A 288358-nucleotide genomic window follows, 5' to 3' on the forward strand; every position below is an offset into this window, starting at 1 on the left:
TGCCCGAGGCCAGCCCTACCGAACTGGTTCTCGTGTCCATTGTCCCGATCATGATTAGGCGTCCGAAGCCGGTAGCCTTGCCCATTTACAACCCACAAACATCCCTTATCCCACTTTTCTATCTTCCACACCTGGCTCCGTTCCTTTCTTTCTGAATCTTTATTAGGGGGAGGTAACGAAATTTACGATGAGGCGGTCCGGCTCTTGAATGCAATATTGACAAGGGATTGTGATGAACTAGTGGGAACCCCTCTTCGTAATGTTTGGCCTCAGATATTATCGACGGTTCCTGTGTAACGCCAAATATTTATTGTTTTAGACACAAAGGTTTTGGGAATGTATTACATGTAAAGAATTTGCCCCCAGCTTAAAATTCAGTATATAAGGAGCAACCCTCTTTGTACAAATCGAACAGGCTCCTAGATTCTGCCCGTGTGTAGTATCTGTGACTTCTGTGTCCCTGCAGTAATAAACCTTTGGTCTTTGACGCCACCATCGAGAAGCCCGTGTTTCTGTTCATTTGTGCACCAAGGCAGGTGGAACTCCGGGGTCTTTGGGTGTTGTTCCCTGACACCTCTGGACGGAACCAAAAAGTCCAGAACTCCAATTGGCGCCCAACGTAGGGCGACGTCATTCGGTACCGGTCCAAAAGCCTGAAGAGTTCGAGAAGCTTCGTGTGAAGATTCCTGAGGGAGGCGCCCCACTTCATCGATCCCGGCATATCGCAAAAGTGGCCCGAAGTTCTCTTCCACGAGGGTTCCCGTTCAGGACGGCTGCAGTGGGCCGTTGCCTTGACCGTCGCCCTGTCTTGGACCCGAGGTGCAGTCCTTAGTACAGCGAAACATGACGGGTTTCTCCTTGGTGACGTCTTCAGTGCCTCAGTTAAGTATTTAGTGGTTGCTAGTTGGTTACTTCGTGAGGGTTGTTAAAATCCTTTTTGGTTCTTGGTTTGGTTTGGTTTCGTAAGATTATCACTGGTTGTTCTGGTTACGATAATCTATTTGGTTTAGTTTGGGTATCGATACATCAGTTCGTTTTTGGTAGGCCTAAGTTCTTGGTTCAGGTGCACATATCTGTTTCGTGTTTTGTTTGTTCTGTGTTCTGGATTGCAAAATGGTAAGTCGGAGAAATTGTATGTTGTCTTGTTTTGGTTGCAACAGTGATTCACGATTGGAGGACTCATGTCTGGTTCCTCCGATTGGGACTCCCCTATATGACTTGTACTGTAAACATGGTGTGGGTCCTATATCTTATAATGAGGTGTGGGTCCGATATACGAAAAAAGATGGTGTCCTTAGTTGGCCACTGCATGGTAGTTTTGAACCCGAAATTCTTGACAATTTAGAAGCGAAATTGTTTAGGAAGAAAGCCCGGCCGGCAATGTTTGATTCTTTCCGTTACTGGCGAAAAGAATCTAAACAGAGAGAAATGAAAAGATTAAAGAAGGAACAGAAAGAGCAAGAAGAATTGACTCTAGAACAAGCGGCTAAGCAGCTGCAAGTTAACGAGTCTGAGAAGGCCATAGAGGTGGCCATTAGAGAGCATAGTTTGGCGATCGACAAGTGCTATCTTGCCTTGCCATCGAAAACAGCTAAGATACTGGAGGACCCCGAAAACGATCCTCTGTTGTCTTATCTGTTACGGTCACCTCCACCGTATGCACAAGGTGCTACGGCTCCACTTGTACCGAATGTTCAATTGCCGGTTGCTGGACAACCTGGTATTCCTGCTCCTCAGAATCAAGCTCCTGTACCTCCTGTGGTCAATGTGAATGTCCCTACGGCTCCTCCTCCTCCTGGATTGCCGACTTCTATACCTGTATCTGTGTCGCTTACACCTACTGTTCCACAAACTATTTTCCTCGATACTCCTACTGTCCCGCTATCTGTTCCTACCTCTACTGTGTTCTCTGCGTCTGCTAGTGTGTTGACTCCACTTTCTGTTCGTCGAAGAATCACTGATTCTGTTTCTAGCATTCTGACTCCTTTCTATAAAACTTTAATCAAGACTCCTACTTCTGACTCTGTTCAAAGACGTAGTCAGCTTCCGAGTACTGAGGAACGGGGAATTTTAGATTCCACGGCTCTCAGATGGATTTCGAAAAGTAGGAGATATAGTACGAAAGATGTGCTAGATACATTTATGCAGTGGAATGAACCAACGCAACGGTATGTCTTTGATGAGATGTGCTCGCTGTTACGTGAGGAGATAGAAGAAGATGATGTTGAATCGAATTTAGAAGACTTAATTAAGGTTCAGAAAGAGTTTGCTGCAGGAATGATAGTAGGTCAAAATATAGAAGAAGCGATGGAACTGATTTTAAGTTATAGAAATGACCCATCACTTCGTTCACCAAGAGATTTAGAGAAAAGTAAGACGAAGCTAAGTCGCCAATATCCAATGAGGGAGGTTCCTCCAATTTGGCGCGATGCTGTGCAAGCTGATGCAGTCCGTGGTATTGCAGCCGCTCCGGCCCAATTCCAAAGAGTGTGGATACACATTCCATGGAAACGAGCTGAAGTGCTAGCAGTGAAGCAGGCCTTGCCAGACCCGCATAAGAATCCTGCTGGATACTATAAGGAATTAACACAGACAGTTGAGGCTTGTGTAATGAATCTGGCGGACATCGATATGTTATTTGGTAATGTAGTTCCGCAACCAATTTGGGCTAAAATTCGTAAAGAGAATCATCCAGTTGCCCTAGGTGGTGATTGGGCAGCTATCATTGCAGCGGATGGTCAGCAAGTAGGTGGTGCAAAACCCGAACCCCTAATTGCTAATCTTCCAGGTAGGATAATCGACTTAATGAAGACTCTGATGCCCGCATCGCGTGTTAATTGGGACAAGTTGTCCGCATGCAGGCAAAAGAAAGACGAAAGTGTCTCCGACTTTTTCACGAGGTTCGAAGAGACTTTCGTAGATCATAGTGGTCAGGATATGAGCACAGAAGGAGGACAGAGACTGTTTGTGGATAAGTTCGTGCATAATTTGTTACCTGAGTTATGCAATAAATTAAAGGATTCCGAGAGTGCGTGGGCTGTCTCTACAACTGCGCAAATACTTGCAACTGCACAGTATTATGAAAATAGGGATAAAGAGGAGAAAGAGAAATCAGATAAGAAAACGAAAGACTTAAAGACTAAAGTTCTCTTGCAACAGGCGTATCCGCCTCGCATGAATCAGACTAATACGCAACAGGGTTCGTATCAAAGAACAGACTATAGCTCACCTAGGCCTCAATATCAGTGGAATCAGTGTGCGTACTGTAAGAAAGAGGGTCACTACAAGAATGAATGTCCAGTTTTAGCGCAAAATAATGCAGCAGCAGCTCAGAGAGGTCGTGGTGGTTTTGTGCAAAATCCTAGAGGTCGAGGGCGAGGTGCTATGCCTCCACAGACGAATGATCGTCCTTCCAATCACTTTGATCAACGAAATGGACAGTCTGCTCAGCAAAATAGATCTCAACAGTATCTTGTTGAAGACTATTGTGAAGTGGATGAGGGATTTCAGCAAAATGGGTACTAGGACAGCCATGGACAGAGAGAGGGAGTAGTATCAGTTCCAGTGGATCAGAGTGGGCCTTATGTCGCAGTAGCAACATCAGGTGTAGTCGAACCGTTTCTGTTGGATACTGGTGCAGCAAAAAGTTCTATCATTCATGCGAAACTCCCTGGCGCACCTTTGTCCGGCTTAACAAATGTTTCTGTAGGTTTTTCAGGCGCCCCTGTTTACAACCCCATATCTGGTCCTTTGTCTATTTCTGTTGGACCGTGTCAATTGAAAGCACCTCTAATTTTGACGACAGGTTGTAATGAAAATCTGCTTGGTTTAGACTTGTTAAAACGACTATATGCGACATTGTACTGTTCTCCGGAAGGAGTACAGCTTACATTGGGTAAAATAATCACCTCTCCGATGTACTTGTCAATGGATGCACTCCCGCCAGAGCTGCGTTCACTCCCTGATTCTCTTTGGGCGACTGGTCCTAATGATGTAGGCCTTTTAGAAATACCACCATATGTAGTCACTTTGAAAGCGAATGTAAAATTTCCACGAATTCCTCAATATAAAATATCTAGTGAAGGTGAGCGTGCACTTTTATTGATTGTACAAGATTTGATTAAGAAAGGTGTGGTTGAAGAAACTAGAGGAAATGTTTGTAACAGCCCTGTATTACCGATCTTGAAACGAACTGATCCTACAAAGCCTCCAGTGTATAGGTTTGTCATCGACCTCAGAGAAGTTAATAAGATTGTGGTCCCGCAGTTTCCTGTAGTTCCAGACATTACTGCCTTGTTAACATTGATTCCTGCTACAGCTACTTGGTTTTCAGTCATCGACTTGAAGAATGCCTTTTTCAGCATTCCGATAGCCGAAGAAAGCAGAGATATTTTCGGCTTCTGTCTAGGAGGTCGAAGTTTCAGATTTAAACGCGCTCCACAAGGCTATTGTGAGAGCCCATCTATTTACAGTCAAGCATTAAAAAGTCAGTTAGATACCTTTGTCCTTCCTCCAGGTTCTGCTCTAGTACAGTATGTAGATGATCTTCTAGTGGCTGCCGATGACAAAGAAACTTGCAAAGCAGCTACAATTTCGTTATTGCATCATTTGTCTAATTTGAATCACAAGGTGTCACCTTCGAAAATGCAATACTGCTGCCAAGAAGTGACCTACCTAGGTCATCTCTTGTCAAAGGAGGGAAGGAAGTTGACCCCAGAGAGAATAAAAGCAATTACGCAGATGAGTGTTCCTCGCACGCAGAGAGAAGTGCGTGCCTTTCTAGGTATTACCTCTTACTGTAGGCAGTGGATCCCAAATTTTTCTCTTTTAGCAAAACCATTGGTAGCTTTGACTGGGAAAAATGTTCCGAGTCCGGTGCCATGGTCTGATGAATGTCAGGAGAGCTTTTCTGAGTTACGAAATGCACTGTGTTCAGCTCCTGTATTAGGTACACCTGATTACAGTAAGCCATTCACGCTCTATGTTCACGAGAGAGAAGGTTGCGCGTTGAGTGTTCTGACACAGACATTTGGTGATAAACAACGCCCTTGTGCGTATTTTTCATCAACATTAGATCCGGTAGCTAGAGCGTTACCTAGTTGTTTGAGAGCTACAGCGGCAGCTGCGGCTTCCATTCGGCAATCTGCTGGTTTGGTGATGAACAACATGCTAGTGGTCATGGTTCCTCATGCAGTGGACACACTCATGAATCGAACTAAGACACAACACCTTACCAGTGCGAGATTATCTGGTTATGAGCTGACATTATTAGCGAGTCATATACAGATCAAAAGATGTAATGTATTGAATCCAGCAACGTTGTTGCCGGCTAATCAAGAGTCGAGTGATTCCGAGCCCCATGATTGTTGTTTTAGAACGGAGGAAGAGACAAAAGGACGTATTGATTTAAAAGACACTCCATTATCAGATCCAGATGGCACGCTGTATGTGGATGGGTCATGTTTTAAATTGGAGAATGGTGATGTGACTGCTGCCTATGCGGTAACGACTCTAAGAACGATTGTGGAGACTGCAAGAGTGAGTCAGAATTCTGCCCAAGCTGCAGAATTAATAGCTCTAACAAGAGCGTGTGTTTTAGCTAAGGGAAAGAGAGTGAATGTGTTCACAGATAGTCAGTACGCGTTCGGCGTGGCCCATAGTTTTGGCCGTTTGTGGAAAGAAAGAGGTTTCATTACGTCCCATGGGACTAAGATTCAACATGGTCAGCTAGTTAACGACCTGTTGGAATCTCTAACCTTGCCGACTGAAGTTGCGATTGTAAAGTGCAGTGCTCATAAAGCAATCACGGATGATGTTGGTCGTGGGAATGCTTTTGCTGATGAAACTGCTAAAAAGACCGCTAGAGACATGATGAGCAGAATGTATGTTGCTACGTCTGCAAGATGGATTGCTGAGTCTGGAATGTGTGAGGATACAATGGAAAGTGTGAAAGAGATTCAGAAAGAGGCAACTGAGGAGGAAAAACGTGTATGGAGAGAAAGTACGGGCAAGTTGGATTCGAGTGGGTGTTGGATTGATTTGTCAGAACAACAGCGTTGGATGTTGCCTGATGCGTATGTGCTTGCAGTGGTGACAATGGCGCATGGAGTAGCGCATATAAGTTCTAAGGGAATCTGTAAGATGTTGGCTCCAGTCTGGAAGAATGATGGGATCAGTAAATGTGCAGAGAGAGTGGTGAAAAATTGTATGATATGCCTGATGCATAATCCTGGCAAGGGAACTCCAACTCCTGCTGGTCACTTCGCTCCTCCTTCCTGCCCCTTTGAAGTGATTCAGTTAGACTTCATTCACATGGATCGGTGTAATAATCTGAAATACGTCCTGGTGGTAGTCTGTGCTTTTTCCAGATGGATCGAAGCATATCCACTAAAGGACAATACTGCCCTATTAACTGCCAAAATTCTTCTCAAAGAATATTTCCCTAGATATGGTATGCCACGGATTGTATGGTCAGATAACGGAAGTGAGTTCATAGGGAAAGTTATGCAGAGTGTGTGTGCCGGTCTGAGCATTAAACAGAAGTTCCACAGTGCGAACCACCCCCAGTCTGCTGGTTTAGTTGAGGGTTACAATGGCACCCTCAAACTAAAACTAGCCAAAATTCAAGCATCCACGGGTTTGTCCTGGCCAGACGCACTTCCCTTGGCTTTGTTATCAACGAGAGCAACTGTACATTCTAGAGTAGGGCTTAGCCCCTATGAGATTGTCTTTGGCCGCCCGGCAAATGTATGGGGTGTGCCTAGGCCAAAGGAGTTTTGTTCTCTAGAATATCCTATGTTGATTGACTACCTTTACGACTTGACTGCTAAATTGAGTCTTATTCACCAACAGGTTTTCGATGCATTGCCAAAGCCTCCGGAGAGTCCAGGGCATCAGCTGAAACCCGGCGATCAAGTCGTGATCAGAAACTTCGCGAGGACGAAGAACCTTCAGCCCAGATACGTCGGCCCCTTCCAGGTCCTGCTTGCAACGAGAACAGCAGTTCGTGTAGCTGGTCGCAAGCACTGGGTGCACGCGTCTCATGTCAAACGTGTACCTTTGCCACTTCCTTACGACGACTGGGTGAAGAAGGGAATTGGTGCCTCCGAATTTGAAAAAACGCCAAAGTTCATACCTTTCAGCGATGCCGAATTGATTACCGACACTCCGAAATCTGACTCTCCTCCTGAAAAGACTCCTTTGAACTCCGAACATTTGTCCTCTGCATCAGAAAAAACTCTGTCATCTGCGAACTTGAACACTGCAACAACTACTAGTGATACGCTATTTGCCGATCAAACAGTACCTGCAAAGCAAAGATACAATTTACGACCTCGTAATATGGACAAATAAAGCAGGCAACTGCCCATTGTGATATTTTGAAATTTTGAACTTTTGCCTCCAGCCAGGAAGTTTGCTATTGTTTTATTGTTTTTAAAATTGCCTTGCCGTCTGGGTAGCCGTAGGGTCGTGGCTGTGTGCCTAGTTGAATCTGCGGGGGTCTGACACAAGGTCGATCTTTCTGTTGGTTCTGGGAACTCCCAGGGCTGATAGAGGCATTTTCATCTACGTACACATCATCAGTGGTCGCGAGCGGATTGTAGAAGATGGAGCTTCCTGCGCTGCAACGAGAAAATGTGATTTATGTTCGCAGAAACAGACTTTACAGAATTCTTCACAGCAAATGCTTTTTAATACAATGTGCCATTACATTTTTGATTGTTTTTATAACGTTGGTGGGTGGAATCGTCTTCGGTATGAGTTTGATTTTTGTGCCAGTAACCACAGTACCTCCCCTTGATCCTGCTACTTCTACTGTTTCTTCTATACACTCTTTTCACTCGTTTCCTGAACATGAGCAAGCTCGACGCTCAGAATTCATTAATAACACTTTTGTACAGCTCTTGCACCAACACCAACTGGTAGTTAACACTACAGACTGCTGGGTGTGTGGCTTGATACCCCACACTATGGATAAAGGTATTCCCTATCTGGTTTTGCCTTTCAGCTATAATGGATCATTTCAGGCCCTTCAAACCATCTTTGCTTATGCCCTTGAAACCTATCCTCCGCGTCCACCACGTTCCACTAAATATAACTCTGCCAACAAAGCTTTAGTCCAGGGAATTATTGACATGATCAAGGACGTCAATAATACTCCATCTTACCCTAGAGACGAATTGCGAGTATATTTAAGTTGGAATTCTTCAGAGTATCGCCTTAGTTTGGGAGAAAGCAAGCGTAAAAGCTCAACTCCAATCTGGGTCGTACCTCACCGAGGTCAAGTCTGTTTGCAAGGTAATGGGAGAAATCCGAGAGCTCAGCTAGGGAGGAGTGAGTGCGTAGAGACTTACGTATTTCCGTCTAACTCTTCCCCTGCCTTTCTTACTGCTAGGGGTACCTACTTCATCTGTCGAGACAGAGCTTATACATGGTTGCCTGCAGACTTTTCAGGATCATGCTATATTGCTCGATTGTTGCCTCCAACATACACTGCTTCATCTGACTACCACAGGACCAGAGTAGCGAGAGGTGTCTTCAGCAAGGAAGATACTGCTGGTCAGGAAGCTGGAGACTTCTTCAAAGGCTTCCTTCCGTTCTGGGGGCCTATGGCCAATAGTAGAAACATACGTCAGCTAACACGGGTAGTTGAATCTACTATTACCGAAACTGCTGGTGCCCTTAGCAATCTGACAGCTGAGCTTCAGGCGGATAGACTCATGACGTTGCAGAACCGTATGGTTCTAGACGTTATACTTGCAGATCGAGGTGGGGTATGCAGAATGATCCAATCGAGCTGCTGTGTCTTTATTCCTAATAATGCTCCAACAGTCTACGAGGCGATCTCGAAGCTACACAAGATTTCCGACTCTATTCATGTAGACAAGGGAAACTGGTCCTTCATGGAGTGGTTTTGGACTCTGATATCAGCGTGGGGATGGAAGGTTCTAATGGTCATTGGTGTCATCTTAGTATTCCTCTTCTCATGCTGCCTGATTATCCAGTGTGGTCCTGCTCTGTGTAGTCTTTGTGCTGCAACCTGTTTTAGGAAACCACCTGCGTTTGGAGAAAAGGCGCGAGAAAGGATGATGATACAACAGCATGTCACTGACCTGATGAGCATAGAATTAGACTCTGACATAGACTGAGTAATTGCCTATGTAAGGGCAAAAGGAGGGTCTGAGGTTCCGTGACGATTTGAACCCGTGTTTTCAATATTGTCGGAAATACATAATATTGGTATCAGCGAACCGCAAATGATCCATTTAGCATATCCTGGTGTTTTCGCTATGCTACGAGCAAGAGTACTCTTGTAACCAACACATTTGTGATCTACCCATGGCATCCATCTTAGATCATGGCGGCCATTTTGTGTTTCTTGCCCTCACATACGCAATAACCTTTGATCACTTCATTTCGATTAAGGACACGTAGCCTTAACCGGAGATTCACCTCTTCAAGTGACACGTGCACCTTGGAACAGAACACGCTGTAGCTGCATGACTCGACAAAGGCTGTCTCCTCTGCCCGAGGCCAGCCCTACCGAACTGGTTCTCGTGTCCATTGTCCCGATCATGATTAGGCGGCCGAAGCCGGTAGCCTTGCCCATTTACAACCCACAAACATCCCTTATCCCACTTTTCTATCTTCCACACCTGGCTCCGTTCCTTTCTTTCTGAATCTTTATTAGGGGGAGGTAACGAAATTTACGATGAGGCGGTCCGGCTCTTGAATGCAATATTGACAAGGGATTGTGATGAACTAGTGGGAACCCCTCTTCGTAATGTTTGGCCTCAGATATTATCGACGGTTCCTGTGTAACGCCAAATATTTATTGTTTTAGACACAAAGGTTTTGGGAATGTATTACATGTAAAGAATTTGCCCCCAGCTTAAAATTCAGTATATAAGGAGCAACCCTCTTTGTACAAATCGAACAGGCTCCTAGATTCTGCCCGTGTGTAGTATCTGTGACTTCTGTGTCCCTGCAGTAATAAACCTTTGGTCTTTGACGCCACCATCGAGAAGCCCGTGTTTCTGTTCATTTGTGCACCAAGGCAGGTGGAACTCCGGGGTCTTTGGGTGTTGTTCCCTGACACCTCTGGACGGAACCAAAAAGTCCAGAACTCCAGGTCTTTGTTTGGCTTCGCAATTAATGAGATGGTTGCGTCCAGCCAAGAAGATGGAATTTGCTGACCTTGGATGAAAATTTCATTGAAAAGTTTAAGCATTGGAACAATAAATTCATCCAAATTATCCTTATAGATTTCAGTTGGGAGCCCATCTGGACCCGCAGCTTTCTTTCTTGCCATTCTTTCGACTAAGAAGGCTACTTCTTCATTACTTAAACGAGTTAGATTCCTCAGAATGTCTAAATTATCTATTTCTTCCGATGAAGTATTCACTCTTTCACGATAAAGATCTTCATAGAAAGATCTGGCCTCCTCTTTAATGTCTTCATCCTCAGATAGAACTGCACCAGTTCCTCGTTGTATTAAAGTTTTAATGTTGTTTCTGGACCTGTCAGCTCTGGCTTTCCAGGCAAGTAATGATCCACATTTCTCCCCATATTCAAAATTACGCAACTTGCTTACCTCCCATTTATCTCTTAGTATCTTTTCAGAACATAGTCTGTGATTAGTTTGTAAGTCATTTAATTCTTTTTCCAGCCTCGATATTTCTGTTCGATCATTAGAGATAGCATGGAGAAGTTGCTGCTCTTTTATTTTAATTAGATTGAGATTGTTTACATCTTTTTCTTTAATTAGCTTTCTATTTAGGGCCATTTGGGAGCCATATATTCCTCTTAAGAAAGATTTAAGGGCGTCCCATATGGTTCGATTTGGGGCTGAATCGTTATTAAATAGGAAAAACTCTCTTATACTTTTCTTGGTGCTAGTATTGAAATCAGCTTTCAATAAAATAGTCCTATCCAGAGTCCACCTATACTCTAGTGGGTTCCTTTTTTGAATGCTAATGCACAACTTAACCACTTAGTGATCTGATAATCCATTCAGGATATATACAATAGAATGAATATTTGATAACATCGTTTGATCCAGCAGAAAATAATCTATCCTGGAGAACTGATGATTTTTTTTGCTGTAAAACGAATACTCTCTCTGGGAGCCATGTTTGACTCTCCAGGCATCGCACAATGCATACTCCTTAATAATATTTTGCAGCGTACAAATCGATTTTTTTGGGCAGTTGTATCTAGCCTTTGAAGTGTGGTCAAGTTCTACATCCAGTAGCAAGTTAAAGTCTCCCCCTAGCACTATAGGAATAGGAAATTGTAATAAATATCTTGCTAGTTTATGAAGGAAGCATGGATTATCCTCATTTGGGCCATAATAAACCCCACATAAGAGTTTGACAGGGCCCACTGATACCACTACCGCCAACCACCGCCCTGACTGATCTGTAGCCCAATCATGGACAACAATTCCTTTATTGGCACGAATAATAATTGCCACCCCCCTAGTGGTACCCGATTGTTTGGAACAAAAGATTTCCTGAACCCACTTAAGTTTTATAAAAACATCCCTGCATTTATTTGCTTCCAAATGAGTCTCCTGCTCCGGCATTTTCTAAGAAATGGGAAACATTAAATTGTTTCTTATAACTCCCTAATCCATTCACATTCCAGGAGAGGATTATTGTTTGGCTAGCTTGCATACTCTAGTTTTAAATTTTGAATGTGGCAGATAACATACCTTAATACCTTATAAGAATGATAAGTAATCAAAAGAAAAAACTTTTTTATGGTGTCTGAGGACATTTTTTGTTTTTTTTTTCCCCTTCCCCTGAAACACCCACCCACCCACCCTGCAGGGAACCCTTCCCTCCTAATTGGCGAAAACGCCCTAGGAGGCCCTGTTCCCTGATCCCTGATTGCCCCACTCTAAAGTAAAGAAAAACATATATATGGGTCTCATTCCCCTATCTTTACTGTTCATTTCATGCAAAACTCTCTAAAAGAATTTCTTAACTAAATATGTGTGATGAAAAAAAGTAAAAAGAAAAAGGTGCACATTTTTATTTATTTTTTTTATGTTCCCTTTTATTTATATATTTTTTTTATTATTTTGTTTTTTTTATATTTCTTCACCTTCCTCCTCTCTCTTTTTATTATTATTTTTTTTTCCCCCTTCCCTTCTTCCCTTCCCCCTTTTTTTTTTTTTTTCTCTTTTACCTTTTTCCCCGCCCTTCCCCCCGCACCCCGCTCACAAACTTACTCTTCCCTACACTAAATACAGAGGAAATAAATTCATCTAGCCACCTCTACCTATGCTATTCCTCCTGAGCCTCATTCTCCTGAGCCTTCATTCTATCGAGAACAGCATCTACTTCTTCTGGAAATTGGCACGTGTACATTTTATTGTTCCACATGATTTTAAGAAGTGCTGGAAATTTCATCTGTACATTTGCCCCCATTGAACGCAATTCTGGCATTCTAGACCCTAACTCCCACTGCCTTTTAGCAGTTTTACCACCTATATCAGATCTGATGTGATATGGATTAGCTCGAAAGTGTAAGGAAGTGCGTGATAAACATCTATTCAGGATCAGTTCTTTCACACTGTATGTTTGGAAGTACACCAAAATCTTCCTGGGGGCTTTCCTGTCCGGGTGCAGCCTATACGGGTCTCTATGTACCCTCTGAATTTCCGCTTCTAGGTCTATATCTGGGCGATCTTTAAGAATATCTTCACGCAATAATCGGCAGACAAAACCTTTTATGTCCTCCACCTCGGCCCCTTCCGGAATTTTCAAAATCCTCAGATTATTCCGGCGAGATTGGGTTTCCAGTCTCTCCAGATCCATAGCCAGAGATCGATTCTGGGCCTTCAGGGCTGTTATTTCTTTAGAAGTAGTGTTTGAGGTCTCTGAGAGTGTTGAAACCTTACCTTCCAGTGCACTAGTTCTAATATTGATACCATCAATTTTTGTCTCTAGTAGGTCAAATCTATCATGCAGACGCTGTTGGTTTTTTTCAGAAGTCTCAAATTTACTTAGTAGATCTCCTCTTAAGGACTGCAGTAGAGATCCAAGGCTTTTATCTGAAAAATCGCTACCTCCGCAAGCTCCTTCTTCCTCTGTGCGGAGAAGTTGGAGTTCAACATCCTGCGTAATGTTTTCTGACAACTCACTTCCATGACTTATTTCTTGATTAGTGGCCCTTGGAAGACTAACTGAAGATTGTGCAATTTCATCGATTACCTTGGTTGCGGAGACCACTTCAACCGTTATCACTGGAGTGTTAGCTGATTCCAAAGCCCCATATTTATTACTCAAGGGAAAGGAAGCTAAAAGCGGGGAAACTGTTACCTGAGTTGGATTATTTAAACTCGGTTCCCCTCCACCCCCTCCATCCATACCTGTGCTGTCCGCCTTAGAAGACAATGCATGCTCCATTATCTTAAAGTAGCTCTTAAGTGAGGGAGTACCTTTAAGCAGGTTAGATTTAGATTGCTTTGAGCTTTTAGCCTTACCCCTCTTCGCTCCCCCTTTTCTGCTCTGTTTGCCTGGTGAAATTGGCTCCGGACCCTTACTACCAGCTTCGGCCAAATCTGCAGTATTTAGGACCCCCTTTATCTTAAGTTCCTTTCGTGAGCGAAGTTGGTATCTATTTTTGATGGCGCTTTTCTGCTCGCCAATAGCTACTCCCACCTTGGAAGGTAGATCAGGTACCTTAGCTGAAAAGAGCCCTTTCGCTGTGTCTTCCTTCCTGGGGGGGCTTGTGTTTCCCAGGTTAAATTGCTGTATTACAGGAGTTCCCCTGTCTGCATCCATACAAACTGTAGAATCCCAACAAGATGCAAAGGCAGGGAAATGAGAGCGGTTTGTGACTCCTGTTAACCGATACCATAGGGCAGCTTTCACGCGAAGCCCGATGTTGTAGCCGCCTACCCAAGGTTTTACAAGGACTGCCTGGGGTCGTACATCACAACCGCAGCGCCCGTTCTCAAAACGCTGAAATCTCACACCAGATACTGACGGTAACACTTCACCTGAAACCCGATACAGCTGGCCGGTGGACGACTCCCTGGCGTACCGCCGTTCGTGAGTCCAGTCGTGTTGCTCTTTCATCCGGCCTGCCAAGTGGTCCGCGTAGGTCCTAGTGCCTTCTCCTTCCTTCCGTCTCCCTATTCGTGGTCTCGACGTCTGCCTCAGCTGTCACTCTCGGTCCGTGAGCGCGGGGAGAGCCCGGGAGAAAGGCGAGAGAGAGAACTGAGTTGCCGTGCATCCGAAAGGGAAAATAAAGTATGGCTTCTCACTCACCTATACAACCAGCATGGCCCGTTTTAATTTCCGCTTGCAAAGTAAAGGAGGAGACCCATATTGATTCGAACTAGGGCTTCAGGGTCGGAGCCTCGCAGCAGCCGCTAGCCTGCCGCCGCCATGTTCCCCCGGCCCCCGGGAATGTAGGTTATGCTAAGGTAAATATGAAATGAAGCAATCCAACCCCAACCATACATATATTCAATACATACATATAACCATACATATATAGAACACATACATATAACCATACATATATTCAATACATACTTATAACCATACATATATAGAACACATACATATATAGAACACATACATATATAGAACACATACATGTAACCATACATATATACAACACATACATATATACAACACATACATATAACCATACATATATTCAATACATACTTATAACCATACATATATAGAACACATACATATATAGAACACAAACATATATAGAACACATACATATATAGAACACATACATATAACCATACATGTATACAACACATACATATATACAACACACACATATAACCATACATATATTCAATACATACTTATAACCATACATATATAGAACACATACATATATAGAACACATACATATATAGAACACATACATATAACTATACATATATACAACACATACATATATACAACACATACATATAACCATACATATATTCAATACATACTTATAACCATACATATATACAACACATACATATATAGAACACATACATATAACCATACATATATACAACACATACATATAACCAAACATATATACAACACATACATATATACAACACATACATGCAATCACACGTATGACGCCGGTTACGACAAGAGGCGCACGAGAGATCCTGCCACTAACATTTAGCTTGAAGTGACATTTACTGAATATCTTGACAACAGGGAGAGCTACACAATGTCCTGGCGCCTGGAGCAGCTGCTGTGTGACCAGCTTACACAACAAAGGAGGGTCTGTTCCAAGGAGGCGCTGAGGTAGTAATCTCTCCTCCGGCCTAGGAAAGAATGAGCGCTGCCGCACTCAATGGACCTATTGTGAGCCACAAACTTACGTCATGGCATTGTGTCCATGTGACATTTGCGCACTCCGTACCACCATCACCCACAGCCTCCGCCAGCGCGTGTCGCAGCTTTCATGGCTGGTCACAGACTGGACCAGGCCCACCACCCACCAAAGAGTGGAGTGGGGTGATTTAGGGTCTTTGCGCTGGTGGATATATTTATTTTCAGATTTCACAGGTCCAAAAAACAAACGGAGTGAGTTTTGGTCATTTGTACTTTTCACCTCTGACTGAAATATTGTGCATTGCTTGTAGGTTGTTGTAGATCCTGATCCCCGTGAAGGTGTGAACTAACAGAGTGGTAGGATACTGATGAGAAGGTGCATGCCATTATGTGGTGACAAATATTCATGGAGGTGGCATCTGCTGCCCTAGGCTCAATGAAGCCCACAGCACCAGCTGTCCATGCCAAACACCACCCTATGGCACCTGGGGCAGGATTATACAGAGTGTCCCGGGGAGCAACGGCAATCTGCACCCCTTTTGGTGCCCCAGGCACTATGGTATCACACAAGGGGTCGGAGACGCTTGTGCGTCCCCTTCTATGATACCGATAGCGCTGGCGCGTATAAACTGCCCGTGCTACGCGGCAGAAGTGTCAATGCCGCAGAGTCCAACTATATGCGGCGGAAATGTGTATGATGCCGATGTGAGAAGTTGGCCTGATATATAGTGCTCACTATTCTAGTGATCACTGTGTATCATTCCAAACGACCCTTATTGATGATTGGTTGTACGTCAACCGTAGACCAGCTATCCTAGTAGCATGGACAAGAGCAGTCTTTAGGCTAAACTCTAGAGGGCGTGTTAAGCCAGCTGTTTTACCATCATATATACCCCTTGAACACCAAGTGAAAGGACACCACACAAGTTGTTATGAAAATAAAAGGATATTTATTTATAACAAGTCTACCCTGATCTCTTTATGAGTCAGGGAGCTAAGCACACAACAAAACTCTTAAGAAAATACTTTAAGTCGTACAATTTACACAAATGCCTGCGGGGCACGAAAAACCATATACTACAAAAGTGGAATGCAAAATACTAGCAGGAAAGTAACAAGATCCAGAGGCTTCAGGATCGCTAGGACTACACTACTGAACCCTGAGGTTAGGAGCAGGAGGCCTAGGGAGATCGGGTGCAGAGTGTGCACTCTCATGCGGGATGCGGGACAAAGTCTATGGATGCTAGATTTCGTAAAGTTAGTGTTATTGGACGAATCCGACTAGGTAGGCTGAAAACGAAAAAGGATCTGGACACTTGGATAGTGAACCTACATTGGAGCATCAAAATGCTCAAGTTACCTAGCCCAGGGGCTGCGGCTGCATAGGGTTTAAAAGACGTCGGGAATCCTCGTTGTAGTCTATGGAGCCTGAAAGAAGAAGTTGCTGGCAGGCGACCAGTGAAGAAGTTCGGTGTGATCCAAGCCTGGATCGGTGATGGAGACGACCTGAAAGCAGAGGGGACTCAATTCTTGATCACTAGCCAGTGATCAGATGGGCACCAGGATGGCACCGGATGAAGTCATCTCGACCAGGTGAGTGGGTGACGCTGGGCTCTGCAGTCTCTCGGACCAGAAGGCGTTGTCGGCGACCAGGATGGAGGTGCGAGCTGTCCCACGAAGGTGTCTGCTGTCGGCGATGCTGGACCCAGGATTGGAAACAAAACAGGTGCTGGACCGAATGTGGATCAATGTCACACATTCATCCCAGTCCAAAGATCTGGGCCCAAATCCATCGTTTTTTTGCACTCCACACCACCCTGGGTTAGACAATGGTGATATGCAAATCAGCTCTGACCCTGTGCCCCATGGGAACAGTCCAGTCCGAACTACAAAAGCCATGTCCTTCCCAGAACGGAATCAAGCATCCGAGGACCGGACCGGTTTCGAGGTAACACCTCTCATCAGCCCGGCTAGCTTGACTCCAGTGGTGTGGAGTGCCTGGGACCCACGTCTGAGCATCCCCAGCGCACTTATGGCGGTATTGCAAACAAAACAGGTGATGAACCGAATGTGGATCAATGTCACACATTCATCCCAGTCCAAAGATCTGGGCCCAAATCCATTGTTTTTTTGCACTCCACACCCCCCTGGGTTAGACAATGGCGGTATGCAAATCAGCTCTGACCCTGTGCCCCATGGGAACAGTCCAGTCCGAACTACAAAAGCTATGTCCTTCCCAGAACGGAATCAAGCATCCGAGGACCGGACCGGTTTCGAGGTAACACCTCTCATCAGCCCGGCTAGCTTGACTCCAGTGGTGTGGAGTGCCTGGGACCCACGTCTGAGCATCCCCAGCGCACTTATGGCGGTATTGCAAACAAAACAGGTGATGGACCGAATGTGGATCAATGTCACACATTCATCCCAGTCCAAAGATCTGGGCCCAAATCCATCGTTTTTTTGCACTCCACACCACCCTGGGTTAGACAATGTCGATAACCAAATCAGCTCTGACCCTGTGCCCCATGGGAACAGTCCTGTCCGAACTACAAAAGCCATGTCCTTCCCAGAACGGAATCAAACATCCGAGGACCGGACCGGTTTCGAGGTAACACCTCTCATCAGCCCGGCTAGCTTGACTCCAGTGGTGTGGAGTGCCTGGGACCCACGTCTGAGCATCCCCAGCGCACTTATGGCGGTATTGCAAGCAAAACAGGTGATGGACCGAATGTGGATCAATGTCACACATTCATCCCAGTCCAAAGATCTGGGCCCAAATCCATCGTTTTTTTGCACTCCAGACCACCCTGGGTTAGACAATGGCGATATGCAAATCAGCTCTGACCCTGTGCCCCATGGGAACAGTCCAGTCCGAACTACTTGATTGCTTGATGCTTGATTCCGTTCTGGGAAGGACATGGCTTTTGTAGTTCGGACTGGACTGTTCCCATGGGGCACAGGGTCAGAGCTGATTTGCATATCGCCATTGTCTAACCCAGGGTGGTGTGGAGTGCAAAATAACGATGGATTTGGGCCCAGATCTTTGGACTGGGTTGAGTGTGTGACATTGATCCACATTCGGTCCATCACCTGTTGTGTTTGCATATTGGACCCAGGATTGGGGCAAAAAAACCTTGGCAAAGGCAAACCCACGCGGTGGACTCAAAATGGCGTCTGGAGTGGACCAGGAGGGTCCGGGGTAATCCTCTGTTGGAGGGGAGCAAGGGCCAGTCTGGAGCAACCAGACCAGCGATGGAAGTGTCGTGGTTCGTCGTCAGGAGGGCTACAAGCCAGCAGGCAAGTGGCCGGACAACGCGGTGAGCAGCAAAGAGCAGAAGGGCCCCACGCAGATCTTGTGGATGCTGGGGGGCTGGACTTCGGTGCTGGAGCTGCTCAGGGTTAGGGCTTCTCAAACCCCAAAGCACTCACTCGAGGATCCCTCGGCGGTCGTGCTGGATAAGCGTCGTGCAGTTTTGAAGATGGCCGGTCCCTTCAGGTCTCGTCACACCCACGAATCTCAGCGTGGCTGATGATGCAGGTAGAGGTCAGAGGTGCCAGGGAATCCGGGTCTCGTCGAGCTGGGCAGTCTTGATCCGGAGGATGGACTTGCAGCAAACCGCATGCGCTTAGATGGTGCCCGCTGGTGCAGGGTGGCTACTCCTTAGCCACAAGGGAGAGTCTTCAGAAATGTTCAAGCGTTCTTTCGTGGAAAGTAGTCAAGATTCAGAATTATCTAATTTGGGAAGGGGGCCCGCTCCTACCTTTATACTAAAGAAAGGGGCTGGCACGCGACTAAGCCCTGGAACTGGTTCAAGCCGGCATATGCACAGTGAGCACCGGGGTGCCACTTGCAGTCACCTTCCTCTCAGCCCTGCCTACCTGGGATACACAAAACCCTGTCTGGGATGGTGCTAGCACCGCCCCTGACAGGAAACCCTTTGTCCAAGCTCTCCTCGCTGGAAGGACTCCCAGCAGCAGGAGGTCAGACTTGTGTCTGTGGTGGCAGCATCCATTTTGTGGAGCTGAGGCTGTGTTAAGCTTTAACCGGGGTTCACAGTTACATACATGTTGTGTCCCTCTAGAAGGGTGGAATGCTAACCCCGTCGCCAGAATTGGCGAGGTGTTAGTATTCCAATTCGTATGACACCTTACTCGACATGTTTTGATAAAGCGATACCAAAGTTGGCAAATAACCGCGAGGATTATAAGGCACTTAAGAGTATATGGTACGCGTTATCATGGAACAGCTATTAGGACTTGGTTCCGCAAGCTGCAGACGGGCTCAGCTCATGCCAGAGCACCATCTCACATAATTCCAAGCACTCTGCCTTCAGGATTGATAAGGCTTGCCATAGGAGTGACTGATAGAAATACATGTGTCCATTTTAGGGTTAGATATAGGTATACTATATCTAAAGCAAAGGGTGATTACACCTCCTTGCCCCAGCTGTCGTGCAGCCAGTTGTGCCAGATTTAGATGGCCAGCCAGGGGTGGCATAATACATGCTGCAGCCCCTGGTAGGCCCTGGGTACCTATGCCCTGGGTACCTAAGGTACACTGTACAGGGACTGATAAGGTGACTCAGTATCCAATTAGATATGCACCTAAGGTACATGGAATCCATTTTACAGAGAGAGCAGTAGGCCTGGGGCCCTGAATAGCAGGGTCCCAGGTCAACTAAGTCGGAAAACCAGCAAAACACCAGGCAAAAAGTTGGGGGCAACCATAGTCAGGTATCCACCTTCCTACATAACCTCCCCCCCAAACGAAAGGAGATAAGGCTATCCTTGACCAGGTACGCCTATATTGCCTGAGTGGCCATATGAGGTGGTATATGCACTGGCATGGTTACCCCCTATATCATGGTCCACTAAGCAATCCCTCACCCTAAGGGTATCTGAGGGTCTCCACCATAGGGAATCTCAACCTGTGGTGTGTTTTGGCAAAGTGAAAGGCTGGTGTGGGAATGGAGTACTGAAGTGAGGCTCCACTAATGTTGGGCTCAACTTCCTCCAATCACTATCCACCATATGTGCCTTTCTTCCCAGGACTGAGTTGCTGTGAGCTCTCAGGGTCAACCTCTGGCTACCTAAATCTGGAGGCTGAGTCCATCTGTTTGGCTTACTGGAGGGACAGGTCAGGTTTGGGGCCCTCGGGTCCCAGGTTTGGCTGTGCCCAACAGTGTCCATCTGTGGAAGGTCCCTAGCTAATTTTAAGGGGGATCCCTCAGAAGTTTGTTTTATTTTCACTTGGCTAGGACTACTAGCTTCAGTGCCCTTAATCTGCTGATTGGGGAGTTCTTTTGGACAGGGGGCCCTTTGGGGTCCACCACTGGCCTCCCTGACTTCTACAGCCCTGGGCTGACTGGGGCAGGGTAGAGAGGGGCAGGTTACCTGCTCCAGACTGGGTCCCACCTTGGAAGGGTCCACTGACATCAGGGGCTCTGCCAGGCTAGGCCTGACTACCTCTGGGGCAGTTCCTTCACAAGGGGTCAGATCAGTTCCCTGAGGAGGCTGATCCTTTCCTAAAGTCTGGTGGGAGGGAGATTTCTCTTCCTCCTCAATACTCTCTGTCTGAGTGGAGTGATCCATAGTTTCAGGTTTCACAACACTATTATCTGTCTGAGTTTGAGCTGTGGCCATCACAACTCCACCACCCTTTTCAGGAAGGGACTCAGTTTGGGTATGGGCTGTTACCATCACAGCCTTGCCAACATGTTCAGGGACGGAATCTGTCTGAGATTGGGCTGTGACTGGCACAGCCCTCCTGACCTGTTCAGGGAGGACATCTTGGACTGGGGCTGTGGCTATCACTGCCCCACTAACCTTACCAAGGAGGTTTACCATTTTAAAATGGGTTTCTTGCTCTACCTCAGCCCAGGCTGAGATCTCTAAATCATTCCCCAGTAGGCAATCTACAGGCAAGTTTGATGACACTGCCACTCTCTTGCGGCCAGTGACACCTCCCCAGCTGAGATTTACCACTGCCATGGGATGATCTTTCTGCACTCCATCAATGTTGGTCACCTGGTATGTGGCTCCAGGTAAACGTTGCCTTGAGGGGACTAGGCTCACAGTCACCATAGTGAGGCTAGTCCCTGTGTCTCTATAGGCCTCAACTTTTGACCCATTGATGAGGGGCTCCTGTCTGTACTTGTCCAAAGTGTTGGGACAATCAGTGAAGATGGCAAACCCCATGCCAGTCTCACAGACAAGAGTATCTAAGTGTGGGGACCTGGTTAGGCCAGAGTCCCCAGGAACTCCCAAAGTAAATGCACCCAGATTCTTGGGGGCACTCCCACCACCTGGGGGATTACTACTAGTAGTAACAGGAGGCTGGGAAGTTTTACTTGGGGGTATGTTCTCCTTATTGTCGTTGGCCCTTGGGCAACTGCTGTCAGTTTTGTAATGGCCTACCTGTTTGCAGGTATGACAATAAGGTTTCTTTTGGGTATTGGAAGGATTTTGGGACCCACCCTTTTCAGAGGATTTTTGGGGCCCTGGGGTTTGATCAGAGGATTTATTCCCACCCTTCTCTTGAGGCTTGGTTGATTCCTTCTTTTGGTCACCACCCTGGTTCTTAGGCCTAATCCTGGTTCTGACCCATTTGTCTGCCCTCTTACCCAATTCTTGTGGAGAGGTCAGATCAGAGTCTACCAGGTGCTGGTGTAATAACTGGTTCTGACAATTATTTAAGACTTGCTCTCTCATAATAATATTATACAATCCTGTGAAGTCAGTAACTTTACTACCCAATAGCCAGCCTTCTAGAGCCTTAGTGGCACAGTCAACAAAGTCAGTCCAATCCTGAGACTGAGTTTTCTGGGTGTCCCTGAACAGCAACCTGTACTGCTCAGTTGTTAAGCCAAACCCATCAACCAGTGTATTCTTCAGGACTTGGTAATTGTTAGCATCCTCAGCTCTAGTAGTGAGGAGCTTATCTCTACCTTTGCCTTCAAAGGAGAGCCACAAGATAGCTGCCCACTGACTCTGGGGGATGCACTGGACAGTGCAGGCCCTCTCCAAAGCAGTCATCCATTTGTGGATGTCATCCCCTTGTTTAAAGGGGGGCGCTATCTTACTCAGGTGTCTAGTGTCTAAACTCCTGTCTTTTTCTCTAGGTAAAATGCTGCCACCAGTGGGGTCTGCCCCACTCAATTTCTGCTCTTTAGGAAAGGCAAGTCTATCTTTGGCCAGGGCAAGTTCTTCCCTTTCAATCTTCAGATTGACTTCCCTCATCTTTGCCTCATGCTCTCTCCTCTGAGGGGATCTCATCCCTCTGTGAGAAGAGGTCTGAGAGCCATTGGTTCGAATGGATCTCGTCCACTCCCAATGTTAAGCCTGCCTGAGAGTGGGCCTGGGGGTCCCCCAAGTCCATGTTCATGCCTGTTTAAGTTGGTCCTGGTGAGTCTACTGACTTCTACCTGACCCTTGTCTGCCTCATCCCCTGACAACTCCTGATCCTCTTCCTCTCCTTCACTCACTGTTCCATTGAGGTTGAGGTCAGGGTCCCCAAGGGTTCCCTCTAAGGGGGGCATGCTCCCATCTGGATTAGAAGGGGCTGGGTTAGAAGCCCTCCTCGCATCATAAGTCTCTAAGAGACCAATCAGGAATTGGATGGTAGGGTTAGAACCCTGTTTTAGCTTCCTGGAGGTAAACACTTGTCTCATCTCCTGGAAGCTAAGAGCTGCATATCTTGATATGACCTGTGGAGGGTCAACTGACACAAGGGGGGCCTCTGAGTTCCCTCCTTTGTCTGACATGCTTTTCTAGTGAGGTGTAAGTGGTGCACTTACCTACACTATTTGTTTGCCTACTGATCCCTTGCTAAGAGTTGTAGTCAGGGTGTGCTAAGCCCTGTTGAACTACAACAGCTGGTTCAGTAGAACTCAGAGTATTCTAAGCTAAGTTATATGTACCTTGGTACTTATGTGATCTTTCAAATGATATTCTTAGGATACGTGTGGTAAAACAACAGCAAGCTCAAATCCCAACCACTGCTCACCAATGTGAGAAGTTGGCCTGATATGTAGTGCTCACTATTCTAGTGATCACTGTATATCATTCCAAACGACCCTTATTGATGATTGGTTGTAAGTCAACCTTATAGACCAGCTATCCTAGTAGCATGGACAAGAGCAGTCTTTAGGCTAAACTCTAGAGGGCGTGTAAGCCAGCTGTTATACCATCACATATACCCCTTGAACACCAAGTGAAAGGACACCACACAAGTTGTTATGAAAATAAAAGGATATTTATTTATAACAAGTCTACCCTGAACTCTTTATGAGTCAGGGAGCTAAGCACACAACAAAACTCTTAAGAAAATACTTTAAGTCGCACAATTTACACAAATGCCCGAGGGGCACGAAAAGCCATATACTACAAAAGTGGAATGCGAAATACTAGCAGGTAAGTAACAAGATCCAGAGGCTTTAGGATCGCTGGGACTACACTACAGAACCTTCAGTTTAGGAGCAGGAGGCCTAGGGAGATCGGGTGCAGAGTGTGCACTCTCACGCGGGATGCGGGACAAAGTCTCTGGATGCTAGATTTCGTAAAGTTAGTGTTATCGGACGAATCTAACTAGGTAGGCTGAAAACGAAAAAGGATCTGGACACTTGGATAGTGAACCTATGTTGGAGCACCGAAATGCTCAAGTTACCTAGCCCAGGGGCTGCGGCTGCATAGGGTTCAAAAGACGTCGGGAATCCTCGTTACAGTCTATGGAGCCTGAAAGAAGAAGTTGCTGGCAGGCGACCAGTGATGATGTTCGATGTGATCCAAGCCTGGATCGGTGATGGAGACGACCTGAAAGCAGAGGGGACTCAGTTCTTAATCACTAGCCAGTGATTAGGTGGGCACCAGGATGGCACCGGATGAAGTCACCTCGACCAGGTGAGTGGGCGACGCTGGGCTCTGCAGTCTCTTAGACCTGGAGGCGTTGTCGGCGATCAGGATGGAGGTGCGAGCTGTCCCACGAAGGTGTCTGCTGTCGGCAATGCTGGACCCAGGATTGGGGCAACAAACCTTGGCAAAGGGAAGCCCACGCGGTGGACTCAAAATGGCGTCTGGAGTGGACCAGGAGGGTCCGGGGTGCTCCTCTGTTGGAGGGGAGCAAGGGCCAGTCTGGAGCAACCAGACCAGCGATGGAAGTGTTGTGGTTCGTCGTCAGGAGGGCCACAAGCCAGCAGGCAAGTGGCCGGACAATGCGGTGAGCAGAAAAGAGCAGAAGGGCCCCACGCAGATCTCGTGGATGCTGGGGGGCTGGACTTCGGTGCTGGAGCTGCTCAGGGTTAGGGCTTCTCAAACCCCAAAGCACTCACTCGAGGATCCCTCGGCGGTCGTGCTGGATAAGCGTTGTGCAGTTTTGAAGATGGCCGGTCCCTTCAGGTCTCGTCACACCCACGAATCTCAGCGTGGCTGATGATGCAGGTATAGGTCAGAGGTGCCAGGGAATCCGGGTCTCGTCGAGCTGGGCAGTCTTGATCCGGAGGATGGACTTGCAGCAAACCGCATGCGCTTAGATGGTGCCCGCTGGTGCAGGGTGGCTACTCCTTAGCCACAAGGGAGAGTCTTCAGAAATGTTCAAGCGTTCTTTCGTGGAAAGTAGTCAAGATTCAGAATTATCTAATTTGGGAAGGGGGCCCGCTCCTACCTTTATACTAAAGAAAGGGTCTGGTACGCGACTAGGTCCTGGCCATGGGTGGGAGCAGGAAGGGGGGTGGTTACACCCCTCTCCCCTGTCCGGACTTTCCCCAGCTCAGGGGCTGGTGTGCCCCTGGGACTGGTTCAAGCCGGCATATGCACAGCGAGCACCGGGGTGCCACTTGCAGTCACCTTCCTCTCAGCCCTGCCTACCTGGGATACACAAAACCCTGTCTGGGATTGTGCTAGCACCGCTCCTGACAGGAAACCCTTTGTCCAAGCTCTCCTTCCTGGAAGGACTCCCAGCAGCAGGAGGTCAGACTTGTGTCTGTGGTGGCAGCATCCATTTTGTGGAGCTGAGGCTGTGTGGGTCTCAAGGCGCTAAGGGCGGGGGGACGAGGACAGCAGATACTGGTCGAACAGCCATGTCTTGAGGCGTCTTCTGAAGGTCAGCAGGTCCTGGGTGTTGAGTAGGTGGGCGGGGAGGGTAATCCATGTCTATGCGGCGAGGTAGGAGAAGGATCTGCCACCGGTGGTCGTTCGACGGATTCATGGGCCGGTGGCAAGGGCGAGGTCGGCGGAGCGCAGTTGGTGGTTCTGGGTGTAGAATGACAGGCTTTCGTTTAGGTATGCTGGTCCGGCATTGTGGAGTGCTTTGTGCGCATGGGTGAGGAGCCAGAAGGTGATCCTCTCGTTGACCAGGAGCCAATGCAGGTCTCATAGGTGGGTGGTAATGTGGCTGTGGGTGGAGAGTCTGAGGACGAGGCGAGTGGAGGCATTTTGTATGCATTGGAGTCTCTTCTGGAGTGTAGCTATGGTTCCTGCTTAGAGTGCGTTTCTATAGTCCAGCCTACTGCTGACAAGCGCCTGGGTGACCGTTCTGGTTTCAGTGGGGATCCATCTGTAGATTTTCCAGAGCATTCAGAGGGTGTTGAAGCAGGATAAGGAGACGGCGTTAACTTGCTGGTCATGGTGAGCGTTAAGTCCAGGATGAAACACAGATTACGTGCGTGGTTTGTAGGTTTCAGGGGAGCTCCCAGCCCGGTAGGCCACAAGGAGTCATCCCATGCAGTAGGGGTGGATCCGAAAATGAGGACCTCCGTCTTACTCAAGTTCAGTTTCAGGCGGCTAGTCTTCATCCATTCTGCGACAGCCTTCATTCCCACTTGGAGGATGGATTTGGCGATGGCCGGGTCTTTGATGAGGGAGAGGATCAGCTGTGTGTCGTCGTCGTACGAGACGATGTTGAGGTGGTGTTGTCTGACAATGTTGGTGAGCGGAACTATGTGGATGTTAAAGAGGGTTGGGCTGAGGGATGATCCTTGGGGTATGCCGCAGGTGATCGTGGTGGCTTTGGAATGGTATGGGGGAGGCGGACTCTCTGGGTTCTGCCCGTGAGGATGGAGGTGATCCAGTCCAGGATTTTGCTCCGGATCCCTGTGCCATGGAGGCGTGTGCAAAGGGTGTGGTGGGATATGGTGTCGAAGGCGGCCAAGGGGTCCAGGAGGATGAGGGCCACGGTCTCGCCCTTGTCAGCTATGGTCATGATGTCATCATTGGCGGCGATGAGGGCGGTCTCGGTGATGTGGTCGCTGTGGAAGCCGGATTGGGATGAATCCAGTATTTTGTTCTTCTCCAGGAAGAGGGTCAGTTGTCTGTTAGCGGTCTTTTCAATGACTTTAGCCAGAAACGGGAGCAGGGAGATGGGTCGGAAGTTCTTGAGGTCCTTAGGGTCCCCCTTGGGTTTCTTGAGGAGGGCGTTGATTTTGGCGTGCTTCAGCTCTCTGGAAAGGTGGAGGTCTCAAAGGAGTTGTTGATGATCTTTCAAAGTTGGGTTGCGATTGTGGTGCTTGCCTTGTTGAAGATGTGGTGGGGGCAGAGGTCGAAAGGTGAGCCGGAGTGGATGGTGGTCATGATTTTGGTGGTTTCTTCTTCGTTGACGTTGTTCCAGGAGAGTATAAGGTTGGTGCATTCGGTGGGTGTTGATTCTGGGGTGTCAGTGTTTGCTGTTTGCGTCTGGGTGTCGAAGCTGTAGATGTCTGTGATCTTGTGGTGGAAGAAGGTAGCCAGGGAGTCCCAGAGTTCTGGTGATGGTGGAATGTTGTTGGAGCTGGAGCTGGGGGTGGCGAGTTCTTTCAGGATTTTGAAGAGCTCTTTACTGTTGTGTGCATTGTTGTCTATGCGTTCCTTGAAGGAAGATTTTTGGGAGGATCTGATGAGCTGGTGGTGTCTGCGTCTGGCGTTCATGAGGGCTGCATGGTTGTCAGGTGTCTGGTTCTTGTGCCATTGCTTCTCGAGTTTTCTGCAGGTATGTTTGGAGTTCTGGAGGTCGTTGTTGAAACAGATTGCTCTGGTGTTGGTGTGTCTGTTGGAGGGTTTCCTGGTGGGGGCGAGGGTGTTGACGCAGGCGTCTATCCATGTTCTGAAGTTGTTAGCTGCTGCGTTGGTATCAGAGGACTCGGGGGGAGGGTCTCGGGCGAGAGCAGTGGTGAGCTGGTCTTCGGTGACTTTTTTCCAGCTGCGGTGTGGAATGCGTTGCGGTTTGTTGTGTGCGGTGTGTTTCTCGAAGGAAAAGTGGACGCAGTGGTGGTCGATCCAGTTGAGTTCGGTGGAATGGCTGAAGGTGACATGGTCCCTGGTGGAGAAGATGGGGTCGAGCGTGTGTCCAGCGGAGTGGGTGGGAGTCGTGACGAGTTGTTTGAGTCTAAGGTTGGCAAGATTGTCGATCAGTGTTGTGGAGTTGTTGTCGTTGGTGTTCTCAAGATGGAAGTTCAGGTCTATGAGGAGGATGTAGTCTGTGGAGACGAGGGCGTGCATGCTTATGAGGTCGGCGAATGATTCGCTGAACTGTGTTTGGGGACCCAGGGGTCCGTAGACTAGGGTTCCTCTGAGGGTGGTGTTGTTGTTGACGTGGATCTGGAAGTGTAGGTGTCCGGCTATGTTGAGGGCGTCTTTGGTGCTGGTTGAGACTCTGATGTTGTCCTTGTGGATGATGGTGATTCCTCCTCCAGGTTTGTTGTTGTTCAGGTCTCTGCACGCGATCTTGTAGCTGTCGGGTATGGCTATGGCTATGTCTGGTGCCGAGGAGGTGTTTATCCAGGTTTCTGTCAGGAAGGCGATGTCCTGGGTGGAGGAGTCGAGCAGGTCCCAGAGTCTGACAGCATGCTTGTTGACTGAGCGGGTGTTGAGCAGTATGCAGCTGCAGTATTGGGATGGGCAGTGCATGCTGGTGTGCGCTGGGGAAGCTGCAGCAACGGCAGGTGAAGGGTCCGTGGGTGCTGTTCGGGGAGGCCTGGAAGCGGGTGGATTTTTACCTTCGTTGAGTGCATGGAGGGTTATTGCGTCGTAGTGGCGACGGGTCCTGTGGAGCTCCCGGGGGCCAGGTGGTCTGGCGCTGGGTGCGGTCCAGGCGCAGACGGGTTTGCCTTAGGTGTGCCTTCGGCCTGCCAGCTGCCCGACTGCGCAGAGGTCTGCATGTGTGGGGGAGGGGGAGGGAGGAGCAGCTGGGAAGCGGGAGCAGGGGGGAGGGGGAGGGTTAACGTTGGGTAACAATGGTGGGAAAAATACTGTGGTACAGCGGAGCAGGAGTGGGGGCAAGAGCGGGTAAAAAAACAGCAGTAAAAGAAGCACAGTGGTCAAGCGATAAGGAGAAAAATCAGGGCAGAGAAAGCAGGAAAGGCAACAAAAACACAACTTGGGCAGCCTCGAACCCTGCATGGCGGTGCTGGCTGGCTTCCAAGCGAAGCTGAGCACCACGGAGCTGCCGGGGAGAGGGATGTTCTGGGACCGAGGTCTTGTGACATCATTTTGCTTTTTATAGAATTGAAATGCGGCACACGGTGAACCAGATGCAAGCATGTCTGTCCTTACTTGTTTATCTGACAGGAGTTACCCTCTGAAAGTTTAACTATTGCTCTGAGCAGGCTGGGAAAGGTAGGGACTGCTTCTTGTAAATAATGCTGATCCCAGGATATGAATCATAAAAACATGTCAAGCAAAGCACCCAGCCCTGTTTGTGCAATACTCTGTGTCTTCTGTTTAATCGAAATGGACATTTTGGGCGCATAGCCGGTGTTACGACTTTTGCTTCATATCGTGATATCTTGTACAGGCCGGATGCGAGTTAGGACTCTGCGAGCAATGAAGTGCAGAAGTTTCGTCTCCCGCTCCCATCTTTGCACCCTGAATGGCTGCCAAAGGTGTGCACAAGGGTGCGAACGAAGGCGAGACCACACAGGAGGGAGACCACAGCTCGTGACCTGTGCCCTGGCCAGCCTTGAGTCTCATCTGTCTGGACTCTGAGGCCAAGCCTTGCTGTCACATTGTGTGCAGTGGCGGCCCCCACATACAAGAAGAGGTGGGGTGAGGGAGCACAGGAGGGGGCGCGCAGGAGGGGAGGGCAACTTATCTGCTGCTGGCCGCCTCCCGCGTCGCGCCACGGTCCTGGGACTTTCTTGTCCCGCAGACACTGGGACTACGTCTCAGACTCCCTGTCCCGTGCTGCAGAGCGGCGCCTGGACTGGCCTGAGAGTGCTGAAAAGACATAGTGCAAATATCGGCCCACTCACCAGCCAGCGCACAGTAACATGCATGTCGCAGAAATAAGCAAACAAGACAACTTTTTTGTTGGAGAAAAGTAGCTGCAGGTTTATTAGCATATACACGTGCCAACAAGGTGGGTTATCTTACAGGCGATCCAAAGGCAAGCCGCCCCTCGCGACCTACCACCTGATGGGCCAATTTGCAATGTGGCCTTAGCCAATCGTTGCTTAGCGGTTGTGGTGAGGTGATAGCCCCTCCCAATTCCGGTGAACCATTGGTCCACCCTCTTGCTCACGCCCTCCCCCTACGAGGGGCGGAGCGTTCAAGCGACCCCCGGTTGTACAGGTTTCCAACCGCCCGTAGGATAGCGGGGCGCCGTCGCACCCCCAGCGTCCACCGCACAGACTTCCTGGGGATATTAGGCCTCAGCATCCTTTGTGCTCCTGAAGAGGGTACTCCCGGGTACCTTTCCGCCTCTGGATCGCCCTGTAACTCCTCCTGCAACACAAAAGAGAAGATTAGAAGACATTTCCCCCCCACCCTGAGAGCGCTGGGTATGCGGTAGGGAGGGAAACGGCGTCAGGGTGAGGGGACAGTGGACAAAAGGGTGCTCGGTGGGCGGGGGAGGAAATATATACTCTCCCACGCCAGACCGGAAGTGACGCGCGGTACCCACTTGGATCTCGTAGCGCTGGGCTGCCCCGTGTGCCATCTTGTGGCACGAAGGGGGCGGCCCTCTTATTAGTGTCCCCTGCTGGGACGTGTCGGTCGACCGCATAGTGCCAATATCGGCCCACTCACCAGCCCGCGCACAGTAACATGCATGTCGCAGAAATAAGCAGACAAGACAACTTTTTTTGTTGGAGAAAAGTAGCTGCAGGTTTATTAGCATACATATGCCAACAAGGTGGGTTATCTTACAGGCGATCCAAAAGCAAGCCGCCCCTCGCGACCTACCACCTGATGGGCCAATTTGCAACGTGGCCTTAGCCAATTGTTGCTTAGCGGTTGTGGTGAGGAGATAGCCCCTCCCAATTCCGGTGAACCATTGGTCCACCCTCTTGCTCACGCCCCCCCCCCCCCTATGAGGGGCAGAGCGTTCAAGTGACCCCCGGTTGTACAGGTTTCCAACCGCCCGTAGGATAGCGGGGTGCAGTCGCACCCCCAGGGTCCACCGCACAGACATCCTGGGGATATAAGGCCTCAGCATCCTTTGTGCTCTTGAAGAGGGTACTCCCGGGTACCTTTCCGCCTCTGGATCGCCCTGTAACTCCTCCACAGCCCTGGGTGTGGCGACCGTCGCAGCCAGGGCCCCCCACCAAGGCTGGCATTCCTCCTACTATTTCTAGCTCGTTCTCTCTCGGGCCTCTTCCCCTAACCAGCCTGAACCAGTCAACGTTAAATAGGGCAGGAGGGCCAAGAAATCCTCCCAAAGCCCCTTGCGCTAGGCATACGGTCTCCCAGGTCTAATGACATCCTGTCTCCACTGTCCTTTGAATATACGCAGCGCAGGACTTCCTGCGCATTGGCTCCAGCGCCTCCCTGGCGAGCGCCTTGCCTACAGAGATAGTGACAAGGAAGACCACTGAAATTACCTTACCCCCACTGGTGGCAGGAACCCCGCCGTGAGTAAAAAGTGGTCATTCTCTCCGGTGCATAGCATGCCGAGATGGCCAGCGCAAAATTCGTAAAAAGTGTCAACCTACACTGCTTGCTGACCAGGGACTGGTCACATATGCCAGGACCCTGTTAACCGCTAAAGACCCTGATGTACACAACAAGAAGGTGTAGCCTAGAAAGCTAGTGAGTCGACAAGGTTCCCAATCTGGTGGACAAGGAGCGTCCCCTGGAACCCGTCTGAACGTGAAATACAGTGACACGCACATCAGTCCATAAAACCCATGCCTGATCCACAAAGGCACCTATCGCCCGCTGCCCCCCGCAGCGCATGGCGAGGGAAAAGTGGCCCAGAACCCCAAGACTGAGTGTCGCACACTATCACCCTCACAGGATCTAGCTGCAGATGCGCTACCCCTGAACTGGCAAGGCCTGGCGGAGGCCAGCCCCTCGCCCCTAGTTGACTACCTACCCCGGGGAAAGAAACTTGCAGGAAACCCGCAGGGGGGTCAATGACCGAAAGCATGCCAGAAAAGAGAGCAGAGAGGCGCCCCTCCAGCCTACTTCCAGCAAAGTGTGCCAAACAAAGTTCTCCCCCATTGTTCCCCTCAACATAATGCAACCCAAGCAAGCAAGACAGTAGGTCCCGTTAGCCAAAAACTGTCAAAAGGGGAGGACATTTGGACTGTCTAGGCTGATCTAGTTGAACCCTCTCGTGGAGAATGCCTGTTCCTCCATCAGCCCATATGAGACATATATAATGCGGCTTAGTTGCACAAAATACAGAAGCCACACTTAAAGCTTTCATGCCTAGCCGACCACGAGCTGGCCACCCTTTGACGAGGCTCACAGGTTCAATTGCTATGTGTGACATTTTCATTAGATCAGTGCACAAAGGGGGGGCCTTGGATGTGTCAGCCGCAAGGTTACCTAAGCCCTTGAGGGAATCACCTACCCGACCAGGCTGCCTCCCTTGTGATCCCGTCCCTACACCACCAGGCTTACCTCCTAGGCATGTCACTAATTGTCTCTAACATGCGTATAGGGCTAGTTGGGACCTACATATGCAATCTTCCTTCTAGACACCGTGCAGAGAAACAATTAATGACTGTCTCTCGACCAGTCACCCCGATAGGGCACTCGTTGGACCCAAAGCGGCTATTAACCAATGTAAATATCAAGTTGGGCAACTGGGGACACTATTACCTTCTCACTGTGTACTCCCCGCGTGGGGATCGTACCTACGATCTCCCTTCTTGGGGTCCTGCATAAAGACCAAATAAATCTGACTCATGCCGAACGAATACTAGTGCACCTAGCCAAAGGCCCTACACTGCGTGAGAACCCCTGCAGTATCTTTTAAGACTGTTGTTAATACCTGCCCACATCTGGACCCTACAAGCAAAAACCTAGCCAAATCGATTGCAGGCCCTCCTGCTGAGACGCAACCCTATCTGGGTGTAAACGTGCCAATAGTGGTGTTAAAGGTTACCCGATTGACAAGTGTGTACCCCTGCAACTAACTAAGCGGGGAAAATTGTGAGGGCCCCTCCCCCTTGTGCGACAATTAAAGGAGTTTCACAATAGCAGATTAGAAGATGTCCAATAGCTTATTGACACAATTCTACTTGCTGCGTATATAACGTAATACACTCCTACTAGCCCTGTCAGGTGGATGTATAAGCGTCGCCTGTTAGTAACATGTGCTTGAGATAATTTGCCACTTGTAAACATTTAATTACCCTTAGTACATATAAAAGGAGCCAGCCCCATAATACTTTCATGCGATCAGCTTGACTCCCGCCATCGCTGTGAGGCTTCCTGGTACATCCGGGTCAAAGCAATGAAATATTTTGCTATCCAGGAGGCTGAAATTGACATGCATGTTTCAAGGCCCAAAGTGTGGATTGCTGGGTCTTACTAAGGCCGCGGTAAAGTATGATTGGGTCTCTCTCCTGCCCCATTCAAGTGGCAAGCAAGGTCCAAAGGGTGTTACCTGAATAAAATCCTTGTCCTGTATACACAATGTACCAAAGTCGATATGGTCAGAGGAAGTCACTGCATCCCCTGTGGGGTGACCCATAAAAATCCCCTCAAGCTTAAATACTAAAGTCCTATCCCAGGAAACCCTACCTGTTACCCAAAAGTGACCCTTGGTGTCGAACCGTCCATGCCCTTGTTCGCTTGGTAGCCCCCGGAATTGCTAGCCCTCCACCGGAGAGTGTGAAATGGCCATGCCTGTATCTAGTAGGTACAGGTGGATGAATGTAATATGCAGTTCATGTGATATACCATGCCCTAACTACACATGCATGAAATTTGCGCGCTGACTACAGCCCCTTACTTGCGCACCAGTTGCTGTGCAAAAGAACATGTTCCCTTATTGCGCATGTGCTGAAAGATATGCCCAGACACATCACATGAGTAAAAGAAAACGCGCGTCAAATAGTCACAGGGCATGCATGATTTCCCCCACAGTCTCCCACTGTTTCGACAGAAAATCGCCAATTATTGTCCAGTAAATCAACCAATTGCCCATGTTCATCCGATTTTTCACAAGAGAATCATCCAATTATTGTACAGGAGCTCAGATTCCCCAGTTGGCTATGAATGTCATACTTCCCTGGGGTGTAACCTGTGTGCCCCACAACAGGGAGACTCCTGACACCTGGCGAGGACCTGGGGGTCCCAGACCCTAGCACACTGCCCCCAGTTTATACCTGTTATATAGTTCAGGTGGACCCCCTATTGCGGAGGGCTGTTCTCCAGCGCGGTTCCTGCATTTGAGACATAAAACATCCATTAGAACCCTGCCCCCCTCAGTATAACAATACGAATGTTTGCAATAAGACGGGCCCTCAATGTCCCCCCCCATGCCCTTGCGGCTAAGCTAGTTTGTCGGTTTATCTTCCCCGGCCATCAAAACTGACCTCCAAGCTTTCCTCCTGCAGAGATACCTCCCAATTTAATTCATGACCTCTATTATCTGGCGGAAGACCTTTTAAATATAACATTCTATTCTCCTACACTATGGAAGTGCCTCCCGGAGTGTTCTTGTGGCTAAGAGTCTGCCATTTATGAAGTAATGTCCTTCTCCCTGAGATTGGTACTCAATGGTAACAAGCACATGCCACTTTTCACTTGTAACAGACTTAATGCTACCTCTTACATTGTGCTTGGTTCTGGTACATGCTCAAGTTCCACCATGGCCTGTGTTTGTGCCCCCCATTTATTGCAGTATTATACCTCTACTTATACTTACCTGCAGGGCTGTAAGCGCGCCTCCTGTGCACCAAGGACATAATCAAATGATGCCATCTGCGCAAGCGCAACCTTGCAATCTCCATGAGAGCTGCTCCCCATAGAGACACCCAAGAACTGTCCTCCCCGGCACGCACACCGGACGGTAATGGTGCGCTGGCGTTCCCCTTCTCCTTCCCCTTAAAGACCAGGAAAAAGTCCGGGAGATGAGGACACGTCCCGAGACTGCGGGACTGCAGTTGCCTAGCGCGTACTCGGCCCGCTGGGCTTGGGCGAAAGAGAAGCTCGAAGGATGCATACATACTAGTGTGGCAGGCGCCACAAAAGGCTGCTGCCTTACGAAGGGCCAGAGCGGTAAAACTGGCCAGTACGGGGAACAAACACGCGATCTAGGCGTTGCTAGCGCCACATTCAATACAAGTGAACTAACCGGCCGGCACATGCACCCTCCGAGCTATCCTTGCCGACAAGAAGCACCTACAACCCTACCATTATCCGACCCGGATCTAATAGGAGAAGGTAACGAAAAGGAAAAAGCAATAAGAGGCTCAGAATAACATATCACAACAAGCTAAAAGATGAGGCCAGAACAATCTCGACCTAACACCTTACTGCCACAGCGCGCTAAAGCCAGACCAAAATTACAATTGTCGCGTTGCTCGGCCAAACAAGTGGACGCTTATATTGGAGCACTTTAGCATGGGGACTGATGGTGAGGGGACAGTGGACAAAGAGGCCGCTCGGTGGGCGGGGGAGGAAATATATACTCTCCCCCGCCCACCCCAGACCGGAAGTGACGCGCGGGACCCACTTGGATCTCGTAGCGCTGGGCTGCCCCGTGTGCCATCTTGTGGCACTAAGGGGGCCGCCCTCTTACTAGTGTCCCCTGCGGGGAGGTGTCGGTCGGCCGCACTCCATTCAGGTCAGGGAGTCTGTGGGGTTTCTCCGACCCAGATGTTTAACACAGCTGGGTTAGAGAAACCCAAAGTGCGCATGTGTGTTGGGCTGGCCTGGGATGGCCGGCCAAACACACACCCGCACTCTGGGGCAGATCTACAAGCCCCTTGCGTCACTTTTACTCTGCTGGTGCGTCACTTTTGTGACGCAGCTGCTTCGTAAAGAATGTGCCACTGTGCTACATATTTACAACGTGACACATCTAGTGAGATGTGTCACGTTGTAAAGCCCTGTGCTACAATATACCTGCGTCAGGTGTAATGTATGCAGGGTGGGTGTTCCATCGCAAGGAAGCCCCATAAAAGTGACGCAGTGAAACCTACAAGATTTCACGGAGTCACTTTTACATTTCTACTGCGTCAAATCCTTACGCCTGCTTGTAGCAGACGTAAGGCATGACGCAGCATGGTAGGTATGGGCAGCCCCTGAGCATTTCTGGAGTTGCGTCGCACTTGAGAGACGACTCCAGCAATGCACTGCTCTTACGCCAACAGATGCGTCACGCATCTGTCTATCCCTGCGCCACGGTGCGCCGCATTGTAAATGAGGCGCATCCATGGTGGCGCAAGGTTTTTTTTGAGTCACACACAATAACTGCTGCATCCCTACTGATATGCAGGTATGCGCCAGTTATTGTAAATGTGCCCCTTAGAGCGTGCACATAGGACCCCCCTCCCATGCCCCGGCACGCCCCTCCCTGCAGAAACTGGCTCAGCCACTTTCTGAAAACGATAATGAAATATTATTTTATTTTCTGCTGGCTCCGAGCCAGTGGGACGGCGCCCCTCCGCCATTGCAGACGAGCCGCCCCTGGCTGTGTGATCCCCGGGACAAATGGGGCGGCTCTGACGGGCACGACATGAAAAGACAACCGTCCCGACAGGAGAAATGCTTCAGCCGAAGTGTAAGGCAGGAGTCTCCTGTGCTGTGAATCCGAGGGAGGGGCAGACAGCTAAACAAGCCTTCCTGCCAGGGTGCTGCTTCCCAGAAAGAAATGTAAATCTGCGCACCTGGTCAGTCTGCGAATGCAAAGGGTTTTTGAAGCCGGTATTGGCTTTAATTGATGGAATCATTTGAAGCTTCCTAAAGTCTCTTTATTGATGTCATAACTACATTTTCACAAGGGCTTTATTAACCTTGCTTTCTTAAATATGCCTGAAAATGCATCATTTGCCCCCCCACACCTGCCCGGAGCCTCCTTATGACAGTAGGGTTTGCCCAGCTCACTGTGTTCGCTCGCCACAGGGCACTCATTGCAAACCTTTATGCCCTACCCCTTTAAAATGTCAGCAGCCGCCACTGGCACCTTTCTGCACAAAAACAATCCATAGAGGTGTTGATCTCTTTCTATGTGTCCTACAGAAGGCATGGCACTTAGGAAGAGGGAAAGGGGGGGAAATAAAGACCTTTCTCCTGGTTACGCCTGACCGTGAGAGGCGCAGCAGCCGCCCATTCCACCTTCCCTCTCCGTGCCCTCACGTCTCATGCCAGGAAGCCTCCTGGCACCCCGTGCCCATGCTGCCTCCAGCTGCCACCAGCGGGTGCCACTGCCCTTGTGCTGCCACAAGCGGGTGCCACTGCCTGCGTGGTGCCACCAGCGGGAGCCACTGCCCTCCTGCTGACACCAGCAGGTGCCAATGCCCGCGTGCTGCCATCAGCGGCTGCCACTGTCCTCCTGCTGACACCAGCGGGTGCCACTGCCCTCCTGCTGACACCAGCAGGTGCCACTTCCCTCCTGCTGACACCAGCGGGTGCCACTGCCCTCCTGCTGCCACCAGCAGGTGCCAATGCCCGCGTGCTGCAACCAGTGGCTGCCACTGTCCGCGTGCTGACACCAGCGGGTGTCACTGCCCTCCTGCTGCCACCAGCAGGAGCCAATGTCCGCGTGCTGCAACCAGTGGCTGCCACTGTCCACGTGCTGACACCAGCGGGTGTCACTGCCCTCCTGCTCACACCAGCGGGTGCCACTGCCCACGTGCTGACACCAGCGGGTGCCACTGCCTGCGTGCTGACACCAGCGGGTGCCACTGCCTGCGTGCTGCCACCAGCGCCTGCCACTGCCCTCCTGCTGCCACCAGCGGGTGCCAGTGCCCTTCTGCTGACACCAGCGGGTGCCACTGTCCGCGTGCTGACACCAGCGGGTGCCACTGCCCTCCTGCTGACAACAGCGCATGCCACTGCCCTCCTGCTGCCACCAGCGCCTGCCACTGCCCTCCTGCTGCCACCAGCGGGTGCCAGTGCCCTTCTGCTGACACCAGCGGGTGCCACTGCCTGCGTGCTGACACCAGCGGGTGTCACTGCCCTCCTGCTGACACCAGCGGGTGCCACTGCCCACGTACTGACACCAGCGGGTGCCACTGCCTGCGTGCTGCCACCAGCACCTGCCACTGCCCTCCTGCTGCCACCAGCGGGTGTCACTGCCCTCCTGCTGACACCAGCGGGTGCCACTGCCCACGTGCTGACACCAGCGGGTGCCACTGCCTGCGTGCTGCCACCAGCGCCTGCCACTGCCCTCCTGCTGACACCAGCGGGTGCCACTGCCTGCGTGCTGCCACCAGCGCATGCCACTGCCCTCCTGCTGCCACCAGCGGGGGCCAGTGCCCTCCTGCTGACACCAGCGGGTGCCACTGTCCGCGTGCTGACACCAGCGGGTGCCACTGCCCACGTGCTGACACCAGCGGGTGCCACTGCCTGCGTGCTGCCACCAGTTGGTGATGGTCGTCTTTGGTAGGACAGTGAGCGCGTGGCAACCTCTGACCTTCTCACTGGTGGAACTGGTCCAGGACACCCCCAGGGTGGAGTGATGGCGCCTGCAGGCTGCAGACATCACCCACACTCCAGGAATGCCTCTGCCACCCTGCCATGGGCAGAGCCTGCTTTCTTCTCCAGAAAGGTGACCAGAATAACTTTCCTCAACCACAGACACAAACAAGATGTCCGTCCAGACCCGCAGGCAGAAGTGCCAGTGTGTGTGCCAGTGTGAGGTACCCGGGGCACGGCCATTGCCAAAGCGAAACCACATGCCACCGGCATGCAATGCCAGTCCGCTCAGATCGCCTTCCAGTCTCTTCTGGGGAAGGGTGTGTGCCCAGGGCTCGCCTTCACGCGCACGGTCTGTGCAGGGGGGTCGAAAGAGGACGAAAACAAACCCCCTTTGTCTGGACCGAAGCCAGAGTCAGCATCGAACCCAGGCGCAGGGTGGGTAAAGGTGGCAACCAGCATGGGGGAGGGAGGTGAGCCCGGGGAAAAGGGCACCCGGGAGCTGGCAACCATGTGCCAATGGCGGAAGGCAGCTGACAGTGACCCTGAGGGTTGGGGGTACTTGGGAGCTGAGGGCAGCTGGCAGTGTCCCTGAGGGTGGAGGGCACCTGGGGGCTAGCAGCCATGTGCCAAGGGTGGAGGGCAGCTGGCAGCCATGTGCCAGGGACGGAGGGCAGCTTGCAGCCATGTGCCAGGGACGGAGGGCAGCTGGCAGCCATGTGCCACGGGCGGAGGGCAGCTGGCAGTGACCCTGAGGGTGGAGGGCACCTGGGAAAGGGCAGACATGTGCCACGGGCGGAGGGCAGCTGGCAGTGGCCCTGAGGGTGGAGGGCACCTGGGGTCTAGCAGCCATGTGCCAGGGACGGAGGGCAGCTGACAGCCAGTGCCCCTAGGAAGGGGGGCCCCAGAGCTCACAGTCGGAGGGCGCCTTTGGACTGGGGTCTTCGGAGCAGAGTCAAGTTCCTGCGACAGGGAATCCATCGAAGGACCCGGCAGAGCTGACAAAGTATGCCAAAGAACAACCTCAGGACTGGCAGCAGAGTGCCCCTGGGATCCTCAGGGCTGACAGTAGAGTGCCCGTGGGACCCTCAGTGCTGGCAGCAGAGTGCCCGTGGGACCCTCACGGCCGGCAGCAGAGTGCCCGTGGGACCCTCAGGGCTGGCAGCAGAGTGCCCGTGGGACCCTCAGGGCTGGCAGTAGAGTGCCCGTGGGACCTTCAGGGCTGGCAGCAGAGTGCCCATGGGACACCCAGGGCTGACAGTAGAGTGCCCGTGGGACCCTCAGGGCTGGCAGCAGAGTGCCCGTGGGACCCTCAGGGCTGGCAGCAGAGTGCCCGTGGGACCCTCAGGGCTGGCAGCAGAGTGCCCTTAGACCCCCAGGGCTGGCAGTAGAGTGCTCATGGGACCCTCAGGGCTGGCAGCAGCGTGCCCATGGGACCCTCAGGGCTGGCAGCAGAGTGCCCTTGGGACCCTCAGGGCTGGCAGCAGAGTGCCCGTGGGACCCTCAGGGCTGGCAGCAGAGTGCCCGTGGGACCCTCAGGGCTGGCAGCAGAGTGCCCTTAGACCCCCAGGGCTGGCAGTAGAGTGCTCATGGGACCCTCAGGGCTGGCAGCAGAGTGCCCGTGGGACCCTCAGGACTGGCAGCAGAGTGCCCTTGGGACCCTCAGGTCTAGCAGCAGAGTGCCCGTAGGACCCTCAGGGCTGGCAGCAGAGTGCCCGTGGGACCCTCAGGGCTGGCAGCAGAGTGCCCATGGGTCCCTCAGGGCTGGCAGCAGAGTGCCCGCACTAGTCACTACTTTGCGGATCTTGTTATCAGCTGCGGGTGCGGCGGGGTGGCCGCCTTTAAGCCCCGTCCCAGGGTTCTCGTGAATGCACGCCTCGGACCGCTACAGCTGGGAGCTGTGGCCGCTGCGAGTCCGTCTGTCATCACTGTGGCTTCCTTGTGAGGCTGTGTGCCGGGCCCCTTTAAATCTCAGGTACATTGTGCATCACCGGGTCGCGTGGACCCCGGTCTCGAACTAAGTTCGTTCCACGCGCTTTTTGAGGGCTTTTATTGCTCTTGAAGTGGCACCTTGAGCGCTTTTAAGTCTTGTGTTCAGTCTATATAAAGATAACTATTTTCTATAACTACTTGTGTGGTGTCCGTTTGTAGCGTCTTCCCTGCGTTGTTGTGTGTGGTCATAAATGCTTCACACTCTGCCTCTGAGATAGGTCTGTCTGCTCGTGCTACGTTACCACGGGGTTGAGCAGGGGTTATCACAGGGAGTAGCCCCCGTACTCTGACTTAAGAAGAAGGATCCCTATTTGGACCTCAGTGCCAGCCGCTGCCAACTAGAGATCCCCATTTCTAACATGGGTACCCACCATAAGGGCATAGATGGGTACACACTGGTATGAGCATAGATGGGCACATATCGTATGGGCATAGATGGGCACACACCACAATCCGGCCTACAACACGACACCCTTGGATCCTGGTGCAGCGATACCGGCATTGGCGCCAGGCACCGTATTGTATGCCGGCACCGGCTATAAGGACGGGAAGGCACGGTATCTCGTAAATATGGTACATTCCTGCCCTTTCCCATTGTTGTAGGGAAGCCATGGCTATATCCTGCTGAGGTCACTGCCCCCCTCCCCCGAGCACACTCTGCCCTGCTCTGCACTCAGTGGCGGCTGCTGGAGAGATGAGTCCAGCTGCCCCAGACCCTTACTCCTGCAGACAAACACCTACTCCCTCTGGTCTGCCAGAAACGAGAGCACATTCCGTTGAGGTTTGTTTATCTGCGAGTCTGGGCATTTGTGCATGGCCCTGGCTATATTGACTTTGAAAGAGTCCACCGCCTCTTGTGGGCTGAGATGAATGAATTGCCAGGGCTCCCAGAAGTGATGTCCTAATGCCAGGAGCATGAAAGGATTGCTGTTTGGTCTGTGGTCTAGTGTTCCTCATCGCAGACGGTCTTCAGCAGTGGCTTCGATAGTTTTAACACCCTCTTCTTCAGAGGGTCATATTCCATGAAGCCAGGACGTTCTGATGAGATCCGATGTCACCACAGCTTCGCCTGTCCAGTTCCGGTACCAGGAAGGCGCACATTGCATCTCATCACAGACAAAGCATTTCTCGCAGAAATTTATAGCGTCAACCTGCTTACTGTTACTGGATGACTTCCTCAGGAGATACCGGCCAGTGGCACATGTGTGCCCATCTATGCGCTTTCTGGTGTGTGCCCAACTATGCCCAAACAGTGTGTGCCCACCTAAGCCCATACCAGTGTTGCCCATCTATGCCTGTATGATGTGTGCCCATTCATGCTTGTATCAGTGTGTGCCCATCTAAGGCTGTTTCAGTGTGTGCCCATCTATGCCCATACCAGTGTGTGCCCATCTATGCCCATACGGTGTGTGCCCATCTATGCCCATACCAGTGTGTGCCCTCTATGCCCATACCGGTGTGTGCCCATCCATGCCCATATGGTGTGTGTCCATCTATGCTCATACCAGTGTGTGCCCATCTATGCCCATACCAGTGTGTGCCCTCTATGCCCATACCGGTGTGTGCCCATCCATGCCCATATGGTGTGTGTCCATCTATGCTCATACCAGTGTGTGCCCATCAATGCTCAAATGGTGTGTGTCCATCTATGCTCATACCGGTGTGTGCCCATCCATGCCCATATGGTGTGTGTCCATCTATGCTCATACCAGTGTGTGCCCATCAATGCTCAAATGGTGTGTGCCATCTATGCCAATACCGTTGTTGCTCATCTATGCTTATACCAGTGTGTGACTGTGAATCCAACATGGGTAATCGAAGAACTAGTGTACATAACACATTGACACATGCCTCTACTAAGCAACCACCATTGTTTATCACAAGACAGCAGACCAGTGCTACCTCTACCCTCGTCTCTTTTTTCACGACAGGATCCCCCCATACCCGATGATCCAGACTGGGCAAGCAAAGAAACAGAAACACCACTGATTCGACGACCTTAAAAAGATAAACCAAAACCACTAAAGTTAATGCAAGTAGAGCTTGTGATTAACATCTCCTCTCACCCATGGAGGCCTCTGGAATCAATACCCTCCAAAAGGGCCCATCATGTGCCCTGACTTATCATTCCAATCCGCCTGAACTGGAAGAGAGTTCCTTTAAATTCATGCCCACTCTTCACCTCAAACATAATGGACAATCAACCTCACCAGGAAGAAGGCGCATTAGGGGATTGAACCCCAATAGTACTCACATGCCTCCAGTTAGTTATAAAATATTGGACTCTTTTGAAATTCTCATCAAAGAAGATGTGCAAAAACTGTTTAAATGTAGGAGGTCTCAACAGTCAAACCTTACTGTTAAGGAACGTGGAATTTTGGTAAAGATTGGCAACAATCCAGAAATAACCCGCAGCAAAGCCGACAAAGGAGGAGCATTAGCGATCATGGATTCATCACTTTATCCACAAAATGTTCAAAAACTCATTTATGACCCTCTAACATACAAGAGCCCGGATAAAGATCAAAACAGTGAATTTAGTAAAATCTATGCCTGGGAGGTGACCTCCGTTCTGTTTGCGGAATTTGGGAGTTTTCTGCACTCCGTGGAGTTCACGTAGTGCAGAAAACTCTTTTCTGGCCCTAGCCATTTAGTGCCTGCAGCCTGTCTCTGGGTCACATGACTGGGTGTAGCTGACAGTTGGGATTTGTGTATTTCTCCTAGGCAGTCACAAACAATAGACCTTAGGTGTGCCTGGATGGGCCAGCCCTGGAAGGATGGGGGGGGGGGGGGCGGAGCTGGGCACAGCCTCACTTACATTTGAAGAAACTGTGTCCTGACTCCACACAAAGGGTGGTGTACCCGCTGAAGTTAGTCTGGAGTCAGGGCAGGGGAGGCAGGAGGCTTGGGGACTTCAAGGGGAAACCTCTAGAAGCTTCTCCCCTCTTCAAAGGAAGGCCAAGGTATAAATACTGGACCCCAGACATGAACTCATCGGTACACTTCTAGACCTGTGGATACTCTGCCAGGAAGAAGGACTGATGGGCTGCTGAAAGCTCTGCTGCTCTGAAGGACGGCTGCTTTGCTGAACCGCTGCTTGTTGCCCTCCTTTCAGAGTGAGGAGTGCTGGACCTGCATCTGTTGAACCTAGGACCTCATCGTGACTCCAGTGGCTAGTTGGCTAGCCTCCTGATTAGAGGCTGAGGGACAGAAAGCTCACACAACCTTGACCCAGCACCAGGACTCTGCAATCTGTGAGCCTTCCCTGCCAAGTTGTGACACCCCTGTCCTGGACCCTTGGAGGTGAACTCTGCCAGGGGATCTGTAGACCCAGCACAACTGACGCCATCCCTCTGCTGCACGGCGCAGTCCTGAGCAGAACCGATGCACTGCCTCTACTGTGAAGATTTTCTCAGGGCAAGGACTCCAGATTGACCTCCCAGCCCGCATCCAAATCGCCGCAGTGCATAGCTTCGTTGATGACAGCCTCAACGGTGATGCAAGTTCATGGATCGTAGCCTCGCAGCTCTTCAGAACCGTCACATTGCCTCGACTGTGCGCCACATCCTCGATGCCAGGCTTTGCATTGCAATCCCTCATCAAGGAGATACTCAACAGCAAGGTAGGACCTCGCAGTGCAGCTTTGCAACTCCTCAGAACCAGTGGCGTAGCAAGCAGGGTGCGGGGGTGCGGAACACATCGGGCAGTATGATTTTTGGGGGTAGCAGCCTTCCCCAGCTGTCACCTGCTGTCTTGGGGCAGTATTTTCCAGCATCCCCTAGCCCTTCCTCTTCAGTGTGGTGCCGTCGCAGGGTGGCAATCTATGGATTTGCCGCCACACCCTGCTCTTCAATGAGTCCTGTCATGGAGCGGCAAACGAGGGCTCCGCCCGGGCAGACTCAGGTCTAGCTACGCCACTGCTCAGAACTGATTCATCGCCTTAGCTGTGCGACGCGTCCTTGACGTGGGACTTTGCAATGCTCCACTACCAGGATTGAACATACTCTTGTCCAGCAGGCCTCACTGGGTCTCTGTAGCATTCCATCACCGTCGGCCGGATCTTGTGGCTTTGTGCCGGATATCCACAGTTGGGGCTTTGTGCTTCCTAGTGCTATATTCACGGAAATCTTTAAAAATGTCTATCTCTGGTACTGCTGATTGGAATTTATCATTTTGATCTTGTTTTATTTATAAAAGAGTAATCTATTATTCTTAATCTGGTGTGGGGTCCGTTTGTGGTGTGTGTTCACTGTGTTACTGTTTGAAGTGTTGCACAAATACTTTACATGTTGCCTCTAAGTTACACCTGCCTGATCTGTGCCGCGCTACCAGAGGGGTGAGCACAGATTAATTTAGGGTGTTTTTGTGACAAGGATTGGGGTTCCTGCTTGAGTAGGGGTTTTCACTCTCAACCAAAAACTCCCATTTCAACAGGGTTGTTTGGTAGTACCAAGGGTTCCAGGAGGGGGTTGTTAACTGGTAGGGGGGTTCAGGTGTGGTTGTCCAGTGGCCCTGGGATGGCTCTCATGAGGCCACTTCCATTCACCAATATCTTGGCTGGTTCCGCACCAAAGGCGTTAAATGTGGAGACATTTGTGCCAAGGCTGTAAATGGGCACACATCACCTCATTCCTGGAGCACAAGCCCCTCTTTGGGTGTCAATCCAAGAGTGAATTCAACCCCAGACTCGCAGCTGGTTTAGGACTTTGTGGGCCCAGGATGGTGTCCTGTCTGCTCCATGTATCCGGCCGCTGGCCCCAACACCCGGCTCGTAATGGAGAGGAGGCGGCCAGCTTTGGCAGCGGTCACTGAGCCCTGAGTAATGTCTTTTTCATCATCTTCGATTAGATTCCACAGGGTTAAGTCATGATCTGGAGGAGAAAGGACCAGCCTGGGCCAAAGTCAATGTTTTCCTGTCGGGGATCAGAAGTGAGCGTTCAGTAGCGCTGGGCTTGGCTGAGATACACTGAGTACAAGATGAGGCTACACTCTGCGGAGAAAGACATCAAGAGCTGAGAGCCACCAGGCATGTGGGGAGGCAGGCGGGGATTATCAGATCCACCCGGCATGTGGGGAGGAAGGGGGGCTTATCAGATCCACCCGGCATGTGGGGAGGAAGGGGGGGCTTATCACATCCACCTGGCATGTAGGGAGGAAGGGGGGCTTACCACATCCACCCGGCATGTGGAGAGGAAGGGGGGATTATCAGATCCACCCGACATGTGGGGAGGCAGGCGGGGCTTACCACATCCACCCAGCATGTGGAGAGGAAGGGGGGCTTATCAGATCCACCCGGCATGTGGGGAGGAAGGGGGGTATTATCAGATCCACCCGGCATGTGGGGAGGAAGGGGGGCTTATCAGATCCACCCGGCATGTGGAAGGAAGGCGGGCTTATCAGACCCACCCGGCATGTGGAAGGAAGGCGGGCTTATCAGACCCACCCGGCATGTGGAAGGAAGGCGGGCTTATCAGACCCACCCGGCATGTGGAAGGAAGGCGGGCTTATCAGACCCACCCGGCATGAGGGGAGGAAGGGGGGCTTATCAGACCCACCGCGCATATGGGGAGGAAGGTACTTATCAGACCCACCCAACATGTAGGAGGAAGGGGGGCTTATCAGACCCACCCAGCATGTGGGAAGGGAGGTAGGGCTTATGATATCCAAGGGGAGGGAGGGGGGCTTATCAGATCCACCCCGCATGTGGGGAGGAAGGGGGGCTTATCACATCCACCCGGCATGTGGGGAGGAAGGGGGGCTTACCACATCCACCCGGCATGTGGGGAGGAAGGGGGGCTTACCACATCCACCCGGCATGTGGGGAGGAAGGGGGGCTTACCACATCCACCCGGCATGTGGGGAGGAAGGGGGGCTTATCACATCCACCCGGCATGTGGGGAGGCAGGCAGGACTTACCAGATCCGTGGGGAGTAATGTGGGGCTTATCAGATCCAGTAAAGACGAAACTGAGGTGCACTCACTAGTATTGCCCAGTGTAATCTATGAATCAACCTGATAGTCTTAAGGGTGCTGCACTACTGTATTGTACTGGCTAATCAATAAGAAAACAAGAGAAAGATGCAGATGGCAATCTGCATGAGTGCGCACTGTTCCAATGGAAACTGATTTCCAATATATCAACAATATAAATCACACAACACAACTTTAACTTAAATGCAATTAGCCAATTTTTAGTGGCAAATTTTCTTCAATGATCATAAAAAATTCCATCATTGTTTACAGTTACATCCTGTTTACATGTATGGTACACAAAATGCAAATGTGTCATTCTCTTTTTCAGGGAAAGGCATATGTAACATCAAATATAACAAAAAAATGTCAATGATATTTCACAATTTTCATGTCATTGGAACATTAATACATTATCTCAACATTTCCAGAGCCCAATGCATTTCTGGAAATATTCTTCTCTTCATCAGGGGCAGTATCCTGTATTCTGGCTTTAGGGAATATTAAAAAAACTTAGTAAAAATGCCACGTGTCATGAACGTATACTGCAGTGATGGAATGAAGAAAGTGTTTAGCTTCAAGCAGCTGTCCTTCACCCAGGCTGCCACTTTCTGCATTCCTTCCTGGAAACAGAGTGTGGTATCTTTGGGATTATTTGTGAGTGAGAGGATGAGGTGGCTGTCATTGGCGTAGGAGACGATGCTGAGCCCATGCTGTCTGACGATGGCATTGAGGGGGGCCATGTAGATGTTGAAGAGCGTGGGGTTGAGTGAGGATCCCTGGGGTACTCCGCAGTTGATTTCCGTGGGTTGGGAGAGGAAGGGAGGGAATCGAATCCTCTGGGTTCTGCTGCAGAGGAAAGATTGGATCCAGTCGAGGGTATCCTCTCTGTCAGAAAATATAGGGTGTCCTGCTCTATCAGGTCTAAGAACCTGTTCTACAGTGGAAGTACACTATGTACTTCTGTGTATAGTAGGATCTCAAAGGACCCGGGATCAATCTATATTTTGGGGTTTGCGACAGAAGGCAGAAGACAACAGATATGTAACCAATGCACAAACCATGAATATGTGTGGCAGGAATGTTCGTAATAACAAAAAATGTCTATTATAAACAAAGAATGACAGTAATATAAACTAATACAAATAAGTTTTGATAAAAAAGTATACAAATTAATTGTTATTCCATACAGTCTGAATCATTTGATGATATTAAAAACAACGATAAAAAGCAAACATAGAGGTAATCATTCAACATAATTTTGTACAATTCATCTTAGTTAAAACAAAATACATTAAAACAAGAATCACAGGTTTAGTGACTGAACCTGTGATTCTTGTTTTAATCAAATGATTCAGACTGTATGGAATACTGTATGGAATAACAATACATTTGTATACTTTTTTATCAAAACTTATTTGTATTAGTTTATATTACCGTCATTCTTTGTTTATAATAGACATTTTTTGTAATTACGAACATTCCTGCCACACATATTCATGGTTTGTGCATTGGTTACATATCTGTTGTCTTCTGCCTTCTGTCACAAACCCCAAAATATAGATTGATCCCGGGTCCTCTGAGATCCTACTACACACAGAAGTACATAGTGTACTTCCACTGTAGAACAGGTTCTTAGACCTGATTAAGCATGGGCGAATTTTGCGAATCTCGCGTTCGCGAATTTTGCGGATTTGCGAACTTGCAATCTGCAAAATCCGCGAATTCTCGCGAATTTGCGGATTTTTTTTTTGTGTTCGCACGGGTTTCTGCCAGTTCGCGAGGGTTTTGTACAATTTCGCAAACGCGAACTTACCTGTCGGGTCGCAAGTTTTGCGAACTTGTTGTTTCTACGTGTCCAGCCTGTTTGGGACACTCTTCTTCATCACTGCCACCCTCTGTCACCACTGCCACTCTCTGACTACTCATGCCACCCTCTGGCCCACCCATGCCACCCTCTGTTTCATCACAGCACCCTCTGGTTGTCCAGTGTACATTATTGTGGCAAAGCAAAGCACACCTTCCCTGCCTCAAGTGACCTGAATTAATTTGGGGCTGATTAATGTGTCACAGAATATTTTTTTAGCTGGCACCTGCTTCCTTAGTGCTTCCTGATTAGTGATCTTTTGCATTGCTAAGTGCTTTCATTGTTGCAAAATTAGTTACAACACCTGCCCTGCCCCAACTGACAATAATGAATTAGGGGCTGATTAATGGATTTGAACTTCCAGCCTGGCTCCTGCTTGTCTCCCTTAGCTGTAATTCAGGACCTTTGTGACATATGTGTAACTATTCTGAGGGTCAGAGCAGGGTCACATAATAGTTGCAACTGGCAACTGAACTCTGGAGGGGCCCCTCAGGAAGCACTACAGGAAATGGCTACTAATGATGAGCTTGAACTTTTGAACCTGGTAAGTAGTTTCAGTTTTGCTAAGATTGTATTTCTGCAATTTAGCGCTTATTCGCGGGGCGCGAAGTTGAACTGGGCATCCGCGAACTCACGCGAACAGTGCGAGCAAGCCATAAAATCCGCTGCTCGCTGATTTGCGGATTTTGCTGGAAATTCGCGAATCTCGCGGATTGCGAATTTACCGAAAATCCGCAAAATCCGCGAGCGGAACGGATTTTCCGCCCATACTTAGACCTGATAGAGCAGGACACCCTGTATTTTCTTACTAAATTTCCCCCCGGTCCCATATAACTACCAAGAGGGGTCCTCCTTATACAATTATCCTCTCTGTCAGTCATCCTCTGGCTAAGGCGGGCCGGGCCAAAGTCAATGTTTTCACATCTTCCTGGAGGGACGTGAGGGGGCTGCTGGTGCGGAGCGCAGGGCTCACCTGTGGCTTGCGAAACCCTGGTCCACAAGAGCCTTATGCAAGACTTGGTGCTGTAGGGTTCAAGCAGGGCACAAGTCCTTTAAAAAGAAGTTGGGGGACTGACTAACTTAGGCAGTATGTAGTGAAAGTGCGTCCAGGACTCACCCATGCTCAAGAGAGGGACTTGCTGTCCCAGGAATCAAGGCAGCAGCAGGAGGAGAGGAGGCAGAGCCTCCCCCTCTGTGCTCAGGTGACCGCCAGGGGCGGGCCCGTCCATGCTCTTCAGAGCCCGGAGGAGGCTGGTTCAAGGGCGGGCCCATCTGCGCCTTTCAGAGCCCAGGGGAGGCTGGTCCAGTGGCAGGCCCGTCCACGCCCTTCAGAGACCGGAGGAGGCTGGTCCAAGGGTGGGCCCGTCTGTGCCTCTCAGAGCCCGGAGGAGGCTGGTCCAAGGGCGGGCCTGTCCGCACCCTTCAGAGCCTCAGAGCCTGGAGGAGGCTATTCCAAGGGCGGGCCCATCCGCGCCATTCAGAGCCCAGAGGAGGCTAGTTCAAGAGCAGGCCCATCCACGCCCTTCAGAGTCCGGAGTAGGCTGGTCTAAGGGCGGACCCGTCCACGCCCTTCCGAGTCCAGAGGAGGTTGGGCCAAGGGTGGACCCATCCGCAGCCCTTCAGAGCTTGGAGGAGGCTGGTCCAAGGGCGGGCCCTTTGGCACCCTTCAGAGCCCAGAGGATGCTGGTCCAAGGGCGGGCCCATCCTCGTCCTTCAGAGCCAGGAGGAGGCTGGTCCAAGGGCGGGCCCGTCCACACTCTCAGAGCCAGGAGGATGCTGGGCCAAAGGCGAGCCCGTCCGTGCCCATCAAAGCCCGGAGGAGGCTGGTCTAAGGTCAGGCCTGTCTGCGTCCTTCAGAGCCCGGAGGAGGCTGGTCCAAGGGCGGGCCTGTCCGCGCCCTTCAGAGCCCAGAGGAGGCTGGTCCAGGGGCGGGCCCTTCGGCACCCTTCAGAGGTGGAGGAGGCTGGGCCAAGGGCGGGCCTGTCCGCGCCCTTCAGAGCCCGGAGGAGGCTGGTCCAAGGGCGGGTCCCTCCGTGCCCTTCAGATCCCGGAGGAGGCTGGTCCAGGGGCGGGCCCTTCCGCGCCCCTCAGAGCCGGAGGAGGCTAGTCCAAGGGGGCCCATCTGCGCCCTTCTGAGTCCAGAGGAGGCTAGTCCAAGGGCAGGCCCATCAACGCCCCTCAGAGCCCGGAGGAGGCTGGTCCAAGGGCGATTCCATCCTCGCCCTTCAGAGCCCGGAGGAGGCTGGTCCAAGGGGTATGCAACATTTATAACGCAAGCGTTACAACGCCATACCTTTACAACGCGGTCGTAACAACGAAAGTTGTTACCACGCATTGCGCTGGGGGGCGCTCAAGGATAGTAAATGATTTAATTTACTATCCCAACACCTTCCCTACTATCCACGGGGACTGGTGTTGGAATAGTAAATTAAATTATTTAATTTTGCGCCCCCCCAGCGCAATGCGTGGTAACAACTTTCGTTGTTACGACCGCGTTGTAATGGAACGCGTGGTAAACGTATGCGTTCTAACGTCATACATCCAGTCCAAGGTAATTAGATAATTACCCACTTACCCGGAGGCATCTCGGCGCTTGTACGAATACCGTTGAGGAACCCTTCCTGGCCTTTCCCTGTGAGGAGCACACTCCTGGGCACCCCCAAGGTGAAGTCAGGCATCCTCAGCGTTGTTGGGGCCGTTGTAGAGATTGAGCAAGCTATTGCCCAGACGTGCAGAGTGGGGATCATGATCAGAATAGGCACCGAGGCGAGAATTATCAGGTCCGAGGAAATTGAGCCCTAGATCCGCCGAGGCAGGAATTGAACCCTGGTCCCAGCCAGACTACTGCATCAGGGTCTGCCGCTCTAACCATTGAGCCCATCCTCGCCCTTCAGAGCCTGGAGGAGGCTGGTCCAAGGGCGAGCCCCTCCGCGCCTTTCAGAGCCCAGAGGAGGCTGGTCCCAGGGTGGGCCCCTCAGCGCCCTTCAGAGCCCAGAGGAGGCTGGTCCAAGGGCGGGCCTGTCCGCACCCTTCAGAGCCTCAGAGCCTGGAGGAGGCTGGTCCAAGGGCAGGCCCGTCTGCGCTCTTCAGGTCCCGGAGGAGCCAGGTCCAAGAGCAGGCCTGTCTGTGCCCTTCAGAGCCCAGAAACGGCTGGTTCAAGGGCAGGCCCAACGCACCCTTCAGAGCCCGGAGGAGGCTGGTCCAAGGGTGGGTCCTTCTGCGCCATTCAGAGCCCGGATGAGGCTGGTCCAAGGGTGGGCCCGTCCGCGCCCCTCAGAGCCCGGAGGAGGCCGGTCCAAGGGGGTGCCCTTCCTCGCCCTTCAGTGCATGGAGGAGGCTGGTCCAGGGGCGGGCCCGTCCACGTCCTTCAGATCCCCTGAGGAGGCTGGTCCAAGGGCGGGCCCGTCCACACCCCTCAGAGCCAGGAGGATGCTGGGCCAAAGGCGAGCCCGTCTGTGCCCATCAAAGCCCGGAGGAGGCTGGTCCAAGGGCGGGCCCGTCCCCGCCCTTCAGAGCCCAGAGGAGGCTGGTCCAAGGTCGGGCCTGTCTGTGCCCTTCAGAACCTGCAGGTGGCTGGGCCAGGGGGTGGGGGGGGGGCAGTCCGTGCTCTTCAGAGCCTGGAGGAGGCTGGTCCAAGGGTAAGCCCATCCGCGCCTTTCAGAGCCCAGAGGAGGCTGGTCCAAGGGCGGGCCCGACCGCGCCCCTCCGAGCCGGAGGAGGTTGGTCCAATGGAGGGCCCGTCTGCGCCCTTCAGAGCCCGGAGGAGGCTGGTCCAAGGGCGGGCCTGTATGCGCCCTCCAGAGCCCGGAGGAGGCTGGTCCAAGGGTGGGCCCGACTGCGCACCTCAGAGCCCGGAGGAGGCTGGTCCAAGGGCGGGCTCCTCGGCGCGCTTCAGAGCCCAGAGGAGGCTGGTCCAAGGGCGGGCCTGTCCGCGTCCTTCAGAGCCCAGAGGAGGCTGGTCCAAGGGCAGGCCCGTCCACGCCCTTCAGAGCCTGGAGGAGGCTGGTCCAAGGGTGGGCCTGTATGCGCCCTCCAGAGCCCAGAGGAGGCTGGTCCAAGGGTGGCCCAGACTGCGCACCTCAGAGCCCGGAGGTGGCTGGTCCAAGGGCGGGCTCCTCGGCGCCCTTCAGAACCCAGAGGAGGCTGGTCCAAGGGCAGGCCCGTCCACGCCCTTCAGAGCCCGGAGGAGGCTGGTCCAAGAGCGGGACTGTATGCGCACTCCAGAGCCGAGAGGAGGCTGGTCCAAGCGGGGCCCGACTGCGCAACTCAGAGCCCGGAGGAGGCTGGTCCAAGGGCGGGCTCCTTGGCGCTCTTCAGAGCTCGGAGGAGGCTGGTCTAAGGGCGGGCCCGTCCACGCCCTTCAGAGCCTGGAGGAGGCTGGTCCAGGGGCAGGCCCGTCCACGCCCTTCAGAGCCCGGAGGAGGCTGGTCCAAGGGCGGGCCTGTCCGTGCCCTTCAGAGCCCAGAGGAGGCTGGGCCACCCCTCCTGGACACTCAATTGCATGTATTTACCTAATCGATTGGCTTGCCTGGGTTGCTGGAAACCGACTGCATCACTCAAGTATTACCGCGTAGTGAGGTTAAAGACAGTGGGGGCCTTGTGTCCAGCTAAGCGCGACAACTTGGGTGAAGGTAGAGATGACGGTGCGTGTTACATCCTGTTACCAAGTATCATTCCTGGTTTTGCCCCGTGATCAGATGTTTTGACCCCAATCAAATTCAGTGGTTATATTGGACATGTTAAAACATTTCTACGTCCCCCTCAACGTTCTGCATCAGTAGTAGTGGTTTCTGCCACTGCCTTAGTAGGCACAGTAGGAGAATGCAGAGCGGACAGTGCTCCCCTTTCGACCATCAGGGGGAAACGAAGGGCGGCGCAGTTACCTGGGAAGGCCACAACGAACACCGTAATTACCATGGAGTCCTTGACAAGGAGATGGAGATGGAGATGGAGATGGAGAAGGAGATGGAGATGGAGACGGAGACGGAGATGGAGAAGGAGATGGAGATAGACATGGAGAAGGAGATGGAGATGGAGGTGGAGATGGAGATGGAGATGGAGATGGAGATGGAGATGGAGATGGAGATGGAGATGGAGATGGAGATGGAGAAGGAGATGGAGATGGAGAAGGAGATGGAGATGGAGGTGGAGATGGAGGTGGAGATGGAGAAGGAGATGGAGATGGAGATGGAGATGGAGATGGAGATGGAGAAGGAGAAGGAGATGGAGATGGAGATAGAGATGATTATTATTGGGTTTTGTAAAGCGCGTAGTCACCCGTAAGTATTCCAGCGCTCAGATCCGATCAGTCCAGAGGGGAGCTAAGGGGGGGGGGGGGGGGGAGGGGAGGGAGGGTGAAGGACTGGGTTCTTTAAGACCCAGCGGTGCCAGGGCACAACACCTGAAACCTTCGTGGGTAACCTGCTCCGGCGTACGAATGACAGAGACACGGGACACTTCCTTCGGCGTCAAAGATTCAAGGTTTATTTACTGCAGGGAACACAGAAGTCACGACAAGTACAACACGTGCAACTTGGGGAGACTGCTTCAAATTGGTTCTGTGGATCGCTCCTTTTATACAAATTTTACCCATAGGACAACATGGTACACAAAGGTTTACAACCCGGTTCCCACAATTATCCCCCAGAGGGGTCGCTTTGGTCACTTTGATACACATAAGGTCCGGAACATAAGTGCGGAAACATTTGGCGGTTCCCAACTGTAAAAACCCATCTTCCCAACATTAGCGCATTCCAATCGGCAGTAAAACAGATCGAAATAGGAACAAAGACAGGTGCAGAGGAAGACGGAGACAGTGGGGAGATCGAAAAGAGTGTAAAAGGGGAGGTATCGGGAAACACGAGATACAGGCATCAAAGGGACGTGCCTAATGAGATGCACGGCTGAGACAATAAACCGGCACGGCAAGATGAGCCTCGAGCGGGGCCATCTGCCTTACAGTATCATCCCCCTCGTCATAAAGACACTTACAAAGAACATGTGTCTTCCGCAAATATCTTGGGAGTCCCAGGGTCGCGAAGCGGACAGCGTCCGTTCGCTGGCTACTTGAGGGCAAGAGACAAAATGGATGCCGTATCTAAGATGGAACCCGTGGGTACAGATATAAAACCCACATAACAAACGAACGGTTTAAGTTAGCACAGCGAAACTGCGCACACTCACTAAACTCGTCATTTGCGGTTCATAGATACCAGACTCGACCATATTCGTGCGAGTCGAAAACACCACTTACAATTGTCACGGAACCTCAGACGCTCCTTTTGCCCTCATGTAGGCAAGCACTAGTCGGAATCATATTCGATATTCATCAGACCATCGAGATGTTGCTGTAGCATAGCTCTGTCCAACCGAGTCCCCTTGGTAACAGGTGGCTGTCTCATACACGTTGTAGCACAAAGGCCACATAAGGCAGGACCGCACTGCACACAAAAGCAACACGTGAACAGGAACGCCACAACGACTCCGATGATCATCAGAATCTTCCAACCCCAAGTCGACATCAGGCCCCAAAACCACCCAAGTAGCGTCCAATCCCCTACATCCACGTGTATGGATTCGGAGATCTTATGCAACTTCGAGATGGCTTGATAGACAGTCGGAGCGTTATCAGGAATGAAAATACAGCAGCTCGAATGGATCACCTTACATACCCCACCTCGATCTGCTAAGATCACGTCTAAAACCATACGGTTTTGTAACGTCATAAGTCTATCCGCCTGAAGTTCAGTGGTGATATTACCAAGGGCACTGGCAGTAATATTAGCTGTCGATTCTACCACTCGAGTCAACTGTCTCAGGTTCCTACTGTTAACCATAGGTCCCCAAAACGGGAGGAAACCCTTGAAAAAGTCTCCTGCCTCTTGACCGGCAGTATCCTCTTCGCTAATTACGCCTCTCACAACTCTAGTCTTGTGATAATCTGCATCTACAGTGAACGTCGGAGGCAACAAGTTTGCGATGAAGCATGAGCCCATGAAGTCAGAGGGCAACCATGCATATGCACGATCATGACAGATAAAGTATGTACCCTTGGCGGCCAGGAACACAGGGGACGAGACCATCGGCAGAATGTAATTTTCAGTGCAAGCACTCTCTCCAAGTCGGGCTTTCGATCTTCGGCCGCGACCTATGAGACAAAAATTACCAATATGGGGTACGACCCATATCGGGGGCGAGCTTTTAAGCTGCTTTTCACTGGTGAACACACTATATTCGCCTCTACTTAGGACCCTATAGGCTTGTACCTCTTCTTCGGGAATAAGCGAAGGATCATAGATATCGCTATCTAAATCCTCTATTGCTATAGACAAAGGTTTTTGATACGAGGTAGGACCAGAGTAGGGGGAACGTGGTTCTCGAATGGGGTGGAAACCCAGTGCGCTTCGAAACATCGTCTGGAATGCTCGAGCAGACCCTTGGGAACTATACGGTAACACCAGATATGGAATTCCCTTATCCGTAGTATGTGGCATCAACCCACACACCCAACAATTAGTAGTGTTAACCACTAACTGATGCTGATGGAGGAGCTGAATAAAGGAATTATTGCGGAATTCTGCACGTCTAGCCTGCTCGTGTTCAGGTAAGATATGGAAAGAATGAGGAGAAGCAGTAGAGGTAAGTTTAGGGTCAGGGGTAGGAGTAGGTGTAGCAGTAGGTAAGAAGTAAAACATCGTGTAATACACCCCACCCGCCAATAGTGCAGAAACAGCCAAAAACAATACGAATATTTGGAATATAAAACATTTGGTACGACTGAGTTGCTGCAGCTTGAATCTATGAGCCTGAGCTCCTTCCAAATCCGTCAGCTTCGAAAATGCCATTCCCTATGACCGTCCGCAACGTTTCTTGACGCACTTCGTTCTGTGTAGCAATAGTCAATCCCTAGGAGTTCCCAGGAACCGACGGTCTTTAACCTAGCGTCAAGACCTACTAACCAGAAGGAAGTACGCGCGCGGCCCTACGGCCTTTATTTCACAAGTGTATATGCAAAAACAATGTCTCTCAGCTGTGGAAGCAAAAAGTGTAAGGAACGAAGCTCAATGAATATGTACAAAATAATTACAATGATACGAATGTTCAAACTGATCGTGGAAAACGGGATAATGCAATTTTCAAGGGACAGAACAGGATCTTTTATTAGTCTTTAGTGCTGGATCGCAAAAAGTATCGGGTTTTCCCAGGACGTGTCTGTTCGTCAAACAAAGGATCCGTTGAAGGGACAACGTCCTGTTGATCAGCTGAATGTTTTAGTCTTGAGTCTTTTGCTGACAAATGTTCAACAATGTCTTTCTTCTGCGCTGAGGATTCTCCGACAGGTTGTGCGTCGCTGAAAGGTACAAACGCCGGCAATCCTTCGGTTTCAGTTGATGCAATGCCTCTCCTCACCCACGAGTCTGCTGGCAACGGAATAGGGACTTTTTTCGTATGGGTGGCATGCACCCAATTCTTCCGCCCCTCAAGACGAACTGCAGTTCTCGTGGCAAGGAGGACCTGGTAGGGTCCAGTGAACCTGGGATCCAAGTTATTCTTGCGCGAGGAGTTGCGCGTCACCACCCAATCTCCGGGCTGGAGCTGGTGGCCTGGACCCTCCGTCTGCGTCGGCAATGCTTCGTGAACCTGTTGGTGAATTAACCTCAGTTTAGCAGTCAAGTCATGAAGATAATCGATCAACATTGGATATTCAAGATCACAGAAAATACCTGGCCTAGGAACCCCCCAAACATTCGCAGGACGACCGAACACTATTTCGTAGGGGCTAAGCCCTACTCGGGAGTGTACAGTCGCCCTAGTTGACAGTAATGCTAAGGGTAAAGCGTCAGGCCACGAAAGACCAGTCGTAGCCTGAATCTTCGCTAGCTTTAGTTTAAGGGTGCCGTTATACCCTTCAACCAAACCAGCTGACTGGGGATGGTTGGCGCTATGGAATTTCTGATTAATTCCAAGGCCCTTGCATACACTCTTCATCACACTCCCCACGAACTCACTTCCGTTATCTGACCACACGATTCTAGGCATTCCATACCGAGGAAAGTATTCCTTCAGTAGGATTTTCGCAGTAGACAAAGCAGTATTGTCTTTGAGAGGATAGGCCTCGATCCATCGGGAGAATGTGCAAACCACAACTAAAACGTATTTCAGGTTATTGCATCGCTCCATATGGATGAAGTCCAATTGAATCACCTCAAAGGGACATGAAGGGGGAGCAAAACTGCCAGGAGGAGTTGGGGTTCCCTTGCCAGGATTGTACATCATACACACCATACAGTTCTTAACCAAGCGTTCAGCACATTTCGTAATACCATCATTCTTCCACACAGGGGACAGCAATTTGCAAATACCTTTCGCGCTAATATGTGCTAACCCATGCGCCATTGTCACAACGGCCAGCACATACGCATCCGGTAACATCCATCTTTTCTGTTCCGACAAATCAATCCAACAACCATTCGCATCTAACTTTCCCGTACTCTCTTTCCACTTCGTCTTTTCAGTCTCGGTGGCCTCATTCTGAATTACCTTTACACTTTCGATAGTGTCCTCACACATACTCGATTCTGTAGGCCACCTAACCGAACTCGTCACATACATTCGAGTGCTAAGGTTCCGGGCAGTCTCCTTAGCAGTCTCATCCGCAAACGCATTACCACGACCCACATCATCCGTCACCTTACGATGCGCACTACATTTAACAATCGCTACTTGCTTAGGCAACGTAAGTGCATCCAAAAGATCATTCACAAGCTGGCCATGCTGAATCTTCGTACCATGCGATGTTAGAAAGCCTCTCTCTCTCCACAACCGTCCAAAACTATGGGCGACGCCAAATGCATATTGGCTGTCGGTAAACACATTCACACGTTTCCCTTTCGCTAACACACACGCTCTAGTAAGAGCGATCAGCTCTGCAGCTTGGGCAGAATTCTGATTTAATCTTGCAGTCTCAACAACAGTATTCAATGTTACAACAGCATAAGCAGTAGTCACATCGCCATTCGGCAACTTGAAACATGAACCATCCACATACAATGTACCATCTGGGTCTTCCAATGGGGTGTTTTTAAGGTCCACTCGACCTTTCGTTTCCTCCTCTGTCCTCAAATAACAGTCGTGTTCTGTTATTTCATCTGACTCTGAGCTAATTGGTAACAAAGTTGCCGGGTTCAGGACATTACAACGTTTTATTTGAATGTGGCTTGCCAACAGCGTCAACTCGTACCCAGACAACCTCGCACTCGTCAAGTGCTGAGTTTTCGTACGATTCAAAAGAGTATCGACTGCATGCGGAACCATCACCGTAAGCATATTATCCATGACCAATCCTGCTGATTGTCGGATAGAGACCGCGGCTGCCGCCGTTGCTCTCAAACAACTCGGCAATGCTCTAGCTACCGGGTCCAAGGTCGAGGAAAAGTATGCACATGGACGTTGCTTACCACCAAAAGGTTGCGTTAAGACGCTCAAAGCACAACCTTCTCTCTCGTGAACATATAATGTAAACGGCTTGCTGTAGTCAGGAGTACCTAACACAGGAGCCGAACACAATGAATCACGTAATTCAGAAAAACTTTTCTGACATTCTTCCGTCCATGGTAAAGGAGTTGAAACATCCTTGCACGTAAGAGCCACTAATGGTTTCGCTAGCAATGAAAAATTTGGAATCCATTGCCTGCAGTACGACGTGATACCTAAAAAGGCACGCACATCTCTTTGGGTTGTTGGCACAGCCATTCGCGCAATTGCTGCAATTCTCTCTGGGGTCAACCGCTTTCCCTCCTTTGACAATAAGTGACCTAGATAGGTTACTTCTTGACAACAATATTGGAGTTTAGAAGGTGACACCTTGTGATTTAACTCGCAGAGATGTTGCAGCAGCGATACCGTAGCAATTTTGCAAATGTCCTGAGTATCTGCAGCTACCAATAGGTCATCAACGTATTGGATTAAGGCCGCACCAGCCGGCAACCTAAACGCATCCAGTTGACCCTTCAAGGCTTGACTGTAAATCGATGGACTTTCACAGTAGCCCTGAGGAGCGCGTTTAAACCGGAAGCTGCGTCCACCAAGAGAGAAACCGAAAAGGTCTCTGCTCTCTTCTGCAATAGGGATGCTGAAGAACGCATTCTTCAAATCAATCACCGAAAACCACGATGCAGAAGCTGGAATCAGAGTCAGTAGCGCCGTGATGTCAGGCACAATGGGGAACTGAGGAATCACAATTTTATTCACCTCCCGTAAATCGATAACAAAACGATAAACAGGTGGTTTCGAAGGATCAGTACGTTTTAGAATGGGCAGTACAGGGCTGTTGCACACGTTTCCCCGTGTTTCCTCAATAACGTCTTTCTCGATCAAATCATAGATGATCGCTAACAATGCTCGTTCACCATCAAGGGAGATACGATATTGGGGAATACGTGGCAATCGCACATTGGATTTCAACTGAACAACATAAGGTGAGATATCAAGTAGGCCTACATCGTTGGGACCTGTTGCCCACAAAGACGCAGGAAGGGAACTCAATTCCGGTGGAAGCTTATCGAGAGACAAGTACATGGGAGAGACAACCCTCTCTCCCAACGTAAGCTTTACACCCGCAGGAGAACAATACAAAGTTGCATACAAACGTTTAAGCAAATCCAGGCCCAAAAGATTTTCACCACAACCCGTGGTCAAAATCAACGGAGCTTCTAGCTCACGAGGCCCAATTGTAAGGGGCAAAGGGCGCAAAACTGGATTGCTAACGGGGGCGCCAGAGAATCCAACGGAATCATTTGTTAAGCCAGACAAAGGTGCGCCAGGGAGTTTCGAATGCTTAATGGAACTTTTCGCTGCACCATTGTCCAACAGAAAAGGCTCAACGACGCCCGATGTAGCAACTGCGACGTAAGGCCCTCTCTGATCAACCGGAACTGATACCACTCCCTCTCCTTGTCTATGGCTGTCCTAGTAATTACTGTCGTCAGTTCCCTGATCGACGTAATAATCGTCTACATTGTACTGCGCAGATCGTCCTTGCGACGATCCACGTTGATCAAAACAATTATCGGAATTTGATGAGTTATCTGAGCGATCGTTCTGGGCACCACGACCTCTACCACGTGGTGCCTGCTGCGAACCACCACGACCTCCTCTAGATGAGTTACCACTATTACGTTCATTTAAAACAGGACAATTGAATTTGATATGACCCTCCTGTCTACAATAGGCACATTGATTGTACCCTAACGATGATCTTTGGGAAGAGGAGTCATTACGAGATTGTGATCTATTCGATTGCGGCTGTGATCTATTTTGTTGCGAATTATTCTGATTCGAACGTGGAGGATACGCTTGCTGAAGCAGCACTTTAGTTTTAAGCTCTTTCGTCTTTTTATCGGCACGGTCGTTCTCTTCTTTCTCTCTATTCTCATAATATTGTGCCGTAGCCAATATCTGAGCTGAAGTAGAAACGGCCCATGCACTTTCTGAATTCTTTAATTTATTGCTCAAATCGGGCAATAAGTTCGAAACAAATTTATCCACGAACAACCTTTGACCACCCTCAGTGCTCATATCCTGACCACTATGATCGATGAATGCCTCCTCAAACCTCGTAAAGAAGTCGGAGACACTCTCGTCCTTTTTCTGCTTACAAGCTGACAATTTGTCCCAATTTACCCTCATAGCTGGCATAAGAGTTTTCATTAACGTGATTATCCTTTGAGGAAGATCAACAATCAGCTGGTCGGGTTTAGCACCACCAGTTTGTCCGGCATCTGCCGCTACAATGGCAGCCCAAGCACCACCTAATTCATTCGGATGATTTTCCTGACGAATCTTAGCCCATACCGGTTGCGGTACGACATTACCGAACAACATATCAATATCGGCAAGATTCATTATCGTAGCGTCTACGAGCTGCGATAATTCTTTGTAATACCCTGCAGGATTTTTGCGAGGGTCAGGCAAAGATTGCTTTACCTGTAACACTTCCGAGCGTTTCCATGGGAGATGTATCCATACTCTCTGGAAATGCCCCAGTGTCGGAGGAGCAGCATTAGGATTAGGTGGCATCCAAACCGGAGGAACTTCGCGCATAGGAAATTGACCAGACTCATCTGGCTGTCTTTCGACGTCCTCAACAAACAAGGCTTGAGGTATAGGAGTGGGACGAAAAGATAGCAACCGTTCAACAGCACGTCGAACATTGGTATCCACTATCAGTCCAGCCGAGAACTGAAGCTGTAGATCAGACAAAGCGGTCAGCACCTCGTCAGGCGCGTCGGCCGATATCTGATCGCGAAGGACCGTACACATTTCCTCGAACACAAATCTTTGGGTTGGTATATTGAATTGACAAAACGTGTCGAGTACAACACGTGGTGGATTTCTAAGGGGGTGCGTCATCCAACCCATCGCCATATTATATAGCGAAGCATGTTCCCTGTTACCAGGAAGCTGACTACGTCTCTGATGACCATCGGAACCAGCGGACCCAAGAACAGGTCCGAGCGAATGAAAGAAACTAGCTGCAAGAGGAGAATTACGACTACGAGTAGAGGGAGAAGTATAGGACACAGGACTAACAAGTGAAGGGGTAGAGACAGAAACAACAGCAGGAGTTAACAAAGCAGGAGCAGTAGCGTGAGCAGGAGTATGTGGAAGCGGAGGAGCAGTAGGAATAGCAACAGACGAAGGAGCAGGAACAGTCGGAAGAACGGGTACAGGTTGAGGAACAGGCAAAGGAAGAATAGGTTCAGGAACAGGTACAGGGGGAATCACAGGAGCTGTGGTACCCTGTACGTACGGAGGTGGCGATTTCATAAGATAGGACATTAAAGGATCCTCAACTGACTCATCCTTCTTTTCCGACTCCGTAGGCAAAGCAGGATAGCATTTATCTATAGTCATACGCTGTAATCTATCAAACATTTCCTTTTCCTTAACCTCCTTATCATGCTGAAACTGCTCTGCTTTCTTTACAATGGTAGCGACATTATCTCTCTGATTTCGTTTAGTCTGTCTGATTTCTTTCTGTCGGGCTTCCTTACGCCACAACCGAAAGGCATCAAACATGGCCGGCCTTGACTTTCTTTCGAACAACTTAACCTCTAGATTATCTAAGATCGGGGCCTCGAAGCTACCATGTGGTGGCCAGCGAAGGTCACCGTCCTTCTTCGTGTATTTGATCCAGTACTCATTAAAAGTAATCGGGCCTAGCCCATGTTTACTGTACAGTTCATAAGTCGGAGTTCCAACCGGAGGTATCGGACACGAGTCCTCCAGTCGGGAATCCACACCACAAGGTCTGAAACAACTGAACAAAGTACTGCGACCAGGCATCTCGCACACTAGCCGAGTTTCACAAACTTCAAGGGTTACGGGATTTACCAAGTCCCAGCAAAGAACAAAAACCCTCGGTTTTTGGCGGCTGCAGTCGTCAAATAACACAACAAAGTACGCTAGCAAAGTGTCACCGACAAAAACACTCACACAGCGTCAACAACAAAAACACTCGCTAAAGTGTCAACAACCAAGAACTCTGGGAGCGACCCACAAATACTTAACTCAAAGATCGATGGCGTCTCCAGGAAGGCCCGTCAATCGTCTCGCTATACCAAGGTCTACGCCAGGCGTCAAAACAGGTCTACAGTCAGGGCAGCAGTCCGTCGCAGCCGTCAGGAGGCGGGAATCTTCGCGGGAAAAGTCTTCGGGCCACTTATTTCGACAACAGGATCGATGAAGCGGAGTGCACCTTCCCTCGGAGATTTCACACGAAGTTCCTCACGATCGTCGGGCTTGGACCGGTACCACTGATGCAGCCCCACCTGGGGGGCCAACTGAAGGACTGGGTTCTTTAAGACCCAGCGGTGCCAGGGCACAACACCTGAAACCTTCATGGGTAACCTGCTCCGGCGTACGAATGACAGAGACACGGGACACTTCCTTCGGCGTCAAAGATTCAAGGTTTATTTACTGCAGGGAACACAGAAGTCACGACAAGTACAACACGTGCAACTTGGGGAGACTGCTTCAAATTGGTTCTGTGGATCGCTCCTTTTATACAAATTTTACCCATAGGACAACATGGTACACAAAGGTTTACAACCCGGTTCCCACAATTATCCCCCAGAGGGGTCGCTTTGGTCACTTTGATACACATAAGGTCCGGAACATAAGTGCGGAAACATTTGGCGGTTCCCAACTGTAAAAACCCATCTTCCCAACATTAGCGCATTCCAATCGGCAGTAAAACAGATCGAAATAGGAACAAAGACAGGTGCAGAGGAAGACGGAGACAGTGGGGAGATCGAAAAGGGTGTAAAAGGGGAGGTATCGGGAAACACGAGATACAGGCATCAAAGGGACGTGCCTAATGAGATGCACGGCTGAGACAATAAACCGGCATGGCAAGATGAGCCTCGAGCGGGGCCATCTGCCTTACAGTATCATCCCCCTCGTCATAAAGACACTTACAAAGAACATGTGTCTTCCGCAAATATCTTGGGAGTCCCAGGGTCGCGAAGCGGACAGCGTCCGTTCGCTGGCTACTTGAGGGCAAGAGGCAAAATGGATGCCGTATCTAAGATGGAACCCGTGGGTACAGATGAAAAACCCACATAACAAACGAACGGTTTAAGTTAGCACAGCGAAACTGCGCACACTCACTAAACTCGTCATTTGCGGTTCATAGATACCAGACTCGACCATATTCGTGCGAGTCGAAAACACCACTTACAATTGTCACGGAACCTCAAGGGGGGGGAGAAATCAGGGGAACAGGTGTGTCTTCAGCCGTTTCCTAAAACGGAGATAATCTGGTTCCATCCTGAGGTCCCGGGGGAGGGAGTTCCAAAGACGGGCCGTATTGACGGAGAAACGTCGTCCACCCGTGCGCACCTTCTTCACTCTGGGGATAGTGACCAGATTTTCATGGTCCGAACGGAGGGCTCTCAAGGCTTTGTAGGGCCTGATGAATTTTTTTCGAATAGGGGGTCCTTTGTCCTGTAAAAGTTTGTGTGACAGGCAAAGAGCTTTGAATGCCACTCTCTCTCTCACTGGGAGCCAGTGGAGCTGTCTCAGGGCTGGTTTAGCGGAGGATCTGGCCGGGGTGTTAGTGAGAATCCTTGCTGCAGCGTTCTGGATTCTCTGCAGTTTATTTAAAGTTGCCTCGGGAGCTCCAAGGTATATGGCGTTACTAAATCCAGCCTTGATATAATAAGGCCCTGGATTAGTAATTTCTGGGAAATAAAAGGGAGCAAGGGCAGAATCTTCCTGATAGCTTTAAGGAGCCCAAAACAGGTCCCAGCGATCTTTATGGCTTGTGTCCTGAAGGTCAGGTCTTTTTCAATCCATATTCCCAAGCTTTTAATCTCAGACTTGGGGGTAGGGGGTTCACCCAAACTGGGGGGCCAGATGTTCTGGGGGAGAGAGAGCCCTTTCTGGCCAAGGAGGAGAATGTCCGTCTTTGAACCGTTAAGTTTCAAAGATGACCTATTCATCCATCCTTGAATTTCTACCAGACAGTTGTACAAGTCTGATGGTTCCTGGTTAGGGTGAGATAGAGACACCAATAATTGTGTATCATTGGCATAGCTGATGATTCTCACTCCGAACGGGGTGACAACCTCCTCCAAAGGGGACATGTAGATATTAAACAATGTCGGGCTTAATTATGAACCCTGGGGTACACCACATTGGAGGAGAGTTTCGGGGGAGCGGGCGTCATTCTCCCAGACCTGAAAGGAGCGGTGGTCGAGAAATGATTTGAACCAGTTCAGAGCCGTGCCCTTAACACCATTGTTCTTAAGTCGCTCGATCAACACCCGATGGTTGACAGTATCAAAGGCCGCACTGAGGTCCAGGAGGATCACTGCCACTGATCCTCCTGCATCTAACAGGGCTCTGGCCTCCTCCACTGCTGCGAGCAGGGTGATGTCGGTGCCCTGCCCTGGGCGTAATCCAGTTTGTGAACATCTGAGCAAGTTGTTGGTTTCCCGGTATTGCGATAGTTTTTTGTTTACTAGTTTTTCCGCGATTTTGCTGGTGCCGGGGAGAAGAGAAATTGGCCTATAATTGGTAAGCTCTGAAGGGTCCAGAGAAGGTTTTTTCAGTAACGCCTTCATGACCGCTGCCTTCCAGCCTGTAGGGACTTTACCCTGAAGCAGTGAGGCGTTGATGAGGTGCGTGAGAGGAGGGGCGATGGTGAGGGCCACTTTTTTCAAAATGCGTAGAGGGACAGGGTCCTTAGGAGAACCGCTTTTGATATAATCTAAAGTGGCTAAAACCTCTTCAATGGTTACTGGACCAAGAGAGCTTAAATGGGGAGTGGTGTAGTTTAAGTTTGTGCCGATATCCTCTGCAGTGCTAAAGTCAACGGCCGGGAGGGAAGCGAGGATATTCTGAATCTTCTCCTCGAAAAATTTGGCCAGTTTGGTACATTTCTCTTCGTCTGCCTTGGGATCAGGCAGTTGTTTTGGAGCCAAGTCTGGGACCTTCGACAGTTATTTTAGAATGGTGAAGGTTTCTTTAGCGGAACAGGAAGAATTAGCTATTCTTTCCTGAAAGAAAGTACTCTTGGTGTTGCGCAGAGCGATTTTATAGTTTTTTAGGCAGGTGCGGAGTGCGGCTTTTTTAACAGTTGCTTTATCTTTTCTCCAGGATCGTTCTGCTCTTTTGCACTCCTTCCGGAGGAGATTAAGCTCGGGAGTGTACCAGGGAGCCGGGGTCACTCTTTTAATTCGCTTAAGGGTGGTGGTTTTGGGAAGGAGTTCGTCCAGTGACGAGGTGAGCCAAGAGTTGAACTGATTGTCTGCAGTGGCTGGGTCGGAGGTTTGGGTAGGGGAGGACGCCAAAAGAGTAGATGCCCATGCATCAGGTAAGAGTTTATTCCATCGTCTGTCTGTGATCTGAGTTATGATTTGTTGGGTGGGTGGGGTAGACAGGTGCCAAAAGATGGGTACTAGGAAGTGATCAGTCCAGGGAAGGGGTAGAGGAGGGCCAGAGGTGAGGGTTGCTATGGTAGTGAATACGGGGTCCAGGAGGTGTCCTTTGTCATGAGTGGGTTCAGAATTAACTAATCGTATCTCAAATGACGTGAGATCAGCCAAAGGTTCGGATACAATCGAGTCACTGGGGTCTAAAAAATGAAGGTTGAGGTCTCCCACAATGAGAAAATTGGGAGCGATAGTTGCTGTTTGGGTAATAGTGTCCACAAAGGCACTGGGGAATTTTCCTGGGGTTCCCGGCGGACGATAAATCAGCAACCCCGATAAGGAGTGCAGGGGGGATGTTTGCAACGTGAAGTGGCAGCTTTCTCAGTCGGTGATGTTAGCATCAGTTGTTCTGCATGAAAACCGTTCTCTATAAATTATGGCCAGACCACCTCCTCTGCCGAGGGGTCTATTTTGATATTGAATTTGGTACCCTGGAGGTAGGGCGTCGATGATGTCAGACTCAGACCAAGAGGTAAGCCACGTTTCCGTGAGGAACAAAACGTCGAACTCATGGTCACTGATCAGAAAATTGATTTCATGGGAGTGTTTGGGAAGGGACCGGCAGTTGAGAAGGCCAAGCTGTGTGCTGTTCTCGCCTGAAATGATGGTGGGGGCAGGATAACACATATCACACTTGGTGAAGGGTATTCCCCCCGGATGGAGGTAGTCGCACGCAGGGTTTTTGGAGGTGTTGAGTGCAAGGAGACTGTCTCTAGTGTAGATTAATCGGCCATCAGGGGATTTGGGCAGAGTGGCTAGGCCTGGGTCCGGTCGGGCCCGGACGGGCCCAGACGGGCTAGCCTTAGGCGCGCCTTCGGCGAGCAAACTGCGCGCCCGCTGCGCCCGTCCGCTGCGCGTACGTGTGATGCACATGTTTTATAGGCGGAATAGGGGGGCGTGGCCTCGTCGGAGGTGGGCGTGTCAGCAAGACAGGCTCTCTCGCTAATGGCGGCAAAGAGCAACAAAATACAAACCCGGCGCAGCGTTAAGATCGGCTGCGCGGGTGTCCCTGGATGCAGTAAGCTGTCCCACCAGAGTGTGAGCGAGTGAAGACAGGTAGGGGTTAAAATAGCACCAAAATACGTTTTTTTAAAAAATACAATTTACACACAGAGCTCCCGGCTGCGCCTCAGGAGTAGAAGGATCTGCACTGAGCTAGTGATCAGCTCGATTATGTAGAATGGGGGGCGTGGCCTCGTCGGAGGTGGGCGTGTCAGCAAGACAGGCTCTCTCGCTAATGGCGGCAAAGAGCAACAAAATACAAACCCGCTGCAGCGTTAAGATCGGCTGCGCGGGTGTCCCTGGATGCAGTAAGCTGTCCCACCAGAGTGTGAGCGAGTGAAGACAGGTAGGGTTTAAAATAGCACCAAAATACGTTTAAAAAAAAAAATACAATTTACACACAGAGCTCCCGGCTGCGCCTCAGGAGTAAAAGGATCTGCACTGAGCTAGTGATCAGCTCGATTATGTAGAATGGGGGGCGTGGCCTCGTCGGAGGTGGGCGTGTCAGCAAGACAGGCTCTCTCTCTAATGGCGGCAAAGAGCAACAAAATACAAACCCGCCGCAGCGTTAAGATCGGCTGCGCGGGTGTCCCTGGATGCAGTAAGCTGTCCCACCAGAGTGTGAGCGAGTGAAGACAGGTAGGGTTTAAAATAGCACCAAAATACATTTTTTTAAAAAAATACAATTTACACACAGAGCTCCCGGCTGCGCCTCAGGAGTAGAAGGATCTGCACTGAGCTAGTGATCAGCTCGATTATGTAGGAGATGGAGATGGAGAAGGAGATGGAGAAGGAGATGGAGGTGGAGATGGAGAAGGAGGTGGAGATGGAGATGGAGAAGGAAGTGGAGATGGAGAAGGAGATGGAGAAGGAGGTGGAGGTGGAGATGGAGATGGAGATGGAGATGGAGATGGAGGTGGAGATGGAGATGGAGATGGAGATGGAGATGGAGATGGAGAAGGAGATGGAGATGGAGATGGAGGTGGAGATGGAGATGGAGATGGAGATGGAGATGAAGAAGGAGATGGAGAAGGAGGTGGAGGTGGAGATGGAGATGGAGATGGAGATGGAGATGGAGATGGAGATGGAGATGGAGATGGAGAAGGAGATGGAGATGGAGATGGAGATGGAGATGGAGATGGAAAAGGAGATGGAGATGGAGATGGAGAAGAAGATGGAGATGGAGATGGAGATGGAGATGGAGAAGGAGATGGAGAAGGAGATGGAGATGGAGATGGAGAAGGAGATGGAGATGGAGATGGAGATGGAGATTGAGATGGAGATGGAGATGGGCTCAAGGCGTCTTTCCTGCTCCTCTATTAGCCGCCTCCTTATCAATCCGCCTACGGAGCAGGTGACTCCTGAACCCACGTTAGTATTACCTAATGTATCTCCTACGCTGGAATCTGAGGGCATTGGTAGCCAGGGAGTCATTCAATCTATACCCCTCTCTCCCACTACATTGGTCTCTAACATAAGGGGGGCAACTTACCCCTACCCAGGAGGCAGCTAATCGCCGCCCAGATAAGAAGTTAGCGATGATGGATGCTCTGGGGCTATCACAGGGACCAGTGAGGGCTACTCTGGACACAACATTTGACCCTTTTACTCTCTGAACTTAAACAACGTGCTTTATCGAGGGGGGAGGTACTCGAAACGGGACCAGGGTCATCGATGGGCCACATTGCAAAAGAGGGGTCCACTCTAGTGGACCCACAAATAGACCACAGGGAGCAGCAATTGTTACCCCCAAGGGTTGCAACTGGGGCAAATAGTCCCTGCCCTCTGAATCCCCAGTAATTGTCGTTGCCCCTGCACAAATCCAGATGGGTCCCTGAACAGAGTCTGCGTGCAGGGCTCCCACCCAGGATCAGTTGCACCCCAGGCATTCGAATAAGGGTGCAACCTCAAATGAAGGAGCGAGGAGCCCCATCCAGACTTTAGTTAACTTTCATCTCCCGCCAGAATCAACGCCATATGTTGTGGTTTTGGGGAATGTGCCAACCCTTTCACCAGGTGTCAAGGAAGATTTTTTCCAAATGAAGCACAATGTCATGCACTGGCGGTCCCAAAATTCCACCTTGGGTTGAAGGGAGGGAAAATATATAAAGATGGTGCGTAGGGTGAACTGGGTAGGGGAGTCTATGAAGTCCTATATCGGTGTCTGTGTTGTCATTAACTTTAATACACTGCATGTTGCAGAAAGGATTCTGGCCCCGTTCTTTTCTCACATGGATATTCCTTTGGCCCGCGGTCATCTATCAAGGCCCCCCTTGGCTTATTTATAAACCTGAACCCCCGGACTGGATCACCACACTTCCTAACAGAGAGGTCCTACCTGGAAGACAGATGCAGATCCCCACTCCATAAAGGCATTTTAACATCACAGGGCTCCGAAATAACTCGCCTCCACTTCATCAGGACTTATAAGGAGGGCGGAGGATCGCCCATCCCCCTGGTTTTATCGAACAGTTCTGCACCTTTGGGCGCCTGTGATTGACTGAGTGAGGCAGTTCTTCAGGAACCGAGGATACCTACCTGCAAACAGGACATTTCCTTGCCAGACTGTAGTAAAAAAGGTGTAAAGGGCTGTAATCTTATCTCATGGAATATCGCAGGATTGGCCAATAAGTTTTGTGATACTTCATGGCTTCTTTTTATACAAAAGTTCAATATTATCTGCTTACAGGATAATGGGGGAACTACAAATGGTTTCCATTTGGACAGTTACAAGTCCTTCTTTGGCCCGGCTGTCCCCTCGGGGTTCAGGCAGATCCACGGGTGGCCTCTTAACTTATGTTTCTATAGCATTAGATTGCGCTGCATCAGCGTTGCCTATAGATAATCCCTGCTTACAATCAGTGATATTTCGCACAGGGTCTACAAATTGGGACTTGTGAATTTTTATAACTCAATTTTATGTCTCTCAGAAGTTTGTTATATATCTTTTTGGGCTCCTTTTTAGGAGATAAACTTAAAGCATTATCATAGCTGGGGATTTTAATATTCACCCATGTGGGGAACCAAGGAAAACGAATCTCACTGATGTCGGTGGTTTACGAGTGAAGGATATTAATTTTGAGCACAAGGCACAAAGAGCCAGATGTAGGTATCCAAATTAAGCATGGGCGTAAAATCCATTTTGCGGGCGAATTTGCGGATTTTCGGCAATTTCGCGATCCGCGAATCGCGCGAATTTGCCCAAAAATCCGCAAATTCGCAAGCTGCGAATTATTTTGCTTGGTCGCGCTTGAAAAATACAATATTGCGCCTGCGGCGTTGACTTACCATGATTCTGAGTCCGCCGAGTTGTTTTTCTCCCGGTTTGCGTGTGCTGCGAAATTTTCGATCTTGCTGCGTGATAGCGCGAGAGTTTGTCGAACGCAATTACGTTATCGCGGCTTGCCATCTTGCTCAGCGAGAGTTTGACAACGCGAGTACATCATAAAGGCCTGCGATCACACATTGCGGGAGTAAACAACGCCGAACAGGTAGATGCGGCGTGCAGCTGAATTCCGGCGGTAGATTTGAATGGCTCGCGTTCCCGAAATTGCAAAAATTGCAATTCTGCACAAGAAATCCACCGCAGGAAGCATAAACTTTGTGAAAATGATGATTTTGATCAGAATAACTCCTCAGATTGACAGTGCTTTTTCCATGTCCTGGTCACTTTTCATTTGGATCTGGAGCTGGAGGGATTACTTTTTGTGGCTGCTGCTGGATATTTGTATTTGTTTGAGGACTTTTTGGACTTTGGAGTTTGGATCACTTTTGGACTTGAGATTTTACAAGTAAGTTGGTGTAGTTTGGGGCATTGCAGTTGAGGCAACTACAGTTCTAAAACTGTTTTCACAACTTTAACAAAATATATATTGTGGGTAGCCAGTGCCACAGTATCCAGTAGGCCCAGGGTTAGTCATGGGTGCATGACACAACTGTTTCTGTCATTTTCTTTAAACTTAATTCTCATTTATGTCATGGAATTTTAGCTCACTGTTATATGTTGATTTTTTAAAAATTTTGGGGTGCCTGATAAAGCTTCACTAGCCAGTAGGCCTAGGTGTAGTGAGTGGTGCATTCCCATTGACCTAGTCTTTCTGTGGGGTGTCTTGAATTTAAACATCATTGAGGGCATGGATGGCATTGGATTGTGGTGATTTTTGTGTGTTTTTCGACTTTTTGGGGTGGTGTTGGGGCCTGGCCATGTGGGTGGGGGCCATTTTGAGGCCTTGTACAGGCATGGTCTGGCCATGTGGTGGGGGTCAAGGGGCCATTTTGAAGGCAGGCAGTGTGCTCCGGCCTGCACCAATTTTGCCTTGTTTTCAACCATTATGCCCAGGGGTACTCAGTGGTGCATGGACCTAGTCTTTCTGTGGGTTGTCTTGAATGTAAACATCATTGAGGGCATGGATGGCATTGGATTGTGGTGCTTTTTGTGTGTTTTCGACTTTTTGGGGTGGTGTTGGGGCCTGACAATGTGGGTGGGGGCCATTTTGAGGCCTGGGACAGGCAGGGCCTGGCCATGTGGTGGGGGTCAAGGGGACATTTTGAAGCCAGGCCGTGTGCTCAGGCCTGCACACAGTTTGCCTTGCTTTCAACCATTATGCCCAGGGGTACTCAGTGGTGCATGGGCCTAGTCTTTCTGTGGGGTGTCTTGAATTTAAACATCATTAAGGGCATGTATGGCATTGGATTGTGGTGTTTTTGTGTGTTTTTCAAATTTTTGGGGTGTTGTTGGGGCCTGGTCATGTGGGTGGTGGCCATTTTGAGGCCTTGGACAGGCAGGGCCTGGCCATGTGGTGGGGGTCAAGGGGCCATTTTGAAGCAAGGCAGTGTGCTCAGGCCTGCACCCTGTATGCCTAGCTTTCAACCATTATGCCCAGGGGTACTCAGTGGTGCATGGGCCTAGTCTTTTTGTGGGGTGTCTTGAATTTAAACATCATTGAGGGCATGGATGGCATTGGATTGTGGTGATTTTTGTGTGTTTTCGACTTTTTGGGGTGGTGTTGGGTCATGGCCATGTGGGTGGGGGCCATTTTGAGGCCTGATTCAGGCAGGGCCTGGCAATGTGGTGGGGATCAAGTGGCCATTTTGAAGCCAGGCAGTGTGCTCAGGCCTGCACCCAGTTTGCCTTGCTTTTAACCATTATGCCCAGGGGTACTCAGTGGTGCATGGGCCTAGTCTTTCTGTGGGGTGTCTTGAATTTAAACATCATTGAGGGCATGGATGGAATTGGATTGTGGTGATTTTTGTTCCTTTTTCGACTTTTTGGGATGGTGTTGGGGCCTGCCATGTGGGTGGGGGCCATTTTGTGGCCTGGTACAGGCAGGGCCTGGCCAGGCCTGCACCCAGTTTGCCTTGCTTTCAACCATTATGCCCTGGGGTACTCAGTGGTGCATGGGTCTAGTCTTTCTGTGGAGTGTCTTGAATTTAAACATCATTGAGGGCATAGATGGCATTGGATTGTGGTGTTTTTGAGTGTTTTTCGATTTTTTGGGGTGTTGTTGGGGCCTGGTCATGTGGGTGGTGGCCATTTTGAGGCCAGGGACAGGCAGGGCCTGGCCATGTGGTGGGGGTCAAGGGGCAATTTTGAAGCAAGGCAGTGTGGTCAGGCCTGCACCCAGTATGCCTAGCTTTCAACCATTATGCCCAGGGGTACTCAGTGGTGCATGGGCCTAGTCTTTTTGTGGGGTGTCTTGAATTTAAACATCATTGAGGGCATGGATGGCATTGGATTGTGGTGATTTTGTGTGTTTTTGACTTTTTGGGGTGGTGTTGGGGCCTGGCCATGTGGGTGGGGGCCATTTTGAGGCCTGATTCAGGCAGGGCCTGGCCATGTGGTGTGGGTCAAGGGGCCATTTTGAAGCCAGGCAGTGTGCTCAGGGCTGCACGCAGGTTGCCTTGCTTTCATCCATTAGGGCCAGTGGTAGTGATTGGTGCATGGGCCAAGTCTGTCTGTGGGATGTCTTGAATTTAAACATCATTGAGGGCATGGACAGCATTGGATTGTGGTGAAATTTGTGTGTTTTTCGACTTTTTGGGGTGTTGTTCGGGCCTGGCCATGTGGGTGGGGGCCATTTTGAGGCCTGGTACAGGCAGGGCCTCGCCATGTGGTGGGGGTCAAGGGGCCATTTTGAATCCAGGCAGTGTGCTCAGGCCTGCACCCAGTTTGCCTTGCTTTCAACCATTATGCCCAGGGGTACTCAGTGGTGCATGGACCTAGTCTTTCTGTGAGGTGTCTTGAATTTAAACATCCTTGAGGGCATGGATGGCATTGGATTGTGGTGTTTTTGTGTGCTTTTTGACTTTTTGGGGTGTTGTTGGGGCCTGGCCATGTGGGTAGGGGCCATTTTGAGGCCTGGGACAGGCAGGGCCTGGCCATGTGGTGGGGGTCAAGGGGCCATTTTGAAGCCAGGCAGTGTGCTCAGGCCTGCACCCAGTTTGCCTTGCTTTCAACCATTATGCCCTGGGGTACTCAGTGGTGCATGGGTCTAGTCTTTCTGTGGAGTGTTTTGAATTTAAACATCATTGAGGGCATAGATGGCATTGGATTGTGGTGTTTTTGTGTGTTTTTCGACTTTTTGGGGTGTTGTTGGGGCCTGGTCATGTGGGTGGTGGCCATTTTGAGGCCAGGGACAGGCAGGGCCTGGCCATGTGGTGGGGGTCAAGGGGCAATTTTGAAGCAAGGCAGTGTGCTCAGGCCTGCACCCAGTATGCCTAGCTTTCAACCATTATGCCCAGGGGTACTCAGTGGTGCATGGGCCTAGTCTTTTTGTGGGGTGTCTTGAATTTAAACATCATTGAGGGCATGGATGGCATTGGATTGTGGTGATTTTTGTGTGTTTTTGACTTTTTGGGGTGGTGTTGGGGCCTGGCCATGTGGGTGGGGGCCATTTTGAGGCCTGATTCAGGCAGGGCCTGGCCATGTGGTGGGGGTCAAGGGGCCATTTTGAAGCCAGGCAGTGTGCTCAGGGCTGCACGCAGGTTGCCTTGCTTTCATCCATTAGGGCCAGTGGTAGTGATTGGTGCATGGGCCAAGTCTGTCTGTGTGGTGTCTTGAATTTAAACATCATTGAGGGCATGGACAGCATTGGATTGTGGTGAAATTGGGGCCTGGCCATGTGGGTGGGGGCCATTTTGAGGCCTGGGACAGGCAGGGCCTGGCCATGTGGTGGGGGTCAAGGGGCCATTTTGAAGCCAGGCAGTGTGCTCAGGCCTGCACCCAGTTTGCCTTGCTTTCAACCATTATGCCCAGGGACACTCAGTGGTGCATGGACCTAGTCTTTCTGTGAGGTGTCTTGAATTTAAACATCCTTGAGGGCATGGATGGCATTGGATAGTGGTGATTTTGTGTGTGTTTTTCGACTTTTTGGGGTGTATAACAGATGTTCCTCTGGCTTCCATTGCTTTTAGGTGCACAAGAGAACCACCAGTGCCAGGAAGAAGTCCTGCAGCGGTGTGTGCAGCACAACGTCACGTTACATCACGTGTGGCCACAGACAAGACAACTCTGCAACTCGTGCAACTGTGGCCTGCTGTTCTGACATCTGAAGAAGGTGGCCCCAAAGAAAGGTGGCTGTAGCGCCTCAGCGAAATTTGCCAGTGCCACTGCCAGTAAGAAGGAGCAGAAGAAGCAAGTGGCACCACCTATCAAGGAGACTGGTGTGCCCACCGACACCTTTTTTGGGGAAAAAGACTATGCCTGCAGCAGCAGCGGTATCCGCCGGGGGGCCAAGCTGGAAGCAGCACCTCCGCTTCATTGGGCTCAGTGCCACCACGCCAAGTTAGGTCCAAGACCAAGAGTGCTGCTGCGGCAGCCACTTTGGTTGTTCAATCACCATCGACCAGTGATCTTGGCTCATCACAAGAAAGTACCATCCAATCAACGCCGGGTGTAATTCAGCTGATGAGTGTTCAACAACCACAGCCGCAACGACAACCACAGGTGCAACTAGTACAAGCGCAAGTACATGGGCAAGGAGAGGCACAATTAGAGCCGCTAGGAGAGGCGCAAGTAGAGGCGCAAGGAGAGGCACATGGACAGGTGCAGGGAGAGGTTCAACTAGAGGTTCATGGAGTGGCACAACTGCCTACAGTGCTTGTTCCTCTAGAAGTAGGGGCACATAAGGAAATTGATATTCAAGAGGAGGTGTCATCCGAGGAAGCCACTCCTTCAGATGATGATCCATTGTCTTCCAGATCCCGAGCAAGAAAAAGGTCAAGGAGGACTACTACTACTAGTACAAGTTCTTCTTCAAGCCCCCTTCATTCTGATGACCTTGATCGTGATTGGAACCCAGCAATGCAGTCTGAGAGTGAGTCACGCCATGAGCAGACAAAAGTACCTTAGCCTAAAAAAAAGGCTCCCGCAAGGCTTCGACTTATGGGTGATGATGACAAACAAGAAGTGGTGTCTTCTGCTGCTGATGAACAGTCTGAGGATGACCCAGTCATCACAGTCGTCACTCCAGCCCCAGCGGGCATGCAGCATACAGACATTTTGACCCTATCCCGAATGGCTGCTGAGAGGGATATGGACGGCGTGGCACTGGTACCACTACAACACCAACACAACCTACAGCTTCCATACTTCCATATTTTTTTGTCAGAAGGGCCGGCAGGGACCTCCATCCAGCTCGACCTCAAGTAGTGGTGCTGTAAGTGAACAACAGAAACAAATTCAGCCACGCCCATCCTCCACATCATCCAGCATTGAAAGTCAAAGTAGCACCTCCACCACCAGCAGACATTTCCATTCCCCAGTTTGGGACTGCTTTACTGTTAGCCAAAGTGCGGAAAACATGGTCGTTTGTTTGATTTGTAAAACATCAGTTAGTCTGGGTAAGCTTGGTACCAACTATGGTACCGAAGGCCAGAGAGGTCATCTCAAGAAACACCACACTATTATTTGGGAAGCACACAAAAGGAAGATCGAGGAAGGCAAAAGAAAAATAAATCCAAATGTATCCCTTGATATTGCATCTGATGATGACGAGAGGCTGATCGTGCAGGGGGGAAGTGAAGAAGCAACAGACATTTTTTCTGGTACACCCAGTACCGCTGGCAGCAGCACTGCAGTGGTATCGCCCACACCCTCTACCCCTGAAACATCTATGAGGCACACAAAGAGTCTGGGAGAGACACCAATGCGAAAAACTACATCACTGGGCCTAACTGGTTTGAAGACGTCATCATCATCATCACATAAAATGATCCAGCCCACCATTCGCGGAATGTTGTGGTCGGAGGCGCCATTTGAACGCAACCACCCAACGGTACGTCTGTATAACGCAAAGCTGGCTAAATTGCTAGCGCTGGACCTTCCCCCTTTTCCTTTCATGGAAGGGGTGGGGTTTCTATAATTAGAGGCAACAGTCTGCCCTAAATGGAAGGTTCCTAGTCGGTCCTATTTTACCAGAGTTGCGGTTCCAGCACTACATCAAGATGTGCTGGAGGTGATTGGGGCAGCTTTGCAGAAGAGTGCTGTTCACACTATCCACTTGACAACAGACATGTGGACCAGTTGCCAAGCCCTTGATTACATGTGCATCACTGCACACTGGGTCTCTTTTGGAGGGGTTAGAGACAAGTCAAGTGCAGGTGTTGACCCGGACACACCTTTTCAAGCTACTCGGAAACATGCAACATTAGCCATGTTTGCCATGGAGAAATCTCATACTGCAAAAAACATTTTGGAGGAGTTTAACAGTAAGGTCTCTGAATGGCTGCATCCAAAAAATTGCATAGTTGGTTATGTTTCCATGGATAATGGCAGTAATATAGTTAAGGCCATGCAGCAAGGTGACTATTTCAGAGTGCCGTGTTTGACGCACAGTATTAACATTGTGGTGCAAAATTTCCTGAAAAATGAAAACACAGTCAGGAAGTTACTGACCACCTGCCGAAGAATCAGCACACATTTCTTCCATTCTTTTAAGGCCCGGAAGCAGCTGAGGGACATTCAACATGAACGTAAAGGGCCAGTCGAAGGACTCATCCAGGAGGTGGCAGCACGTTGGAACTCAACCTTTTACATGCTTGAGCGTCTCTCTGAGCAGTGCATGGTATGTCTTTCGACTGGGTTCTACTATGAAAGACATGAGGCTAGAGTTGGAGGAATGGAAGCTAGTTAAAAGCCTGACAGACATGCTTCGTCCTTTTGAGGTCTTCACGCATGAAGTCAGCAGAGAGGACTGTTCTTTGGGCAAAGTTATCCCATTGTTGGTCATGCTAGAGCACCAACTGAAGGCGGTGTCTTCAACGTTCAGAGATGATGGTGAAAAGCAAGACGCATATCAGTTGGCGGAGAGTTTATTAAGCCGCCTAGTTGACAATGAAAGGCTTAAAAACATACATACAGATCAACATTACATTTGTGCCACTATTCTGGATCCACGGTACAAAAAGGCATTGGCCAGCAAAGCATTCATTTCTTTTGATGAAGCAGATGTTTCAAAGTACAAACATTGGCTAGCTGTGTCAGCCTCTCGGTTCGAAAAAGATCGGCTGAAAATTCAAGGAGCCGGCAGAAGTCCAACTGTATAAGCAGGCCATCCGGCGTCAAGTTCCACTTCTGAATCTGTGGGCGAAGAGAGTCACTTTCCTTCACAGCCGTTAACGACACCAGCAGCAACCGTATCATCATCCTCACCTGCACCAGGCCCAGCCATAATATTGTCGGAAGCGGATTGGCTAACTCATCAAGGGTTTGCTAGTTCAGTGATGCAAAGGCCACAGATGGTACGTAAAGTGGAGCAACCCTGGAGAACCTTGAGTCGAGGGTGCAGGCCTATCTGGATGACCCAACAGAGGTTTTTGTTAATCAGAACCCATTGCTGTATTGGTACAGGAAAATGCCTCTATGGCCCCTGATCACCAACCTGGCTCTAAATTATTTGTCTTGCCCACTCGCAAGCATGTCTTCTGAACGTGTTTTCAGTGCTGCTGATGCCATTGTAACTTCAAAAAGGACCCGCCGCTCGGCCAAAAATGTGGAGAGGTTAACACTGATCAAGATGAATCAGCACTTCATACCACCAGATTACAAAGTACCTGAATGCACGCAGGAAGAAGAGGATACCGACTCAGGTGACGGAAGTTCTTCTCTGTTACCTGACCTACTCCCGTTTTAATTCATGGAGTTTGAGGACGAGCTCTACTTCCCTGACACCGAGGCCTGAAAATGACTTCCTTTTTTTCATCCTTATTCGCTTTTATACCTGTGTGTCTTTCTTTGTTTTGTAACTTTTACCACAACAAAACTCTAATCACCTAATCCCAACAAGTCCATCAGCAGCACTGTCTTCATCTTATATTCCTTATTGATTTAAAGGTGTCGCAGTCTGCATTCCTGAGGTTCACAAGTTCACAACTCAATCATGCACCTCTATCCTCCTCCTCCAGACTCTCCCTATCCATTTCCCTCAAGGCAGATGGCTGGATTACGCAGAATCAAGAAACTTTGTCTTCGTAGACGAGTCCCCTCAAGTGGTCTGGAATTACTGACTACATGCTGATTGCTGACAGTTACTTCTGAAATTAACAGGAGAGGCTGCCCTGTGGGCTTTTACTTTCAGAAGAAGATGCAGACAAAAAGTGGAACAGGTTATGAATAATGAGAAGATGGCATGCAGTGGGCACCAATGGCTGTCTGGCTCTGATTAGACCAATTGCTATTTGTTTTTTGTGCATGAAATGATGAATCATATGTCTTGTTTTAGTTATTATTTGATCTTTTACACAGTAATTGTAACTCATGTCAACAACTCTGTTTTTTTTTACCTTGTTTAATTGAAATTGTACTTCAAATTCAGGGGCCACTATGTTGCATTTCACAATATGCAAAATGTCCTTGGAGCGGACTCACTTTCCAATATACCATGATGATTGATTAAATAATATATCTTTTTTCTTTACAGTCACTCACTGGGATGGATGGATCATCAGCGTCCATTTACGGAACAACTATGGCCAATTTGTGAGTTACAAACAGGTAAACCAGTCTACAACAAATACTACAGCAGGACTACATGTCTGTCTATTCGTGGTATGTAGTGGTCGAGGGCGAGGCAGTGCACTGTTGTTGTTATGCCAGGCAGAGTCCACTCCAGACAGCATTTCATGCAAAATTGGGGCTATGTGGCTTGCTGCATACAATTAGATATGCTGTGTCTGTCTGACAAAGAACCTAGGTATGCTACATCAGGTTGCTTCACTCAGTGGTGCCAGCCTTGACCGTCTGCATGGCACTGCCTCAAGCTTGGGCCAAACATTCGTTATGTTTGGAAAATTTGCCGTTTTTCGGTATTTCGCAAATCTCCCGAAATTACCGAAAAATCGCAAATTCTTGAGCAGAACATATTTTTGGCCCATGCTTGTGGCAGGGCCATGCAGACAGTCAAGGCAGGCACCACTGAGTGAAGCATCCTCCTGATGTAGCATACCTAGGCTCTTTGACACAGACAGACAAAGCATATCTAGGGTTTAGGGTTCAGTGCGATTTACTAGGGTTTTTGGGTTTAAGTTGGTATGGTTCACGCTGAGTCAAGGGCTCGGGCCCGATGCAGGCTCATTCATAATGATGTTGGCAAGGTTTTAGGGGGGTTTGGTGTTCTTTGGTCCAGAATTGGCAGAATTTTGGCCTTTTTGGGTGTTTTGCGGGCGCGTGTGTTTGGGTGAAAACTAGTCATAGACCTTCTTCTTCTTCTTCTTCTTCTTCTTCTTCTTCAAAGAGCGCAGTGGTTCGATTTTGTTCTGCCTTGCTGAGATTCTTGGGAATCGCTGGAACAAGTGACTATCCAGGTAAGTTTCAAGAGGATCGAAGTAGTGGAAGAGCTGAAAACAGCAATGTTTTGTGAACAGCGCAATTTGCCATGTTTTGAATATATCAGAATTGCATGTTTTTGAGGGGCTGTTTGGGGGTGTTTTAGATTTGTGGGGGTGGGTTGGGGGGGCTGGAAGCACTGCTGGGATAGTCTAATTTTGATTGCGAGTGGTTTGAAGAAAATCCATGGTGGAAAAGGGGGATTTGGGCCTAGTTGCAGACAGCGTTTTGGCACAATTTAAACTGAGGCCTAGTAGTATTGCATGTATTTGGGGGGCTGTTTGGGGTGTTCTAGATTTGTGTGGGAGGGTCTGGGGGTCTGGGAGTGCTGCTGGGATAGCATTATTTTGATTGCATTTGTTTTTTAGAAAATCCATGGTGGAAAAGGGGAGTTAGGGCCTAGCTGCAGAGCGCATTTGAACTGAATTGAAGGTAGGCCCATTTTGGCTTTTTGCCTGTTTGGGGGTGTTGTGCTATTTTGCGGGTGGCTGCAGGGTCTGGGGGCATAGCTGTGAAGGTCTAATATCGGAATCAAGTGTTTTGGACAAAATCCATGGTGAAAAAGTTTTTCAGTTTTCAGACTTTTCGCTCATTTTGGTGTTTTCGGGGTGCTGTTTGGGGGGGTTCCTGGTGTTTGGGGGGTTGGGGGGTCTTGGAGCAATGCTGGGCATGCCTCATTTTGGTTGCAAGTGGTTTAGAGAAAATCCATGGTGGAAAAGGGGAGTTAGGGCCTAGCTGCGGATCGCGCACGTGAAGGACTGGGTTCTTTTGGACCCAGCGGTGCCAGGGCACAACACCTGAAACCTTCGTGGGTAACCTGCTCCGGCGTACAAGTCACAGAGACACGGGACACTTCCTTCGGCGTCAAAGATTCAAGGTTTATTTGCTGCAGGGAACACAGAAGTCACAGGAAGTACATCGAGTGTAGTTCGGGGAGACTGCTTCAAATTGGTTCTGTGGATCGCTCCTTTTATACAGTTTTTACCCATAGAGTTACATTGAACACAAAAGTTTACAACCCGGTTCCCACATTTAGCTCCCAGAGGGGTCGCTTTGGCCACTTTGAAACTCACAAGGTCCGGAACATAAGTGCGGAAACATTTGGCGGTTCCCAACTGTAAAAACCCATCTTCCCACCATTAACGAATTCCAATCAACAGTAAAGTAGATCGAAATAGGAACAAAGACAGGTGCAGAGGAAGACGGAGACAGTGGGGAGATCGGAAAGGGTGTAAAAGGGGAGGTATCGGGAAACACGAGATACAGGCATCAAAGGGACGTGCCTAATGAGATGCACGGCTGAGACAATAAGTCCGTGCGGCAAGATGAGCCTCGAGCGGCGCCATCTGCCTTACAGCAGCAACCCCCTCGTCATAAAGACACTTTCAAAGAACATGTGTCTTCCGCAAATATCTTGGGAGTCCCAGGGTCGCGAAGCGGACAGCGTCCGTTCGCTGGCTACTTGAGGGCAAGAGACAAAATGGATGCCGTATCTAAGATGGAACCCGTGGGTACAGACGAAAAACCCACGTAACAAACGAACGGTTTAAGTTAGCACAGCGAAACTGCGCACACTTACTAAACTCGTCATTTGCGGTTCATAGATACCAGACTCGACCATATTCGTGCGAGTCGAAAACACCACTTACAATTGTCACGGAACCTCAGACGCTCCTTTTGCCCTCATGTAGGCAAGCACTAGTCGGAATCATAATCGATATTCATCAGACCATCAAGATGTCGTTGTAGCATAGCTCTGTCCAACCGAGTCCCCTTGGTAACAGATGGTTGTCTCATACACGTTGTAGCACAGAGGCCACATAAGGCAGGACCACACTGCACGCAAAGGCAACACGTGAACAGGAACACTACCACAACTCCGATGATCATCAGAATCTTCCAACCCCAAGTCGACATCAGGCCCCAAAACCATCCAAGTAGCGTCCAATCCCCTACATCCACGTGTATGGATTCGGAGATCTTATGCAACTTCGAGATGGCTTGATAGACGGTAGGAGCATTATCTGGAATGAAAATGCAGCAGCTCGAATGGATCACCTTACATACCCCACCGCGATCTGCTAAGACGACATCTAAAACCATACGGTTTTGTAACGTCATAAGTCTCTCCGCCTGCAGTTCTGTGGTGATATTACCAAGGGCACTGGCAGTAATATTAGCTGTCGATTCTACCACTCGAGTCAAATGTCTCAGGTTCCTACTATTAACCATAGGTCCCCAAAACGGGAGGAAACCCTTGAAAAAGTCTCCTGCCTCTTGACCGGCAGTATCCTCTTCGCTAATTACGCCTCGTACAACTCTAGTCTTATGATAATCGGCATCTACAGTGAACGTCGGAGGCAACAGATTTGCAATGAAACATGAGCCCATGAAGTCTGCGGGCAACCATGTGTATGCACGATCATAACAGATAAAGTAGGTACCCTTGGCAGCCAGAAACACAGGGGACGGAGACATTGGCACAATGTAGGTTTCAGCGCAAGCACTTTCTCCAAGTCGGGCTTGCGGACTTCGACCACGACCCATAAGACACAAATTACCAGTGTGGGGTACGACCCATATTGGAGGCGAGCTTTTAAGCTGCTTTTCACTAGTGAACATACTGTATTCCCCTCTACTCAGGACCCTATAAGCTTGTACCTCTTCTTCAGGGATAAGAAAAGGATCATGGATCTCATCTTCCATATCCTCTTTTGCCATTGATAGCAGCTTCTGATACGAGGTAGGACCAGAGTTGGGGGAACGTGGTTCTCGAATGGGGTGGAAACCCAGTGCGCTTCGAAACATTGTTTGGAATGCTCGAGCTGACCCTTGGGAACTATACGGTAACACCAGATATGGAATTCCCTTACCCGCAGTATGTGGCATCAACCCACACACCCAACAATTAGTAGTGTTAACCACTAACTGATGCTGATGGAGGAGCTGAATAAAGGAATTGTTGCGGAATTCTACACGTCTAGCCTGCTCGTGTTCCGGTAAAATATGAAAGGAATGAGGAGAAGCAGTCGAAGTAAGGTTAGGGTAAGGAGTAGGAGTAGGGGTAGCAGGTAAGAAGTAAGACATAGTGTAATACACCCCACCCGCCAAAAATGCAGAAGCAGTCAGAAACAACACAAACAATTGAAATATGAAACATTTGGTACGACTGAGTTGCTGCAGCTTGAATCTGTATGCCTGAGCTCCTTCCAACTCATTCAGCTTCGAAAATGCCATTCCCTACGACCGTCCGCAACGTTTCTTGACGCACTTCGTTCTGTGCAGCAATAGTCAATCCCCAGGAGTTCCTAGGAACCGACGGCCTTTAACCTAGCGTCAAGACCTACTGTCCAGAAGGAAGTACGCGCGCGGCCCTACGGCCTTCAATACACAATATGTATATATATTAGCACAGTGTTTCTCAGCTGAGGAAGGAAAAAGATACAAGAAAGAAGCTCGGTATATGTACAAAAAATTTTCAATGATACGAGTGTTCAAAGTAGATCATGGGAAACGAGGATATTGCAGTTGTCAATTTCAGCAAAGCAAGAAAATTTTATTTGTCCTTAGTGTGAGATCGCAAAGAATATCGATGTTTCCCGGGACGTGTCTGCTCGTCGAACAAAGGATTCGTTGAAGAGACAGCGTCCTGCTGATCAGTTGATTGCTTTGGTCTTGAGTCTTTTGCTGACAATGTTCCAACAGTGGCTTTCTGCTGCGCTGAGGGTTCCCCAACAAGCTGTGCGTCGCTAAAAGGTACAAACGCCGGCAATGTTTCTGTTTCTGTTGACGCAATGCCTTTCCTTACCCACGGGTCTGCCGGCAGAGGAATAGGGACTCGCTTACAATGGGTAACATGTACCCAATTTTTCCGCCCCTCAAGACGAACGGCAGTCCTCGTGGCCAGGAGTACCTGGTAAGGTCCGGTGAATCGGGGGTCCAGATTGTTCTTGCGTGAGAAGTTACGAGTAACCACCCAGTCCCCGGGCTGGAGCTGGTGGCCTGGACCCTCCGTCTGCGTCGGCAAGGCGTCGTAAACCTGTTGATGAATTAACCTCAGTTTAGCAGTCAAGTCATGTAAGTAGTCAACCAACATCGGATACTCAAGATCAGAGAATATTCCTGGCCTAGGAACCCCCCACACATTCGCAGGACGGCCGAACACTATCTCATAGGGACTAAGCCCTATTCGGGAGTGTACAGTCGCCCTAGTTGACAGTAATGCTAGAGGCAAAGCATCAGTCCACGAAAGTCCAGTCGTAGCCTGAATCTTCGCTAGCTTTAGTTTAAGGGTGCCATTGTACCCCTCAACCAATCCAGCTGACTGGGGATGATTGGCGCTATGGAATTTTTGATCAATTCCAAGGCCCTTACACACACTCTTCATCACACTTCCAACAAACTCACTTCCGTTGTCTGACCACACGACTCTAGGCATTCCATACCGAGGAAAGTATTCCTTCAGTAGGATTTTCGCAGTAGACAAAGCAGTATTGTCTTTGAGGGGATAGGCCTCGATCCATCGGGAGAATGCGCAAACCACAACCAAAACGTACTTTAGGTTATTGCATCGCTCCATATGGATGAAGTCCAATTGAATCACCTCAAAGGGATACAAAGGAGGAGCAAAACTGCCAGGGGGAGTTGGGGTTCCCTTGCCAGGATTGTACATTATACACACCATACAATTCTTCACCAGACGTTCAGCACACCTTGTAATGCCATCATTCTTCCATACATCAGCCAGCAACTTACAAATGCCTTTCGCGCTAATATGTGCTAACCCATGTGCCATTGTCACAACGGCCAGCACATACGCATCAGGCAACATCCATCTTTTCTGATCCGACAAATCAATCCAACAGCCATTCGCATCCAACTTTCCCGTACTCTCTTTCCACTTCGTCTTTTCAGTCTCAGTGGCCTCATCCTGAATTGCTTTCACGCTCTCAACAGTATCTACACACATATTTGATTCTGCAGGCCACCTAACCGAACTCGTCACATACATTCGAGTGCTAAGGTTCCGGGCAGTCTCCTTAGCAATCTCATCTGCAAACGCATTACCACGACCAACATCATCCGTTACTTTACGATGCGCACTACACTTAACAATTGCAACTTGTTCAGGCAAAGTCAATGCATCCAAAAGATCGTTCACAAGTTGGCCATGCTGTATTTTCGTGCCATGTGACGTCAAGAAACCACGCTCTCGCCACAATCGGCCAAAACTATGCGCTACACCGAAAGCGTACTGGCTATCGGTGTACACATTCACACGTTTCCCTTTTGCTAACACGCATGCTCTAGTAAGAGCAATCAGCTCTGCAGCTTGGGCAGAATTCTGATTCAATCTTGCAGTCTCAACAACAGTATTCAATGTTACAACAGCATAAGCAGTAGTCACATCACCATTCGGCAACTTAAAACATGACCCATCCACATACAGGATGCCATCCGGGTCTTCCAATGGGGTGTTTTTGAGGTCCACACGACCTTTTGTTTCCTCTTCTGTCCGCAAGTAACAGTCATGTTCTGTTACTTCATCTGACTCTGTACTAATTGGTAACAAAGTTGCCGGATTTAGGACATTACAACGTTTTATCTGAATATGGCTTGCCAAGAGCGTCAATTCGTACCCAGACAACCTTGCACTCGTCAAATGCTGAGTTTTCGTTCGATTCAAAAGAGTATCGACTGCATGCGGAACCATCACCGTAAGCATATTATCCATGACCAATCCTGCTGATTGTCGGATGGAGACCGCAGCTGCCGCAGTTGCTCTCAAACAACTCGGCAATGCTCTAGCTACCGGGTCTAAGGTCGAGGAAAAATATGCACATGGACGTTGCTTACCACCAAAAGGTTGCGTTAGAACACTCAAAGCACAACCTTCCCTCTCGTGAACATATAACGTGAACGGTTTGCTGTAATCAGGGGTACCTAACACAGGAGCCGAACACAATGAATCACGTAATTCAGAAAAACTTTTCTGACATTCCTCCGTCCATGGTAAAGGAGTTGAAACATCCTTGCACGTAAGAGCCACCAATGGTTTCGCTAGCAATGAAAAATTTGGAATCCACTGCCTGCAGTACGACGTGATACCTAGAAAGGCACGCACATCTCTTTGGGTTTGTGGCACAGCCATTCGCGCAATCGCTGCAATTCTCTCTGGGGTCAATCTCCTTCCCTCCTTTGACAATAAGTGACCTAGATAGGTTACTTCTTGACAACAATATTGGAGTTTAGAAGGTGACACCTTGTGATTTAACTCACAGAGATGTTGCAGCAACGACACTGTAGCAATTTTGCAAATGTCCAGAGTATCGGCAGCCACCAATAGGTCGTCGACGTATTGGATTAAAGCCGCACCAACCGGCAACCTAAACGCATCCAGTTGACCCTTCAAGGCTTGACTGTAAATCGATGGACTTTCACAGTAGCCCTGAGGAGCGCGTTTGAACCGGAAACTACGTCCACCGAGAGAGAAACCGAAAAGGTCCCTGCTCTCTTCGGCAATCGGGATGCTGAAAAACGCATTTTTCAAATCAATCACCGAAAACCATGAAGCAGTAGCTGGAATCAGAGTCAGTAGCGCCGTGATGTCAGGCACAACAGGAAATTGAGGAACCACAATTTTATTAACCTCCCGTAAATCGATAACAAAACGATAAACAGGCGGTTTAGTAGGATCAGTACGTTTAAGAATGGGCAGTACAGGGCTGTTGCACACGTTTCCCCGAGTCTCCTCAATAACATCTTTCTCGATCAAATCATAGATGATCGCTAACAAAGCTCGTTCACCATCAAGGGAGATACGGTATTGGGGAATACGTGGCAACCGCACATTAGATTTCAACTGAACAACATAAGGGGAGATATCAAGTAGGCCCACATCATTTGGACCCGTCGCCCACAAAGACGCAGGAAGAGAACTCAATTCCGGTGGAAGCTTATCAATGGACAAATACATGGGAGAGACTACCCTCTCTCCTAACGTAAGCTTTACACCCGCAGGAGAACAATACAAAGTTGCATACAAACGTTTAAGCAAATCCAGACCCAAAAGGTTTTCGCCACAACCAGTGGTCAAAATCAACGGAGCTTCGAGCTCACGAGGCCCAATTTGAAGGGGCAAAGGGCGCGAAACTGGATTGCTAACGGGGGCGCCAGAGAATCCAACGGATACATTTGTTAAGCCAGACAAAGGTGCGCCAGGGAGTTTCGAATGCATGATAGAACTTTTCGCTGCACCAGTGTCCAACAGAAAAGGCTCAACGACGCCCGATGTAGCAACTGCGACGTAAGGCCCTCTCTGATCAACCGGAACTGATACCACTCCCTCTCCTTGTCTTTGGCTGTCCTAGTAATTACTATCGTCAGTTCCCTGATCGACGTAATAATCGTCTACATTGTACTGCGCAGATCGTCCTTGCGATGATCCACGTTGATCGAAACAGTTATTAGAATTTGATGAATTGTCAGAACGATCATTCTGAGCACCACGACCTCTACCACGTGATGCGTGCTGTGAACCACCACGACCTCCTTTGGATGAATTACCACTATTACGTTCATTTAAAGCAGGGCAATTGAATTTAATGTGTCCTTCCTGTCTACAATAAGCACATTGATTGTACCCTAACGAAGATCTTTGAAAAGAGGAATCATTACGCGGCTGCGATCGATTCGATTGCGACTGTGATCTATTCTGCTGAGACACATTCTGATTAGAACGTGGCGGATACGCTTGTTGTAACAGCACTTTAGTTTTTAGTTCTTTCGTCTTTTTATCAACACGGTCATTTTCTTCTTTCTCTCTATTTTCGTAATATTGTGCCGTAGCCAATATCTGAGCTGAGGTAGAAACGGCCCATGCACTTTCCGAATTCTTTAATTTATTGCTCAAATCGGGCAACAAGTTCGACACGAATTTATCCACAAACAACCTCTGTCCACCCTCAGTACTCATATCCTGTCCACTATGGTCAATGAATGCTTCTTCAAACCTCGTAAAGAAGTCTGATACACTCTCATCTTTCTTCTGCTTACAGGCTGACAACTTGTCCCAATTGACTCTCATGGCTGGCATAAGCGTTTTCATTAACGTTATGATTCGTTGAGGAAGAGCAGTAATCAGCTGCTCAGGTTTACCGCCACCAGCTTGCAACCCATCTGCCGCTACAATGGCCGCCCAATCACCACCTAGTTCGTTTGTGTGATTTTCCTGACGAATCTTAGCCCATACCGGTTGCGGTACGACGTTGCCAAACAACATGTCGATATCGGCTAGATTCATTACCGTAGCATCTACGAGCTGCGATAATTCTTTGTAATACCCTGCAGGATTTTTGCGAGGGTCAGGCAAAGATTGCTTCACCTGTAATACTTCTGATCTTTTCCATGGGAGGTGTATCCATACTCTCTGGAAAAATGGCGGAACCGGGGGGTTTGCCCCAGGATTACCTGGCATCCAGACTGGCGGAACTTCACGCATAGGGTATTGGCCAGATTCGTCCTGTTTTTCGATGTCCTCAACGAACAATGCATGAGGAATAGGAGCGGGACGAAGAGATAGCAACCGCTCAATAGCACGTCGGACATTAGTATCGACTATCAGCCCATTTGCGAACTGAAGCCGAAGCTCAGACAGGGCAGTCAGCACCTCGTCAGGCGCATCGGCCATTATCTGTTCATATAGGAACTTGCACATTTCGTCAAACACATATCTCTGAGTTGGTATGTTGAATTGATTAAACGTTTCGAGGACAACACGGGGTGGATTTCTCTGAGGATTTACCATCCAACCCATTGCCATATTATATAGCGCAACACGTTCTCTGTTTCCAGGAAGCTGACTACGTCTCTGAGGACCATCAGATCCAGCAGACCCAAAAACAGGTCCGAGCGACTGAAAGAAATTTGTCGCAAGGGGAGAATTACGATTACGAGTGGAGGGAGAAGAGTAAGACACAGGACTAACAAGAGAAGGAGTAGAGACAGTAGCAACAACAGGGGTTAACAATACAGGAGCAGCAGCGGGAGGAGGAGTATGTGGAAGCGGAGGAGCAGTAGGAATAGAAACAGACAAAGGAGCAGGAATAGTCGGAAGAACGGGTGCAGGTTGAGGAACAGGCGGAGGAACAATAGGTGGAAGAACAGGTACGGCAGGGACCACAGGAGCTGCGGTACCCTGTACGTACGGAGGTGGCGACTTCATAAGATAGGACATTAAAGGATCCTCAACTGCCTCTTCCTTCTTATCCGACTCCGTAGGCAAAGCGGGATAGCATTTATCTATGGTCATACGCTGTAGCCTCTCAAACACTTCCTTATCCTTATCCTCCTTATCACGCTGAAACTGCTCAGCTTTCTTCACTATGGTAGCAACATTATCTCGCTGACTACGTTTATTCTGTCTGATTTCTTTCTGTCGGGCTTCTTTGCGCCACAACCGAAAGGCATCAAACATGGCCGGCCTTGATTTACGTTCGAACAATTTTATTTCCAAGTTATCTAAGATCGACGCCTCGAAGCTACCGTGAGGTGGCCAACGAAGGTCGCCATCTTTCTTTGTATATTTAATCCAATAATCGTTAAAAGCAATCGGGCCTAGCCCATGTTTGCTATATAAGTCATAAGTAGGAGTTCCAACCGGAGGTATCGGACATGAGTCCTCCAGCAGGGAATCCACACCACAAGGTCTAAAACAACTGAACAAAGTACTACGACCAGGCATCTTGCACACTAGCCGAGTTTCACAAACTTCAAGGGTTACGGGATTTACCAAGTCCCAGCAAAGAACAAAACCCTCGGTTTTTGGCGGCTGCAGTCGTCAAACAATACAACAACAAAGTACGCTTAGCAAAGTGTCACCGACAAAAACACTCACACAGCGTTTACAACAAAAGACACTCGCTAAAGTGTCAACAACCAAGAACTCTGGGAGCGACCCACAAATACTTAACTCAAAGATCGATGGCGTCCTCAGGAAGGCCCGTCAATCGTCTCGCTATACCAAGGTCTACGCCAGGCGCCAAAACAGGTCTACAGTCAGGGCAGCAGTCCGTCGCAGCCGTCAGGAGGCGGGAATCTTCGCGGGAAAAGTCTTCGGGCCACTTATTTCGACAACAGGATCGATGAAGCGGGGTGCACCTTCCCTCGGAGATTTCACACGAAGTTCCTCACGATCGTCGGGCTTGGACCGGTACCACTGATGCAGCCCCACGTTGGGCGCCAACTGAAGGACTGGGTTCTTTTGGACCCAGCGGTGCCAGGGCACAACACCTGAAACCTTCGTGGGTAACCTGCTCCGGCGTACAAGTCACAGAGACACGGGACACTTCCTTCGGCGTCAAAGATTCAAGGTTTATTTGCTGCAGGGAACACAGAAGTCACAGGAAGTACATCGAGTGTAGTTCGGGGAGACTGCTTCAAATTGGTTCTGTGGATCGCTCCTTTTATACAGTTTTTACCCATAGAGTTACATTGAACACAAAAGTTTACAACCCGGTTCCCACATTTAGCTCCCAGAGGGGTCGCTTTGGCCACTTTGAAACTCACAAGGTCCGGAACATAAGTGCGGAAACATTTGGCGGTTCCCAACTGTAAAAACCCATCTTCCCACCATTAACGAATTCCAATCAACAGTAAAGTAGATCGAAATAGGAACAAAGACAGGTGCAGAGGAAGACGGAGACAGTGGGGAGATCGGAAAGGGTGTAAAAGGGGAGGTATCGGGAAACACGAGATACAGGCATCAAAGGGACGTGCCTAATGAGATGCACGGCTGAGACAATAAGTCCGTGCGGCAAGATGAGCCTCGAGCGGCGCCATCTGCCTTACAGCAGCAACCCCCTCGTCATAAAGACACTTTCAAAGAACATGTGTCTTCCGCAAATATCTTGGGAGTCCCAGGGTCGCGAAGCGGACAGCGTCCGTTCGCTGGCTACTTGAGGGCAAGAGACAAAATGGATGCCGTATCTAAGATGGAACCCGTGGGTACAGACGAAAAACCCACGTAACAAACGAACGGTTTAAGTTAGCACAGCGAAACTGCGCACACTTACTAAACTCGTCATTTGCGGTTCATAGATACCAGACTCGACCATATTCGTGCGAGTCGAAAACACCACTTACAATTGTCACGGAACCTCACACGGAGTGATCTGGGAAGTAGGCCAACATTTGTCTAAGTCCCCGTTTTTGCATTTTTGCTTTTTGCCTGTATGGGGGTGTTCTGCTTTTTTACCGCTGGCTGCAGGGATCTGGGGGCGTAGCTGGGAAGGTCTAATATCGGAATCAAGTGTCTTGGACAAAATCCATGGTGAAAAAGTTTTTCCGTTTTCAGACTTTTCGCTCACTTTTGTGTTTTTGGGGGGCTGTTTGGGGGGTTCCTAATGTTTGGAGGGGGTTGGGGGGTCTTGAAGCAATGCTGGGCATGCCTAATTTTGGTTGCAAGTGGTTTGGAGAAAATCCATGGTGGAAAAGGGGAGTTAGGACCTAGTGCAGAGCGCGCACGGAGTGATCTGGGAACTAGGCCTAAATTTGTCTAAGTCCACGTTTTTGAATTTTTGCTTTTTACCTGTTTGGAGATGTTCTGCTTTTTTGCCGGTGGCTGCAGGGGTCTGGGGGCATAGCTGGGAAGGTCTAATATCGGAATCAAGTGGTTTGGACAAAATCCATGGTGAAAAAGTTTTTCAGTTTTTGCTCACTTCCTTGTTTTCGGGGGGCTGTTTGGGGGGGTTCCTGGTGTTTGGGGGGTTTGGGGGGTCTTGGAGCAATGCTGGGCATGCCTAACTTTGGTTGCAAGTGGTTTGGAGAAAATCCATGGTGAGAAAGGGGAGTTAGGGCCTGGCTGCAGAGCGCGCTTGGAGTGATTTGGGAATGAGGCCTACATTTTTCTGTCACTTTTTCCGGTTTTGCTTTTTGGCTGTTTGGGGGTGTTAAACTTGTTTTCGCCTGGGTTGACGGGTCTGGGGGCATTGCTGGGAAGGTCTAATACCGGATAAAAGTGTTTTGGAGAAAATCCATGGTGAAAACGTTTTTCACTTTTGAGAGTTTTTGCTCACTTTTGTGTTTTCGGGGGCCTGCTTGGGGGGGGGTTCCTGGTGTTTGGGGGGGGGGGGGTTGGGGGGTCTTGGAGCAACGCTGGGTATGGATAGTTTTGCTTGCAAGTGGTTTGAAGAAAATCCATGGTGGCAAAGGGGAGTTAGGGCCTAGCTGCAGAGCGCGCATGGAGTGATTTTGGAATGAGGCTTTTTGAGAAAATCCATGGCGAAATTTTTTTCCACTTTTCAGCGATTTTGCTCACTTTCGTGTTTTCGGGGGGCTGCTTGGGGGGGTCCTGGTGTTTGGGGGGTCTTGGAGCAATGCAGGGCATGCCTAGTTTTGGCTGCATGTGGTTTGAAGAAAATCCATGGTGGAAAAGGGGCATTTGGGCCTACGTTTCTTGCAAAGTATGTTTTGTCACCATTTTCCACTAGGCCTCAGACAGGTAGCAGTATCGCACGTTTTTGGGGGTCTGATTGGGGGTCTTCTACATTTTTGCGACTGGGTTTAAAGGTCTAGGAGCACTGCTGGGAAGGTCTAATTTTGTTCTAAAATCGCAGTTTACAGTACACCTAGCTTGAGGGGAAAGATCCGCAAAATTCACCCATACTTATTTATCCTTCAAAAGGAGACTCAGAGTACGCCCTTTCGAAACTATTGTACTGTTGATTCTGAAACTGAAAGTGTGACTTTTTGCACTACACAGCGTACGTACCTTATATTTTTTTCTTATTGGTGTTTTAATATTACTTCCTGTGTTTCCATCAACATTTACAGGGCGGCTTTCACCCTGTGCAATGGGAAAAAGGATGAAGTCAGGCTTCACATTAGCGAGCCGCAATTCAGCATCCGCCAGACAGGAAGTGGACAGGGTGTCTTCTGGTCACCAACATTGATTGACAGAGCGTCAGATGGAATGGAGGAGTACCACAAATAAGAGGAATGGCTGGATGCATGCAACTTCCCAAATTCAACAGGACAACTACAACAACATACAGTAACAGTATCCATTCATTTCTACTTATCTTTTAAGTAATGTTATTGCTGTGAACTTCTATGAGTGTGACTCTGCATTTCTTTGCTCTCTGCTTCTAAATTCATCCCTCCAGCCATTGTATAGGTTTTACTTTGCTATTTTTGCAAACTAATTTAATGTACGAATTGTGTCTATGAGTGCAGAGATAGGCAAGTGAAAACGCATAATTACTGCAGCCCTGTACTGTCGCATTCTTTCATTCATAGTTAGTACGTTGTAGAAAGTACTACTTACTTCACAGTAACCTATCCATTTAGCAAACAACTTGATGCATGCAGTAGTGCATGCACTTCCTTTATATCACTTAAAAGATTTATGGATAGCTTCTTATCCAAAGATTTGTTTATCTTCATTTGTTGTTTGTCCATGCTGTGCTTTTTTTTCATTCTCTCAACAAAACTTTCCCAAAAAACCCCATTCCTATCCAATTTCCAAACCCTAACCCTCTTCCCCCGGGCTGTGTGGTTTTCATTGATGTGTGAGTTAATGACAGCAATAATTCCACACACTTGCTGGGGAGGATAAGGTCATAGCAACAGAAAATGAATTACATTTCAAGGCTGGTGAAGGAATCTGAGGAAATATTCTTACTCAGCTTGACAGAGACCCATGACTATTGGCAAATCAAAGCAGATTTTCATGGGCGCCATCAACTGGATTGATCATCAAGAACATCCTCCACCTACACGTGGCAAATGATTACGATGCTGTGTCCTTCACCTTCAGTACTATTTCTTGTAGTAGTAGCCAATGTCAAATTCCACGCAAGTAGTCGTTATGCTTTCACTACTTTAGCATTTGTAAGGCTACATTATGGCACTGTTCTAGTGTACTGTCACGTGCTATAGTATCTATCGTACCGTTCTAATGCTCCGCTCAGGCCAATCAAGGTTTCATTTTCTTTTTTTTCATATGCTGCAACTGCCACTGTGTACCACCACTAGTACCACCGCAATGATGCCATTTCATCCGCCCAGGATTGCCAACCTTAATCGCCATTTGCCATGCAGCCAGCCCTGTGCCTAGCCCTATTTTCAAATACGAATTACAGGTAAGATAAGCCTTTGGGGGGAGGAAGAATAATGGAGTAGTAGGAGAGACAAGAGACTGACGGTAGTACTAGTAAAGTCCTAGGACAATTGAATTCACTAACTCTGTAAGAGGCACTTAGTTTTGTAAACATTTGGGCAATTACTTCCACAATTTGAATCAAGAAGCCACTTAAGTTTCAGGAAAACAAACTTACAGTTAAACACCCCCCCCCCAGCCTCAACTGCAGTAAAAACACGTATGCTATGTATAAGTTGAAAGTAATAATTATTTATATCCCTAACAAAAATAAAATATCCTGCAAGATCCAGAAACCCCCCCCTCCCTAACCCCAAAGAATGTCCCAAAAGTCCAATAAACCCAACTCCCAATTCCCACCCAACAAAAGTCTTTAAAAAAGGGGCAAGGGACAGTCTCTCCTCCTCTAATGCCGCCGGCGGTGTACTTTTTTGGCCAGGTGGTCATGCTCCTTGCGGAGGTTCTTGAGCAGGAGTTTCATTTTCTTCTGCTCCTGCTCAAGGTAGGACACCCTGAGGGTTAGGTGGTGCATGCATGCCTTTGAAGTGCTGTGGGGGGGGGGGGGCAGCTGATTTTTTGGCTGCTTGGTTGGCGGTGGCGGGTGGCTGCGGTACCACAGCTCCGTACCGCTGGAGGCTTGCACTGACTGGCTGACCCAGGGAGCCCGGAGAAGGATGCAGCTGTCGCTGTGGATGTTGTAGAGGTCGACTGTATGTCCTCCTGGGCCACCAGCCACCGATATTTGGCGACAGTCGCCTCCAGCTTCCGTTGCCGGCCCGTCTAGCCAGCTCCTTCCATGACAGTTTTGAAGGAGCATCTATATGAAAAAAGAAAGACATAGTCTGTAACCAATGCTCTTTAAGATTAACACAAAATAATTCAGCAGAAAGTTGTGTCACAGTAGAACTACCAACTTGCAAGCACAGTACATAACATTTGTGGCCTGTATCTATCTAACCTCCCACTTCCTCAGCCTTGCTCTAACATTAGTGAGAGTTTCAGGAATCAATTCTACGAGCACTATGGACTTACTACATTAGAGTCGACTATAACAGTACACCAGTCTTATTCTTCTTCTTCTTTCTTGTTTAGCGAAATTTGTACGTAAACTTCTAGAAGCCGGCATAATGCCAGCGCAGTCAACTTGCACCCGAGAAAAACAGACGCACGCCATGATGACACAGGCTTGCGTTACTGTACCAGTCCAGTACAAGCAGGTGGTGAAGCTCTTACTTTTCTATTATGGGTGGCACTGAGAATACTCTGTTACAAGGGCTACTGCTTAATTAATTTAACTTTCACCCTACAGTGCCAATGACTACTAGAAAAGGAAAATGACGAAGATAAGTAATATGATTATCTATCCCTTCACAGGATATGTATTTGCTTGCATATGGGATGACTTTAGGTGCTTTGTTTTTTTTGAGTGAACACTGATAGGCCACACATGAATGACAGAGTTGTACTAAAATTATTAACAGAGGTAGTGAGTGGCCCCCGTAATCGCCGGATATATGCTGTGCTTGCAATACAAACTACTGCTACCATTCATGGTAGTATTCGGAAAAATTACAACTTCTTTTCCTTGCCTTTCCTACACTGGAACGGACGTCCGGGTGCGGTGTTACATGCTCTTCAAAGTAACACTTAGATCATCCGGTGACCGTCTACTCTCTCTACATACACATATGCTATCTATGAGTCAAATAGTACCATGATCCAGGCATCCATCCATTCAAAGTAAACTCTTCTTAATGTCTCAACTGGAAAAACCTTACTTTTTCCCACGGGAAAACAACATTTTCATTTTATTTTGGAAACCGCAAGCCATGCATCCGTGCTTGACTTGCATTTGAATTTCAACCAAATGATGTATTGCGCACACATACAGTTTCTGTTTCACCCACCCAGGCAGTCCCCTTCCCTTTCTCCTTCCACCCATTCTTGCTTCATACTTCAACTGGCCATGCATCATATTCCCAGCCACCTCGGGCAGCAATCAAACATGTATCATTCTTTGCCAGTCATCCTTACTTTTAACTTGCTCGTCCTACCACACTTACTTACACCCTTCCTTCCCTTTTCGTTCATCCCATCCATCAAGTTCATCTCTGATCTGACTTGGATTCTCGAAAAAACTTTCACAGCTGAGTTGCATCAATTTAGAGGAGGCTACTACCTGGTTGATAAAAACTTAGGGGCATATTACCGAGGTGTGCGTTGCAAAACGCACAACGCACATCTCCGTGTCGCCGGCTATCGCTGGATTTCATTGCCTAATTAGCACGCAATTATCAATGCGCATCAGGCAGGCGATTAGCAATCCGGCAATAGTCGGCGATATGGCACATTAGCGCATGAAAACAAACGTTGTTTTCATGCGCTAATGTGGGTCTTGATAATATGGGGGGGTGGATTCAGCTTTATGATCCACACCCCCATGTTAACAATGCATAACTCCTGGTCGGAGCAGGATTTGGGAGACCTGCGATAAATAAATTTATTGCAGGTTTTTGTCTCCCAACGCCTGCCTTGGTAATAGGGTGTTCCCACCTCCAACTACATTTTACATGTGGTTGGACAGGGGAACGCCCACTTCGCATGTCTTTAGCGATGTTTATTGCCGACATGCAAAGTGGGCTTGGCCCAGGCTTTAAAGTGCCCTTGGTAATAGGGCTCGAGCTGTATCGCCGCTTTCTCGGCACAATTCTCTGAGAAAGCGGCGATACTAGCCCTTGGTAATATGCCCCCAGGTTCTAAATTTGTAAGTCTTCTTAACAGTATAGTATACTTGTACTGTACAACATATACACCCGTGCAGAGAGCACACTCTGCAGTCTGCAATCTCAATAAGTAAGGAATATAATAGCTTACCACTGTCCGCCACTACCGTGGCATCCCCCACAGCAGTTTCCTCTGGCTGTTGCACCGCCTCCGCCCCAGGAGTGCCCACCTCCGTGCTGGCCCCGGCACCGGTGGATGGTTGTGCCGATGTTCCGCCTAGAAAATACATTTCAGATTCTTAGATGCCATATACACCACTCCCTAGTATTTTGTCTAGGAATGAAAAAATGTCACTACGACTACAAAAACAAATTTAATAATTTGTGACTGTCTAGTCAAAACTAAAAATTGCCCTTTTTTCAGGGAAGGGTGTTGTCTTTCTACACTTTTTGGCACAACTGATGAATGCTTGCTTTTTAACACGCACCATTTTTCTCATAACAGATAGAAGCTTCCCTTCTAAGAACAAGAGCAAGATCAGATCATCATCACTCGGACGGAGTCAGCAATGATTCAGCACCACAAAGAGGATTTGAAGTTCCAACCAGGTGAGGGCTCGCCCACAATTAATGTGTGAAATCACTAACCAATTTTCCATTTTCAATCCACTGTTTATGTTGTATTATGAACTTGATTTTAATAAATGTTTTTACTTTTAATAAAGCTTTAAAACTTACATAGACTCTATGGTTTTTGGTCATGAGTGAGTGAGAAAAAGGGTTTGCAATTTGCAAGCATGAGTCCGTGGGAGTGAGTGTTTATTTTGGTCCTGTATTATTCTTTTTCCACAGACCCCTGATGAAGGGTCCTTGCTATAGACCCGAAATGCATTGGGTATTTGAAAACTACGTTAATTGATCAAGTCATTAATTGATCTCAAGGCAATGTGAATGAAAACATTGAAATAAATTTCATAAGAACTTCTGGATTATGATTTGATTACTTCACATGAACTTGGTGTTGAAATGTTAAGAAATTTGCAAGCTCAGTAAAACAGTGGATTGGAAGAATCTCAACAATTGTTCATCTTGGAACTGATGCAATTTACGTTATATCATAGCTACTTCGAATGGCAAAATACATTTTTCAACCAATGCAATGGTACTTCGATGGGCTTTGGGGGGGCTTCCTCATATGCCAACATTTTCATGCATAAATTCGAGTCAGACCATATTTTGAACAATCCTGCCTGGATCACCAATCTTATGATGTTTAAACGTTACATCGACAACATCTTTTTAATCTGGAACAGAGAAAAAAACATTCTAGAAGAGAACTTCGTTTCATTGAATTCACAGAATGATCGGATAAAATTCACTTATACCATAGAGAAATCCACTATTGCATTTCTAGATGTTCAAGTGTTGCTTGAAAACAATGTGCTGACTACTACTGTGCATATCAAAAAGACTGACAGAAACTCAAGTCTCTTGTTCCACAGTTTTCATCCAGAAACTTTAAAAAAACATTTGCCAACATCACAATATACCAGACTGAAAAGGATTATTACTCATGATGCCGATCTGCATGAAGCATGGGAAACACTCACCAATAAATATCGTTTAAGAGGTTACCCAGAAGAAATGTTGAAAGTTGCCTTTGATAAAGTTGAAGCCAAACCAAGAGAGATGTTACTGAACGAAAAGCCACCTCTTAAATCCAAACAAACTGTTTGTGTGTTGAAATATTCCACAGAAGCGTTAAGAATCAAAAACATCATTAAAAAACACTGGAACTTAATACAAATGGAACCTGATCTCAAAGATCTTTATAATGAAAAGATCACTTTTGCATTCCAAAGACCTAGGAATTTAAAAGAAATATTAAACACACCTAAAAACGATAAACGCAATTTCAAGGGTATGTCCAGATGTCAAAACTGTGTACATTGCAGCAACGTCATTGTTGGGAATAGTTTTGCTCACCCTACAAAAGGGTATCCAATTCAACTACACCACTCTAGTACATGTGACACTAAAAACATTGTTTATGCCATTAAATGCCCGTGTGTCAAAGTGTATGTTGGGCAATCTGAGCGAAAACTGAAAGTGCGCATTACTGAACATAAAAGTAATATTAGACTCTTCAACACTAAATCTACGGTGGCCAACCACTTGAAAGAAGCAGGTCATCAAATTTCACAATTGCGTTGTACGATCCTGGAGGCTATTCCACAACGCAAAGACATGGATCCTGTTAAACAGAGACTACAAGCAGAGTATTTTTGGATTAACAAACGTAACTCTCTCCAACCAATGGGGATGAATGATAGGATTGAATATGCTTGTTTTCTCTAATCTGCATTGGTGATTCGAACTGTTCTGAGTCCAATCAATTTGATCTAGCTGTCGATTTAATGTATTAGTGTATTTCAGACATGTTAGTTGTTATTCTAATGCTCTATAATTGTTTTATCAACATTTAGTATGCTCGTCGTGATTAGCTTTCTCTTTATACCTCTGTTTATCTAGTTTACTCTTTTTCACACAATGTCATCCTTATCACTTCGCCCTTTTCTGTCTCTTCTTTCCTGTATTGCTTTTGTTTACTTTTGTGTCCGTTTTTAGTTTCCGCTATTTTTCACTTTCCCGATCACGTGACTTACGTTGCACGTCACACGCTAGACCCGCGGTCCCATTTTATTTTATTTCACCAAACGTCCCCGATGATTGTTACACGCTGACACTGAGACGATTCGCGTCCAGCTCCAATGTAAGTTTCCCGGTTTGTTTTTGAACGTGTTACACCTTGGTGGTGGGTCTATTTCCGTGGTTTCAGACACGTAACAAATTGGTTTCCTTGTGAAGGACTTTCGTATATATGTCTCCTTTGTTTGATTTTTTAGCTTGTTTTTCCGTTTTTGCACATTTTCAGGTTTAGGGCATGAGCCAGTTCACTTCCCAACCTGGCACTTTTCCTGTTTCAATTCCAGCACGCTTCTGTTTTTAGCACTAATTTGCCTTCAGGTTTGCTGCACATATTCGTTGTTGTTTCATGCTAGTCACAAGCTGATTCTACTGTTGAACAGACTTTATTGGGAGTGAGTATTTATTTTGGTCCTGTATTATTCTTTTTCCGCAGACCCCTGATGAAGGGTCCTTGCTATAGACCCGAAATGCATTGGGTATTTGAAAACTACGTTAATTGATCAAGTCATTAATTGATCTCAAGGCAATGTGAATGAAAACATTGAAATACATTTCATGAGAACTTCTGGATTATGATTTGATTACTTCACATGAACTTGGTGTTGAAATGTTAAGAAACCACATGGTTTCCAGTATACCTGAGCGCACACCCTTGTGAGAAGTTCCCCTTCACACTCCACGTTGACCTGATAAGGAGAAGAAGGCATTATTCAGAGCTTGTGCTACCTGTTCAATGAAGAAGCTATGCATTGAGGACAAGCATAAAGACTGTATATACTGCTCTTACCCAGATCACAAGGCCACAGATTGTAAGTTCTGCAGAACTTTCTCTACGAAGACCTTGAGAGACAGGGAAGGCCGCTTGTTAATCTGGTTGCAGAAAATGAAGTCTCGTAAGGAGGTTCTATCATCCGACATTGACGATTCTTCCATAGCTGCGTCCTCCAGAAGTTCCAAGAAAAGGGGTCCCGTCGACGTTCCCGACGACGACGGAGTCGTCGACGTTTCCGTCGACGACGAGCTCGTCGACGACGTCATCGACGATTCAAAGGGTCCACATTTCTATAAAGAGACAGCAGATTACTCCAGAGATGACATCTCCTCGCAGAGCAACACCCTTGCCTCGAACTTTGCTTTTGGAGGAGGAATCAGATGATGAGGATGACCCTTATGATGATGCTTACAGCCCATCCCAACTTTAAGCGAAATACCAAGATTCAGACTCTGACGACTACTATACAGAGGAACGCCATTTTATTCAGCAAGAGAGGCCTCAACAACAAAAAGACATGGTGGCAATGCCTTCCTCTCTCATAACGGCCTTGCAGATGATGCTACAGGACTACAAGAGAAGGTTTCCGTCTCAAGCTTCGGACCAGCAAGTGCAGCCTCCTCCTCCATCAATTCCTCCTACTCCTCCAGTTACAGTGGCACCAAATGTTTCTCGAGCTACGGAGCCAGAACCAAGAGAAAGCCATCGGGAAGTTATTGCTATTCAGGATGATGATGACTCAACTGATGAAGATTATCAGGTAGATCAAACCCCAGACCCGGATAGAGATTGGGACGAGTATGTTATTCAAGATACAGCCTCACCATTGCCGGATCCTGCTACCTCTCCTCCAGCAGACATTGGAGGTTTCCATAACCTTATGGAGAGGGCGTCCAAGAGGTTTGGTCTTCCTATTACTACAGTACAGTCAGACTGTTTCCTTTACCATTTTAAGGAGCCTTACAGAAAATCCATCCGTTCAATACCGATAGTTGAACATGTGTGGTCGGAAGGTACTAAGGTGATGCAGAATCCTGCTACAGTCATTCCTGTTCTTCCCCTGCTGGAGAAAATATATAAAGCTCCAGAAAACAGTCCCGCTTGCCTGACTGGTCAACCGAAGCCGGACTCAGTTATTTCCCAGGCAGCGCAAAGAAAGTCCAAAAATCCATCAGCGCCCCTTACGACACCGTCAGACAAAGAAGGGAGACGCCTGGACAATGTGAGAAAAAGGTTCTCCTCAATGTCTAGCCTTCTAGTTCTAGCTGCTAATGCTCTTGCAATCCTGGGTAGATATGATCGCCAAATGTGGTGCGATTTATCGGCGTTTGTTGACCAACTTCCGGATGGTGCAAAGGAAGAGGCCAGGAAGATACTGGAGGAAGGAGAACGTTCATCTTCGGAAGTGATAGATTGTGATACGGACATAGCAACCGCCGCTTTCCAAGCTCTAGCGGGATCAGCAGTTTTAAGGCGTCAGGGCTGGCTTCGGGCAACCTGGTTTCGCCAGGAAGTTCAAAATAAGATCTTAGACTTATCTTATGATGGAGAAATGCTTTTTGGAAAGCATATAGATGATGCCCTTCAAGACATCAAGAAGGACACGGACACGGCAATGTACTTGGGGACATTGCATTACCGCAAGGTTCCTTTCAGGGGTGCGAAAGGGAGAGGTTTTTCATCGTACAGAGGTGGCAACCAACAACGTTACTCTTCTTACTCACAGTCCTCTCAGTCACACAAGCCCCAATACTCACAGTGCCAAGGTCAATTGACGTCTTTCTCTCGCCAACCATCAAGTGGACGACAGGGACGTCAGGGGAGAGATACTTCTAAACCAAAATAGCGGCTTCATGGCTCTGTCTACTGTTCATCCCCCTCTAGTAACATCAGTGGGGGGCAGGATATCAGAATACCTCCACAACTGGAAAATTATTATATCGGATCGGTGGGTCCTCAACATCATACAATTCGGCCACACACTGGAGTTTCTTGTATTTCCACCATCCAGAGCTCCTCGCGCCACGGAATCGAAACATCTAAATCTTCTGCGTCTCAAAGTTCAACAGCTGCTCATCAAAGCAGCGATACAATCAGTTCCTCAGACCCAACAAGGGAAAGGATTCTATTCCAGGTGTTTCCTGGTTCGCAAGACAGAAGAAAAGTGGTGCCCAATTCTAGACCTGAGAGCTTAACACCTATCTCATAAAACTGTCTTTTCGGATGGTTTCTCTCCAGGATATATTGTGTCTCCTAAATCCTAGCGATTATATGGCAACTCTAGATCTAGAGGACGCATATTTTCATGTTCCCATTCATCCGGCCCACAGGAGGGATCTTCGCTTCACAGTAGCCAAGAGCCACTTTCAGTTCAAAGTCCTACCTTTCGGACTAAGATCTGCACCGCGGATATTTACAAAGGTATTGGCACCAGTGGCAGCTTTTCTCAGAAGGCAGTCTCTGCAGGTGTTTCCCTACTTGGACGACTGGCTGATAAAAGCTCCATCCTCTCAAGCAGCCTCAAAAGCAGTTGAGGATTGTATTCAACGTTTCAGTCATCTGTGTCTAGGTCTAAACAGAAGCAAGTCTGTCCTTCTTCCGTCCAGGTCGGCAAGATTTCTGGGTACCTTTCTGGATACAACTATTTGCAAAGCTTTCCCTGCAGAGGAGCGACAGAACAGACTGATTCTTTCTGCCAACCGATTTCCAAGGAAACGAACTCTTTCAGTCCATCAGTACAAATCCCTTCTAGGATCGATGTCATCTTGCATTGCGTTGATTCCGCACTGCAGGCTTCACATGCGTCCCCTAAAGGAACAACTAGACTTGCAATGGCGTCAAGCAGAGGGGACTTTCGAGGACAGGAGAAAGATTACTCCTGTCATGAAGAAGGCAATCAGGTGATGGACTTTAACAAGCAATATCGAGGAAGGTCTCTCCTTCACGGTTCCTCCCTCTCCGTTAGTCCTGACCACAGACGCTTCTTTAGAAGGCTGGGGAGCTGCATTACAGGATCTTCAAGTGAGCGATCACTGGTCTCCAGAGCTTCGCACCTCTCACATCAACCTACTAGAACTGAGAGCAATTTGTTTAGCTCTACAAGCTTTCCTTCCAAAAATTCGAAATTCTACAGTCCTGGTGCGTACAGACAACACAACGGCCATGCATTATGTGAACAAGCAGGGCGGATCAAAATCCAAACTTCTTTCAAAAGAAGCACAGGAGATCTGGGAATGGGTTATTCATCACCAGATATCTCTCTCAGCAGGTTCCCTCAATGTGGAGGCGGATTCATTGAGCCACCTAAGGTCAGTCTCCCACGAATGGGAATTGGATCAGAGAACTCTCGACAGAATATTCTCTCGGTGGGGCACTCCTCTTATAGAGCTGTTTGCGACTCCACAGAACAAGAAATGCCAATTCAACTCAAGCAGGTATCACCATCGAGGGCCATTGGGGAATGCCCTTTCGATAGCCTGGTCAGGCGCATTTCTTTACGCCTTTCCACCGATTCCTTTGATACCAAGGATACGCAACCATGCACCATGATTTTAATAGCCCCAGCTTGGCCCCGCCAATTTTGGTTCACAGAGCTCCTCCTTCTATCTCAGGATCAACAAATTCTCCTGTGTCCCATTCCTACCCTGCTGACGATGTCCCAGGGCCAAGTAATGCACCCGGACCCGAGCTCTCTGCATTTGACAGCTTGGCTCCGGAGCACCGGGAGTTCAATACTTTAGATATCCCTCAAGATTGCAAGGACATTTTAGCTCAAGCTCGGGCTCCTAGTACAAACAGGACCTATTGTGCAAAATGGAAGCGTTTTTGTGCATGGTGCCAAAAGGAAAATATTCATCCTTTTACTTTGGCTTATCTTATCTTATCTTATGCTGTATTTATAAAGCGCGCTGACACCAGAGGTTTCCTGGCGCTGGCTCCTCATAAAATCTTACCGTGCATATTGTCTTTGGCCAAATCTGGTCTTCAACACTCTTCCATTAAGGTGCATCTGGAAGCGATCTCTAGGTTCAGACGAACAACCTCTGGCCCTTCTCTTTAGTCCACGAGGGTGATCAAGCAAATCCTGAAGGGTCTACTCAGGGCTTTCCCTCCGGTGAGCCCACCTCCTCCAATTTGGCAACTCAACCTGGTCCTTGCCTATCTCATGAGGGCTCCTTTTGAACCAATACATAAAGCTGACATGTGTCCTGGAAGATTGCTTTTCTTCTGGCGATAACGTCAGCAAGGAGGGTTGGAGAACTTCAAGCTCTCACAATTGTTGAGCCTTTCTTACAGTTCAAAAAGGAATCTTTGATCTTATGGACAAATGCAAAATTTATCCCAAAAGTCCCTTTGGATTTTCACCTAAATGAGCCTATAGTGCTAAAGTCTTTCTTTCCTCGACTTTCATCTCTGGCGGAGAGATCTCTCCACACTTTGGATGCCCAAAGATGCCTGAAGTTCAATCTTCTATGAACAAAAGAATTCAGGAAGACTTTGCAACTATTTGTCGCTTTTAGCGCTCCATGGAAAGGTTTGCCCCTGTCAAAGCAGGGGATGTCACGTTGGATTGCCAGCACAATTTATTTCTGTCATCAAGCGGCAGGGAAGCCACTGAAGGGACGGATCAAAGCTCATTCTACGAGATCAGTGTCATCATCTATGGCTCTGTTCTCTGGTGTCCCTATCAAGGACATTTGTAGGGCAGCTACATGGAGCAGTGCCCATTCATTCACAAAACACTACTGTTAGGATTCTTCCACAAGGAGTGATACAGTAGTCGGACAAGCAGTCCTGAGGAATTTATTCCAGTGAGCGGTGAGCTTTCCCTTCTATCCCTCCTTCCTTTATTGCACATTTTGTATTTGATAATATTGCCTATCTATTGTTACAAAGTTTATTGACTAATTATGATAATACTTATACTGTGTTACGCTGATATGTATGTAACAAAATGTGCATTTGTGGCTTACTGTTAGCTACTCTGATACAAAGCATGGGAATCTATGAAAGTCCAATACTGGGGCAAGAAAACAAGTTACTTACCTGTAACTTTGGTTCCCCACTATTGGTACTTTCATAGATTCCCATGCGCCAACCCGCCTCCCCTGGGAAAGCTCAGCCTTCAGCAAATGTAATTACTTTTACACAACGGCTACGAAAATCTGAGGCTCTGAGGCTCTCTCAGGAGGGTTCAATGGGGTGAGGCTACTCTGATTGGTTGTTGCAATTTTTTGGTCTCTTTTACAAAAAGAGGTGGATAGGCTACAAAATGAGATGAGGCCTAGGCCTGTCTTTCACTTTTGTACCTACTGCTATGGTATTTCTTTCTATTACCGAGGCTCCCATTCCGACGACGGGGGAATGATACAAAGCATGGGAATCTATGAAAGTACCAATACTGGGGAACCAAAGTTACAGGTAAGTAACTTATTTTCTTCCAGCGGCGACACCCTCCTTCAGAGTGGCGACGGCAGGCAGAGCGACGGCGACGCGCTCAGACCTCGTTGCGAGATTCTTATCCTGATGCAATACAGTGCAGCAACTACAGCGGCAACACCCTCCTTCGGAGTTGCGATGGCAGCAGCAGCGACGGCGACACACTTCCTCTTCGTTGCGGCACGCTTCTCTCTGATGTGGTGCAGGTTGACAGTTCCAGCTGTGACACCCTCCTTTGGAGTTGCGACGGCAGGTCCAGCAACGGCGACACGCTTCTTCGTGTTGAGCCACACTTCCAGCTCCTTGGGACACGCAGTTCCTCAGAAGGCCCAAAACAGCAGCAGGCAATTCCACAAGAATTCTGGAGAGCTGGATGGGTGAAGTCTGTTGTCCCTGAGACTTCAGCAGGAGGCATGCTCTTTTCCAAGCTCTTGGAGAACCTTCACAAGTTGAAAGCAAAGTACACAAAGTTTCTTTCTCCTTCCTTTGGCAGTAAGGCAACCACTGCAGGCCAATACCCCAAGCAGCACTGCAGCTTGGGTATAGTCTCTCCTCAGTTTCTTCAGGTTCCTCTCCTCAGTAAAGGTTTCTTCTAGTAGTCCAAAAGTGATCTAATTTCATGGGCTCACGGCCCCAATATTTATAGAGAAAAACCAAAGGGGGTGATAGACGGAGCTTTGACAATACAAACACTCACCCCCAGTCAACTGATCTGGGTTTAATCCATCACCGTTCTTTAGCTCACTCCGCCACCCCAGTTCAGACATGGCCATATGCAAATCAGTCTGACCCTGTGCCTCATGGGAACAGTCCAGCCCGAACTGCCATGCCAGGTCCTCGGTAGCTTGTTTCCGGTCCAGGAAAGGCACGGCTTGGTTGTTCGGGCTGGACTGCTCCCATGAGGCACAGGGTCAGACTGATTTGCATATGGCCATGTCTGAACTGGGGTGGCAGAGTGGGCTAAAGAAAGGTGATGGATTAAACCCAGATCAGTCGACTGGGGGTGAGTGCTTGTATTGTCAACGCTCCGTCCATCATTTCCTTTGGTTTTTCTCTGGGGTTTCCCAATATTTATACCCCAAAATACTTTGTTCTCTGAGGGGAGAGGGGCCTTTGCCCAGTCCAAACCAGTTCTCAAGCACTCTGTTTACCATACTTCTCCTTTCCTTTCACAGTGCAGGGCATGCACATCAGACGCCCCACAGGAGGTGTAGCCAGCATTGTGGAGGGCAAGTACAGTCCTGGAGCACTTTGTTTACAGGACTCCTTCTCTTCTTTCAGTGTGCAGGGCAGAGACATCAGCCGCTCCCCAGGAGGTGGAACCAGTATTGTGGAAGGCAGGCACAGCCCTATTCAAGGTTCAGGTGCAACTCCTCCCTCCCATCAAGACGCTGATCTCTCTATTCTCCACCGGGTGACTCAGCCTGTCGCTTGGAATCCCCCAGCCCTGTCACTCACAAAACCATGCAAAGGAATACACAACCTAGCAGAGGCAGGTTTGAATGGTTAGACAAGCAAATTCCTACTTTCTAAAAGTGGTATTTGCAAACACAGAATATTAAAATAAACTTTACTAAAAGATGTATTTTATCATTCTAAGTTCAGGCATACTAAACTTGAGTTTCTACCATGCTCTCTGAGACAGTTAGGATTATAAAATGTAATAACTCTACAGCCCATTCTGGCCTATGGAGAACAGGTAGCCTTGCAATAGTGAAAAACGGAAATGGCTGTAATTCACTATTAGGACATGCCACACACACCAGGGCTTGCCCTACCTTATACTTACAATGCACCTTGCCCTTGGGCCTACCATAGGGGTGACTGATATGAAGAAAGGGGAAGGTTTAGGGACTGGCAAGTGGGTGCACTTGCCCAGTCAGCATGACAGGACCAGACTGCACGTAGGCTCTGTAATGGCAAGCTTTAAACATATTTTATAAGGCTGCTTCTGTGGGTGGCACAACCAGTGCTGCAGGCCCACCAGCAGCATTTGGATTTACACACCCTGGGCACACTCAGTGCACTAAACTAGGGTCTGACAAGTAAATCAAATAGCCAAACATGGAACCACTGATTAATACATCAATTTACCAAAGGGAGCACTTGCACTGTGGAACTGGATAGCAGTGGCACAGTGCACAAAGCATCTAACACCAGCAAAAACACATGAGGCAACAGCAAAAATGGAAGGGAGACCCACGCAAATGGTGTCAGGTCTAACAGGCGATTTTTAAGAAATATTTGTAAGTTTCAAAAATCGACACTTAGAAACTTTTCTGGTGAAAACCAGACAATGGATTCCTAAGGAGGAAAACTGAGTTACCAGAAAATCACGGTAATAGTTACTTTTCAGGTTCAGTGCTGGGATGAAAGGTACAGCACTGGGGTCTCTCCTGATAACAGGTGAGTAAATCGGAATTTGTTGTTCTGCTGATTTTAGAGGAATATTTTAAAGTTTCAAAACTCCAGACTTAGAAGAATTTCCAAGTGAAATGTATTTATTTATAAGATTTCTATAGCACACAAATACCTTCCGGTGTCTCGGCGCTGGAGTTTACAGATTGCAAGGGGTTCCTATTGAAAGTTTACTGATTAAAAAGCCAGGTTTTAAGATGCCTTCGGAATGTTAGCAGTGATGGGCTAAGTTTGATATAGGGAGGGAGCAGGTTCCACAGTTTAGAAGCAGCAACCACAAAGCGTTTGTCTCCCCATGTCGCTTTTTTTGTGCGTGGGATTTGGAGCTGTTTGGCTGAAGATGAGCGTAACGTTCGACTAGGTGTGTAAACACTAATGGCCTTTTTAAAGAATTCTAGTCCAATGTTGTTCAATGCCTTATATGTGATACACAAGGCCTTAAACTTTGTGCGGCTTCTAACCGCCAACCAATGTAGTTGACGAATGATCGGAGAAATAGATGAATATTTAGGTATGCCGGTTAGAATCCTTGCGGCAGCATTTTGAACAAGCTGTAATTTGTTCAAAACTTGCTCTTGCGCGTTCAACAGTAGGCCATTGCAGTAGTCAACCTTAGACAATACCAAGGTGGACATTAGGGTCTTGCCTGCATTTGGGGGAAGAAAAGGAAGCAATTTCTTTACCATTCTTAGGGTAAAAAAAGGAGGCTGAGACCACTGCATTGGCATGGCTGACAAAAGCTAGTTTGTTGTTGAATAGAACTCCTAGATTTGTAACTTTGTACACTGGTGATGGGTGAAACCAGTCAATGTTACCCTATAGAGGAAAAGTGAGTTATCGGCTTTTAGGTAAGTACTCGACTGGCAGAGTTAAGGTTCTAGGCATAGACTCAAGGGTATCCCAGGGTTAGGTAGGAACAGTTGTTACACCCTCAGTGGCACAGGGGCAGCCGGGTGCAGAGGAAGTTAGGTCCGATGTTATCCCATGGAGGCAGGGGGCCTTTGGTTGGTGGCTGCTGGCAAGCAGGCCACACGGCTGTGGGAGCTGGGCTCCTGGTCACTTGCGCAGGGCAAATGAGGAAGTAGATTAGGACCAAGGTTGCACTGCCAGGGGCACTCGGGCGGCTGGGTGCAGGGTGTTTTTGAGCCGTCGGGCGCTCAATGTTATTCAATGGAAAACTTGGAAGATGAACAAAGGCTGCAGGCTCGGGACGGACATTCTGCAGGAGAGAACAAAACTTCGAAGGAAAATTTGGGATCTTGGAGGATAGGTAGGCACCCAGGAGTTGAGCACAGGGGGCAGTCGGGCACCGGGTGCAGGGGTGTCTTTTGAAGTCGGGAAATCGTACCCCCTGCTGGTCGTGGTTGGAGGGGTCTCTTGTTGTGAAGCTGCAGGCGCCATCTGGGTCGTCGTGGAGGGTCCGTGGGCACTGGATTTCAGGTCACAATTGCCGGGGGGACGTCCTCAGGGTATTTTTCCACTCAGGCACCCGGCGGGCTCGGCGGGTGAAGGGTGTGCTGGATTCACGGTTCCTGGCTGGCACCAGAGGTGTTGCTTTTTGAGCAGAACCACTGCTCATGGGAGTCCAAGTCTTGGTAGAGTTTCAAGGAAGTCTTTGATTTTTGAGGTTGCTGACCACTGAAGGTGCCAGAGTTTCACAGGAGCAGGTTCAAGGATCAACAGGCCAGTAGGGCTGGGGCCAAGTCAGTTGGTGTTGTCCTCTTGTTAGCAGCTGCACAGCAGGTCTTCTGGTTTCTTGCTCTTCCTGCTTGTTTCAAATTGGGATCTGAGGAAGGAAGGTTCAGGGTGCCCCTAAATACTACATTTAGGGGAGTTACAGGTAGGGCAAGGGCAGGGACCATGGGCCCCTGTCCTGGGGTGAGTACACCGCCTAGCCTGTTCCTCTCCTGTGGGAGGGGGAGCAGGAGCCTATCTCTGATTGTGCATTGCTTCCCATCCTCAAGATGGCGAGAGCCCAGAGTTGCGCTTTACCTCGCCTCCCCCACTTGAGGGGTGGTGTTGGCACAGGCTGGCACTCCCCCTTCCCTTCCTTTGTTTTTCTTGCCTGTCTTCCTGCCAGAGTGGGCGTCAGAAGCGGTGGGGACCAGTTGCTGAGTACAGCAAGAGGCCTGAGGAAGCTCACAAAGGCGGCATGCCTTTGAAGCTCCCCCTGCCCATCCTGGGGGAGGAGGCTTGGCACCTCATCCCAGGATGTGCATTGTTGCAGGTCCAGGAGAGCAGATGGCTCTCTACCCAAGGGTCCAGCAACATGTCGCTGTGTGGCAGCCTAGGCAGCCTCTCAGTCAGGGCAGTTGGTTAGATTTCAGGGGGCATCTCAAAGATGCCCTCTGTGGTGCATCTTACATTAAATCTCACACTGGCATCAGTGTGGGTTTAATGTGCTGAGAAGTTTGACACCAAACTTCTCAGCTTTTAGTGTAGCCATTATTGTGCTGTGGGGTTCGTAATGACAACCTCCCAGCACCATATACTCTTTAATGGCCTCACTGCAGTTACAGTGCCCAGGAATGGCCCTGGGTACTGTAGGGGCACAGGGCTCATGCACCTGTGCCCACACCACTAGCATAGTGCACCCAGCTAGAGCGGTGACTGATGTATGCTATGGCAGTGTGTTTATCGGCATGGCACACAGGGGTGTGTGCCAGGTAGACTCTCTCTTTAGTTCTGTACCAAGACATTCAGCCTGCAAAGGCAGTATATGTGTGTCAGGGTAGAGGACCCCTAAGGGTGGCACAATAAGTTCTGCAGCCCTTAGGGGTCTTCTCTGGTCACAGTGCCCTGGGTACCTAGGGTACCATTTATCAGGGGCATACCTGTGGCCAGAGATGCCAATTGGGTTCAGGCTTTAGTACAGTTTTTAGGTAAGGAACACAGGCCCTGGGTACCTGATTGGCAGGGACCCAGGCACACCAAGGACAAGTGTATCAGTTATCAGGCAAAAAGTGGGGGGTTACTACAACAGAAACCCACTTCCCTACAGCACTACAAAAGGACACCACACCAGTTTAGATAAATATCCAATTTTTTTTATATATTCAAGACAAGACCAAAAACGATAACAATCCACAATTCAGTACTAAAAAATCTTCAATTATCAAAATATGCTTGAAAAATAGTTCCTTGATGTCGATAGCTCCGTCCGGGGCTATCACTGTGTATTAAACATACAAATCTAAACAGTTCTGGCTGACCGCGGTGTCGCAGGCCAGCTACGGTGTCGGGGAGACCCACAAACAGTACCTTATAGAAATGCGGGGCGTTGGGGACCTCTTGTTGAGCTTCCGAAAGCACAGTGTCCCCAGGCATCAGTTCCAGGGATCAGTGCAGGAGTCGTCAGGGCCCTTGAAGTCACACTTGTTGCAGGTCGCACTCCCCTCTGTTGAAGTCAGGAGCTCTGGCGTTGGAAGGCGTCGGGTGTTGCTGTGTGAAGTGCAGGGGTGTGGGTTGCAGTGCCCTCAGGTCGCGGTGCGAGCTGTAGCTTGGTGGCGGAGTAAGACGCATTATTATGAGATCAGGGTTGCGGTGCAAGGTGAAGGTGGTGCTTGTCGCGGTACTCGCAGGTCAGGGTACAAGCAGCGTCGTGATCATGGCTGAAGCACTGTTGTCGGCTGATGAACTGGAGTCAATGGTGCCGGCGTCAGTAGTCCGAGGCTTCGGTGCGGGATGAGGGTGGTACGTTGTGTAACTTTATGAGCGGTGCCCTCGAACCACAGTGCAAGCAGAGGCGTAAATTTCATTGTGGACCGTCGTCGTCGGGGATACCAAGGTATCGCCGTGAAGCAAGGAAGTGCGGATTGCGGCGCTCACAGGTCACTGTGCGAGCAGCGGCTCTGTAGCAGAGTCAGCAGGCGATGTCGGTGCGACCAGGGTCATGGTGTGGCGTTGCGGTGGTGCCCTCTGCGGTGCCATCCGGACACAGAGTCAGAAGCGATGTCGTAGACAGCAACAGGTTGCTTTCTCCTCTGTTGCAGCACTAAACACACAGTCCCCAGTGCTGAGGGCAGAAGAGCTTGATATCTTTGCTGTTCCTGAGACTTCTTGAACAGGGGGCATGCTCTACCTCAAGCCCTTGGAGAAACGCACAAATGTAGATTGCAGAAAGTTCTGTCCAGTCCTTTCACTGCACAAGACAGAAGCAGCCACTGCAGGCCAACACATTAAAGCACACAGCAAAGTGGCAGGTCCCCCTCACAGCTTTTCCAGCTGTTCTTCTTGGCAGTCTTCTTGATCCAAAAGAGTTTTAAAGTTCAGGGGTCTGGGTCCCAATATTTATATCCCAAAATCCTTTGATTGCTTAGTCAGTGGGTGTCTGTGCCCAGCCAGAATCAGTTCTGCCTTCTCTGTTGTGACTTTCTGGCAGGAGGTGGAGGCGGGATTGTCAGAGGCAGACCAGGCCCTTTGAGGTGCAAGGAAATCTCCTCCCCCTTACCCAATTGCAGCCCAGGTCTATTCAGCCCATTCCTGACCTTACCTAGACTATCTGGAGCCCCTCCTGCTCCCCAGCCTTCTGTTATGCAAAACCCATCCAGGCAATCCACATTCCAGCAGAGGCACAAGGGATGACGGAGCAAGAAAATACCTACTTTCTAAAAGTGGTATTTTCATTTTTCAAACACATAATGTAAAAATCACCTTCACTAAAAGATACATCTTTAGATACCGAGTTCAGGCATACTAAACTTTACTTTCCTACCTATTTCCCTGGGCCAGTTCAGTTTATAAGCTGTTATAATCAGACTCCCCATTCTGTCATATGAGGAACAGGTAGCCTTGCAATGGCGAAAAACGAAATTGGCCGTAGTTCATTATCAGGACATGCCACACATACACACCACGGCATGCCCTACCTTTCACATACACTGCACCCAGCCCACATGGGTACCTTGGGCCTACCTTAGGGGTGGTTGACATGTAAGAAAAGAGAAGGTGAGGGACCGGCAAGTGTGTGCACTGGCCACGGTGACATGGCAGTTACAAACTGCACGCAGACTCCGCAATGGTGGGTATGAGTTACCTTTTACGGGCTGTTCGTGTGGATGGCACAATCCTGTGCTGCAGCCCACCAACAGCATTCGATTCACAGGCCCTGACTCACGCAGTGCACTTTACTAGGTACTGACACATACATCAAACAGGCCAATCATGGAAACACCAATCCATAATACCATTTACCACAGGAGCACTTGCACTTTACCTCTGATCAGCAGTGAGAAAAGTGTGCAGAAACACTACGCCAGCAAAAACAGAGTCAAAACCGGGAGGTCAGAAAGCAAAAACTCAGGGGAAACACGCCAAAAGATGCCAAGTCTAACAGTTGTGCAGAGAGGCATTTGTGTTGTTGCCTGCTAATGGCTTCTAGGCTCTTGGCTACCAGAGCTGTTTGCTGTTTTGTGTCCTTTGTTGAAGCTGCTTCTTCAAAGAGCTGACACTGTTGTTCTTGACTCCTTCCTTCTTTCATCTCAGCATGTTTTAGTTTGTTTCCCTGTAGTCTTTGGTGCTTCCAGTGTTGCCCCATAGCGCTGCATGCTGCCTCTCTCTGCACCTCTCGCATTCCTCTGCACTCTTTGTGGTGAGGTGACACGTTTCTCTTTGTGTATTTAGCTGCTCTGCATCTGGTTTCTGCTCTCAGGGCTCCATGTTGTGCAGGACACCGGTCTGTGCCCTGGAGCTCAGCGGGATCTGCGACAAGCGTTTGAAGCACGGAATGTGGCAGCTTCTTTCCAAGGAGGTCTGGGGTTGCTTGAGGTCCATTCTTGGGGGTCGTTCTGGACAGAGTGTTCCCACGAGGAGCAGGGTCAAAGCTGATTTGCATAAGGCGGGCCTTGTCTAGAGTGGCATAGTGGGTGGGGTCAAGCGCTCTTCCCATCACATCATTTCAAAGGCATGTACACAGGGCCGCTTCAGGGCGCTGTGACCGGTGCCTCTGGCAGGGCGCTGACCGCCATGGGCGCGGAGTGTTTATATCTGTAATGTGTATTTAACACCATCAGTGCTGGAGCAATTCCCCCTCTGTGCTGACTCTCATTTACTCCCATTGTTCATGACGAGCTCAGCTCGTCATGAGCACACGAGCAGTGTACTGCATAACGAGCTGAGCTCGTCATGAGCATCGAAGGGGTTCAAAGCTCTGCTGCACAGCCCCATGGCTTCAAGAAAGTTTAGGATAACCGGGGATCAATGTTCCTTCTGGAGAGGGATAGGAGTCCTGTCTAGCGGACGTTTTACCTCATCTAAGGTAGCGCAGATGGTTAATACGCCTGCTGCAAAGAAATGTCTCACACAGATCGCAAAAGAACGTGCAATGTAGATAGCTCAGTGGGTAATGCTTTTGTCAGAGAGATGCGTTTCTTACTTACAGTTTATAAATTACAAACTGCACAATGTAGATTACAAGTTGTTTTTTAAAAAGTCTTTCATTATCCTAACGTTGCGAAAAAAGTGTTTGTTTGGGTAGAAATACATTCTTATTAGTAAAGCCATCCCCAACCTCTGCGCTTTTTGTCAATCCTGAGTTTGTGCTTCCCCAGACCAACTACTCTTAAAATATACTGCCTACTAGTAGTGATGACGTGTGTCTGATTCCTTCACCTTGTAACCCTCACTGTCTTATGTAACATTTCCTATGGACTGATTTACACACGCCTGATTCACTGCCTCTGTGTAATGTGTGTGTGATGTAGAATGAATACCCTGACACCCTACACTGGTAGGAGCAGCGCTGGAAACAAATGGAATACATGTGAGGGGGCTGTGGAAAGATGAGGGGCACTGATGGGGGCGGGAGTGAGGGAATCAGTAGAGAAGGAGGTCATTGGGTGCAGGGCCTAAAAGATTGTTGCACCGGGTACCGCCAGTGCTAAAGCTGGACCTGGGCACAGATACTGCGCAGGAGCGTAACTAAGAACCCCGCAGCGCGGAGGGGGGCCCACACCTTCCACCTCAAAGGAGGCCCCTTGACACTCAGAAGAAGCAAGGCAGGTAGGAAATGGGTAATGCCACTCCCCCACCACAAAGGTTTTGTGATACCACTGATTCTGCCATGCGCCCCATGTGTTCACACACCCTGACCATGTGGGGTAAGACTGCACAATATGTATCACACAAGAAGCACATTGTGAGAAAGTGCCCTATTTATGCATGGTTGTCCCTATTTTTGCTGAATTGCGGATGTGCTTTGACTGAGTGTGCACTGGGCTCCTGCTATTCAGGTACCCAGGGTCTGTGTTCTGTCCCTAAAACTGCATTGAAGCCTAAACCCATCTGGCATCTCTGGCCCCAGGTCAGTCCCTGGTAAATGGTACCACAGGTACCCATGGCACTGTGACCAGGGAGTCCTCAAAGGGCTGCAGCACTTATTGTGCCATCTTTAGAGGTCCTGTACCAGTACACTCACCTTTGCAGGCTGTGTGTTTTGGTGCAAAACAAAGTGAAGAGTCGACATGGATCACATCCCTGTGTGCCATCCCAACAACCCACTGCCCTGGTATAGATCAGTCACCCCTCCAACTGGGTGCACTATACCAGTGGTGAGGGTACAGGTGCATGAGCCCTGTACCCCTACAGTGCCCAAGTCAATTCTTAGACATTGTAAGTGCAGTGATGCCACTAAGAGTATATGGTGCTGGGAGTTTGTCATTACAATAGCCACAGTTCCATCATGGTTTCACTGAAAACTGAGAAGTTTGGTATCAAACCTCTCAGCACATTAAACCCACACTGATGCCAGTGTGGGATTGAATGAAAAATGCACACAGAGGGCATCTTAGGGATGCCCCCTGAAAAATGACCCACAGCTTGTGTCCAGGCTGAGTGGCTACTTTCAGCTGCCACCACCAGACATGTTTCTGGTCCCCTGGGCCGAGAGCCTGCTGCTCTCTGGGGCCTGAAACAAGGCACATCCTGACACGAGGTGCAAGCCTCCTCTCCAAGGATGGGCAGGGTTCACGAAGGGAAAGATTCAAAGGCCTCCTTTGTGAGCTTCCCCGGGCCACTTGATGCTTTCAGCAACTGGTCCTCACTGGTTCTGACCCCCACTTTGGGCGGGAGAACTGGTGGGAAAAACAAGTGAGGTAGAGGTGTGTCCACCTCTGCCAACTGCACCCCTCAGGTGGGTGGAGGCAAGGTGAAGCACAACTCTGAGTCATCTTGCAGATGGGGGACTTAGCCAACCAGGGAAAGGCTTATGCCCCCCTCCCACTGCAGGGTTGTATAATAGGGGGTGTACCCACCCCAGGGAAGGGACCCATTGGTCCCTGCCTTTTACCTACCTGTAACACCCTTAAATCTAGTATTTAGGGGCACCCTGAACCTTGCTTCCTCAAACCAGAACAAACTACAAGAAAAGAAGAAGAAGGACTGAACAGCTGTGCTGCAGCTAACAAGAGGAAAACGCCCACTGACTTGGCCCAAGCCCTACTGGCCTGTTTCCACCTCGAACCTGCTCCTGCAAAATCCCTGTGTGTCCTGCAGCCAGCAACCTTAAACACCCTGGAGGATCTGCCTGCCTTCAAACCACAAAGACTGTGTCTCCTGTGAACATATGATTTATTCATCTCCAACCTTTAGCTCCGGTCAGACACTGAGATTCCGCACCACTCTGCACCCACCGTCCACCGGCCACGGCCCGGGCTCGAGTGGGTAAACACCATGAGAGGTCTCCCCTGTAATCCTAACCCGAGATCTGGTAACCCCTGACCTGCCTCAAACCTCCAGCCGACGACTGCAGCCTAAATCCGGAAGGTCCCAAGAACCGTAACCAGGAGCTGGTAAGAAGATCCGAGCTAAAAAAGGCACCCCTGCACCCGATGCCCCAGGGACTTGGGTGGCCCAACCAACTGTTGCTAACCAACCCTCAGCATCCCAACTTACCTCTCGAAGTGGTGGTCACACCCAGAAGACTTTCGTCCCCAAGCCTGCAGTGCCTTCTCAAACCGGAGGTTCCCCATTAAAAACAACTGGGCGCCCGACGTCGAAACTGCACCCTGCACCCGGCCGCCCTAGTGACGCTGATGGTGCATCTTTGATGCTACTTTGTTTCCCCATTTGCCCTGAGTTTAAGTCCAGGAGCTTTGCTCCCACAACCAAGTGGCCTGCTCGTCAGCAGCCACCAACCGAACGACCCCTATTGGATAACATTGGGTATCATCACTCTGCACCTGGCCACCCTGGTGCCACTGAGGGTGTAACAAGAGTGTATCCCTGACCCTGGGGGACCCCTGAGTCTGCCCCCCTGAAACTCAACTCCTACTACTGAATACTTACCCTAAAACCGCCAACACTATTTTCCTCCATAGGATAACACTGACTGTTTTTCTTGGAAACGTGTTGAGTTTGAAAACCTAAAGAAATACTTTACAATTGCACTAACTAACAAAAACTATTTCACTTACTTGTTTACAGGAAATGTCCCAGTGTAGTATCCAGGTATACGACACTGTGTAAGAAAAGGAATCTCAAAAGGAACTTAACTGTAATTTTGTTGAAAATGCTATACAACGTATACGTACTCTATTCACAAAGCATTGCATTTCTCAGAAACAATACTGTACATCAAAGCAAAGTGGATTTACAATTACAATCCAAACTGTATCACAACTGTATATTTACTGCAAAGTATCTATCACTTACCTGTGCCAGGCTTGCTTGGTTCTAGAAAATAAAGTAACTAAAAGAATATTTTTATACAAAAACAATTGGCCTGAAGTTCAGTCTTTGAGTGAGTGAATTCATTTCTTGCGTACAAGTGTGTACAACAAATGCATTAACACTGTCCTCTGATACTGCCTTACTGCTCGACCACACTGCCACAAATAGAGAGTAAGGTGATATCTACTTTTACCTCTGCCTACCTTTGGGGTTCCACTTGACTCTGTGCACACTATACCTGACTTTGGTATGGTATATACCGAGCCAGCTTCCTACACACATGCATTGTAAGAACACCACACAAAGGAGCGCGGAGCAGAATGTACGTGACTGTGAGGGTGCCTTGTACGTGACAGAGAAAGCAATAGCTGGGACTTTTCTAAGAAAAACAAACATAATGTAAATGTCACATTCATGCTGACTGACAAGAGCATTCAAACCCAGTCAGCAATCATTGCTAGAAACACAGAAAGGAAAATACGGACCTAAACATGCTTAATGGTCGGGTCTCTCTGCAAATTGCTTGAAACTCAATTCTAGCAAAACGGAGGTCATTATATTTGGCAATAAAATGAACCTCTGGCCGCTAGACTGGTGGCCGGAGGAATTAGGAACCCTCCCTGAGCCGACTAAGAAAGCAAAGAACCTGGGGGTTATAATGGACAACAGACTCACGTTCGGGGGCCAAGTAAATGGGGTGGTCACAGCAAGCTTTTACCTTCTTAGAATTATAAGGAAGATAAAGTCCTTTATACCAGTAGACAGCAACAGGACAGGGGTCATGGCCCTCAGTCTTTATCTAAATATCCAAATAAAACACCTAAACAGTCTCCAACTCGTGCAAAATGCGGCAGCCAGATTGCTGACTGGGACACTCAAGTTTGTCTCGGTTAAGAAAGAACTAAAACAGCTTCATTGGCTCCCAGTCAAACAACAAACTCGATTTAAAAGCCCTCTGCACTGTTTTAAGACCCTCCAGGGAGCAGGCCCAACTATCAGCGTTTTCAATGGTATGTTCCCAGAAGAGCCCTTTGACTGATCAAACCCCCAGTCAAAAAAGATAACTGGGGAATCAGGAGTTTTATTACAGGTGCCACAAGGGCCTGGAAAGAACTTCCATTCCACCTTAGAAACTCAAACGAGCTCCTCTCGCTTAGGAACTGTCTGAAAACGTGGCTCTTCACCATACAGTCTCCTTTCACATCAGCAAATCGATAAGCAGTGACAAGCGCCAGGACCCCCTCGGGTAACCGTTGCGCTTAAGAAATTAAATTAACATAACATAACAGGATGCAGAGTTGTCACCCACCTGAAAGGAGGCACACTTCATCATTGGGTCCTTCTGGCACCGGTCATCCGGATACGTAAGAGATATTGTGGGTTGTTTTTGGGTTTCGCCTGCACAGAGCTTGCTTCATGCTAGTGAACTTCAGACCAGTCTCTAGTCTTCCCTTTCTAGCCAAAATCCTAGAAAAATGTGTGCTCCGCCAACTAAACAACCAGATCGAGAACATTAATCTACTAGACCATCCCCAATCAGGCTTTAGAAAAGGCTATAGCACCAAAACCGCAATCCTCAACATAGTGGATGACAACAGCAACTCCCTTGATTCAGATCATTGTTGCCTACTCATCCTCCGAGACCTGTCAGCAGCCTTTGACACGGTAGACCACAGGCTGCTCATCAAGGCCCTCAAAGAGCGAGTAGGTGCGGACGATGTGATCCTTCAAAGGTTCTCCTCCTTCTTTCAGAATTGCTTCCAAAGAGGTAAAATCAAATCCTTCACATCTGACCCTCTCCCCCATGACCAGAGGTGTCCCCCAAGGATCAGTTCTCTCTCCTCAACTGTTCAACATATAAATGGTACCCCTCACCACCATACTGAAAGAAGCCAACATCCCTTTCCATCTCTGTGCAGACGACACACAGATCTACCTGGAAACCTCCTCCTTTAATGACATTCTAAGGCTCAACAACACTCTTAGAAAAGTCCAAGACTGGCTAGCAACGAATCACCTTAAACTCAATCAATGAAAAACCGAGATCCTCCTCATCTCTAACAAGGAGGATAACCCGCAAATCATTGAATGGGTGAAAGCAATCGATGCCCTCAATGGGAATCTCACTCTGACTAACTCAGTAAAATCACTTGGAATCACCCTTGACCACAAACTATCAATGACGAACCACATCAAGAACTCCGCAAGGAGCGCCTTCCTCAATCTGAAGCTCCTCAATAAAATCAAACCGCACATTCCGCAGAGAGATCTCAAACAAGCCACCCAATCACTGGTGCTGTCCAGACTGGACTATGGGATCGCAACCCTCTCCGGCACAGCTCTCACCCACCTAGCGCCACTCAAAACTACCCTCAATGCAGCTGCCAGAATGGTCTCCGGTGCAAATAAATTCGACCACATATCTCCCGCACCCAGAGATCTAAAATGGCCCCCAGTGGAAATGCGCGCTAGCTTCAGAACGGCCTGCCTTACACACAAAGCCCTACACACAGGGAAACCGGAATACCTAGCCTCTAAGCTCAAGAAAACTGGTCAGTCCAGAAGTCTAAGAATTTCAAACTCCCTCCTACTCATCCCCCTGAAAACCCGTAAACAAAAAACTGCAACCCGCTCTTTTGCAGGCAACGCTCCTAAAACTTGGAACTCCATCTCCGTGGACATCAGAACTACCCGTTCCTTTCCAGAATTCAAGAGCCGACTAAAAATCCTCTACCTCAACCATGCATTCCCAAACTCAATTACGTAACTTACACGCCTCTGCCTGGCAGCCACCTGTCATCACGCACCGACTCCCTCACGCGTCCCCCCCCCTCTCTAACCCGCAACCCTGGCTCTTCACCGCTAGGAAAGTAGTCCAATAATAACTTTGACTTTGCATCGAGAATACTATGAATCGAAAACGTCTCCGGACCGCTCTACCTCAACAGCACAGCCTGAACCTCTGACCGCGCTACCTCAACGTCGCACCTTAGGCGCTACACAATATCTAATCTCTGAACATGTATGATTCTACTTTTCTTTATTGTTCTATGCTTGTCTTCTCTCCATCCTCTGTAAAGCGCTCCGATACCCTCAGGTCTGGCCAGCGCTATAGAAAACTTCTAAATAAATAATAATAAATAAATATCCTGTAAACCAAAAAAATAAATCGGCTTAGAGCCCACTCATTACTTAACTATGGTTGGTTTCCACATCGTGGTTTCCTTGCTTCTTATTAGCCAGCACCTCGTCCTCGCCTCCAGCTTTCTCCTGGGACTTCATACCGGTCCTTCCATGGAGCATGGACCAAGTACAGCTTTCTGTCTGTGGCTTGTGTCCTTCCACTGGCTGCAGGTACTCTTTTTTAATTGTTGTATATGCACTTTTATTGAGTCCATGCGTCTGCGGACTCTCAACCCGGCCCACCTCTTGTTATTATTGTTTCCTTCTGCATGTTTCATTCCCCCGCCCTCCTCCCGCTGACCTTTCTTTCCCATCCACCTCCTCTTGCTGTTTCACTACCTCCGCTGTCCGCTGTTTTGCCACGCTCCTTCTCCTTGTGCTACAGGGCAAGGGTGCCTGCATTATGATCAGGATCGTCTTTTGGCCGGAAGGGGTACCTTCCTGCACAAACACTATCTTTGTATGTGTTCTGCAGCACACACAGCAAGAGGAAGTAGGAGGAAAAAAAAATTATTGTTTCATTTGGTGATCCAGCCGCAGGCAGGCGCATTATTGTGGTACAAACCCATGGTTATATCTCTTGGTAAATATGAATTTGCATTAAAACCCGTGGGTGGATGCACAATGGATCGCCTTCCTGATGCAAAGTTACACAATGTCTTGTGTTAGTTTTCTTGTGAAGCAACACACATTGATATTTGGTGGCCTTTAAATATCAAAAAGGGCTTTGCTTCGGGTTGTGTAAAAAGTGACGTAACCCTCATAAAAATCTTTGTCAATCTGGGCGCTGGAGAGAAGCCGTGATGGTTCACTGACAAAATATTGCACAAGAAAACATCGACACAAAAAAATATTGACTACAAAATCTGAAATGTACAAATATTGACTCCCTATGCTTATAATTAAAATTACAACAATATTGGGAAAACATATTGTTTTTACTGGGTTGTAGCTGGGTTCAGAGTCGCACATCTCTTCAAAGTAATCTGAGGGGCCAAGAGTATCAATTTGTATCCAGTCAAATGGCCATTAGTCAAGTGTTGCATTTTAGTCTGGTTCAAAAGGGCATCTACTGCATGGGGTACTAGCACCAACAATTTGTGTGACAAAACTATCCCTTCACTCTGTCGTATAGACATGGCTGCTGCAACCGAACGGAAGCGCCCAGGCAATGCACGAGCAACGGGATCAAGAACAGCTGAAAAATATGCACAGGGACGCTGCTTATCACCGTGTGCCTGTACTAAAACTGACAATGCACACCCATCTTTCTCGTGTACATAGAGTGGAAAAGCCTTCGTGTAATCTGGAGTACCTAACACTGGTGCCGAACAAAGAGCTTGACGTAACTGCTGAAAAGCATTCTGGCATTCAGTTGTCCATGGAAGGGGCACTGGAGTGTCTTTGGTCAAAAGTGCTAATAAGGGTTTAACAATGTGTGAAAAGCCTAATATCCATTGCCTATGAAAAGAAGTAAGATCAATAAATGCATGGACATCTTTCCGAGAAGAAGGCACTGGTGTGTCTAAAATTGCTTGAATGCGATCTGGTGTAAGTGCCAGCCCTTCCTTAGACAGAAGGTGACCTAAGTAGGTAACTTTCGGTCTACAATATTGTAATTTCTTCCGTGACTCTTTGTGGCTGTGCAATGCAAGAAAGGAAAGCAAAGACAAAGTACATTTTTCACACTGTTCAGGCGTATCGGCTGCCAACAAGATGACATCGACATATTGTATGAGAGCCACTCCTTCAGGCAAAACGAAAGAATCACGCTGTCTTTTCAATCCTTGGCTATAAATACTAGGACTCTCAGTGTACCTTTGAGGATTTCTACAAAATCTGTACGATCACTTATTCAAAGTGAAGCCGAACAAATATCAGCTATCAGGATGAATAGGAATCGAAAAGAAGGCATTTTTGAGATTGATTACAGTGAAAGCAGTCGCTATCGGAGGAAGCAAAGTAAGGAGTGTCGTAATGTCAGAAGCCACTGGGTATTGCAGCACTACACTCTTATTTACTTCTCGCAAATCAATGATAAATCTGTAAATCCTAGTGTCAGTATCTTTTTTCAAAATGGGAAGAATAGGACTGTTGCAAATATTGTAAGGAACTTCTTCCACAACCCCCTTCAATTAAATCATGAACAATGCGTACAAGTGCCTCTTCGCCTTCTTGAGAAATTTTGTATTGAGGCAAGCGTGGCAATGAAGTGCCCTCCTTGACATTAATATGCACTAGTGGAATGACCATTTGCCCTACATCGGTGTCTGGAGTGGCCCACAAAGTACTAGGTAATGAAGCTAATGCAATGCCCTCTTTTACAAGACAAGATCTCTCAATCACGGGGTAGTTGTCATTCAGAATAACACGCACACCTTCTGGAGAACAATATATCGTAGCCCTGAAACACTTGAGCATATCAAGACCCACAATATTGTCCGGAGTGTTCGGAGAAAGCAAAAATAGACATGGAGCAGTAAATTTGTCAACATGAAATGCAAGTGGTTGTGATAGTGGGCTAAGGGAAGGTGTTCCATTAAGCCAGACAGGGGAGCCCTTGGAACCAATTGTTTCGATAAGGCGCTATGAGTGGCTCCTGTGCCAACCAAAAACTGATCAGTAGAACCCAAAACATGTGCTGTAACATAGGGACCCTTCTGATCTACTGGAACTTCAACTGATTCCTTACCCCATCCCAGGCAGTCCTATGCATAAGCAGAATCTTGGAAATCAGATGGCAAATAGTCACACATTTTATATTGGTTCCGTCTATCAAAAGCGTTAAAACCATTCTGTCCAAATGTATTACTATCAAATCTAGCACGATCGTCCATGCTTCCTCTAGGCCCTGAATATCCTGAACGATTTCTCATCTGACCCCGTCCCCGCGGATACTGCTGAGCACGCAATACCGGACAATCAGCATCCCAATGTCCACATTTCTTATACTACGCACACTGGTCAGAAGATAAAGTCGGACAAGCATAAGGAGGAAAAGACGGACCATAAGACAAGCGTCCACCTCTGTTACCACCTCTAGAAGGCGGGCCATAAGCCTGAGCTATCATAATCTTCATTTTTAACTCCTTAGTTTTCTTATCCTCATTACCCTTAACCACCAATTCCTGCCGTTCATAATACCGGAAAAGAAGTAGTCCATGAGCTCTCGCTGGCCTTTAGGCGACGAGGTATTCCTGGCAACAGGTTGGCGACATATTATCGACAAACAGATGCCTGCCCGTGTCATCTGTCAATGACTGGCCACTAAAATTGTGAAATGCCTCCTCAAAACTTGTAAAGAAGTCAGAGACTGATTCACCTATCTTTCGCTTGCAAGATGGTAATACAGTCCAGTCTATCTTTTTAGGAGGAATAATAGTCTTTAACTTAACTAATATAGCTGCGGGAAGGTCTAAAATTAGCTGGCACGGTTTCTTTGCTGGTTCCCTTTCTACATCCATCTGTTCTAGATCTGTCCATAACGCCCCAAAAGTCGCACGATCATCAACTTTACGAACAGTTCTCCACATATCAGGAGGGAATAATAATCCAAAAAACATGTCAATATCAGGCAGAGTCATAGTACAAGAACTAATGGCTCCCTTAACTCCCTCATAAAAAGCGGCTGGAGTTTTCCGCGGATCGGGCAATTGCAGTTTTAAGAGCCATAACATCCGCACTATTCCAAGGAGTGTAAACCCAAATATAAATAAAGTAACCCTTCACATCAGTGGAGGTCCTATCATCATTTGTTCCAGTACTTTTAGGAGGGATGTACAATGGTGCGGCTTCCTGCATAGGTTTTGCATGAACTACCATATTCGTATCTGTTTCAGAAGTAGAACCCTGTATCATGCCAGTCTGAGATGTTTGTGCAGCTGCGTCTGCTGCCTTTTTCTCCTCTTGCAAACGGACTGCTTCAGCACGCAGTTTAACCAAACGTCTAATTGAGTTAGCCACCTAAGAGAAGACAGAAAGACCATCACGCCTTTGCTTACAGTCATCTGCTATATCACTGGGTTCCAACTCATCAGAATGTTTCCTAAACCGTTCAACGACCTCTGTGGCAAATACCTCGGTAAAATATATTTGCTACCTTTCCTGACAGTTTTTCATATCTTCTATACGTTCAGAAGCAGGAGCAGTACTATGAACAGTTTTGCGAGCAATGGATCTAAGCTCAGACGCACGGTCAGCAGTCAACATAGAACGAGTTTCCTGTGATTTCTCTTGCTCTGTAGAAGAGTCGTCATCCGAATCATGGTTAGGAGCAGAGGGAAAAGTATATGGAGGCGGAGAACGGTCTAGCAAAAGGGAATCATCTTGTAGTTTATTAAGGATAGGATAGAGGGGCTGCCGAACAGCGTATTGGCCAGTTACCTGCAAATGACGCTCCCCATCTTCTTTCTCTTTCATTTCTTTATTCTTCAATTCTAGTGCATTCGCATGAATACTTTTTCACTGTTCTTTTTCGATCAAGACTTGCACTCCCTTCATTCATTCGCGCACTTCTTTCTCACACATTCATACACAGTCAAACATATCTTGCCTCGACTTTCGCTTAAACATACATTGTTCCACATACTGAATCTTTCGTAAATAAAATGACCCATGCATAGGCCAACGCAACTCAGGATCCTTACTAGTATATTTCTTCCATAACATGCTGTACATTATAGAAGAAATACCATGCTTAATATACATATCCTTATTAGGCATCCCCCCGGGGGGGCCGGTTGTGTCTCATCAAGTCTCAAATAGGTACAACTACAAAAGCAACACATTCTACGAAGTGTGCTAGAAACAGGCATGCCGAAAATAGTGCAAAATATGCAGAATTATACGCAAAGTAGCACTTAAATCATGTTGTGCGTTCAAATCTTATACACAGTAGAGAAAAGTCTCCTCATTACCTGCCTATATAAATTGCAATTTATATATTACCAAATCCAAATCCCAAAATTGGGCAATACTAATACCAAACCAAACAGCAAGCGTTGCATCAACGACCTTACCTATCCCAAATGTCCAGATTCCAACTGCCAAGTTCTTGAATGATATCCAATTCCCTTTGGAGTCAGACAATGTCACAATTAATTTCTTCGACATACAAATAAAGGCTGACTCGGGTTGTCTTTGTACTAGTTTATACAGAAAGAGCAGTGAACGGAACACGCTTCTTAGATACTCAAGTCATCATCCCGCAACCTCAGAGATAATTTGCCTTTTGGGCAATTTCTGAGGTTGCGGAGAAACTGCACCAAGAAAGAGGACTTTTTTGATGAATGCTCACTTCTCATTGCAAGGTTAAGTGAACGAGGGTATCCAATGCGCCTGCTAAAAAAGGCACGTAAACGTGCTTGGTACAATCACCGAGAAAATTAGCTAAAGGTGCAAGAAAAGGGACCCGACGAGGAAAGATTGGTGTGTGTTACTACCTTTAACACCAAAAGCAATGCAATTAAAAAAGCGATAAATCGACATTGGCGTCTGGTAAAAGATGAAATAGGGGGACTGCCGCCCCCACTTCATGCATTCCTGAAGGGTAAGAACATTAGGGACCACCTGATAAAATCCCTTTTACCGACAGTGGTTACAGTTACCCAAACCACATTATGGGGTCTCCCCCCAGTGATAGGCCACCCTAAATGTGGTTCGTGCAAAGCATGTTCCCTCACCACAGAATGCACTACATTCAACTATAACAATCAGGTACATACGTTGAAGGAACACAGTAATTGTAACACCACAGGGGTGATCAATGCCATCTTATGCCCCTGTGGGTTCAGGTATGTCGGCCAGACTATCCAAAAAGCCAAATGCCGCATCCTCCAACATACTAGCCGTATACGCTATAAAACTGTAGGAGCCCCCTTAGTGGAGCATTTCACCACCTTTGAACATGAGCCCAATAGTCTAAGGTGGTGGATCATTGAAAAGGTGACAGCCAATCCAAGAGGTGGTGACCTAAACAGTACATTGAGTAGAAGGGAATGTAAATGGATACACCATCTAGACACGGTCAATAAGGGGCTGAATGAATTAGAAGAAATTAGCAGACAGGTGGCATCTTATGAATGCTGGATCAGCTGAGATAGAGCCTTCGCCTGAACCATTTATTGTTTATTGTTATGATTGACTGTAATTGAATGTGGATTAATGTTTTATGTCAGTATCACGTCAAATGTATATATGTATATAAAGTTTTGCCTGAGAGGTAAACTCCACCTCATGTTGCCTTGGTTCGTGATGCACGGAATTGAGGTGACTACAATCAAATATGGCTTTTTATGACTTTTTCAATGGGGGATCGTGATTTTTAGCAAAATAATGGCTCTTTAAGACCTTGTTTAACGATGCCAAAGTTTTTGGGATTGATTGCTTTTTGCCCCAATGTAAGAGGGTTATGACCAACTCCACCATGGTTTACTCTAATTCTATGTAAATAATGTGATATATGCAAAATGATGACTTTAGTTATCACTGACATTCTGGATATAATGTAACAATTCCATGTGTGCATAATTTAGTATAACCATGGACACAATTGGACTGACCTAATTTGCACCTTTCCAAGATGGCCGCTATCAAAGGACCATCTGGATATGCCTCATGATTGGGTATAAGCGATTGTTTGTCCATAAGCGCGCTAATTATCTAATTGGATCGACATCAGTGACATAACGTGTGAGTACTATAGTCCGGCTGTGTATGGACAAGTACACTTAATATATTCTGATTCAAGGTTATTGCCCCAATCTAAGATGGCTGACATGGTGATGACTCTCTGAAAAGGCGTCTATAACCACATTAAGTTTTTTTGGTATTAAATATAACTGTTTATCATACTACAGTACGTGTAGTCTTTTATGTATAGCGAGTTTATGAAAACAATAATTGATGTGGCATAGATCTGACGGGACATGCGTGTAGTCCTTCATCGGTTTCTACTTTCTCGATCAGCGTCTTAGTAGCCCTTCGTTTCAGGTGCTTGCTGTTTCTGAACTATTGTGGACTGACCGCAAGCAGACGAAAACGGTGAGCGTTAGGTGGAGGATAATCCTCTCTTGACTGGCCTTCTTTAAAAGTATGCCAGTGTTTTGAATATTTTCCCTTGCTTTTTAAATATTCCAGCTGCTTGGTGTTTGGAATTTGTATTCACCAACACTTACTAGGATGGGCTACTAATAGTGAAGAAGAGGGTAATTCCTTAACATTTGGACTAAACAGGTAACACTCACTTTAGTTCCCCTCAAGAAACTCTCTTAGCTCTCTTACGAATGATAGTGGGGACATGGGTCCTAATATACGTTTTTTACTAATATCTTACAGATAAATACTTTTTAACAACAGGACATTGATGCCCGTACTCCTATATGAGAACTCAAGGTATTTACCTTTGGTCTTTATTGAAAAAATTCAACAGCCATTAGATCCTTGTTTTGAATTTTGATGAGACCCCATTGTTCGTTGTTTTATAGGATTAGAAACTATCCGTTTTACGTGGGAATTATCACCACCTTTACTCTTTTGAGGTAAGCAATTTAGATACTTTTGGGCATTACCTTTAGACATACATGCCCGGCAACAGCCTAAATAATTATTCATCTCCTTTGTAGGGTCATCTATAATCCCTGGTTGCCCTGGTTCTATTATCCTGATGAAGTCTCGCATGGCCCAGGCATAAATGACCGCAAGGCCCTAAGACGAGTCGAAACGTCGACACTCTGTATATAAAAAACCTGGACCACTTTGCTTTCTATATTGATGAGCAAATATTAATAATATATATTTGTCTTGAGAAACTCATGAGAAAGTTTGTTTAATTAATTTAGCGGCCAGGTCGGACAGGACGGATGAATGTGGATCCGTTACTGTTTTGTATAATCAATTTGAATATTTTCTGTCACTACTTCTTGAATTTCTTTTTTCCTCTCTAATCACTACACAAATCTTACTGCACCCCTTTGCTAAGTTGCACGCTCCGTTCGGGGCAACCAATATGATTCGTATTGATTTATAGCCAGGAAATATGTGGCTTGTTTGACCCAGAGACAATGGATTAAAATATTGCTCTTGGTCTGATGTTGATGCTGTTGCCTTTTTTATGTTTCTTAGGAATATATACATACACTGGATAGAGCTGATTAATGTGTACATGCTCCTAAATTTGTATAATTATTGATTGATTACTGATTAATTCCGTTTTTCTAACTATAGAGGTCTTGGACCATTGTTTTCAATACCAAGTTCTTGAATCGAGCAAATGGTCACTTCACGGCGAATCAACAGAAGAGATCTCAGTCGAGGACCAACACCACCTGGAGGGTCAGATCAGAAAGAGAGAAATAACACTGTGGTTTCCAAGACACGGGTCTCCTCGGGCAGCGATCGTCCGTAGCGAGATTCCAATCCTTCGTTTTGACCACTCCTTCGGGCATCTGAGTCGCCAATGAGCTCCACGCTGGGCGCCAATTTGTCGTGGTGAGTCTCAGATAGGCCTACCAGTGCTAGGGGTTCGTCATTCTCTGCACAAGTCCTGCGACCAATAGAATAGAAGGTGGCATGGAAACTGAAATATAAAACAAAGCTCTTTTATTAAACCTCGTGAGGTGGGACTACCTTCACACAACACCCTTTGGTAGTGTATAAAGTAGCACACTGAAAAAAAGGAACATGGACCTTTTATACCCATGCAGGGACTCAAAAGAAGGTGGTACAAGTACAGAAGTGAAGAGTTTACATTAGGCCTGGGCAAAGCACTACGCTACGCTCGCGTAGTTTGCGAAGTTTGTGCTACTTTGCACTACGCGAACTGCACCTAGCACAGTGCAAACACGCGTAGTGTAGCGTAGTGCAGCAGTCATTTTTTGCTTGCTCACGGTCCTCAACATCAAGTTGGCGACTACGAGCAAGCAAAATGACATATCGGTGAGACTTTTTCCTCATTTGCGATCTGTAACATCAAGTTGCTGAATGCAAGCGGGGAAAATAAACCTCCCGGTGAGATTCTCAACGGTCATGTTTCTCATTGCGAATGGTCGCGTATGCTTGCGACCGCTCGCAATGAGAAACTACCAGTCCGCGTTCAGAAAGCTGCCGCTCGAGTCAAAATCTGCTCGAGCGGCAGAAAACTACAGCTCACAATGTGCAAGATGCCGTTTTCAATAATTGCACAGTGCCGGATGCTTGTCCGCACTGTGCCATCATTGAAAATGGCATCTTGCACAGTCCGAACAGGCTACTAAACAGTTCGCGTAGTGTTACGCGTAGCTCGCATAGTGCGAAGTGCAGTATGCGTAGCTTTGCGAATTGCTACTTCGCAAAATACGTCCACCCCTAGTTTACATACATAAAAGGTGTTGGACATGGCCCTTCTGGCAGGTTCATCCCTAAACTTTTTGCTTTGATAGGTGACCTGGTGTTAGTTATTTTTGGCTTCTGCGCACTTTACCACTGTGTCCCAGTGTAAAGTGCGTGCGTGTGGTGAGGTTGGCCTGCCCTCTCATAGGAATGCATGAGGAATGTGATGCGTGGGGAGTGCAGGGTCGAGTTTGGTATATGCGGACTCGTGTGATTAAATGCTGCGCGATTATGTGTGCGGCTTTACTTTGTCTAGTGTGGAAGTGCCACTTCTAGAAGCTGGCATGTCTGTGTAATAAAGGTGAAATGACTGTCTGGCTTGTGATTGGCTGGAGCTGGCTGGTGTGCCTGGCTCCAGGAGTCAGGATGGGTCAGCCCCTGTGGTGAGTGGAGAGATCTGCATATTGATGGCAGGGAAGAGTGCACCTGGGACCTGAATAGGGCTGGGATATCCCTACACAATGCTGGCTCCGCTCCCTGTGGTGCGCCTGATGTCCCTAGCCTGGCCAGTGAATGGGGAGAGGGGCTGAGCACAACAGAGTGCTCCAGAACCAGCTGCGTCTGGTTTTCTCCCACCCTGCACCCTAAGACAAAGGATTTATGTGTATAAAAAGGGGCTGTGACCCCATGCAAAATGTTCTCTTTCCTGATCCGAACTTGAGGGGGGCCTGCTGCTGCTGGGCGCCAGGAGGAACCGCCACTGCAGGCTTCCTCCCTGCCTGGAGGGCCCTGTAAGCTGGCCCCTGGGCCCAGCCTTTGACCCCCCTGCCTTCATTCCTAAAAGACTTTGTCCCTGGACCTTTGGGACTTTGGTGACCTTCCAGCGCCTGGGAAGTGCTGGCCTCCCCCACACAAAAATAGTGCATTGTGCCGCTGGTGCGACGATCCCTATCTTGTGGGATTCCCCGGCGTGGGGATCCCCCCCTTTTCTTCATCGTCGGCGCGGGTGCCCACCCCGCTTATTTGCCGTACTTCTTAAACCGTTGGCAGGTGCCCACCCTGCATGGGGTGCCTAGCGGGTGCCTACCCCACGTGATATTGCGATTTCTGAGGGTGCCTACCCCTCATTTGCACCGAGAAACTTCACCGCCGCCGGCCCGGTGGCTCCCGGGCAGGGTGCTGTGCCCGCTTCCTAGTCACGCTAGGATTGGTCCCCAGCTTTCAGGGTTCCCGCCGTGTCATCCAGGGGCCGCGCAGGGATTGGTCCGACCTCATGGGCTTCCCCACGCGCACCCAGGAAGCAGCGCGGGCCCCGGAGAAGAAGAAGGAAGCATTCTACCTCTCCAGCGAGGCTCTCCCGAGGGAGAGAGCCCCGCCCACCACTGACCAGAGAAGCCCAGCCATCCTGCCACCGCAGAGAGAGGAAACGTCCGGCCAGAGCACCCCGGTGAGTGTCGTCGGGCTGAGGGGAGCTGCGGGCAGTTTCGGAGTGTCGGAGAGAGGCACCGAATCCTGCTGTGTGTCGAGCGGCCCTGTCTGGTCAGCGGGCCGCTCAAACGGGAGACACCTTTGCCCCACGAGTCCCCCGAGCGGGACTCTAACGTAGTGGGGTATTCCTTTGTATCTCAAGTCCCCAGAGAGGGACTCCAATGCTAAAGGGACCATTGTTTTCCGGAGTCCCCCGAGCGGGACTCCACCTGATTTGGGGGCATTGTATTGTTTTAGTTAGAGCCCAAGAGGCTCCAACATCCAAGGGGGCAACTGTATTTCGAGTGCACGAGGCTCCAGGGGGCATTTTATATCTCGAGCCCACGAGGCCCCAACATATGGCCACAGTTGTTTGTGGTAGAGCCCCCGTGGCTCCCACGTCGTGTTTGACCGCATTGTTGCATTCAGAGCCCTAGAGAAGAGCCAGGAGGCACGGTGGTGCCAGGCTCAGTTCCCCCGCTGCTCAGCACTTAGTGGGCAGCTGCTTCATTTAGCCCCTTGCGCATCTTCTTTGGCTGCCTGCGCAGCCAGCCCAGACATTCTAGACATTGGGCCTGTAAGCCCCTGAGAGGCCAGGTTGGCCTGGGGTCAGTTCTGTGATTTATGGCGCAAATGTGATACTTGCCTAATGTGATTTATGCAATGCTTTATGCCTATACCTCTGAATGTGTTCTTCCTGCCTAGGAGGCGGCTTGGCCTAGTATAGTTATACTAGTGAGATTGTGTCCCTGCGTGATATATGCCTAAGGTGTTTAGGGTTGCGTAGTGTGTACCTACCGTTTTCCAGTAGTTACTGGTTGTGTTCTAAAAGTGCTATTTTATGCTACAATTTTCCAATGTTCTAAGTGCTAATTTCTACCAAGTGCTATTCCTAACAGTGGTCCACGTGGCCCTGTCCCATGTATATAATCCCCTGTAAATATTGCCCAGTGCCAGTTGGCACAGTGTACCTGTGTGATGATTATCTAATGTGTTTATGGTAATACAAAGGCTATTTTTATATATAACCTTGCGTGGAGTTCCTTTTGTGGGGGCCTGGGATGCTGTTGTTGGTGGGTGCGTGCACAAATACTTAACTTACATTGCCTCGGGGATCAGCCTTGCTGCTCGTGTCACGTTGCTAAGGGGGTGAGCAGGGGTTATCTTTGGAGTGTAACTTCCTTGCCCTAACTAGAGTGGTGGTTTCTGCCTGACTTTGGCGCAAGCCTCAATCAACCAGAAATCAAATTTCTAACAAAAGGTCATACAGAAATGGACAGTCAACAGTAGGGAGGAGCTTAGCAGTATACTAATTACGGTAAAAATACCCTGACAGTTACGGACTAAAACATATGATAACAGTTACAGTGTCTTCTGCGCAAGAGCAGAGTAGAAGAGCCTAAATATAGTCTGTCCATAAGCAGAGTACAATAGTAAACGACAGCAAGGAAGGACAGAACACATGGTGAGCACATGGCAGACAAGATGGCTACCGAAAACAAGATGGCTTCAGCTAAATGCTCACACTGATCGCTGCCAAATGACAACAAACGCAGCAGTGCAAATTAAAAGTAAAGCAAACACAAGGATATGGACGGAGCACTGAATCTTTTTAGACATTCACCTCCAGTCACAGATCGGGGTTGAATCCTTCATCGTTCTTTAGCTCACTTTGCCACCTCAGTTCAGACGCAGCCACATAAACATCAGTCATGACCCTGGTTCTCATGGAAAAAGTCCAACACAAACTGCCAAGCCAGGTCCTCCCTGGACTGGACACAAACATCCTGGAACTGGTTTCTGGATAACACCCTTCATCAGCCAGGCTAGCTTAAATCCAGTGGAAAAGTGACCAAGGGACCCACGTCTGGGCATACCCTGCCAACATAGGGCTAACAAATGATGGACGAGGCGCTGAAACTTTTCAGACACAAACCCCCAGTCACATATATGGGTTGAAACCATCACCATTGTTTAGCTCACTTCACCACCTCAGTTCAGACACAGCTATAGGCAAATCAGTCTTGACCCTGTGCCTCATGGGATCAGTCCAGCCCGAACTGCCAAGCCAGGTCTTCCCTGGACCGAAAACAAACATCCTGGGACCGGTGTCGGGGTAACACCACAGGCACTGAGAGGAAGGAACAGCACCACTGATATTGCCCAGTACCGCCCTCTCCTGGACCTGAAGGAAGAGAAGCCTCGACACCCGGTGCACTGAGGGGAAAGAACAGCACAACTGATACTGCCCAGTACTGCCCACTTGGGGCAATGAGTAGCAACAACCGTACAAAATACTGACGCCTTCCGTTCTCAACCTGAGAACGTGGAGAGATGGGTTGACCCATGAGACAGAGATAGCAAAGATGATTGCCAGTTGTTCTGTCCATTCCCCACCCCAAGGGTCTGGAGAGAACGGCTGACCCGTGGGACAATGAGAGGAAAGAAAGTCTGTCCGTTCCCCGCCCCCAGGGTCTGGGGAGAAGGGCTGACCCCTGGGACATAGTACCATCATGGCGACAGGCCCCCCGCCCCAACTTAGCATGCATCCCGCAAATAAATACACGCCACACAAGTATTAACTTGGGAGAAAATGCTACAGGTTTATTACATACAACGTTATTTAATCTTGTGGGTTAGCTTACGGGCGATCCAAGGGCAGGCAGCATTCTCTCCACCTGCCCGCCTGATGAGCCAAGCAGTACCGTGGCAAACCACCTATGTACTGCCCCTTCTGGTAATCCCCTTCCAGGATCACATGACCATTGGTCCCTTATACTCACGCCCCTTTCGGGGCAGAGTGTAGCTAGGCAAGCCCCCGGTTGCTTAGGCCCACAACCACCCGAAGGACTAACGGGGCACCAACACAGGTTCCAGGAACCTCCCATGAGGCCCCTGGGGTTAGGCTCTGGCACGCCTATGTGCCGTGCCGAGGTATCCTTCTGTACCCAAATGCTTCCAGATCGCCCTGTAACTCCGCCTGCAACGATAAAATAAAACATTACAAAGTTCATGCCATATCCCTTACGCCAACACGCTGGGTACGCGGTAGGGTGGGAGACAGCATGTCCACCCCCCAGGTGTCCACGGCACGTCCGGTGCATCAAGAGGCAGAAAACATGGCGAGGGGGACTTATGTACCCCTCGCCCTGCCTGTTGCACCAGACGTGACGTAGCCCGCCCCTGACCCACAAAGAGACTCCTTCGTTCGCCAGCCCCCCCTTGGGGACAAAGGGGGGAAGGGGGAGGGGTTGAAGCCCAATGGCACTAGAGGGCCGCCCTCCCGAGTGGCCCCTACGGTGGCCTCGGGCAGCCACAGTGAGTGGAAGGGCAGTCTGTCCGCTCCCCACCCCCAATGGTCTGGAGAGAAGGGCTGACCCCTGGGACAGTGAGAGGACGGCGTTCCCTGCGCCCAGGGTCTGGAGAAGGTCTCACGCACCTTCACGCTCCTCTGAGCTCACTGCCCGGACACGTCAGGAACATTCCTGCCGCCGAGTTTCTGTTGTACTTCCGCGCATTCGGCTATTTTCAGCGGCAATCACGGAGGAATGCAGGAACATTGAACTTTGGAAAATATGACCCATCCGAGAAACAGAACATCCTTCATGGAACCGCAGCTGGTTATTTCTTTATTTTTGGCTCGGCCCAGGTGGGATGAGAAGCACAGGCAGGTGTGACTCAAAACGAGCAGCTTCGAGATTTTATTTATTTATTTATTTATGTGTTTTTATATAGCGTGGACTTTACCCGAAGGTGTCAGAGGCTTCACAAAAGGAACAGAACTGAAACATGAGAGCATCACAAGTGAACAAATTACAAAAGCAAACGCTAAGTTACATGAGGCAAAAGTGACAATTGTGAACAAACAAAGGGGCAGATTTATGTTAACTGGCGCATCCCCAGGGATGCGCCAGTTAGCGTGCGCCACAGTGCGCCACAGCTCCGCCACCCATGGTGCGCCGCATTCATAATGCGGCGCACCATGGTGCAAAAACGGCACAGATGCGTGACGCATCTGTGCCGGAAATGTGGCGCATTGCTGGAGTTGCGTCGCAAGCGCGACGCAGCTCCAGCAAGGCTCGGGGTTGCCCCATCTACACAATGCTGCGTCAAGACCTACGCCTGCTTCAAGCAGGCGCAGGGTTTTGACGCAGCATTGGCCTGAAAGTGACTGATTGAAATCTCATAGATTTCACTCAGCCACTTTCAGGAGGCGTTCCTGCGGAGGAATGCCCCCCCCTGCGCAGGAACGCCTCCTTATGGCGCAGGGCTGTACAACGTGACGCATCTCCTAGATGCGTCACGTTGTAAATAGGGAGCATTGTTTGCGTCACAGTTGCGTCAAATAAAGTGACGCAATTGCGGCGCAAAGGCATCATAAATCTGCCCCAAAATGTAAGAGGTAGCAAACAGTGTGTTACAAGAGAAAAGTGACGTGTGCATGTTACAAAAGAGAACCAAACACAGATACAAGGATAATACCGCAATAAATGGCAGACACTCAAACCACAAGAACACACTGGGATGGCACTTCCATAGTCATTGAGAAAAGAAATTTTCTATACTAAAAGGTCTTCCTTCAGATAATAGAGAGGGCGTGAATTAACTTTGGAAGTGTCTTTGAAGGAGGAGGGCTTTGAGGCCAGTTTTGAAGGCCTGGGAGGAGGCGGTGATCCGGAGCTGAGGCGGGAGTGAGTTCCAGATTCTCACCGCGTTACCTGAAAAGGATTGGGCCATCGATCTTTCCTTCTTGAAAGTGGGAGGTTCAAGCAGTAGATTTTCCGCATTTCGTGAAGGTTTAGAGCCTCCAGAGAGTTTCAGTTTATTCGCCAGGTAGCGAGGAGAGGAGGAGTGCAAGGCATTGTGGGTGATGCAGGCAGTCTTGTAGATAGATCTTGCCTCGATGGGATATCGAGATATATGTCACGACAGTGAACCAGTCGGTATCACCAGCACTGCGCAATCTGTAAATATCCGAGAAGAGGAATGTCAGAATGAAGGAAGAGCACACAGATCCCAGGGTGGAGGGGGTCTCCATGAGAAGAGACATGAACCCCTACCAGTCCATGCCCAGCTATGCCCACACAACCATACCAGTCCATGCCCAGCTATGCCCATGTACCCCTCGCACCCATACCTGTCCATGCCCAGCTATGCCCATGTACCCCTCACACCCTTACCAGTCCATGCCCAGCTATGCCCATGTACCCCTCGCACCCTTACCAGTCCATGCCCAGCTATGCCCACGCACCTCTACCAGTCCATGCCCAGCTATGCCCATGTACCCTTCGCACCCTTACCAGTCCATGCCCAGCTATGCCCATGTACCCCACTCACCCTTATCAGTCCATGCCCAGCTAAGCCCATGTACCCCTCGCACCCTTACCAGTCCATGCCCAGCTATGCCCATGCACCCCTACCAGTCTGTGCCCAGCTATGCCCATGTACCCCTCACACCCTTACCAGTCCATGCCCAGCTATGCCCATGTACCCCTCACAACCTTACCACTCCATGCCCAGCTATGCCCATGCACCCCTCGCACCCTTACCAGTCCATGCCCAGCTATGCCCATGTACCCCTCGCACCCTTACCAGTCCATGCCCAGCTATGCCCATGTACCCCTCGCACCCTTACCAGTCCATGCCCAGCTATGCCCATGCACCCTTGCCAGTCCATGCCAAGCTATGCCCATGTACCCCTTGCACCCTTACCAGTCCATGCCCAGCTATGCCAATGTACCCCTCGTACCCTTACTAGTCCATGCCCAGCTATGCCCATGTACCCCTCGCACCCTTACTAGTCCATGCCCAGCTATGCCCACGCACCCCTACCAGTCTATGCCCAGCTATGCCCATGTACCCCTCGCACCCTTACTAGTCCATGCCCAGCTATGCCCATGTACCCCTCACACCCTTACCAGTCCATGCCCAGCTATGCCCATGCACCCCTCGCACCCTTACCAGTCCATGCCCAGCTATGCCCATGTACCCCTCGCACCCTTACCAGTCCATTCCCAGTTGTGCCTATGTACCCCTCGCACCCTTACCAGTCCATGCCCAGCTAAGCCCACGCACCCCTCACACCCTTACCAGTCCATGCCCAGCTATGCCCATGTACCCCTCGCACCCTTACCAGTCCATGCCCAGCTATGCCCATGTACCCCTCGCACCCTTACCAGTCCATGCCCAGCTATGCCCATGTACCCCTTGCACCCCTACCAGTCCATGCCCAGCTATGCCCATGTACCAGTACCAGTCCATGCCCAGCTATGCCCACGCACCCCTCACACCCTTACCAGTCCATGCCCAGCTATGCCCATGTACCCCTCGCACCCCTACCAGTCCATGCCCAGCTATGCCACGCACCCGTACCAGTCTATGCCCAGCTATGCCCACGCACCTCTCACACCCTTACCAGTCCATGCCCAGCTATGCCCATGTACCCCTCGCACCCTTACCAGTCTATGCCCAGCTATGACCATGTACCCCTCACACCCTTACCAGTCCATGCCCAGCTATGCCCATGTAGCCCTCGCACCCCTACCAGTCCATGCCCAGCTATGCCCATGCACACTTACCAGTCTATGCCCAGCTATGCCCACGCACCCCTCCTAGTCCATGCCCAGCTATGCCCACGCACCCCTACCAGTCCATGCCCAGCTATGCCCATGCACCCCTACCAGTCTATGCCCGACTATGCCCATGCACCCCTACTAGTCCATGCACAGCTATGCCCACGCACCCCTACCAGTCCATGCCCAGCTATGCGCATGCATCGCTACCAGTCCATGCCCAGCTATGCCCACTCACTTCCAGTCCATGCCCAGCTATGCTCATGCAACTGTACCAGTCTATGCCCAGCTATGTTCTTGCACCCTTACCAGTCCATGCCCAGCTATGCCCATGCACCTACAGTCTATGCGCAGCTATCCTCATGCACCCCTACCATTTATGTCCAGGTATGCCCAGATACCCCACGCACCCCTACCAGTCCATGTCCAACAATGCCCAGCACCTACAGTCCATGGCCAGCTATACCCATGCACCCCTACCAGTCTTTGCCCAGGTATGCCCACGCACCCCTACCAGTCCATGCCCAGCTATGCCCACGCACCCCTACCAGTCTATGCCCATTTACCAAACGCACCCCTACAAGTTATGTCCAGCTATGCCCATGTGCCCCACGCACCCCGACGATCTTATTCCCGGCTACATCCATTGGTATGTTCCATATAGATACCCAAATGTTAGGTGACTAACCCTAGTCACCTACCCCTTCACCTATATTCTCCCTACCATTGCACTATATAGCGGTTCTTAGTGTTGACCTTTTTCCTAGATACAGTGATATCGAGAGATGACGTGGGGTTTTCTCTGAAAAGCTTAAGCCTCATTCATTATGCATGAGGATTCTTGGAATCAGAGCAAGACAGTAGGCCTACCATCTCTTGCATAAAAGGGTTATTCCCTCCATCATCCCAGTCCAACATGACACAGCAAAGGTATATCCCCTGAGGGTACCACTTAGGGTATTTATGTACATCATCTCTTGCTGAGATAGTCGGAGGAGAAAAGAACTTCCATGCCGACACACTGACTTGGTCATCTCGCTGCCATGATTTGGTTGGACTCATGGTCTGTGCTGGGTCATATCTCCGCCATGGTTTGCTTGGACTTGTGGTCTGCGCTGGGTTATCTCTCTGCCATGGTTTGGTTTGACTCATGGTCTGTGCTGGGTCGTCTCTCCACCATGATTTGGTTGGACTTGTGGTGTGACGCTTGAGTCATCTCTCCGCCATGGTTTGGTTGGACTTGAGGTGTGACGCTTGGGTCATTTCTCAGCAATGCTTTGGTTGGACTTGTGGTGTGACACTTGGGTCATCTCTCAGCCATATTCGTTGGACTTGTGGTCTGTGCTGGGTCATATCTCCGCCATGGTTTGCTTGGACTTGTGGTCTGCGCTGGGTCATCTCTCAGCCATGGTTTGGTTGGACTTGTGGTGTGACGCTTGAGTCATCTCTCAGCCATGATGCTTGGGTCATCTCTCAGCCATGGTTTGGTTGGACTTGTGGTGTGACGCTTGGGTCATCTCTCTGTCATGGTTTGGTTGGACTCATGGTCTGTGCTGGGTCATCTCTCCGCCATGGTTTGGTTGGACTTGTGGTCTGTGCTGGGTCATCTCTCCGCCATGGTTTGGTTGGACTTGTGGTCTGTGCTGGGTCATCTCTCCGCCATGGTTTGGTTGGCCTTGTGGTGTGACGCTTGGGTCATCTCTCAGCCATGGGTTGGTTAGACTTGTGGTGTGACGCGTGGGTCATCTCTCAGCCATGGGTTGGTTGAACTTGTGGTGTGACGCTTGGGTCATCTCTCCGCCATGGTTTGGTTGGACTTGTGGTCTGCGCTGGGTCATCTCTCTGCCCTGGTTTGGTTGGACTCGTGGTGTGACGCTTGGGTCATCTCTCAGCCATGATGCTTGGGTCATTTCTTTGCCATGGTTTAGTTGGATCATTCAAAATCAAAAGGAGGGAGGTAGAATTTGTAGATCCACTCAGCTTCCAGGCTATATAATCAAAAAATCAAATGGGGAGTGGAACACTTGATACTACAGCACCAGGGTTCTTTGGAGACCTTCTTAAAAACCCTCATACACGCATGTAAGCAGTGTGGTGGTATATCTTGATTCTCCACCATTATACGTAGCGTGGGTGCATCATCATAGGGTCTTTGTATAGTAGTATGCAACCTCCACCTGAAGGTAAGCACTGGCTATGTAATAGTGTTCAGAAATAGTGCTCAAAAAAGATGTGTAAGTGAATATAAAAAATCCTTGGATCAACAAATTTTTTTTTTTAATAAAGACACATGATTCAAGAATTATTAAAAAAAAGTTTTTTTTTAATAGATTGAGATCATGTTACTAGATCTACTATACATTAGATTTGGTCAGATGGTCGACATGTTTCAGCGCCACTATGCCCAGCCGGGTCTGGGGGGCTTTCTTCAGGATCTAAAAGTAAGTTAAAATACTTGCACAATTTGTGTAGCACAACAGTGGTTATATTTTCCACCTTCTGTTTGGTGCAGTTAGTAGTACCTACAACCAAAGAAAGACATAAAGGTAATATGTTGATATCTATTATTCAATGTGACCCTATATAAATAACTTTAAATACTGATTTAGTGATGAAATAAATACTTTAAACACTAATTTCGTGATATGTTCTAAAAGTAAAAATTCAAACAAGTGAAGCTAAATTGAAGACAGTAGTTCATATATCAGTATACAAAAAAAGATTGGAAGAAATAAATAAGGAAATGGAAGAGACAAGAGAATTCATTACTCAAAGTAAAATACAAAAATTAGGAAAGGACCTAAAACGTTTCACACAAGAGAAGATGCAACCATACTCCAAAGAAAATTACATCCTGCCTGAGCAGGCTACCGATAACGAATCCACAGGAGGAAACTGCTCTGATAATTCAGAGTGGAGTGGAGATGATTACACCCCACGAAGGAGTCGAAATCAATACCGGAATCAATCACGGAGGAGAATTGACAGATGGCCAAGATCAAATTATCACAATCAACAAATGCCATTTTTTCAGCCTTATATACCAAGCTATGAAAGTTGGATGAACCCATATAATCATGGAATGCCACCGCCTCCACAAATGATGGGTCCCCCAATGATGGGGCAAGAGAACACACAACCACAGCCTTTTTTAGGAAGAGGCCAAAATCTACCGAGAGGAAGACGAAGAAGAATAACGTGGAACGAACAACCACCCCGGATGATGGCACAGAGCAAGACCAAAGAGAAGGCAGGACCGAGTGAAATGAATCACGAATAGTGAACTTGACGAATATAGTGCTCTCAGATGATCAAAAACGAGTATTAAATAAAGGTTTGCGGTTTGTCCCCACACCTACTTTAGACACCTTCAAACTGAGATGCGAACTATCAGAGTTCTGCAGAAAGCTAAAACTTAGAGCCTTCTTTGAAGGGAAGGAAGACACCAGATACAAACCTTAGGGAAAAATCCACATTCAACCCCCCAAACAGCTTGGCACCAATGGAGATATTAACGTTTGAACAAGCTATCATGAAAGAAGCAAAGGATATTGAAAGTCTGACAATAAAAAACATTTGTCAACCTTACAATAGTGGAACAAAAGACACTAAATGAACTGAAGAACAATGACACTCTCATAATCAAACCCGCCGATAAGGGGGGAGGCATAGTACTCCTTGACAAGAAGGGATATGATGAACAATGCCTCAGTCTTCTTTCAGACACAAAGTTTTACGAAAAGATCTCCAGAGACCCAACCACAAGATTAGAAAACACCATTAGAATAATGGTTAATGAAGCAGAAGTGAATGCATGGATGACAAAAAATGAAGCGGAATATCTAGTTGTACAAAAACCTAAAACACCATATTTCTACTCGTTACTAAAAACACATAAGAATCGAGTACCACCACCTGGGAGGCCGGTTGTTTCAGGCATAGGTTCAGTACTTGAACCTCTGTCAAAATTTGCAGATTCATTTCTGAAACCACTAGTACAGAAGACTCACACCTATTTGAAAGACACCAGAGATCTACTGAACCAACTGATGGATTTACATTTTAATGAAGAAGAAATGCTTCTCGTTGGACTAGACGTAGAAAGTCTATATACGAGTTCCCACAGCAAAAGACCTTGGAGACTCTAAAAACTATTCATTTTTCTGATAGAAGGGAGCACAGAACACCGAAACACTTCGTACTAGAGTGTTGTAAATTGGCCTTAATGGAAAATTACTTTGAGGATGATGGCCAATTATTTGTACAAAAACATGGTACATCCATGGGGAGCGCCTTCGCGCCTTTGGTAGCAGGGCTCTATGTAAGTGACTTTGAAACCAAATACATTTTGAATAGCAGCAATCCTTTTTTTGTCTAAATTTTATTTTGGAAAAGATTCATAGACAACATCATTGTCATCTGGCAGAATAACAAAAATAATTTGCAAGAATTAATCAAATGGATGAATGAAGGAGATGAATGTTTGAAATTCACATTTACTGCAAATAAAAGGGAATTCGACTTCTTAGACATATCCCTGTATGTAGAACAAAATAAGATCCAAACAAGCACTTACTATAAGCCTACAGCAAAGGACAGTCTATTATCTTATAATAGCTTTCATCCCAAACCATTAAGAGAAAACCTGTTATAAGGCCAATTCTTAAGATTAAAACGCAATTGCAGTAAGTTAGAAGATTATAAAATTCAGGTGAAAGAATTAACAACTAAATTGACAAATAGAGACTATCCAAGGAAGATTGTAGAAAAATGTCAAAAGAGAGCAAGACACCAACCACGAGAATGTCTTTTAGATGCCACTCCCAAAAAAAATGAAGACAAATCAAATACGTGCGTGACAACCTATAACACATTACATAAGTAATGAAGTAAAGAAGATAATCAACAAGAAGTGGAAGATTATCACATGCGGAAATTTGGAATGGCAAAAACCGAGGTTTGCTAATCGCAGAACCAAAAATTTGAGAGATCGACTGGTTCACACTCAACCACAAAGAAGATCTGAAGTCGGGAGCATTACGAGATCTTGGAACATGGTCCTGATAACTGGACACTACCCGTGTGGTGCATGTACAGTATGCAAACTAACATCAGCATCAAAAAGTCTATCATTATCTGAGAACCTACTTTGGACTCAACGCCAACACACTAACTGCAATTCGTCCTGTATAATCTATATGATTACCTGTCCATGTGGACTCAAATATATTAGGATGACATGCCACAAAGCAAAAGTGAGGATTGGCGAGCATAGGAGTAACATAAATACAAAAAAAGAAGCAACTAAAATGAGCAAACATTTTCTGGAGTCCAATCATAAAGCAGATGAATTAAAATGGACAATAATAGAGATGTTAACTAATAAGGACAACAATGCGGATAGAATTCTATTTGAAAGAGAACAGAGGTGGGTGGATCGCCTAAAAACCAACAGCCAGGGACTGAACGATGACATACCTTGGTCCCAACTCTCTTGATTCTTATGATCCAAAACCCTTTAATCTCGATTCAGGTCAGTGCACAATTGAATATAACATATACCTAGTTACCTTTTTTTTAAATGCCCCCAAGATCCTGTAACCTTTGGTAAATATACTATATACCATTGCTTGTGCAGAGGTATAATCTCCTCCAAAACGTTATTGGCACTTACCCTTCCGGTTAGTACAAAACGTATGATTATAACAAACGGTCTTTTTGTTAAAGTGCCATCAAGACTAAATATATAAAATGATTACTTGTGCAGAGATATCACCACCTCATTATCAATATTGATACTTACTGTTATGTCCTGATTTAGGCCAAAACGTAACCACATGAATGTCACCAAGATTCAACAGCGTAAGGATGCAGGCGCCAGCCGGCAAGCGGTGTGCACTGTTCCTAGGAATCCTTAATTCCACTTGTTACTTACGAATTTTTAAATAATAAAATCTGTTGCTTGCTTCTTCAAACGTTCATTCATCTCAAAAAACATTTGACTATACCATGTAAGGTAAACAATTACATCATTGTTACTTTTAGATATGGTACATGTTTGTGTACATATGTCTTGATACAATATATCGCCATTTAAGATTTATACATGGTATAACTTAACAATCATTAATACGTGTTTCCAATGATACAAAATTTCACAGAAAAAAACGAATAATTAAATAACATGTAGCTTTGATTTCTGGAAGTCCGACGCCCAATGCCTTTCTGGAATTTGCTTTCCCTTCGTCAGGGGCAGTTTCCTGTACTCAGTCTTCAAAGCAAGTCTTCAACTACGACGTGATCAAGCAAGAAACGGTTCATGAAGCAACGTTCGCCTCATGAGTAATGAAGAATAAGGGTCCACGAAGAACAATTATGCACTGCGTCACATCAACGAGAATGTCCTAGCTTTATCACCATCTGTGGGCGTTAGTAGTGGGAAGAAGTCACGGGTTTCTGTGTGGTCTATCTTATTTCAGTCAGTACTATTAACGTACCTGAAGATCAATAAACACGGGGTATCCTCGATGCGGGCAACTTATTGGCGTTAAGGTTCTTGTTCTGGTAACCGCGGAAGGATACCGTACTGAAATACCAAGATTAAATAACCATCGGTAATGATATGTGTACCGATGCCTGCACAGAGATACCATCATCTCAAAAAACGATATTAGTACTGACTTTGTGTCCTGATTGAGGCCACCATAACTGCAAATCAATATAACACCTTGTTGTTAACGGCTTCTTGAAAATGCCCCAACTTAATGCTTGTGTAGTAACAACATCTCCCGACAACGATATTAGTACTTATTTTCACAATTATTATATAACTGGCCAAATAGGTATAACCATGGTATATATCGTTACAAAAATTTTGTTTCACAAATTTCACACTTCATTGATAAAAATCGGCGATATCATACGGAAGGCTTTCTTCCGTATAGTCTTTTCTTAGTTTCCCATAGGCTTTGACAATAGAAAAAGGCCCGGAGACCCGCTCCAGTCACTTCCGGGTGTAGTGGCAGCACAAGCAAGGGACTTCCAAAGAGCAGGTGAGGAACCACCATGCTGCCGCAAACACGTGGCGAAAACCAAGCATGACCGTTCCTTTAACAATGCATTCCCTTTTTACACAGGCGACGGAGAACACTATGGGGCCGATTATGATAGCGGTTTTCCCGCATCCTCCGGGCCGGCGGAAGCCACCGCCGGCCTGGAGAATGCGGGAAAACCGCTGCGGAGCCTTGAAAACCCACCGCCATATTAGGATGGCGGTGGGTCTTTAAATCCGTCCGCAGCTTTTCCGCAGCGGTCGCCTTCCGACCGCGGCGGAAAAGCTTTAACATGGCTGGCGGTGTCTATCAGACACCGCCAGCCATATTAGGATGGTGTAAAATCTATGCTTTTCCGCGGCAGCTTTTCTGCTGTGGAAAAGCATACTGACCTTCACTTTGGGGTCCCGTTGCGGGCCCCCTGGGTGAAAGGGGCGTGGGGGGTGCACATGGGGGGTACCATTTGCGTGAACAAAGCAGCAGGCACTGCGCGGTGCATGCCGTTTTGTGCACATAAATGCGGTGCATGCATTTTTAACATTGCGGCGGGTGCAGCTTGAAGCTGCACCCGCCGCAATGTTAAAGATAGAGGATGTGACCGCCACCCTGGCGGTCACATCCTAATCTGCACGGAGGGAACGCCACTGGCCATGCGGATGTTCCCTCCTACTCTGGGGTCGTGGAAGGACTCAAGTCCGTCCGCGATCCTAATGTCCCCCTATGTCGTGAACCCCGAAGGAAGTATTATTTTAGACTTGAGAGGTACGGCTAGAATTACAATAGCTCATTGGGCACGAATGTTACTAATTATTGCGAAGTCAATTTTTGGCATAACAACTGTCGTAAGAGGGGCAAATACTTTTGAATTATGATAATGCCAAATGCGATTGTCACACATTACTGATTCTCTGCGCAGGGAACGTTTTTGACATACTATGAGTCCACTATACAATTATAAATAAAGCGCTTTAGACTCCATCTTCATTTATAAAAATTTGAATATAAGATAAACCTTTATAAAAAATGGTGACAGATATGACTAACTTTCCATTCTCAGTAACATGTTCACAGTATCCCTCCTATCACAAAATTAGGCCTCCATTAGGATGGCGGGCGGGCTTTGCCCGCCCGCCACCCTTGCGGTAAACGGGACATCCCACCTCAAGGGCGGGGGTCCCGATGTGTGCATTAGGATGCGTCCGCCACAGTGGCGGACGCATCCCCACATTTTTAACATTGTGGCGGGCATTGCTCACTGCACCGCCCGCCACAATGTTAAAAATGTATGCGTGCATTTGCATAAACAAAGCGGCAGGCACCGCGTGGTGCCTGCCGCTTTGTTTATGTAAATGCTGGGGGGTACCACAGGTACCCCCGTGTGCAGCCCCCCCACCCCTCCTTCACTCTGGGGGCCCGCAGTGGGCCCCCAGAGTGAAGACTGCATGCCGAAAGACATCCGATTTGGCCCATCATAATATTGCTGGCAGTGTCTATTAGACACCGCCACCATATTAATCCTTTTCCGCCCCGGCCGCAAGGTGACCGGGGCGGAAAAGTCTAAAACTCCAAAGAGTGCAACAGTAGGGAAAGCGTTGGATAGCGTAGGGGTAAAAATTACTATTCCCACTCCAGTGAGTGCAACAGTAGGGAAAGCGTTGGATAGCGGGAGGGTAAAATTTACTATTCCCACTCCAGAGAGTGCAACAGTAGGGAAAGCATTGGATAGCGTAGGGGTAAAAACTTACTGTTTCCACTCCAGAAAATGCAACAGTAGGGAAAGCGTTGGATAGCGTAGGGTTAAAAATTACTATTCCCACTCTATTGAGCTTAACAGTAGGGAAAGTAAATATTTAATATATTAATAACAATAAATTAGATACCAATACCAATACAAAATAAATTAAAAGTAAATACCAATTTAATATAATATAATAATTAATCAATTAAAAAAATAATATTAAATATTAAAATTTATTAACTATTAATACAAATTAATTACCAATTTACAATTAATAAATTAATAAATAAAATGTAATTACCAATTAATTCAAAATAAATACCAATAAATAAATAAAAACATTTAATTAATTACAAATAAGTAACTTCCCACCCTATTCCCCCTATAAACACACAACCCGCTATGGAAAATAAATTAATAAAATTCACATATTTATCAATTAATCAATTAATAAAAATTAATTACCTTAATCAACTACCAAATAAAAATCAATTAACAATGTATTCAAAATAAATACCAATATATAAATAAAAATATGTAATTAATTATAATTACATTACTTCCAACCCTATTCCTCTATAAACCCACAACCCGCTACTGAAAACAAATTAATAAAATTCACATAATTATCAATTAATCAATTAATACAAATCAATTACCAATTAAAAGTTAATTAACAATTTATTCAAAATAAATACCAATAAATAAATTAAAATATTTAATTAATTACAATTAAATTACTTCCCACCCTATTCCCCTATAAACCCACAACCCGCTACATAACTAAAATGCAAAATTAAATTAAAAATAATTAATACTTTCTAAAAATTAATATATTTTTTAATATAATTACAGTTCTTCCCACCCTATTCCCCTATAAAACCACAACCCGCTACAGAATTAAATTACGCAAAAATTAAATAACATAAAATTCATTACTTAAAATAAATTACAAAAAAATATATAAACTTTTCACACACATGCTAACATACAAAACACTTTAAAAAACTACAATATTATTAAAAATTCGATATATTTTAATAACCTATATTATATACTTCGATATTTTGACTTTCTATATTTATAAAAAGGTATCAGATATTTTGTCCATTCTATCTATATTTTGGAGTCGATATTTATGTAATTCGATATTTTTTACTATATATTTTGTCTGTATACCCTCTCTGCCATGGTTTGGTTAGACTCATGGTCTGTGCTGGGTCATCTCTCTTCCATGGTTTGATTGGACTCGTGGTCTGTGCTGGGTCATCTCTCTTCCATGGTTTGGTTGGACTTGTGGTGTGACGCTTGGGTCATCTCTCATCCATGGTGCTTTAGTCATATCGCCACCATGGTTTCGTTGGACTCATGGTCTGCGCTGGGTCATCTCTCAGCCATGGTTTGGTTGGACTCGTGGTGTGACGGTTGGGTCATCTCTCTGCCATGGTTTAGTTGGACTTGTGGTGTGACGCTTGGGTCACCTCTCTGCCCTGGTTTGGTTGGACTCGTGGTCTGTGCTGGGTCATCTCTCTTCCATGGTTTGGTTGGACTCGTGGTCTGTGCTGGGTCATCTCTCTGCCATCGTTTGGATGGACTCATGGTCTGCGCTGGGTCATCTCTCCGCCATGGTTTGGTGTGACTCATGGTCTGTGCTGGGTCATCTCTCTTCCATGGTTTGATTGGACTCGTGGTCTGTGCTGGGTCATCTCTCTTCCATGGTTTGGTTGGACTTGTGGTGTGACGCTTGGGTCATCTCTCAGCCATGGGTTGGTTGGACTTGTGGTGTGACGCTTGGGTCATCTGTCAGCCATGGTTTGGTTGGACTTGTGGTGTGACGCTTGGGTCATCTCTCTGCTATGGTTTGGTTGGACTTGTGGTGTGACGCTTGGGTCATCTCTCTGCTATGGTTTGGTTGGACTCGTGGTCTGTGCTGGGTCATCTCTCTTCCATGGTTTGGTTGGACTTGTGATCAGTGCTGGGTCATCTCTCTTCCATTGTTTGGTTGGACTCCTGGTCTGCGCTGGGTCATCTCTCTTCCATGGTTTGGTTGGACTTGTGGTCTGCGCTGGGTCATATCTCTGCCATGATATGGTTGGACTTGTGGTCTGTGCTGGGTCATCTTTCTGCCATTGTTTGGTTGGACTTGTGGTCTGCGCTGGGTCATCTCTCTGCCATTGTTTGGTTGGACTTGTGGTGTGACGCTTGGGTCATCTCTCCGCCATGGTTTGGTTGGACTTGTGGTGTGACGCTTGGGTCATCTCTCAGCCATGGTTTGGTTGGACTTGTGGTGTGACGCTTGGGTCATCTCTCAGCCATGGTTTGGTTGGACTCATGGTGTGACGCTTTGGTCATCTCTCTGCCTTGGTTTGCTTGGACTTGTGATCTGTGCTTGGGTCATCGCTCTGCTATGGTTTGCTTGGACTCGTGGTCTGTGCTGGGTCATCTCTCTTCCATGGTTGGGTTGGACTTATGGTCTGTGCTGGGTCATATCTCCGCCATGGTTTGGTTGGACTTGTGGTCTGCGCTGGGTCATCTCTCAGCCATGGTTTGGTTGGACTCATGGTCTGTGCTGGGTCATATATCTTCCATTGTTTGGTTGGACTCCTGGTCTGCGCTGGGTCATCTCTCTTCCATGGTTTGGTTGAACTTGTGGTCTGTGCTGGGTCATCTCTCAGCCATGGTTTGGTTGGACTCATGGTCTGTGCTGGGTCATATCTCTGCCATGGTTTGGTTGGACTTGTGGTCTGCGCTGGGTCATCTCTCTGCCATTGTTTGGTTGGACTCATGGTCAGCGCTGGGTCATCTCTCCGCCATGGTTTGGTTGGACTTGTGGTGTGACGCTTGGGTCATCTCTCAGCCATGGTTTGGTTGGAATTGTGGTGTGACGCTTGGCTCATCTCTCTGCTATGGTTTGGTTGGACTCAAGGTCTGGGCTCGGTCATGAGTGCTGGTGCTTCTTTCCCTTGATTCTTCCATGGTCCACGCATGCTCTGACCTGGACTAGGTGCGGACTGCACCTGGGCTTCTGCCCCTGCTCTGTTCCCTTCTCAGATTGAGGCTGCCCCCAACACACACAGTGGGTACCTTAGGAGGGCGGCCACCTTATTGCCACTTCTGGCACCCCAACTGGACTAGTTGTTGGGCCTAAATTCCGGCGCGAGCTACACTTCACTTCCAATGTGGCAAGTAGGGCTGGGGCAAGGTACCCACCCCGTCCATCCGACGTTCGTTTTGTGCCAACTAACTACACCTTCACCCTTCCTACAGCAAACCCGGCGTGTCAGCGGGGATGGGTAGCTGGGGTAGGAATGAAAATAACTTGTTAATTTGTGTTGCAGGTGGAGTTACAGGCAATTCAGAGGCGGAATGGTACAGAGGGGTATCCTCTTCAGGGTGTGTGAGACGTTGACCTGGCATATTCTGTCCACTATTCTACTGGGCACCTTGCACCAGTCCAAACAACCTTTATTGATGATAGGTTGAAGACAACCTTTATTGAAAGCTATCCTAGTGGTACCTATGAAGAGCAGCCTTCAGGCTAAGTCTTGGAGGATTGTAAAGCAGTTTGTTTTACCAGTCTATAATCTTGTGAATGACCAAATGAAAGGAGAACCACACCAGGTATATATATGAGATATATGTATTTATTCTAAACACATCCCTCCAGTCTCTTTATGAGGCTAGAGGCAAAAGTACATACAGAAAACTTAATAGCACACCGTAAATTAGCACAATAGACGTTGAGCCCTACGGGCGTACCAAACCATATATTAAGAATGTGGTATAAGAATCACGACTTGACTAGACACAAGGCTTAGAGCCGATAGAATCGCTGGGGCCAGAAGGAACCACACAAGGTGGTAACACAGGGGGCCCACAGGGGACGCCTGCAGTGTGAGAACACAGCTGCAAATCACCATTAGCTTCTATGGGGAAAGTCGCAGTTGGAACTTTAACCCGTTCAGCGCGGCGCAAATTCCTGCGCTGTGCTAAACGTTCCATTGGGCCTATGGAACCATGACGGAACGGTTCCGTCACGAGCGCAGGCCAACCGACGCTCATGACGGAACCGTTCCATCATGAGCATGGAAGGGGTTAAAGATAAAGGAAACTTAGAAGAGGCCTTTGAGCAAACCCCTTTAGACTTAAGGGGTTCTAGGGCCAACACCCACGGGAGCACTGGAGTACTCCAGTTACCTCAACCCTTTATAGTCGCTCCTTCTGGAGGTGTAAGGACGAGGGATGGTATGTTTCATCGGTATTGTCTCTTCCCCTAGCAGAGACAGAACATGGGACAGTGTGTTTCATGGTTATAGTCCCTCTCTCTGGCGGTGACAGGATGTGGGATGGTGTGTTTCACCTTTATAGTCCCTCCCTCTGGCGGTGACAGGAAGTGGGATGGTTTGTTTCATCTTTATAGTAACCCTGGGCGAAGTACTACGCTACGTTCGTGGAGTTTGCAAAGTTTGCGCTACTTCGCACTACCGGAATTGCACGTAGCACAGTACAAACACGCGTAGCGAAGCAGTCATTTTTGCTTGCTCGCGGTCCTCAACGTCAATTTGGCGACCGCAAGCAGAAAAAATGATATCCCGGCAAGACTTTTTCCTCATTCGCTTATCAGCAACATCAAGTTGCTGATCTCGAGCGTGGAAAATAAACCTTCTGGCGAGATTCTCAACGCAGGGAGGTCAGGTTTCTCATTACGAGTGGTCGCGTATGCTCGCGACGGCTCGCGATAAGCAACTACCAGTCCATGTTGAGAAAGCTGCTGCTCGAGTAGAAATCTACTCAAGCGGCAGAAAACGACTACTTGCACTGTGCAAGATTCGATTTGCATTGATTGCAAAGTGCGGACAAGCATCCGGCACTGTGCAATCAGTGCGAACATCATTTTGCACAGTGCACTACGCAGTTCGCGTAGCTACGCATAGCTCGCTAGTGTGAAGTGCACTTCGTGTAGCTACGCATAGCGCTACTATGCGAACTACGCCCAGGGTTACTTTATAGCCAGTCCCTCCCTTGGGCAGTGACAGGACGTGGGATGGTGTGTTTCATCTTTATAGTCCCTCCCTCTGGCAGTGACAGGACGTGTGATGGTGTGTTTCATCTTTATAGACCCTCCCTCTGGCGGTGACAGGACGTAGGATGATGTGTTTCATCTTTATAGTCCCTCCCTCTGGCGGTGACAAGACGTGGGATGGTGTGTTTCATTTTATAGTCCCTCCCTCAGGCGGTGACAGAAGGTGGGATAGTGTGTTTCATCCTTATAGTCCCTCCCTCTGGCGGTGACAAGACGTGGGATGGTGTGTTTCATTTTATGGTCCCTCCCTCTGGTGGTGACTGGATGTGGGATGGTGTGTTTCATGGTTATAGTCTCTCCCTCTGGCGGTGACAGAACGTGGGATGGTGTGTTTCATGGTTATACTCCCTCCCTCTGGTGGAGACAGGACGTGGGATGGTGTGTTTCATTGCATAGTCCCTCACTCTGGCGGTGACAAGACGTGGGATGGTGTGTTTCATTTTATAGTCCCTCCTCTGGTGGTGACAAGACGTGGGATGATGTGTTTCATGGTTATAGTCCCTCCCTCAGGCGGTGACAGGAGGTGGGATGGTGTGTTTCATCTTTATAGACCCTCCCTCTGGCGGTGACAGGACGTAGGATGATGTGTTTCATCTTTATGGTCCCTCCCTCTGGCGGTGACAAGACGTGGGATGGTTTGTTTCATTTTATAGTCCCTCCCTCAGGCGGTGACAGGAGGTGGGATAGTGTGTTTCATCCTTATAGTCCCTCCCTCTGGAGGTGACAAGACGTGGGATGGTGTGTTTCATTTTATGGTCCCTCCCTCTGGTGGTGACAGGCTGTGGGATGGTGTGTTTCATTGTATAGTCCCTCACTCTGGCGGTGACAAGACGTGGGATGGTGTGTTTCATTTTATAGTCCCTCCTCTGTTGGTGACAGGACGTTGGATGGTGTGTTTCATGGTTAAAGACCCTCCCTCTGGCGGTGACAGGAAGGGGATGGTGTGTTTCATTGTATTGTCCCTCCCTCTGGCGGTGGCAGGACCGGGATGGTGTGTTTCATTGTATAGTCCCTCTCTCTGGCGGTCACAGGATGTGGGATGGTGTGTTTCATTTTATAGTCCCTTCCTCTGGTGGGTGAAAGACATGGGATGGTGCGTTTCATGGTTAAAGTCCCTCCCTCTGGTGGTGACAGGACAGGGATGGTGTGTTTCATTGTATAGTCCCTCACTCTGGCGGTGACAGGATGTGGGATGGTGTGTTTCATTTTATAGTCCCTTCCTCTGGTGGTTGAAGGACATGGGATGGTGTGTTTCATTTTATAGTCCCTCCCTCTGGCGGTGACAGGACGTGGGATGGTGTGTTTCATGGTTATAGTCCCTCGATCTGGCGGTGACAGGACGTGGAATGGCGTGTTTCATGGTTATAGTCCCTCCCTCTGGCGGTGACAGGACGTGGGATGGTGTGTTTCATTTTATAGTCCCTTCCTCTGGTGGTTGAAGGACATGGGATGGTGTGTTTCATTTTATAGTCCCTCCTCTGGTGGTGACAGGACGTGGGATGGTGTGTTTCATTTTATAGTCCCTTCCTCTGGTAGTTGCAGGACGTGGGATGGTGTGTTTCATTGTATAGTCCCTCCCTCTGGCGGTGACAGGACGTGGAATGGTGTGTTTCATTGTATAGTCCCTCCCTCTGGCGGTGACAGGACGTGGGATGGTGTGTTTCATTGTATAGTCCCTCCCTCTGGCGGTGACAGGACGTGGGATGGTGTGTTTCATTTTATAGTCCCTCCTCTGGCGGTGACAGGACGTGGGATGGTGGGTTTCTTTGTATAGTCCCTCACTCTGGTGGTGACAGGACGTGGGATGGTGTGTTTCATTGTATAGTCCCTCCCTCTGGCGGTGACAGGACGTGGGATGGTGTGTTTCATGGTTATAGTCCCTCCCTCTGCCGGTGACAGGACGTGGAATGGCGCGTTTCATGGTTATAGTCCCTCCCTCTGGCGGTGACAGGATGTGGGATGGTGTATTTCATTTTATAGTCCCTCCCTCTGGCGGTGACAGGACGTGGGATGGTGTGTTTCATTTTATAGTCCCTTCCTCTGGTGGTTGAAGGACATGGGATGGTGTGTTTCATGGTTATAGTCCCTCCCTCTGGCGGTGACAGGACGTCGGATGGTGTGTTTCATGGTTATAGTCCCTCCCTCTGGCGGTGACAGGACGTGGGATGGTGTGTTTCATTTTATAGTCCCTTCCTCCGGTGGTTGCAGGATGTGGAATGGTGTGTTTCATTGTTATAGTCCCTCCCTCTGCCGGTGACAGGACGTGGGATGGTGTGTTTCATGGTTATAGTCCCTCCCTCTGGCGGTGACAGGACGTGGGATGGTGTGTTTCATTGTATAGTCCCTCCCTCTGGCGGTGACAGTACGTGGGATGGTGTATTTCATTTTATAGTCCCTTCCTCTGGTGGTTGCAGGACTTGGGATGGTGCGTTTCATGGTTATAGTCCCTCCCTCTGGCGGTGACAGGACGTGGGATGGTGTGTTTCATTTTATAGTGCCTTCCTCTGGTGGTTGAAGGACATGGGATGGTGTGTTTCATGGTTATAGTCCCTCCCTCTGGCGGTGACAGGACGTCGGATGGTGTGTTTCATGGTTATAGTCCCTCCCTCTGGCGGTGACAGGACGTGGGATGGTGTGTTTCATTTTATAGTCCCTTCCTCCGGTGGTTGCAGGATGTGGAATGGTGTGTTTCATGGTTGTAGTCCCTCCCTCTGCCGGTGACAGGACGTGGGATGGTGTGTTTCATGGTTATAGTCCCTCCCTCTGGCGGTGACAGGACGTGGGATGGTGTGTTTCATTGTATAGTCCCTCCCTCTGGCGGTGACAGTACGTGGGATGGTGTATTTCATTTTATAGTCCCTTCCTCTGGTGGTTGCAGGACGTGGGATGGTGTGTTTCATGGTTATAGTCCCTCCCTCTGCCGGTGACAGGACGTGGGATGGTGTGTTTCATGGTTATAGTCCCTCCCTCTGGCGGTGACAGGACGTGGGATGGTGTGTTTCATTGTATAGTCCCTCCCTCTGGCGGTGACAGTACGTGGGATGGTGTATTTCATTTTATAGTCCCTTCCTCTGTTGGTTGCAGGACGTGGGATGGTGCGTTTCATGGTTATAGTCCCTCCCTCTGCCGGTGACAGGACGTGGGATGGTGTGTTTCATTGTATAGTCCCTCCCTCTGGCGGTGACAGGACGTGGGATGGTGTGTTTCATTTTATAGTCCCTTCCTCTGGTGGTTGCAGGACGTGGGATGGTGCGTTTCATGGTTATAGTCCCTCCCTCTGGCGGTGACAGGATGTGGGATGGTGTGTTTCATTTTATAGTCCCTTCCTCTGGTGGTTGAAGGACATGGGATGGTGTGTTTCATTGTATAGTCCCTCACTCTGGCGGGGCAGGATGTGGGATGGTGTGTTTCATTTTATAGTCCCTCCCTCTGGCGGTGACAGGACGTGGGATGGTGCGTTTCATGGTTATAGTCCCGCCCTCTGCCAGTGACAGGACGTGGAATGGCGTGTTTCATGGTTATAGTCCCTCCCTCTGGCGGTGACAGGACGTGGGATGGTGTGTTTCATTTTATAGTCCCTCCCTCTGGTGGTGACAGGACGTGGGATGGTGTGTTTCATTTTATAGTCCCTCCCTCTGGCGGTGACAGGACGTGGGATGGTGTGTTTCATTGTATAGTCCCTCACTCTGGCGGGGCAGGATGTGGGATGGTGTGTTTCATTTTATAGTCCCTCCCTCTGGCGGTGACAGGACGTGGGATGGTGCGTTTCATGGTTATAGTCCCTCCCTCTGGCAGTGACAGGACAGGGATGGTGTGTTTCATTTTATAGTCCCTTCCTCTTGTGGTTGAAGGACGTGGGATGGTGCGTTTCATGGTTATAGTCCCTCCCTCTGGCGGTGACAGGACGGGGATGGTGTGTTTCATTTTATAGTCCCTTCCTCTTGTGGTTGAAGGACGTTGGATGGTGCGTTTCATGGTTATAGTCCCTCCCTCTGGCGGTGACAGGACATGGGATGGCGTGTTTCATTTTATAGTCCCTCCTCTGGTGGTTGCAGGACGTGGGATGGTGCGTTTCATGGTTATAGTCCCTCAATCTGGCGGTGACAGGACGTGGGATGGCGTGTTTCATTTTATAGTCCCTCCCTCTGGCGGTGACAGGACGGGGATGGTGTGTTGCATTTTATAGTCCCTTCCTCCGGTGGTTGCAGGACGTGGGATGGTGTGTTTCATTTTATAGTCCCTTCCTCCGGTGGTTGCAGGACGTGGGATGGTGTGTTTCATTTTATAGTCCCTCCCTCTGGCGGTGACAGGACGTGGAATGGCGTGTTTCATGGTTATAGTCCCTCCCTCTGGCGGTGACAGGATGTGGGATGGTGTGTTTCATGGTTATAGTCCCTTCCTCTGGTAGTTGCAGGACGTGGGATGGTGCGTTTCATGGTTATAGTCCCTCCCTCTGGCTGGGGCCTGCAGGAAGGACAGTGATGGGGGTGGGAGCGGTAGTGTTTTTGTCACCTAGTGCCTGTAGGGAGCTGGCTTCACCTCAAGGCACAGGGACGAGGAAGAGATATCAGAGTAATGAAGATTACTGGTAATTATTCAGGGTGTTTATCATTCCTTCTGGATGCTGCTCCCTCACCTCATCCCCCCCTCCTCTCCCTCCCCTCGCTCCCCCCCCCCCCCCCGCTCCATGACTCCTTGTCCTGCACCTTGGCAGGCTCCCTGAATATTTTACAAAGATGAACGTGTCCTCCTGGAAACTGAAAACGTTTCTCTTTCCTTGAAACAACAGGAACATTCATAACTTCTTAGGCCAGGAGTCGAGGGCAGGGGGGGCTTCTGCATTGAGCCGCCCCCCCCCCCCCCAAGCAAATTGGGCTCTTCCTGCCCCCCTGCGCCAAACTGAAGATGAGAGGCAGGTAGGGCGGGGCCCTTTCCTTTGCCAGGGTGTAGGAGAGTAGGGTCTGCTTCCTATGGTTACTTCCACTTTTTGCTGTGCTTCACTGGTTTTTCGACTTTAGTCTGGCTGTGGCCATGCTAATCAGGCCCACAGCCCAGCTGTTCTCTCTCTAAATTGATACCATGTACTTTAAGTACATACCAGATTGGTGACTGAGTCACCCTTGTGAGCCGCTGTATATGGTACCATGTGTACTCAGGGTATAGGGATCCCAGAGGCCTACCAGGGGCTGAAGCATGTATTGTGCCACCCCTGGTTAGCCTTCCAAACTGACACCACAGGTCTGTACTGGCTGCCTGGGTAAGGTGGTGTAAGCACCCCTTACTTAGATATAGAATACTTATATCTACCTATATATATAGACACATATTAACCTATAGGTCACTCCTATGGCAGGCCTTGACAATCCTGGAGGCAGAGTGCTTGGTTTTGTGTGAGAGGGTTCCCTAGCATAGACTGAGCACCTCTGCAGCTTTCGGAACCATCTCCTTATAGCTGTTCTATGAAATAGCCATACCATCTACTCTTAAGTGCATTATAATCCTCATTGGTAATGCTAACTTTGGTTTGGCTTTATCAAAACATGTTTTGTAAGGTGTCAAACACTACTACCCCCCCAGTTCTGGAGGTGGGGGTAGCATTCCAACCTTCTAGAGGGAGAAGACATGTACACACTCGTAAACCCGGTTAAAGTTAAACAGAGCACCAGCATCACAAAATGGATGCTGCTGCCACAGACATGAGTCTGCCCTCCTGCTGCTGGATTAAACTCCGTCAGGGGAGGCCTGGACAATAGGTTTCCTGTCCAGGAAGGTGCCAGCACCTCCCCAGACAGGCGTTAGTGTATTGGGACAGAGTGGCTTGCATTCAGTGAATGCTTTTCAGACACTGCCTGGGGCACAGAAGGTGCTCCATGCAGTTCCCAGTTCAAACCGGTTACTGGGGCACTCAGCCCCAGTTCTGGCCCAAAACTGGACAAAGGGGAAGGGGTGTAACCACCCCCTCCCCAGGCCCACCCATAGGAGGGACCTTAAAGTTAGTCCAACCACTAAACTTATTATAAGTATAGAACCCCAGTCCTAAGGACTTTAGATTACCCTGGACCAAACTCTGCAACATATATCTTGGACCTTCGACATTCCATTTCGACTGGAAGACGGAAGAAATCTCCCTTATGGTCAAGGAGTGATCACCCTGTTCAAACAGGCACCAACTGCATCTTTGCCGGTCTGCATTTTCGAGGCTCCCGCCAGATCACGAAGAATCTGTGACACAGGACATAGACTTCCAGACATCTCTAAAGCTGACCCGAGCTCCCAGCAAAGCTGAGACCCATAGCTAACACGAGAGACGTGGGACCAGAACTCCTGGACAGCCTGCATTTTGGCGACTGCACCTACTTCCCGAGGTATCCCGAAGTTGTGCATTGGGGTATTTGAAGCCCTTGCCTCGAGCTCCTTTTACACCAAAGTACAGAGGCCAGCACTCCGCAAGTGACCCATGAGTCCCTTTTCTTAACCATAGCTCAAGGCACCTTTGCGGTTCCTAATCCATTGGCTAGTGAGCCCCCACAAAGGCCAATCCTTTGTTTCTTGAGCTTTCCTGGTTGCTCCAGACATGCTCCCACTCCTCTCCAAAGGAGGAGTCCCTCAGACCTTGCTGGTCTGCACCGAAGCCAATCTTGTCATATTGCATGAGTTGATGTTGCCAAGGCTTGTGGGGTCCAATCCGGATTCCAACATCGCAGTCAGCTGGATCCTTTGTGGGACAGCTCGAATCCAGCTGCTGGTTGTCATCGACACCTCCAGATCCTCATGGCTGAAGAGTCAAGCTTCATTTCTTTCACCTGAAATGATCCGACATCGGCTGGCATCTTCTCCTCGCTATTCCGGTTACTGGCTAGTAAACCCAGACTCTGTCCCTTCTGCTTGCAGGTTCTTCACATCTCCGATCCACCCTTGGATCCACCCGGAAACTTTTCCTCTGGTCGCCTGCAGCATTTCTTCTCAGTGCTCCATAGGAATCGACGACGAAACCTGACACCAAAAGACACCTATGCACCCGGCTTTCCTGGGTGAGGTAACACGAGTAATCCTGTGCTCCCATGGGTCTTGCCTCTCGAAGTGTCCTAGTCTAAAAGGGTTCCATCGTAGTTTACCTCTAAGTGCCCTTAATATTTAAAATTGTAACTTGTTCGTTCTCCATAGAAAGTCAATGGTGATCCGCGGGGATGTATGTCAGTACAACGCAATCTTTTAGATTGTGGTACTTTACAACGCGGGTATTACAATGCAAGTCGTTACAACCACTTGCTTTGGAGGGCGCGGATTGAGGAATATTATAATTTTATATTCCAACACCAGTCCACGTAACAGTAGGGAAGGTGTTGGAATATAACATTACAATATTCCTTAACCAACAGCGCCATCCAGCGCAAGTCATAGTAATGACCTGCGTTGTAATGGCAGCGTGGTAAAGGTCGTGTGGTGTAAACACCGCGTTGTAAAAGACGTTTACCGATCCGCGGCTGTGTTTAGACACTGCACGCATCCCCCGTGGGCATCCTGCATCTTAACCTTCGGTGTTTATAGGTAGCTGTTATAAAAATGGGGGGAAGGGGTTTAGGATGGGGTAATGGTAGGTCCAGCGTACTTGCCCTGAACACAGTTATGACAAAAAGTGTACGCAGTTCCTTGGTGATGTAGTATTCACCGGAATGATCCAAGACAGGGTTGTCCGGCCATTTAGAAGGGGGTAGAGGGGGAACGAAGAAGAAACAGGGGTCAAGAAAAAGAAAAGAAGGGGGAAGGAGAATTCCTCCTTTCGGAACTAGTGCTCTCACACACCCAGCTAGCTAGGTGTCATGCTTCATCATATGAGCATGCTCCTCGTTGGGCCGGTGCTGCAATGCCCAACGGGCACCCTTAAAGGGGGTATTTGTCAGAGATATTTTGTTCCTCACCGTAAGGGTGCGGTGGGGGTGAGGGGCCTAGTAAAGCATCGATGTAGGTGCTGTGGTTTTAAAATAAGTCAGGGATTCCACTGGTGAAATCTTTATTTTATTGGGTACCCTGCCTAAAGTAAAAAACTAAGGGAGGGATATTATATCCTGTTAACAATGCGACAGAGTGTACATTCAACTCCCTGGAGGTCAACATGTTTCTCGCCTGGTGTTTGTCATAAGAGATCAGTGGCGATTCTTCAGGACCATGTGTGAGACAAAATGTGAAATGGAACTATCAACGTAAAAAGTGGTAAGAATACTATACCACTAACAGTCGTCTAGGGGAGTTCCTCCTAACGACGGGAGACCACCTGAAATCAAAAGAAAAAAAGAGGGGAGGAAAAAGCAACAGTATAGCAGCTCAAAGTGAACATGTCCGATCATGGCTTGCTATCCATACAAAAGTCATGGGCGAATGACAGATCCCGGTCATAAAACATAAATTAAAAGACAATCATGTGTCGCCATCACCACCCATTGCATTGTGGCCACCTGGTGCTCACCATGCTATAAGAGGGGAACTACAGGTAGAGCAGGCGAACACATCATGTACTAACAGTCGATGGAGCCCAACGGGCGGTTTAAGGATGCAAGGACTCACCTAAAACATTGTCAGATGTGGCCTCCTCTGGTGCAGCGGTTTCGAAATGACACTCAAGAGTAGTGCCACTAAAAAATGAGAGGAGATTAGATTGGAAGGTTACAATATGTAGCAAGCACACTAGCGAGTATTACGACTGCTTAGCTAGAGGAAGCTTTGTGTAGTAACGGAGAAGATCATAGTTACCGATTACAGAGAGCCAAATTGGTTAGATAGAAACCTAGTCCACAGGCGCAGAGGGTTGTATGGTAGGCGTACTCCACAATCGAGGTATCTCACCCGTGGACCACATTCAGAGAAAACAGCCGGTGCACGAAGGCGCCAGGATAACCATTGGGGGCAACGTTAGGCTTACCGATGGTATCCAGGTGGCACGCCCCGGCCCCTAGCTGACTCAAGGATGGTCGCGCAATAGTTGCCAAAGTGAGGATAGCCATCAAGGCGAGTGGCCCCATAACGTCTCCCCCACCGAGTGTGGTCTAAGTTTGGAAAGACGAACAGCGGCTGGGTCTTGAAACGAGAACTAATGCACACCAACCGCCCTTACAAACAGCGAGCCGTCGGCACAGTTTGCAAACCTGTAAACAGTGCGCGTTGCTTACCTGTGTCCATTTGGAACCAGTCGTTATGACCTACCCCAGCCGCTGCTCTCCAGGAAGGTGCGCATGTCTCTGTGAGGGCTGCATAAGTAGGTGCAGCGAGATTGCCATTACCCGGCGTGGACCTCGAGGAGAAAGAGATGACGGATGGCGTGAATGTCAGTATTGCACAAAAGTGTGGCGGCCATCTTGGAGTGTAGTTAAAGATAACAACTAAGGTGTGGGCAGTGTCACCGCTTGTGGGGTAAAGATAGGTCAGGGACACTTTTTGGTCAGAAAAGTTAACAAAGTGAAAGGCCTAAGTCAACATATTCTCTGTGTATGTCAGAAACCTATGGAAATGCCATGTGTGTAACGCGCCATGCGTTGCATGACGACTGGTGGCCATCTTGGGGTGGTAGAATAACTCATGTGTCACAGCAATGGAGATGGTCTACAGGGTATAAGCACGGTGTGTACTTATCAGGGTAGTGGGTACGCTCATAGTGTTTGTAACTCAAGGTTCTGGGCTGTTAGTGGTTTAATGTGGTCCACGGAATGTCATCATTGAGACCAATTTGCGCAGTATTCAGACGGTGGACTCATCTTTGTTCAAGCCTGAACAGGGCTGATTGTGTTATCGGGGGTGTGCCTCTAGGATGAGCCATTTGATGCTTTCTGGTGTATGTTTCATCTCAATGTAGTGTGTGTACAGTTTAGTTGTGGTTCTACCACACCTGATATTACTCCTGTGTTCGGTAATCCTGATTTTTGCTGCTCTCATTGTCATGCCTACATAGAATTTCTTACTAGGGCATATGAGTAGGTAAATGCAGCGACTAGTGTGGCAATTAGTGTGTTTAGTCATGACTCATGTGAAGGTGTCGGTTAACGGAATCTCCTTCATGGTTTGTGTTTGTGGACACACTGCGCAGGAACCACAGGGGTAGTGGCCCGTAACGGGGGGAAGACCCCACAGGTAACTTTGCGTAGTGGTGGGTTTGGTTTTTGGTCTAGTGTGGATAAGTAGATCTTTTAGGTTGCTAGACCTTTTAAATGCAAATCGTGGTTGCGTAATTGTCAGCTCACCCGTACTCAGGATTACCATCGGTAAGCCTAACGTTGCCCCCATGGTTATCCTGGCGCCTTCGTGCACCGGCTGTTCTCGCTGAATGAGGTCCACGGGTGAGATACCTCGATTGTGGAGTACGCCTACCATACAACCCTCTGCGCCTGTGGACTAGGTTTCTATCTGACCAATTTGGCTCTCTGTAATCGGTAAGTATGACCTTCTCCATTACTACACAAACCTTCCTCTAGCTAAGCAGCCGTAATACTCGCTAGTCTGCTTGCTACATATTGTAACCTTCCAACCTAACCTCCTCTCGTTTTTTAGCAACACTACTCTTGAGTGTCATTTCTAAACCGCTGCACCAGATGAGGCCACATCTGACAATGTTTTAGGTGAGTCCTTGCATCCTTAAACCGCCCGTTGGGCTCCATCGACTGTTAGTACATGATGTGTTCGCCTGCTCTACCTGTAGTTCCCCTCTTATAGCATGGTGAGCACCAGGTGGCCACAATGCAATGGGTGGTGATGGCGACACATGATTGTCTTTTAATTTATATTTTATGACCGGGATCTGTCATTCGCCCATGACTATTGTATGGATAGCAAGCCATGATCGGACATGTTCACTTTGAGCTGCTATACTGTTGCTTTTTCCTCCCCTCTTTTTTTCTTTTGATTTCAGGTGGTCTCCCGTCGTTAGGAGGAACTCCCCTAGACGACTGTTAGTGGTATAGTATTCTTACCACTTTTTACGTTGATAGTTCCATTTCACATTTTGTCTCACACATGGTCCTGAAGAATCGCCACTGATCTCTTATGACAAACACCAGGCGAGAAACATGTTGACCTCCAGGGAGTTGAATGTACACTCTGTCGCATTGTTAACAGGATATAATATCCCTCCCTTAGTTTTTTACTTTAGGCAGGGTACCCAATAGAATAAAGATTTCACCAATGGAATCCCTGACTTATTTTAAAACCACAGCACCTACATCGACGCTTTACTAGGCCCCTCACCCCCACCGCACCCTTACGGTGAGGAACAAAATATCTCTGACAAATACCCCCTTTAAGGGTGCCCGTTGGGCATTGCAGCACCGGCCCAACGAGGGGCATGCTCATATGATGAAGCATGACACCTAGCTAGCTGGGTGTGTGAGAGCACTAGTTCCGAAAGGAGGAATTCTCCTTCCCCCTTCTTTTCTTTTTCTTGACCCCTGTTTCTTCTTCCTTCCCCCTTTACCCCCTTCAAAATGGCCGGACAACCCTGTCTTGGATCATTCTGGTGAATACTACGTCACCAAGGAACTGCGTACACTTCTTTGTCATAACTGGTTATAGGTAGCCCCAGCGATTCCACAGGCCCTAGGCCTGCTTTCTAACTCTCACGTGGTTCTTATACCACTATTTTAGTATATGGTTTGTGAGACCCCTAGGGCATAACGTATACTGTGCAACATATTGTATGCTAATTAAGTTCCTTGTATTGTACTTTTACCTCTGACCTCATAAAGAGTCCGGAGGGGGTGTGTTTAGAATAAATATATATATATATATTTGATGTATACCTGGTGTGATGTGCTTTCATTTGATCATTCAAGAGATTATAATTGGTAAAACAACTTGCTTAACTCGCCTCTAAGTCTCAGCCCGAAGGCTGCTCTCCACAGCTACCACTAGGATAGCTTTCTATAAGGTTGACTTTAAACCTACCATCAATAAGGGTCGTTTGGACTGGTGCAAGGTGTCCCCTAGAATAGTAGACATCATATGCCAGGCCAACTTCTCACATTGGTGTGCAGTGTGTGGGATTAGAGCTTGCATTGTTTTACCAAATAATCTTGAGAATATCATTTGAAAAATCACATTAAAGTACCAGTAGGTACATATAAATCAAGCTTATATTACATAAGTTCTACTGAACTTAGCAGTTGTAGGTGTTAAGGGCTTAGCACACCCGGACTACAACTACTAGAGAGGTGTAGTAGGGAACCAAATAGTGTAGGTAGGTGCACACACCACACCTCACTAGTCATGGCTTTAAGGGCAGGAGCTAGTGTGTCTCTGCCAGATGTCAGCCAAGTGCAGACATCTAAGTATGACACATTCTCCTTCCAAGAGTTAAGGGTTTTGTGTGCCATAATGAAATTAAAGCAAGGACAAAGTCCCACCACCCAACGCCTGATAGATATCTTAGTGGCAGATGACTTATAAAAAGCATCAGATCCTGATAGACAAGGTAATGGGGTGGGGTGCATCCATCAGCATAAGAGGATAACGGTGCGGTGCCTCACCAGACCTCTGATGATGATGAGTAAGATGCACACCAGGATGATGCCAATAGGCTCAACCTGGGAAACACAGGGCTACCGGAGATGAGGTAGGTCAGAATGGGCCCCCCTCCATCCCCCCAGGTAGACCTGTAGGGTGCCTAGAAGGGTAAGATCACCTTCAGTGGAATCTCACCATTCTGGTACATCTGTAGAGTCCTCTGCCTCTGCTCATAGAAGGAGAACCTCCCCTGAGAAGAGGGAACATGAAGCAAGAATGAAAGAAGTCAAGCTTAGGATAAGAAGGCAAGAAATTGCCTTGGAGAAAGATACCCCAGCTCTTGAGAGAGAGAGAAAAAAGATGGGGCTAGAGCCCCATGGTGGCAGCAATATCCTTAGTGGTAGGGATAGGTCTTATGACCATAGACACCTAAACAAGATTATCCCTCCCGATCACACTGGGGATGGCATCCACAAATGGATCACTGCACTGGAAAGGGCCTGCAGAGTACAGAAGGTCCCCCAGGAGCAGTGGTCAGCAATCTTGTGGCTCTCCTTTGCAGACAAAGGTAGAGATTAGCTCCTCACTGTCAGAGAAGAGGATGCTGATGATTACAATGTTCTGAAAAGTGCTCTGATAGATGGTTTTGGCTTAACCACTGAACACTATAGGTTGCAGTTCAGAGATACCCAGAAGACACAGACTCAGGACTGGACTGACTTTGTAGATTGTGCTATTAAGGCTCTGGAGGGTTGGTTACTGGGCAGTAAAGTGTGTGACTATACAGGATTGTATAATCTAATCATGAGAGAACAGATTCTTAATAACTGTCATAACCAGTTGCATCAGCACTTGGTTGACTCTGGTATGACCTCTCCCCAAGAATTGGGAAAAAAGGCAGACAAATGGGTCAGAACCAGGGTGAAGCAGACGGTACAGAACCAAGGTGGTGACCAGAAGAAGCAAGACCAAAAGGGTGGGGAGAAAGCTAAAGACCAGAAGTCTTCATAAGGTCCCCAAAAAGCTTCTAATGGTGGGGGTCCCCAATCCAAAAAGAAAGAAGGTCCTAGAAAACCATGGTGCAAAGTTTGTAAAAATAATACCCACTGAACTAGTGAGTGCACAATAAAGGAGACAACTACAGCCACCATTGCACCTAAGGCAAATGTCCCCCCTAGTTCAGCTCCAAGTGGTGGTTCTCAACAAAAGGGTGTAGTGGGGTTAGCTCTGGGAACTGAGATGGACTCTGGCCTAGTCAGAACACCAACTCAAGCTGTTTTGATCTGTGATGGGGGCATGGGCATGACCTCCTCTGTGAGTCACAGTAACCTGGGCAAGTACAGACAAACTCGTTTAGTCAATGAGAAAAAGGTTCAGGCCTACAGGGACACAGGTGCAAGTGTAACAATGGTGATACCTGACTTTGTGGACTCTGGACAAGTGAAACTTGGTGAAACTTACCAAGTGACCAATGCTAGCAATGTCACTACCACACATAGCATGACACTTGTTAATTTCTCCAGGGGGGGGGGGTAACTGGCCTTAAGAATGTTGTTCGTTAGCTCAGACCTCCCTGTAGAATGTTTGTTTGGCAATGACCTGGATACTTCAGCCTGGTCTGAAGTAGAGTTTAGGACACATGCAGAAATGTTAGGAATCTCTCACATGTTCTTGCAGTGACTAGGTCACAGGTCAGAAAGTCTAACACTGAACAGGCACTGGATTCTGAAATAATGGACCAGTTGCCTACCAGGAAATGGAGCAATAGGGTTAAGGCAGTACATTCCCCCAGACTCATAGTGAGAATCAGCTTTCTGAGGAAGCTGATTGTGAGCCTGAAGAACGAACTGTCCCAGAGGAGCTTGAACCTGATCAGGTAGAGTTCTTGGGGACAGGGGGCCTATTCCCCTAGCAGGACACCTGGGCCAGAACAAGATTTGGGACAGAATTGTCCATTACTTTCACTGGCCCCACATGTCCGAAGACACAAAGGAGTTTTGTCGCTCCTGTGTCACCTGCCAAGCCAGTGGCAAATCAGGTGGCGCTACAAAGGCCCCCTTTATACAACTACCTGTGGTGGGGGTACCCTTTGAACGTGTAGGGATTGACATTGTTGGACCAATGGATACCCAAATGGCATCTGGGCACAGGTTTATCCTGGTGATAGTGGACCATGCCACCAGGTACCCAGAGGCAATTCCACTTAGGCCCACTACAGCACCTGCTGTGGCAAGAGCCCTCTTGGGAGGTTTCTCAAGAGTGGGTTTCCCTAAGGAGGTAGTTTGTGACAGAGGTGCAAACTTTATGTCAAGTTACTTAACTGCAATGTGGAAGAAATGTGGAGTGTACTACAAGGTCACCACACCCTATCATCCACAGTGCAATGGTCTAGTTGAGAGATTTAACAAGACCTTAAAGGGTATCCTCAAGGGTCTCTCAGAAAAGCACAGGCGGAGATGGGATATCCTGCTACCCTGCCTTTTGTTTACATACAGGAAAGTTCCACAGAAGGGGGTTGGCTACAGCCCATTTGAACTTGTGTTTGGACATCCTGTTAGAGGACCACTTTGTCTAGTGAAGGAGGGATGGGAGTTACCTCTCAAACCCCCTAAACAGGATATTGCGGCCTATGTACGTGGTCTCCGCTCCAAGATGGCTGAGTACATGAAAAAGGCAACCAAACTCCTGGGGGCTAGCCAGGAATTACAGAAAGCCTGGCATGACCAAAAGGCTGTGCTGACTGTTTACCATACCGGGCAGAAAGTGTGGATGTTGGAGCCTGTATCCCCAGCAGCTCTCCAAGACAAGTGGAGTGGACCCCACACTATTTTTGAACAGAAGGGAGAGGTTACCTATTTGGTAGATCTAGGAACTCCCAGGAGCCCCCATAGGGTGCTTCATGTCAACAGACTGAAACCATATGTTGACAGGGCAGACATGGGCTTGCTCATGGCTACTGATGAGGGACAGGAGGAAGAGAGATCCCCTCTCACAGACCTGCTCTCTCAGAACCCTGAGGATGGGTCAGTTGATGGTGTGGCCTTGGCAGGCAACCTCACTGACCAGCTGCAAACTGACTGCAGACAAGTTCTGCAGCAATACAGACATATGTTTTCACTGACTCCAGGTCAGACTACCTGGTGCACTCATGAAGTGGACACTGGGGGCAGTCTACCTGTTAAACATAAGATTTACAGGCAATCTGATCATGGCAGGTACTGTATCAGGACAGAAGTCCAGAAAATGTTGGAATTGGGAGTTATTGAACCTTCAGATAGCCCTTGGGCTAGTCCAGTAGTCCTGTTGCCAACACCTCACACCCATGGTGGTAAGGAAGAGATGAGGTGATGTGTAGACTACAGAGGTCTCAATGCTGTCACTAAGACTGATGTCCATCCAATACCCAGAGCAGTTGAGCTCATAGATAAGTTGGCATCTGCCAAATTCTGACCACATTTGATCTTACAGCTGGCTACTGGCAGATCAGGGTAGCTGATGATGCAAAGCTAAAGACAGCATTTTCAACCCCTAGTGGACATTATCAATTTGTGGTAATGCCCTTTGGTCTGAAAAATGCATCTGCCACATTTCAAAGGTTGGTGAATAAAGTCCTCACAGGCCTGGAAGACTACTGTGCAGCCTATCTAGATGAAATTGCTGTCTTTAGCTCCACCTGGGAAGAACACCTGATCCACCTGAAAAATGTTTTGGAGGCCCTGCAAAAAGCAGGCCTAACTATCAAGGCTGCTAAGTGCCAGATAGGTTGTGTACCTGGGCCACTTTTTAGGTGGAGGCCAGGTTCAACCATTGCGGAGCAAAATCCAGACCATAATGGACTGGGTTGCTCCAACCACCAAGACTCAGGTGAGAGCTTTCTTGGGCCTGACTGGGTACTATGGGATATTTGTCAAGGGGTATGGTTCCATAATGACACCCTGAATGACTTAACTTTTAAAAGAATGCCTAAGAAAGTTCAGTGGACAGTCAGCGGTCAAAAGGCATTTGATGACCTGAAACAGGCAATGTGCACTGCACCAATTCTGCAAAGTCCTAACTACTCCAAAGAATTCAGTTTTCAAACAGATGCTTCTGAGTTGGAGGTAGGGGCTGTGCTGTCACAATTGAATGATGAATGTCAGGACCAGCCAGTAGCTTTTATTAGCAGAAGGCTGAACCTAGAGAGAAACGTTGGTCAGCTGTTGAGAGGGAGGCCTTTGCTGTGGTTTGGGCTCTGAAGAAGCTGAGGCCATACTTGTTTGGCACTCACTTCACTGTTCAGACAGACCATAAGCCCCTCTTGTGGCTAATACAGATGAGGGGTGAAAGCACAAACTTTTGAGGTGGTCCATTTCCCTACAGGGGATGGACTATACAGTGGGACATAGACCTGGGAGTAACCATGCCAATGAAGATGGACTCTCCAGATATTTCCACTTAGAACATGAAGACTCAACTGGTCAAGGTTAGTTTAATGTTCCTGCGTTTGGGGGAAGGGGGGGTGTGTAGAAGAGTAGGGTCTGCTTCCTATGCTTACCTCCTCTTTTTACTCTGTTTCACTGTTTTTTTTTTAACTTTAGTGTGTCTGTGGGCCTGCTAATCAGGCCCACAGCCCAGCTGTTCTCTCTCTAAATTGATACAATGTACTTTAGGTACATACCAGATTGGTTACTGGGTCACCCTTGTGAGCCCCCGTATATGATACCATAGGTACCCAGGGCATAGGGACCACAGAGGCCTACTAGGGGCTGAAGCATGTACTGTGCCACCCCTGGTTAGCCTTTCAAAATGGCACCACAGGCCTGCACTTGCAGCCTGGGTAAGGTGGTGTAAGCACCCCTTACTAAGATATAGTATATCTATATCTACCTTATATATAAACACATAGTAACCTATAAGTCACTCCTATGGCAGGCCTTGACAATCCTGAAGGCAGAGGGCTTGTTTTTGTGTGAGAGGGTGCCCTAGCATGAGCTAAGTCCCTCTGCATCTTTCGGAACCATCTCCTTATAGCTGTTCTATGATACAGCAATACCATATACTCTTAAGTGCATTATAATCCTCGTTGTTAATGCTAACTTTGGTTTGGCTGTATCAAAACATGTCGTGTTTGGTGCCAAACACTTTGGGATCCTACCCCCCCCTCCAGTTCTGGTGGTGGGGGTAGCATTCCACCCTTCTAGAGGGAGAAGACATGTACCCACTGGTAAACCCAGTTAAAGTTAAACAGAGCACCAGCATCACAAAATGGATGTTGCGGCCACAGACATGAGTCTGACCTCCTGCTGCTGGACTAAACTCCGGCAGGGGAGGCCTGGACAATAGGTTTCCTGTCCAGGGAGGTGCTAGCACCTCCCCAGACAGCCTTTAGTGTATTGGGGCAGGGTTGGTTGTTCAGTGAATGCTTTTCAGACACTGCCTGGGGCACACAAGGTGCTCCATGCATTTCCTAGTTCAAACCGGTTGCTGGGGCACTCAGCCCCAGCTCTGGCATGAAACTGGACAAAGGGGAAGGGGTGTAACCACCCCCTCCCCAGGTCCGCCCATAGGAGGGATCTTAGAGTTAGTCCAACTGCTAAACTTACTATAAGTATAGAACCCCTAGTCCCTAGGACTTTAGATTACCCTGGACAAAACTCTGCAACATATATCTTGGACCTTCGACATTCCATATCGACTGGAAGAAATCTCCCTTGTGGTCAAGGCGTGATCACCCTGCTCAAACAGGCACCAACTGCATCTTTGCCGGTCTGCATTTTCAAGGCTCCCGCTGGATCGCAAAGAATCTGCGACACAGGACATGGACTTCCAGACATCTCTAAAGCTGACCCGAGCTCCCAGCAAAGCTGAGACCCGTAGCTGCCGCGAGAGACGTGGGACCTGAATTCCTGATCATCCTGCATTTTTGCGACTGCATCTACTTCCCGAGGTATCCCGAAGTTGTGCATTGGGGTATTTGAAGCCCCTGCCCGAGCTCCTTTTGCACCGAAGTACAGAGGCCCACACTCCACAAGTGAACTATGAGTCCTCTTTCTTCACCGCAGCTCAAGGCACCTTTGCGGTTCCGAGTCCATTGGCTAGTGAGCCCCCACAAAGGCCAATCCTTTGTTTCTTGAGCTTTCTTGGTTGCTCCAGACGTGCTCCCACTCCTCTCCAAAGGAGGAGTCCCTCAGACCTTGCTGGTCTGCACCGAAGCCAATCTTGTCATCTTGCGTGGATTCATGTCGCCAAGGCTTGTTGGGTCCAATCAGGATTCCGACACTACAGTCAGCTAGATCCTTCATGGGACATCTCAAATCCAGCTCCTGGTTGTCGTTGACGCCTCCTAGTCCTCGTGGCTGAAGAGTCAAGATTCACCTCTTTTACCTGAAATCACCCGACATCGGCTGCCATCTTCTCCTCGCAATCCTGGTCACTGGCAAGTGACCCAGACTCTGTCCCCGCTGCTTTCAGGTTCTTCACATCTCTGATCCACCCTTGTATCCACCCGGACTCTTTTCCTCTGGTCGCCTGCAGCATTTCTTCGCAGCTCTCCTTAGGAATCGACGACGAAACCCGACAAAAAAAAATTATGCACCCGGCTTCCCTGGGAGAGGTAACACAAGTACTCCAGTGCTCCCATGGGTCTTGCCTCTCGAAGTGTCCTAGTCTAAAAGGGTTCCATCGTAGTTCACCTCTAAGTGCCCTTAATCATTAAACTTGTAACTTGTTTGTTCTCCATAGAAAGTCAATGGTGATCCTCAGCTGTGTTTAGACACTGCAAGCGTCCCCCGTGGGCCTCCTGCATCCTAACCTTTGGTGGTTCTAGGCAGCCACAGTGATTCCACAGGCCCTAGGCCTGCTTTCCATCTCTCACGTGGTTCTTATACCACTATTTTAGTATATAGTTTTTTGAGGCCCCTAGGACATAACGTATACTGTGCAACTTATCGTATGCTAATTAAGTTCCTTGTATTGTCCTTTTACCTCTGACCTCATAAAGAGTCCAGAGGGGTTGTGTTTAGAATAAATACATATCTATTTGATGTATACCTTGTGTGGTGTGCTGTCATTTGATCATTCAAGAGATTATAATTTGCAAAACAACTTGCTTAACTCACCTCTAAGTCTTAGCCTGAAGGTTGCTCTCCACAGCTACCACTAGGATAGCTTTCTATAAGGTTGACTTTACAACCGCCATCAATAACGGTCGATTAGACTGGTGCAAGGTGCCCACTAGAACTAGTGGACATCATATGCCAGGCTAACTTCTCACACAGGGTACACAGGTCCATGTGCAACTTTAGGGTGCAACCGTCCGTAAATTTCACCGACGGTCTGTAATTTGGGCCTCATGTCCATTGTCCATGAGGATCCCTTATACGGACGCCTTTTGTACGTAATGTTTGCCATCAGAGGGAGCAGCGCTGCTCCCCTGTGAGAAGCCTTAGCCCCTTGATGGGGGCGCCTCGCACCCTTCCTCGGGCACAAGAGCAGCCCCACCCGCCCGATGTCATTCTGTATGGGACTGATGATTGCCACATACAGAATGACAATGGGGCAGTCTGGGGTGTGGCAGCATGTGGCGGCCTCCTCCTGCCTCAGTGTACAGCAGGGCATTCTGTTAGAGAAAAGGTAAAACGCCCATGCTGCAACGTTAGAAATCAGTTTACATCAAGAAGCCTGTAAAGCAAGTTAAAAAGAACGGGTTCTCGTTCTTTCACTGTCTCATCATTTTAGAACTGAAGTATTTTCAATATTATATTCAACAAAGCCAAAGGTTACTGCTTTTTTATTTTAAGCAAACAACAACAATTGACAAAGCCAATAGTCCTCGCTTGTTGTTGGTGTAATGATACTTGCTGTATTTTATATATGGATTCAATGACAGAAACAGCACAGTACCAGTCGGGTGGAACACTGTGCTAAGCACAGATTTTTAGCCTAGTTGTTTTAAAACACGCCCTTAATTATATCGAAAACCCCCTTTGAAGAGACCCCCCAGTTTGTTTACTGCACTTAAAGCCCTGGAAGCAACACAATGCCACAGTCACCTCACATCCTGGCACTGTGCATCATGCATGACTCATGACATCTATATTTTCAGACTGCCTATGTGCAGGGGCATAATGAACCGTCCCCCACCCGACCCCACCCCACCCCTTGCTTTAGGAACCTCAGCAGGGTGAAGTTCTTGATTGGCCTCTTCTGTCTGCAACTCTGAAGACAAAGGCTCAGATCATAATGTAAAAAGGTGGGTGAGTAATTAAGTGAAGATATGTGTGAATGGCTGGATGGATTACTGAAAGGATGAATGGATGAATGAAATGGTGAATGGATAGATAATAAATGAAAGGATGGATGGATGAGTGAATGAGTGGAAGTATGGATGGGAGAAAAGGTAAATAGATGGATGTATGGGTGGACGGGTAGATGAATTGATAAAAGGGTGGATAGCTGTATGAAAGGAAGGATGGATGGATGAGTGAAAGCGTAGATGATTTGGCGAGTGAATGGGTGAATGGATGAGTGAAAGGATGGATGGATAATTTAAAGGGTAGGTGTAAGGATTGATGAGTGAGTGAAAGGGCGTAGATGGACAAAACGATGGATAGATGAGTGAAGAAGTGAAAGGGTGGATGGATGAGAGAACAGATAGATGAATAATAGAGTCAATGGATGGATTCATGAATGGATGATTAGATGGGTGGGTGGGTGGAAAAAAGGATAAGTGAAAGGGGGGTGGAGAGAGAAAGGGAGGATGAATGACTAAAAGGGTGAATGGGTGGATGGATGAGTAAGTGAAAGGATGGCTGGATGGGTGAAAAGGTAAATGGCTCGATGGATGAGTGAATAGATGGATGGGTGGAAGAGTAGATGGATGACTGTACGGATGGATGGTGTGAAAGGGTGGGTAGATGAATAATGGATGGATGAGTGAAAGGGTGGGTGGAGGGATGGATGAGTGAAATGATGGTGGACAGGTTTGCAAATGGTTGAATATGTTTGGCTATAGATGGGCACATAGATGGAAGGATAGAATGAATGGTGAAAGACTGAATGACGGATGAAAGAATGATTATACCTTGTAGCAACCATTATCTTAAGTAACATTTCCTATACATTGACTTTCGCGTTTATATGAGTCCTTGTCTCTACATAATGTGTGTGTGATGTAACGCACTCTGACACCCTGCCCTAAATACTTGAGATGAGTAACACTATAAGAGAAATTAAATACACATGCGAGACGGTCTAAGTAAAGATGAGGGGCACCATTGGAGGGTGGTAGCAAGGCCGGACTGGCCAACCGGGTATCAGGTGTTTCCCTGGGAGGCTGGAAAGGGGGGGGAGCGGTTTAGTTACTGGGGGCTGGCACTGCCAAGTTCCTTATATATCCTGTGGTTTTCAATGAACAATAAAAGCAGCCTCACTTATAATCAGGTGTGGTTCACCATCGTCTGGTGACTAATGTACCTGGTGGAGCGAGATGCCAGTTTTGAATCGTTTAAGGTAGCAAGCAGCGGCCATACTGAAAAACTGTGATGTGCACGATTGTCTCAACCTAATATAAACTTATTTTGACTTGTACTTAAGTGCTTGTCTATTTACTTACTTATATACTTTTGGGCGACCTCCTGTGATGCGTCTGGGAAACTTACCTTTCGTCCCGAAGTTTTGTTGTGAATTTTGATTTTTTGTCCTGAATTTTTGTCCTGAATTTTGACCCTTTGTCCTGAATTTTTACACTCGCCGTCCTAAATTTGCACCCATGCCAGTTGGTCACCTTATGCGCAATCCGCTGATCCAGCGTGGATTTTTTATTCTTAACATCCTTGTAGTCCTGTATTATAATGGCCCAAACCAAAGGACAAGTCAGAGAATTTAAATAAAAAACCTAGATTGGAGCAGCGTATTGCGTATGGACCTGGGAAACTTGAAAGGGCTGTCCAAGCCTGAAGTCTACTCTGGCTCACAACGCAGATGGAGTCCATCCCGCCCGCTGCGCCACCACCACTCTACTGCGCTTACCTGAACCGGCCACCTCTGGAAGTCTGCCCTGGCTCAGAATGCGTGTGGGGTTCATCCCGCCACGCTAACCCACCCCGCTTATCTGAATTGGCCGCCAGTGGAATTTTGCCCCGGCTTACGATGTCAGCATGTTCCAACCAGCCTCAGGCGGGCTGCCCTCTGCCCCCAGGCTCCCAACCATTTCGCCAATCACTGACCCCACCCCCTCCACGGCAGCAACGTAAAGGATCCCAGGTCTTCGGGTGGTGGTAAAAGGACACAGTTCATCAGCACTATGTATCATGATCAGGCGCGCAACACCCATTGGGCTCACTGGGTTTCAGCCCCCCTCATCGTGTGTGCCAGCCCTGGCTGGGACAGCTTTGCGGGCTTGCGACCGTATAGTTGCAGCCGCACTCGAGTACCTCACAGGTCTTTAAAAGACCATTTACTTGTTAATGAGGCTTAAGTTGTGTTTTCGCCCCTTCTTAGAGCCACTCTGCTTATGGCTGGAAGAATTAGCCCCCTAAAATCTTTTTCAGCCCTCCCCCTCCGAAATTTGGCTCTAGTTGCCCGCCTGATCATGATCGAAGAATGGACGTAAAGCATCACACTCACAACCATAAAACATCAACAACCGTAGCTCAGCGCTCCTTTGAGACTCTACCGTCAAACCAGCACCACTGAGACAGCTCATTGTGCTGTGTGGCACAGACCTAGACTTGCCTTGCTCGTGATGTGGGCATCCAAGGCCTTCTACCGTCGTGCCCGGGCTACCCTTGCTACCAATGTGTGGCACCCGAGGCCTTCTACCATCTGCCCTGGCTACCCTTGCTACCGATGCGTGGCACCCAAGGCCTTCCACCGTCATGCCCGGGCTACCCTTGCTTCCAATGTGGGGCACCCGAGGCCTTCTACCGTCATGCCCGGGCTACCCTTGCTACCGATGTGTGGCACCCGAGGCCTTCTACCATCGAGCCCGTGCTACCCTTGCTACCGATGTGCGGCATCTGAGGCCTTCTATGACCATACCTGGGCTGCAAGTAGAGTATCCCCTTTGCCAATCTCCCTTTGCCTCCTTTTTGCCCCTCAGTGTCCTTGGGTTGAGGCAGCCCAAGGACCACCTGTCTGGCGCCCTTCAGAGTTTCTTGGTCTAGTATAAATGGCGCTGACCCGCAATGCTGCTGCCACGCCCGTCTGGATTAGTGGTGTGGGTGGGTGGACAGTGAAGGCGAAGCAGCATCAACAGACACAGCTCTCCGGCCCTTCTGAATTGGGGGCTTCAACCCTCCAGCAGGGCTCCAATTCGCCCATCTCACCCGGGCCCTTATGCTGCATGTGCCGAGGCTCAACTCTACAAGATGGCGGGAAGGGGCAAGTGAGTGAGGGTAGGACCCCCTTCCATCCCCGCTGCCTCCCTCTGCCCACCACGGTGGGCACCTTGGGTGTACGGCAGCACACTGGCACGTTAAGAGCCCGCTGCACCTCCCCAGCCCTTGTCTTCTCGCAGGTACTCACAAGCCATCGGGCTCTGGGTTGGATTCAACATTTGTGGGCTCAGCCTACTTTAGATGGACTGTACCCGTCACCTTACAAAATTCTGTGTGAAGAGGGGGCAGGGTCTTGTGTCGACTGTTGAGAGCTACGTAAGACACACTGTGCTCCTTACCAAGCCCCCCACCCCAAGGAAAAAAAGGTTTATTGAGGCTGATTCCGATGTCCTGAGGTATTTTCACACCTTTTAATGGCCATCAGCTGCCTACAGCCTCTGAAAAGCCCCTGTATAAAGTGGTCTTCAGCTGCTTTCCCTGCCACTGCGTGATTTCGGCTCCTCAATGGGTGACCGTGAGTTGCCCGGTATGCATGGACTGGTGATCGAGAACCAACGTCAAGAGTTATCAAAATCACTACTAGGATGCACATTATATTTTCTAAACTCAGAGAAGACCAAAATTCTCACCCTGGGCTCCACCCCCTCTGCCTCCGACGACTCCTGGTGGCCTCAGACCTTGGACCCCACAGACCACGCACACAATCTGGCCATGATCCTGGACTCGGTTCTGACCATGAACCGCTAGATCAAGGCCCTCGTCCTCCTGATTCTGCACATTATGCCGGCTCCAAAAAATCTTCAAGTGGATTCCCACCGAGTCCAGAAAGACATTCACCCATGCACTCATCAGCAGCAGACTTGACTACGGCAACGCACTCTACGCCAACATCACCCAGAAACTCCTCAAGAAACTGCAAAGCATTCAGAACGCCTCCACCCGACTCATCCTCAATATCCCCTGCCGCAGCCACCCGAGAGACCTGCGCTGGCTCCCAGTCAACAAAAGAATCACCTTCAAGCTCCTCACACACGCCTATAGAGCCCCATATGACCTGGGACCGGCATACCTCAACCACCGCCTCCCATTCCACACACCCGCCAGATACCTTCATTCGCCCATCTGGCCCTGGCTACGGTTCCACGTACCCTCAAGACCACGACTGGTGGAAGGTCCTTCTCCTGCCTCGCTGCACAGACCTGGAGCTCCCTGCTCCTCCTCCTCCGGCAATCACCGTCACTGCCTCGATTCAGGAAGGACCTCGAGAGCTGGCTCCACGACTGACCCACAGCGCCTCTGGTGGACCAGCAGCCCGAGCGCCTTGAGACCCTCACGGGTGAGTAGTCACGCTTTACAAGTCTCTTGATTGATCGATCGTGTGGTCATGCATAGTGCAGGGTGCATCGAGCGGATGCTTCAGGGCGCTAGAGAGCGGCACCATAGTCTGAGGGTCATGTTCTAAAGTACGGTGTGCACAGATGCACGCGTCATGTCTGCGTGACCTGGTTCCGTGACCTTGATATGTGCGGCCTCACCAGGTGCCAGGGCCGTAGCTTCAGGGGGGCTTGGGGTTTTAAACTCCCCTAACAAGTGTCTATTGAATGAATAGTTGGGGAGAGGAGCTGTTAGTTGTCTGGTAAGGTGTCTGTCGCATTTCAGCTGGGACTTTTAAATGCTCACTCACACTCTGGCCTCTGATTGAAGTACTTAACCCTGGTTACTTCGCAGGGTAGTTTCAAGCCCCTCACAGTCACACCCTGCTCTCCTCTGCCTTTCCACTGCCCCCCCCCCCCCCACAACCCCTCGGGGCTGCTCCTCAGATAGTGAATGACAGGATATGCTGGGGTGACATCTGAACTGAGGACCCTCAGTCTTACTGACCGAGCTGCCCCAGAGCCCAGGAGCTTCTGCCTTCCCTCTCCCCCTCCAGAGTGACCCCCCTTCTCTCCACAGACCCCCCTCCCCCCTCCGAGGGGACCCGCCGTCCAAACACTGAAATCGGAAATCAAAACACCTCGAACAGGAAACCACAGAACAACAGCTTTTGGAAGCGAACCTGGAATATTCCAGACTCCTCCAGGTAATGGCAACTGTTTTTTATTCAAACTCAGGGAAAATATTTTGACTTTATTTAAATAGTCATCCTGACCTGTTAGAGATTCCATTCCTCACTCACTGACAGGAACTTTCCAAGGAGAGGGGGGGGGGGGTCAGTAGAGGGTGTCTGTGGGTTTGTGGTCAGGAGAGGGGGGCTGGAGGGCCTTTGAAGGTTGCTCAACGCCGGAGCTGTCCAATGTGTGAGTGGGCAGGCCTGGGGAACCAAACCTGAAGGGATTAGAGAAACATTGACAATTCTACTGTTGGACTCACTTCCAAAGTGTGACACCTGGGACTGGAGGCAAAATCAAACTGCAAGAGGCCACTGAGGCTGGAGAGAAGTGAGACTGACTTCTGTCATGTGAGACTCTCTCCCATTGAGTGACACCTGAGACAGGAGGCAAAATCAAACTGCACGAGGCCTCTGAGACTGGTGAGGAGTGACACTGTCTTTTGACGTGTGAGACTCACTCCCAATGAGTGACACCTGGGACTGGAGGCAAAATCAAACTGCAAGAGGCCACTGAGGCTGGCGAGGAGTGAGACTGTCCTTTGACGTGTGGGACTCACTTCCAAAGAGTGACACCTAGGACAGGAGGCAAAATCAAACTGCAAGAGGCCACTGAGGCTGGCGAGGAGTGAGACTGTCCTTTGACGTGTGGGACTCACTCCCAATGAGTGACACCTGGGACTGGAGGCAAAATCAAACTGCACGAGGCCTCTGAGACTGGTGAGGAGTGACACTGTCTTTTGACATGTGAGACTCACTCCCAATGAGTGACACCTGGGACTGGAGGCAAAATCAAACTGCACGAGGCATCTGAGACTGGTGAGGAGTGACACTGTCTTTTGACGTGTGAGACTCACTCCCAATGAGTGACACCTGGGACTGGAGGCAAAATCAAACTGCAAGAGGCCACTGAGGCTGGCAAGGAGTGAGACTGTCCTTTGACGTGTGGGACTCACTCCCAATGAGTGACACCTGGGGCTGGAGGCAAAATCAAACTGCAAGAGGCCTCTGAGACTGGCGAGGAGTGACACTGTCTTTTGACGTGTGAGACTCACTCCCAATGAGTGATACCTGGGACTGGAGGCAAAATCAAACTGCAAGAGGCCGCTGAGGCTGGCTCATAATAAGACTGACTTCTGATGTGTCAGACTCACTCCCAATGAGTGACACCTGGGACTGGAGGCAAAATCAAACTGCAAGAGGCCACTGAGGCTGGCGAGGAGTAAGACTGTCCTTTGACGTGTGGGACTCACTCCCAATGAGTGACACCTGGGACTGAAGGCAAAATCAAACTGCAAGAGGCCTCTGAGACTGGTGAGGAGTGAGACTGTCCTTTGACGTGTGGGACTCACTCCCAATGAGTGACACCTGGGACTGGAGGCAAAATCAAACTGCACGAGGCCTCTGAGACTGGTGAGAAGTGACACTGTCTTTTGACGTGTGAGACTCACTCCCAATGAGTGACACCTGGGACTGGAGGCAAAATCAAACTGCAAGAGGCCACTGAGGCTGGCGAGGAGTGAGACTGTCCTTTGACGTGTGAGACTCACTCCCAATGAGTGACACCTGGGACTGGAGGCAAAATCAAACTGCACGAGGCCTCTGAGACTGGTGAGGAGTGACACTGTCTTTTGACGTGTGAGACTCACTCCCAATGAGTGACACCTGGGACTGGAGGCAAAATCAAACTGCAAGAGGCCACTGAGGCTGGCGAGGAGTGAGACTGTCCTTTGACGTGTGGGACTCACTCCCAATGAGTGACACCTGGGGCTGGAGGCAAAATCAAACTGCAAGAGGCCTCTGAGACTGGCGAGGAGTGACACTGTCTTTTGACGTCTGAGACTCACTCCCAATGAGTGATACATGGGACTGGAGGCAAAATCAAACTGCAAGAGGCCGCTGAGGCTGGCTCATAATAAGACTGACTTCTGATGTGTCAGACTCACTCCCAATGAGTGACACCTGGGACAGGAGGAAAAATCTAACTGCAAGAGGCCGCTGAGGCTGGAGAGGAGTGACACTGACTTCTGACATGTGAGATTCTCTCCCATTGAGTGACACCTGAGACAGGAGGCAAAATCAAACTGCAAGAGACCACTGAGGCTGGCTAGGAATAAGACTGACTTCTGATATGTGAAACTCACTCCCAGTGAGTGACAGCTCGATCCAGAGTCAAAATCAAACTCAAGAGGCCTCTGAGACTGGCGAGGAGTGAGACTGCCCTTTGACATGTGAGACTCACTCACAATGAGTGATAACTGGGACCGGAGGCAAAATCAAACTTCAAGAGGTCTCTGAGACTGGCGAGGAGTGAGACCGTCCTTTGATGTGTGAGACTCACTTCCAATGAGTGACACCTGTGACCAGAGGCAAATTAAACTGCAAGAGGCCGGTAAGACTGGCGAGGAGTGAGACTGTGCTTTGACGTGTGAGACTCACTCCCAATGAGTGACACCTGGGACCGGCGACAAAATCAAACTGCAAGAGGCCGCGGAGACTGACAAGGAGTGACACTGTCCTTCGATGTGTGAGACTCACTCCCAATGAGTGAGACCTGGGACCGGAGGCATAATCATAACTCAAGAGGCCTCTGAGACTGGTGAGGAGTGACACTGTCCTTTGACCTGTGGGACTCACTCCCAATGAGTGACACCTGTGACCGGAGGCAAAATCAAACTGCAAGAGGCCGCTGAGACTGGCGTGGAGTGAGACTATTCTTTAACATGTGACACTCACTTCCAATAAGAGACACATGGGATGGGAGGCACAAACAAAGTGCAAGAGACTGCGGAGGCTGACTGGCAGGGACACTGACCTCTGATGCGTGAGACGTGCTCCAGGTGAGTGAGACCTGGGTCCAGATTACAGGAAGTGTTGAAAGCACTCAGTGGGGCTCTCCTTCGTCCCTTTGGCAGTACAAGATTTCACTCAGCCACTTTTAAGGCCATGCTGCGTCAAAACCTTGCAGGCGTGACGCACCATGTAGAAGATAGGCCGGTTTGGCACAGTGCTGGAGTTGCGTCATGCCTGCAACACAACTCCAGCACTGCGCCTACCTTATGCTGACAGATGTGACACTCATCTGCCTATCCTTGCGCCATGGGGCGCTACATTGTAAATGAGGCCCATCCGTGGTGGCACAACAATGGCTTTGGGTGTCACATGTTTCTTGGTTTATCCCTGCTGATTTGCAGGGATGCGCAAGGTAACGTAAATCTGTCCCATAATTATTATTTTCTCCCCAGGCCATTCCAGTTTAAGCCCAGCCATATGCAAATCAGTCTTGAACCTGTGCCCAATGGACATAGTCCAGCGAGATGGACTGTTCCCATGAGGGACGGCTGATTGGCAAATGACTGGGTTTAAACTGGAGTGGCTCTGGGGCAGATTTACAAGCCCCTTGCGCCTCTTTTACACTGCCGTTGTGTCACTTTTGTGATGCAGCGGCCGCGCAAAGCCAGCGCCATGCTTCAGGGTATTTACAACATGACGCATCTGGGAGATGCATCACGTTGTAAAGCCCTGCGCCACATTTAGGCGTTTTTGCTCAGGGGGCGTTCCGGCGCAGGAACGCCTCCTAAAAATGGCTGAGTGAAATCTACAAGATTTCACTCAGTCACTTTTAGGGTCATGCTGCGTCAAATCCCTGCGCCTGCTTGAAGCAGGCGTAAGGATTGATGCATAGTTAGAGATAGGGCACCCTCGAGCCTTGCTGGAGCTGCGTCACGCATTTGTCCATTCGAGCGCCACTGTGCGCTGCATTGTAAATACGGTGCATCAGCGGTGGCGCACGGGTGGGCAGATGCGTTGCAACTCTTCTGGCGCATCTCTGCTGATTAGCGTGGGCCGTGAATGGGGGCCCCCAGCGTGGGCCGTGAACGGGCTCCCCAGTGTGAGCCGTGAATGGGGGCCCCCAATGTGGGCCATGAATTGAGTCCCCAGCGGGGGCCTTGAACGGGGTCCACAGTGTGGGCCGTGAACGGGGGCCCCCAGCGTGGGCCATGAATTGGGTCCCCAGCGTGGGCCGTGAACGGGGTCCCCATTGAAGGCTGTGAACGGGGGCCCCCAGCATAGGCCATGATCGGGGGCCCCCAGAACCTTCTTGTGGATAGGTGGCCAATGCAACTCTCTGGTGCTTTGCACTCAGAACAGCGGGCCTCATTTATTAGGTTTTGCCGCAGAGCATCTCCACAGGCCTTCCCGCTGCGCTTCCCTACGGCAAAAGAAAAGGGCAGGAAGGTGCCGTATCTATAAGATACGGCACATTCCTGTCCATTTTTCCCTGCGCCGGCGCACAATGGGCTGCCTGCACCAACGCAGGCACCTTTGCACCATGGAGCAAGGGTGCCTTCGTTGCGGGGATGATTATTTTTGTACAGAAAAGGAATCCTTTCTGTACAAAAATAATCACAAGATGTATTTCCTCTTTCTATGTGTGCTGCAAAATGCAGAACACATAGAAAAAGAAAAAAAACAAGGAGAGATAAAGATATTTCTCCCCGTTGCGCCTCCCCTGGGGAGGCCCAAGCTTTTGGCACTGCCTCAGATGTGCGATTTCTCATAGATTTTGGGTGGTGTCTAAAGGCCATGGATGCTGCTGGGAACGCCCCCAGCAACACCCATTGCAGCCCCTTTAACGCAGAACACTGGGTTAAAGGGACTGATATTTATCAGGCAGCATTGAGCCAGAAAAAGTGGCTGAGTGCTGCCTGATAAAGATCACACAGGCTTCTGCGCCACCGAACGACACAAAAAGTGACGTTAAAATGGCCAAGGGGCCTTATAAATGAGGCCTTATGTCTGGGAAGTCTGCGCACGAGTCTAGTGGCCGAAGCGTGTAGGACGAGGGCCCTGTGAAGCCGTTACAGTAATCCAGTGTAGAGGTTATGAGTACAAACACCAGTTTAAGATATGTAATCAGGGTGAAGCACATGTCAGCAACTGGCTCTACTTGTGGCCGAAAGGACGGAGCAACATCAGATTTTACGCCTCGGTTTCCGACCACTTCAACTGGAGATGGAGGAGGGGCCAAAAATTCCAACTCCTGATGGGGGGGGGGAACAGGGTCTGCTTCCAAACAGGAGTGTTTCTGTTTTGTCTGTTTTGCCCCTCAGGAGGTTATTTTTCATCCATCGAATCACGGGCCTTGTTAACAAGCCCATTGAGACGCCGTGCCTCACTTATATTGATGCACCGGCAGCTCAATAGCCTGGCTCATATTTACAAGGCCACATGAAGTCACCCTTTGTGGCTTTTCATGGTCTTGTAAATATGGTGCTCTTTCAGGCGTTATTCTGCATGAAAGGGGCGTTCCAGGTGTGTTTCCGTGGGTGTTCCAACGCAGCATCCATGGAGCCCAACTCATTGCCAGGTATATGACGTTTTGCAAAGCTGGGAATGCGTCGGAATCCTGCGCCTCCCCAGGGGCAGCAAAGGAGTAGTGCAATGAGGAGAAATACTTTTCTTTCTCCTCGTTTTTTCCTCTCTCTGTGCATTCTGCATTCTTCAGCAAGCATAGGAAGAGGAAAACACCATTAATAATTGTTTTTGTTGAACATGTCCCTACCCGCTCAAAAGCAATCATCCCTGCAACACAGGTACCCTTGCACCGTGGCGCAAGGGTGTCTGGTTGACAAACGACTGCTGTTTGTCCGCCGGCGAAGGGGAGAAGGACAGGAAAGCGCCCTATCTTGTAGATGCACTGCGTTCCAGCCCTTTTATTTTGATGCACAACAGCTCAGCAGGAATGCTTCTTGCGCTGCTGTCCATCAAAATCTTGTAAATGAGAAACCAAAGCAGCTGACCAGTGATACCAAAAGGACTGAGAAAAGAGCGGGCGTACACCAAATGTTAATAATTTCTCTTCCTACGAGAACTTCTCAATAGATACCAACTGTCGCCCGTCGGCATGAAGGATCTGAACCAGGACCACGCCTTGCTAGTGATACCGCCGGAGTATTGAGTGTGAGATGGTATCAAACGTTGCCGATAAGTCCGGAAGGATCAGGACCGCGCTCTATGGCCAGTGTCCAGCGTCATTCTTATTGTATCGGGAACCTCCAGCCTGGCTGACTCCATGGCGTGTCTGGGCCGAAAGCCAGATTGGCACGGGTGAAGATCCAGGGAGTTTTCAAAAAAGGAAGTCAGTTGATCATTTACAATTGTTTCCAAGATTTTGGTTAAGACAGGAAGAAGCGAGAAGGACCTAAAGTTGTCCAGAACCGAAAGGGAGGTTTAACCACTGACACTTTCCGAGGAGCTGGAACTAGAGGCAGAGAAAGGGAGGCATTTAAGATGGGATTAATGCTCGGATTCATTACAGTCATGCTGTGTTACGTTATGTTATGTCATTTTTTATGTTATGGTATATTATATGTTCTGTTATGTCATATGTTATGCTCTGTTATGTCATGTCATAGTTTTATGCTATGCTGTGTGAAGGTATGTTATGTTACATCAATTCATGTCATGTTAGGTTATGTCATGGACAGCATGTGACTCCCACCTCTGATTATGGTAGATTGCGCAAGCCTTGAGCCGTGTCACAGGCGTGGACTGTCTGTGTGTGCATTCTTACATGCCTGTTGGTTGCCTGGGTGTGTGAAAAGGCACGGTGGGTTGTACTGGTTTAGTTTGGTTTACTCTTATTTAGCAGAGTTACCATTGCTACAAACAAGTTATTGCAAGTTCCAAAGTTAAGATCGATTAAAAAACATTATAATATTGCAGTCCGTTAATAAAAATGATTATTCTAGCAGCGTCAGTCTCTTTCTTTGTCAGCTGCAATGCTGATCTGATTTAACATTTTCTTCTCCACTTTTCCCAAAAATGTCACAAGCCTGCAGTTAAGCTGCGTGTCCCCAGGTGAAAAGCACGCTAACACGGCCTGTCTCCGTGTGCGGATGCCTCTCTGATTGAAAAGTGGTTTTAAACGCGGTCTCCTTTCCTCTGTTAGGTCTTTGCACGTACAGATGAGATGCAACATATCTTTCTCCGCTATCCCACACAGACGGCAGTTACAATCAGGTGGGTTTTTCAGCCAATATGGAAAGTGCCTTGTGCATGGCAGCACGCCTAGTCTGTATTTTAAAATTTTAATTTTTAAATGTTTGGTAAAGCCGGAAGCTAAGTACTTTTGTGCAGCCTGAGTAGAGTAAGTGCCCAGGGTCAACCAGCCATGCGACCTCTCTGCTAGGGCTGCCTTATCTTCAATCCAAGATTCAATTTTTACAATTTTCTTTGTAGCTTTTTTGAAAAGACAGTGGCTTGTCGGGGTTGCCCAAAGGCCGGTTAGGCCCAGGATTGACACACTAGTACCTAAATATTTTGCTGCTGGAGATGACTGTTTCTGTTGTAACTCAGTCCATAAGTGCCAGTTTAAGGTGCCTGGTTTAGATTTCCTGACTCTGTCCCAGAAAATAACGGTTGCACCTTTCCTTGCAACAGTCTGTTTTTGCACACCAAACTCAAGCCTGATTTGTGCTGGAGAGAGTCGTGTAGGGAGACCTAAGACCATTCTGTATACTTTAGCAACCACGGTGTCCGAAAGCTTGGAATCCCTTCCTCTCTGTGCCTCGCTCCCGTAAGTTATTGTCGTATTGTCGGAAGAAGTTGTGCTCGTATAACTTCGACCAAAGGGGAGAGTGAGGGGCCCGTTAATCTGGAGTTTAGGTTTCTCATTGACACGGCTAAGGCTATGCCTTTCCTTTTGATTACATCTTTTTGGGTTACAAAATGCCCGCCTTTATCAATAACCCCCCCAGATATTTATACTCTGAGACTGAATCTATTTGGATCTTATCCCAAAACCAGACAGGTATTTTTTTCAGGTTCTTTTTGATTGTCATGGTTTTGGTTTTCTCCAGGTTGATGGTTAAGTTATTAGCCTCAGAGTATTGGGATGTGATGTCTAGAAGACGCTGCAGACCCACCTTCGTTTGACTAATCAATACTAGGTCATCAGCGTAAATGAGACATGGTAGTGGTAAATTCCCAATCTTTGGGGAGTGTGAGTTGCAGGCATTTAATAACGGAATAAGATCTGCAAAAAACAGGTTGAATAGTGTTGGGGCCAGTACACAGCCTTGCTTAAGGCCTTTTGTTGTTGGAATTTTCCTAGATAGCGTTGACCCATTGCTAAGCTTTACTTGCAAGTTGATTAACTGGTTCAATAAATCCTGGGGAATGCCCCAGCCTGCCAGTTTCAACCAGAGTTTCTGTCGGTTCACATAGTCAAAGGCTGCCCGGTAATCGATAAAGCATAAATGTAGTGGTGTTCATGTTGCCTCAGCCTTATCAATTAACAAAGCCATTGTTGTTATGTTTGTCGAGGTCCCCACGGATTTAGAGAAGCCTGTTTGATTTAGTGGAATGATTGAGTTATCTTCCACCCAAAGTTGCAGTTCATCCAGCAGTGTCCCAGCAAAGTATTTTGCATCATTGTCCAAGAGGGCGACTAACTGATAACTTTTGGGGAGGGACTTGTCACTTGATTTGTAGATTGGTGAAATTATCGAGATCCTTCAAGATGGAGGGAGTCGGCCTCTTGTTCTTATTTCCCAGAACAAAGGACTTTCTTATTTCCCAGAACGAAGGACTAAGAGCCTTTGCCCAGTATTCTACGTTTTGTTTATAGAGCACGGGTGAGATTCCGTTAGGCCCCAGAGCCACTGCTTTCCTTCCCTTCTTGATGTACTTATTAATTGTATAGTGGAGAAGTGTGGCTCAGGGGTTAGAGCCGGCAGACCCGGAAGCTGAGATCGGTTCTGGACCAGGGTTCAATTCCCCGCCTCGGCGGGTCTTGGGCTCAAAAATTCCACGGACTTGATAATTCTCGTTCCGGTGCCTACTCGACTCACGGGTTCACACTCTGCGACTCTGGGCAATAGCTTGCTTAATCTCCACTACGGCCCCTCACGGCGGGATGCCTGGCTTTCACCTTGTGGATACCCTGCTGGAGTTATCTCACAGGGGAATACCAGGACGGGTTCCCAAGGCAAGCGCCTTGATGCCTTCGGGTGATACGTGCGCTATATAAATCGCAATACATTTACATTTACATTGATTTTGTATAAACACTTAAGGGAATTAGACCCGATGATTCTCCTTCAAACAGTTCCTCAGAAATTACATTTCCCTGATTGACTTGATGCTTTGAGATCCTATGCCACTTTGTAGAATCTATGCTGGTTTCAGCGTGCGAAGCAGACCTTCCTTGCTTAAAGTGGTTTCCAAGGAAAGTGGCCCAGTCATCTTCAGATATATTTGAAGACAGGCCCTCGTGCGTTGGGTGAGTAAATCTTTTTATAGTTTCCCAAAATCTCGCACTGTTTTTTAGTTTGGTGTCGGCATGCAGTTTTGCCCATAGGGTATCCTCGTTGTTGTGCCTGGCTTCCCAGATCGCTCGCTTTAAGCATGCTTTCTGTTGCCGCACGTCAACAAGTTTTATGATGTCAGTTGATCCTGGCGCACATGCCGCAAAGAGTAATTAATGCCTTTTTTATGGATTTCATCTTACTCTTTTGTTGCATGGTAAAGTTAGCTAGTCCCTGCTTTGTATTAGATTTAATTGGGGCGGAGTAAGTCGTAGCCAAGGCGTGAGTAAAGCTTATCCATTTCTCTATTTCATTGTCCCCAACCCGTGATTCAAATAGACTTTTAACATTTTCCTGAAAGTTATCTTGCGATGCCAGCGTGAATTTTATTTTCCTGAGGTTATTAGTTGCAGTTGTGCTGGGTAAGCCCTTTCATTTTGTAAATCCAGGAATATTTGTAAGCAAAGTAAGTTCCTGGGGCCGGTGATCGCTGTCAGCTTTATCTCCCATATTCAATGAAAACATTTCTTTGAAGAGAGTGAGGGACTCAAAGGTGTAATCCAGCGTTGAATTTTTTGTTAAGGAATGATGAGTAAATGCAGGGTCGTATAGCCTGTGATTCTTCCATTTGTTGCTCGCAGCATAAGATGTTCAAGATCCTCTATAAGAAGCTGACCAACTTTGGAGGGAACTGCTGCTGAATTACTTCCCTGATGCGGTATGTCCCATAACTGGTTATGTCAAGGGACTTCCTCTGCTTTTGATGAGCCAAGTAGATGTAGATTAAAGCCTCCTGTCAGTATCATGTCCGATGTATTGATTTCACTCAAACAAGACTCTACGAAGTTGACCAATTGCCTTGCGTCATCAGATTTTCTCTTAGGATGTATGTATTTATTTATGATTATTATCTCGTTGTGCCTATATTGTCATATGGTTACTACGTTTCTATATATTGTGTTAAGTTAGCATGTGCTTATTAAATGTTTAAACGCCATATTTTCTTTCTGCTTCGGTTTGCACACGACACCTAATTGTTATTGTAGCTTTCAACCTAGACGAAAGATGTGATTTATTTGAGAATAATATGTTATTGCCCTGGTATCAGTCGTGCTTGGTACACTTGGTACAACTGTCTGCACACTGAGAACTGCACACTCTAAGAATAACCTAACACAAGGTTGCTGAAGGCCTCATCCTCGCACCACGTTAGTCATAACACAAATAATGAGGCTGTCAACATTGGGCTCTACGTGGGTTTAAGATAGAGTTACAGAGAATGAAACAACACACTTGATGCTTCGCATGCTGAGAGCTGGTAGCGGTTGATGTGATCTCCTCCTACTGAGAATTAGAGGTATGGGTCCGCCCTGCTAAGAACCCAGATGAGACCTTCTTAGATATAATATAATATGCTAATTAGGGTGCGCGAAATAGAGGTGATACAGAATTCTATAGATCTTTGCATCATAACATGCTATCACCTTTTGCTTATTATGGATTAGTGACTATGCTGCTAACTCTGATTTTTATAATATGTATGTTGATATTATATAAGATACTGCGTTTGAGAATGTTGCATTGAAAAATAAACATTTCAAACTTGCACGTGTGTTCTCTGCCTCCCAGTTTCGGTTTGTAATGATTATATAACGAAAGAGTGTTCATGTGTTCCACGATACCTGAGGTATTCTAAGTTCATGTTCTGGATTGTCTAAGTCATTGGGAAGTATTTACTACCGATGAGACACTGTAGCTAGCTTGGTAAGGGGATTTCTGAAACAATGGTGAGTTCTGGGTCACCCTGGCTCACCCAGGTTCTAGATCTCTGTGCACAGTTCTGTGGGAGAACGGAAACCCTGCTACATGGCGCCCGTACGTTGGTTGGCCTTATATCATGACACTCGAGTAGTATAACATTCAAACCCTAACGCCTTCATTCCCGTTTCCGGAAAACGGCGGTGTCGGAAAAACCTACCTATTTTTGAAATAGGTCTTTTTCAAGCTTGAATCTATCTGTAAAAGGTTTCTTTGAATTACTATCCAGTTGTGCTACAAAGTAATCTTTGTGTTTTCACTTTTCTGTGCTGGCATGGCACAAGCCGTGGACATCCCGCAGCAAGTCGCATTGCGGTGCGTGACCATTTGCGGATGTATGATGTTCCTGTGGAAGGCTTGGCTGTTGTTCTGGTAGTGAGTGCGGAACATGCTTACCCGTACGAACTGTTTTATTCATGGGTGACGTTTCCGCCAGTGGACGCTAATTCTGGAGTGTTCCATTCATACACTGCTACAGCTGTACCGGCTGCGTATGCTCCGTACAGAGCACTGGAAGTTCCTATTGATGCATGGCAGCATGGAGTTTGGTTTGGTGGCGCCCTACCACACTCATTATCGGCTTCGAGGTTAGGTCCTTTGTCCATCCCGGGCACACCTTGGCCCGCTTTGGCTGGGTTCACTCCTCACCCTCAACGCGCCACTTGTAACGTGGCTGATCTGCGGCGGCTTCATGAAGTCGCAGTGGCAGTGATTAGAGCGCTTGTTCATTACACTAGCCGTAATGTTCAAGACGCTGCCCCACGGGGCGCACAGCTTAGGGCAGAACATGCTGGTCTGAAAATCAATCCGGTCATGGTAAATTCCGTGATGGGTAAAAAGCCCCAGGAAAAGGATGATTTTCCTTTCTGGCTTGCTGAGAAATTCGGCCAGCTGGAAGCTGTGTTTCCCAACACGAGTCCGGGTGATAAACACCGGATTCTTACACTAAGTTTGCCGAAGGATTTGGCTCCTGAACTTGTTGACTGTGAGACCTGGGGCAAGACTTTTGCAGCGGTCTATTCGAGGTGCTATGGCTCCCCGTCTGTGACCAATCTAGGTGGGGTCCTTAAACGTGTTCAAGACGAACACGGACCGGAGTCGGCTGTTGAATTGGGTATGCGCCTGTGTGGCTCCTTTGATGTAGTTTGCGATCTGATCCTTGCGAATGTCAAGGGGGATGCAGTGAACTTTCAGGTTGTTAACGCATTGGCGTTGGTTCCCGAGGCCGAACGACCCCGACGGTTGGCAAGGATAATTGTAGCTGCTTACAAAATGGTTGGCCGCAATGCAATGGGGGTTAAAGCTTTTCCTGATAAGGAGAAGAAACAGCCCCAGGGTCAAACTTCGGAAACTAGTGGTCAACAAAAGTCCAAGAAGCAAAATTGGCCTAAAAAGCAGAATCAGGGTAAGCAACAACAACAACAAACACAGGTTTCTGCTCCTGCGTCTCCGTTGCCTGCGCAGTCGGATCGTGTTTATGATTTGCGCGACCGCGCGATGATTAAATCGCCTGAGAGGTTTCAGGCTTCTGACCAACGCTCTCCTCGTTCCTTTCAGGACTCATCGGCTCCATCAACCGGTGGTGGAGGGGGCGGCAGGGGCCGGGGTGGCCAGCAAGGACGTGGTCACCCCCGCCCGCGAAACAGTGGAGAGCAGCAGGAAGGCTCTACGCCCAAGAGACCACAGTTTGCCACGAAGAAAGTCGCCGCCCTGACAGCGCATCGTTATGCCCCAGATAGTGAGAACGCGGCTTCGGAATCTGACGTGGGCTCTGACCTTGCTGGACAGCGCAGCAGAGATTACCATAGTGAGAGAGGCCCTCCGTCCACTGTTGAAGGTGACAGCGACTGATACTTATGTTGTGATTGAAACTGCTGACACGCATGTTGCTCCCCCTGAACGACTTTTTGAAATTGTCCTGTTAATTGAAGGTGACATGCAGCGAACTGTAAAAGGGGTATTTTGGGAAAATCTCTCGTCTACGTATGACATTTTGCTTTCGGAGGCGGACTGGCCCCCACCTTTTGTTCTCGCAGCTCCGCGAGGGGAGGAGGTAATCCTGCCCAGTTTCGCGCACACTGTACCGAGAATGGAAGCGCTGCATTTTGCAGAAGAGTGGGCTCTGGCGCTTGCGCCAGCTGTGTACCGCAATCAGTGTGGCTGGGATAAATTGTCTCCGAGCCACGAGATTCCTTTACGGTCTCAACCACAGCCTCAGCCTCAATATCCCATACGGCGTGAAGCCAAAGCTTCAGTCGCGGCTATCCTTGAACAATTGGAATATCAAGGTGTAATTGAAACGTATGTGTCACCGATGAATAACCCCCTTTTTACTGCAAACAAGCCGGACGGCTCATATCGTTTGGTTTTGGATTATAGGCATTTGAACTCGCATTGCCGTAACTGCGCAGTACAGAATACTCATGGCTCTGCGTTAGTGAATAGTCTTGAGCGTAAACGGTTCAAAACCACGCTTGACATTTCCAATGGTTTTTATGCCCATAGATTAGACGGTCTAAGTTCCCAATGGACCAGTTTTACATGCGGCGGTGTGCAAAAAATGTTTCGGCGTCTTCCAATGGGCTATAAGAACAGTCCTGGAGTATTCTCCGCCCGCATTGTCTCTCTTCTGGAGAGCTTCGACCCAGTTGCTTGTTCGTATGTGGATGACATTTATCTCACAGACGACGATCTTTGGGAGCATCTGTGTCGAGTAAATAGCATAATTTGTAACTTTGCAGACATTGGTTACAAGTTTAACTTTGCAAAGTCGCACATTGCAGAGTACACAGTGTTGTTCCTCGGTTACGAGCTTAACAACGAGGGAAAAGGGTTAGCCCCTCACTTCCTGGAGAAATGCGCACAATTGCGCTCTCCGACAACACTGAAAAAATTACAGTCTTTGCTGGGATTTTTGAATTTCGGGAGAACATACATTCCGGAATATGCCCAGCGTATCAAGCCTTTGTATGCTTTGATACAACCATCTTTTTCCAAATCATGCTGGCTGCCTGAGCATTCGGCCATTCTGCAGTCTTTGCAGGCTGATTTGCTCGCTTCTGAATACTTACAAACTCGTGATAACCAGACCAACCTGGTGATAAGGATTATCCTTGGGGCGGTGGGTTTCACGTACCTGACTTTTAATGAAGGAGATACAGTACCTATTGCTTACAAGTCACACTTGTACACTTCGGCTGAACTGCGATTTTCCACTGTAGAAAAAATTTTAACGGCTGTGCAGATGGCGATTCTTAAAGAAGGTGCCCTGTCACAAGGAAAACGCATGTTGGTTGTTACCCCGTGTCCTGCCTTAGAGGCGGTTACGAAAGCCAGTGTACCTAATTCCAAAGCTTTGCACCCTCGGTGGATTCAATGGGCTGCATCCTTGACGTCCCAGGATGTCACGTTTATTTTTGACGCCACTTTACGGTCGCAGGAGTATTTACAGTATGAATTTGTTCATCCTGCTCCGTTAGCAATGCGGCCGTTGGAGGATTTCCATTGCATCATTTACACTGATGGTTCGGCGCAGGTTGCGCATGGCTCTAAACATGCCTACGTTTCCGCTTGCGCCATTGTGGTCGGTGCCATGGTGAACAATGAGTTCAAGTCCAGTGTCGTGCAGACGCTTGGGGACTGCACCGCACAATTAGCAGAGCTTCGTGCTCTGATGCTTGCATTGGAGTACGCAGATCCTAGTGTGACGACTTTGATCCTAAGTGACTCATACTACTGTGTCCAGTCTTACAATGAAAACTTGTTCTTTTGGACTCAGAATGAATTTCGTGATTCCAAAGGTAGCACAATAAAACATAAAATGATCTGGGTCCGAGTGGCGGAACTTAAAGAGAAGTTGCCACTCGTGTTTGTGATTCATACTCTCGGTCATCAGCGCGTGGGGGTCCACGCTGTTGGCAATTCGCTTGCTGATGAAGCAGCGAAGTCAGCAGTATCGAAATACTTAGTTGCAGCAGTCACAAGGTCCAAAAGCAAAATAGATGATGACATCTTGGCAGCAGTTGCTGCAACAGTGAAGGGAAGTAAATATCCTGCGGGGTTCCCTTCTAAATACACATACCACTTAAGTCCCGATAAGGTTCCTTATGTGAAAATCCCTGATGTTGGCGAACGTCTAGTTCCCAACTCAGATCGCAGGGCTGCTTTGATTACAGCGGCTCATGAAGGTGTGGCGTCTGCGCATGCGGGCGTCTCAGCCACTGTAACTCAGCTACAACAGAGGTTCTGGTGGCGGGGACTGTACAAACAGACGCGCGATTATGTCCTTCAATGTGACATTTGCCAGCAGATTAAGCCTTCAACTGCTGCGCGTCCGCCTCAGACACAGTTGTACATCTCGAATAAACCACTTGGATGCGTTTATTTGGATCACTGCGGTCCATTTTCTTCTGATACTGCGTATAAGTACATCTTAGTAGCAGTTGATTCATGCACACGCTTTGTGTGGGTTTGGCCTCATCGGAGCGCTGATTCACGTACTGTCATTAAGGATTTGCGAGTCTTTGTGGGAATTTTTGCCTGTGGTACTTTCCATTCGGATCAGGGTCCGGCTTTCGCCTCTAAGGCGTATAAGGATGCTATGGTTTCGATGGGGGTCCAAGTCAAGTTTTCGAGCCCCTACAGACCTGAGTGTAATAGTGTAGTTGAACGAATGAACCGCGACTTAAAGCAATCTTTGACAGCTCGAGTTATAGGCACTGTCAGAAACTGGTTAGCCCACCTCATGGGCGTGCAGCGTGCGCTTAATAATCTCCCTAGAAGGTCTCTGGGTGGGCGGACCCCATACGAAATGCTCTTTGGTATCAAGATGTATGTACCTGACCTCGATGGGCTAGACTCCAAGGCCCAGGCCACGGCCTTTGACGTAGATGAACATTGCAATGTTTTACAGAATCTACAAAAGACCAGAGACAGTCTTGCAAAGGAACATTTGCCCTCCACATCGGATGATGCGCTGCAGATCCCGGTAGTTGGCTGGCTACCCCAAGTTGGAGAACTGGTTCGAGAGAAGATCGATAACAAGAAAGAGTTTGGTCCCTCATATCGAGCACCGGTTCGAGTTCTTGGAGTGAAGGGCACAAGAACAGTCATTTTGCCACCACTTCCTGGTCGTAAGGAAAACAGATTTATTTCTATTGACAATGTCAAGACACACAGGGTGGCCGATTCTTCATAGCATGACACCGGCTGTATCCTGTCCTTCCATGGTGAGGCACTCTGTACTAGCAATAACATCTGGCGCAGAACAGGAGGTGTCCCTCGAGATGCCTGCCATATCCAGTCCTTTATTAAATACTATTCCTGTTACTGACATTGATGAGTTGAACTACACTTATACTGCTGATTTATCGATGCCTGATTTGCAGACCCGTTTGGCCAACCAGTCCAGATTCTCTTTTGACTCTGTTTCGGAACCTTCAAAGAAACCCTCAAACATTGCAAGATATGCCACGTTGTTTAAAAAACTTTTTTTAATTCCCCCTTGGACATACATTTGGTTGATCCTATTTTCATTTTATCTTTTTATGTCAATTGGTTTTGTGTTTTATTTTTTCCGTCTGATTGATGGTCACTACGTTAAAGAAAGAACAGGAATTCGGTACCTTAATGGAACATTGGCCCCTCTTTCCTCTTCACATTCAGCGCACAGACTGAAACGAAACTTAAATACAGTTAACATTACTGCTTGGCCTGTCCTTGATGGGATTGGGTGGGATGCGTTTAGGTTTCAGATACATGGGCCCACTGAAGTGATTAATGTTCCAAATGTGCTTAGAGTAAACATGGGAGATGTGATTAAACAAAATATACGTTCTGATGATTGGGATATTCAGGCCGTAGAAGCATTATTCTCTGATTTGAAGTATTATGCTGCCTTCGATGCTGAGGATCTGTATACAGATTCTATTAATTATGGCGATTTGTTTTGTTTTCAACACTATGGTAATCATTTTTTACATAAAACAAATTCCAGGAGGGTTGCTGTAAATTATACACAATGGGAACATTGCCCTGCTCCATTAGGTGGCAGCTCCAATACGTTTCTGAAAAAATACACCTATTTTACAGACTTTAATCAATCAAATCCCGAGTCATTCTATTTTAAAATGACACAAAAGCCCATGTCCAAAGTTAAACTTACAGATACAAAAATGCTGTATTCGGCGTCCTTTCTAGACAAGTTGGCTGTAGATGGCTACGAGTTTTGGAAAGGAACAATTGACCTGAAATCGGTTTGGGGTACCAAAGATTGGCAGGTACAAGGCACTGAGGCTTTGCACCGTGCATGTCTCATCCCGTATCACATGTTGTTTTTAAATTCAACCATTTTCCAAACAACATGCTTTGGATTGGCTACTTCAAAAAAATTAAATACACCGCCCATCCCAGATTTAGAGGAATATACCGGTTGGGGAAATTTTACTGATTTGTCCATTCATGAGTTGCAAACTCTTTTACACAATTCGTCCTTTAACATTTCCAGTTTGGATTCCAAGGGTTGGCTGGTGTGGCATAGGAGTGCTGATTCTTGCCAACGCTGTTTTCTGGGTTTGGCTGAGGGGTTCACAGAAGTCAGACTCGATCCCCGTTTTGAAGAAGACTATACTGTCACGACTTATTCTGTGGGGAAGCTGTGTCAGAATTGGTTACAACATTCCACATTAGCTGCAGTTAAACTACATCTGTCTCTATTGAATGATAATGTGGATTTGAACGATTTTATAAAAGGCCCAGCTAAAGGTAGATCTAAACGATGGCTGTATGCGATTTACAATGAAATTTGGAAAGTCACCCAGGTTGAGGCTGCTAAACGCCTGAGAGCTATTGATCAAGCAAATTTAGAAAAGGTGCTTGCAGTTGTTGATAACAGTATTAACACGCTTTCTTCCCGGATTTACACGTTAAACAATATTGTGTCTTCTGTTGTTGACATTGTACATGATGAAGTGTCCGTGTTATATCATGGTCAAAATCAATTACGTTCTGTGATGCAGTTTGCTTAGACACTACAAACTCTTAAGTCTGGTCGAGTGCCTTGGAATTTTATGAACGTCTCATCACTATTTGCCCCATTTAATCTGACTGAAAAACAGCGCATGCTATCAATGAGAGATGCGACATTTTCTATGTTACACATTGAAAAATTAGAATCCTTGCCTTTTTCTGTGGCTGAGGTGACCGCTGCTACATGGCTTATCCATGGTGTCATTACCTTACCTTTTGCTTTGTATAAATTTACAAATTGTATGAAATATATAGCCATAGGGAGATATGAACCATTAGGCAGTGCTTTTCTCCATGAGACGTGGTCTTTACCATACACTTATAGATGCCTAAAAGAGGGAAATGAACTGAATCTGAATGGTGAAGAATGTACACAGTCGCCTGACCGCTCACTAATATGCAGACACATCCAGTTGCATGGTTCTTGTAATCAGGACAAACCTAATTTGGCCTGTGTTTTGAAAGGGACACCAGTTCCTGCAATAGTTCCCACGTTCACTTTGTTGTCCAACGGTAGTTATTTACTTTTGAATAACGAATTTTGTTGTGGGTTAGAGGCCGGTATCGCATATGTGGTTACCGTGTCAGAAAGGGTGGTTTGCTGCAAGAATGTGTTATATCCACCCACGCATGGGAATTCAGATGTTTTAATTTGGCCAAGAATACCAACCTTGAAAGCTGAGTTCAATGGGTTAAGCTGTATAAGAGCCCTATTGTCTCAAAAGCAGGTGGCCCTGAGCTCTGCCCGCGAAACTTATGTCCTTCACATAGCAAACACACGCACAGAAGTACAGGCACTTTTAAGTACTGATTTGCCGTTTCATTTCTGCGAGCTGGTTCATCAAATCTTCAATGCCTCCTCCACAACGAGCCTGGCTCATTTTTTTAAAATGGTTAGCAGTGGTCTCGTGAGTACATTTGAAAAAGTATTTGGTATTATCCCTGCGTTCTTTCATTCTATATTCGCAAGCCTGTTTGGCGGATTTCCTGTTTTGCTGGCTTTGGCTGCAGGCGTTCTGGTGATATTTTGCTTTCTAAAACATGGATGCCCGTCCTGCACAAGGAAACGCTCAGCACCTACTGATGCAGTTTCGCAACCGGATGCTTGATTACTATGGCTCCCTGCCGCTTGCGACTTTAAGCACGGCTTTTGGATTATCCTTCAGATTTTCCTATTTCACATGTGTCCAGCCCGTGTTTCATTGCCTGAGCTGTGATTTCGACTGGGCCATTGATTTGTGTCTCTGTTTACCGACTTCTCCTGACGTCAACTTTGATCAGCTGATGTACCCCGTAGTGGCTCACGAGTTGGTCTGTGCTGGCGAAAGGGTTATGGCTGTGGCAGCGATGCATGGACTAATGGGTCAGTGGGACATATTCGCAGCGGCGCATGACTTTCTGGCACAGAGCGTTCTTGAGAACCCACTGAGTTGTCCTCTGATGTTGCTAGAGGAATCGGTGTTGGAGGAGCACGTATGTTCTTTCCCATTGCTTAATTGGATGGCTGAACTGTTTTCGGATGATGACAGTGATTTCATGTTGGAAGCTGTGGCTACCTATTTTGCATATTTATTCAACGAGGAATGACTCTGAATACTTCCATCATTATGGCACGTGACTTTTTAGTAATTCTGAATGGTGCCTCTTTCAATACGAACATTCGATTCTTTCATATGTTCTAGGCCTATTAACTGAGAGTAGGCCTTAAGTTCAACTTTTTATATTTTGTGTGGCCACTATAGGGATTTATACATATATTTTGTTTTTAAATTTTACATACTTTTGCATACATTTAGCTTGGCTCAATATCATTGAACTCTGCTTTCATGTCCTGCCTCTCATAGAGTATTGGCTTATATTTTTCTTTTCTAACCGTCCTCGGATCATTGGGGGGGTGTCATATAGTTACTACGTTTCTATATATTGTGTTAAGTTAGCATGTGCTTATTAAATGTTTAAACGCCATATTTTCTTTCTGCTTCAGTTTGCACACGACACCTAATTGTTATTGTAGCTTTCAACCTAGACGAAAGATGTGATTTATTTGAGAATAATATGTTATTGCCCTGGTATCAGTCGTGCTTGGTACACTTGGTACAACTGTCTGCACACTGAGAACTGCACACTCTAAGAATAACCTAACACAAGGTTTCTGAAGGCCTGATCCTCGCACCACGTTAGTCATAACACAAATAATGAGGCTGCCAACATTGGGCTCTACGTGAGTTTAAGATAGAGTTACAGAGAATGAAACAACACACTTGATGCTTCGCATGCTGAGAGCTGGTAGCGGTTGATGTGATCTCCTCCTACTGAGAATTAGAGGTATGGGTCCGCCCTGCTAAGAACCCAGATGAGACCTTCTTAGATATAATATAATATGCTAATTAGGGTGCGCGAAATAGAGGTGATACAGAATTCTATAGATCTTTGCATCATAACATGCTATCACCTTTTGCTTATTATGGATTAGTGACTATGCTGCTAACTCTGATTTTTATAATATGTATGTTGATATTATATAAGATACTGCGTTTGAGAATGTTGCATTGAAAAATAAACATTTCAAACTTGCACGTGTGTTCTCTGCCTCCCAGTTTCGGTTTGTAATGATTATATAACGAAAGAGTGTTCATGTGTTCCACGATACCTGAGGTATTCTAAGTTCATGTTCTGGATTGTCTAAGTCATTGGGAAGTATTTACTACCGATGAGAGACTGTAGCTAGCTTGGTAAGGGGATTTCTGAAACAAAGGTGAGTTCTGGGTCACCCTGACTCACCCAGGTTCTAGATCTCTGTGCACAGTTCTGTGGGAGAACGGAAACCCTGCTACAATATGATGGCCTTTTTATGGATGAGATTTTAATAGCGTTAGTTTCCAGAGTTAGAGCAACTTGATGGGCTGAATTTGTGCAGTAGTTGCTTACATAAGCCACCAGACCACCCTGGAGGTGACCGAATTTTGCTCTTCTAAGAGCTTGGGCAAAGAACCTTAGATATCCTTGTCGGTGAGGTGGATCCGTTAACCATGTCTCCTGGAGGGCATTGATGTGGAACGACTTTCGATAACTCATGGTGGCGCAGTCTGGCAACTTGCTGTTTAAGCCATTGATGTTCCAGGAGCATATCCGTAATAGATTTATTTCACCTTCTAAGAGATTATGCCTGCTATCCTGTCATTTACTTATTTCATGCTTGGAGACTGCCACTCCCATGGGCCATCTTGGTCTTCGTAGCAGAGGTCTCGATAGGAGTGATTCTGACGGTGGCTGCCATTGTCCTGAGACTGCCTCAGGTTGATCGGTGAGGGACCCCTTGCCCCTCTCAATATTGATTTAGAGGCGTTAGGTCGTTCGGACGCCCGACCATCCCCTTGATTTTGTAATAGAGGTGCTGGATAACCAGAAGAGGTGAAGGGTTTTAGTTCTATGCCCCAATTTTCAAATATCTATGATTCCAACAAGATTTTTTGGGCAATGAGTTCCGACCCCCATGTTGTCCGTGTGGACTCACCCCCACTTAATAATAATAATAATAAAGGGGTTTATAAAGCGCCTGGTGACGCCCTCCCGGTGTGTCCCCGCGCTGTGGAGAGAGATTCAGAGCAAGGTGAAAAAAAGAGGCAGGAACTTAAAGAGAAAATAGGTAGGTCTTCAAGAGTTTTCTGAATTTGGTTTCAGTGTCCGCTAGCCTAATGATCATAGGGAGAGAGTTCCATTTGTTGGCTGCCAACACACGAAAGGAACGACCTCCCATTCTGGCTTTTTTTATGCGGGGGATTATGAGTAGGCCTGTTCCCCTAGAGCGAAGGGTTCTATTAGGCTCGTAGGGGAAGGCCAGATCTGTCAGGTAGGAAGGAGCTTTGTGCGTGATGATCCTATAGCACATGAGGAGCGCTTTAAATAGGATTCTCTTTTTTATAGGCAGCCAATGGAGAGTGGCCAGGGTAGGTTTTGAGGCAGCTCTTTTAGGGAGTCTAAGGACTAGACGTGCTGCCGTGTTTTGGAGCACCTGCAGTCTCCTGATGTTCTTTTCAGTAGTTCCTAGAAGTAGCACATTGCCGTAGTCTATTCGTGAGGTTACTAGGGCTTGAGTCATGGTACGTCTGGCCTCAAGAGGAAGGAGGTCCAGAGTGCGGTTGAGGGTTTTCATAACCCCGAAGCATTTCCCTACAACTTTATGGACATGGCTGTCGAAAGAAAGTTTGGGATCAACCCAGATACCCAGGTTCTTAGCTTCCCTACAAGGAGTGGGTAGGGGCCCAAGACAGGATGGCCACCATTCTTTAGTCCAGCTAGTATCCTTGCCTCCTATCACCTCAGTTTTAGAGCCATTTAGCTTGAGGCAGTGTTGGGTCATCCAACCTGCAAGATGCTGCATACAGGTTTTAAAGTTGTCAGCAGCTGTGGAGGGAGCTTGAGACAGAGAGATAAGCAGTTGGGTATCGTTGGCGTAGGAGACTAATTCTACGCCGTACGATTGAACCACCTCTGCCAGCGGAGCCATATAGAGGTTGAACAGGGTGGGACTCAGGGCAGAGCCCTGAGGCACCCCTTGTTTTAAGGCTATGCTGTCCGAGAGGAGAGTGCCTCTCTGAACCTGAAAGCAGCGGTCGGTGAGAAATGCTTTCAACCAACCCAGTGCCGCCTTGGTGACCCCGGCTTTGTTTAGACACTGTAGCAAGATGGAGTGAGCTACAGTGTCAAACGCGGCACTGAGGTCCAGCATAATAAGTGCCATAGTGTGACCCTCATCTGCTCCTGCCCGTAGAGTTTCGGTCGCTCTTAAGAGAGCTGTCTCGGTGGAGTAGCCCGACCTAAAACCATATTGCGAGCTATGGAGAGCATTGTTGGATTCAAGATGAGCCATAAGTTAATTATTGGCTATTTTGTCCGCCACTTTTGCCAGGTAAGGTAGCAGAAAGATGGGTCGCAAGTTTTCCAAGGTGTCCTGGCTCACATTGGGCTTCTTTTTTATAGGGAGTACAATAGCCTTCTCCCATTCTTCAGGAAGACAAGCTGAAGCAAAGGAAACTTGGAGCACATGTCTAAAGTATGGCTCCAATACCGTTAGACTTGCACCTAGTACCTTAGGAGGAGCAGGATCCCGGGGGGAGCCCGATGTAATACTTTTGCAGATGTTCGTGAGTATTGCAGGAGGAGGGACCGAGAAACATCGTAGGCGTGACTCTGTGAGAGCGGAACCTTCACTCTCTTCAAAGCCATGACCAGATGTCAGATTACCAGAGAAATTGGCATATATGTCAGTTATCTTACCAGCAAAGTATTTGGCAATTTTGTTGCACGTTTCCACCGAATCACTGTGGGACATGTTATCAGTAGTTACCACAGATTGATTGATAAACTCAACTTAGTCCAAATCTTTTGAGTTTACTTCCCTTAGTGAGGGTATATGTGAAAATAAGCGAAGAATATTACCGCGATTCAGTTTGTCATGAGCCCCTCTAGATCTATTTACTGGAACAAATTCAATTTTTTTCATATTCCTAATGTTTTTTTTTTACTGGATTATCACTTTGTGGTCTGTTGATACACTCATGGGTGTTTGTACTTGGGTTAAATGACTTTACAATAGTTCCTTGCCTGCTCTGAGTATCTGAAGACGTATTTATGGCAGCCTCAGCATAGAGCTGCCTCGTAGATTCCACGCAGGTAGACTCAGTTCTGAAAATCTCATCTTTAGGTTCTATATGTTCATCTTCTCCAATTTTGGGAGCAGAGACCGGCAGATAGGTTGGCGTCCTTCCTAATTGCTGGTCAGGCTGGGTACCAGAGATGGTGATTGTAGAAAGTTTGCTGTCTTTAACTGTACTTCCTGCAAATGATCGATGGAAAATAAGATCCTGTGCAATAGGATCTTTTATCTTCATTCCATGTGGTAATAGTTGATATTCAGCTTCTTCCCTGGGTAAATCGCAGTCCTTGGGAGTTCGGGTTCTTCCGATTCCCCCTGATGAATTTTGTTGCGTGCAGCCCGCTAAAGCCGGCTCTTGTTTGAAGTTTGAGAGCAACCCTGACCCGGTGCTCGATGTCCTCAGATGTAGATTGCCCTTCTCCTCTAAAGGACTTTGATTAACTAAGTCAGGTTTAGGAGATGGAAGATGATTGAAAAGACGAGCAAAATCCTCCTTTTTTGTGATTATTTTTTGGTTCCTGCCTTTTCTCCTCTGAGTCCGCCTTCGTTTGGCATTAGAGGTTGCCCTTGTTTCTGCTGGCTTTTCTTCCAGACCCCAAGAGAGTCCTGTTGCTAGTTCCAGCTTCTTAATGTCCTTGTCTTTAATTGGAGATCCTGTGCTTACAGGGTTTGCGAAGGCTTTATCAGACATTGGTCTTTCATGTTATTTATGATTGTTCCATGCTTGACTTCCACCGGGTAGGAGGCCTTTTTGCTGTGCTCGGTGTTATTCCGTGCGGACTCTTTAACTTCGGCGCACATGTCCTCCAATATCAGGGGGAGAGAAGTACGTTTGTCAACTATTGGGCCGCAGCCGCAGTTTATTTCCCACGAGAGCTCTGGAAGAGTAGGTTCCGTGCGCCGAGTTTTTCGTAAATTGCCACCACAAACACAGCCAATGTGTTTAAAAAGTTAACTGGGCGTCCATTTTGTCCGACTGGTATTGGAGTGCTTCTACCAACAGTTGCGCTGTCTTTAGTAAGCTGGCCCAGGCGTTTTCAGAGTTCAGCTGCTGGTGAGCTTTGGTTCCTAACTCGGGTGTTAGTGAGAGGGCCTCCCTGCCCCGAGGCTCTTTCAGTTTTATGTTCTCTGCTGGAGTTTTTACCACTGAAGGGGAATTATGGGTATTTAACTTGAGTTTCTCCGGGGTTTGTTGTATGTGGTTTATCAATGAGTTATCCCAATCCCCCTCATCCAACTTCTGTATTTCCTTCACGTTTTCAGGCTTATGTCCAAGTACAGGTTCACTGATGTGCGGCGTTGATGACAATAATTGACAAAACTTTGGCGATGGCGTCAAGCTGACCCTAGGTTTTTTAATACTAATGGGTGGAGAACCTATTTCTATTATGGACTGATCCTGGTTTGCTATGCAGTTACTCCCCAAACCCCTGCTGTAGGTTCTCGCTGCGTCCTTCTCCTTGTTATGTCCTTGAGGTGTTACCGTCTTGTTTGATGTTTCTAATTCGCTTGATGAAATTGCTTTTGATATATCGGCTTCTAGGTCATCCTGCGGAGCCTGCTGTAGTGGCAATAGTTTCATTTTGCGTTGTGCAGCTGATCTTAGGTCCAAAGTGCTCTGTGGATTGTGAGTTGGTTTATTTGATCCGGGGATACCTTTCATGCCAATTGTTGCTCTTTGGTCTTTGGCTGGAGGCATTTTCCCCCTATTATCTGAGAATATGAACGGTGAAATCAGAGTTTTAAGGCCTTGTGCTGCGATTGAACTTGATAAAAGAGCATCCCCCGGATTTTTTAGGAACTGAAATTGTGTGTAGATTTTGGGCTGTGACCATTTTTGACACTTTGGGGTGTGTCCTTCCTCCAGGATAATGCCACTTCTTATATTCAAACCCACGTCTGGGGATAGTCTGCTGGTTCCAGATGTGTTTTGGGTAAGTGACTCGGCCAAGCTATCCTTAGATGACAGTGGTTCCCTTTTGCGCTTGCTCATTTTTTCTCTTTTTTTGTTCCAGATGAGCACCCCTAACCCTACCAGATCTCATTTCTTTGTTAGGGGTGATGACAGAAATGTTGGTTGGCCTCCCTGACTTTGGCCTTTATTCAGTTTTTCACACACACAGATCTCATAGTGCAATTTCAAGTCGTCAACACGCTAAACTTCTCCCCCTGATCGAAAAGCCTACGGCTGATCCACTGCTCCCTTCAAACTATCGCCCCATTTCCCTTCTCCCAGCTCTTGCTAAGGTCTGCAAGAAGGTGGCGTTTAGACAACTGGAGAAATTTGTGGAAGCATCATAGGCCCTGCACCCTGCGCAATCTGGGTTCAGATCATCTTTTAGCACGGAGACAGCGCTTGTAGAGGTCTCAGAGGCTATTAAAAAATGCCTTGATGGGGGCGGCAGAGCGGCTCTAATTTTATTGGACCTCTCTGCCGCGTTCGACACTGTTCCCCATCTCAAGCTCCTCTCCAGGTTGTCGAACATCGGCATTGAAGACTTGGCACCAAGATGGGTGGAATCATTTCTTAAAGATCGCTTCTAACAAGTATGGTTGCCCCCATTCCACTCGTCTGATAATAAAGTGGAAACTGGGGTCCCACAGGGCTCAACACTCAGCCCTCTACTTTTTAATATTTATATGACCCCTCTGATTTATCTAGCTAAGAGTTTGGGTGCAAAAATTATGGCATACGCCGATGACACCCAACTTCTCTTCACCTGGAAAGGCAATGATCTACAGACTGAGCAAGACCAGCACTGTTTGTCATCAGTATTTGCCTGGCTGGCCCAGGCCAGTCTGAAAAGTAATGAGGAGAAATCTGAAATACTCCTTTACGGACAATTCCCCATAGGTTTCAAAGAATCATTGTGGCCCACAGGATCACCCTGCCCCAAAGGTGACTGTGGGTTAGCAAAAAACTTGGGGATTTGGTTTGGGGCAGATATGTGCTTCCGTGAACAGATCACAAGATTGGCGAAAATCTGTTTTGGCACCCTCACAACCCTAAGACAATTCCTTCCCCTCCTACCTAGAGCTACTAGAGAGGCTGTGGTCAGAGCTCTCATACTCTCGTGCCTGGATTACGCCAATGCCCTCTATATTGGCTCTCCTGAGTTTCTCTTAGGGAAGCTACAGGTGGTGCAAAACGCAGCGGTCAGGCTCCTCTTTGACATCCCTAGGAGACTAAGTGTCCGCAAACAAATATGCGACCTCCATTGGCTCCCGGTTTCCCAAAGAGTATGTTTCAGGGCCCTGGTCTTGGCTCATAAAGCCCTCCATGGCCCTTGTCCAGCCTACCTGAGGGCTAGGTTTAAGTTTTATCAGCCGGCGCGTCAACTTCGATCGGCAACACTCAGAAGCCTGGTTGTCCCTAGGTTTCGGAAATCTCGCCTAGGGGGCAAATCTTTGGCGGTTAGAGCGGCCAATATGTGGAACGCCCTGCAAAACCAACTACGACACACTTTGGATCTGACCAGTTTTAAAAAACTATTAAAAACACATCTGTTTAAACAAGCCTTTTAGGTTCCCAGTTTATGCTGTCTTTGTCTCCTCTACGTGCCAGGACAGTCTCGACTAGCAGTGCGCGATACAAATCAGCCTATAACATAACAAAGAACACACAACAGAACCTTGAAGAGATTCCCGATTTCCAGCTAGCTCCCCTGTCTGCAGTTACACCACTTGAAGTTACACCACTTGAAACTGCAAATTCCCAAAGTTCCTCTCTCAATTCCGTGTCCTCCCCTCTTCTGTAGCTGTATAGCTTTGGAACAAGTACTTATGCTGGTAGTTAATGGAATAAGCAAATCAAATATATAATTTTAAAATCTTTCTTCCAGCTGTGCTTAGCTTTTCAAACTGGACTTTTGCATCTCACGCTGGTTAATGCTAAGATTTTATTTCTAAATCAAATCACATTGGAAGATGGCCCCCTCTGCGATGCAAAGTGGGGTTTCTAGCTGGATACCTGTTTGGTGTCACAAGTGTCAGCTGCTCCTCGATAGTGCGAGGCCTGTACTGGGCTCCTCTGTGCTCCTCTGTGCTCCTCTGAGCTCCTCTGTGCTCCTCTGAGCTCCTCTGTGCTCCTCTGGGCTCCTCTGTGCTCCTCTGTGCTCCTCTGTGCTCCTCTGGGCTCCTCTGTGCTCCTCTGTGCTCCTCTGAGCTCCTCTGTGCTCCTCTGAGCTCCTCTGTGCTCCTCTGGGCTCCTCTGTGCTCCTCTGTGCTCCTCTGTGCTCCTCTGGGCTCCTCTGTGCTCCTCTGTGCTCCTCTGAGCTCCTCTGTGCTCCTCTGTGCTCCTCTGTGCTCCTCTGCTGTGTGTGCTTCTGGGCAGACCTGCTCAGTCCTTTGTCCTCGGACCTCAGCAGGATAACAGCCTGAAAAACAGCCTGCTTATGGGCGGGGGTGCTATGGAGCACCTCCTTATCTTTAGAGCTTTGCTCCGCTCTGCTCCGCTCCGCACCGCTCCGCACCGCTCCGCACCTCTCAACCTCCGCTCCCCACCTCGCCTCACCAAGGAGCTCGACTCCGGCCCCTTCGAGCTGGCTTCGCTCCTCCAGCCTCCTCCTCCTCCACGGAGCCCTCGGGGGCCGGCACGCAGCTGCGCAGCTCTGCAGTCCACAGCCCGCGACTCGCGGTATGAGCAGACCCAGTGCACAGTGCACATGTGGTAGTCTCGCTCTCAAACACTTTTTTTGCCGCAAACTCAGCTTCTCTGCCTCGCAATGCTGTTATGGCGCCACACTGCTCCGCAGCTCCGCTCTCATGCTCTGCTACTACTTTGCTCACGTTTGTCTCTGGGGCACAGCGAAAACACGGCGTGTTGTACTTTGTGGATTGTTCTTATCACGATTGTAACCTTTCTTGGCTTTTGTCTTGTTGTGAAGCTCTGGACTGCTTGTAGTGTACACTGCTGCACCACTTTGCACTTTCTGATGTGTGTTGCTGTGTGGTGTGGGTTATCTTCAAAATATGTTGCTGCACATCTCTTCTTTATTTCTGGTGTGTGTTGCTGCACAGATCTGGGTTGTTTCCAGCGTGTGACACTGCTCTGGGTTGTTTACAGCATGTGTTACTCCACAGCTCTAGGTTGTTTACAGCGTCTATTAATGCACAACTCTGGGTTGCTTCCAGCGTGTGTTACTGCAAAGGTCTGGGTAGTTTCAAACATGAGTTGGTGCACAGCTCTGGGTTGTTTCCAGCATGTGTTGCTGCACAGCTATGGGTTGTTTCCAGCATGTGTTGGTGCACAGCTATGGGATGTTTCCAGCATGTGTTGAAATGAAATGAAATGAAAAATTCCACTTATATAGCGCATAACCACCCAGAGGCCTCGCAGCGCCTCTGGGTGTTGCTGCACAGCTCTAGAATATTTGCGTTGTGCGTTGCTGCACAGTATTGAGATGTTGGTGGTGTGTGTTGCTGAAAAGCTCTGGTATGTTTTACAGAGTGTGTTTCTACCCAGCTCTGGGATGTTTGCTGTGAATGTTGCTGCACATCTCTGTTATGTTTGCAGTGTGTGTTGAGGCACAGCTCTGGGTTGTTTGCAGTGTGTGTTGCTGCACAGCTCTGGGATGTTTGCCGTGTGTGTTGCTGCACAGCTCTGGGATGTTTGCAGCGTGTGTTGCTGCACAGCTCTGGGATGTTTGCAGTGTGTGTTGCTGCACAGCTCTGGGATGTTTGCTGTGAATGTTGCTGCACATCTCTGGGATGTTTGCAGTGTGTGTTGAGGCACAGCTCTGGGATGTTTGCAGTGTGTGTTGCTGCACATCTCTGGGATGTTTGCCGTGTGTGTTGCTGCACAGCTCTGGGATGTTTGCAGTGTGTGTTGCTGCACAGCTCTGGGATGTTTGCCGTGTGTGTTGCTGCACAGTTCTGGGATGTTTGCAGTGTGTGTTGAGGCACAGCTCTGGGATGTTTGCCGTGTGTGTTGCTGCACAGCTCTGGTATGTTTGCAGTGTGTGTTTCTACCCAGCTCTGGGATGTTTGCTGTGAATGTTGCTGCACATCTCTGGGATGTTTGCAGTGTGTGTTGAGGCACAGCTCTGGGATGTTTGCAGTGTGTGTTGCTGCACATCTCTGGGATGTTTGCCGTGTGTGTTGCTGCACAGCTCTGGGATGTTTGCAGTGTGTGTTGCTGCACAGCTCTGGGATGTTTGCCGTGTGTGTTGCTGCACAGTTCTGGGATGTTTGCAGCGTGTGTTGCTGCACAGCTCTGGGATGTTTGTGGTGTGTGTTGCTGCACAGCTCTGGGATGTTTGCAGTGTGTGTTGCTGCACAGCTCTGGGATGTTTGCAGTGTGTGTTGCTGCACCGCTCTGGGATGTTTGCAGCGTGTGTTGCTGCACAGCTCTGGGATGTTTGCAGTGTGTGTTGCTGCACAGCTCTGGGATGTTTGCAGTGTTTGTTGCTACCCAGCTCTGGGATGTTTGCCCACATATCAAAATAGATTACATTACGGCATAGATTACATCCCGGGATAGATTACATATCAGGATAGATGACATACCAGGAAAGATTAGATGCCAAAATAGAATATATTCCGGGATAGATTACATACTGGGATGGATTACATATCAGCATAGATTACATACCAGGATAGATTACATGACAAGATAGATTATGTACCAGGATAGATTACATACCAGCATAGGTTACATACCAGAATAGAGATTACAAACCAGGATAGATTACAAACCAGAATAGGTTACAAATCAGGACAGATTATATACCAGGATAGATTACATATCGCGATAGATGAGATACCAAGATAGATTACATACCAGAATAGAGTACATACCAGGATACCTTGCATACCAGGATAGTGAAGAACTGAAAAATCTTCATTCTCAGGGGCCTTACTAATATCAATAAAGAACTTGGCACAGAAGCTGAAATATGAAAAGACATCTTTATTAAATTTAATAAGTGAGGCCACGTCACAAAGAAGCCGTAGCAAATGAATGAGGTAGTCTGAGGAATACAGAGAACAGAGGCCTTATATATGTTTTAGGGTTACAAAACTCAGCATAAAAGAAAGGGGCAGTCCTAGCTTTTGCAAGCATGCAAAAAGCTCAACATTCCTTCTTACACAAGCTGGACAAACCCATAATAAAAGACCACAACCCATATCGTAAACAGGTCATAAAAAGAAGGAACAAAACAGATGAGAGGTAGGATAAGGCATGTTTGTGTGTGGTAAAACTTTACGATGTCCTGTGCTCTGATCCTTAATCTTGATCAGCTAACAGGCAAGAACTGGTTTGGTAAGGTCAGCTTCAGGCAACAGGGTCAGTTCACTCAGGTCATTCAAAAGTCAGCTAAAGTCATCAGCCTATGTGAGGGCAGCCACAAGATGGCTGCCATGCACAAAATGGAACCCAAGGGTTCAGAACAAAATCTTCAAATACACAGTGAATCCATCGGTGTAACATGATGAAAACACTCATACTTGCTGAGCTCACTGTTTACGGTTCGCTGTTACCAAAATCGTAACAGAACCACGACCTTTATGACCCAGGTTCAGAATTCATGGAACCTCAGACCCTCCTTTTGCCCTTACATAGGCAATAACCTAAACTCATGTCAATCTGAATCCAGGTCTATATTCATCAGATCATCAAGATGTTGCTGGAGCATAATCCTATTACTTAGCAACTCTCTCTGGACAGGTCTCCTTACACACGTAGTAGCAGAAAGGCCACATATGGCAGGACCAAATAGGGAATACCTCTATCTGTAGTATGTGGCATAAGACCACACACCCAACAATTAGTGATGTTCACTACTAACTGTTGTTGATGCAGAAGCTGTACAAAAGAATTGTTTACGAAATCTGATCTTCTAACCAGTTCATGTTCAGGTAAAGTATGGAAAGAATGCAAAGAAGCAGTAGTAGGAAAAGACATAGGTTGGGAAGTGGGTGCAGAAGTCAATTGAGTAGAAAAAAAACAATCCCACCCATAAAAGACAACGTCATGTTTAAAAAACACTAGAAAACACGTTATTAAGAACATATAGACAACAGGAGAAAGTGGTGACCACTATTACAAACGAAATTATAATTTTTCACAACCCTAAGCAGAAAGCAAATCCTAAAATTATCTAGTAACATTTCTAGGGCTCCTATGCATTTCAGTAACTTATTCTATGTTCAGATGAAACAGTGGTGATCCTCATCAATGCTCAGAGGTGAAAAGGGGATATTCTTCCACAGAGAATGGACTTTATTCTGCTTTTACTAAACAGAATACTACATTTAAATAATGCCAGCAAAACAATAACAATCAGTCTCCTAACACCTAGTCTATACAATCGCACGGAAACCACTTGTGAAACCAACTATGCCCAGAGTCCGTTCAAAAAGCCTCTCTGGCAGGCTTCTATTGTCCATCAAATCTTCTTTTGTTGTTTTCTTTCACATGGGCCTCTTCATTCAGGCCTTTAATGTAAATGGTGCTTCTCAGTATCCGTTGGAGTGCCCTCCTGGCAAACACTCATAGCTCACTCAAAAGTCTCAATGTCTCAATTCAGTGCACCAGTATCTCTCCTCTGCGGCAGACACTACAGATATTGTGCTCTTCATTGGTCATGGGCACAGATCATCTCGTGCAGACCCGGGAACATTCTCAGACTCCAACACTCATCATTCAGTGTCAGAAGACGCTGACGCTGCTCTTTCATGAGCACCAGAAGGTAGTGCCTTTTGCCAATCTTGGATCCGCCGGTGCACTGCACTTCCGTTGGAACAAAGGAAAAGGGGGGTGCGTGTGGCCAAAACTCAGGCCAAGGGGCTCAAGGGACTGCACACTGTCAGAGGTTACCAGCACATGACAGGCGCTTTTTTGCACTGAAATTCTGGTTCTGTGGCAAAACCAGCTCCTCCTTCTTTTCTGATGTTGAACGCCTTCTGATGAAGCTAGTGCGATGCTTTAAATAGTTCATTGTATAACAAGGTGTTGGACAGGCCACGTGAAGGGCCGCTCCCCCTCTGCCCGACCAGGCCCGAGCCCGGTCCCTCAAGTGTCACACACCACCACTTCACGTTTTCCGTCCCCTCCGGGACCCTTGCCTCTGAACATATCGACCTCGTGGGCCCGATCCATTACTGGCCCGCGCGCCCAGCCCGGGCGCCATCTTGGACACTCCGCCACGAGGCCGCGTGGCCCCCGATCGACCCCAACCCTGGGCCTGGCCAGGCCTCAGACATCCCGGCACCACCATCCACCCAGGAGGTGAGCGGACTACTTGGCAGGTCAATGGGAGAAAGAGGTGTCGATGGTTCTCCCTCGCCAGGTGCCGCTCGCCACAACCTCCCCGGGCGCTGGCTCCACCCCCCTGCTGGGTGTCTGGACCCCTTCATCCCGGACCCCCCAACCTCCAAGTGCGAGGGTCCGGACATCAAAGGGCACCAGCCCTATAACTGGGGCAGCTCCAGAGCAGGAAGGCAGTTGTATCCTGGAGTCGAGAGACGCAGTGAAGAACTCATCCTTGACGGACTACTGGCGCTGCCGTAGCCCTGCCTTGCGAACTATCGTCCTGCCTGCTGGCGCTGCCGCAACCTTCGTAACCTTCATCGTCGTCGGGACCTGCTGGCGTGGCCGCGGACCGTTTGTAACCACCATCTTCATCGGGACCTGCTGGCTCCGCCGCGGACCGTCGCTTCCTTCATCCATCTCGGGACCTGCCTGGCTCCGCCGCGGCCCGATCATCTAGAACGCCGAGCTCGAGGATTGAGAGCTATTTTCATCTATTGGTAACAAGACTGTCCCGCTACCCTTTTCCCAATCCAGAGACCAGAATCGAGGGGACCCCTGAGTCCAGACCTCCTTGTATAATTTTACCGTACCTAAAGAATTGCTGATAAAGTATCGTTGAACCTTATCCTGGTGTGGTGTCCGTCTGTGGGGGTGAAGTTACTTGTCTGTACGTTCGCTGGAGACGGCTCTCCCCGGAGACCTCTCCCCTTGTCCTCGGCCGACCCTCCCGGTCCGTCTAACATTGGTGGCCAGCGGCGCGATCCGAATCACCGCATAATCGTACAGAGAGTGGCTCACCCCACGACGAAATCACAATGACAACCAAAGAAAGCGGATCCACCGAGAAATTTCAAATGGAGAAATTGGACGAGTACAGCCATCGTGAACTAAAACAATTCTGCATCGAACTAGGTATCGCTACCACCGGTCTAAGTACCAAAGACGATTTCAAGCATGCCCTAGAGTCCTGGGCAGAAACCGGGGCCGTGGGAACCACCAACCAAAACATCGCAGCAGTAGGAAAAAACACCACGGCCCCCGAGGAGCAAAGAACGGGTCTCTCGCAAGACGAGATCCAGGAACGAGAAAAAACATGACTACATGAACTAGAAATGGCCCGGCTCAAAATGGATGTTGAACTTAAACTGGCCGAACAAAAAATAAGCTTAGAGCAACTGCGTCTCCGTGAAGAAAGAGAGGAAAAACAGAGACAAAGGGAGCTCGAGGAAAAGAGGCTGGCGTATGAACACGAGCGCAAACTAGCTGAGATAGACTTACGCAAGCAGAACAGAGAATTAGGGGTGCCCGAGCAACCCCGCGACCCAGGGGCAACAGAAAAAAAGGTACACATCCCCAAGGATGTCGTTCGAGAATGCTTCCGAGAGGACGACATCCAGCAATGGTTCAAGGCCTACGAAATCGCTATGACCGCCCACCGGATCGATCGAAGCGATTGGGGAGCCGGTCTATGGGGGAGATTCCTCAATGAGGGCCGCGATGCCCTGCTACAGCTCCCGGACCATCAGATGACCTCCTATGACCACATGAAAGCTGCCCTCCTCACCCGCTATGGGCTCACACCCGAGATGTACCGTCAGAGGTTCCGAGACTGCACCCGCATCCCGGGTACAACTTGGGTGGACTACGTGAACTACTTTAGCCGAGCCTTCGAGGGCTGGATCAAAGGAAGCAATGTCACAACGTACGAACAACTCTTCAACCTCATGGTGTGGGAGCATCTATCAAACAATTGCTTCATTGAGCTCCGGCAGCACCTCCTCGACAGCAAATTGACAGATCCACGGCAGCTCGCAGCCGAGGCTGACCGGTGGGAAATCACCAGAGTGGGCCGAAATGGGTCCTATGAACAGAACCGGAACAACAACGGTCAGCACCGTCCCCGAGGAGAAGGGGGGGGCCAAGGGCGAGGAAGAGACAACGCTCCGGTCGCCCCCGCTACCAGCACCACCCCCCCGGCCAACCGGGGCAGCACCCCGGCGCGACCGGGATACAGAGCCAATGTCACGTGTCACCGATGCCAACGAGTCGGCCACTATGCAAACGACCCAAATTGCCCGCAGTACCAGAGCCCAAGACCCCGCCAAGTGGCCGCTGCTGCCCTAGGGGAAGAACAGATCTCCGAGGAGCAGGAAGAATACGAACAAGAGCATCAAGAATGGGAGCCAGCCGCCATGACTTTAGCATGCTTAGGGGGGAAAGACATGGTCCCGCGGGTCCCCCTACCCGCTAACACCCGGAAGTACAGCCAATGGGTGAGCATCAATGGACGCCAGGCCGAAGCCCTCCGTGACACCGGGGCCAGTGTAACTGCCGTCCGCTGTCACCTGGTGACCCCAGAACAGTTCATACCAAACATTCTCTGCCCTGTCCGTTCAGCCGATAACTCGGAAAGTCTGTGTCGGATGGCCTGCGTCCCTTTCGAATGGGGAGGGGTCTCCGGCATGTTGAAAGTAACGGTCCGAGATGATGCTCCCGTAGACTGTCTCCTGGGGAATGACCTTGAAAGCTCGCCCTGGGCAGCCGTAGAACGAAGAGAACACCTGGGGATGTTGGGCGTCCCGGACTGGGCGTGCGTCACCACCCGGTCCATGGCCGCCCGTGCCAATCCCCGACAAGAGGAACCCGAATGGCCGGTGCCTCCTCCCCCGGTCGCCCCAGTCGAAGACACCGACCGTGCCGTCCCCCCAGAACCAGCTCAACCTCCGGACCTCGCTGGCCTCGACCAGTGGCATCAAGAGGGGGGACCCACACAGGAACAGTTTCGCCAAGAGCAAAAGACCTGTCCCTCCCTCGAGGGACTCCGCCAACAAGCCCTCGCCCAGAGCGCAGGAGATACCTCCGGAACACATTGGATCTACTGGGACAATGATCTGCTATACAGTGAACAAAGGATCGCGGAGTTGGGGGCCAGCCGAGTGCTAGTGGTGCCCCTCCGTTTTAGGGACTTCTTGCTAAACCTGGCCCACGATGTCCCCCTGGCTGGACACCTGGGTCAGGATAAAACCTAGAGCCGCCTAGTAACCCACTTCTTCTGGCCCAAAATGAGGAATGATGTACTCCAGCCTTGCCGATCTTGCCCCACGTGCCAAGCCAGTGGAAAGAGCGGCCACAAACTAAAGGCCCCCCTGCAACCATTTCCCGTGGTCACCACCCCGTTCGAGAGGGTCGGGATAGACATTGTGGGGCCCCTGGACCCCCGTACAAAACAAGGACATCGGTTCATCCTGGTACTAGTGGACCACGCCACCCGCTACCCCGAGGCTGTTCCCCTGCGAACTGTGACAGCCCCGGTGGTCGGCCGGGCCCTGATGGGGATTTTCTCCCGTGTGGGCTTCCCCAGAGAAGTCGTCAGCGACAGGGGCACAAACTTTATTTCCAAATATATGAAGTCCCTCTGGCAACAGTGTGGGGTCACCTACCGATTCACGACCCCCTATCACCCTCAAGGAAACGGACTCGTTGAGCGGTTCAACCGCACACTCAAAGGGATGATTGGGGGGTTGGAAGAGCCCCTCCGTCGCCAGTGGGATGTGCTGCTGCCGTGCCTCCTCTTCGCATATCGAGAAGTCCCCCAGAAGTCCCTCGGCTTCGGCCCGTTTGAGTTATTGTATGGACACCCCGTACGGGGGCCTCTCAGTCTAGTCAAGGAAGGCTGGGAAATGCCCCCTCTAAAGAACCCCCCAGATGTCTTCAAATACCTCCTAACCCTCCGCAACCAGACCCGACGGTTCAGAGAGCTGGCAAAAGCAAACTTGGAGGCCAGTCAAGAGGACATGAAAAAGTGGTATGACCAAAATGCCTCCTCCATCGAATTTGAACCCGGACAACAGGTATGGGTGATGTCCCCCACCGAGCCCTGCGCCCTGCAAGACAAGTGGACGGGGCCCTTCAAAGTAGTCGAGCGTAAGGGTCCTGTCACCTATCTCATCGACATGGAATCTTCACGGAACCCCCTCCGAGTCCTCCAGGCTAATAGGCTGAAACCCCACTTTGTGCGTTCAGAACTCAGCCTCCTGATGGCCACAGACAATGGAGCCGAAGAAGACTCCGAACCCCTTCCTGACCTCCTACGGACTCGGGAGAAAGATGGCTCCGTGGATGGGGTCCGGCTCTCGGGAGCCCTCACCCTGGACCAACGCCAGGAATGTCGAGACCTTCTGTTGCAGTTCGCCGACCTGTTTTCCCTCACCCCAGGTGTCACTTCCTGGTGTGTGCACGACGTGGACACGGGGGACAGTCCCCCTATCCGCCACCGGGCCTACCGCGTACCAGATCGGGTACGGGCTTGCATCCAGGAAGAAGTAACCAAAATGCTCACCCTCGGGGTCATTGAGCCCTCAGACAGCCCCTGGACCAGCCCAGTGGTACTGGTCCCCAAAGCAGCCGCTCCCGGCACCACACCGGAACTCCGGTTCTGCGTCGACTACCGGGGCTTGAATGCGGTCACCAGAACAGACGCACATCCCATCCCCCGGGCGGATGAACTAATCGACCGCATGGGAGCTGCCCGCTACCTCAGCATTTTCGACTTGACGGCGGGCTACTGGCAGATCGGCCTCACACCCCGGGCCCAAGAACGATCTGCATTTTCCACTCCTGATGGCCATTACCATTTCAAGGTCATGCCCTTCGGCATGAAGAATGCCCCCGCAACATTTCAGCGGCTAGTCAACCAGGTCTTGGTCGGGCTCGAAGGATTCAGCGCCGCCTACCTAGACGACATCGCTGTGTACAGCCACCACTGGTCCGACCACCTCCACCACCTCCGAGCGGTGCTACAGGCCCTTCAGCAAGCTGGCCTCACGATCAAGGCCAGCAAATGCCAAATTGGTCAGGGGTCCGTAACCTACCTCGGACACCAGGTGGGAAGCGGCCTGGTGGCCCCTCTGCAGCTCAAGATTGCCGCCATCCAGTCCTGGCAGCCCCCCATCACCCAGACCGAGGTCCGCGCCTTTTTGGGACTCACGGGCTATTACAGACGGTTCGTGAAAGACTATGGTACCATAGTGGGGCCCCTCACAGAGCTCACGTCCAAAAATCAACCCAAGAAGGTCAACTGGACCCCAGATTGTCAAACAGCCTTCGAACAACTGAAGGCCGCCATGTGCTCCGCCCCTGTGCTCCAGGCCCCCGACTACAGCCGGGAATTCGTCGTCCAGACGGATGCCTTCGACCACGGCATTGGGGCGGTCCTGTCTCAATTGAACACCGAAGGCCTTGATCAGCCAGTGGCCTTCATCAGCAGGCGACTCCTACCTCGAGAACAACGCTGGAGCACCATCGAGAGGGAGGCCTTCGCCGTGGTATGGGCCCTCAAAAAGCTCCGGCCCTACCTCTTTGGCACACACTTCCGGGTGCAGACCGACCATCGACCCCTGCAGTGGCTGATGCAGATGCGGGGGGAAAACCCAAAACTACTACGTTGGTCCCTCGCCCTACAAGGGATGGACTTCACTGTTGAACACCGGCCTGGGCCAGATCACGCCAACGCAGATGGCCTGTCCCGGTTTTTCCGCCTCGACGAGGAGAGTCCCCAAGAGGATGGGTGACTCTCCCCGCCTTCAGCTGGGGGGGACGCATGTTGGACAGGCCACGTGAAGGGCCGCTCCCCCTCTGCCCGACCAGGCCCGAGCCCGGTCCCTCAAGTGTCACACACCACCACTTCACGTTTTCCGTCCCCTCCGGGACCCTTGCCTCTGAACATATCGACCTCGTGGGCCCGATCCATTACTGGCCCGCGCGCCCAGCCCGGGCGCCATCTTGGACACTCCGCCACGAGGCCGCGTGGCCCCCGATCGACCCCAACCCTGGGCCTGGCCAGGCCTCAGACATCCCGGCACCACCATCCACCCAGGAGGTGAGCGGACTACTTGGCAGGTCAATGGGAGAAAGAGGTGTCGATGGTTCTCCCTCGCCAGGTGCCGCTCGCCACAACCTCCCCGGGCGCTGGCTCCACCCCCCTGCTGGGTGTCTGGACCCCTTCATCCCGGACCCCCCAACCTCCAAGTGCGAGGGTCCGGACATCAAAGGGCACCAGCCCTATAACTGGGGCAGCTCCAGAGCAGGAAGGCAGTTGTATCCTGGAGTCGAGAGACGCAGTGAAGAACTCATCCTTGACGGACTACTGGCGCTGCCGTAGCCCTGCCTTGCGAACTATCGTCCTGCCTGCTGGCGCTGCCGCAACCTTCGTAACCTTCATCGTCGTCGGGACCTGCTGGCGTGGCCGCGGACCGTTTGTAACCACCATCTTCATCGGGACCTGCTGGCTCCGCCGCGGACCGTCGCTTCCTTCATCCATCTCGGGACCTGCCTGGCTCCGCCGCGGCCCGATCATCTAGAACGCCGAGCTCGAGGATTGAGAGCTATTTTCATCTATTGGTAACAAGACTGTCCCGCTACCCTTTTCCCAATCCAGAGACCAGAATCGAGGGGACCCCTGAGTCCAGACCTCCTTGTATAATTTTACCGTACCTAAAGAATTGCTGATAAAGTATCGTTGAACCTTATCCTGGTGTGGTGTCCGTCTGTGGGGGGGAAGTTACTTGTCTGTACGATCGCTGGAGACGGCTCTCCCCGGAGACCTCTCCCCTTGTCCTCGGCCGACCCTCCCGGTCCGTCTAACACAAGGGGACTGCAAACAGGTGGCCTGCGATCTTCAAAGGAGTGGCCATACGCCATGGGACAATTCTGGTCTAGAATACACTGTCATTTTCAAAAAGCAATACAAATATAAAGGCAGTAGGCAAAACAGTGCCTCTAGGCTTTTCAATTGGGTTTCCGTGTGAGAGTATATCCTTCACCATCTAAGGGTAGATAGCGACATGATTAAGTCTAAAGAAAATTCTTTAAAAAACAGTCTGGTCATACAAAAGGGAATTATACATAATATGAGGGTCTCTGGTACATTACTGCAGTCTGGAAGTGTGAACCTGAACAATACACCAATAATAATAAATGGGCTGACTGGTGAAAGGAATATGGAAAAGGGAAATGGAGCTAGGACACAGCTAAAATCCCAATAACTAGGCACTATGCGCTTGGGTGATAGTCAGGCATGTGACACAATACCAAGAGTATGGGTGATACACAAAAGGTCAAAATAATACACAAATTTAAACTCTACCGCTGGCCGCTACACCATATACGGTAATCTCAGCTAATGTTCCAGTTCCTTCTTCAGGGAAAAATCAAACCTGGGTTCCTTTATGGTACAAAGCCATACACTACTTAGGAAGCAGAACAAAACTGACTAATGTAATATAGAAATTAGGTCACCATGTACAAGAGTCACAAATCTATAATTTATCCTTACGTCCAATCAGGATACATACATTTAGGGCTGCCTGTTCCTTTAAGGGAAGAGGACAGTATCGTGACTAATTGCAGATGACACACTTTGATTCTGTATATCTCTTTTATTTTTCTTAAATACTATTATAGCCAAATTTGACATACAGTGGTGAAGTGTTGTCTGCGTCGTGTTCACAAAATGAAAATATCATATCTGTGGAATTTAGCAAATCAACCCATGTTGTGGAGCGATACGCATCGTCATGTATATCCCTTCACAACACAGGTAAACTTGTAATAGTATCAAGAGCAGCAACATAAAACAAAAACATGCAATTTTTTTTTTTAAAACGCACATGTCAAGCCATGAGATGTACTTGCCGTATTATCAAGCTCAAAAAGCCTAGACAAAACAATAGCATACATAAATGAGCGGTGAAGCACAACACAAGGTCATGTACTACCAAGATTCGGGCCTGCTTAATTTGTCAGGCTTAAAATCTCTACCCTCTTTTTTACAGTAGATCACCATTTAGTGGATATCTGCTGTCAAATACAACTTTCTAACATACAGGACCATTAAGAACAATTCATGATAGGACCAAATACACAAACATAACACATGAACATTCCTTTCCAAAGGAGTTACGCAAAAACACATCTCCTTTCAACCAACCAAACTCACATGTCTTGTCTGCTTTAAATCACCCAGAATGATCCATGAATGATCTGTTGGCAGAAGCAAAAAAAAAACATACACAACACACAAAAGAGAGACATTTCTCATAACAAACGAATATCAATTATAACTTTTAATCAGAAGACAAAACATGATACACATTAACAAACACAAAAATAAATTTCCATTACTTAACTGTTACCATCTTGTCAGTCAGCTTGCAACATCAAGCCACCTTAGTTTTGCCTGCAGAGCATTTAACATATTGTTGGGACTTTCAAAGAAACCTTTTTTATATTTCCCTTTGGAATTAAGTTCTTTAATTTTATTGATGTTCTTATAGAGAAACCAGAAACCTCACCTCTAGAGGCCCGTTCAGCAAGGTCATTCTGCATTCCACAGAGACAAGGCCCTAATTTAAAAAGGTCACAAATGTCAACATGACAGCCGCTTCCATTGTTTACAGGGAAACTAAAGATAGCATCTCAGCACAACTTGAGCCTCTGCAGCTTTTCTAGCCCCCAGCTTCTGTTCACTGTGAGGCTGACAAAGGCAGAAGGCCTTCCTGATTCCTCTTAACCTGCAATAATTCACTCTATTTTGAAAAATAATTTCTCCTTTTTAGGCGCTAAAAAAATTATCCCTGTTCCCAGATTATTAAACAACATTTACTGTGAATAATTCACAAAACCCAATAACACACATACCAGTTTTTAGAACAAATACGTGTTGCAATGGTACTCATTAAATGGATCTCACTGGGCTATTTAAAAGCAAACCCAAATGGGGACAACCTGCAAATTTGTATTATACCCAAATGTATGCATTTACTGAAGCCGAAAGCACTTTAAAGCTATTAAAAATGGCAAGAATGCTGTTTTAAATGGTCTGTTTTACCCAAATTCGACTTTGATATTAGGGGCACTTAAAAATAAATATCCTATAATTGTTTTACATATTAATCATCCTCAGAATGATCTTTACAAACTGCAGAGATTGGACATTAGACATATCTCATGTAAATCCTTAGAAAAATGAGTTTTGTACGCATGCGCTAAGTGAAATTCCATATGCTAATGTTCTCATTATACAGTGTAACACAACTTAAATTAAATTATAATGCTAGGAGGTCACAGTATGAGCATTAAGCTTCATGAATAGTAAAAAACGAATTTTGTAGCACTTATTTTTAATTATTATTTTTCAAAATGTATTAATTATTTTTAATAAACCTAATCACATTTGATAATTCCACATATAAAAGCGAACTGCATCCCTTGCCTATCATTTTAGACGCATTCATTTATAAGCCTAAGCACAGAAGCCTAACTTATAACATGACAAAATGTTTGCACCACTTTTTATCTTTTTTTTTTAAAAGGGCAATTTAATTAGCAACAGACCCAAGAATATGCTTACAAACTTTTGTTTAATAGACTGAAAACATAAAAAACCACAAACACACATTTGAGCTCATTTCAGACATAAACAGAAAGGGGTCATAACACTCAGGACACACAACACAGCGCACTTTTAGCCATGCATTTCGTGAATAGCGCCATCGCTATTCACTTACAGAAGTTGCACTAATGGGAAAACCACATAGACATTTAAACACACATTTGATCCACAAATCAATACTCAGAACAAAAACAAAGAACAACCCACAGACTGTACTTGAACCAAACCATTTGCAAATACTAGTTGTGAGTCATATTTACAAGAAACGATTCTCAATAGTGTTCCAAAAGACTGCAAAAATAGCCCAACAGACTGATGTATGTCCAAGAAGCGAAAATACACTCAACTCACTAGCTTTGGCTAGCAGAACACCAAACAAAATCGTTCTGCATATCTTCATTCATAAAACTGCACAGAACAAAGGATCCTTGTTTTGTATTATGTCATATTTTAATTCCCTGGGGATACAAAATTACCAAGGAAGAAATATGTCTTTAAATCTAACCTATTTACTTCACATCATACTATGGTACCTTTCAAAAAAGCAACACATTTTTCCATGTGAGCTTAAAAAAAACCAGGCATGCCAAAAATACTGCGGAATACGCAAGTATTATAATCAAAGTAGTGCTTACTTTTCGTACGTGCACCGTTCCTAAGGACCAAATGGAAAAAATTCTCCTCATTACTTATCTACACAAATTGCAATTCGCATATCCAAACCTATACAAACCAAAAGTTGGCCAACACAAATTCCAAAGTTCCAAAGCTACATTTCCAAATTTGCTAAGATCAGGCATCTTATAGCTCACTAATCTAGCTTCAAACTTCAAGGGGTTATCTCTACCAATACACTCGCAAATATACGAGCCCCTCTGCTATGGTAATTGCAATGACCAAATCAAAAACCAAGAAACCAACCCCTCTGCTTTGGTAATTGCAATAACCAAATCAAAGACCCAAAGAACCAAAAAACCAAAGGACTGGAAGCGACCCACTTATACTTAACTCTTACTTTTAGTAAAAAGGTTATCCAAATTCTAACTGTCAAGTTCTACATGACCTAAAGGTCTTTTTAGAATACTCACACCAAAAAGGTTCTCAGTCAGGAGTGACATCATGTGGAGGATCAAAATCATGAAGATCAGAAATATACTGGGCTGCAGAAACAAAGAATCTGCAGAATCCCTGTGCACAGAGTACCTTCTTAGTAGAATCCTGTTCTGTCCTCCTCAGTAGATTTCAGTCTCCTGACAAGATCACTCTCACAGAAAGTCACTTCTCTGATGAGCCCTGTGTTGGCTGCGCCATTTGAAGAACTGAAAAATCTTCATTCTCAGGGGTCTTACTAATATCAATAAAGAACTTGGCACAAAAGCTGAAATATGAAAATACATCTTTATTAAATTTAATAAGTGAGGCCACGTCACACAGAAGCCGTAGCAAACAAATGAGGTAGTCTGAGGAATACAGAGAACAGAGGCCTTATATATGTTTTAGGGTTACAAAACTCAGCATAAAAGAAAAGTGCAGTCCTAGCTTTTGCAAGCATGCAAACAGCTCAACATTCCTTCTTACACAAGCTGGACAAACCCATAATAAAATACCACCACCCATATTGTAAACAGGTCATAAAAAGAAGGAACAGAAACAGATAAGAGGTAGGATAAGGCATGTTTGTGTGTGGTAAAACTTTACGATGTCCTGTGCTCTGATCCTTAATCTTGATCAGCTAAAGGGCAAGAACTGGTTTGGTAAGGTCAGCTTCAGGCAACAGGGTCAGTTCACTCAGGTCATTCAAAAGTCAGCTAAAGTCATCGGCCTATGTGAGGGCAACCACAAGATGGCTGCCATGCACAAAATGGAACCCAAGGGTTCAGAACGAAATCTTCAAATACACAGTGAATCCATCGGTGTAACATGATGAAAACACTCATACTTGCTGAGCTCACTGTTTACGGTTCGCTGTTACCAAAATCGTAACAGGACCATGACCTTCATGACCCAGGTTCAGAATTCACGGAACCTCAATAGGTTACATACCAGAATAGATTACATACCAGAATATGATACATACCAGGATAGATTAAATACCGGGATAGGTTAAATACCAGGATGGGTTACATACCAGGAGAGGTTACATACAGGGATAGATTACATACCAGGAAAGATTACATAACAGGATAGATTAGATATCAGGATAGATTACATACCAGGATAGATGCGATACCAAGATGGATTACATACCAGAACAGAGGACATACTAGGATACGTTGCATACCAGGATAGGTTACACACCAGAATAGATTACATACCAGGATACGTTGCATACCAGGATAGGTTACATACCAGAATAGATTACATACCAGAATAGAATACATACCTGGATAGATTACATACCAGGATAGTTTACATACCAGGATGGGTTACATACCAGGACAGGTTACATACTGGGATAGATTACATACCAGGATATGTTGCATTCCAGGATAGGTTACATACCAGAATAGGTTACATTCCAGAACATAATACATACCAGGATAGATTGCATACCAGGATAGGTTACATACCAGTATGGGTTACATACCAGGATAATTTACATACTGGGATAGATTACATATCAGGATAGATTACATACCAGGATAGATGAGATACCAAGATTGATTACATACCAGAATAGAGTACATACCATGATACTTTGCATACCAGGCTAGGTTACATACCAGAATAGATTACATTCCAGAATATAATGCATACCGGGATAGATTACATACCAGGATAGGTTACATACCAGTATGGGTTACATACCAGGATAGTTTACATACTGGGATAGATTACATATCAGGATAGATTACATACCAGGATAGATGAGATACCAAGATGGATTATATACCAGAATAGAGTACATACCAGGATACTTTGCATAGCAGGATAGGTTACATACCAGAATAGATTAGATTCCAGAATATAAGACATACCAGGATAGATTACATACCAGGATAGGTTACATACCAGTATGGGTTACATACCAGGATAGTTTACATACCAAGATAGATTACATATCAGGATAGATTACACACTAGGATAGATTACATATCAGGAAAGATTACACACCAGGATAGACTATATATCAAGATAGATTACATACCAGAAACAAATACATACTAGGATAGATTACATAGCAGGATAGGTTACATGACAGTATGGGTTACAGACCAGGATAGTTTACATACTGGGATAGATTACATATCAGAATAGATTACATACCAGGATAGATTACATACCAGGATAGGTTACATACCAGTATGGGTTACATACCAGGATAGTTTACATACTGGGATAGATTATATATCAGGATAGATTACATACAAGGATAGATGAGATACCAAGATGGATTACATACCAGAATAGATTACATTCCAGAATATAATACATACCAGGATAGATTACATACCAGGATAGGTTACATACCAGTATGGGTTACATACCATGATAGTTTACATACCAGGATAGATTACATATCAGGATAGATTACACACTAGGATAGATTAAATATCAGGAAAGATTACATACCAGGATAGATGAGATACCAAGATAGATTACATACCATAATAAAATACATACTAGGATAGATTACATAGCAGGATAGGTTACATACCAGTATGGGTTACATACCAGGATAGGTTACATACTGAGATAGATTACATACCAGAAATGATTACATATCAGGATAGGTTACATACCAGGAGAGGTTACACACCAGGATAGATTTAATTCCTGAATAGATTACATACCGTATTAGGTTACATACCAGTAAGATTACACACCGGGATAGATTACATATCAGGATAGATTACATACCGTCTGCCTGTCCCTCTTGTGATCTGTCTCAGACACAAAGTTGATCCCCAGAAGTAATTTAATCACAATGCGTCCACTGTCCTGTGATGGACAGGTTAAGTCCTTGAGGATGTCCCGCTGTCCTTGTCTCGGGATCTTAGGGCAGCCAATAATAGACAAGCGTGAAAATGGACAGAACATCTGTACAACCCGAGGCTGTGGGTACAGTAAACAAGTCCCTTTCTGCCTCAGTGGTGGACATGGATAGATGAATGACAAGTGATGACCCCTGAGCTTGAATGTTCTTCCATCTCGGACATACTGCGGAATCTTTATTCTAAAGAAGGTGAATGCTTTCAGCAGCATCTACATGGGACCACCAGCCATAGACCCACCTAGGACATGGAGAGTGCGCTGTCGAGCTACCTGAGTAATCCTCAAATGAGTTAGTGCGAGGAAGACGCCGAAGGCAGCACCCGGTCACCCGGTTATGGACTAAGATTTTCCCACAGCCAAGGCACTCCGGGCGCGGTTTACCCGCGAGCGGCGAGCTGAGACCCGGGGGCGGACGGAGCAGAAAGCACCCCCGGGAAGCGGCAATAACCGCGAGTGCGGCACCCGGCCGTGAGTATCCCGTGAATTTCCCGGGAATACCAAGAGCTTACCAGACACGCTAGAGCACTGTGTGTCCAGTCAGCAGAGTGCAGCACCCGGTCACGGATCGAGGTAATCCCGCTACCGAGGACACCCCGGACATGGTGTGAGCCACGAGCTGAGTCCCGGGGGTGGCAGGAGCTGAAAGCGCCCCCCCCTGCAAGTGGCAATAACTGCGAGTGATGCACCCGGCCATGATCCTCCCTTGATCTTCTTGGGTATACCATTGGTTGTGAGGACTCGTGAGCTGGGAAACGAGTGCGGCAGGAGCAGAGAAAGGACGCGACAATAATAGTGAGTGCAGCATCCGGCCGAGGACTGCAGCCAGCACAGCTGCTGAACCTCTGAGAGAGTCTCGAGAGGAGTCGAAGGTAGAGAGGACCTACAGTTGCTCTACGAGGCAGGAGAGTCCCCAGGCATAGCAGAAACAAAGAGGAGCAGCTGGCCGAAACTGCAAGCGGTGCCCTGGCTAGTAAGGGCTCCCGGACGTTCCAGGATCTGTGAGGAACAGTGAGCTATAAACGACCCTACAAGAGGAACTGTGAGCTGTCTTCCAGGTGCCGCCAGAGCCGCGAGGAGCGGTGAGGAGCTGTGAGACCTCCTCGGGCGCAGCAGGAGCAGCAGGAGCTACGAGGAGTACTATTTTAAGCTCGGTCTGGTGTGGCAGAAGCAGAAATGACCCTCAGAAAGCGGCAGGATCCTCAAGAATTGTAAGGTATGTGGTCGAACTCGCAAGGATTCACCTCGTGGAGCAGCAATTCCTTCCTTTTAAAGGGAAGAGAAAGATCTTATGAAATTACAATAAAAGACTCCCACTATAATCCCTTTAAAGTGTTTTACTTTATTTACCATTCAAATTAACTGAAGTAGCCATTCGTATTCATCTTACGGTTCAATAAGGATTGGGCTTCGAACTAGAAAATTTCATTGGGAACCAGGCCTCAAACAAACAGGATCTCCTCGCAGCAGGGCCAACTAACGGTATTATTATTACTAGATCCTATTAACAAATGTCTGGCAACTAATGTCAAGCTTGCTTGAAAATTATACAATCTCATAAAAAACGGAGTTGGGGAGAGGTACCAGGGCACTAGTTACGGTTTTGCATGAGCGGCGCACCGGTTTACTGGCACTTTGGGTCTCTAACTCTCTGGCCGTTTGATGAGAATCTGGCAAGAGTATTGAATTTAACCCCGGAACAAAAGAACGGGGTAGTTCCACCAGATAACATCTTTTCGGTATAAACAGGATGGCAAAATATTTCTAACAAAAAAAAGACTAAGTCACACACTATCTTGCCATGGCTTATAAAAAATTAAGATCAAGAACCATCTTTATGAAGACGATGGGTACTGAAGAGGCAATCAGAAAGAGCACTGGCAAGCTGGTAAGAGCTGGAAAATCTGCAATAATTCCTGGGATTAAAAAGTAAACTAAACCCAGATGATCAAGGGCAAGTATCTAAAGATCAGACAAATCAGGAAATAAAAGAGAACAAGGAAGATGGAATACAACAAATAGAAAAGCAAAATCAAAAAACATCTGTAGCTCCTCAAAAAAGTAATTCTATTGCCCTGGAAGAGTCAATCCCAAGCTCTATTATATCAGGATTAATACTACCAGAATCATCCAAAATACAACAATCTCAAGAATACAACATAACCTGTCCAGACATTAACATCAAAGACCTAATATTTTACATAGGATCCCAAAATGAAAACCAGAATATTCAGAACAGTACTCCACAAAAACCATCAGATCTAGAGGGATTCCTTGAAAAATCACCAGACCTCTCTTTATTCAAAAATTCAGGCATTTCCAATAAGTACACTCCATTATCGAAATCTCTGTTCACCTTGCAAAATATTCTGGAAGCTGTTCTCACTCATCTAGGGAACATACTAGAAAATTCTGATCAAACACTGGATACTCAACTTGGAATACTAAAATTTCTAGTCGAGGAAAAAAGGAGGAAAGAGCAAAAAAAATCAACAACAATAACGCGAGTTTGTGATAAATGTAAAAGGGAAAACCCCTATAACTCAAAAGTTGAAGAACAAAAACCTCTCTACCTCCCAAAAAAGAAACTGCAACTCAAACCAGAAGGAAACGATCTTTGCAATCTAAGAGCAAACAGGACTCTAATCAGATATACTCTCTTAGAAATCTTTTTAAGGACGAAATCAAACCAGAATCATATCAACACTCAGCAGTTTACTACCCAATTTTTACTAAAAGAAAACTCAAATCTCCCACTCTGAACAATTCCACTCCGAAAAGTCCTGTAACATCTCGCAACAAAGCAACTCCCGAGCTTGATCCTCCTCGTGGAGAAATGCAAGGCATAGATAGTACTAAAGTACTAATGACAAAAGAAACAAAGGATGACCAAAATTAAAAAGGAGAAAGATGCTAAGAAGAATCAAGAAAAAGAATCCCCGTAAAATAGGATTTCAGATCAATTCCCCTTAAACTATCGAAGTATTAGTTAAAAAGGAAAGCGCAGAAATGCTCCAGACCCGGAAGATAAAGGAGCTGAAATCGCCGACGAAAAACCAAAGAGACAACTCTAACCAGCTGAATAAATTAAACCCAATGGCAATACATTTTCTACCAATAGGTCTGGGTCTGACAAGTTCTGCAGTTAGAGAGATCCCAAAAAGAAATTCTCTACTCAGCAAAAGAAACAACAAGCAGAAGAGACCAAGCCTAATTTTCTGGAATTCACAGAATTATTTCCTTCAGATGAAGCACCACTTAATCGCGACCGAATTATTAGTCTGTTACAAAAAATTCCGCCACTACAATCCCTTGCGCGAAACGAAATAAAACTAGTCATGTTCCCAGACAAAACAAAAACATCGACAGTGATTGTAGAATTTTGGTCTCCTGTAATACCAGGAATTATATGGAATGAGAGTGAGACTCTACACAAATACGGTTATGACCTGACCCCCGTATCAAAATATGAAGCTCAAAAGAAATACACTACAGAAGAATTTTTCAAAATGCAACAATTGAAGCAATCCTTTAGCACTATGACCAATCCCTCAGACATTTTTACAGAAAATATATTTGTTTCCATAAAGAACGGCAAAAGAGAAACGCTGGAGGAAAAATACCCCTAGCCAGGAAATAACAAAGAGAGACCACTCATGGGCCGGGATCGCGGAGTCCTTGAACAGCAACAAACAAACTAAAGATAACAATCCCTCTGTTTAGCAAAGGCTTGACGATCGCCTCTTGGAACATAGCGGGGAAAAGTAAAGAAAAAATGGCTGAAATAACAAAAAACTCTCCAGCTATAGTGGCCCTGCAGGAAACCTGGTCTACACAAAATTTCAACCAGGAAAAATACTTTGTTTATGATATCCCTGCAGCGCAGGTTGTTCGGGGACATGCGAAAGGGGGGATAGCGATCTTGTTAAACGAAGATTACATATGGGCCCAAGAAATAATTACAACTAATTCGAAGAACCATCAATGTATCCAGATCAAGTGCGAGACAAACCCTCCAGGATCTTTGAAAGATCTATTGATTTATAATATATTATATCCCTCCTGGTGTAAAAATGGACATACTCGTTGTAGAAATCTTCAAGGACATCATACAAGCAATAGAAAATCTTGTTTTTTCACCACTATTTATTATGGACGACTTCAATGAGCTACTATCAAAATGGGCAAATTGGCATCGAGAAGAGGCCCTGGGAATCTCTATTCCACTACTCCCTAAAGAAAATAAGGCGGATAAAAGAGGGAAGATCTTAATAGCATCACTACCCATGTTAAATGGAATAATACTAAATGGCAACGTTGAGGGAAACATTCCCGCCTCAAATACAAGACAGGGAAACTGTAATTCATCACTATTGGACTACATGATCTGCAGTTATGATTTGTTTGGATCATTCTTGCAACTCACAATCAATTTCGTTCAGGAAGTGATCATGCCATCTTACAAGTAAATACAGAGTCGAAAATACAACCTTCTCAGTCAAACCAAATTATGTATAGCCAAAGCACAGTGCTGGTAAACCCATCCCAAAGACGGCTACATTGGAATTCAACTACACTGAATAAAATAATAACCATAATTGATCTAACACAACTCTTACAAGTAACGCATTCTACAAATCAAACAATACATTTCGAAATTTTCATTAAAAACTTAACACAAAAATTACAGGAAAAATTGATCCAACTCAGAACAGTAAAGAACCGAAACATAAAACCTAAGTTAACCACAAATACAAAATATCTAAATAAACTGATAAGAGCACAGTTTTAAAAAAAATCACCATCTAAGCAACAAGAAATCAATAAATTGAAAAATCAACGTAGGAGAGAAAATGATAAAAACAAAAGAGTAACCCAAGATAAAAACTGGGTGGAACTCCAGATAGCGGCGAAACAAAACAACCAACGTGCCTACTGGAGTATAGTCGCCAAAGAAACGGGTACTAAAAAGGCACTACAAGCTATACCGGTGCCACCAACAGAATGGGAACGTTATCTTGCCGATTTATATAAGCTAAATACCAACTTTGAAATGAGCCACAATTTTGCCAGGAACCCAGAAAGAGAATCTCGAAACAATGGGGTCTCAAGTCCATTTTCTATTGAGCTACATATACGAAAGGCTAAAACAACAGGAGACACAGGGCCGGACCAAATCCCAATTAATGTCCTCCAAGGCAACCCCAAAGAATGGAGCAAGATGTTATCTCCCCTTTTTAACTATCTTTTTATTACCGGGGACATCCCCAAATCCTGGAAGGGGAGCATCATAATACCGATACACAAAAAGGGCACAAGGCTACATTCTGGTAATTATAGGCAAATAGCCCTTCTGGATGCAACAGGAAAAATCTTTACAGCAACGGTATTAGATCATCTTAAGGACTGGGCCTTTTCATCTGGGCTAATCCCCCTATACCAGGCAGGATTTAGACCAAAGCATTAAGTTACCGATAACATCACTGTCTTGCAAACCATCTTAGATAAATGCGTAATGATAAAAGCCCAGGTTGTATACGCTGCCTTTATCGATTTTACCACCGCTTTCGATAGAGTGGACAGAGGAACACTCTGGAGAAAACTCACCAAAATGGGTATTCCAGACAACCTATTACACATATTAATATCATTACATACAGACACTTTGTGACAGGTCCAAATGGGGAGGGAAAAGGGTCTCACCAGGCCCATCTCGACACCAAATGGCCTCAGGCAAGGATGCCTCCTAGCTCCTCTACTGTTTTCCCTTTATCTTAGAGACATCCCTCAATGCTTCCAGCAGATCTCCAACTTTCCACCAAAAATTGCTTTTCACAAGATACATATTTTACTGTATGCCGATGATGTTATTATATTGGACTTAACCCCATTTGGTCTGCAACAAAGCCTCCAGGCGTTACACAGATACACAGAAGAAAATTATCTAAAACCGAACATCGCAAAAACAAAAATTCTTCCGTTCTCAGGAAGGAAAAAGAGTACTAAATTCACCTGGTCTCTAGGGGGAAAAACGGTGGAAGTGGTTAATGAATATTCCTACCTAGGTAGAATCTTTAATAAGACTCTACAAAATTGGCCCCATACTTTGAATCTGACCCGGAAATCGGATGTGCATGTGGGAGCACTTTTACGGTTATACTCTGCATCTGGTCAAAGACACTTCTCATCGATGCTTAAAGTATACAGCGCTAAGATTCCACCGGTATTGTCATTTGCTCTTGAATATATACCAATAAAGCAATGGACCTTTTTAGATTTAAAAAACGGAAAGATACTAAGGAAACTAACGAGGCTATCACAGGCGGTCCCAGTACAAGCTCTCCGCCTCGAGTTCTCATTAGCTAGTTCCTACGCCCGAGGAATCGCCAGTATCATCAGGTGGGCGTATAATCTCTTGCATGCCGAAAAAGGAACGCTCCGCTCCCTGCTCAAAATAGAAGCATTGGAATGTGAATCGTCGAAACACGTATTTTCAAGAAACATTTTAATTGCTTTTAAGTTATCACAGGTTAACACTAATTTGCTACAATCCTGGACTCCTGCCCAGCTGAAACTCTTTTTAAAGCATTTCACTCCAAGACTTAGTTATGGTCTTGACTCTCAGCATTGTATCAAACTCCCTTTATATAAAAATATTGCAGAATCCATAGAGTTTAAGAAACCTCAACAGTTCAATAATTTTAACCTGAACCATGGGGTCAGCAGAACAATGGTCCTGCTCCGATTCGAAAGACCACCTGTAAAAATCAACACATCTAGGTGGCACTCGCAAGAAAGCCGTATCTGTAATCTGTGTAAAGGTGGAGAGCAGGACTTGGACCACCTATTGTTTTCCTGCCCAAATGTAGCAGTGGTAACGGCAAGGAAAAGGTTTTTACAACCAGTTTATACCAAATGTAGGATTAACACAATGCAGGAATTGATCATATTATGTAAAACACAACCAAATGAATGTGTATGCTATAACTTTTACACATTTTTAAAACCTTTTTTAACTTTGTATTAGAACGAAAAGTTTATGTTTCAAAAATTGTATATTGTGTATTTAATATTTGTGGCTCTCAGTTGAGAACCAAATCAAATAAATAAAAGTATATAAAAAGAGGACATGGATAATAAAAGACTGCCTGTGCCAAAGATGGGCTGCTGCAAGCATTGGAAGGAGCCAACTTTGGTCTTGTGGATCAAAGAGGAGGAATCATGAACCAGCGCAGGCCAAGGCGCAGCTTGGATAAAGCGCTGGGAAGATCTGCACGAAGCTGCAAAAGCAAAAGACGCAGGAAGGTTTGGAGCCCAGTGGCTAATGGGGCCCGGATAAAAAGAGTCTCTTAACCTAAACCATGTGGCAGCTCAGCTGGAGGACTGTAAATATGACACACCAAAGATCGCTGTTTGAAAGACTCCTTTACGCCTGTTTGTGGACGACACCCTGCTAGTGCAGTTTGTGGAGTATTCCGCACTCTGCATTACTTGAAGCTCGTGGACTTCTGAAAATCTCTGCTCCGCATTGCGTTTAGAAAGCTGCCGCTCGAGTAAAAATCTAATTGAGTGCCAAAAAAGTTAAGCAGGGACCGCTTGCACTGTGCATGGAGCCGTTCGCAATGATTGCACAGTGCGGACAAGCATCCGGCACTGTGCAATCACTGTGAACTGCATTTTTTATATTGTACTCCGCCGCTTGCGCCCAGGGTTATCTAAAACACTAGTCGACCTTCAGACATTGATGGACCATGCTGGGGATTTTTGCACAGATTGTGGGTTGGCGATAAACCAAGCCAAAGCATAATGTACATGCCTTAGAAACCTCTGTCTCGGGTCTGTATCAAGGATGCATTTTGGGCTCCTAATTGTGGGGAGGAAGGTGTGCAATAAGAACCAAGGAACTCTTGACTGAGTTGTCATCGATTTTAAAAACTACAGAAGCTTCAAACACATCCTCGATTCTATTCAGCCCTGACTGCCAGACAGCTGTACATTAGGTTCTGCCCAGGTACTCGACCTGTTAATAGTTTTCAGTCAGAATGGAAAGCTAGTTTCGATTTGAGTGATGCTTGCCCAGTTTCTTTACAGGCAGATGAAACCGCATTACATGTTGTATTCTTTGCCCGTGATATGAGCATCTAAGGATTACATGGGTTCACCCATTCACAAGGCGCTTGGAGTCAGAATGTGCCTCGTGGCACTTGGGGGGGATATTCACAAGAACGTGTGATGAACATCGCAAAATTAGCTTAACGCAACTCTTCACATTGCATTCTATCACAACAAAAGAACACCATGTTAACGTCGTATTCCCAACCTGGCGGTACCATGCGATAGTAGCAGGATAACATGCCAAATGAGCGCGTAAAAATCAATGCAACTCTGAAAAAAATGCAAAATACAAACACAAAAAAAGTTATGATGCCCCAAATTGCGATACAAAAATCAGCGACAACCAGCCACAGGCCCACAATACCCATGCGTCATGTGGGAAAATGCACTACATAAGTTCCCAAAAAAACACACCAAAACTAACTGCGTAGCACCATGGATGCACCCGGACCGAGTGCAGAGGACAACCCGAACCCCACAAGCCCCACCGAGGACCAGCCATGAACCCTGTGTTTGGGGAAGGGCAAGGAGAAGAGGAAAAGGAAGACGGGGTTCAGTCCGCAGGAAGACCGGATCATTGTCACGAAGGTGATAGAATACTACCAACAACTGTCCGTCACCTCCACTGCGTCATTGGCAACACAAACGGAAATATGGCAGTCCATCGTGAATAACGTGAATGCAGTTGGAGTGATGAGAAGGTAAATGGAGGAGGTCAAGGGGTGCTGGCATAATGTGGAAAGCCAAACCAAACAGAAACTCACTGCCAAGAAGAAGGCAGCAAAGGCGACAGGAGGTGGGAGTCCTGTGCCACAGGAGGAGCTGGATGAGCTGGAGGAAATGGTGACCACAGTCATCAGTGTGGAGATGGTGCAAGGAGTCGGGAGCCCAGACACAGCTACATTGACCTGACCCAACACCAACAGGGTGAGTAACGACCAGGGACTGGGGGGACGGGGGGAGATGGACACTATGGCACACATGCACAATCAAGTGTAGCACACTGCACACCCACAATGATTGTGGAACATGTCCCGGATACTCTTGGCACACTGCAGCACACATAGAAACACCATGTAGGCCCCCATCCACTATGTGCAAAAAGGGGCCCCACTCTCGATCACCAATCTCACAACCGACCCATGCACATGTGCTGATGCCAGCAAAGCCGAGGCTCTGTAAGCCACACTGACAATGCAAGTGACACTGCATGACCGATAGCATGGCAGCAACCAAAATACATGGCATGGTGCACGACACAACACTGAGGAGGCCCAGTGCGGATCACATCCTCAAAGTGGCAGGTCACACTCTGACACATCCATGCGCACATACAACCCCTGACGTCAACAACACATCTGCAGAAAAACAATGCACAAGAGCACAAAAACCGTCCAAGAGCACAAATGTCCCAAGTCGTCCACACCTCAGTACCCGAAAAGTACGTAAGTCAAAGGCACACCACCTCAAAGGGATAAGGGGCTGCAAAATCAGAGCTACAGGGGCAACTCTCCCATAATGCAGCACACACACATAGCAATCACAGCACATCAACACTGTCGACAATGTGGTACAAAGTGCAACACTTACACCACAGGACAGAGGACACAACTGGTGCCGCTTGTGCGTAGAAACTTGCCAATCACATCTGGCATAGGAGGAAACTGTGAGGTGATAATGTACGGTTACAACCTCACATCCGTCATGCAGTAGAAATGTCTACTGTCTCCCATCAAATAGCCAGCTCCTCCAAAACAGTCACAGGGTACATTGGCATGCTGTCTGTCTGGGAACATGTACAATGCGTCAACATACATGAGACACACTGTTTACCTGCATCTCTCATTTACCTTGCAGAGGGACAATCAATACCACCGGCAGAGCAGGCCAGACATACCTTCAGTGATGATGTAGAGGACACTCTGGTCATCTGCACCAACACCCTCCAACGTATCGTAGACAGCGTCCGCACCCCACCTCCAGGAGCAGGGCAGGACAGCTGAATTGAGGTGACCCCACCCCCTGCACACACCACACAGCAGGTAGCACACACCAACACAGCTGGCTCACAGGACCCCCGACCAACATATGGCATTCCAACGCCGTGTGTTAGGGTGCCAGGAGAAGATGGCTGATCAGATGAGGGTGGGGTGCGACCGTATGGCAGCCAAACTAGATGCCCCATGTGGTTGTCTAAGTCCCATCAGGGACCACTTACAGTCCCTAATGGACACCCACAGTCCGCTCCATGTTTTACAATCCTTGGCTGACCTCCCTGGAGCCATTACCAGGATTCACGAACTGTCTAGTCAGGCAGGCTCCAGCGATGACAGCACAGAGTTGGCACAGATGCGGAGGACAATGGAGACCATGGAGCCGATGCAGGCTGGAAGGATGGCTGCCATGGCTGAACACCAGCAAAATGTAGCTGGGATCTTCCATGCCCTGCAGATCCTCATCTTGCCATTGCTGCCACAGAGCCTGTCCCAGATGAGTGATGCAGGAACCTTGACACACACATCTCCGCCCCTGATGTGTCAGTGGCACACAGTGATGCAGCCATAACACCACCACACACACCTGTAATGTAATGTAACACCTGACACACCAGACACAGAAGACATATCAGAGGAGTAAGATGTGGATGGTAATGACTGTGTGAGTAAGGAGGTAGCATCCATCCCAGCCATATGGCCTGTCCCTGCCTGGTTCAGCCCTATGCATCATGCTCTGGAAAAAACCTCCCACTGTCCCCCGAATGACTCTGCGACATTCACCTGGACCCCAACATGGACTGCCATATCTGCTCTGGTTACCAATGATACAGCAATCTGGCTGCATACTGAAGTCTTCCTCTACCAATTTCCTATTCATTCTCCCAAGGACTCTGGTTGGCCCTCCACTGGGCAACCATGTAATGTGAGCTTGTCATGGCCATGTACTGTTCCTGCTCTAACACCCCACAGAATGTGAATTAAACATTCAAAATCACACAGATGTGTCATGTCTATGTTCACTCAAGTATGAAAGTATGGATGTATTTTGGGACATTGATAGCACTTAAAGGTACACCCTGGTACATTACAACAAGGTGCAAGGTTGACCCTGACCCACATGGCCAATTAGATGACTGTGAATGTGTTTACTAGCTTTGGCCTCATTTCACATGAACAACAATCTCCCAACCCCCTGTTAGAAATGGCGATCTCCGGTTGGCTGAGGCTCGCGCCAAAACCAGTCAGAGACCACCACTCTAAGTCAGGGCAAGGGAGTTACACGCCAAGATAACCCCAGCTTACCCCCTTGGTAACGTGACACGAGCAGTAAGGCTAAACTCGGGGGCTATGTAAGTTAAGCCTTTGCGCGTGCACCCAGCAACAACACCCAAGGCCTACCACAAAGAAAACTCCACAGAAGGTTATATATAAAAATAGCCTTTGTATTGTACCAAACACATTAGATAAAAAAACAGGCATGGGCAGAATTTACAGGGGATTATGTACATGGGGCAGGGCCACGTGGGCCACTGTCAGGAATAAGCACTTTTAGCACTAGAATACTTGTTAGAATTAGCACTTAGAACATAGAATATAAAATCACTGTAGCCCAAAATAGGAAATAGAGCACACAACCAGTAATCACTGGTAACAGGTAAGTACCACCTACGCAACCCTAGCCACCTTAGGAAAATGCAATGCAGGGTACCCGGCCCTCACTAGCAACACCTGTACTAGGCGAACAACCACCTAAGTATCACTATACATTTAGGGCTATAGGCATGAGAACATTACACATGATGCATCACAACATTCAGAGGTGTAGGGAAGAAAACACATGATGCGTAAACATACATTCAGCGGTGTAGGAAAAGCACATGACGCATAAAAACACATTCAGAGGTGCAGCACAGAACAATTGCGCAGAAATTACATAAGCCACAACCTGTGACTGTCCCCAGGCCAACTGGCCTCTCTGGGGCTGAAACGCCCTGTGTCCCCAAATGTCAGGGGGCCTAAATGGAGCAGCTGCCCACTAAGTGCTGGGCAGCTGTAGAGATGATGTGGCCAACACGGTGGAGCCTCGCAGGCTCTGGCCACCAACACACTCGTGGCCCCTTGAGCATCGCTCGGCTCGAGAACAAACTGTGGGGCAAAGTGGGAGCCTTGTGGACTCTGAGCAATGTGCCCCCACTGGGGGAGCTTCCCGCTGCCAGTCGGGGCTGCTCTACCCTTGCAAAATGCCCCCACTGGAGCCTCTCCGGGCTTGTGGTAAAAATAGGCCGCCAAGAGCCTCTGCGGCTTGAATTACTAATGCCCCTGAGCCTCTCTGTGCTCTAAACAAATCTGGCACTGTCATTGGGGTCCCGTTCGAGGGACTCAGAATCAAGGATATGCCCCCGGGGCCCTAATTACAACTGCCGCCTTGGACGTAGGAGCCCCCACTCGAGGGGGGGGGGGGCTTGAATTCACTGTAAGGCCCCACGGGCCTCGCGGGTGCCAAACACCAAGGCCCTCGCACTGGAGGGGAGGGGCGGGCACCGGAACTGTGCCCCAATGCCCCCCTATCCTACAAAGGCACTCACCGGGTCTTCTGGCGGTGGAGGCAGGAGAGCTCCTGCTCCTCGAGGCTCTCTCCCTCCAGATCCTCTCTCGCTCTCCGGGTCTCTCCCTCGCTCTTGGGAGCCCGGGGCGGGGGGGGGACGACTCCGGCCTCTCTCTTCTGATGGATGCAGGAGCACGGGGTAGGCTCCCGTCTGCTTCCTGCTTGGTCCGATCACAGCGTGAGTCACCCGGCAAGCCTCCCGCAGCCTCCCCCAATGGCAGCGCGGTTCCCGGGTTACGTCAGTGGATGCTCCCTCGGCTTCCTCTTGGCCCCGGTGCTGTGGCGGTGATCTCGGGGGCCAAGACAAGGGGTGGGCTCTCTCGATCAATTATTAAGAAATGCCGGCAGTGTCCCTGGCGGGGTGGGCACCCATCAGAGTTCAAATAAATGCAGGAGCACAGCGATAGGCGGCGTGGGCAGCCGCCAAAGTGGAAATAAAGCGCTCTGAGCGCTAGGGGCAAATCCAGCGCTCCCAGGCGCCGTAGGGCTCATGTGCTAATGCCCCCAAAGTCCAGCACAAAGTCCTTCAGGGGGTGGGGGGCAAGGCTGGGCCCAGGATCCAGCTCACAGGGCCCTCCAGGCAGGGAGGCAGTCCCCAGTGGCGGTCCTCCTGGCGCCCAACAGCAGCATGCCCCCCTACAAACTAAGATCAGCAAGGGAACACATTTCTGGGGATCCAGCCCCTTTTTATACAGGTAAATCCTTTGTTCTTAGGTGCAGGGTGGGGGAAAAACCAGTCGGAGCTTGTTTTGGAGCACTGTGATGTGCTCAGCCACCCTTCCTATCACTAGTCAGGCTAGGGTCATCAGTCGCACAACAGGGGGCAGAGCCAGCATTGTGTGGGGAAAGCCCAGCCCTATTCAGGTCCCTGGTGCACCCCTCCCTCACATCAGCATGCTAATCTTTCCACTCACCACTGGGGCAGACCCTTCCTGACTCCTGGAGCCAGGCTCACCAGCCAGCTCCAGCCAATCACACGCCAGACACAAATTACACAAACATGCCAACTTCTAGAAGTGGCACTTCCACACTAGACACAATCACGTCGCATACCTCATTGTGCAGCATTTAATCACACGAGTCCGCACATACCAAACCCGAGCTTGCACTGACCACGCATCAGGAACTAACATGGACACATTCATTCCCCATGCATTCCTATGGGAGGGCAGGCCAACCTCACTACACGCACTCAGAGTGCGCACGCACTTCCCACTGGGACAAAATGAAAGTGCGTAGAAGCCAAAAATCACTAGCACTGGGTCACCACACAAAGCAAAAAGTTTAGGTGTGAACCTGCCAGAAGGGCCAAGTCCAACACCCCCAATGTAGTCTCACGTCCATGTATTAATCAGGGCTGTGTGCAGAAATGTCAAATTCGTTAGCAGGCCTGAAGTAGTGTCCCCCATCCCAAGTGGCAACAGAACATCTCTTCCCATTCCTACTCACACACATCTGTGTGGACAAAGCCTGTTTTTATGGATCACAATGATCCACATGGCAAGAAGTTGGACACCATACTCACTTTGCTGAAGACACAGAAGAGCACAGGTCTACCAGCAACTATCACAACCACAATGTGTGGCTCGCAGAGGTGGAGCTGCCAATAGGTACTCACCCCCAATGTACATGCGGCAGTCTGTCCCTCCCTATGTATGGGCAATGCACATCAAGGCACATAATTCGTCATACTAATCGGCACTCATTACTGTTGTGATTTTGCGTAGACTTTATTAGCATGTGCGTGTCAGTACGGGCAAGGCAAGGGTGACAACATGCTGACAAATGCTTAAGTCACTTACGGACAGCATGCGAAAATGTCGGGGTGCAAGAAATGGGGATGCAAAAATGGACAAAAATCATTACGGATGGCAATGGACTCAGCTAATCTTGCCTTGCAGGACGAATCATGTGATGTTTGGCGTCTGCTCATTGCCCTGTGTCAGGGGATACGACTCACAGCCCATGGGATCTGCATAGTTCTGTGCCACCGGACTGTACTGACTGACAGTGAGCAGGTGTAAAGGTCCAACGAGGTCACAAGTCGTGCTACATTGCCATGTGTGGACTCTCCCCCCATCAGTGTGTCTGATTTCGGAACGTTGCCAAACGACGCTGGGCAGCTCCACCTATGGTACTGCATCAGCTTGCGCAGGTGTGTAACAACACACGTAGGTGCAGGCACATGCAATCAGAGTCCGGGCGAATGCAGACATGTCTACTGTTGTTCTGGGAAATGTGACCATTCCTCCACGGTGCAACAAGGTGTTGGGACCTTTGCTCTGGGTGTCAATCAGTTGTGGATGCAGGAACGTAGTTACTCGTCCATGAATGCGAGCGCAGCTTCATGGGCAATGAGTTCCAGAAGTACATCTTTGTCGAGTTCAACGAAAAGGAGGGAGAGCCAATCCATAAACTGGTCCGGACAGAGGTTCTGCCTCTGGGACGCTGAGAGTGCTGCCTGCCTCCAAGCCTTTCCCTGCTTGTTTCCAGCGCCACGCCTCGCGGCCCCCGCTTCGCGGGAGCCGCTCGAAGGCTAAGACTTTTGCTGTCCGATTTGCCCAAGGATACCAGATAGTGCACAGGAGCACCAACGCGATACCAGCGAGTTGTCATCAACCTTTCTGCTTGAGGCGGGACTGCGAGGACCAGCGTGCAGCGCGGCGCTGATCGGCCGCAGCTGGTCCTCTTCCCGCCCCCTCCACCGATAAAGATCCTGCGGTGTGTGAGCAGTTTGGGTTCTGCCTCTGGGACGCTGAGAGTGCTGCCTGCCTCCAAGCCTTTTCCTGCTTGTTTCCAGCGCCACGCCTCGCGGCCCCCGCTTCGCGGGTGCCGCTCGAAGGCTAAGACTTTTGCTGTCCGATTTGCCCAAGGATACCTGATAGTGCACAGGAGCACCAACGCGATACCAGCGAGTTGTCATCAACCTTTCTGCTTGAGGCGGGACTGCGAGGACCAGCGTGCAGCGCGGCGCTGATCGGCCGCAGCTGGTCCTCTTCCCGCCCCCTTCACCTGCTCTTCCTATAACATCATCTAGAGCAACGCGCACGCGGGACGCGCGCGGGGCAACGGCCGGGGCGAAGACCGGGCAAAGAGCGGGCCGTTTAAGGCCGTTCAAGGACGGCAGAGGACGGCCCAGGCCCTGAATCCCTGTCTCATCGCCCTGAAACCACCATCCAGGTAGGCCGATTGTCGCTTACTCTCCTTTGAGGCCACATCCATTCAACACCTGGTACAGTCTTATCAACGTCAACCATGCGACACAAAACTAGAAGCTGTACCAAAAAAGCTACGGAGGTAGCACAAGTGACTGGTCCCATTGACCTTTTCATCTCACGGGTAAATGAGACAATTGACAAGAGCATTGTACTTCTGGAGAAAAGAGTCTCCTTGGACCTTATGAATGCCAAACGCTCCTCCCTGGGCTCCCTTGCAAATGCAAACTCACCTTCCCAGCAAGTCTTGAACAACCGCTCTTTACCCTTGCCCTCGTCCTCCATAGGCACTGTTACTGTACCGAGTGCCGTTGACTTGTCAGTTACCTGTTCGGAATCGGATCCGTCCTTTGTGGATCTGGAGGCGACCCCAGACCTAGAAGCCTGCCAGACACCTAGAGAGACGGAGCCGGGCCTGGATGGGTTAACTGCCAAGTCGACCCCTTTCGTGCCTAATGACTCCGGGGGTAAGGCTGCTACTTTACCTATAAATGCAGTGCCCAAGTCTAAAACCAAGGAGTCTAAACCCAAGGAGAAGCCCAAAGCCAAAGCCAGGAACCACAATTTGGTATCACCTACTCCACACTTAGCGTCTGGCATTCCCTGTTGGGTCGAAAACATGGTTACGGACCTCAAGCAGGACCTTGAGACCACAATAGCAGCCCAAATTAAACCCTTGATTTCTAAACTCGATAGACTAACGTCGCTCATTAATACAAAATGGCCCAACAAGATCAATGAGTCTGGGTCTGTTCAGCAACAAGGGCATAGAGAACCACCACCTAATCCCCAACCCCCAGTCAAGGTCACTAAGACTATAACCGACAAGGCGAAAATACCCCCATCCACCAAGGATCAACCTGCATCACACTTTCCCCATCGAGGGAACAATTTTGTTCAACCCTCACTTGTCCCCATTCCAAAAGCGGTGAGTGATCCTTCGTCCTTGCAGCAACCAGCCGCTGGTACTAAATCTACCACCTCCCAAGCAAAGGATCCCAAAGGGAAACCCATGAATACCCCAGTTTCTCACTCTACTAATAACTCTGAAGCCCCTAAGCCTAGGCAGGCTCGCTACAAATCTATTAGCCTGCCACCAGAAGTCTCTCCTTTTGTGGTTGTGTTGACTGCTGTCCCCCCACTGAAGGAAGGAGTTAAAGAGACCTATGTAGAGTTAAGAAACAAATGTGCCCAGTGGCTCCAACTACACAGACCCCTACCCAGTAGTATGAGTGGGGAAATCCTTGCTGTGCCTAGAGGGGATTGGGTGGGTAGGAGTAAGAAAACAATATCAGGGGATGTAATTACTGTCAATTTTAGGGATGTAGGGGCTGCGAGTTTCATCTGCAATTCACCTAACAGTGGTCCTGCCACCCAAATCAAACCACTCCACTTGTCTTACTTCCTCCCTAACTCGTTAAGACCCAACTTCCATCGGCCAATTATTCCAAGTAATCAAGGGCCTGCACATCCCCCACAATATGCCCCTAACCACTGGCAGCAGCCGCCTAATTTTCCATCTTTGGTTCCGCACCATGCTGGCCCCCAGTGGCAACAACCTTTCCACCCTTTACCACCTTTTTTCCAACCTGCCCAGCAGTGGCAACAACTCCCTCAGCCATCACTTTCTGCTAACCACCAATGGCAACAGCCATGGCAGAACCCGTCTTCGTCCTTTAACCCCTCCTATTCACAGTTTGCCCATCCAAATAGGTACTGTGTACTAGATGAGGTTGATTGACTTTCCCTTAAGGGAGGCTTAGATACTAACCTCCCTCACAGTAATAACACTACGAAGGATGTAGTATTGGGTGCATCTCTTCTTACATACCCAGAGGTGTTACCACCTACACCAATTAGGGGCAGTGTAGATTCACCTAACCCCCAATCTGCGGTGATCCCAGACGGAGACTCAGCACATGGCGAGCTAAAAATCCTCAGTTGGAATCTTGCTGGGATCTCAAGGAAATTAGGCCTCCCGGAGTGGAATGCCCTGGTTGATACCCATAAAATTTGCATATTTCAAGAGACATGGGCTACTGAACCACTGCACCGGGTTGGGTTTGTCACTTTTTTTACACCAGCAGTAAAACCCAAGGCAGGGAAGGGGCGGCCATCGGGGGGGCTTATCATTTGGATAAGCATCCTGCTTAACTGCAGGTTAACTATTAAGAAGGCAGGAACACCTGATATCCTTGGTATTTCCCTACTGGGTTTACAGGGAGGAATAACTGTCGACCTTTATAATGTTTACATCAGGGGAACAAAAAATGGGCGTATCTCACCTACAATAATGGAGCTTGAGGCCCAACTAAGGGAGCAGAGTGGACTTGGACATATCCTAGTAGCAGGGGATTTTAACTGTACATACGAGCCACTCCCCCTAGAAGGAATACCTGACTTAGGAGAAGAGGATAGCAGATGGGGTATCCCTACCCTCTCTATCCCACCCATCAAGCGCTGGACTCGCAGTGCAATCCATCTAAATGCACTCACATTGGAGTTTGGTTTAAGAGCAGCCAATGGCCGCACTCGATCTGATCTGCTGGGTGCTCCCACATTCAACAGAGTTGGTCACTCTACACGGATTGACTACATTCTGTTGGATAGGGGCCTCTGGAGTCTTGTTATTGACATGGTTGTTACTACTACCATAGAGAGTGACCACAATTCACTCTCCTTATCCTTAAAAAACCCTTGGCCCATTGAAGTGTTGCCAGTACTACTAAGCTGTCCACAGGGGATTACTGTCTCCTCTTGTGGCAGGCGTCTAAAGTGGAGCAAGATTATGTGTAACACCGACAAATTATCCACCATAGACGAAGTGGTTAAGGGCACGCAAGCCGAAATTGGCTCTATCGATTTAACTAAAACAGCAGTCAAGGCCACTGCTATCTTTGAAGCTGCCATAAAAACCATAGGGGACCTCTTTTGGGTACAATCGTCTTCAGGGAAACAGAAACCTCCATCTAAACCAAAAGGCAAACACGACTGGTACTCGGCAACATGCAGGAAGGCCAAATCTCGTCTAATAGAGGCAGTTAAAGGGAAGTCCCCCCCATTAATTCAAATTGCCAGAAGAGAACACAAAAAGGCCCTGCAGCTAGCTAGAAGGGAGTGGGATGATGCCTACTGGGTAACCCTCAAGGAAGCAAGTATGAAAAAAGATTCCAAATGTTTCTGGGACACTATAAGGGTACGAAACAGACCGGATTGTGACCTTATAACCTGCAACATCTCGGGACAGGTATGGGAGGCCCACTTCTCCAAACTTTATTCCTGTCACAACGGCCCCAATGAGAGAGGGTTTGTTTGATCCTCTCCTCACACTAACTACATGTTTCTCCCTAGCGACCCTGACTTTACGCTAAAGGAAGTAGAATATGCTATAAACTCCATCATTCCACAAAAAGCTGCTGGACCAGATGGCATTCCCGGGGACCTGTTAAAATCTGATAGTGTCAAATGGGGTAAACTAATCCACTCCCTCCTCGTTGCCATCTGTAGGGGCGCCCCCATTCCCTCGTCATGGAAGGGGGCGGAGGTGGTTCCCATCCACAAGAAAGGCCCAAGGGATGATCCGTCCAATTATAGGCCGATTAGCTTGCTAGATGTCAGCCAAAAAGTTGTCGGTAAAGTTCTTTTACTCAGGATACTTAACTGGGTAGAAGAAAACAAAATTCTTACCGATTTTCAGGCCGGTTTTAGAGTAGGTACTGGAACAATAGAGCAAGCATTTGGGCTTATGATGATTTATTGGAAGGTGGTAGTGATAGGCAAGGGCAGTCTTTATCTCGCATTCATCGATTTAAAGACTGCCTTTGACCTTGTCCCTAGGGACTTATTATGGAAGGTTCTGGCCAACATGGGGCTGCCACAGTATCTACTATCCTTACTAGTCAGGCTCCATCAGGACAGCTTTGCCCAAATTAGGTGGGGTTCTGGAGGGGAGAAAACGGGCTGTATTCCGGTCGAGAGAGGGGTCCGCCAGGGATGTGTTCTGGCTCCCACCCTTTTCTCCTTGTACATCAATGGGGTGGTTGAGCATCTACTTAAATCTCCATCTGACGAACCATCCCTGGCTGGGGTACGCATACCGACCCTCCTCTTCGCGGACGACACGCTCCTAATCTCTAAAACCCCAATGGGACTACAGAAACTCTTGGACAATTTCCAAACATTTTGCACTGACCGGGGCCTGGTAATAAATACCAATAAAACAAAATACCTGGTCCTCAATCCCCCCAAACAGCAAGTGCGTCCCCCTATCTTAAATACTGAGCCCTTAGAAAGGGTAAAAGTATTTGATTACCTAGGGATACGCCTTTCAGACAAAATGGATTGGACGCCCCATCTAGACAAGATGCTGTTGAGCCATAAAAGGATCACAGGTGCCCTATTGAGGGAGCAACGTTCCAGTTCGTTCAAACCAATAGGATCAGTCCTTGAGATCTACGCTGCCAAAGGTGTCAGCTCTGCCCTGTATGGAGCTGAACTTTGGGGCTCTGCATCTACCGAAGCTCTACAAAGATCTGAGAACAATTTCTGTAGACAAATAATGTCCCTCCCTCAAAGTACCCCACTTCTACCCTTATTCATGGACCTTGGCTGTACCCAGATTGGCGAAATTGTGAAATTTCGCCCTCTTTTACTATGGGCCCGTATTTGGCGGGTAGAAGAACTTAGTGGCTACGCCAGAGGTCTGGAAGAAATAATGGCATCACCACACTGGGCCAGAATCAAATGGTTAAAAGATATGAAAATCCTATTGTCCAACTTGGGCCTACTCGATTCTTGGTCAAGTAGAACCTCACCTCCAAAACAAATACTCAAAAAGCTCTATCGGGATTGGATTTGGTCCCAAAGACACTCCAGCACATCCATTGGTAGGCTTACAGAGGATTTTTTGATGTTTAAAGACTGTCCCAGGCGGGAACCCTACCTAGACATAATCGGGAAACCTTTTGCCCGGTCTTTGTATTTTAGATTTAGAACGGGTACTTTGCCACTGAATACTTTTACCAAAACATGGAAATCCTGTACAGGCAAAACTGATTTGTGTCCATCATGCTTAGCTCACCCAGAGACATTAGCCCGTTTCTTATTTGTCTGCAAGGAATATGCTAACCCAAGAAGGGTGTGGTTGAAGAACCTATGCCGTCAGCTGGGAACCAGGAGCCATGATGTGGCAATTAGGATACTTGTTTCGGACTGCTATGTACCCTATGTGTGTGCCCTAGCCAAATTTTTATCCTGGGCCTGGGCTATTCGAGCCAGAAAGCTAAAATACTCTGTTTAATTTCTTTTTAAAGAATATTTATTTTAGTAATGTCTTACTTCCTGTCATCAACTGGCTATGTGTTACTAATTTTATTGTTCTGTTTTTATGATAATGAAATTTTATCGAAATAAAGCTTTTTGACTTTGACTTTGACTTTGATGTGCTCCGTCCACACAGTTTCACCAAACCACAACACAGCCCAATAGGGGAGCGCCTCAATGTGGTCACTGCACACAATGACTTGTGCAATCTCCCATACACTGCTGCCAGCACTGACACCACATGTCAAGGCATCTCATGCCCGGGTATCCCGGTTGCACCCCTGTTCGTGGGCCAACAGGGGGTGCACACACATGTGATAATCCAGTTCAGCTACCATTGTGTTGGATAGGCAGACCTCCATGGGCCACTGGAATGTGCATGTTCAACAGAGGAACCAGGGCAGGACGCATGGTATGTAGACAAGTCGCAAACTCAGACGGTAACTGATTTGCAACACTGCCAGTGGCACTGATCCCAACAGATGCAGCATTTGTGCACGGTACTGTTGCATGTGACAGGGGTTGTGCATGTGCCCGGTATTATCTGCCATTGCATTTGTTTGTCTTATAGCACCAGCACTCCTCAGACCGGCGAGAGTTCTGTGGACTATATGCCACAGGTGGGACGTATGGGTTGTTTTTTGCCAATGTGTGAAGGGCATCCAATGCAGGTGTACCTCGAGCAGGGACAAGTGTGTCTGGGGTGCGTACTTGTTGGTCTTTTATTCGCGCAGTTCGTGGTGTGGGAGTCGCCAGAGTCTGGTATAGTATCTCATTCAGGGGGTTCCGGGCGCATTGGAGACCAAAGTCGGAGGTTCAGCTGTCCTTCTGCCTTGTGTATTCAGACAAAGGAGCTTTCATACCTAATTTTAGTCTGACTACTGGTTGCATTTGTTAAATGTGATGTGGCCTTCATGCTGAACTTGATGCCAGGCCTTAGATTTAAGGTGTACCAATCGTAAATCATGCGCACCAGTTGGCATGTATGAGCCAAGTGCCCGATTAGCCTTGTGCTCCTTGTTCAGGCTCTGTCTCTTTTTCTCTCTCTCTTTCTCTCTCTTTCTTTCCCTTCCTCTCTCTCTCCTTCTCTCTCCCTCTCTCTCTCTCTCTTTCTCCCTCTTCCTGTCCTTTGATGAGTGCCCGACACAACTTCTTATCTTGAATTTTGTATTGCAGGCTGTGACTCACAGATTGTACAGGGATGACCCGCCATGACTCTTCCAAATAGTTGTTTGGAGACAGATCTGATTGTGATATTTTGTTTGGACTTTCAATGGTGAACGGATGATTCTTTTTTTTCTGTACTCACATGAATGGTATTTGCTGTAATTGTGAGACATCAGGTGAATGATTTGGTTCTTGTTTAGTGATGTTGATGCGCAATCTTTTGGTCCGGGGGAGGTAGGGTGTGCCCGGAGTAGGGCCCAAGGAGAGTTGGTCCTGGGGTGGCGGTGGGTGTTGTAGCCCTGTTGGGGCTCGAAGCTGCATGATCAGTGGCTCCATGGCATCAGTTGTTCTTCGGGTGTGGCTCTGGGATGGGCTCCCTTTTCTGGTGCCGGCTGCCGTCCGACTTTACACCAGGTCAGAGCAGGTGTAAAATTTTTGCTGCTAACGCTAATTTGGCTGGTCGTTGAGAATGTTGTGACGTGGTGTTGTTGTGGCTTTTTACACAGGAACGCCTACTCTGCATCTCATTAGCATTAGTTGCCGGGGGCATTTGTGGCGATGTTTTTTGCGTCTGCTATCACAGGAAAACTGGCGCTATGGGCTGTTAGCTCCAGCTTGTGAATGGGGAGATATATTTATTAAGTAAGTAAAAGAGAAGGGAGGTCTCCTTAGTGATCCAATTAGGGACAAGGAGAATAAGAGTAAAGAACTTAAACAGTCCCAAAAGTTCAACTCTTGAGAAACCCTTTAGTGTATTGCCCTCATAACTCACAATGCCGACTCAGTAGAAAGGTATACAATATTACTCAATTTTAGACATATAGTGAAAACATAAGAATACAAAGAATTTAAAAAACATTGTGTGTTGTATTAAAAAAGAACAGTTTATTACAAATCAATAAAATCAATGTTGTGTAACATCAGTACAGTGCCATACATTCAAATTTGAATTCAGTCTTTGTTAAAAAATGCCGGTACACATATAAAGATAAAAAATCATAAACATCACAGTTCAGATCGAGAACGCGAGGAGCTGTGAGGGGAGCAGGGAGGCCGGTTTTGAAAAACAAGGTCAAATTGAAATAGACACTGCTAAAGGACACTCAGCGCTGGTAGCAAGTTAAAAGAATCCAGTCACGCAGCAGTGAGGGCCACATAACCCTGCTTTAAGGTGACATACTCTTTATAATACGGTGGCCCCCCTCCAGCTACATCCTCCGTATCATTGAGTTCCTGAAATTGACAGAAAGGAATTTTGCACTGGAAGTATTAGACCAGAGTCTCTATCATTTGAGACACAACGATCAAATTACCTCCAATTTACACGAGAGGAATAATAATTAATTTCTCGCAGAATTGTTTGTCCTGATGAAGGTGATATCGTTATACATCGAAACGCTGCGTCGACAACCCTAACAACTGTGATTTGTATGATTTTTTATCTTCAAGGAGAGTAGAAGGTTCTGGAAGCTAGTTCAGGGATTCCGTCAGAGGTCCGTCCCGTCTTATGCTGCCTTGCAGCATTACAAGTAGTGAGCGGGTTTCCCATTTCAGTCCTTTTATCAAGCAAAGGAGGACAGGGGATTACCTCAGTTACTAACGAGCAGGCTAGAGGGAGCCGCATGTTTGTCTCTGTCAGTTTTAGAGGTTACCCTGTGTGAGAAGTTGGCCTGATATGTAGTGTTTCCAATTCTGGAACCACTTGGTATCAGTCCAAACAAACCCCAAAGATGTCTGGTTGTAAGTCAACCTTGTTAGACAAGCTATCCTAGTGGTAGCATGGACTAAGCAGCCTTAAAGGCTTAACTTAAGAGGTCGTGTTAAGCGAGCTGTTTTACCACCTACAATCCTGTAATCAAATGAAAGGACACCACACAAGTATATATTATAAAAATATATGTATTTATTTCTAAATTACTCCCCAGTACTCTTTATGAGGAAAGGGGCACAAGCGTTAAATCAAAAGCACAGTAAAACATATAAAGTTGCACAATTATGGATGAGGGCGGGTGGCCACTCAGACCATATACTAAAAAAGTGGTATAAGGAACACTTATCGATCAGTGGTTAGGCCTAGGGCCTAGAGATTCGCTGGGAGCAGTCAGGACTAGCAATGCTGAAGTCGGGAGTAGCCCACAGGAGACGGGTGCAGCACGGAAAGTGCGGCGCGCACCAATGCAATGTCAATGGTGCGTAAAAGTTAGTTAAAGTGAATTAAAAGATACTTCCGCTGAACCTAGAAACACAGAACTTTAGACACAGACCCTAGAGGTGTGTACCAGTGTGGGAACACCAGTGTTGCAATGTTACCTCACCCACAGGCCGTGGGTGCACAGGGTCGAAGTGGCGTCGGGTTCTGGCACGCAGGTTCTTGGTGCTTGAAGCTGTTGCAGCTGCAGGCGATGTGAAGCAGAAGTGTCCGGTGCGATCCAAGGGTGGATCGAAGTAGAAAAGTACCTGAAAGCAGAGGGGACAGAGTCTGGGTCACTCAGCAGTGACCAGGGTGGAACCAGGACGGAACCAGGCAATGTCGGGCGCAATCAGGCGGTTGTCGATAGGCTTCTCTCCGCTGTCACGTGGGCTCTGGGGCATCTGCGACGTCCAGGAGCAGGTCACGATCTGTCCCACGTAGGCTCTCGCCGTCAGCACCGTCGGCTTCAAGATTGCAGCAAACAGCACTTGGCAAAAGCAATCCACGCGGAACCGGGAGATTGCTTATCACTCGAACCAGGAGGGTCAGAGTGGGGGCTCCTTTGTACAGGAGCTGGTGCAGATCTGGAGCAACCAGAAAAGCGAGTCGTATTTCAAGTTTCATCGGCACAGGGGCCACAAGCCAGCTGGCAAGTGACCGGGCCAACGCGTCAAGCCCACACAAGCAGAAGGGCCCCACGCAGCACTCGTCAAGTGTGGAGGGGTGAGCTTTGGTGCAAGTGGAGCTCGGGGCTGGGGCTTCTCAAACCCTGGTGCACAGCTTCAAGGATCACTCGTGGGCTGCACGGTCAGCGTCTCGTGGCCTTTTCAAGATGGCGTGCCCCACGCTTCCGGTCGCCTCCACTGGTCTCAGCTCTGCAGGGACTGTGGATCGGGCAGGTAGAAGGCAGGCAAGCTTGATCTCGTCGATCTCTGTTGCTCGAGTTCCGGCGGGAACTGCAACAAAGCAAGGGTCGAGGGCTGGATGGTGCCTGTTTGCACAGGGTGGTCACTCCTTGACCACAAGGGAGATTCTTCAGTCTTCTGCGTTGAGTAGAAAGTCGAAGGGTCCAGAATTCGTTTCTTATGTTTCTTCAGGATGATCTGAGTTGCATTGGGACTGCTCCCCCTCTTATTCGAATCTGGGGGGTTGGACATCCTGCTAGGTCCCCTCCTATGGGTGGGACCCAGGAAGGGGGTGGTTACACCCCTCTCCTTTGATCCTGGCCGCGCTGGGACAGGGGCTTGGAGGCCCCAGAACCGGTTTGGCCGGATTATGCAAGGGGCAGCCTTGTGCTCCCCAGGCAGTGTCTGGTTTCTTTGAAACCTCCCTACTCCAATCCACTATCTCCTGTCTGGGGTGGTTTGACACCGCCCTGTGACAGGAAACTCTTTGTCCAGGCCTCCTCTGCCGAGTTTCGGTCAGCAGCAGGAGGCCAGACCCGTGTCTGTGGCAGGGACATCCATTTTGTGGATCTGGAGCTCATTTTAAATCAACCGCGTTTCAGTAAAGTAACATGTCTTCTCCCTCTAGAAGGGTGGAATGCTACCCCCGTCGCCAGAACTGGCGAGGGGGTAGTATTCCAATTCGTATGACACCTTACACGACATGTTTTGATAAAGCCAAACCAAAGTTGCTATATAACCGCGAGGATTATAAGGCGCTTAAGAGTATATGGTATGGCATTATCCCGGATCAGTTTAGGGAGTTGTTCCCGACAGCTGCAGACAGGCTCAGCTCATGCCAGAGCTCCATCTCACATAAAACCACGCACTCTGCCTCCAGGATTGATGAGGCCTTCCATAGGAGTGGCTTACAGGCTATATATGTGTCCAGATATAGGTTTAGATATAGGTATACTATATCTAAGCAAGGGGTGATTACACCCACTTGCCCCAGCTGAGTGATCAGCCAGTTGTGTCAATTTAAGAACCAGCCAGGGGTGGCAAAAGCTATGCTTCAGCCCCTGATAGGCCTTGGTGGCACCTATGCCCTGAGCACCTATAGTGCATGGTACAGGGGCTGACAAGGAGTCCATTTCCAATTGTGGTATGTACCTATAGCACATGTATTATACATTTAGAGAGAGAACAGCAGGCTGGGGGTCTGATTAGCAGGCCCACAGCCTCAGTAAGTCGAAAACCAGTGAAGCAAACAGCAAAAATTGGGGTGACCATAGGATAGCAGACCCTACTCTCCTACACAACCCCCCCCCCCCCAAACGCAGGGACATTAAACTTAACCTTGACCAGATAAGTCTTCATGTTCTAAGTGGAAGTACCTGGAGAGACCATCTGCATTACCATGGTCAGTCCCTGGGCGGTGCTCCACTGTAAAGTCCATCCCCTGTAGGGAAATGGACCACCTGAGCAGTTTGGGATTTTCACCCTTCATCTGATTTAGCCACAAGAGGGGCTTATGGTCTGTCTGAATTAGGAAGTGAGTACCAAACAAGTATGGCCTCAACTTCTTCAGGGCCCAAACCACAGCAAAGGCCTCCTTCTCAATAGCTGACCAACGTTTCTCCCTGGGGGTCAGCCTTCTGCTAATAAAAGCAATGGGCTGGTCTTGACCATCTTGATTAAGTTGTGAAAGCACAGCTCCCACCCCCAACTCAGAAGCATCTGTCTGTACAATGAACTGTTTGGAGTAGTCAGGACTCTTCAGGATAGGTGCAGAGCACATGGCCTTCTTCAGGTCATCAAATGCCTTTTGACAGCTAACTGTCCACTGAACCTTTTTGGGCATCTTCTTGGATGTCAAGTCATTCAATGGTGTCACAATGGACCCATAGTTCTTTACAAATTTTCTGTAATACCCAGTCAGGCCCAAGAAGGCTCTGACTTGTGTCTGGGTAGTTGGAGGAGCCCAGTCCTGTATGGTCTAGATCTTGCTCTCCAGTGGTTGAACTTGACCCCCACCTACTAGGTGGCCCAAGTACACAACCTTGCTCTGCCCTATCTGGCACTTAGTAGCCTTGATAGTCAGGCCTGCCTTTTGCAGGGCCTCCAGAACCTTCTTCAGGTGGATCAGGTGATCCTCCCAGGTGGAGCTAAAGACAGCAATATCATCTAGATATGCTGCACAAAAGTCATCCAACCCAGCAAGGACTTGATTCACCAACCTTTGGAAGGTGGCAGGTGCATTCTTCAAACCAAAGGGCATTACCACAAACTGATAATGTCCAATAGGGGTAGAGAATGCTGTTTTGGCTTTTGACTCTTCAGCTAGTCTGATTTGCCAGTAGCCAGCTGTCAAATCAAATGTGCTCAGAAACTTGGCAGAAGCCAATTTATCAATGAGCTCATCTGCTCTTGGAATGGGATGATCATCTGTCCTAGTGACAGCATTGAGACCTCTGTAGTCCACAAAAACCTCATTTCTCTCTTCCCATCTTTGGTATGAGGTTTTGGCACAAGGACCACTGGGCTAGCCCATGGGCTCTCTGATGGCTCAATCACTCCAAGCTCCAACATCTTTTGCACCTCAGCCTTTATACAATCCCTGACATGGTCAGGTTGCCTGTAGATCTTATTCTTCACAGGCAGATTGTCACCAGTGTCCACCTCATGGGTGCACCAGTTAGTCTGACTGGGTGTGAGTGAAAACAAATGTCTGTGGGCCTGCAACACCTGTCTGCAGACCACCTGTTGCTGCTCAGTGAGGCTGCCTGCCAAGGCTACTCCATCAACTGAACCATCATCAGGGTTCTGGGAAAGCAGGTCTGGGAGAGGGTCACTCTCTTCCTCCTGTTCCCCATCTGTGGCCATGAGGAGACTCATGTCCTCCCTGTCAACAAATGCTTTCAAACGGTTTACATGGAGCACCCTGTGGGGGCTCCTAGGGGTACCAAAGTCAACCAAGTAGGTGACTTCTCCCTTCTTTTCAATGATAGGGTAGGGTCCAGTCCATTGGTCCTGGAGAGCTGCTGGCCCCACTGGGTCCAACACCCACACCTTCTGCCCTGGCTGGTACTCAACCAGAACAGCCTTTTGGTCATGCCAAGCTTTCTGTAATTCTTGACTTGCCTCAAGGTTGTTGGATGCTCTCTCCATGTATTCAGCCATCCTGGAGCGGAGACCAAGTACATAGTCCACAATGTCTAGTTTAGGCTTTTTGAGAGGTAACTCCCATCCTTCCTTCACCAAACTCAATGGACCCCTTACAGGGTGGCCAAACAAAAGTTCAAAAGGGCTGTAGCCAACCCCCTTCTGTGGGACCTCTCTGTAAGCAAAGAGCAAGCAGGGTAAAAGGATGTCCCATTTCCGCCTAAGCTTCTCTGGTAAACCTTTTATCATTCCCTTTAGGGTCTTGTTGAACCTTTCAACAAGCCCATTGCATTGTGGATGGTAGGGTGTGGTAAACTTATAGTTTACTCCACACTCTTTCCACATTGCTTTCAAGTATCCAGACATAAAGTTGGTACCTCTGTCTGAAAGAACCTCCTTTGGAAAGCCCACTCTTGAGAAAACTGCAATGAGGGCTTTTGCCACCACAGGAGCTGTGGTGGTCCTCAGGGGAATTGCCTCTGGGTACCTGGTGGCATGATCCACTACCACCAGTATAAATCTGTGCCCAGATGCTGTTGGAGGATCCATGGGACCCACAATGTCTATTCCAACTCTTTCAAAGGGTACCCCCACCACAGGTAGTGATATCAGGGGGGCCTTTGTTGTGCCACCTGACTTACCACTGGCTTGGCAAGTGACACAGGAGCGACAAAACTCCTTGACATTTTCTGCCATGTGAGGCCAGTGAAAGTGTGGAACAAGCCTGTCCCAAGTCTTATTCTGGCCTAAGTGTCCTGCAAGGGGAATATCATGGGCCAAGGTAAGAAGGAAGCCCCTAAACTTCAAAGGTATAACCAACCTCCTGGTTGTGCCAGGCTTGGGGTCTCTAGCCTCTGAATAAAGGAGCCCTTCATCCCAATACACTTTATGGGTACCTTGAGCATTCCCTGCAGCCTCAGCAGCAGCTTGCTGCCTGAGGGGTTCAAGTGAAGGGCAATCTAATTGGGCCTGCCCCAGGTCTGCCCTTGAGGGTCCCCCTGTCCCCAGAAACTCAACCTGGTCAGGTTCAAGCTCCTCTGAGACAGTCTCCTCTTGGACTGCAGAATCAGTTTCCTGTGAAACTTGATCCTCAACCTGGGGCAAGTGGGAAGGCACAGCCTTAACCCTCTTGCTCCTTCTCTTGGGTTGTGGTTGGTCTATTGTTTCAAGATCCACCACTGGTTCAGGAAGGCACTTCTTAGCCTGAGACCTTGTCACTGCAAGGACATGAGCTGAAATCCCTAGCATTTCTGCATGAGTCCTGTACTCCACTTCTGACCAAACTGAGCTTTCAAGATCATTGCCTAACAGACAGTCTACTGGGAGGTCTGCACTCACAACAACTTTCTTTAGGCCATCTACCCCTCCCCAGGAGAAGTTCACAACAGCCACACTATGGGAAGTAGTGGAGTTGCTTGCATTGGTCACTAGGTAACTTTCACCTAGTACAATCTGTCCAGGGTCCACAAAGCCAGGTGTCACCATTGTGACACTGGCACAAGTGTCCCTGTAGGCCTGAGCCAGTTTCTCATTGATTAAGGGAGTCTGTCTATATTTGCCCAGGTTACTGGGGCGTACTGCAGTGGGCAAAGATAAGTCCACATCATATAGGAGAACTGCCTGTGTGGGGATTCTGACTAGGCCAGATTCCACCTCAGTACCCAGGGTCAACCCTACTAAACCCTTTGGCTGTGTACCACCACTGCTAACTGTACTAGGGGGTGCAGGTGCTTTAGGAGCTGCAGTGGTGGGGACTGGATTTTTCTTAGTGCATTCACTGCCCCAGTGTGAAACTGATTTGCAGGTATTACACCAAGGTTTCTTTGGGCCATCATTCTTCTTTTTCTTGTTTCCATTTTGGGAACCCCCCTCCTTATTGCTAGTTTGGGGGCCTGAAGACTTCTGGTCCTTTTCTTTATCTTTCTGATTCCCACCCTTCTGGTCTGTTTTCTTCTGGTCACCTTGGTTCTGGTTTTTCTGCTTAATCCTTGTTCTGACCCATTTGTCTGCCTTCTTTCCCAATTCTTGGGGAGAGGTCAAATCAGAGTCAACAAGGTATTGATGCAACAGCTGGTTCTGACAGTTATTAAGGATCTGCTCTCTCATCATAAGATTGTACAATCCTGTATAGTCTGAAACTTTACTTCCCTGCAGCCAACCCGCCAGAGCCTTAGTGGCACAATCTACAAAATCAGTCCAGTCCTGAGTCTGTGCTTTTTGGGTGTCTCTGAACAACAACCTGTATTGCTCAGTGGTTAGGCCAAACCCTTCAATAAGAGCACTCTTCAGAACAGAGTAGTTTTTGGCATCCTCAGGTCTAACAGTGAGGAGCCTGTCCCTCCCTTTCTCAGAAAAGGAGTACCATAAAATTGCTGCCCACTGATCCTCAGGGACCTGCTGTACCATGCAGGCCCTCTCAAGAGCAGTCATCCATTAGTGGATATCATCCCCTTCCTTGTAGGGGGGCACAACTTTTGTCAGGTTTCTATTGTTATAGGCCCTGTCTTTTTCTTTAGGAACTTTGCTGCCACCAGTGGCATCTAAGCCACACAATTTTCTTTCTCTTGCTAAAGCAAGTTTAGCTTGAGCCAAGGCTACCTCTTCCCTTTCTATTTGGAGTTGGACAGCCCTCATCCTGGCCCTATGCTCTTTTCTCTGGGAGGAAGTCATCCCTCTTTGAGATTCTCTTGAGGCACTAGAAAGATGAGAGTCCCCTGATGGAGATCTCACCCTCCTGTTGCCTGGGAGAATTTGGTTATGAGATCTGGAGTGGTGCTGGCCCTCTCCATTCTCATGTAGGTCCAAGTTGGCCTGGTTAAGCCTGGCAACCTGTACCTGGTTTCCCCCCTGATCCTGATCTTCAGGCTCTTCTAAATCAGAGTCTTCCTCTTCCTCCTCCTCCACTACTTCATCTTCAGGAAGATCCTCATTCTCAGGGGAGTGTATCCCTTCACCTGTTTCTAAGGGAGCCTGACTCACCTTATCTAAGTCATCCTTTTCTAGGATAGCTATTAGGGAAGGAATGGTAGGGCCTCTGCCCCTTTTTAGCCCCCTGGCTGTGCACAAGGCACTCAGGTCTTTGTGGCTAAGGTTGTCATATCTGGATGTTGTCCCTATAGGAGCAACTATTACAGGAGCAGAGCCTGAGGCTCTACCTGTATCAGACATGACTGCTAGTGAGGTGTAAGTGATGCACTTACCTACACTAAGTGGTTTCCTACTGTACCTTGCTAGTGAGTTGTAGTCAGGGTGTGCTAATCCCTTTAATCTACAACTACTAAGTTCAGTAGAACTTAATATGCTAAGCTTTTGATTTATATGTACCTAGAGGTACTTGATGTGATCTTTCAATTTGATAAAGATTGCAATGGTAAAACAAACAGCAAGCTCAAATCCGCACCGCTGCACACCAATGTGAGAAGTTGGCTGGATATGTAGTGTTTCCAATTCTGGAACCACTTGGTATCAGTCCAAACAAACCCCAAAGATGTCTGGTTGTAAGTCAACCTTGTTAGACAAGCTATCCTAGTGGTAGCATGGACTAAGCAGCCTTAAAGGCTTAACTTAAGAGGTCGTGTTAAGCGAGCTGTTTTACCACCTACAATCCTGTAATCAAATGAAAGGACACCACACAAGTATATATTATAAAAATATATGTATTTATTTCTAAATTACTCCCCAGTACTCTTTATGAGGAAAGGGGCACAAGCGTTAAATCAAAAGCACAGTAAAACATATAAAGTTGCACAATTATGGATGAGGGCGGGTGGCCACTCAGACCATATACTAAAAAAGTGGTATAAGGAACACTTATCAATCAGTGGTTAGGCCTAGGGCCTAGAGATTCGCTGGGAGCAGTCAGGACTAGCAATGCTGAAGTCGGGAGTAGCCCACAGGAGACGGGTGCAGCACGGAAAGTGCGGCGCGCACCAATGCAATGTCAATGGTGCGTAAAAGTTAGTTAAAGTGAATTAAAAGATACTTCCGCTGAACCTAGAAACACAGAACTTTAGACACAGACCCTAGAGGTGTGTACCAGTGTGGGAACACCGGCGTTGCAATGTTACCTCACACACAGGCCGTGGGTGCACAGGGTCGAAGTGGCGTCGGGTTCTGGCACGCAGGTTCTTGGTGCTTGAAGCTGTTGCAGCTGCAGGCGATGTGAAGCAGAAGTGTCCGGTGCGATCCAAGGGTGGATCGAAGTAGAAAAGTACCTGAAAGCAGAGGGGACAGAGTCTGGGTCACTCAGCAGTGACCAGGGTGGAACCAGGACGGAACCAGGCAATGTCGGGCGCAATCAGGCGGTTGTCGATAGGCTTCTCTCCGCTGTCACGTGGGCTCTGGGGCATCTGCGACGTCCAGGAGCAGGTCACGATCTGTCCCACGTAGGCTCTCGCCGTCAGCACCGTCGGCTTCAAGATTGCAGCAAACAGCACTTGGCAAAAGCAATCCATGCGGAACCGGGAGATTGCTTATCACTCGAACCAGGAGGGTCAGAGTGGGGGCTCCTTTTCACAGGAGCTGGTGCAGATCTGGAGCAACCAGGAAAGTGAGTCGTATTTCAAGTTTCGTCGGCACAAGGGCCACAAGCCAGCTGGCAAGTGACCGGGCCAACGCGTCGAGCCCACACAAGCAGAAGGGCCCCACGCAGCACTCGTCAAGTGTGGAGGGGTGAGCTTTGGTGCAAGTGGAGCTCGGGGCTGGGGCTTCTCAAACCCCGGTGCACAGCTTCGAGGATCACTCGTGGGCTGCACGGTCAGCGTCTCGTGGCCTTTTCAAGATGGCGTGCCCCACGCTTCCGGTCGCCTCCACGGGTCTCAGCTCTGCAGGGACTGTGGATCGGGCAGGTAGAAGGCAGGCAAGCTTGATCTCGTCGATCTCTGTTGCTCGAGTTCCGGCGGGAACTGCAACAAAGCAAGGGTCGAGGGCTGGATGGTGCCTGTTTGCACAGGGTGGTCACTCCTTGACCACAAGGGAGATTCTTCAGTCTTCTGCGTTGAGTAGAAAGTCGAAGGGTCCAGAATTCGTTTCTTATGTTTCTTCAGGATGATCTGAGTTGCATTGGGACTGCTCCCCCTCTTATTCGAATCTGGGGGGTTAGACATCCTGCTAGGTCCCCTCCTATGGGTGGGACCCAGGAAGGGGGTGGTTACACCCCTCTCCTTTGATCCTGGCCGCGCTGGGACAGGGGCTGGGAGGCCCCAGAACCGGTTTGGCCGGATTATGCAAGGGGCAGCCTTGTGCTCCCCAGGCAGTGTCTGGTTTCTTTGAAACCTCCCTACTCCAATCCACTATCTCCTGTCTGGGGTGGTTTGACACCGCCCTGTGACAGGAAACTCTTTGTCCAGGCCTCCTCTGCCGAGTTTCGGTCAGCAGCAGGAGGCCAGACCCGTGTCTGTGGCAGGGGCATCCATTTTGTGGATCTGGGGCTCATTTTAAATCAACCGCGTTTCAGTAAAGTAACATGTCTTCTCCCTCTAGAAGGGTGGAATGCTACCCCCGTCGCCAGAACTGGCGAGGGGGTAGTATTCCAATTCGTATGACACCTTACACGACATGTTTTGATAAAGCCAAACCAAAGTTGCTATATAACCGCGAGGATTATAAGGCGCTTAAGAGTATATGGTATGGCATTATCCCGGATCAGCTTAGGGAGTTGTTCCCGACAGCTGCAGACAGGCTCAGCTCATGCCAGAGCTCCATCTCACATAAAACCACGCACTCTGCCTCCAGGATTGATGAGGCCTTCCATAGGAGTGGCTTACAGGCTATATATGTGTCCAGATATAGGTTTAGATATAGGTATACTATATCTAAGCAAGGGGTGATTACACCCACTTGCCCCAGCTGAGTGATTAGCCAGTTGGTTGTGTCAATTTAAGAACCAGCCAGGGGTGGCAAAAGCTATGCTTCAGCCCCTGATAGGCCTTGGTGGCACCTATGCCCTGAGCACCTATAGTGCATGGTACAGGGGCTGACAAGGAGTCCATTTCCAATTGTGGTATGTACCTATAGCACATGTATTATAAATTTAGAGAGAGAACAGCAGGCTGGGGGTCTGATTAGCAGGCCCACAGCCTCAGTAAGTCGAAAACCAGTGAAGCAAAAAGCAAAAATTGGGGTGACCATAGGATAGCAGACCCTACTCTCCTACACCCTGGCTGTCATATAGTTCCTATAAACCTATATAGAATCTGCGAGTTTAGACAACATACACTATAGGACTGGTGTCATAGACAAAACGGGGCGGTCCAAGATGGCGGAGTGAGGACGCCCTAGAGTGCAGCAGCCGTTGGGGCTCCCACTGATCCACACTTACTGATGTCTTTTGGGGGCCGTTTGAATAGATAATGTGGTCCCGGTCTTTTTCTGGCGCTACCCCTCGGATGAAGAATGCTTAACTTGAGTACCTGAGCCAAGAAGGTACTTACCGATAAGCCGGCTCGCCTCTGTGTGGGACGCCGGCTCCCGTGAGTAAGCAAACAGCCTGCGGGGGGACTGGATCCTCCTCGCTGCCTTCCTGATTCGCTGTTTGGGAGACACCTGTGCTGCTTCGCTGCTTGGGAGACATCTGGAGGGCGCTGAATGCTGTAGATTTGGTTGGCTCGTCGTCTGGTGCAGCAATCGACCTCGCACCTGACCCGCCTAAACAGCGGGTCGGTATGCGGCCGGCCAGGGCATTGGTTTGGGCGCGGACGAGCGTTCCTGACCTCGGAAGCTGGCGAGGAGAGCTTTAAGCACGGTTTGCAAAAAACAATGGCCCTGAAGACGTGCCCAGGTCCACTCGTGCCAACAAAGCAGCGGTGGCTGATCAAGCTGCGGTTTCTCCGGTCCCGGATGGTGTCGTAACTACAGCCCTGACTGTGGCGCCTGTGATTCCTCCAGCTCCTGTTGTAAAATCAAATGCCGGAGCCATTGGACTTAACAAGCAGGTACTGCGCCCACCGCTATTGATTATTGCTCACATTAATACTTCTAATATCTCTAATACAGCTGTGCCTAAGGCTCATATTGAAGTAGACAGTAATGCGGGCTCTGGGACAGCTGGGAACCGGTGCAAGCTACCAGCTACTGAACAGGAGGGAATAAATACAATTCTTTTTCCATCCAAAGATAACTCTGTTATTATTATTGCCCAACCAGAAACAACCGAGGTAGAAGGGCACCATGATACAGTTTCTCGAGAAACGGATACTTCCTCAGCTAAAGGTGATGAGACAATTGCTCCCAAGGGGCCGGCTCCACACATAATGAACCCCTCAGAACCTATCCCTGTGAAGAACCAGGTTAGCGCGATGACTGTGCTACCCCCCCCCCATTTTGGGGGTTGAGGAAATAGATGGTGGGGGAGGCTGCTCTTCGGAGGACTATGAATATGAGGAGACAGAGGAAGCAGAGGAGCTAGAAATAGGGGTCGGAGCTCCTTCAGATACAGCGAAATTTATGGCAGATTGAAGGTGTAAAGCCAAACAGAAAAAGAAGTCTAAAAATAAGTAAGGGAGAAAAGCGCCAACAGAAGGCTTATCTGTAATCAATGCTGTCCCAACTATGAAAAAAGCTCTCCACTTGGACAAAAGCCCCCTTAGGAAATGGATCCAGGCCAAGGGGCTTGTGAAGAATATGACCTTGCGACTGTCAGGTACTAGCCCACCAGTTGTTGAATCCCATCAAGTTTGCTCGTGTCCCCATCCTTATCCCCCAGTTTTGGATGTTGATTCTACGCCTCTCTCTGGGTCTGGATCTTCAGCCCCTAGTATTGCGCTTCATGGACTTCCAACTGAGCTGGTAGATCATATCTCTACAGGGAATGAAGCCTCTCCCGTCAGTTTGGAATTATCCGGTCATGTTTCCGGCTTACCAATATGTCTGACTTCTGATAACTCGGACCCCTCTTATAATATCCTGTCAGTTGATTCCGGGAAACGAGGCCCTGAGTTGTCTCCTTTTGAGGTTATATTACAAACTTTAACCAGCCACTGTGTTGAGGCACAGGAACATTTTCTACAACTACGGGAAGATAACACCAAACATCAGAATTCGCTGACAGAGATGATTTCCAAATTAGGCGGGATGTCATTGGAAATTGAGGACCTTCAACAAAGAGTCGTCGGCATTGAAGAGAGCTCTGCTTGCACAGAGTCCTCTCTGAATGAACACGATAGTCAGATTCTTGCTCTACAGCTGAAGGTCGAGGACTTAGAGAATCGCCAACGTCGAGCAAATCTTAGGCTCTTCGGCATACCGGAGGGCGCAGAGGGGTCAGATGCTAGGGCTTATCTGGTGAAATTATTACATAAAGCCTTACCAGAAATAGCCGACTGGGACTGGGATTCCCAGGTTCAGAGAACTCATCGTCTTCCCCCATTTCAGAAGAATAGGGAGAGCAAATTTCCTAGGCCCTTTATCTTTTACTTCGGAAACTTTCTTTTGAGGCAGGCAGTGGCTTTAAAAGCACGCCCCAATTCACCTATCATATGTGAGAATATGTCTTTATATTTTCGTTAAGATTTGAGTAAACCTACCATGGATAGGAGGTGGAGATTAAGGAAATTTATAGATCCTTTCAAAGCTACTGGTGGGCAAGCAGTCTTGCAGGAACCTGCCCGTCTCAAAGTTATTAAGGGAGGTCACACTTATTATTTCTCAGATGAGAAGGAAGCAGAGAATATGTTATCTAGCTGGGCTAAGGTCTATGCAGTTTATTTTGGGGAGGTTGTGATTCTGAATGTTTTTTTGTGGATCTGTGCCCGGGGCTTTTTCCTTATCTAAAAGAAACTAATGAGGTCGGGTGGTTTGGTAGTCTTTGGGCTGCTCTACTCTGAGCTGCCCTTTCAATGGCAGCAGTTACGGAGGGGTCTCCCTCTCGTACTGGGGTGAGGGAGAGGGGGGAGGGGGGTGGGCCCAGGTTCTCAGAGGGTGGGTTGTTCTGGGAGGGGCAAAAAGGTTAAAAAAATCAGCACTATGTGATAAATGCTTTAATTTGACAGGAAGGTTCTGTTGTTTCTTATTTTTTGTCTAATAGCATACAGTATGGTGAATTTGGTGTAAATTATGGATTAAAATGTATAAATTGAAATGTTTGGCTTAGAACGTAGCCTGCCTAAACAGCAAGAATAAAAGAAAACTAGTTTCTGAAGATCTTAGGGTTTATAATCCCCAGTTAATTTTTTTATCTGAGACACAAAACTATTCAATCAGCTAGGTTACGAGGTTATAATCTGTTCATCACAACAGGTTTCTCTTAGAGGATTTGCCATTTTTAAGGACAAACGATCCAGAATCGAAACAACTAAAACTGCTACTTATAAATTGGGCCGGTGGGTGATTGCGCAAGTTCTCATTGGTAATCGAAAATATGTACTTTGTGGGGTTTATGGTCCTAATACAGATGAGGCTTTTGTTTTTGATGAAATGAATTTGGAACTTTTGGAGTGGGAAGGGGAACTCATTGTCATGGGGGATTTTAATTGTATTATTGATTACCAGCAGGATACAATTAGACGGGGTGCCTTTCAGCGTATGCACAAAGTCTGCGCTGCTATCTTAGATATTAGTCGGGTGCATAACGTCAAAGATGTATGGCGCTCTCTTTACCCTGGTTATACGTTTTACTCAGCGCCCCATAAACTCTGCTCCCGTATTGATATGGCATGGGCCACTGACCAAATAATAAAAAATAGCTCTATGGAAATTTGTCCTCGGACCATAACCCCATCTTATTGACATATAATTATTTTGAGGGTCAAGCGACCTCAAGATTGTTTTCTTTTCCCCGCTACTTATTGTCTGATGTAGCTTATGTCTCTAAGCTTAAGCTGCACTTGTGTGAATTTATTAAAATAAACCTTCATTCGGCTTCCCATATATCTGTTTGGGAAACATGTAAGGCTAGCATTTGAGGCCACTTGCAACAATATATTTTTAAACAGAACTCTGAACGCAGGAACGCTAATAATAATATCAGATATTATGGCACATGAAACTTTATTGGCCGATGCGTTACGAATGCGTTCCCAGGATCTCGTAGAACTAGGGTTAAATCTTGGATCTCTTAAATCTAACCTTAAAACAATTTTTATTGAAAAGAGCTGTGCTAAGCTACACAAGGCTAAAATTCCACATTATGAGGGAGGGGATAAAATTGGTAAGATACTGGCTTACTAGGTTGCGGGCGATAGAGCTCAGAGTCTTATCAAAGGCATTAAAGGTTCAAATCAAACTATCTATAACCAACCGGCGCAGATCTTGGCTCAATTTGCGGAGTATTATAGCACCCTGTATACCCCTGAAGATCAACCCACCGCAACTGATATTTTAGATTATTTGGAAAATAATATTAAAGAAAAATTTAACATATCTGGTTTAAAACACCTATCGGATTATATTACTGAATTAGAGATAAGGCAAGCTATTTTATCCTTACCTATGGGAAAAGCCTCGGGGGAAGATTTAATCCCGGTGGAACTCTACAAAATTTGTATCGAGGAAGTAATCCCACTTTTTCTCTTAGTTACTCAATCTATTGGGGTAACCGGGAAAGCTCCAAATTCCTGGAATATTGCGAAAATTAATTAAAAAAAAAAAAAGACAAGCCAGCAGATGAATTTGGGTCGTATAGACCCATCTCTTTGATGCATACAGACGCCAAGGTTTTCGCCAAGATTCTGGCAAATAGGTTAGCCCCGATTATCCCTGAAATTGTTAATGTGCAACAACACGGATTCATTATGGGTAGGGATACAACGACCCACATTAATACAAGTATTACAGCTTTTGATATTGCAGAGACAGAAGCCTCCCCACTCGGCATGATCTTATTAGATGCTGAAAAGGCTTTTGACCGAGTGGGGTGGGACTATCTTTGGTCTGTGCTGTCTTTTATTGGTTTTAGGGGTAAAATGTTTAGCTGGATTCGGGCTTTATATGACCAACCTACGGCTAAAATCAGCTATGCTGGTTTGTCATCTTCCGATTTCTCGGGGCAGCCGGCAGGGGTGCCCACTGTCACCCCTGCTCTTTGCCCTGTCTATGGAGCCATTTCTCTCGGCACTTCAGGCCCAGCCCTGGATAATTCCATTCCACTCCGGGCCCCATTGCTTGAAAATCACCGCATATGCGGATGATATTGCGATATACTCCACCAATATCGCAACTGCATTGGAAGGTATCATGGTCGAAGCTGAAATATTTGGAATTATTTCTGGCTACAAACTAAACGTGAATAAAACCTAAATAGTGGTTAACTATAACCCTTCGGGTGCTGTCCCTGGAATCTGTAGGGCTGCTAATTATTTAAGGGCGAAAATTTCAGCTAAAATTAGAGACATAATTTCTATGAACTATGATGTGTTTGTGAAATCAACTGAGGTGTTTTTAAAAATATGGCATAAACTCCCCTTAAATATTATCAGCAGAATCAACTTGATTAAGATGAAAATTCTGCCGAAATGTATCTACTTATTCCGGCCTATCCCTCTGGTACTTAATAATGCTTTTTTTAAAAAGCTCGACGGAATCTTTAGCAGTTTTATCTGGGGTTACCGGAAAGTACGTAAATCTCTGTCTACACTTAAAGGATCCTTAGATACAGGTGGACTTAACTTTCCAGACTTTACATTGTACTTTTGGGCTACTTTTATAGGCCGCATCCGTTCCCTGCTCAATCCTGATTCGCAATTTTTTTTCATACCATTATGTTGAATTTAGATGCTAAAATGTTTTTGTTTAGACTGAATGACCCAAATTATTACAAAAGAGTTACATTTAGGACTGCGCGAGATGCAGCCAAGATCTGGTTTAGTACTCTGCTTTTTTGTAAAACCTCCTTTTTCCACTCAAGACTACAATTTTGGGGTAACCCGGGACTTCCTGGGATATTTAATGATGGCTGGGCTAATGATTGGTCCACTCACGGTATTGTAACCTTGAGGGACCTTTATGGTATTAATGGTTTCTTAGACTTGGAGGCACTAAAGAACTTATATCATCTAACCGAGCTTATGAGGTTTAAGCATATTCAAATACAAGAATTTTTGATACGCCGGATGAAAGTTATAATGATCTCAGATTCTGATATCTGGGAGTGCTTCTACTCGTCTAAGACGAAATCATTAATAAGTACAGGATAAAGCTGTTTAATCTCTTATATAAAACAAGACTGTTCCAAACTAGCGGAGAAGTGGAGCTCTAAACTGGGATTGATGATCTATCCAGATCAGATCGCTCACTCTCTCTCAAAAATTAATAATCTGGTACAATCCGAGAGTTTAAGATTGCAGCAATTTAAAACCTCTTGTACGTTATATTATACCCCGGAAGTGATTCTTAAATGTTCTCCAAACGCATTATATACTGACCGTACCAGATGCCCTAAATGTGATACTGTGGGTGCCAATATAGAACATATGTTATTTTCCTGCCCGTCGCTAGGTGAATTTTGGTTTGCCTTGGATGAGGTTTTGAAATTGAAATTGGTAAGGTCACCATTACTCTCTGTTCTTACTGTACTTTTAGATATACATGACACTACTTTACCTCAACAGGCTCTAATCACCATTTTGCTATCCTGTGCCAAACTCACAATAGCCCGTTCCTGGATATCCCCACAACCACCACATATCATGCAGTGGTGGTCTCTGGTTAGCGAAAATCATGGTATGGAGGCGGCCTTGGCTCGAATTAGGGGTACCAGGTCTCTGCTTAAGTTTGAAAAAAATTGGGGAAACTTTATTTAATTTTTTTTTTTTATTCGATTTTTAAAAAATTGTATGGATTTTCTGTTTATTTCCTCTATGTTGAAACTATTTTTCTGCCATTCTGTATTTGTTCTTTCTATGATATAACTGACCTATTTGTGATGTCTTTGCTCTGTTTTCACTTTGTGCTGATAATAAAAAATTATTTTAAAAAAAAGGACTGGTGTCCAGACTGATTCTAGACACCCCCAGCGAGTATGCTCACCTGTATACCTAGCTAGCTCACAGCGGCACTAGAAACCCCTCTTACCAAGTGCAGAATAGTTCTTGGCAACTATCGAACATGACAACTCTGCATCATCAGGAATCGTGGAAATGGTACATCTTGTCACGCAGTCACGTGTGCTTACTTTGTCTCAGAGAGATACACAGAATAAACGGTGGGGACGTTTTCAATAAGCATTTATTTAACCAGTGTCATTCTAGTGTAAAATAGGTGTGCTGAAACAACCATTAGACAGAAACAGATATATAAGATTATAAGCGCCAACAGAGAAAAAGGATGGTAGATTTCTACCATTGGCTCAAACATGGAATATAGGCAGGTATATAAAATACATGACAATATTAAATGCGTACTCCTGTGATACAACCCTAACTAGATGTACGTGAGTGCACCTAGCATGTATGTAGGTGTAAAGCCAAGAATCCCCCTAGGAGGAATCTAACCTGAAGTGAGAGACAGTGGGACCCAGACCGGTCTCGAGATGTACACCCCGCGAGGGATGTCAGACCACTGCGTGCAGGAACCTCAGCGTCTCGCGTCAGTGTGTTGGCATGGAAGACCTTTTCTCCTCCGTCTACCTCGGCAAAAGATGATGTATATATACCCAAAGTGGAACTCTCAGGGGATATACCTTGCTGTGTCATGTTAGACTGGGATGACGGAAGGAATTACCCGTATACATAGTTTTTATGCAGGATATGGTCAGCCTGCTGTCCTGCTGTGATTCCAAGAATCCTCATGCATAATGAATAAGGTTTAATCTTTTCAGAGAAAACCCCATGTCATCTTTAGCCATTACAGTAACTAGGTAAAAGGTCAGTACTAAGAGCCGTTATGCAGTGTAATATCAGGGGAATGTAGGTGAAGATACATTCAGTGCCTGAGCCGATATTGGGGTACCTATATGGAACATAACCCTGGCTATGATGCAAAGCACGGGGTAAGGCACCAGGGTCTGACAGCATGCTTATTGCATATTGACTTGATGAAGTGCAAACCTGAGGGGCCCTTTACTCACAAATGTGTTTAATATTTTTTAAGATGTGGGCTACCTACCTCTTTGGCCTTGTCGGTCATCGTGCAGGTTTTCAAATGCCCCTCGATGTTACAGGCCTATCATTGTACTTGACCATATGTAAAGATGATAGGAAGGGTTGTGTTTTCACACCTTAAATTGTGCGCTGAATATTATAAGTTTGGCTTCAGAGCAGGGCTGGGTACCGTGGAGCAGTGCTTGAATTTTCATCTTATCCTGGGTAAATTTGATCTTGCCATGCGCTGTCCCCTGTACCCTGCCTGTATGGGCCTGTCCACTGCCTTTGATTGCGTCATTTGAACTAAATTGTATCTTCTTTTATTGGATCTGGTGGCTGACGTCTCATTAGTTTGCTCAGTCCACACCCTTCATGCAAATTTGGTTCCAAGAGTTGGTTATGATACTTTAGGGGATTTGTCAGGCCATTTTGCCCTTTCTCGAGTGTACGCTAATGTTGTATTCGTTATTGTTTACTCTTTATATTAATAATCTAATTCCCCACTTAACAAAGGTTATTGACAATGACCCCAAGATGGGGGCATCAAGCGTCCCAGCCTTGCTAAACACAGATTATGTCGGCGATTCGCGTGAGCATGTGAAGCAAGATGGCCGCCTCGCGTTAGCTCTTTCCCGATGTCCTGAATGTCGACGAAGCGAATACAATTTTAAGTCTAGCATTACTTTTATTTTTGGCCTCAAATCGACTTATTATTGCCAGCACTTCAAAAAAACACCCTTATTGCAGTGCTTCTTGGGATTTTCATGTACGGCTGCCTCAGGTCTCTCCTGAATTCTGCTACCAAAGTTCCTGTCAGGAAGGCGGAGTTACTTCAAGGAGAGGTGCTGCTGAGGCCTAGACCACTCCCACAGTTGGTTTTAGCTGCTGCAAAACCTGCTTTTGCAGTGACTTTTAGTTTCCTTTTCTTTATTTTCATTATAATTATTTTGAATTCTTTTTTGCTTATTTATCACAGTATTTGTTTTATAATGGAGGGGAAAATATACATGTAAATAATAACAAACGTAAACAAGCAATTTCTCCTCCTCTGGTCAAGTAAAATAATTGCTGATCCTGGCGAGCCTTCGTAATCCACTTTATTAGAAGAATTACAAGCAGTTTTTTGCTAATACAGACACTGTTGCATCAGAGATCAAAAAATACCTAAGGACATGGCAAGTCTCTCTGTGAAAGTCTCTGATAATTCAGAATTCAGGATAACAAAACCAAAATTGACACCCTTATGCACATTAATGTAAAAATTAAGCTGATGAATACTCTTTTACTATATCTAGAAAATCGCAATCTGCAATACAACTTGTTCATCTTTAATTTGCCAGAAGATGTTGTAGGCAATGACTGTAGAAAGTGTTTGGAGAACTTATTACCTGGTTTATTGCAGTTAAAGTTCATGGATAAGGCGCACAAAATTCCTTCGCGTCGTAACCCAAACCACGCGGTGCCTGCCACTTGGTGCATGGAATTGTAGGCGGGCACCATGCGTACCCCTCTCCAGTGCACCTCCTCAGAGAGGGGGCCCGCAACGGGCCCCCATAGCAAATCCCCGCCAGCCTTTCCATGGTGGCATCGCCACCTTGGAAAGGCCTCTCCACCACCCACATCCTAATATGGCGGGCGGCGGCTGCTAGATGCCGCCACCATATTAGTGACCAAGCTCCGCCCGTCAGGTAATCGTAACGATTGCCACCAGCGGAAAAGCGGCAGACTGACTTTGCGTCCACCGCAATACCCAGTGCCATCCTAATATGGCGGTGGTAAATCTTGTTACGATGGCGGAACGATCGCCACCGCTGACACGTCGGTGGCAATCGTTTCGCCATCGTAAAGAGCCCCAAAAGCATTGTCTTTATGTGTCATTCTTGCATATGCATGTGTATGACTCAGAAATGTTATTTATGTTTTTATGTCGTCTTTTATGTGTTCGTGTTTGTCTTTCTTTTACCTTTCTTCATTCAATTCTAAAAGCTACTTTTCACTCTCACAATTTTCGCTTTTCTTATTTCTTCCTGTTTTTTCTCTGTTATGAAAATGGATAACTTTAATTAAATCAAAATTGTTTCTCCTAAGGATAAAGGTTTACAACACCCTGTTAAGCATATTAAAGTGTTACTTAGTGAAACAGAAAGTTGATGTTTATTTCCTCCAAGAGACTCATATAGATGATACCATTTTAACTTATATGAATAAAAAATGGGTTGGCAATGTTGTCTCTTCTCCTGAAGTCAAGACAAAAAATGGAGTTGTGATTTTCTTTGCAATAAAGTTGCAGATGAATTCATTAAACAAATGGTATGATGCTGATAGTCAACTCATTACCTTATAGTTGAAATAAACATTGATAATACTGTTAAACATAAAAAAAATTAAAAAGGAACGTATACTTTGTAAATCTATTGTTAGCCGAATTCAAACTATCAATTAGTCCAGAAACATATCCAATATGATGCAATTCAATAATATTCAATTCTCAGGAGCATTGCAATTGTGTTTCAGAATTCAACTTGTATTCATTTATTCAGCCCAGCCAACGCCCCCAGATCAGCCAACACATTTTGCCCAATAGATCTTCATCAGGGCTGTAAATTAAAAAAAACATGCATCACTGTATATGTATCAATAGAAATAGTCAATTTAAAAATCATTTACAAAATACACCCATCGCTCCACACACCAAGTCTCCCTGCCTATGTATAATCTACATAATCAATATATACAGAATATATTTTATCTCCAATACTGCAGTGTGTTCACAAAATGTTGGAAAAATAAATTCCTGCTACGCCTCAATTCCCTGCCTAGAAACAACCTAAAGAAGCATTAATCATATTACAGGAGTTTCTTGCTTCCTATTTGCATACGTTCAATATGTGACAATTCAATCTCATGTCCTACATATTTTCTTTTGGAAGATGTTACTATCCTTATGGACTGTGCCTTGCTTCATTAACTCTATTTACATTTTCAGAATCATAGAATTGCATCTCGTACTGTATATAAGCCCTTTTGGATGTTCTCCTCTTGATATCAGATTGGAATGCACCTTTCATCTTGACCTTAAAATCTACAAAACATGTTTCTACATTAAGGGCTAAATGCCAATGTTGGGTGGGAGGGGAGGCGTGGCTCTGCTCAGTCTCAGACCTGTCCGTCTGTCCTGTCAAGGGAAGGTATGCTGGGGGGGGGGGGGAGAGGGGTATTGCAACTCAAGGGGCAATGTCCGTGTCATTCTTGCTCCTAACGTAAGGATTGACTCATGTTATCTGAGTGTGAGCTGGTATCGGCGTCTTCCTCTGTGCAATGATGTTCATCAGGGTGTTCCCAATTTTCAAAGGGTGGGCGAAGTTGGAGGAGTACCACTATGCGGAATTGCAGAATTGCAGAATTCTGTGGAGTTGAACAAAAACTCTGTGAACTCCGTTCCATCTCATCCCAATTAATAAAACAGAAACCTAACATACCTTTGGTAAAACAGAAAGTAACTCTATCTTTACATTCTAAAATGCATATAGTCATCTCACCAATGTAAATATGAGAATATAGCAAGCAGTGAGAGAGGTGATGATTTTGGGGTCCTCTCTAACCTAGAGAAAGAACCAAGCAGATGCCATGAACACAAAGAGCACATCATGCTGAACGATTCAGTGGTGGTTCCATCCTCCTAGGACCACCGAAAGCAGAGTTAAGGGCAACAATACAATCCCAACCAAAGGCCCTGCAAAGCATTATGGGACGAGATTCTAGAGTGCAGTGAATATTATAATATCCAATATCAAAATATTCCTCAAGCGGCAGCGGCTCTCTAGGCTCAGCTGAGAGCTAATACTATATTATTCACTGCACTCTGGAATCTAGAGTATCTATCCAAGATATCGAGTGCCGCAGTGGCACAACTTCCGGTATTCTCCAGGTATATCAGGAGATCATCCACATATAAGGAAATGCTATGCGTGTGGCCGCCAACTGTTACCCCCAGCCCAACAACTTCGGAATAGTGCCGCCAGTGGTTCTAACGCTAAAGCGAACCGGAGTGGCGACAAGGGGGATGCATCCCTGTTGGCTACCACAGAAGATATGGTATTGCGGGGAGACTACTCTTCCCGTCCTAACCCTGGCATTAGATCGTTCATAGAGCAGCTGAACCCCATTTAACCACTCCTCACCAAGACCCATGTGCCGCATGATATCAAATAAAAAGTCCCATCTAATCGTATTGAATGCTTTTTCTAGGTCTATCGCTAGGAGTGCTGCGTTGGGGAGAAGCCGCAGAGGAGGGTGGTATAATATATGAGAAAGATGACATAAATTATGAGAGGTGCTTCTCGTTGGAATAAAGCCATTCTGGTCTGCATGGACCAGTTTGAACATGTGCGGGAGCAGACATTGATCAAAGCAGCTTACTGACGTTTTTAAAATCCACATTGAGCATGGAGAGTGGGCGGTAATCCCGGATCCGTGGGCCTTCTAATTTAGTTTTAGGGAGGGATTCCACCAGTGCGTCCCTGACAGAGTCAGGGAGATGCCCCAGTCATAGTGATTCTGCATAGACAGATGCCAGGCAGGGGCTAGTCTAAGGTCATACGAGGAGTAAAATTCTGCGGGTACCCCATCTGGGTCCGGAGTTTTGCCTGTGGCCATGCTTTTAATAGCCACTTGTATTTTGCGATGGTCAATGGGACCACCCAAGCCTGCCATTTCTTGTTGGTCCAGCCATTTAAGCAGAGCCAGAGATGGAAAGGTTTTCCGCTCGTCGTGCAGCACATAGGGGGCACATCATATAGTGTTGCATAGTACTTGCCGAAGAGGGCATTGATGGCCTCCGGATCATAAACTGAGCGTCCCATTTCAGTTCGTATGTGAGTGATCGGAGAGCCTCTGATTTCTGGTTTGATCAGCTAAGCTAAAACCCATCCCGGTTTACCCTCCTCTCCCTGCACTCTCACAAGATAGTCCTAATAGTCATAGCATCTTAATTTCTCGAGAGCTAATTGGTATAGCTTTTGTGTGTCTTCCAGGCGTTGATGTTGTGTCTCGTCCTGCCCTTGGTATTATCTAAGCCATGTAGTTTATCTTCTTACTGTCTGACTTCTAGGTGCAGTTTGCGCTGTGCTCTTATGGATTGTTCCAGACAGAACCCTCTCATCACCACTTTAAAGGTTTCCCACTCTGTCAGTGCTGTAGTCGCTGTGTGTGTGTTACTGTCACAATATGCATCTATGGATGATCCCAAAGTTTCTCTAAAGCAGGTGTTTTCTAGCATTTTCCTGTCAATGCACCACAGGGGGACCAGGGGGTGTCTTCCCTCCGGTTGCTAAGTCAGTAGTATGGGGCTTGGTCTGACAAAGTGCATCCAAGGTATTCTGCATGAGTAATCATTAGTCCAAGCTCAAACGTGCAGAGGAACCAGTCTATGTGTGTGTGTAACTGGTGTAAAGTGGAGAAATAGGAATGGTCTTTATGGTCTAAATGTTGTGTCCTCCATAAGTCCATCAGTCCCCAGTGGGCGATCCAGTCCCGAAACCCCGCTGCTGTGTGGTATGCCTGAGCTCCCGGGAAGGGAGGGTGTGAGCGATCCAGGTAAACGTCTGTTACACAGTTATAATCCCCACCCATCAGCACGTTATCGGCTGCCATCACAGCAATGTGAGGGGAGAGGCTGTGTAAGTAGGTCATCTGATCCTGTCCGTTCCTGTATGTATTGGTCCAAAAGGTACGCCTCCTCGAACCCAAATTAGTGCTCATCTGGCATAAGCAGAATAGGATGGCATGTATATCTACCCTCTCCAGCGACCACGTCATTTTTCTATCTCGCCACCAATGAGATGTGTCTCCTGCAGGAAAGTGATCTGTGCCCCCCTCTTCGCAAATATCGGTGTATGTTATGCTACTTGATCGCAGTCCCCAACCCCCTAATATTCCAGGATATTAATTTTAATGTATGGAATGTAGGTGCCATTAGTAAGAATGCCAACTCTGGACCCTCTCCCCAACCCTCCCCCGATCCTCACTAATTCTATAGAATGTTGTTTCACCACACCTGCAAGGCGGTAAGCCCCAACAACAAACAAAAACATAGCCCCAACAGCACTGAACCCCCTCTCCCAAGAGCAGCTCGGCAATGGCCCACCGCCCAAACTGTAAATAATATATCATGTTCCACAGAAGAACACAACCAATCGCTGGTGTGGTCCTCTGGATGGAGTGGCTGCCTGCAGGCACATCCTAGCAGCTGTGGCCGTCCAGGCCGACCCAAGGGGAAAAGATGCTCAGCTTATGCTGATCTTTGTGAGAGTAAAGCATTCAAATATTCAGGCACCGAGTGGCCCACACACCAGGCTCTCAAACTCGAAGATCATCCGTTGCCCTGGGGGTACAACCGTCAATCGGGAGCTGTCTGTGTGGGAAGATTCTGGATCTTATCCCTCAGTCGCCCTCCCAGAGGGTGAGCCATCTTCAGACGGAGCCCTCCTGGGGTGCATGATATCCGCCACTCCCTGTAGGACCGCTTCTCACTCCTTGTTTGTTTGTGATGTATTCGGGCGGTTGGTCGGTTTTCTTCTGAGTCTCGTACGAGTCTTCCTTTTGGGAAGAGGCTTTTGGCTCCCACTGGGGCGGTTCAGACTCGTGAAGGGCCAATCCCATGGATTTCCTGAAAAACAAATGCAATCAACATTAGACTGTGCCAGCAGTGCTCCCAGACCCCAAAACCCACCCACAAACACCCGGAACCCCCCCAAACAATACCTCAAAGACAAGCAAGTCAGCAAAAATGCAAAGAAATCTTTGCCTACGATTTTGTCCAAACCACTTTTATCCGGTATTAGACATACCCAGCAATGGCCCCAGACCCGTCAACCCAGGCGGAAAGAAGTAGAAGACCCCCAAACAGCCTAAAAGCAAAACTATAAAAATGGGGACTTAGAAATTTTCAGGCAAATTTCCAAAATCACTCCACGCGCTATGCCGCTAGGCCCTAGCTCCCCTTTGCCACCATGGATTTGCTTCAAACCTCTTGCAATCAAAAGTATCCATACCCAGAAGTGCTCCCAGACCCCAAAACCCACCCACAAACACCCGGAACCCCCCCAAACAGCACCTCAAAGACAAGCAAGTGAGCAAAAACGCAAAAAAAATTTCACCTCCGATTTTCTCCAAACCACTTTTATCCGGTATTAGACATTCCCAGCAATGGCCCCAGACCCGTCAACTCACCCGCAAAGAAGTAGAACACCCCCACAAGTGCAGAGTCTTTCTTCATTGGGCGTAATCCAGCCATCTGCTTTGAGGGAAATAGGAGTCTGGAGGAGGAGGATAGAGGAGCATGTTCTTGTGAACTTGTGAACCTGAGTAATGCAGACTGCGGCACCTTCAAATCAATAAGCAAATAAGTGAAGACAGTTCTGCTGATGGGCTTGTTTTTGTGATTATGAGATTAAAGTTTTTAATTCATATAGATTTTGCAAAACAAAAAAAGACAGACACACAGGAATAAAAGTGAATAAGGACGAAAAAGAAAGTTAGTGATACATTGACTCATTTTCAGGGCTCGATGTCAGGGAAGAAGAGCTCGTAATCAAACTCTGCGAATTCAAGCGGGAGTAGGTCACCTAACACAGAAGAACTTCCCTCATCTAAGTTGGTGTGCTCCTCGTCTTCTTCCTGCGTGCATTCTCGTATTTTGTAATCTGGTGGTATGAGGTGCTGATTCATCTTGATCATTGTTAACCTCTCCACATTTTTGGGCGAGAGGCGGGCCCTTTTGCAAGTTACAATGCCACCAGCAGCACTGAAAACACGTTCAGAAGACACACTTGCGAGTGGGCAAGACAAGTAATTTATAGCCAGGTTGGTGATCTCTGGCCACAATTGTCTTTTCCCATGCCATTACGCCAATGGGTCATCATGAGCATAGACCTCTGTTGAGTCATTCAGATAGTCCTGCACCATCAACTCAAGGTTTTTCAGGGTTCCTCCACTTTGCTTACTTTTTGCTGGGACCTTTTGAGAAGCAAACCCAAGCTGAGTTAGCCAATCCTCTTCTTCACACAATGTTACTGTTGTGTCTGGTGCAGATGATACGGTTGCTGGTGTCTTTAACGGCTGAGAGGGAAAATCACTCACTTCTGCCATAGCCAAAGATGCAGAAGTGGATTTTTTTGACTCCGGCTGGCCTGCTGATCCTGATGTACTGCCTTTTCCTTCAGTTTCCTGCCATTCTCTTTCAAACCGACTGGCTGCCACAGCTAGCCAATGTTTGTATTTTGTAACATCTGCGTCATCAAAAGGAAAGAATACTCTGCCTGCCAATGCCTTTTTGTACCGTGGATCCAGAATAGTAGCACAAATGTAATGCTGTTCTGTGTGGATCTTTTTAAGACGTTCATCGCAAAGTAGGCGCTGTAATAACTTCTCCGCCAACTCTAATGCTTGTTCCTTTTTTTCCTCAGGTCCTTCATAGCTAAACCCTGTGTAAAGAAATACTGATCGACTACTGCATACTGCTCAAACAGACGCTCAAGCATGTAGAAGGTTGAGTTCCAACGTGTTACCACCTCCTGGATGAGTGATTTCACTGGCAGTTTACGTTCATGTTGCAGGCACCTCAGCTTCTTCCGAGCTTCTTCCGAGCCATAAAAGAATGGTTGAAATGTGTGCACATTCTTAGGCAGGTGGTCAGTAACTCGCACACTGGACTTTCTTCACTCAAGAATTTTTTACCAACCAGGTTTATACAGTGCGCCAAACACGGCACTCTGAAATAGTTACCCTTATCCATGACCTTAACTACATTGGCTCCATTATCCGTGGAAACATAACCAATCATGCGTTTTCTTGGGGACAGCCATTGAAAGACCTTTGTGTTAAACTCATGCAAAATGTTTTCTCCTGTATGACTTTTCTCCATGGCAAACATGCCTAGTGTTGCATGTTTCCGAGCAGCTTTAAAAACGTTGTCCGGGTCAACACCTGTGGTTAGCTTTGCATTAACCCTTGAAAAAGAGACCCAGTGTGCAGTGATGCACATGTAATCAACAGCTTGGCAACTGGTCAACATGTCTGTTGTCAGATTTATAATGTGAACAGCACTCTTCTGCAAAGCTGCCCCAATCACCTCCAGCACATCTTCATGTAGTGCTGGAACCGCAACTCTGGCAAAATGGAACCGGCTAGGAACCTTGCATTTAGGGCAGAGCGTTGCCACTAATTCAAGAAAACCAACCCCTTCCACAAAAGAAAAAGGGAGAAGGTCCAGCGCTAGCATTTTAGCCAGCTTAGTGTTATACAGACGTGTCATTGGGTGGTTGCGATCAAATGGCGTATCTGAAAACAACATGCTTCTAAAGGTGGGCTGGACCATTTTACGGGATGATGATGACTTCTTCGACCCAGTTACGCTCGGTGATGATGAACTTTTTCACATTGGTGTCTCACTCTCTCCCACACTCTTAGTGTGGCTCATATATCTTGCAGGGGGTGTGCTGCTGACAGGGGTACTGGGTGTAAGTGAAGAAATGTTTGATGCTTCTTCCTCCTCGTCATCGTCAGATGAAACATCAACGGATACAGTTTGTTGACTTGCAATTCGGGCTTCCTTGATCTCCTTTAGGTGCGCATGCCATTTGACAGTGTGCTGTCTCTCAAGATGACCTCTCTGGCCTCTGGTACCATAGTTGGTACCAAGCTTACCACGACTAACTCGAAGCTTACAAATGGTACAAATGGCTATGTTTTCCCTTGTTGGGCTAACACTAAAGAAGTCCCAAACTGCGGACTTCAAATGTCTGTGGGGGGCAGAGGAGGCGGATACTGGGAATGCTAATGCCAAATGAAGTGAAGTATGTGTGTTGCCGAACTTTACTACATTGTCCACTTGCAGCACCACTAATTGAGGAAATGGAGGTCGAGGTGGATGGAGGTCCGTTCTGGCGAGAAAATATGAAAGTGGTAGGTGGTGGTGTACTAGTTAACTGCATTGGTGGTGGTCCCATTTCCACGTCGCCAACATCACGCTCAGCAGCATTTCGGGCTAGGGTAAAAATGTCTGTTTGCTGCATGCCCGCTGAGCCTGGAGTGACATTTATGATGACTGCGTCATCGTCGTGAGAGTCTTCATCAGCAGGAGTATACGCCACTTCGTGTTCAGCGTCATCATCACACTCCATAACTGTGAGACTTTCGGGGACCTTCATTTTATGCTTAGCTACCTTTGTTAGATCATGGTGTGCCTCACTCTCAGATAGTAGTGGTGGTTCCAAATTTGGATTCATATCATCAGAAGGAAGGGGGCTTGAAGAAGATGTAGACGCCATCCTTGATCTTTTCCTTGCTGGGGGTCTGGAAGACAATGAATCATCAGGAGGAGTGGCTTCCTCAAATGATACCTTGGCTTGAATGTCGATTTCCTGATGTGCCCCTACTTCGGGAGGAACAACTATTGTGGGCACTTGTGCCGCTCCATGCACCTCTGCTTGCGCCTCTCCTTGCGCCACCTCTCCTTCCACATGTACTTAGGCTTGTACTTGCACATGTGGTTGTAGTTGCGGCTGTGGTTGTTGAACACTCGTCAGATGAGTTACAACAACCTGTGTTGATTGAGGGATGCTGCTACTTTCTTGCGATGAGCCATCAAAACTGGTTGATGGTGATTGAACAACTATAATGGCTGCCTCTACAGCACTCAAGGGCTTGGACTTAAGTTGGCGTGGTGGTGGTGGCACTGAGCCCAATGGAGCGGGGGTGCTGCTCCCAGCTTGGTCCCCAGCAGACCCCGCTGCTGCTGCAGGCGTACTTTTTATTTTCCCAAAAAAATGCGCCGGTTGGCACACTAGTCTCCTTGGTAAGTGGCGCCACTTGATTCTTCTGCTCCTTACTGGCAACTTTCTTGCTAGAGGAGCTACGGGCAACTTTTTTTGGGGCCATCTTCTTCAGATGTCAGAACAGCAGGCCGCAGTTGCACAAGTTGCAGAGTTGTCTGTGGCCACACGTGATGTTGTGCTGCACACACCGCAGCAGGACTTGTTCCTGGCACTGATGAGGAACGATGAGGCTGATGATTCGTCTTTCTGCACCTAAAAGCAAACAAAGCCAGAGGAACATCAGTTAAATAAATGTTGCATATGTAAAGCTTCAATTAATAGTTTGCAAGTAAGCATTTTTATTTTACCCACCCCCCAAAATGGAAAGACCAATAAACACACCACTGAGTACCCCTGGGCATAATGGATGAAAACATGGCAGACTGGTTGCAGGCCTATGGCACAACAAAGCACACTGCCTGGCTTCAAAATGGCCCCTAGACCCCCACCCCATGGCCAGGCCCTGCCTGTACCAGTCCTCAAAATGGCCCCCACCCACATGGACAGGCCCCATCAACACCCCAAAAAATCAAAAAACACACAAAAGTCACCACCATCCAATGCCATCCATGCCCTCCATGATGTTTACATTAAAGAGACCCCACAGAAAGACTCAGTCCATGCACCACTGAGTACCCCTGGGCAAACGGCCCCAACAGCAGCCCAAAATCGAAAAACACACAAAAATCACCACAATCCAATGCCATCCATGCCCTCAATCATGTTCAAATTTAAGACACCCCACAGAAAGACTAGGCCCATGCACCACTGAGTACCCCTGGGCATAATGGATGAAAGCATGGCAGACTGGGTGCAGGTCTATGGCACAGCAAAGTACACTGCCTGGCTTCAAAATGGCCCCTAGACGCCCACCACATGGCCAGGCCCTGCCTGTACCAGTCCTCAAAATGGCCCCCACCCACATGGACAGGCCCCATCAACACCGCAAAAAATCGAAAAACACACAAAAGTCACCAAAATCCAATGCCATCCATGCCCTCAATCATGTTCAAATTCAAGACACTCCACAGAAAGACTAGGCCCATACACCACTGAGTATCCCTGGGCATAATGGATGAAAACATGGCAGACTGGGTGCAGGTCTATGGCACAACAAAGTACACTGCCTGGCTTCAAAATGGCCCCTAGACCCCAACCACATGGCCAGGCCCTGCCTGTACCTGTCCTCAAAATGGCCCCCACCCACATGGACAGGCCCCATCAACACCCCAAAAAATCGAAAAACACACAAAAATCACCACAATCCAATGCCATCCATGCCCCCCATGATGTTTACATTAAAGAGACCCCACAGAAAGACTCAGTCCATGCACCACTGAGTACCCCTGGGCAAAAGGCCCCAACAACAGCCCAAAAATCGAAAAACACACAAACATCACCACAATCCAATGCCATCCATGCCCTCCATGATGTTTACATTAAAGAGACCCCACAGAAAGACTCAGTCCATGCACCACTGAGTACCCCTGGGCAAAAGGCCCCAACACTACCCCCAAAAATTGAAAAACACACAAAAATCACCACAATCCAATGCCATCCATGCCCTCAATCATGTTCAAATTCAAGACACCCCACAGAAAGACTAGGCCCATGCACCACGGTGTACCCCTGGGCAAAAGGCCCCAACAACAGCCCAATAATCGAAAAACACACAAGAATTCCCGCAATCCCATGCCTTCCATGCCCTCCATGATGTTTAAATTCAAGACACCCCACAGAAAGACTAGGCCCATGCAACACTCACTACCCCTGGTGAAAAGGCCACAACAACAGCCCAAAAAAACGAAAATCACAGAAAAATCAGCACAATCCCAAGCCATCCAGGCCCTCCATGATGTTTTTATTAAAGAGACCCCACAGAAAGACTCAGTCCACCCACCACTGAGTACCCCTGGGCAAAAGGCCCCAACAACAGCCCAAAAATCAAAAATTCCAAAAATGTTGTTGCAGCAACTGTAATGCCCCAAACAAACTTACTTGTGAAATTTCTAATCCAAAAGTGATCCAAAGAAAGTCAAAAAGGCCTCAAATCCAAATATCCAGCAGCATCCACAAAAAGTAATCCTTCCAGGTCAAGATCCAAATCAAAGTGACCAGGACATGAACAAAGCACTGGGAGGAGCCTGCTGGACAGGAAGAGGAAGTTGGAGACTGTGGGGCACTTCCTTCCTCCCACCCCCCCAAAATGGACTCCTTGCAAACAAAAGTGCAGGCAAATGTCAACCTGAGGAGTTATTCTGAAAAAAAACATCATTTTCAGAAGGGTTATGCTGCTTGCTGGTGGATTTCTTGTGCAGAATTGCAAATTTTGCAATTTCGCGAGTGCCAGATTGTTGCTGCCCGCCGCATCTACGTGTTTGCAATTGTTTACTCCCACGAGGCGTGATCACGGGCCTTTATGACGTACTCACGTTGACAAACTCTCGCTGTGAAAGGTGGCAAGCCGCGATGACGTAATCGCGGTCGACAAACTCCCGCGGGATCCCGCAGCAAGATCCAAAATGGCGCAACACACGCAAAACATGGAGAAAAACAACTCTGCAAACGCTGAATGGCGGTAAGTGAACGCCGCACACCGCAATATTGTATCACCAAGCAAAAAAATCTGCTGCTTGCGAATTTTCGGGAAATTCGCGAGAATTTGCGGAATGCGGATTTCCCGAAAATCCGCAAATTCCGTGAGCGGAACGGATTTTACGCTCATACTATCCCCATGATGGGTCACTCAGAGAGCAACAGGGCCGGGGTGGGCAGGCAAGCCAATTCCAATTTTTGGATGAATTCTTCCACTCTTTTCTATCCCAGTCTCTTTCTCATCAGTTCACGTCTTGCCCCAAATTGAGAGATGTCCCTGGGGCCCATCCATGATATGGGGGAGTGCCTGATGTCAACAGCAGTGAGCAATAATGGCAACATGGGCGGCCCCCGCATTCTCGCCCCATCGGCCTCACCCTGGGCCGCCTCTTGTCTCAGGGTTGGCAGGTGCCCCTGTTCCTGGTGCAGCTCTCAGCATTCGGGCAGGAGTCCACTGTGCTTCTGCGTAGCTGCTGCATGATCAACACAGGCCAACCAACCACTGCCCTCCAAGGCCGCGCTGGAGGTCTGTGCCACCGTCGCACAATCAGAGGAGCCCCTTCCTGTCAGAGAGCTTCGAGCTCAAGCGTCGTCACGCACCGCACTCCCACTCCGCCCGCCACCACAGGCCCAGGTCTTATTTATTTATTTATTTAAAGAGTTTTATATAGCGCTGACTAGACCCGGAGGTATCAGAGCGCTTTACATGAGGTTCAACAAAATGTCAATGTTTACATCAGTTTCAATATACAACAGTTGCTAGAAAAACATTTACAAGAGCATAGAGAACGAGATAAGTGGAGTATAGAGGGGAAGGGGGTAAGGGTAAAGGGGAGATACAACAGAAAGACGGAGGAAGGTCTGCCCAAAGTCCAGCTGGGTAGGTGAAAGTCGAGGGGGAGTCCCAAAACCCATCTCCTCTATAGCTATCAGGTAGCTCCACTGGGCTTTGGCCAAATAGCTAGGTCTCAAGGGAAACATAAAACGAGCATGGAGGGCAAAATAATGGAGCGTAGAGGGGAGGGTGAGAAAAGGGAGGAAAGAGGATATACAACATGGAGAGACGAAAAGAAGTCAGTCTAAAGGCCACAATCCAATGCCATCCGTGCCCTCCATGATGTTTACATTAAAGAGACCCCACAGAAAGACTCAGTCCATGCACCACTGAGTACCCCTGGGCAAAAGGCCCCAACAACAGCCCAAAAATCAAAAATTCCAAAATTGTAGTTGCAGCAACTGTAATGCCCCAAACAAACTTACTTGTAAAATTTCTAATCCAAAGTGATCCAAAGAAAGTCAAAAAGGCCTCAAATCCAAATATCCAGCAGTATCCACAAAAAGTAATCCTTTCAGGTCAAGATCCAAATCAAAGTGGCCAGGACATGAACAAAGCACTGGGAGGAGCCTGCTGGACAGGAAGAGGAAGTTGGAGACTGTGGGGCACTTCCTTACTCCCACCCCCCCCAAAATGGACTCCTTGCAAAAAAAGTGCAGGCAAATGTCAACCTGAGGAGTTATTCTGATAAAAATCATCATTTTCAGAAGGTTTATGCTGCTTGCTGGTGGATTTCTTGTGCAGAATTGCAAATTTAGCAATTTCGGAAGTGCGAGATTGTTGCTGCCCGCCGCATCTACGTGTTCGCAATTGTTTACTCCCGCGAGGCGTGATCACGGGCCTTTATGACGTACTCGCGTTGACAAACTCTCGCTGTGCAAGGTGGCAAGCCGCGATGACGTAATCGCGGTCGACAAACTCCCGCGGGATCCCGCAGCAAGATCCAAAATGGCGCAGCACACACAAAACATGGAGAAAAACAACTCTGCAAACGCTGAATGACGGTATGTGAACGCCGCACGCCGCAATATTGTATCACCAAGCAAAAAAATCTGCTGCGTGCGAATTTGAGAATTTTCGGGAAATTCGCGAGAATTCGCGGATTGCGGATTTCCCAAAAATCCGCAAATTCCGCGAGCGGAACGGATTTTACGCTCATACTATCCCCAAGATGGGTCACTCAGGGAGCAACAGGGCGGGGGGGGCAGGCAAGCCAATTCCAATTTGGTGATGAATTCTTCCACTCTTTTCTATCCCAGTCTCTTTCTCATCAGTTCACGTCTTGCCCCAAATTGAGAGATGTCCCTGGGGCCCATCCATGATATGGGGGGGTGCCCGATGTCAGCAGCAGTGAGCAATAATGGCAACATGGGCGGCCCCCGCATTCTCGCCCCATCGGCCTCACCCTGGGCCGCCTCTTGTCTCAGGGTTGGCAGGTGCCCCTGTTCCTGGTGCAGCTCTCAGCATTCGGGCAGGAGTCCACTGTGCTTCTGCGTAGCTGCTGCATGATCAACACAGGCCAACCAACCACTGCCCTCCAAGGCCGCGCTGGAGGTCTGTGCCACCGTCGCACAATCAGAGGAGCCCCTTCCTGTCAGAGAGCTTCGAGCTCAAGCGTCGTCACGCACCGCACTCCCACTCCGCCCCCCACCACAGGCCCGGGTCTTATTTATTTATTTATTTATTTAAAGAGTTTTATATAGCGCTGACTCGACCCGGAGGTATCAGAGCGCTTTACATGAGGTTCAACAAAATGTCAATGTTTACATCAGTTTCAATATACAACAGTTGCTAGAAAAACATTTACAAGAGCATAGAGAACGAGATAAGTGGAGTATAGAGGGGAAGGGGGTAAGGGTAAAGGGGAGATACAACAGAAAGACGGAGGAAGGTCTGCCCAAAGTCCAGCTGGGTAGGTGAAAGTCGAGGGGGAGTCCCAAAACCCATCTCCTCTATAGCTATCAGGTAGCTCCACTGGGCTTTGGCCAAATAGCTAGGTCTCAAGGGAAACATAAAACGAGCATGGAGGGCAAAATAATGGAGCGTAGAGGGGAGGGTGAGAAAAGGGAGGAAAGAGGATATACAACATGGAGAGACGAAAAGAAGTCAGTCTAAAGGCCAACTGGGTAGGTGACGACCAAGGAGGGAGTCCACGGCCCATCTCCCCTATAGCTAAACCAGGTAGCTCCATCGGGCATCAGACAAAATAGTTCAGTCTCAAAATGAGGAGAGAAGGAGAGACATAGATAGAGGAAGGATGCGGGAAGAGATGGCAGGAGAGATGAAAGGAAGTCTGGCTGAAGACCGACTGGGTAAGTGACGTCCAAGGATGGAATCTCCGAGCTTTCTCCCCTATAGCTAAACCAGGTAGCTCCATTGGGCAACAGGCAAAATAGCTAGATCTCACAAGCCAAGGGAAAATTCACGGGTAAGCAGGGTGGGGACTAGGGCCAGGACAAGGTGAGGGCAGAGTTCAGTAGCAGGTAAGTGGAGAGGATGAGAGCGGGGAGGGAAGAAAGAATTGCAGATGTTCGCATAAGGGTAGGCGCAGTCCTGGACGGGAAGAGTAAGTCAAAGTTCAGCAGGGAGGGGGCGTGGGGGGGAGTTATCATTTTCAGCCCTGGTGGGGTCAGTTATTCTTGGACCCTGTTCCATATGGGGTGTGTCAGATGGATATATAGTCCAGGTGAAAGGCCCCCATACATTGTCACTCAGCAGGCGAAACCTCATGGAGCCCCCATTCTACAGAGGAGGCAATGTGTCCACTGCAGTCTAGAAGCAGGATTCCAACACGGGCAGGATCGCCCACACCATCACACTTCCTGGGGTAAGTCTCAGCCCCACACGGAGTCCAAGCATCAGGCAATCTACTGCGGCCCCACTGAGTGCCAAATCCAGGGCCTGTGAGTAGCCCCTCCTCATGGAGAGCCTTGAGCACCGCACTCCCAGCATTGTAGTCCCAGGGCCCCCGTTGCCACAGGCCGGGGTCACTGCCCTACAGTCGGATTATGCCTCCTCATGGAGAGGCTTGAGCACCGCACTCCCAGTACCGCACTCCCAGGCCGCCCGCCACCACAGGCCCGGGTCACTGCCCCACAGTCGAAGGAGCCCCTCCTCATAGAGAGCCTTGAGCACCGCACTCCCAGCACCGCTCTCCCAGCAACGCACTCCCAGCAACGCACTCCCAGGGCCTCGGCTACCACAGGCCCGGGTCACTGCCCTACATTCCTCAAGGATCAAGCTGCAATATATCAGGATTAACTTGGGTCGGCACGGAGCATCAGGTTCATGCGTCCGCCATTGCCGGCCCGCAAGCCACGCCTCCTTCCTAAGTGATGGTTTTATGCATTTCTTGCTTCCAGTTTCTCGAGTCGGGCAACGATTAATCTTCCACGATCTAAGAATGCACATTTTTGTGACTGCAAGTGATGCTGCAAACCATTTAATAATTTGTTAAGAAAATTGCCTGGCTTGTGATTGGGTCTGAGAGCATCATGTCAAAGAGCTGCTTGAAATGTGATGTCAAAACTCCGCAAAACTTTCAAGTGCAGAAAGATCGTCACCAAAAGATAAAGAGGGAGCTACCGTTTTGACAGGAAAAGGATTGGGCAAACTATCTTATGAAAACAAAAAACTCCTTCTCCTGAGTTTGCAAATGATTAGTGATGCTAGATTCCCCTGGGGGCCGTATGCATCAGTGGGAGGGATTTAAGTATTGCGTAGGTTACCAAATTTACAACTTAATATGTATCAGACCAAAAGATAGCATGAAAACATTGCATACACAAAAATGTAAAGTTTCATTCATTTATTCAAATAATTTCAAAATAATAACACATTATCTCATTAAACAATCTTGTGCACATTCGTCTTTGCTGTTAGTCAGCTATATTAAAAAACTCCAATTTGTAAAATAAATGATGTTAAGCATTGTTACACAAGTCTACATATACATCATATTTATTAGAGATAAGGAACAAACTGTCGACGCGGCGTTTCGGTGCCTTAAATAATCTTGCACCTTCTTCAGGATTTGTTCATTTAAATCATATCCAGGTTAGTATTTCCTTCCTGGCACTACCTTCTCGGTCTTTTGAGCGGGTTTTCTTCCGCTCTTGTGTTCTCCTAAAGAATCTTTGTTTTCTTTCCTCTTTCTTATTCTTATGTTTCAGTTTCGTTGGTACTCCACCCGGGTTGATTAAAAATGGACCAACTTCAATCCGGTCCTATTTTCTTGGTGCCTTAAAGGGTTGGAAGGATGCCTCTGGGAGCTACCTGTCGCTGTTCTTCTCACCACTTTGTCTTTCTGGTGAAAAGACCTGCTTTAAACATGATTTCCTCCTTCTTTTTTCTTTAGTGTGAAATCAAGGTTCACTTTGTTGGGCTTTTATAAATTAGCTGCCAACTTTGTTTAGGGTAGCTGAGCTGCGTGGCGTCCTCCTCCTTGGAAACCGCTCAGGAGGGAGGAGGACAACGATGTATAACTACTGTGTAACAAAACAACTGGGATAGGATGGAATGTGTTTGTACTTATGTATTGGGTGATCGATTACAGCACCCCTGTGATTTAAACTTACAGATTGTTGTTTTATCACATGCAACTTTTATAACTGTCCACTCACCACCTTACCCTCACAAACCTTCTTCCCTCCCCTTTCTTTCTCATGGGCACTAATGTAATTGTGGATTATGTATTGCCCATGGAATGTAAAACTAAGAGGATGTGAATAAACAACATTCCTCTGAAACTCAGGGTACGAGTAATATGTATCTAAAGTTTATAAACTCTTTTGTGCACATAAGTTCTAATTAGTCTGGGACCCCATTCTCTGTACTACTTAATACCCAGGTCCCAGTACCTTTGGGTCAACCCTTTAATTGTGACTTCTACATCGCAGCCAAGACCTGGAACGAGCTCCCTTTGAACATCAGACGGTCCCCAATCCTGCACACCTTCAGGAAGGACCTCAAGACCTGGCTCTTCAACTGAGCCGGAGCTGCCCCCCCCCCAGCCCATTGAGACCCACACAGGTGAGTAGTGCACTATAAAACGATTGATTGATTGATTGATTGGGTCTGAGAGCATCATGTAAGAGGGCAGCATGGCATGTGCGTTATTGAGTGAGTGAATCCAGTGAGTTAAATATCAATAACACATGCCATGCTTTATATCTGAGGGTGACGCTTGGACTAGAGGCCATCTCTGTGCATGGTAAATATCTGGAGCAGGTTTACTTGCTGCGCCTCCCCCCCTTCACCCCTCGCCATGCCTCTTACTCGAGGACTTTGAGGCTTGTTGTGCCTCTGACTGAGACCCTTTGCTTCCTTATCAATGTTATGCTGTTCTTCTTGTGTGGTCAGCGAGTGACTATGGAGCAGGCTGTATCATTCTCAAGAAAGTCCTCTCCGATTGATGTGCTGCCATGTGTAAGATGCACCCCCCTCCTCTGAAGGGCAGTGTTCAGTCAGGTTCATTCACAGATGTGCCTCACCTCCCCTCCTGGATCAAGGAGAAATCCTGCTCATAAAACAGGCTTTGGAGCTGTTAAGTTATGCCTTATATTTGATCCCCATGACAGCCCACAGCTGGCAACATCTGTGCTTGCAACACACCTCTGGCAGGCGCAGGGCTCTGACCATCTATCTCTGTGCTGAGAGGTTTGGCCGCGGTCCCTAGGACTCCACCGACTACCAGAGCTGGAATCCGGTTACCCAACCTTTACAAGTGGTGAGTGTTGCTCTGTGTTGTGCAGATGTTGGCTTGGCCTTGCAGGTGTGGTTTGTGTGCCAGGGATTGGTTAATCACGGATGACGGTGGATCCGCCTTGGAACATTCAGTAACACATCAATCTTTGAAGACGGGAGTCGATGCAGAGGGGGGTGAACTGTGGGTCTACCGCAGCAGGATGGACTAAGGTTCAATGGATAAACCCTTGCCAGAGCTCAAAGGTCAAAGCGACAGTCAAAAAGATGCTCTGCAGGCCTGTGATGCTCTTCATCAATTACGTAATAGTAAACCTGCTACATAGAGCAGTAGGAGAGGTAGAGGTGTCCCCCTTCGGTCAAGGCCTGCAGCCCCTCTCACTACCCACCTGCTCCGCTGGAGAAGGTCTGTGTCATGCCCAGCAGACACTCTCACTACCCCCCTGCTCCGCAGAACAAAGTCTGTGTCATGCCCCGCAGCCACTCTCACTACCCCCTGCTCCACGGGACAAGGTCTGTGTCATGCCCCGCAGCCACTCTCACTACCTTCCCGGCGGGACAAGGTCTGTGTCATGCCCTGCAGCCACTCTCACTACCTCCCAGCTCCACTTGACAAGGTCTGTGTCTTCCTCACAGCCACTCTCACTACCTCCCCGCTGCACTGGACAAGGTCTGTGTCCTTCCCTGCAGCCACTCTCACTACCTCCCAGCTCCACTGGACAAGGTCTGTGTCTTCCTCACAGCCACTCTCACTACCTCCCGGCTCCACAGGACAAGGTCTGTGTTATTCCCCGCAGCCACTTTCAATCCCCCCCTGCTACACGGGACAAGGTCTGTGTTATTCCCCGCAGCCACTCTCAGTCCCCCCCTGCTCCACGGGACAAGGTCTCTGTTATTCCCCGCAGCCACTCTCAGTACCCCCCTGCTGCGTGGGACAAGGTCTATGTCATGCCCCACAGCCACTTTCACTACCCCCCTGCTCCGTGGGTCAAGGTCTGTGTCATGCCCCACAGCCTCTCTCAGTAACCCCCTGCTCAGCAGCACAAGGTCTGTGTCATGCCCCACAGCCACTGTCACTACCCCCAGCTCTGTGGGACAAGGTCTGTATTATGCCCCGCAGCCACTCTCAGTATCCCCCTGCTCCACGGGACAAGGTCTGTGTCATGCTTCACAGCCACTCTCAGTACCCCCCTGCTCTGC

This window comes from Lissotriton vulgaris, chromosome 9, assembly GCF_964263255.1.
Source record: "Lissotriton vulgaris chromosome 9, aLisVul1.2, whole genome shotgun sequence".
In the NCBI taxonomy this organism is placed as follows: Eukaryota; Metazoa; Chordata; class Amphibia; order Caudata; family Salamandridae; genus Lissotriton; species Lissotriton vulgaris.